The sequence below is a fragment of the Vombatus ursinus genome, unplaced genomic scaffold (genome assembly GCF_900497805.2).
Source record: "Vombatus ursinus unplaced genomic scaffold, bare-nosed wombat genome assembly UNPS02014924.1, whole genome shotgun sequence".
Classification (NCBI taxonomy): Eukaryota; Metazoa; Chordata; class Mammalia; order Diprotodontia; family Vombatidae; genus Vombatus; species Vombatus ursinus.
In genome coordinates, this window is record NW_020954702.1 from 6,281,558 (window position 1) to 6,569,915 (window position 288,358).

Here is a 288,358-nt window from a genome sequence, read left to right on the forward strand (position 1 = left end):
TTATAAGGTGGGATGTCCACTGCTCATACAAAAGCTGACTGAAATCCCCTAGATTATAGAGCAAGATGAGGTTATTCCCCAGGAGTTCAAGGATGTCTCCATTGTGCATCTCTGTAAAGGTAAAGGAAATAAATTGTCCTATGACAATCACAGGGGGTTCTCTCTCTTAGTCATTGCTGGTAAGATTCTTGCCAGAGTCCTTCTTAATAGCCTGATCCTTCGCCTGAAAGATGGTCATCTACCGGAGAACCAGTGTGGCTTTAGAAAGATATGGTGTTTGCTGCCTGACAACTTCAGGAGAAATGCCAGGAGCAGAACAGAGGTCTGTACACAACATTTATCGATCTGACCAAGGCCTTTGATACTGTCAGTTGTAAGGGCTTGTGGAAAATTAGGTCCAAATTTGATTGCCCAGAGAAGTTCATCAGTGTTGTATGTCAGTTTCATGATAGACTGCATGCCTGGGTTCCAGATGGTGAGTGATGCTCTCGCACCAGTGGAGTGAAGCAAGGCTGTGTGCTTGCTGCCATGCTTTTTAGCATGATGTTTTTAGCCATGTTGTCAGATGCCTTCATCGAGGATGAAAACGGCGGGTATCAAGGTCCGCTACCACACTGATGGTAAATTATTTAACTTGAGAAGACTATAAGCTAAAACTAAAGTGGAGGGAGAGTTGGTGCATGATTTTTTTGTTCACAGATGATTGTGCACTCAATGCACTCTGAAGCTGAAATGCAGCAAAGTATGAATTGGTTCTCTGCTGCTTGTGCTAGTTTTGGCCTAACAACACCAAGAAAACACAGGTTCTCCACCAGCCAGTACCACACCATCATATGTGAAGACATTGGTTACAGCAAATGGAAAATTTTTGAATATTGCGGATAAGTTCACTTACCTTGGCCGTATAGGTTCCACGGATGTCCACGTAGATGATGAGGTTGACACATAAATTTTTTTTTTTTTTTTGCCTCAGTGTGAAAGGGGATTGATAGCCATCCGCTTTTGAGGTTTTTTGTCCTGGCTCCAGTGTGAGGGACTTATTGGGCACTCCCTTAATAGTGTAATAAAAAGGTTTATTTCTTTCTTTTTAGTAAAGAGTATTTTATTTTTTCCAATTATATGTACAGATAGATTTCAACACTCATTTTTCATAAGATTTTGAATTTGAAATTTTTTCTCCCTCCCTTCCTCCCATCTCCCCCAGGATGGCAAGCAGTCTGATGTGCAGTCATATAAACATATTTCCACATTAGTCATGTGAAAGAAGAAACAGAACAAAAGGGAAAAACCACACCAAAAGTGAAAATAATATGCTTTGATATGCATTCAGGCTCCATAGTTCTTTCTCTGGATGTGGATAGCATTTCCACATGAGTCAAAAAAGTCAATGAGTCGACATTTCCACATGAGTCAAAAAGATCTATTTCGTGGTTAACTAGGCCATCTAATCATTCTGCAAAGCCCCTTGGATTTTGTGAATGCTGTTAAGATTCTGTAAGCTGAACCTTGAAATTAGAGCAAGATGCTGCAAAGTGGTGGTGAAGTAGTTTGGATAGAGTGCAGGATTTGGAATAAAAAAGATGATTTCACCTGCCTATGTGGGTGGTCTGGGCAAGTTGCTTAATCTCTTAGCCTCAGTTTCCTCATTAAATCAAAAATGTATAATAGCATTTGCTTCAGGGTTATTATGAGAGTCAAATGTGACAATATGTGTGAAGTGCTTCACAAACCTTAAAGTGCTGTATACATGCCAGTTATTGTTAACTACTAGTGTATTTCTTGAGAACGGGCTCTGGGGCAGCTAGGTAGCACAGTGGATAGAGCACCGGCCCTGGAGTCAGGATGACCTGAGTTCAAATCCGGCCTCAGACCAAACACTTGACACTAGCTGTGTGATCCTGGGCAAGTCACTTAACCCCAATTGCCTAAAAAAAAAAGAGAGAGAACAGGGGCTCTTAAACTTTTTTTGTGTGGTTGTAGTTCCCTTTGGCACTTTTGTGAAGCCTATGGACCCCTTGTTAGAATATTTTTAAATTTCATAAAATAAATACATAGAATCATAAAGGAAGTCAATTATTTTGAAATGAAGTTATCAAGATATTTTTTAAAACAGTTTTTGGTCCCCGTATTAAGAACTTCGGTTCTAGAGGAAACGATATTGAGCACACAATGAGCCCCTTACGTGGCCAAGACTAACACTTCTAAATGGAAGTAGTCCACCCATCTTAATACTGGGGCTGAGATTAACACTTCAAAATTAGACCTGAAAAGGGTTGAGGAAAAGATACAAACAGCATCACCAGGGAGTGTAGGGTACAATGGTCTTCTATCTATGGCAGGAAGATGGAAAAACCCACAGTGATAGGATTCCCTAGACACATACTTAAGACCATCTAAAGTAGTTTTGTTGTTAAGGCCTCAGGCCAACCTTTGCTGGGTTCATGATAATTCAAATAGCTAGTTGGCAGCTTCTTGATTGTAGCTCTAAAGGTGTTTTATAGGGAACGGAAGGGTCCTGTTATAAGTGGGTCTGAGGTCACGGAAATACATCAAGCAGCTAGAAAACTGGAAGTTTCTAGCTTGGATATTTCTAGACTTTAAAGATCCAGATATCAAGTGGGAATAAGGGGGTACCAAGCAGAAAAGGGGAACATGGCTAGACAGTCCCTCAGTAATTATCTCTGAGTTCAATCATTTCTGCACAGAAGTCTCCCAAATCTGTATAATGAATTCTGTTCTTATCCTGAAATTTGTTTTGAATAGAGAAAAAGCAGGCCAGAAAAATCAGATTTTTTTTTTTTTTTGGTGAGGCAATCGGGGTTAAGTGACTTGCCTAAGGTCACACAGCTAGTACGTGTCAAGGGTTTGGTCTGAGGCCGGATTTGAACTCAGGTCTTCCTGACTTCAGGGCCGGTGCTCTATCCACTGTGCCACCCAGCTGCCCTGAAAAATCAGATTTTTGCAGACTATAATCACACATTGTTAGATCTGTGCTTTAGGAAGACTTGGTGTCTGTGTGCTGGATAGGCTAGAAAATAGAATGGAAACAGACCAGTTACACTATTACAATAGTGCAGGCAAAGGGTCTGAATGGCTTGAACTAGGATGGTAGCTTTGGCATTAGAGAAAAGTGGAGAAATTTAAGATATTGCGGGTAGACTGTAAAAGATATGTTAGTGGGGGGCCTAACTCAAACTAGTATCCTGCAAATTCAGGTTTGATGTTGGAATGAAATGAGGCACTTGGGTTATTCAGCAATTAACAAAAGGCTTACTTAGCCATAGCATAGAAAGGATATTCAAAAAGAAGATATTAGACTTACTGTGGGTAGATGTATCTTTCCCCCTCTCCACCCTTGTCTCCATATGCAAAGGCATCTGGTCAAGAGGGCAGGATGTGGTGACTCTTGTGGTTTTGGAACATCTGACAAATCTGAAGGGCCTTAACTCCATTTGATGGCCTTTTAAGTCCTTAGGTGGACAGGAAGCTACATCAATATGGCCTTTAAGTCCCAACTAAAATTTCATCTTTTTTTTTTAACTTTTAGAGCTTTATTAAAGCACTATATAGATTTTGAAAAAAATACTAACTTTTCCCCTGATCCCCAATTATTTAAAAATCAATAAAAGTAAAGTGACATTTCCAAAATGAGTGTTTGGGAAATATCTTCTAAATATGATTACAATTCATGTGGAGAATGCAAGGGAAGGAAATGGTTTATTATTTCAGTTTTGCCTGACATTTCACAGAAAATCTTTAATTTAACAAAAATAATATTTCTCAGAAAAAAATTTACACAAATATCTACCCAACAGGGTTGGTTTGAGGAAAGTGTTTTGTAAACTTTATAGCACTATATAAATGTCAATTATTACCATAAAACATTAAACAGATCTCAAAATATATGTTTAATGAAGATATTGCTATAGTTTGTGTAAAAACCCAGAAATCACAATACATTGCCACTCCATCTTACGTAGGACTTAACAGTTCATAAAGCACTTTCACATACATTATCTCATTTGATCTTCCCAAAAGTCCTGTGTAGGGTAAAGAAGGTAGTATTTTATTAAGAAACAAAACATTATCCTAAATAGTATTTATTGAAGAAGTAAAAATGGAAATCTAACTTCCAAATAGTAAATTTCTCATAGTGGGAAGGAGAAAGTGTAAGATTTCATGCTCTCCTTTCCTCCTATTCCTTAAAAAAATTTACTATCTGATGGTTGGATTTCAATTTTTATATTCTTCATATCCCATTTAATGGAAACATCTAAGAAAAAGGTATAGTATGCTGGAAAATCTCATCTTTTACAAGAAGGCTTTCCCATCGTCTTTTTACTACGAATGCCTTCCTCTGTTAATTATTTCCTATTTATCCTTCATATAGCTTGCTTTATACATATTTGCATGTTGTCCTTCCTAATAGATTGTAAGATTTTTGAGAGCAGAAGTTGCCTTTTACCTCCTTTTGTTTCCCTAGCACTTGTGCTTGGCAACATATTAGGCGCTTAATAAATGTTGATTGGCACACCAGAACCCTGTCCTCTTGGCCAATCAAATCCCATACACAGTTTTGTCATCCTCTAGAGACCAATTAGTGTAACCTATGTTAGGGAGGTGGGGTGGGGGAGAGGAGGAGAGGGAAGGTAGGTAGTGATCCTATCACAACTGGATCCCTGATTTAATGTGGGAGCTAGAAGGTGAGGAAAGAGTTTAAGCATTATTCATGAGGCCATGAACCTGAATGACTTGAAAGATGGTAACACCCTCAACAACCAGGGAAGTTCAAAGGAGCATGCAGATGGGGAAAGGTGACCTTTGTTTTGGTCGTGGGTTTGAGATACTGATTAGAATCCTCACTGAGACTTCCAGCAGGTAATTAAGTTCATTATGGAAATTTGAAAGAGAGATGAAGTTTAAAAAAAAATAAGGACTTGTTATATAGGTTTGGGAGTTATCTATATCTAGTTGAACCCGTGGGTGCAGATGAGATTATCTAGCTTGAATGTAAAGTGGGAAGATGGCTCAGGTGACTTTGAGGGAGGTATATGCTAAAAGGACAAGAGATGGAGATTAAAAAGGAAATGTCAGATAGGTAAGAGGAGAACCAACCCTTGGTTGCAGAATCCAAAGGAAGAGAGATTGTTCCAAGTATATCTACTTGTCCCTCCATTTTCTTTTCTTTCTTTGAATCAATAAAACAGAACAAGCCATACCTAAGCTCTGAGTTTGTCTTTCTGTGACCCTTGAAGACCCCTGGTCTAAAGCAAAACTAACTTCCTGATAATGAAGGAAAAGATTAAAAGTGGGTCAGGGAAGAGAGAAGGAAGGAAAAACAAAGAACTTTAGAATTTTAGGGGTGGTACCTAAAATTTATCTTAGGCAATTGGGGAATTATTAAATATACTGTGGTGTATGAATGCAACGAAACATTCTTGCATCATAAGAAATGACAAGAGTGAGAGAATAGGTGAGTAAGCATTTATTAAGCACCTACTATGTGCCAGACATTGTTTCAAATTCTTTACAAATATCTCATTTGATCATCATAACAATCTTGTGAGGTAGGTGCTATAATTCCAGAGGCAGAGGTAAAGTGACTTGCCCAGGGTCACACAGATAAAAATGTCTGAGGCTGCCTTTGAACTCAGGTCTTCCTCACTCCAGGTCTAGAGCTCAATCTCCTGCCCAATCCCATAGTCATTTTATGCATCTCTTGAGTATTGTGTTTTTTATCTGTGATCTCTCTCTCTCTCTCTTTTTTTTTTTTGGCTAGGCAATGGGGTTAAGTGACTTGCCCAGGGTCACACAGCTAGTAAGTATCAAGTGTTTTGTCTAAGTCCAGATTTGAACTCAGGTCCTTCTGAATCCAGGGCCAGTGCTCTATCTACTCCACCACCTAGCTGCCCCTTGAGTATTGTGTTTAAATGTCAGATTTTCTATCCGGCTCATGCTTTTCATCAGGAATGCTTAAAAGTCCTTTATTTCATTAAATATCCATTTTTCCCCCTGAAGGATGATATTGTTTTTCTGGTTAGATTATTCTTGGTTGTAATCCTTGCTCCTTTGCCTTTGGGAATATCATATTCCAAGCCCTCTGCTGCTGGAGCAGAGGGAAGCTGCTAAATCTTGTGTGATCCTGACTATGGCTTCATAATATTTGAATGGTTTCTTTCTGGCTGCTTGCAACAATTTCTCCTTGACCTGGGAGCTCTGGAATTTAGCTAGAATTATTCCTAGGAGTTTTTATTTTGGGCACTCTTTCAGGAGGCAATCAGTGTATTCTTTCAGTTTCTATTTTACCCTCTTCCTAGGATTTGGGGTTGTTTTCCTTGATAATTTCTTAAAATATGATGTCTGAACTCTTTTCATCATGGCTTTTAGGTAATCCAGTAATTTTAAAATTATCTCTCCTAGATTTTTTTTATCCAGTTTATCCAGTTTTTCCAATGAGATATTTCACATTTTCTTCAATTTTTTCATTCTTTTGACTTTGTTTTATTGTTTCTTAATGTCTCATGGAATCAGTTCCTACTTGCCCAATTCTAATTTTTAAGCAATTATTTTCTTCAGTGAGCTTTTGTACTTCTTTGTTCAATTAGCCAATTCTGCTTTTTAAGGAGTTATTTTCTTTAGTGAATTTTTGTGCCTCTTTTACCGTTTGGCCAATTCTATTTTTTTAAGGTGGTATTTTCTTTAGCATTTTTTTTGTGTGTGTGTATGTACCTCTTTTACCAAGCTGTTAATTCTCTTTTCATAATTTTCTTGCATTACTCTCATTTCTTTCCCCACTTTTTCCTTTACATTCATCTCTAATTCTTTCAGGAATCCTTTTTTTTTTTCAGCCAAAGACAAGGTTTATTAGAACATCCATCATATTGGGCAGACTCTTGAGGAGTCTGAACATTAGAAAGTTATTGGCTCCATTATAAGAATCTGAGCAGTGACTAGATTTTAAGAATCTAAGCATCTTAATGGAGACAAGATGGACCTTATATACAGAAAGACTATGGGAGGGATCTATGAATGGCCAAGTAGTCTATGAGGTAATAGAACTCCAGGGACCTGGATCCAGTGGCCAAGGGAGAATGGAGGCTAGATAGGATTAAGGGTGGGAAGTGGCCTGGGGTCATAGGGAGGTAAGACAATGGAGGACTAGGCAAGGTTAATCTAATTGAGAGATTGGGTGTAGCCACAATGAAAGGCCAGTTGATGAGATTATAGCCTCAGGCGAAAGCCAGAGACTTGGCCTAGTGGGAAAGTCCAGGGTTTTTCCTTTCTGGGGTCTAGATCCCAACCTCATCATTCCCCCCCAAAACAAATGAGACCCAAATTCTTTTGGGGTAAGGGGCAAAGGTCTTGGCTTCTGAAACTGCTTCCTGCTGGCAAGGGGCATAGAGCTGTCCCTGCCTCGAGGGGGTCCTAAAGAGGAGGTTGACTGGAACCAAGCACAGGCTACATCCAGGGAATGATGGGGGGACATTGGCTGGTACTCACTGTTTGCTACCAACTGTAGGTGAATGGCCTGTAGTCTGGAAGACACAAAAGACTGCAGGGCCCAGATATAAAGCAGGGACTAGATTTAGGCCTCAGATACGAGAGGATAAAACATCCTTAGCTCTGTTTGGATTCAGATAATTCAGTTTTCCAACCATGCAGTATCAAATCCACCTCATAGCCAGTCTCAGGAATAGTCAGGTGGGTAACGTTCCCTTTCAAAGGAACGTAATCGGGAAACTGAGCCAGGAGGATTCCATCTTAGACTGAGGCTAAAACTGTCTTCTCAGCTTTTCTGATGCTGACTTTCCACCACTATCACATTCTCTCTGAGTAGCTTGTGGCATGTCTCAGATGGTGGATTATTGATTTATTGATGGGTTATTAAGATCCATTAGACAATTCAAAATAAAATCCCATGAGCTTTTACCTCACACAGCAAGTTTCACTAATCACAGCTTAGGAAAAGCTTTTCTAGGATTTACATCTCAAACTTAAATTTGTCCTGGTGTAAAAAGCCAATCATTAGAGATTATTTCTATATGATGTGGTTTAGGGGTTCAGGGTCCTGGGACCCCAAAATCACAACACATGGGTCCTGCCCAAAAGAATTTGACCCAAGCCTTCTTTCAGCCAAAGACAAGGTTTATTAGAACATCCATCATATTGGCCAGACTCTTAAAGAGTCTGTACATGGGAAAGCAGGGGCTAGATTTTAGGAATCTTAGCATCTTAATGGAGACAAGATGGACCTTATATACAGAAAGCCTATGGGAGGGATCTAGGAATGGCCAAGTAGTCTCTGAGGTAATAGAATTCCAGGGACCTGGACCACATGGCCAAGGGAGAATGGAGAAGTAGCCTGGGGCCATAGGGAGGTCCACAATGAAAGGTCAGTTGATGGGATTATAGCCTCAGGTGAATGCCAGATTTGGCCATGTGGGAAAGTCCAGGGTTTTTCCTTTCTGGGGCCCAGATCCCAACCCCATCACATATACTTGCAAATTCTCAGCAAGACAAAACCCAAACAAGCTTTTTGGCAAGTTTACACATTAAAACAATAACCAATGATAGCCAAAATATTTTAGTGGTAACCAAATTATGAAAAGTTGTGCAACATAACTGATAACAAGAAGTTCACCAATTTGAAACTTGAAACAAACCCATTACCAGTCAGGTGACTTCCATTTTGCTAAATGCATTTCCAAATTACTTTACACAAAGGATCAACATTTCATTAACAGTTAAAACTACAACTTTAAAGAGTGTGCTTACCCAAGTTCGGAGATTAGCTTCTTTACCTTGAGCAGGATGTGCTGAACTTGGGTGATACTTCTAGTAAAGGTTACCCCAGGGCCCAAGGCCATTGCCAGGGGGGCCCACACTGTAGCTTCTGCCCCTCTCCCTCCTTCCTTTCCCAGGTGGGGGAGGGTGAAATCAAAGGCCAGGGGTAAAGGGTGAAACTCTCTTCTCCTATGAGAGGGGTTAACAGATACCTCTTGACTCAAGGGAAGGAGGTGGGAGAAAGGAGTGACCAGGGTTATAAGGAGGAGTTTCAAAACTCCTTAATGATCAATCATAAAACCTCCAGAATCTGTCAAGATATTTTCAGCTATTCTAACTTTTCCCTGTAACCTCTATGAAGAAGGATTCGGAGGTGTAGAGGGAAGGGAGTAAGTAAGCCTCAGGGAACCAAAAAGCATCTGCAGTTTTTCCCAATTCCCTACTGCTGAGAGAATTGACAGAATTGGGCATACACTTCCAGATAGGGTGAACATCCTTGTCCTCTATGCTGCAGAAGGCGTACCCAGGTCCATGGCCTCAAACCGACCCAGTGGACCAAGAGCCTGAGAGTGTGAGGCTGAGTGTAAGACAGCCTAGTAACTATCTTCCCTAAAAGCACCTTCAAGCCTTGGTGCTTGGAGAACAACCCCAACGCAGAGAAAGAAAGGAGGGGTGGGGGAGGCTTACATACTTTCCAGACTTGACTGGAGAAGAACTTGGGGTTAGGCAGTTTCCCTGTACAGGCCACTAAAATGTTGAGGTTTAGGGGTGCTGGTCCCCAAAATCACAACATGCGAGTACTGCCTGAAAGAATTTGACCCAATCCTTCTTTCAACCAAAGACAAGGTTTATTAGAATATCAGTCATATTGGGCAGACTCTTAAGGAGTCTGAACATTAATAAGCTATTGGCTAGATTATAAGAATCTTCCTGAACGGTGGCTAGATTTTAAGAATCTAAGCCTCTTTCAGAAATTCTTGTTGGACATGTGTCCAATTTGCTTTTTTCTTTGAGACTTTGCCTCTTTTCATGTTGTCACTGATTTTGTGTCCTGATATTCCTTGCCACTATAATAACTTTTTATGATTAAGTACTTTTTTTGGTGGTTTGCTCATTTGTCCAGCTCATTTCTAGACTTTAAACTTTATGTTAAAGTTGGGCTCTACTCATCTGGGAGTAGGGGGGCCCTTTCCCAAGTCTGTAAATTTTCGGTGCTTCCAAGGTGGGTGCATCCAGTAAGAGGATGTAACCTCTCCTGGTCTGCACTCTGGCGTTTACCCAATAAGGCCCCCGATCCCTTGCAGCCACAAGTGTTAGCACTGCTCTAGGCCTTGAAACTGTGACCATGTTCCTTATTCCCCTGCAGCCACAAACGCTAGTGCTTCTCTCTGCACTGGAATCCAAAACTGCGTGTAAGCAATGGAATTGCCAAATAGAACCCTGTCACAGTGTCCACACAGGTCCCCAATTAGCTCAGGGTCCCCTGTAATCTCTGACTCATTGTCTGATCCCCTTATTGTCTCTGGGCTCAGAGTTCCTGAAGCTGCTGTTTCAGACCCTCCTAGGCCCACCGCTGCTGCCCCTGTGTACACTCCAGATAGCCCCCACCTCAGTGTCATAGGCCTTTCCTTCTGAAATCCTAGGTATTCTTGGGCTGGAAAAATGTTTCACTCTGAACTTCTTTTGGCTCTGCCACTCCAGAATTCTCTTTGAAGAGTTATTTTAAAGCTGTTTGGACAGGAATGTTGGGTGAGTTTGGCTGGATTATTGTCCCTGATCTGTCCTCTCGCCCCTCCTCATTCTGTTCTTTTTGCATTAAGTGAAGTTACTCCAGTTTGGTTTTATATTCAGTTTCCAATCTATTAAGGATCTCTTTTATGACCAAAATAAAAGAATTGAACTCACTGAGATTAAGATTGCTTTTAATACTATGAAGAATCAAAAGAGGCAATAGTTTCCCAGCAAGCTACTCTTTGGTGTAAAAGTACACTTGTAAATACCTAAAATTCCCTTGAGGACTGCAGATTCCTTGGAATGAATTTGTTGTAGAAAGGGTAGAATGTCATCAAGGACAAACTACATATCCATGTATTCCAAAATCTTTCCTAAGTGAACTAATGAATTTACATGAACAGCAAGGGAAGATGGAAGTAAACATGCAGTTTTAATTCTTGGTATAGAGTAATTTTTCATGCATGGATAGGCTTTGAGGTTTACAAAGTCCAGAACAATGTTTACACAGATATCTTGGATTTGAATCAAAGATTCTAAAGTTCTATAAATCATTGGTAGAATACTGTTCCTTATTTCATCTGGAAGTGTTTTAGATAGTAGCAAATTTGCCCCGCCCCTCCCCAATTTTTTTCTTTAGGAAAGTAAACAAAATCTCAATAGACTCTTCCTATTTAAAGATGGTCAACTTCAGGTAGAATTAACTTGACATACTCCTCTTTTGTACGGTCTTCAGAAATTGGTAAAACACTGGTCAGAATCAAAGCACATCATAGCACATCAGGGTTTATAAATTCTGAGGTTAAGCAAGGCAAAATTCTTTGTACTACCATACACTTGGGTGGTTTGGTCAGAACCTTTGTAAGTCCTTCAAAAAAACTGATTTCTAGAGATGATCTCTTTGTAATAAAAAAAATAAAAAAGCTACATCATCAAAGAAGGTAATCTTTGTCATTTGATCTATATCTGGTCTGACAAGTGGAGTTTTATTTAAAAGTAATTTTACATGTTCATAGTCTTACTCAGGTATATTCTATAGAGAACTGGATCCTAGATGAATTAACTGATCCAATTGCCTTCTGAAACACACACACACACACATATGTGCCTATATATGTATATCTATATATTTATATATCTTGCTTGTTGACTTCAAAGATAGATTTTTTCTTCTTTAAATATAGTATAAACAGTAGCTCCTAATGTTGTCTGACATTTCACAGAAAGTATGTATTCAGGAACCAAATATCCAGAATTTGGCAGGCATAATGATAATAAATTTGAATCCCATTCTTTACAAGGAAACAGTCTTCAGATGTATTGGTTGAAAATTATAAAAAAAAAAAATTTGAGCCCATTAGTTTCCAGCTCCAGCTTTATTCAACATATTTTTCCAGAGTAAGGTTTCCATGAACCATTTTCACACTGCTATATAAAAATGACAATTTTTCAGAAACTTGAAGTAAACTATATATTATTTCTACATCATAAAGTTTATAATCCTTAATATCAGTAGACACTGTGGAAGGCAAAGTTCCCCAGTTACCAAGAACATTGACTAAGCTTGCACATACTGGTCCTGTATAAATTACCAAGCAATTTGTGTTTGGTTGACCTTTTTTGTGCTGTTACAAATCTAAGCTAACCCATTGCCTCTTGTAGCTATATGCCAACCAATGTCAAACTCCTTGGTAAGTGAATTTTGCATTGTTGCACTGGTGACATCAGCTATTACTTTTCTCACGGTATTTTTCAACTTATTCAGCATGGACTCCATGACTGCAGTATTATACAATTTTAATTGTATAATTACAAGGGCAGTTCAAGAGCTTTCTCCCCCAGTGCTGCTACTCTGGTTACTCCATTTTTGCCACCACTGAGCTCTGGAAACCAGAAGGTGGGGAGGGGGAGGGGAAGGAAAAATGGTACAATTCTTTTTAAGGGGTCATAATAAAATCTACCTTCCCTGGTCATTGTGTGAGGTAGGGTAATTCCACCCCAGAGATGCCTGGAGATGTGCTGGAGTCAGCCTCTATGAGAGCCAATTGTTAATCAGTGTTTTTACACCTTGGAAACTGGCAAGCATTACATATCAGGGTTTGATTTAGTGTTCTGTGGATTGTTTAGACTTAAAGTGATGAAGACAATTTTAATAATGCAGATTAAACTTAAAACTGTGTTGTGCATTTTCAGAGACCTGGTTATTAAACATTCACTAGCATGCCTCTGCTAACAGCTAACTTGATCTCTACTAGCTAGCTTCTTTCCTGCCAAATGGAGGAGAAAATCTTACACAAATCTTATACAAAAGAGAGTCATGGCTAGCAGGAAAACATTTTTAACAGAACAATCACGTAAAACTTTAATTGGGGAAGCTATGCAGTTTAGTGTCAGGGGTGGAGAACCTGTGGCTTAGAGGCCACATGTGGCCCTCTAGGTCCTCAAGTGCAGCCCTTTGGTTGATTCCAAACTTCACAGAACAAATTACTTTAATAAAAGGATTTGTTCTGTAAAACTTGGACTCACCTCTAAATTTTAGGCAATAGAATACACAAGAGTAAAGCCGGCTTTATGACCCAGGAATCAGATGAAATCTCTTTTCAACCCGGGAGAGAAAGATCTCACCTGACTAGTTCATTCTTAGCATTCTCTGAGGGGTACAGGCACTGGAAATCAAGGGCTGTAATGGGATATTGGCTTTCCTCTCATGCCTGCAGCTGTCTCATATTTTGTTTCATTCCTCTTTCCTCACCTCATATTTCCCCTTTTCTGTTTCTCTCTTCCAGAAAGATCTTAGTTAATCAGGAGTCACATCTCCCTAGAGCTATGCATTGTCACAGGGCTGTCCTTCAGGGGACTTTTGAGCCTTCCCAGATGGAGGTTACACAATTAAATTCAATAGAGAGATAAGAATAACATAGTATAATTGGGTTAAAAAACCCAAAAACTTCATGAGTACAAAATAGGAGACATGGTTATGCACAATACATCTGCTGTATTGTGTTTAATTATGAGCACCACATTTTAGGAAGGATTTTGATAAGATGAACATCAGCCAGAAGACAGTAGCTAAGAAGGACAATGAAGGGTTGCTTGATTTTTGTCATATGAGAAGTACTTGAATGATGTACCTGGAGCAGAAAAGATTTTGGGTAGAAATTTTATCTGCCTTAAAGTATTTTAAAGGATTTTGTATGGAAAAGGGATTAGGCCTATCCTATTTGGCTTCATGACACAAAACTGGAAGCAGTAGGTTGCGACTTCAAAGAGGTCTGTTTGGGCTTGATGTAAGAAAAACTTCCTTTCAATTAGAGTTATCCTTACTTGAGAGATTCAATAAAGGCTGGACGATGTGTTACGATGCTGTGGCCTATTCTAGCCACCAGTAATTGCCTAATGGCCTATATCATAGATTTAAGATGCCCCAAAGTATAAAGTACTCAACAAATGACAGTGAATGAATACTTCTTTGTTCATTGAGCTTACAGCAAGTTTTAGAATCTGGAGATTAGCTCAGAAGAATTGAGTTGATAACAGAAATTCATTCTGTAAGCAAACTTATTGGAATCATTGTTGTTTGTTTTGCCATGAAGCCCTTAATGAGCTAATATGGAGGAATCTACCTCTGGGAAGGATTCTCAGAATTCAGCCAAGGCCACAGAAGTATTTCTGTATTTCTATAAGAACAATAAATCTGCAGTTAGACATAAGATAAAAAAGCAGAGGTGAGAGATAACAATTTTTGCTTCCTCACTAATCACTACTCTAGAATTCCTGGGAAGAGAAGAAAACTGATGAAATATCATGAACACATATCAGAAATGGAGCCTTTCCAGTACCAAAAGGGAAGTCTAAGGAGCCATCTTGGTTGTTTCTCCCAGTACCTATCACAAGTTGTCTGATTAGATAGACATAGCTATCTGGTGCCTTCAGACAGCTAATGGAGGCCCACCTTGACATAGGAACCCACAAATTTACAGCATCCCCCCATCTTCAGCCCTTTAGAGGCCTCTTTCAATCAATCAATCAATCAATCAATCAATATTTTTTATTAAGCACCAGTGTGCAAGTACTTTGCTAGGTGCTGGGAATACAAGTACAAAGATTGGAACAATCATTAAAAAAAGCTTACATTCTTATGGGCTGGACAAGTAGATATAAAAATAGATACAGCAGAATCACATGACCTAGACACATTCTCCAATCCTCATGCATCTCCAAAATAGGAATTATGCGCAAGAAATAAAGCTAAGAAATCAAGAACTCTAATAAGATAACCTGATTAACAGCAGAAAAGGCTGATCCCTAATTTTCTCACTCAGCACCCCTACCAAACATGTTATTCTTGTAGAACTGCACCAGATGAACAAAGGGCTTGCAATAGAACTCAACCCTACCCCCTCCCTTCCTGTACCAGCAAAAGCCAAAAGCCAGATGCTTGCTCCGTTGAGGACTGCAGCGTGGCAGCGCCTAGCGCTGCAATGAGGAATAGAGGGAAATGGTGTAGAAAACAGGTTATCAGTGTATGTGGTGGAATGGGGAAGGGTGGAGAGGAATTGCATAAATCAGAATGTTGAACCTGATAAGGAAGGAATTGGAAGCAATATTTTCTGAATTTCCCCTTACTTTGTGAAGGACCTTTTGACCTACTTGGAGAGACAATTGAGTTGCAGCAGAGGAGAGAGCAAGAGGTTGAAAAAAATATCAATAACTGCACATAAGCTTGGTTTCAGTTCCGCCATTTGTTATGGCATCAGTGGGGGAAAAGACGAACATTGAGTAGAAGAGGATTAAAGAAATAGGGAACAATTTTCCAGACCAAAAATGATGAGATGAGAAGCAGCAGCAGCATTATGGCATCCATCAAGAGTGGAAAACAGTAAACAAGAAACATGAATGTTTATCAAAGCTTGTAATAACATACATAAAAGTTAAGCTCTGTTTTCAGTGTTGAGACTGTCTGGAAGTTCCCTATGAGCCCCAGAGAAGGGGGATTAGATTTTTTTTTTTTGTCTTTTGTTGTTTTGTAGAGAGTAAAACTAAGACCAATGGATGGAAAATACAGGGAGATAGTTTTTTTCTTTTCCTTTCTTTTTTTCTGAGATAGTTTTTATAAGGAAAAAAACCCTTTCTAATTATTAGAACAATCAATGGGATAGATTTTTGTTGAACTAAATTTAAAGTGGAATGGGCTGCTACAGGAAGAATTGAGTTCTTCATCTGTGGTGGTGTCACATGCAGGAAGGGTGAGCATTTGTTGGGGAAGTTGTTCATCCTTTGTTCTCAAAGAGGACCCATGGAAAAGTTGTAGAGCAGAGTTGTGATTCATTTGGGAATTACCTTAAATGATCTCTGAACTCTCCCCAGACTACCTGCTGTGCAGTTGCATGGTTTCCTGGACTAAACCTTAAATATCACCGGGGCTTTTTGTCAGATCTGCAGCAGAATCCTCCAGTATTGTCTACCCTCACTAAAATGTGAGCTCTATGAGAGCAGGAATTGTCCCGATTTTCTATTTGTGTGCTCAGCACTTAGCACAGTACTAGGCACATAGTAAGTACCCATTCCCCTATAGATAAATGGTCAAAGACTATGAACAAAAAGAATTGCAGGCTATTAATAATCACATGAAAGAGTGCTCCAAATAACTAATAAGAGAAATGTAATTCAAAACCTCCCTAAGATTTCACCCCATACCCTGCAAGCTAGCAAAGATGACTAAATATGGGAATGGTCAATGTTGGAGGGCTTGTGGAAAGACAGGCATGCTGGTTCATTGTTGATGGAGCTGTGAATCACTATAACCATTTTGGAAAACAAATTGAAATTAAGCAAATAAAGTGACTAAAATGTCCATATCCTTTGACCCAGAGGTTCCATTGATGGGCTTACTCCCCTGAGGAAGCTATTGATAAAAAGAATGTCCAAAATATTTATAGCTTCACTTTTTGTAATAACAAAGAATTGGAAACAATACATGTCCATCATCTGGGGAATGGCTAAACAAATTGTGGTGCATGAGTGTAATGGAATATTACTGTGCTCTATGAAATGATGGATTTGGTGAATACAGAAAAACATGGAAAGATCTATATAAACTAATGGAGAATGAAGTAAGCAGACCCAAGAAAACCATATATACAGGGGCAGCTAGGTGGCACAGTGGATAGAGCACTGGCCTTGGAGTCAGGAGGACCTGAGTTCAAATCCTGCCTCAGACACATACACTCACCAGGTGTGAGACTCTGGGCAAGTCACTTAACCCCAATTGCCTCACCAAAAAAAAAAAAGAAAAAAAAAAAAGAAAACCATATATACGATGACTTCAACAGTGTGAGTGGAAAGAAACAACCATGCACACAAATCAAAAGGGCAGGTTGCAAAATTGTGAAGAACCAGCATGGCTTGAACTCCCACCCTAGTGGGAGAACTCCCACCCTTTGCAAAGATGGGAGGTTCTCAACCATTGCAGATTGCATGTATTTTCAGACTTTTTTTTTTAATGTATTGACTAGTTACACTGATTTTTCATCTTTCTTTTCTTTTTCTGTCTTTAAAAAATAGCATTTATTACATGGGATGGGGGGGAGATGAAGTGATATTGGGAGAAACTATGGTGATGTAAAAAAACCCCCAAAAGATCAATAAAATTTTATTTTAAAAAAGAAATGTTTTTCATTCACTCCAACTCATGTTTTGTATTCTTCTTGAAAGGAAAACCTCACTACACAGAGACAAATTCCACTTCACATGGAAGAAATTATTGGCTATTTTTGAAAAAAATAACGATCTAGGGTTAAAAAAAAAAGCATGCCTTGAAGTTGGAAGACATATGGCTTAGTGTATGTCTAATTCTTTTTCAGAAAGAATTAAAGCAGAAATATAAACAATTATAGGCTTTTCCCTCAACTTCTGTGGGTGTCTTGTTATATAAAATATCCCTAGAACATTTAAAGTGATAGTTTATCAGAGAGTTCTGATAAGAAGCTAGTGAAAAATCACAGCTTTGCCTTCCTAAAATTTCAACTTCATTGAAATTGTTGCCCTCCCTAATCTTTAGCGCAAACATTTAAATTATCATTTCACTGGAAATGGGTATACTTTTGTTTTCATTCACAATCATTGTACATGTTTACATGTCCTTATAGGATACTGAATCAATACACCCACAATTACACTGTGTAGGCTGACAACATTATATCCTATATGTCCACATGTTATACATATATGCACCTCAGTCTTACTCATTGCAGAAACACATTATGCAAACATATTCTATTTGCTTGTTTGTACATATATACCACTCCAAGTTTTAATATAGTAGATAGGTTTCATGTATATACCTCATTATACCAGTCAATTGTTCTAAAATACATTCTGGGTAAAAGTACAAATGCCGTTTCCCCACATGTGAACAGTAGAAATGCTTCCCGTTTTCAATTAAACATTTATCAACAAGTGTTTATTTTGGAGCAAAAGTGCCATTTTACACACAAATGTACAAAGTAAAAACAGTACCTGTTTCTGTATAAGAATATGTTATTTAAAACAGTTTAAAAAATAAAATTCTATGGACTATGATGAATTCCTTTCTCCTCTCCTCCATCACCTTCCTTCCCTCTTCCCTTAGTTTTCCATTACTGATAATTCTTAGAAAATAAGGTCCTATAAGACTTCAGGAAGGATCATCTTTGTTCTGTGCTGAAGAATCCCAAGACACTTAACAGACCAGTCCAAACCTGAGTTCAACAGTCTTCTAGTTTTCCTCATAAATGGCCTGGAAAAGGAAAAGGGAAATATTTGTGATGCTGTGGTGTGTGTGTGTGTGTGTGTGTGTGTGTGTGTGTGTGTGTGTGTGTGTGTATTTTTGTGTGGAAGAATTCAAAATTCCAAACTAACACTATAAAATCCACAGGATTACATCTATAGGATGTTAAATGGGATCTGTGACACACATGGAGAGCCTAGTAAAAGGTGCTTGAAGGATATGAGAAAGAAGAAAAACAGAATGTTCTTTCTGATTGCTTGGAAATGCTCTGTACAAATATTCTAATAGCACTATTGACACAGGTAGAGCTCATCTGACCTTCACTAATTTGGAATGTGAAAAGGATCTGGACACTTTGCTTTTACATTTCAACAAAGACAGAATGTGCCAGGCAAATTGAGTAGGAACAGCAAACCTAGAAAATTTAAGTAAGAGAGCACTTTTCTTTCTTTCTTCCTTCCTTTCTTCCTTCCTTCCTTCATTTCTTTCTTTCTTTCTTTCTTTCTTTCTTTCTTTCTTTCTTTCTTTTACATATTAGATTAATTTATTTGTTTTTAGTTTTCAACATTCACTTTCACAAAATTTTGAATTCCAAATTTTCTCCCCATCTCATCCCTCCCAAGATGGCATGCATTCTGAATACCCCTTCTCCTAAACTGCCCTCCCTTCTATCTCTACCCCCTTTAAGAGAGCACTTTTCAAGCATCCATAAATGCTTTGGGAGTGACCTTTAAAAGTACTGTGCTTTAGTCTCCACAAACAAGGATGTGGAAGGGAAAAGCATTTTTTTCTTCCCCAGGACAAGGCAGCTAGGTGGCACAGTGGATAGAGCCCTGGACCTGGAGTCAGGAAGACTTGAGTGAAAATATGGGTTCAGACACTTACTAAGCTGTGTGACCCTAGGTAAGTCATTTAATCTCTGCTTCAGTTTCCTCATCTGTAAAATGGGGATAATAATGGCACTACTTCCTAGGGTTGTTATGAGGATCAAAGGAGATATTTGCAAAGTGCTTCGCACATGAAAGGTGTTTAATAAATGCTGGTTCCTCTTTCCCCTTCTTAACCTCCACAGTCCTTACTGGTGGTGAACCAATTGAAAGACTTTTGTATGGTTTTGACTGATTAATAACTCATAAGCGGAGCAGAGATAACCATGTAACTTGGGACAATTCATAAGTATTCAAGATTCAGGTTGACTAGACAGTCTGACATTCTTAGTGAAACTTGAACTGGACTAAAGATGGGAGATGTAAGGCATGGTCTAGAAAGGGGAACTGTGCCCCCAAACTCTGAAGGTGGGGTCTAGAAGAAGAGAGTGATCAGTCTCTTTTTGCTTTTAATTTCCACTTGAACTTCTATACCTTGCCAGAAAGCACTACTTCTAGTTACAAATGAGAACAATATATCTTTCTTATATCTATCTTTACTTTCTTTTCTCCTCTTACCATATTAATTTTTTCCTTCCTGTTTCTAAGTAGAATTATCTATGTCATTATTTCATGCCTTGAAAACAGCCATGCTACATTTAAAATTTTGATATTCTTGAATTATCAGTTTCATGTTCATTTTTTTCCCCTTTACAACTTTAGTTTAAAGTTGAATTTGTTCCAACTGTGGATACTTTTGATTAAGGTTATTGGATAATGAATTTTCTTTTTGAAATTCTATTTTGCATTTGCTAGATTTTCCTTCCAAATTTGGTACGCAATTTTCTTTTGAAGTATATGTTTATTTTTCTGTTATGTGATGCCTCTAGCAGGGTTTTGGGAAAAGATAGAACCTATTAAGAAATTTCTCCTTTTGGTCAACTGAACCCTCACTTTCTTGCTATTGTCAAAGAGGAGGACCAAGGGACCATTCAGGTTTAAGCAAAAAGGTTTTTCAGTGTTGAGCCATAATATGATTGAAATACTCAGGAAGTGTGTCATCATCTCCTGAAATGAAGTACCAAGTACCTACATACTGTAGGTGGTTGGCCAGGGGTAGGTAAGGAATATGTGTACATGCTATGTATAGCTCATGTTACATAGAAAAGCAAATAGTATCAAAAATTTTTTGCATCAATATTTTTGCCTTTTCATTTCTCCCACCTCTGTGGGTCTCATTTGCTTCATCTGCAAAATGAGGATAATAATAACACTCGCCTCATAGGGTTATTGTGAGGATCAAATGAGCTAACATGTAAAATGTTTTATAAACCTTAAAGTACATATTAGTGCCAGTTATTATTATTATTATTAATAACAATTAATAATAATAATTTCTTCAATTGGGCTCACTCATGGAAGCCTGAAACATTTCCCTCTTGGGCATGGGGCAAGTTTATTTACTTTCTTTGATCTAAATATGTACTTTGTTTTTACTATAGTGTTTACCACAGGTGTTTGCTAGTCTGAGTTTATATGGTAGATATACAGTTCGGAGGAAGCAATTGAATGGGGAGCATCATTTGAGAAAGAGAGATAAATCTAACACTGAGACATCTTGCCAAAGTGCTGTCTCTGGCTAGGGACATAGAGCTAAACAACAGAGAAAATTACAGATCCTTTATACAATTTCCCAAAGTAGAGGAGCATTTATACTGAGAAACCATCTAAGCAATGAGTCAGTAGTACAGTAAGTAGGGGCAAATAGGAATGGTTGACTAATCCCACTCACCATTGCTATAAGTATAATGCTTACCATGATGCAGAACTAGTGAATACATTGAATAGCCACTGGATTTGTCATATGGCACCATTTTTCTTTTAGGAAAGAACTGTAGTATGTATATGGATTTGGAGGAGTCTCCTTCTATACTTAGAGAGTTATTTATTAACATACTGCTTTTCAGGAAAATTGAAATGTGCTTTTATTTATTCTTATGTAGAATATATTGTCATTATTTTCAGCTAATATGATCATTTTAAAGGTTTTTCAATATATGATCGAGAAAGATTATCAGGTACTTATGTGTCATCAGCAAGGCATTATTATGCTTTACCTTTTTCTCGGCATCATCTATTTTTTTTAATTCCTCATAACGATTTTTAGATTCCCAAAGAGGCTGAAGCATCAATTCTTCAACCATAGGAAAAAGCTAGAAGAAATAAATATACATGTTTAAATATTTCATTACCTCTGAAACAATAAAAAATAATCAAGAATAAATGTGCCTTACTCTTTTCACATGGGTGAGTGTTCTGTACAAATATTCCAGCTGTGCTATTGACCTAGATGGAGCTCATGTGACCGTCACTAATTTGAAACATGAATAGGACCTGTATGCTTTATTTGTGCAATTCTAGACAAGCACAGTGAAAATGATCTTGGACTTGGAGTCAGAAGATCTAAGTTGAAGTTTCCTGGAGAGAATTATACTACTTATTTCACACCTTCTCATGAAAATCATATGGTATAATAGATGCAAATTATTAATAACTACAAACAAACGTAAATTTAATGTAAATTTAGAACTCAAAACCAAATTTAAGGAATAGTAAAACATCTGATGCCTGAGGCAGCACTAATATATTTTTTTGTCTTATACCTTACAAGTTCGGAATGAAGGAGTATGAATCCCCAGCAATTTGTCTGATAAGTATTTAGATTAAAGAACAGAAGAATTAGCAGGGATATAGGAGAGCTGTCACACAGTAATAAAGTTTTGACTTATTTTGTTTGAGCCCAGAGGGTAGAAGTTGCAAAGAGGCAAATCTGGGGTTTTTAGTAAACTGCAAGTTCAATATGAATCAAGAGTGTCATTTGGCAGCAAAAAAAATTTTTTTTTAAAAACTATTTTTTCCAATTACATGTAAAAATAAGTTTTAACGTGCTTTTTAAAAAATTTTGAATTCCAAATTCTCTCTGTCTGTCCCCGAAATAACAAGCAATTTGTTATAGTTTATATAGCACCAAAAATTTCTAATGGGTTTTCAGTCTGAAAAGTGGCATAGTGTCCAGGCTAAGAGAGGTGTTAGTGAGACAGTTAGGTGGGACAGCTATTTAGTGTAGGATAGAGTGCTGGGCCTGGAGTCAGAAAGATCTGAGTTTGAATCTAGCTTCAGACACTTACTAGCTTTGTGACCCTGGGCAAGTCATTTAACTGCTGTCTGCCTCAGTTTCCTCATCTGTAAAATGGAAACAATTATAGCACTTACTGTTACAGGGTTGTTGTGAGGAACAACATACAGGCAGGCATATGTAGGAGATATTTATGAAGCACTTAGCACAATGCCTGGCACATGATAAGCACTATAATACATGCTTATTCCTGTCCCCCTCCCCAATACCCTCCACTGGTCAGACTGCATCTGGATTACATCTTAGGATAGACATTGTTAAGCTTCTGGGTGAAGATATAGATGGCCTTCAAGTTCATACTGGGAGGACTAATTGAAGGAAGATTTAGGGTAAGCATAAAGGGGTTGTCACCTGAATGATGGGTTTTTACTTTTTCTGTTTGGTCCCAGATGGCAGAATGAGTAGCAATGGACAGAAGTTATAAAGAAGCAAATTTAAGCTTGACATATACTTTTCTTTCTAATAATCAAAAATATGCAAAAGTAGATTGGGCCATTTCAGGAAGTAGTGGGTCCTCTCTGACCAGAGGCTTTAAAGCAAAGAATGGTAGACCACTTCCTAATACATCATAGGGGAATTATTTTTTAAGGTATGGGTTGTACTATATGGTCCCTGAGACCCTTAACAAACCTGAGATTTTGTGATTCTGAGTGAAAACCATTTGCCATAAGCATCACTTTTGGGAGTAATTACATGTCACTGAACAGGTTTCATCTGGGTAACACTGAGAATATGGTTGTCTTTCAGATTCTTTATATGTAATATATAGTGCAATGTCAGTTATTTACCTTGGTAACTGTTTCAAACATTGGGATTAAAACAAACTTGATGAATCCAATTTGAGCTGTAGGTTTGGTCACTTTGTCTCGGTCCATGAAAGGTGCCACTGGAAGTCCTTCAGATTTTTCTCTGTCACTCTGAGTTAAATGCAAAACACAGTGTTCTAAAGACTGAAATTTAAGAATACCTCAAAGGACCAAGGTGCATCAATTGACACAGTGCATTTGCACATACTAGAGATAATAAGATGGAAATTTTTATTTCAAAGTAAAATTATAACATTTCCTTGTAATTATTTGTATTTAAGGTGCATTTGTACATATAAGAGAAATTATAGTAAATTATATAAAATGATAAAAATTATTTAAAAATTTATTGCATCAATTGACATGCCTGGTCCTTCTAGTGTTAAGATAGATATATCATTGGAATAGCAGTTTAGCTGATGCACAAAGCAGTTATAAATATAAAACTATTAAATTCTTTGGAAATTTGAAAGGATTGAAATCACCCTATTCATGTGCTCAATATTAAATAATTATTAATATTCTGTTGTTGAAGCTGTCCTGATTCATATCAGGAGAGATTACAAATTCACATAGCCTCCTATATCTAGCCAGCCCCAGTCTGGTCCATTCGAACCATAAATCATATTCCCTCTCATCTGGGCAATTTTCTTGCTATCTATTCTGCTGCTATGTGTGTCCCACACTGTGCCACTCACCTCTCCAATTTTACTCTGAAATCCATAATCAGGTTTCCATTGCTTCTAAAACAACATGTCTATTGTCTCTTCTCATGGCTTCATTCACTATCCCTGTGAATTTCTGAGACCAACATCCTTTTCTTTGGATACCACTTCCCAATACATGTTTTCTTTCTCTGTTAGAATGTCAGCTCCTTGAAGGGAGGGACTTGAATCCCTAGTGCTTAGCATAGTGTGTGGCACTTAGTAAGTGCTTAATAAAGGCTATTCATTTTTTTTTGTTCATTCATTCATTCATTCATTCTCCATATTTAGAATGTATGAACCTTTAATTACTAAACTTAGCATTGTTCTAATTGGAATCAGAAGGCTGGCCTACATGAAAACTTGTGGTCATTTCCTACTTATTGGTGCTATATTTCCAGAATTGATTAAATCATTCATTTTAATAGTATGCTGTGAATGTATAGCTTATCCTGTTGCCATTTTTAAAATCAGATGCTTCTCTTGGTTTAATTTTACATATCACAAAAGTTTCTGATTTCCAAGATAATTATATTCTATTCCAAGGACTCGCAAAATGTTAATATTTTTAATATAAAGGGCAAATACTCCATGAAAGAAACCAGAATATATTTTCAAGCCAAATACTTTTAATTTATATCCTATTTCATAGGATCATAAATCAAGATCTGGCCATCATAGAACCAATAATCTAGTCCAAGCCCCTCAATTTATTTACTTTCATGGTCAGTTAGGATCACAGGTTGAGAGCTTCCTTATAGCTATAACTTACATTGATTTGTGGGCTTTTACCCATCTCCTGATCAAGAACTCTTGATCATAGACTCCTATCATTCCATTTCTCCCTAGGTCTTACTATATTAAACCTATTCTTTATTCTCACTGTGACCTATAATTTATTCACCCCTTATTACTTTACCAGGTCATCATTCTTTCTCTGGTTTCCTATTCCTCCCCTTCCAATTTTGACCCTTTATTTAACAACTTAAACTCTACCCTATTTTCTACTTTCAAAACCTTTGGGTTAAAATCCTATGTCACCTTGCCAATCTCCAACTCTGGACTGTCACCTCTACGCACCTTGTCTGCTGCAAATCTGCTATTGAATGGAGCCAATGTCACAGAACTGTGCTGAATGAGTCCACAACAAATTTGTGTTATTTAATCTCAACTGGGTCTTTACAAGCAAATCCTTTTATTCTACCCTAATTGATTTTTTTATTTCACTTAACTGTTTCAAACCTCTTCTCTCCTCGAGTCTCCCACAAAACTCTCCCTCACCCTCATTTCATTGCTGAGGACTTTGTATCACATTTTACTGAGAAAATCAAGGCTATTCTCTATGATCTTCTTTTCCTCTTCTTTATATCTTATTACTCCTTTACTCTCTGCTCTCTTTACTCTCTCTCCTATCTCACTCTAGTCTCTAATGAAGTGGTCTTATCCTATCCAGTCCCTCTACATGTATTCATGCTGTCATTCCCTCCCATCTTCTCTAATAGATTGTCCCTTCAATCTTCCTTTCTCTTCCTAATCATCAATCTTCTTCTATCTACTAGTTCATTCTCTGTTGCCTATAAGCACATCTCAGTCTTCTCCATTCTTTTTTTAAAATTTAGTATTTTGTTTTCCCTAATTACATGTAAAAACAATTTCTACATTCCTTTTTTAAATTGAGTTCCAAATTTTCTCCCACCCTCATTGAGAAGGCAAGCAATTTGATATAGGTTAACATGTGTAGTCATGCAAAACATATTCCCATATTAGTCATGTTGTAAAAGAAAACATAGACCAAAGTAAGAACTGAAACAAAATAAAGAAAGTAAAAAGATGCTTGGATGTATATTCAGATTCCATCAGTTTTTTCTCTGGGGATGGATAGCATTTTTCATCATAAGTCCTTTAGAGTTGTCTTGGATCATTGTATTGTTGCAAATACTAAGCCATTCACAGTTGATCATCTTATAATATTACTGTTACTCTGTACAATGTTCTCCTGGTTATACTCATTTCACTTTGCATCAGTTCATGTAAGTCTCCAGGTTTTTCTGAGAGCATCCAGCTCATCATTTCTTATGGCACAATAGTATTCTATCATAATCATATGCCACAAATTGTTCAGCCATTACCCAATTGATGGGCATCCCCTCAATTTCCAAACCTTTGCCACCAGAAAAGAGCTGCTATAAATATTTGGGCATAGTTCCGAATTACTCTACGTAAAGACTAAATTAGTTCAACTCCAGCAACAGTATATTAGTGTCTCAATTTTCCCACATCCCTTCCAGCATTTGTCATTTTCTTTTATGTCTTATTAGCCAACTAATAGGTGTGAGGCAGTATCTCAGAATTGTTTTAATTTGCATTTCTCCAATCAATAGTGACTTAGAGCATTTTTTTCATATGGCTATAGATAGCTTTGATTACTTCATCTGAAAACTGCCTGTTCATATTTTTTGATCATTTGTCAGTTGGTGAATAGCTCTTATTTTTATCAAATTGACTCATTTCTCTATATATTTGAGAAATGAGGCCTTTATCAGAGCTTGCTTCAAAAATTTTTTCAGTTATGATTGCTAACTGTATTTCCTTCCATCCTATTCCCCCCATTTATTCTATTCTCTCTCTCCTTTTACCCTGTCCCTCCACAAAAGTGTTTTGCTTCTGACTACTATCTTTCCCAATGTACCCTCCCTTCTATGAGCACCCCCCCTTCTCATCTTACTTTCCTGTAGAGTAAGATAGATTTCTATACTTAACTGAGTGTGTATGTTTTTCTCTCTTTGAGTCAATTCCAATGAGAGTAAGGTTCAAACATTCCCCACCATCTCCCTTATCTTCCCTTCAACTGTAAAAGTTCTTTTTTCCTCTTTTTTGTGAGATAATTTATCCCTTTCTCTTTCTCTCAGTGAATTCCTCTTTCTCACTCCTTAATTTTATTTTTTTAGATATCCCGTCATATTCATCTCATACCTATGCCCTCTGTCTATATAAAAACTCCTTCTAACTTTCCTAATAATAAGAAAGTTCTTAAGAGTTACAAGTATCATCTTTCTATGTAGTAATATAAACAGATTAACTTTATTAATTCCTCTGTGATTTCCCTTTCTTGTGCCCCTTTTTATGCTTTTCTTGAGTCTCCTCCATTCTTAAAAAATCCTCAACCAGATCCACCTTTGCCTCAAACTACTGTCCTTTGTTTCTTCTCCCTTTCTTAGCTAAAGTCCTAGAAAAGGCTATCTATACTTGTTACCTGTTCTCTTCTCACTTATGTCTCCATCCTTTGTAATCAGATATTTGACCTCATCATTCAACTGAAACTCCTCTATCCAGAGTTAGATCTTAGTTCCCAGATCTAGTGGATTTTCTCAATCCTCATCCTTCTTGATCTATCTGTGTATCATTTGACACTGTTGAGTATCCTCTTTTCCTGGACTCTCTTTTCCTGGTGTGTATGTGTGTGTGTGTGTGTGTGTGTGTGTGTGTGTGTGTTTGTATGTGTGTGTGACACTACTCCCTCCTGGAGAGAACATTCTACCTCTCCAACTCCTCTACTTTACTGATTCATCATCCATGTCAGTCAGTCAATAAACATTTATTAAGCATCCCCTATGTGCCAGACAGCATGCTAAGAACTAAGGGTACAATGAAAAGCAAAAGGCAGTCTCTGCTGTCACGCAGCTCACAGTCTAATCAGGGAGACAACCTGCAAATAACTATGTAAAAAAAACACTATATACAGGGTAAATTGGAGATAATTAACAGAGAGAAGGCCATAGAACTAGAATAGAATAGAAAGCCATAAAATTAGCCGCAGAATCTTGTGGAATGTAGGATTTAGCTGGGATTGAAGGAAGCCAGGGAAGCCAAGAAGTGGAGATGAGGAAGACAATTCCAGGAATGGGCCAGTGAAAATACACAGAGTCAGGTGATGGAGTGTCTTTGTTAAAGGAATGCTAAGGAAGCCATAGCCACTGGATCACAGGGTACATGGTGAGAGAGAGGTGTAAGGTGTAAAAAGATTGGAAAAGTAGTGGAGGGTCAGGTTATGAAGGGGTTTTCATACCAAACAGAGGATTTTGTTTGATATTGGAGGTGATAGGGAGCCACTGAATGAGGGGTGGGGGTGACATGGTCAGACCTGTGTGTTAGGAAGATTAATTTGACAGCTGAGTGGAGGATGAATTAGAGTGAGAAGAGACTTGATGGGGGAAACCAAAAACAGGGTATTGCAATAATCCAGGCATGAAGTCATGAGGACCTGTACCAGGATAGTGGTAGTGTCAGAGGGAGATGTTAAAAAGGTAAAATCAACAGACTTTGGCAACAGATTGGATATGAAAGTGGTGGTGAGGGAGAGGAGTTGAGGGTGACATCTAGTTTGTGAACCTGGGTGACTGCGAGGATGGTGGTACTCTCAATAAGAATAGGGCATTTAGGAAGAGGAGAGGGTTGAGGGGGAAAAGATAATGAGTTCAATTTTGGATCTGGCGAGTTAAAGATGTCTCTAGGACATCCAGTTTTAGATGTCCAATAGGCAGCTGGAGATGCAAAACTGGAAGTCAGGGAGAAGTTGGCATCATCAACATAGCGAGTTGATTAGATCACTATAAATGAAGAAGAGTAGAGGATCTAGGATAGAGCTTTGTTGGACACTCACAGTTAATGGGCATGACCTGGATGATGAACCAGCAAAGGGGACTGAGAAAGAGTGGTTATCTAACTAGGAGAAGCAAGAGAGAGTAGTTATGATGATATCACTTTTCCTAATATATCTGTTTTACATCTTTGTTTCTTCTTTCTCTACATCTCTCATTGATCTCATCAGCTCCCATGGATTCAATTATTATCTCTGTGCAGGTGGTTTTCAGATCTATGTAGCCAGTCCTGTTTTCTCTACTGAGATGAGTTCCATATCAAATGGTTCATCATAAAAACATATGATTTCATCAATGGAAATTACATTAAAATGGCGTAGCCATCTGCTTTGTTACTGCAACTTAAGGACCATTAAAGAAGGAGATGACAAACCACTCCAATATCTTTGCCAAGAAATCTCCAAATGGGGTCACAAAGAGTTGGACATGACTGAAATGACTGAACAACAAGGACCATAGGAGCTTTTCATTTCATTTTTTCAAACCTTCCACACATGTTGTCTCCTCATTAGAACATGAATTCCTTGAGAGGAGTTTTACTTTTCTAGTTGTATCTCCGGAACTTCACACAATCCTTTGCACACAGAAAGCACTTAATAAATTCTTTTTTTTTCATTCATTTCATTCATTCATTCAACAGGTCCAAAATGGAATTATCTTTGACCCAACCCATCCAACTCTCAAACTTTCATATTACCGTCAAAGGCATCCTTCTAATCATCAAGTTTGCAACCTTGGTGTCACCCTTGAATTCTCACTTTCACTCAACCCACATGTCCAATCAGTTGCCAAATCTTATTATTTCTACCTCCATGACTTCTCTGTCATTCTTCATCTTCTCTCTACTCACATAGCCACCACTGAAGTTGAGGTGTTTATCAATTTTCACCCTGACCATTATAATTGCTTCTTAATGGGTCTACCTGCCTCAAGTCTCTTTCTACTCCAATTCTTCCTCCACATAGCCAACAATGTGATTTTCCTAAGACATGGTCCTGACTATATCATTCTCTTACTCAGTTGACTCCAGTGACTTTTTGTTATATCTGAGATCAAATATAAATTCTTCCGTTTAGCATATAAAAGCTTTCAGAATGTAGACTCAACCTACCTACACTTACCAAACATTGTCAAACATTGTGCTAAGCACTGAAGATTCAAATTAAAAAAAGTAAGTCCCAATTTTCAAGGAGCTCACAGTTTAGCTATTGAAAATTCTTCCCTTTATTCACTCTACTATCCAGTCAAATTAGCCTTTTTATTTTTACTCATACATGGCACTCTATTTCCTGCTGTCATGTCTTCCCTCTGGCTGTTTCCCATCTCCAGGATGAATTTCTTTTCACCTCAGCCTTATAGAATCCCTGGTTTCCTTCAAGCGATACCTGCAGATACGAGTGAATTCCTCTACTATTATCTGTTACTTTCTTTGCACATCTATCTATCTATCTATCTAGGTATAACCTCTTCCTTAACTCCTTCAGGTCACTGACTATTTCGCTTTTGTTTTTATCTCCCCATTGCCTAGCACAGGACTTGGTACCCAGTAGGGGCTTTATGCTTTTTAAACATTTTTGACTGATTTTCTTTTAACTTCAATACAGTTTGTTTGACCAGTTAGATCAGGAGGACATTCAATGGTAGATTGTGATCTAACTATATTAGCATTTGTGGGTTGTCATTGTCTTTGATTTCAAAAATTGTAGCCAATTTCATTTCAGATATAGGCTAGTGACAATCTCCTCTAGTTTTATCAAATTTGCTTCTTTTCATCTGTGGAGGTACTGAATGTTTTATTCCATCTTGGTACACATCTTTCAATACTGACCATTGTGAAAACATTATGAAATGGTATGACATGAAGTTTAACTTTGTCGAATTCTTACCTGCATAAAGTATTCTTCTAATAAACAGTCAACCCAGGGTTCTGCTACTTCCATTGGCCGGACTTCATTGGATATATCACAGCATTTTATCAGGATCATCTTTAACTGAAAGAAGATACTTTATTACCAAAGAGTTATGATAAATGTCCATAGACATATGGATTTACAAGTCAGTTTCTGACATTTCCAGATAATTGGCATATGTTCCCATAGACTTTTCCCTCATGACCCTGAGAGAGTCACTTAATCTCTCAATGATCTAGGCAACTCATTAAAGACTCTAAATTTCATAGAAAGCACCTGCCTGATTGTTGTATAGAGTTTCTTATACCAATGAAATAAAAGGTCTATTCCCTATTACTATTTGCCTTCTTTGGATTTTTCACTGGTTGATGGGTGGATTTTGATTTTGCAAAGGCCATTTAAAAATTTTCTTTTCATGTGCTTTTTATTTGCTAGGAAGCAGATCATAGCAGATGTGTTGACTGACTAGGGGAGTTCATCTTCTTATTCGTTAGCCTCTGCTATGGTTTAGTGGAAATAACACTGGACTTGGAGTCAAGAGGCCATTGTTTTGATTCCTGACAGTTGTGTGCCCTTAGGTAAGACACAACCACTCATCCTTAGTTTCATCATTTGTAAGTCCACTAAAATACTTCAGTGAATCTGAAATCTTTTCAATGTGAGTTCTCCCTCTGTCAGTGTACATCACAACTCATCCATGGCTTCTGATCTTCTGTGGTTCTCTTTAATATTCTTCCATATAGCCTCCATAAAGAATCTACCCAACATGTTGAAGGTCATCTCTAGATATTTTTATTTCATAGGTACTAGTGGAAAAGTCTGTCCAGTTATTATTCCTTGCTAGTACTACAGGATCAGCACACCTTCTTTTCTAAATCATCATTTTCTTTTGAATATTCTTTACATTACTCCTCACACATGGGTTATTATTGAATAAATATTGCAGTCTCTAACCACCATGGATTTCTCCATGTCTTTTTATATCATCTGCAACTTATATCCCTTGAAGATTGTGATAGTCCAAGTAGCTTAGATTCCTTGGAGAACATGGAAGTCCAAGATTCGCAATCAAACAGCATCACCAAGTGAACAGTTATGTTAAAAAGAAAGCTTAGGTGTAATGAGTATCTGGTCACATTCTCAGAGCAAGCTTATTATTATATGTGCCTTTATAGGGCTACCCTGAGGGCTTTGACCCTCTTCTCCTAGCTTCATTTGATCTTCACAGTGATCCTATGAACTAGATATATTGATGTTATGATCTCCATTTTATAGATTGATAAGCTAAAGATCAGAGAAATTAATTGACTTACACAAAGTCATGCAGCTAATATTAATGGCAGAGCCAGGACATGAACTTAGTTATTTCTGATTCCTAGTCTCTTTGAACTGTAGCACACAGCCCATTTCAAACCCAAAGGGTTAGGAACATAAATTAATCTTTCTCTGATGACCTACTTGAAGTTCTTGCAGTGCTGAAGAGTGATCTTTTTCACTTTATCATGGATGTGCAAATTTGCCTGTTTTAAGTGAAGTTCAATCTAGTAAAATGCCAGATAGCAGAGTTCATTATATTCACAAGAATGCAGACCAAAATTAATTCATTTTTTTCCATTTCTCTCATACAAAGCTGATCACATAATAGAGACTGAAGGATGTATTATATTTCAAGGCTATTCAGTAATAGGAAGACTTCAATGTCCTCAAAATCAACTGGGACTTTGTAAGTCAGCATTATTTGCTAAAAGTAAAATAATCCTTCAAAAGCAAGTTTCACAATATTGTCCTCTTGGTTAGTTTTCTTGGGAGGCTGGTGTACTGTCATCCATTAAAACCAGGACATTTGAATTATTTGGGTAATTCTTCAGCTCTCAGTTTATCAGTGTACACTTGTTATGGATTCTGTCATATTTGGGCACAAATGGCCTTTTACAAAATTGCCAATGAGCAAAATTCTGATAGTTACTCAAGACTTACAAACTTACAAGGCGAACTATGACTTTGAAAGGTTATAGGCATTGCATTCTACATATAAGTATGATAATATAAACAAAAGACCTTGTTGGATTCTGGTTGCTGGAAGAATAAAGTATCAGAAGCCTACTTACATAAATCATGTGTTCTTCATTTGTGTAATCAAAATTTTCCATTTTCTCCTTAAAAGAATCCAAAATTTCTGCATGTCTTGCCATGTCAGTGGCCAGGATTAATGTAATTATCCCCTAAATAATTGAAATGACAATGCATGAATAAAATAGTCTCTCTCTATCTATCACACATATGTGCCCGTTACATTTTCTCTGGGATTATATTGTTTCCTAGATGTAAACTGGGAATGCTTTTTTGAGCTAGACAATGTGAGTTCATCAGAACGGTATACTCCCTATTTGAAAATTCCCTCCACTAATGCAGATTGGAAACTCTTATATAATTTATAGAGTTGACTGGGCACTGAACACTCAAAAGATTTATTCTTGGTCACACAGCTAGCCAGAGGATGGACTAGAACCAAGACATTATTTTTTAAAAAAATTTATTTATTTATTTTTAGTTTTCAACATTCACTTCCATAAGATTTTGAGTTCCAAATTTTCTCATTCTCCTTTCCCTTGCTACTCCCCAAGACAGCATGAAATCTCATATAGGCTTTACATATGCATTCATATTAAACATATTTTTACATTAGTCATGTTGGAAGGAAGAATTAGAACCAATGGAAGAAACCACAAGAAAGAAGAAACAAAAAGAAAGAAAGTAAGTAAATAGTGTGCTTCCATCTGCATTCAGACTCCAGAGAGCTGGATATGGATAGCATTTTCCATCATGAATCTTTTGGAGTTTTCTTAGATCCTTGTATTGCTGAGAATAGTTAAGTCTATCAAAGTTAGTCATTGCACAATGTGCTGTTACTGTGTACAATGTTCTCCTGGTTCTACTCCCTTCAGTTATTTGTGTATTGGACTATCTGAAAGCCATGATGAGAAAAAAAAAGGAGCCTAGAAATTACCTTTTAAGAAATGATCAAGGAAAACTGCCCTGATATTCTAGAACCAGAGGGTAAAATAGAAATTAAAAAAATCTACTGATCACCTCCTGAAAGAAATCCCAAAATGAAAACTCCCAGCAATAGTATAGCCAAATTCCAGAGCTCCCAGGTCAACGAGAAAATATTGGAAGTAGCTAGAAAAAAACATTTCAGATATCATGGAGCCACAGTCAGGATAATACAAGATTAAGCAGTTTCTACATTAAAGAATTGGAGGGCTTGGAATATGATATTCTGAATGCAAAGGACCCGGGGTTACAACCAAGAATCACCTACCCAGCAAAACTGACTATAATCCTTCAGGGGGGAAAAATGGATGTTCACAGAAATAGAGGACTTTCAAGCATTCTTGATGAAAAGACCAGAGCTGAATAGAAAATTTGACTTTCAAATACAAGACTCAAGAGAAACTTAAAAATGTAAACAGGAAAGAGCAATCATAAGGGATTCAATAAAGTTAAACTGTTTACATTCCTATATGGGAAAATGATATTTGTAACTCCTAAAAACTTTGTCATTATTAGGGCAGTTAGAAGGAGCATACATAGAAGGCACAGGTGTTAGTTGAATATGATGGGACTATTATCTTGAAAAAAAAAACAACAAAATTAAGGGATGAGGAAGAGGAATGCACTGGGAGAAGTGGAAAGGGAGAGGTAGAACGGGACAAGTTATCTCACATAAAAGAGGCTAGAAAGAGCTTTCACAGTGGAGAGAAATAGGAGAGAGGAGCAGAGAATACCTGAACCTTACTCTCATTGGAATTGGCTCAAAGAGGGAATAACATACATACTCAGTTGGGTATAGAAATCTATTTTACCCTATAGAAAAGTAGGAGGTGGAAGGGATAACAGAAGGGCGGGGATGGGGCTAATTGAAGGGAGAGTGGATTGGGGGAGGTAAAAGTCAGAAGGAAAATACTTTTGAGAATGGACAGGGTGAAAGAGAAGAGAGTAGGATAAATGGGGGAAAATAAGATAGAGGGAAATACATAGTAATCATAAAAAATTTTATGATTTCTCTGATAAAGACCTTATTTCTCAAATATATAGAGAACTCAGTCAAATGTATAGAAATAATAACCATTCCCCAATTCTAAATGATCAAAGGATGTGAACAGGCAGTTTTCAGACAAAGCAATCAAAGCTATCTACTGTTATATGAAAAAATGCCCTAAATCATTATTGATTAGAGAGATGCAAATTAAAACAACTCTGAGCTATACCCTACACCTATCAGCTTGGCTAATATAATAGAAAAGGAAAATGACAAATGTTGCAGGGAAATGGGAAAATGGGAAGATTCACTCTTAGTGAAATTGTATACTGACTCAACCATTCTGAGGAGCAATTTGGAACTATGCCCAAAGGACTATAAGACCATGCATATCCTTTGACCAAGCAATACTACTTGTAGGTCTATATCCCAAAGAGATAAAAAACAAAAAAGAAAATTATCTATATGTACAAAAATATTTATAGCAGCTCTTTATGTGGTGGCAAAGAATTGGAAATTGAGGGAATACCCATCAATTGGGGAATAGCTGAACAAACTGTGATATGTGATTTTGATGGAATATTATTGTGCTATAAGAAATGATGATCATGATGCCCTCAGAAAAACCTGGACAGACTTACATGAACTGATACAAAGTGAATTGAGCAGAACTAGGGGAGCATTGTATACAGTAATAGCAATATTGTATGATGATAAACTATGAATGACACTATTATCAACAATACAGTGTTCCAAGACAATTCTAATGGACTTATGACAAAAAATGCTATCCATCTTGGGACAAAGAACTGATGGCATCTGAATGTATATCAAAGCATGCTTTTTTTTTGCTTTCTTTATTTTTCTTAGTTATTTTTTGGTTGTTTTCCTTAAAACATGACTAACATGGAAATATGTTTTGCATGACTACACATGTATAACCTATATCAAATTGCTTGTCTTTTCAATGAGAATGGAAGGCAACTGGGAGTGGAGGTAGAGAATTTGAACTCAAAAATTAAAAAAAACTCTAATATTAAAAATTGGTTTTACATATAATTGGAGGAAAACAAAATATTAAATTACATTTTAAAAAGAAACAATAATAAAGTTTTGGAAATTAACCAAAAAAAATACAAGAAAATGTAATGGAAAAGTGTCCCTTGCTCCCACAGCCTAGATATTGTACCTATTGGGTCCCCATTTACAAACCTGCCTTATCTTTTTGAAATCTTCTGTTGTTACATTGGAGAAAATATTGCATTCAGGCTGGGAAATGATCTGGAAAGCCACTGCACAGTGATGGTTCTCCAGAGGTGAAATGTCATTGTAACGTATTGCAAGTTCTGTGCGTGCATTAATCTGGTAACTGGTATCAAGCAGAGAGTGAGAAATCTAAGTACCACATACAGTTTACACAAATGTGTCCTACACAGCAGTGTGTTATACATCTTGTGATAACAAAAATCTACTTATGTATATATAATCTTATGTATACATATTATTTAATCTTATTTTACCCATATAACAATACTGTTAAGTAAGTAGTTTCCCTATTTTACTATTACCATTTTAGAAATGAGGATATCAGGACTCAGATAAGGTCAAGAGTGTTGCTTGGGAGAGATATAACTCAAACCCAGGCCTTCTATTTCCTAAATCAATTGTATTTTGTACTACATTTCACATACAAGGTGAGAATTTCAACATATAAAACACTCAAACCTTGTAATTATTTTCTTTGGAGTAAAATTTTCTGCACACTCAATTAAATTTCATTTAGCAAACTTTTTTTTTTTTTAGCACCTACTACATGCAAAGCACTGTACTAAGCAATGAGAATATAAAGATGAAAACTATATAGTCTCTCTTGAAGAGCTTAAAATCTAGTAGGGGAAAAAATAAAAGAGAAATTGTATATGTCAAATATGACCAAAAAACAAAGAAGCCCATGGCTACGAGTGGTTTCTGAAACCAATTTCATTACTTTATGCCTTATTATATATTTATAAACTTGCTCTAGGTTTTAAAATATTTCTACATCTCCCATCTTCCACACATGTATAAATATATACATGAGATATATAAATTTATAGTTAAGAATTGGTCATAGATTTTTGATACTGAGTTTTGAGAAAAATATATTCCATTCCAAGGTCTTATAAAAATACTAACATTTTCAACATATTAAAAAAAGCAATTATTTAATAAATAAAACCAGAATACATTTTCAAGTCAATTTTTAATTTTTTTCCCATTTCATCAGATCATATACCTAAAAGGGACTTTAAAAGCTATTTAGCACAGTGCCCTCAATTTCTTTATTTGTATGAACAATTAAATTAAAAATAGAACTCAGAGGCATGAGAGGAAACTGAGAGAATATTAGTGATTTACTTAAATTCACACAGGTTATCAGAGGTGGAAATTTGAACCCAGGTCTTCTGAGTCTAGAATCAGTGATGTTTTCATTGTGCCATACTGCTTCATATTCATATTTGGGCTGATGTTGCTGAGTGTGAATGTGCAAAGAAAAGATAGAAATTTTGATATAAATGTTGAACAAAATGAAAAGGCTAATAGGGAGCGTCCTCATAAATGAAATCATGACATTGCCAAAATACCTTTACTTCCTCTTAAAAGAAAATAGAACTTCAATTTTTTCAAACCTCCCAAACTGGAAAATCATGGCATAAATGAGAAGATACTTTGAAAGAGATATGAACTCTCTCATTAAAAGTCTATGTTAAGTTAAAAAAAAGAGAAAGTCTTATTTTACAGCTGCAACTTTAAATTGTTATGAATATCAGATGATTGTTTGATATAATGAATCACTTCTGTTTTGCTTGCCAGTTTATCCTTTAAAATAAAGATAGCAAAAAATTGTGAACATACGTATTATTGTATCCTGGGTGATCCAGATCATGACAGATAGCTGCAGTCATTAGAACTAAGATATCCATTTGAGAAAACTTTTCCTGCAATAGAAAAAAATGCAATAATAATATATAGTGATTCAGTCTTTTACACTCACTTTGCAGAAGAAAATCATTATTGATATTTGATGGCAGTGAATGATCAGTCCTACATACCTGGAACATGTTCCTTTCTTACCTTGACTTTTTAGAATTCCTAACTTTCTTCAATGCATACATAAGAGGTACTATCTCCTGCATAAAGTCTTTTCTTGCTGCTTCCCCTACCTTCATAGTTATCAGGATTCCTTGTCTCTTGAAACTGCTTTCCTTATTCTTTGTATTTATTCATATATCACACTTGTTTCACTAAGCTCTCTCACTGAGATTATACATAGTGTTACTGAATCTTTAAGAGACAAATGGAATGCTACAGAAAAGGCAGTTTTGTGCTGGCAGTTGAGAGGAATCTTACTCTGTCTTGTTATGATGTACTTTATCCCATGGAGTCAGAGAGAGTGTGTGTTTTAACTTTGATATAGAATATATTACATCAACTGTGGAGAAAAAGGAAAGAAGGTGAGGTAAAACTTATTTCTTGTGAAAACTGTCTTAACTGATATATATGAAGAAAAGTCTATGAAGAACTGGCAGTTTACAATGTATTCTGAAAGACTGCTTCATGTATTGGCTGAAAAAAAGGACAAAGAAAAAGGACTGTCATAACTAACCTCTTTCCTTAGAGAATGAATTAAACTCTTATTGTGAGGAAAAGTATGAAGGGCAATCTTGAGAGACTTTAATCAATATGTAGAGTAAACTGAATTATGAAACTGTGTTTCTAGAAGTGAGGTACAGAGTAACTACAGTAAGGTGTTGATGTGACTCTGGCTGTGATTTTTCCCATCCACCAAATGTTGTTTTTTGTTCATGTTAATTTAATCATAGGTGATGAAGGAATTAATATATGTGTATATATGTAGATGAGTAACTACTATTAGAAAAAGAGATTTCTTTAGTTATATGATAAATAATATCTATGAACTGGAGTTGAGGTTAGAGGTAACATTAATTAATGAGAAAGAGGTTGTAATTTTATTAATTAATAAAGTTATAAACATTCCCCTAGATTACTCTAGAATTTAGGAGGATAATATTAAATATGGGAACAAGTCAAGTAGCAGGCTGAGAAGTGACCATCAAGGGTGTGTGGTGGACCCCAGACCTTCTATAATTTTGGTTATGTATGCATATTGCATGCCCCCAGTACACACCTCCTTAGTTGATTCCCTATTGTACTCACAACAACTGTTTCAACCCTTCCCATCTCTCTTCAAGCTTCCTAAGCCTCTACCTCCTACAACACTCTCTGTTGGGGACATCGCCTCATAGTTTACCAAAATAATCGAGGCCATTCACTGCGGTTGACTCTGACAAGGAGAAGAATCACCTTTTCATTTGAAACTTGAGAAAAAGAAGATACAGTAGGGGTAGGAGGAAGATATTTGAGTGATATGAAATGAGCAGTGTAAGAACAGGGGAAATTTCTAATGACATCAATGTGTGTGCGCGCGCGCACGCGCGCGTGTGTGTGTGTGTGTGTGTGAAGGTCTTCAGTTGATGTCTGTTTCATTTTTGTATTTGGGTCAATGAAGGCAGATTTGATGTAGTTGATATAGTCATGGGATACAATCACATATAATGAAGTATTGATGTAGTAACAAGACTCTGACACCTGTTAATCTATTTATGAAATATTAACACTTATTTCTGAGTCAGAAAGGGCAATATGGGGACAAAGGTCAACCTATAAGAAATCCAGCTTTGGACTCACGAGAGAAGTAGGCCTAAACAATGAGAGGTGAGCCCAAAGAAAATACGAATAGAGGGCTTTGATACCTGGAATGGAGTAACTTTGGCCATTTGAGTTTGTTCTATTTGTGCCTCACTATCATTATACAAGTTTATATACAAGAACAGATATATGTATTTTCAGGAGAATGTGCCCCAGGGGTATGGTGGGGCTACAGGAGTGGGGTCCCAGGGGAGGTGGAGTGGGGATGTTTCATAACTATTGTTTTTACTATACTATCTTAGTAAATGTTTTTCCTAACAGCTAATTTTGCCTACTAGCTGATGGTTAATGGAAAGTAATAATGATAATAATAATATTTAAATAATTTTTGCAATGGGCCAAGCACTTTACAATTATTATTTCATTTGATCCTCACAATAACCCTGAGAGGTAGGTGCTATTATTATCTCCGTTTTACAGATAAGGAAACTGAGGCAAATAGAGGTGAAGTGACTTGCCTGGGGTCACACATTTAGTAAGTGTCTGAGGACAGATTTGAGCTCAGGTCTTCCTGATTACAGGCCTGGTGCTCTATCTATACTACCTAGCTACAATACTTGGTGTACTTCCCAATTTATCTTTGTCTTGTGAACCTCACAATATGTTCAGATTCTATTTGAAATTAGTAAAGAGGGGCTGGGACAAACTTCCCTTCACTAGGTTTCCAAATAGGGACAAACCACCTCCTGCCTCTTGGCTAGGCTTATATAGATTCCAGACTGGGACAAACCACCTTTGCACTAGGCCTCTGGACAAGCCAGAGGGCACAACTTATCTAGGTCCTGCTGTCAAGGACAGGCTGGGACAAACCACCTTGCCAAAAAGGGCCACAAAATCATCAGGCTTGCCCAAATTCATAGCAACATGGCGTGTTGGACAGTTTGTGACACAAAACTTTGACCTTGAACCTTTCTAATCACCTGTCTTCATCCAGAGGATTTTATTGTTACTCAATCTCTACACTCATTCCTTAGCATACTCTCTTCTGCTCCTACTTTCCCCATCTCAGTGATGTTAAACCGCTGTCTTCTTTGTTCAGAAGGATGTGAATAGTAGAGGAAGAGGTAGATGGTGGAAATAATTCAGGGTTAGGGTTTAGCAAGGCGTTATTTGGGATAGGACAATGAAAGGATTTAAGAGTAGAGGATAGTGTAGGGTTGGGCTAATTCACTGAGGAGTTAAGATTGGGAAAATGGAAGGCATGACAAAGGAAGAATTTTAAGATGAAAAGAAGTTTGTTCATTTTGGAGCAGGTATTTCAGAGGACAAAGAGGGCAGTCAGATCAAAAGTGGAATATTAGTGAGTAGGGTTGAGGTAAATGGGAGTGAGCAAGGGGGCAGCTGGGGATGGAGAATAGTGTTTGTATATCATCAGCTGAGGGTTTTGAATTACCAGGATGGGAAGACTAGTTGGAATATGCTAACTATTGAGAAGTTTGTCTGGTCAGAGCAAAATTGCTTAGAGAGAAGTCCTGCCTTGAGGGAGGCAGGTGATGAGACTATTTGAGGTCCTTGTAGTAGGTGGTAATGCTAAATGCAGTGAGGCCCCAAGTGACCTACAATCCAGTAGGAAAGATTCAGGAGGCAGAGGTACCTTATATTGGAGAAAGCCCTGGAAGGGGGTGTGTGTGTGTGTGTGTGTGTGTGTGTGTGTGTGTGTGTGTGTGAGGGTAATGGAGGAAGGGCTCTTATTCTAGAACTAGAAGACCTCCAGGAGTCCATGGAAGCCAGCTGGCCCTGGCTTTGTGGCCCTGACTGAGCTCTGCTTTAAAGATGGCCCTGTGGCAAGTTTGAAGGAAGCAAGGAAGCCAGTGGTATGATGGAGGAGGGTAAATAGGGCGAGCTTGTCTCTAGTGCTGGCTTTGTATCAGGGCCCAGGGTCTACAGAATCTGGAAGCTGCAAGATGTGAGGTGGATATTTATGTCTTTTCTCTAGGGCCCAGGCATGGAGATAGAGCTGGGGCAGGGCTATCTGGGGCAAGGTGGGTAAATATGAATAGTAGAGAAGGGGGCGGTCTTGCCTAGTCCACTGATATTCAACTTGAACGAACATTTAGGGGGTTAAGAAAATAACAGAATATAATGTTAATGGCTTGGAAACTCTTAATTTTAGTTATTTCTTGGTATATAGGCTGGGGTAAATTTGGAGGCAGCTCTTCATGTCAGCCAGGGGCTGCTAATAGAGTGCTCTCTTTTTCTTCTGCACAAGGAAAGACACTTCCTAAAAAGTATCTGGATTTTGTTTTCATTCCTTTCTCAGCATTGAGAGGCTGTGGTGAGTGCCAAGACTGAAAGGAAGCAGGAACATATATGTTCCTAGAGGAGGCAGAACAAGGACCCACCTGGAGAAAGCAGAGAGATATCATGCAGTACATCATCTGAGTCACACAGAAGCAGTGTCGAAAGTTATGAAAGGGGTTGTTTCTGTAGTTGTCATGGATGCAGAGCTGCCAAAACAAAAAAAAATCTATATAATGTGAGCTGAATTTTTGGCACTATTAGCCACTTATGCATTTCTAAGCTGAAGAAAACTGGTTAGGATTCCATCTTCCCTCTCCATGTCTAACTCTAACCTCAGGGTTTGTTGCTCTCTTTCCTTCTTTTTCCTCCCAGTTCTTGTTCTATGATGATAATAATAATAATAATGATAATAATGCAATTTATTCATATTAGGTGCATATCTCTGAAGATACTAAAATGACCTGATAAATCTCACTTGAAGCAGGTAAGATTACCTTTGTGACATATGTGGAAATTGGGACCCATAAAGTGAAATTACTTTACATGAGACATGTATTAAGTTAGCAATAAAACAGGGAATAGAATTTGGACCTCCTAAGACAAGGCCCATTAGAACACATTGTCTCACTTTACTGATCTTACTTCATATATTTTTATTTGATTCTCATTTTCTTTAAATTCATCAAATACAGAGTTTAAGATGTAAAGAATATTGTTTATTTATAGTAGAAATAGGCTTTAGGAGTTGTCCCATCCATCTCTATCTCTTTTAGCTGGTTCAGTTGTACTTTAATTTTTTTTTTGTCTGAACCTGTGATTTCATTGAGGAAGGGAATTCCTGGTGAGGAAACTCACTCTACCAATGATGGTGAGCAATTGTTTGAAATTTGTAGTCTTAGAGGGGAACTGAGAAAGTAAGGGACTTTATTGAGGGTTTTTTTTTTGTGAGGCAATTGGGGTTAAGTGACTTGCCCAGAGTCACTCAGCTAGACATATTATGGTATTTGTGTCTGAGGTCACATTTGAACTCAGGTCCTCCTGACTCCAGGGCCAGTGCTCTTTCCACTGCGCCACCTATCTGCCTCTTTAATAAGGCTTTATAGTATGTGACAGAGGTAAGACTCAGGACTTTTTGACACCAAAGCCAACTCTCTGTTATGCCATATTGCCTCTGCTGGTCTTGAATGGAAGCTATAAATTAATTCAATTTTTAACCAACTCAGAATCAGAAGCATTGCATGTGCGCGCGTACATGCACACACACACACACACACACACACACACATATACTTCTGTTTCATTTCTATGGTCCCAAGACTTTCTTTGTGCTTCTGGATGCCAACATTTTCCTCAGATCTTGAATTTTTCGGGCTGTCACATTAGATAAATAATTCTGCAAGGTGGATTTACTAGACCAGAGGTGGAGAACTGGAGGCCTCAAGGCCACATGTGGATCCTCTAAGTCCTCAACTGCAGCCTTTGACTGAATCCAAACCAGAGAATGTTCCAGATGTCACAGAACAAACAATACATTCTGTGAAGTTTGGATTCAGTCAAAGAGCCTCACTTGAGGGCCTAGAGGGCCACATGTGGCCTTGAGGCCACCAGTTCCACACCCCTGATCTAGATGAGCTATCTTTGCCTCCACTAATTTGTAGCAGTATTATAGCAATTTTTTTTTGTTTTTTGGTGAGGCAATTGGGGTTAAGTAATTTGCCCAGGGTTACACAACTAGTAAGTGCCAAGTGTCTGAGGCTAGTTTTGAATTAAGGTCCTCCTGACTCCAAGGCTGGAGCTTTATCCATGGCAATTTCTATTTTTATTATAAATTCTATCCCAGTTTGGTAGATAGTTAAAAAAATCTTTGAACAAGAAACCTAGTTTGCAACTTAACACTTCTGAGGACACTTTTCATTTTTAGGAAGCCTAGTTTTGTCAGAGAAGTATCTGGGGAATCAAAACATTTGTAACTCTAGAGAATGGACAATTATATGCTTAATAATTACCAGCCATCTCTTCAGCGTGATAGGGTTGATATTAAAATCTTTGACTAGACCAAGATCATGGTACATGTGTTCTAAACAGCTTAGCATCTGTAAGGAAATTGAGAAAGAAATTGTTATTATAACATGCTGACTCATCATAGAATCTAAGAATGGGGAGGTGCCTCCAAAGACATCTAAGACATCTAGGAGGAGCTGATTCTTGTTCCTGACCAGTCATCTGTACTACAACATCACTGAAAGTGGTCCTCTGGCTTCTGCCTGGAGACTTCCAGTGAGGTAGAACTCATTACCTCATTCTACTTTTGGATAGTTTTGTTAGCTAGTTTTTCCTGATATCAAGTCAAAATCTGCCTCTCTGAAACTTTCACCTAGCTTAGTTCTATCTTTTGAGGCCAAATAGGACAAGCCTAAACCCTGTTTTATCTGGTGATGCTTCAAATGCTTGTGTACTACTGTCTTCTTGATTTGAAGATAGTATAAATTTTCCTTGCATTGTCTGCATATTCAAAGTGTCAAAGAGACGGGTAGTTTAAAGTCTTACTAACATAAATGTCATGCCTAAGTTTCTTTTAATGCTATAATGTGAACGAGTTATTTAAAAAGAGAATGACCATAGTTTATGGAAAATTTTTCATAGTTTATGGAAAAAATGCCAGAACTCTGGCATCCAACGAGAATTTTGTTCTCACTGACTGGAATCCCTAGATATGGCTTTGATACCAGAGAGAAGGTATGAAGATGGCACCAGATCATAGATATTCCAGAATTCACCCATATAGGAATCAGACTACTGGTATTGCTGGCTAGAGTGTGGAGGTGATCATTCACCACCAGGTATGCAAGGTGATTGGGAAAGCTAGCGCTTCATGAGATAGTTATTTCTTCCCTCCTTTCTTGGAACTGGCCAACCAATGATTTGTATAAATGTTTTGGAGTATAAATTACTCAAGGTCAGTGCTTAGGAGCTGCTTTAAAATATACAGTGGAAATAAGTAAGAGTTAGTATGTACAAATATATTACTCATTTACTTTCTTTTTGTGCCAACATAATACAAATATTCCTGTGAATGGGCATATAGACCTCTATTACTTGAAAATAGGTATGTGGGGTTTTTCTTTGGTTATTTTAATATGGTCTATTATGTTTAAAGTTTTTTTTTAATTGAAACAACCTTGAATTCCTGATATAAATTGAATCTGGTCAAAATGTGTAATCTATTAAATATGTTTTCATAGTTTCTTTGCTATTATTTTAATAGATGTTTAAAATTAATTTTAGAGATATTGGTCTATTGTTTTCTTTCTCTGGTTTGTCTCTCCCTAGTTTGGCCATCAGGACCAATGATATTTATCTCATATAATGAGTTTGGTAGGATCCCCTCTCTATATTTTTCCAGATAATTTATGTAATACTGGAATTAATTGTTTACATTTAATTTATCACCTGTGTGTTGTCATATAATTGGACAAAATAGTTTATAATAATTTTATTGAAGAGTATAAAAATTTGATTTTCATCTCTCTAAAATTAGTTAACAATTTGATGATTTTAATTGCTTTTTTTTAAAAAAGCTTCTAGTTTTACCATCAATGAGATATTTTTGCCTTTAATTCTATCTCTTCTATGATTTTTAGAATTTCTACTTCTTTTTGCTTTTCTACTTTTTTTAGTTACACATTCAATTAATTCATTAAATTCATTCTCTCTTTTGTTTATACTTGTGATTATTCTTTTCCCAACACTGCCCTCCTTCTTAAATGCCCCTTTCCTCTCCTTTTCCCTGTTGAATTTAGTACATTTCTACATCAAACTCTGTGTATGTATTCAACACTTTGTTCAGTTTAGATAAGACTTGAGTTTCATGAGATGCCTTTCCCCCTACGCCCTTCTCCATGTTTGCATATTGATATTCTGGCTTATCCCAATATAAGAAATAGTACATTTTCCTTTCCTCCTTCCTTATTTCCTCTTCCCCCAAGTATTGCTTTTCCCTTCCTTTCCTTTCTTCAAACTAAAATGGTGCAAAACCACCCCAGATCTTATGTTTGTCTTTCTTTACTCTATGACTCTTAAAGACAGGGGGAATCTGAGGGAATATTTGCCTCTTCTACTATTGTTGTACATCCCCTCCCAATTTCTCAAATGTATTTATTTTTTGCTTTCTCTTGTTTCTCCTGTTTTCATTTCAAAGATTCTACTCTTTTCATCAGGAATTTTTGAAAATTCTCTATTAAAGTCCTAGCTGTCTCTACCACCCCACCCCCATAAAAATATACTCGGATTCATAAAAAATGTTATTTTTGGTTCTTTGTTTTGCCTTTTGTAATATTACATTTCAATATTTTTTCCTTTATTGTATTTGCTGCATAGTGTTCTATGATCCTGATTCCTTGGTTTTGAACCAGAAGTGTTTTATCTTTGACCTGGAAGCTCTGACTCTTATAAATACGTAACAGTTGCCTTGTAGGAATTTGCATGGGAAGCAGTGGACCTAGCATCTCTGAGCATCAATTCTATTTCTTTACAGACACTTTTCCATCCTTCTACAACTCCTCAGCAGTTTCCTTGTCCCCATCCAGGTATCCTCAGTCTCACCTTTCTCCTCCCACTCTACTTTCCAGCTATATACCTGTCTAGGCCTGATACCCTGGGACAACTCTACCCTGAGGCCAAAACCCTATGGACAATTATAACCTATCTGATCTTATTCCTCAATGATTAACATGTACCCCATCATGCCCTCCCCATCCCAGTAATTCTGAACACCCAACTGCCAACGTTCAAACTCCTTTTTCCATTCCCCATTGACCAACTACTTCCTTATTCCCATTCCTTTTGTTCTAACCCCTCCCCAACTGAAGTCCTATTCTAAAGTTAATCCCCCTTTCCACTGTGCTCTCTGGTATGTCTGATCCATAGATAATACACTAGAATTTATCTTAAACCTTCTTACTTCTTGCTCACTCCATCTTCTAGTACTCACTGAGACATGACTTCTTTCTGAAAACACAGGTTCCTTGGCTGCCCTTTCCAGTACTGGTTGAACTTTAACTAGTACCCCATACTCATTGGTCATAGTGAGAGAGCTGAATACTCCTTTATCCCCTTTGGTACTTCGAGGATCTCCTTTTATTCCATTACTCACTTCCTTTGAGGTTCATTCAATTCATATGTATCACCCAATCAAAATTCTGATGGCTGTGTTTTCTACTGACCTCTAGGGCACCTCTCCTCCTTTCCTGAGTTCTGAGTTCATTTCCTGGATTACAGTCTTTCTTTCCTCCATAACTCCTGCCGTCATATTAGGTAATGGACTTCAACATACATATTGACACTCTTAAACACTCTTACTTCTCAGTTCCTCAGCTTGTTCATTTCCCATGACCTACTCCTCCACTCCAGCTCACACCTCAGTCACTCATGGTCAGAAAATGGCTTTTCAAGCCTCCACCTGTTAGATTGGATGCAGGCAGAGAATGTTGCATGTGATTTGCTTAACCCAATAGGAAGGACAAATCCATGCATGTTCCAAGGAGCATGACTGGCCCTCATTGACCAGTCCCCTCATTACAGTAAGAAGATATGTTAATCTGAAGAACTAGTACCATAGGATGATGAAAAGACTTTTAATGGGGTGAGGATTCAGAAGGACTTGAAACAGGGGTTCTGATGCATGTCTAGAACAACTGGGACAAGCAGAAGGTTGAGTTGGGGAGAGTTGTGATGATTTGGGATGAAAGAGCCTCGGATGGAACATGTGTACATGTGTATACATTCTTCTTCTTCTTCTTCTCCTTTTTGCGTGAGGCAGTTGGGGTTAAGTGACTTGCCCAGGGTCACACAGCTAGTAAGTGTCAAGTGGTGTCTGGTCTGAGATGGGATTTGAACTCAGATCCTCCTCACTCCAGGGCTAGTGCTCTATCCACTGTGCCACTTAGCTGCCCCCCGTGTGTATACATTCTGTGACTAGTTCTGGTCAACTAAACATGTAGTAAATGAAGCTCTTTTAACGGCTTCTGAGACATGCAAAAGGCTTTAGATGACCTCCATCATACTTCTTCATCTCATTCTTTTCATCTGTGCTTTTGGGAGATCTTATTACCTCCTTCATTTGTGGTGCCTGGTGAGAGAAAACACTGGTCTTAAGACTTTCTCTGTGACGCCTTGGCCCTTGGCATGTGCATTTGTTATTTTCTATTTTAAGTGAAAGAGATTAATCTGGAGGTCAGGAGAGCAAGCCACAGGAACCAGGCATCAGAGTTCAGATAAGGCTTTGTAGCCAGCCCAGAATCAGTTCCTTAAGGAGCAAGGAGTAATCTTCTGGACTCCAATGGAGTCTAAAATCATCTAGTAGTCATGCTGCATCTGGACATGAACTTAGTAGGATCAGTGCTATAGAGGAACTGAGCTAAGTTTTGTTTTGACCCCAGGTGACTGAGGAGGTACAGGGGGGAGTATATCCCCGAGGTGTTGGAGGAAATGTCTATATTTCATATTTGTTTTATCTTTGAAGTAAATATCACTTAGTAAAAGCTAGTTCATATCCAGCAATTAAATGAAACTAGGGTGCTAGTCACTGGCTCCTAACTGTTGAGGAAGGGGAACATAATAGAGAGGTTGAGCTGATGGCAGCAGATACCTCCCTAAACATCTCAGGGTACCCTATGACTCTGAGAGGCAGATGTAGCCTGCCTGGATTACTCCTGTAGATTGATGATTCAGTAGAGGCTGAGCTAGAGCTAAATATGGTGTGAACAGATGGTCTCTCCGCCTCTTTTCTAGAAGCTTTTGACTTGGGAGGATACTGTGAACCACAGAGTCACTGAGTAGGCAGTGATGCTATCTCCTACTGGGTTACCTGAAGGCATCAAGCCAGTTTCTTTTGTGCTTACACTTTCCTGACACTAAGAGAATAAGTATGCAGAGACAGAATGGATCAGGTTTTGGTTTTGTGAGTTCTGATGGGTCAAAAGAGCCATTAGAAGTTCACTCAGCAATAAGAAGTAAGGATCTGGGCTAGCTAGGTGTCACAGTGCATAGAGCTCCGACCTTGGAGTCAGGAGGACCTGGGTGCAAATCCAGCCTCAGACACTTGACTCTTGCTAGCTGTGTGACCCTGGGCAAGTCACTTAACCCCAATTGCTTCACACAAAAAAAAGTAAGGATCATCAGACTTTGTTGCAACATTAGCCATCCTAGTTAGAAGTCAGCCCTGAGGGCCAACCTGCTTAATCTAGTCCAGACATAGATGGATTCCAACTTAAGACTCTTGTAAGGAGCTGGTTCATATTAGCAAGGTACCAAATCATCCATTGTGAATGGTACTCCCTGAAGCAGACTTGGTGGGGACTTCTTGGACAAGAGAAAAGAACTGCCCAAGCCAGGAACTGGGAAATACTCGTAAGCCCTGTGTGTTCCCCAAGTGTGCCTTATAGTTCAATGCTTCGAGCTTGAACCTCTTCTCCCAGAGACTCTGTGTGTGTGTGTGTGTGTGTGTGTGCGTGTGTGTGTGTATGTGTGTACAAGGGGAGAGTAAGCCTCTTCCGTTTGGGGACATTGGTTGTTTTGTAACTACTGTTCTTGCTATATCTTCTCAGTAAATTACCTTTATAAAATCTAATTCATGTCAACTAGTTGATGACTTTTTGAAGAGAGCACAGAAGATGGGGTTCCAGAGTGACAGAGCTCTTAACATTATCTCTAAAATCCTGAGTGGAAAAGTAGACAGCTGCTTTCTGAGGTACTCTGCCCGCTAATGTGAATAGCAGTTTGGAGAGTTAGCCCACTACTTTAATATGCAATGTTACCATGTTCCACTTTTACTTGTTATAAATAATAAACTATGCCTTTCCTGAGCTATACTCCAGTTGTGAGTCCTAGACTGTCAAGTTTCAGTAATATAATTATATGATATATTAGATAACAAAAGTTACTAAGGCAAGTTTTAGAATCTTCTTCCTTGGCAAGCTTTCCTATGAAGCTAAATACTTCTAGAATGGTTTAGCTGAAGGTTAACTGGAAGCAGAAAGTAAATTTAGATAAAGATTTAGAATTCCCTTCTAATGCTTTGTTTTCGTGATATAAATCTATGAAACTAGTAGTTTTGTGTAAAAGGTTAGCAAAATACAGGATCATCTGGTAAGAGCATGAAAAATTCTTTGTTTCAGAAATCAAGAGGAATTCTATGAAAGAAGGAAGGGTAAACAATGGGGAAAATGTGCAGATGGAATGGCAAATGGCCATATTAAGATTATTTTTATGTGTGTGTTGAAAAACATCTCATTAACTAAAAATTTAGTTCAAATTTCTAGTATAAAAATATTGAAAACAAAATCCAAGCATTGTATCTCTTATGAAAACACTTCAAATGTATAATTCAGAAGGGATTAAAGGTACACATGTAAATATATAAAACATAAATATAAAGCAAATAAATAAAATATATTTTCTTGTTGTTCAGTTATGTTCCCTCTCTTTGTGACCCATTTAAAGTTTTCTTGGCAATGATAGTAGAGTGGTTCGCCATTTCCTTTTCTGACTCATTTTATAGATGAGGAAACTAGGCAAATAGAGTCAAATGACTTGCCCAGGGTCACACAGCTAGTTAGTATCTAAGGCCAAATTTGAACTCTGGAAAATGACTTCGGTCCCAGCACTCTATCCACTGCACCTCCTAGCTTCCCAAAATAATTAAATATAAGGTAATTTGGTAGGGAGACCAGTTGGGTGGATCAAGAAAGGGTTCATGCAGAAGTTGGTGCTTGAGATGTTTCCTAGAGGAAGAAAGGTAAAAGGTAAAGGTAAAAGGTAAAAGGCAGAGGTAAGGAGGGAGGGCATTGTAGTCACTTGGGATGGCCAGTGAAATGGCATGGAGATAGAAGATGGAATGCTGTGTGTGAGGAGCAGAGAAAAGCCGGTGTGGCAGAAGGCAAAAAGGGGAGTGTTGTCAAATGAGGCTGGAAAGAAGGTTGGGTTCAGATTGAGAAGGGCTTTAAAAAAGCTGAACAGAGGAGTTTATATTTGATGCAGATGCATCATGGATTTACTGGAATTGATTGAGTAGGAGAGTCACATGGTTAGATCTGTGTTTAAGGAAAATCACTTTGGCAGTGATCTGTAGGATGGACTGGAATGGAGAGAAACTTGAGCCAAAGGAAACCAATTAAAGAGTTCGTAGTAATAATCTAGACAAGAGGTGAGGGCAGTTTAAACTAAGGTAATAGGGGTCATACACAAGCAGTATAGGTAGTATGTATATCTGTATGTGTACGTGTTTGTATAGGTATATGTAGAAATGGTAAGATTTGTTAACTGGATATGTGGGGTAAGGGACAGAGAGAAGTCAAGGATAAAGTTGAGATTATGAACCTGGGAGACTGGAAGAATAGGGAGGCCTTTGACAAAATTAGGGAAGTAAGGAAGAAGGGAAGATTTTTTTGGGAAAGATAATAATCTGTGATAGTAACTAAGTTTAGTTTCTGACATTAAGCTTGAAATGCCTTTGGTTTGTAATGTCCAGTAGGCAATTCATGATGCAGAACTGAAGTTCATGAGAAGAACTGGTGCTGAATTTATTGAAATTGTCCTTGAAATTTTATTGGCTCAGGGACATTTAAGGGTTGGGACATTAACATAGCTTTCTGGGCTTCTAGGTACAAAACAGCCTGAACATAAGGGGCTAGACCTTTTCTGTCAGGCTTCTGACTGCCTACTTGCAGGATAACTTAAAGTTGACTCAGAAGAGCTCAACTCACCTGAATCAAAATTATATTCTTGCATGAATATCCTTTCCTTGCTCTGAATGTCCTTCCTCCTCTTATGGCTAAGTAAAACCTCTTATTAATTGTTAGATGGACTATGAGTTTCTCTCTCTTTTTTTTTTTTTAAGGCAATTGGGGTTAAGTGACTTGCCCAGGGTCACACAGCTAGTAAGTGTCAAGTGTTTAGATGGAGGCCAGATTTGAAGTCAGGTCCTCCTGACTTCAGGGCTGGTGCTCTATCCACTGTGCCACCTAGCTACCCCTGAGTTTCTCTTTTCATTCTAATTTCAGAACTAAAAATACTGGGGGACTAGTCTGAGTTAGGCCAAGTCCATGATATGTGGCAACAGTTGGCAGTTTTTGGAATGAGGTCCCCTCATTGAAAGGAGGGATAAGAAGATAAGTCCCAGGTGGCCCCTGTGCTTCTGATGGTTCTTCTGGTTGTACCAATGGCAGGGTGGCCTTTTACTGTGAGGTTTACCCCACAACCCTGAGGGACAATAAACTGTCTGCGGCTTTTCAGTAACTAGTGTTTATAAACTGCTTTTATCTTCAGTTTCATCAATGATTGTACCTGGAAGGTAACAGCAGTACCATTATTCATTGAGTTTCCATAGTTTTTTGTGTGGGTAGGTGTGATAGTAATCTTCAAGTTCATCAGCTGTGTTGGTCCTGGGCTTTCTAGTTTGGCAATTTAGATATACTCCAATTTCTATTAGTTTTTTCTCTGAACTCAATTTATGTTCAGAACAGTGGGGGAAGGACTGAATTTTTGGAAGGGGAAGTTTGTTCCCCTCCCCCCCAGAAGAAAAAAAAAAGACTAAAGAATGCTGCCTCATCCTGTCTTTGTTGGAACCAGATGGATTTATATTGCTAGTATTCATCAGTTAACAGCCTCAGGGCAGCCCAATGAATAAAGGAAACTCCTACAACCTTTAAGGGTTATATAAATATAAGTTATATTACATATAATTTGTTAAATAACTTTGATAACATTCTAACTTGCAAGTTTATGAGAATGACTTTTGTCTTTTAGAAGCCTTAATGCCTTTTGTCTATTACATTGTATCTGGATGAGTTTTTAAATTGGGAGATGGTCTTCATTTCCAAAGAGAGATTTTACTGTATTGTGACCTTTGTGTGTCAATGAGGGAAAGAACTGTTTGGTTTTCAAAAACTTAATTGAGCTAGAGTACAGTAGGAGCGAGGGAAAGTTTGTCATGTCCTTGGTATTCTGAGATGTATGAAAAATACTATATAAATTGTTGTTCCAACATAAAGTAAGATTGCTTTTGCGGTTTCCTCCTCCCTTATGTAACCATACTTCCATCCAAGTCAGGGTCTAGTGTCCTGAGGATGTCCAGAAAGTACTTTGCTGTACACATATAAGTAGACATGACTTCTGTTTGGCTGAGAAAATGTCATGGTGCTACCCAAATACAGAAGGGATTTTTTCAGTTTCTTGGACACACACTTCCAGAGATGACGTAGAAAGAGATGGGTTGAGAGAAAGAAGTGAAGCATAGACTTTTGAATGGTGGATTTGGGTTCTAAAGCTTCAAATTTGTAGGGCAAATTAGCCCTTAACTTCCAGTACCTGAAGCCCTAGAGATCACTGAGAATGGACTGCCTACCCCTTGGTGAAATTGTTCAATCCTGGTTTGAACTGAGCTTACATTTTTCACTCAGTTGAAGAGCTCATTTGCTCTCGTGTATTGTTTTATATATTCTAATTTGTATTCCTTCTCTAATTTCTGTTTGATGTCTTCTTTATTTGTGATTGAATTTTGAGTAACTAGCATTTGGAGGAAGGGGTAAGCTGCAAGAAGCTAAAATGATCAAGAAGGCAGCTTTTGCTCTAAACAGTAGAATCATATCCTTGGGCTAACGATATTTAAGATATGGTAGATAGATGCATCTAGCCCAGTATCCTTCTTAGAGATAAGAGAAATTTCTAGGCTTTGTTGCCCTGGATCCTGTCTGCTTCTCCTTTCAGCTACTCTGCTGGCAGCATTGGCCTAACCTTCCTCCTAATCTCTGCAAAGGTATCATATTTATCCATGTCCTCAGCCAGCCATTTTTACATATTAGACAGTCCCATTTACATATCTATCTCATATTAATTATTGTACCTTGTTATTGTTCAGACGTTTCAGTCTTGTCTGACTCTTTGTGACACCATTTGGCAAGGATACATTTTCTTTTCCAGCTCATTTTGCAGATGAGGAAACTGAGACAAACAGAGTTAAGTGACTTGCCCAGTGTCCCACAGATAGTAAGTGTCTGAGGCCAGATTTGAACTCAGGAACATGAGTCTTCCTGACTCCAGGCCAGGCTTTCTATCTACTGTACCACCTAGCTGCCCAATTATTATATCTTTCTCATATTAATATTAATTAATATGTTCCTAATCCCTACAGTATCATATTATCAGTGTGTATAAAACCAGTGTGACATTCCATAGTAATATAAGTTAGTCAGGCTATTTAAACAGCATACATCAGTGTAGAAAGGGTTATAGACAAAGCTCTTTTGTGTTCCTGTTGTGTCCTATTATGAATAATGCATGTAGCATAGGAATATAGCAGCCTAGGCAGAGAAAGGGTGAAGGTACTGAAGATACTGAATATATCATATGCTGACAGTCATGGACATAGTGTTGGTATGTCTTGACTGTTTTTCTTTATTACAAGCAAGAGTTCTGGTATGTGTGGAGGGGAAAAGGGGAAGAACCTGTTAGGAAATTACTGTGATATAAAAAAACCACAGCAACACCAATACATCTAAAATAAACACAATGGATATTTTGATGACCAAAACCACGAGCAAAAGCCCCTCAAATGGTTTTTTCCTATATAGGGCTTTAGTCACAATTTATCCAGCAACTGAGAGCACTGATTTCAACTATAAATATTAAAACATATTTCCAAATGTAGTGAAATAGAATAAGTTAAATAAATGTTTGATAGTTATTTCTATGGAGTTACATAGAATGTATCTGACCTAACATCCATAAATAGCCATTGTGTCCAGAAGTTCTACAACAAAAATGGAAACAGTCAATGTTGAAGGGGCTTTGGGAAGATAGATATAGCAATGCATAGTTGGAGGAGCTGTGAATTGGCTGGAAAAACAACTTCGTATTATATAAAAAAAGTTCTTTAACTGTTCACGTCCTTTAGCTTAGCAATCCTGAAATTTATATAACACTTTAAGATATGCAAAATACTTTGTACATATTATCTCATGTAAACCTCACAACAGCCCTGTGAGATAAGTGCTATTATTATCCCGTTTTACAGATTAGAAAACTGAGGTCAAGAGCGTTTGTGATTTGCCCAGGATTACATAGTTAGTGTCTGAAACAGAATTTGAACCCTGGTCTTCCTAACATCAATTCCATTCTTCTATCCACTATGCTATGCTATCTCCCAAATGAAGTATCTTGCAATTATAAGACAGAAAATGGTTTATGTAGAATTTGTCAGATACAAGCTTAGGATGCTTCATCTGCCCAGTGACTTAAGTATTTGTCTAAGGTAAATAGATCAAGTTAGTGCCATAGTCAGAGCTGGCACTCGGGTCTCCTGACTTATCCAGTGCTCTTTCTATTAGGACTCATATTGCTTCTTTAGAGCAAAATAATGTCCAAAGGCATGGACTTAACATCAAAAAGGTAAGCTTTGCAAATGATTAATTTAATATACTCTTTCCACATTATAATTATCAGATAAAGTCTTATAATTAAAATTTTATGCTTATTACCACTCAGGCTTCCTCAAATTACTAAGATCAAGATGATTTTAGCACTAGTCTTAGAGTCAGGAAAAAGAGTTCAAATAATAATGAGAAAATATGTGACTTTAAACATGTGCAACTTTTAAAACTCCATGCCGACCTATTTAAATGAGATATTGATGATGAAAAATGGAATATAGATAGAAAAAGGTAAAGACACAGACTGTAATAATTTTATGTAGAAATTTATGGGAATTGTAAATCATGAGAAGACGGAAAAACCCTGAAAAGTGCCTTAGTCAGCAAACATTTGACTTACCTGCCAAACAGAGAGATATGGCAGACAAGAACAGTATCAGTTTGGAATATGAACTCTTTTGTATAATCTTAGTCAGAAGGATAATTGAAGATTATAAACACCATTGTCTCATAAAATGTAAACAACAACAAAAAAGTGGAGAATAAAACCACCAGTATAAAGAAATCTGCCAAGAGATCCAACTAAGAAAGTCATCCCTGGGTCATTTAAAGATAAAAATTGAAGGACAACAGAATAAAAATGAAAAAGAACTGCAAACACTTTTATAGCCAATGGTAAATTGATTACAAGTACGCTGCGTGGCTTATTTAGAGCCTTTCAAACAACTTAACCACAAATCTGCTGTTACAAACTTTTTTTATTTAACTTTTAATAATGCTACAACAGTGAACAACTGGGTTATCAATCATAGAATGATAGGTTCATTGATTTAGAACTGGAAGAGATCTTAGCTACTTAGCCCCTTCATTTTACAGATGTGGAAACTGAGGTACAAAGAGGTTAAATGACTTGCCCATGGTCATGTAGTTAGTAAGTTTCTTTTTTGACTCATTGTTCTTATTCCATTTTGTAACTCCAAAATAAAATGAGCATAGGTTGTGTCTCAGTTTCCCCCAATGTGGGTAACAGGGCCCCCATCTTCCGCAAAGGCACTTAATATACACTATGGGCATCAGGTATTATTTATTTTTGCTCCCATGGAAAATGGATAAGGCACCAAGGACCCACGGGAATCAATGAACAAATACATAAAATTAAAATCCATTAAGCTCTACCTGAGAAGTTAACATATTTTGGGGGCTATTAGAGACCCTCCTTCAACTCAGATTTGTACCATCTAAGCAACTTACTAGCATTGTTCATGAAGTTGAAGTCTTCATCCTGTTGCCCACTGAGCTATGTGGACTATCTTCTCTCACCAAGCATTACAAAGCTACATAAAGGCTAGCTCTCAAGGAGGCCAGTGCCTAAACACTTGATTTCAGGAATACTTAGACTGGGTAACTCTTGATTTTGGGATTACCCATAAAGTGGTCTTGAAAGGTGGGAAAATCCAATTTCAGGATATTTCCCCTCAGGCCATGTGCAACAGAGACTTCTACAAGCAGGCCATACATAAACATGTCTACCTTTGCCATGTGTTTCTTTGGGGGTTCTTACTAAGTGGGGGTTGCTGTATGGCTGTAAAGTCTAGATTATCACAATTTCCAAATAATTCTAGTTGCACCCAAAGGATAATGGAGACATAGATACCTAGTGTGTAAAGTTCTACTACCGCCATGTCATGGACGTAGCAAGTATATATTTAGGTAAGTTCAGTCTCTGACCTACCATCAGAAAAAGAAACCAAAAGATAGAAGAAGGTGGCCAAGGACCGAAGGTCCTAGAATTTCCCTCTTAGGCTTTTGATATGCTTTTCTTATACATATTGCTATTACTACTTTTGTGGATGGCTGGAAAATTCTTTTTTACCCCTTGCTGTACTCTGATTTGGAAGTATAAAGGAGATAATATGAGTCAAAAAGAGGTCTGAGTCATTCCCAGGCTCACTTTTGTAGACCATAGGGAAGGAACAGTTCCCCTGAATGCAACCTCAATTGCTGGGAGATAATGAGAGGAGTTTCCTGTGTTTTCCCAGTAAGGTGCCAAGGAGCACATTTACTTCTATGGGAAGTGCCATTCTAATGAATATTCATTTCCTGTCATCTTATCAAATTGATTAAGGGGCTTATTAGCTTAATAAGGGACTTTTTTTTTGTGGTCAACTCCCATGGCCAAAGGATTTATCAACTACTGTCCAGTCTCTCAGTAATTAGCTTCTCTATACTTATCTAGATTGGTCTGTGGAATGAAGATACAGCCTGTCAGTGGGAACATGATATAATTTTTTTCTAGCATGGCAAAATCTGATAGAGCTTCTTCTGTTTGGTTGGCATAACCTTTGAGAACTCAAGATTATTTCTATACTACGTTGAAGCATTGGAGTAGGACCTTATTGAAAATCCAAGAGAAGTACCTATTGTCCATGATACACAGATGGATGGAAAGCTATGGAGCTGATTCAATGGCACATGTATTTTAGATAGATACTGCAGATGGACAATGAGTTCAGAATTGAATAAGAGGAAGAAACCTGCCTGGGTTGCTATTGGAAAATTTTGAAGTACTTTTAATAACTTCAGATTTCTTCTTGCAATCAGGGTCCAATTGTTAAATACTTATACTCTTCTAGTGTTGATGTATGGCTGTAAAGTCTAGATTATCACAGTTTCCAAATAATTCTAGTTGCACCCAAAGGATAATGGAGAGATAGATACCTAGTGTGTAAAGTACAGCACTTTAACAATGAAGAAATGTTCAGGAGAAGAGGTTTTTAAAGATATTATAAAATAAACATGATTGGAAAATGTGGTGAATCAGTCATGTAACAACAGTAATGAATAACTTGATAGGTAACCTATAATATAAGTCCCATTTTTATCCCTGAAATGGCAAGAGAGCTAGATGAATGCTCCTACAAACTGGGGAGCCCCTGCAGAAGATTTATGGGAGAATCAAGAATTACATAGGATGAAGTGAGGAGGGATTATGATCTGCATTGTTGCAGGGAGACCCACATAGATCACAGATCCATAAAATAAGGACAAAATAACAATGATGAATGTTTACTTGCTGATTACTTTCTCCTAGAGACCTAATAAGCATTACTATCCTTTGCAAGTCAAAACTCTCATACTGCTGAAGTTTCTTAAGTAGAACAGTCCTATCTCAAAGGACCTTTCTATGAAGATTTGACTTCTGCTCCACCCAAAGCATACTCTTTTTGCGTATTTATGATCATGGCTTTGATCTAGCCTGCAATTGCTGTGCATTTAGAATTCCTTTCTTTAAATCTGTGCTATGGTTCTTCCTCTCTGAGAGTTAGAAAAAAACTACTATGTGTTGGTTTTTATGTTTTAATAATTAATTTTCCATACTGTAGAAAAATTGGTTTTTAAAAGTACCCATATTCTCAAATATGTATTTTGGAGTAAAACTGGCTATATATGTGCTTTCTTTTGTACAAAGACTAAGGATTTTTGGAGACTTTTGTGTTGAGACGCTGGAAAAACAGTCTATTTTAGAGACTCCAAAGGACAGACCTTACCCTATGGGATGAATGAATTTGGCATTCCATTTTCTATATTTATAAAGAGAATAAATATAAATATGAATATAAATATAAATATAAAGTGTCATTGCCACCAACTTTAGAACAGCCCAGGAAGAGTTTTGATCAGGGACATATGAGTTTGTACCAATTTTGCTTTCATTTTCATGAGCCAGACATATATTACCTCATGCCTGCTGGTTCCACTCCTAATTTACAATAATTTATAATCAGAATGTTCTCTGGAATTTTATAGGTTTAGAAAAGAAGAAAAACCATGTTTAGTTTTCATTTTCAGGTGATTTTTTTTTATTTGCGGTGGGAGATCATGGTCATTAAATAACCAGGAAAAACAATAATAAAACACATGATAATCATGCTACACATGTAACACTTCAAGAGGATGGAATATATAGGGAGGTTGGTAGGGGGTGTATTTCCTTTTAAGTATTTCCCACCAGTAATCTTGATGAGAGCAGTGGCAGGCAGGAACAGGGTTCGATACTAGAGCTCGTACTCTGGGCACAAGCTCTCTTCAACCTGCAAAGCATATAAAGGATTTAAAGCAAGTTTTCCTTGTAGCAGGAAGTTTCCCATGCAGATTCCTTTTTCTCGAGCTTGGCTTATTTTTGCCTCAAAATCTAATCTCAAATTGGACCAGGAGTGATACTAAATTGCTGTGTGTATATATGTACATACTGATATATGTATACATACATACTTACATGCACACATACATACATAGCAAATTGATATCACTCCTGATGCTACCAGTATGTACATCTGTGAATACACATATACATGCACACATACATGTATTTACAATGATAGGTAGATGATAGATAGATGGATAGATAGATGGATAGATAGATAGATATCTTGTTCATGGAAATTTGCGTCTGCCAAGAGGCAAGATTTCAATGTGCCTCCACTGCATTTGAGGATTCAAAATAGACTCAGTGACAGATTTCCCCAGCCTTCCTAAAGTGGGGACATGTCTCCTGTCCTACAGAGATCCAAAACTCTCTCCAAATCTCTACAGATACTAACATTAATCACCCTAGACAAGGATTTAATGTTTACCAAATGTTCTTTTATATAAAGAGGGCAGGGAATAAAATATCGATGAAATAGCAATTAGCAAAATGGGGGAGAGCAGTGGAGAGTTTGTTTGGAAATGAAGCTGGTGATTTGTGCTGCCAGCTACTGAGACAAAATTTGTTTCCCCTTCTGAGGTTGGCTCTCTCCCAAAGGGAGAAGTCATCCATAAGCTTAATGGAAATATTAGCTTTGAACTGATTTGTTTTTTAATAGACAAGTGAGAGGAAATACAGATTTTCTTTTGGTAGATCTACAGTTTCACCATGAGTGCTTCATCAGGTCTTAGCCAGAAGATGAAAGGTCACTTCTCAGTTTCTGATTCCCATCCTTTGCAAGCAGAGCTTATGAAATCATAGAGGAAGGGGCAGGGGAGTTGGCATCTAGAGATACAGTGCCTCACTTGACCCTGGCTACCTTTTCTTCCAAATAGTAGGGAATGAGAATGGCTGCTCCTTCTGGCCTCAGGCTTCTCTCTCCTAGATGACTCCAAAATATTGTCCCAGAAATCCAAGTTCCACACACATCACCACCTGGTAAACTCTGATATCACATCTAGTTGAGTCTCTCTAGGTCTGTGAAACCAAGGCTACATCAAAAAAGGATATTTTCTTTTTTTTTTCTTTTAAAAAGAACTTTTAAATTGAAACACGAAAGAAAATAAAACAGAACCCCTGTAAAACAAACAGAAAACCTTTCAATGACCATTTTCTCCTAAAAACTGAAGTCAGTTCCCAGTCATTTGCAGTCCTGAATAAGCAAATTCATTGCTCTTGATTCCTGGCTCGTCACATCAGACGCTGTTTTCTATTCTAACACCGATCCTCCTAAAGCTCCCATAGTCCCCAGTGGCTCCAAGCCCTGCATTTTATTATAACTTCTCTAATTTGGCAGTGCCTCCAGCAAGTGTTGCCTGGCGTAACACTTTCTGTAGTTTCTTGTAGAAGGGCACTGCAGATGTCATTTGCACTCTTGTCTAGTCACTGTCTTTGGACCAGATAAAGCCTAAACCACCCCCTAAGCAAAATCTATCTCTATCATTGGACACAGTCTTCATCACTCCATAGAGGACGGTCCTCAGAATTTTCCCTGCCTGGGAATCAATCAATCAATCAAAAAAACAAAACAAAACAAAACAAAACTGTTCTCCTTGAAACAGAGGAAGGGTTTCCTCACATAAGTTTTGTTACTATTTCTTGTCAATTTTAGACTTGACAGAAGTTTGCCCACTGAGCAGATTAAAAGGGGACATTTTTTAAGTCATGTTGCAGAAAATGACTCAAATTCCATTGATCTTTCATATGTGTTATATCCCAGATTTCCACTGCTGCTTGTTAGTCTCCTCGAAGCATGTAGGGGTGATGTCATTTCTGTGCAGTATCATAGCATAACCTTTTTTTACTCTAAGGAATATGTTAAAGCAACCTAACCGTTGAGGAAAAGAATACTTATTTTGTTCAACACCAACCAATCAATCATCAATCAAGCATTTATGATGCACCTACTATTTGTCAGACACTGGGCTAGGCACTAGGGATCGAAACACGAATATGAAACAGTCTCTGCCCTCAACTAGTTTATATTCTATTGGAGAGATAATATGTACATATATAATTATACACAAATTAATTATAAGAAAAGTTAGGGGAGAAATGTATTGTGTAATGCTAGCATTGTTACTAAATTCCTCAGTTTCAAGATCCTACTTTTTGCATGTTTAAAGTAATGATGCTATGTTGTTGTTTTTGTTCAGTCGTTTTCAGTCATGTTCTACTCTTTGTGGCCCCATTTAGGGTTTTCTTGGCAAAGATCCTGGAGTGGTTTGCCATTTCCTTCTCTAGCTCATTTTACAGATGAGGAAACTGAGGCAAACAGAGTTAAGTGACTTGCCCAGGGTCACAGAGCTAGTAAGTATCCAAGGCTGGATTTGAACTCAGGAAGATGGATCTGACTTTAGGCCTGACACTATCCATTGCACCACCTAGTTGCCCAGTTATGCTATATAAATCCATTTTTTAACGATTGCACTAGATTTTATTTCCTCATCTGTGATTCTCAAACTACTGTTTGTTATGAAGTATATAACTTAAACTAGAAGGCTGGAAATTGAAAAAATAAAAGAGGTGGGGGTAGGTCAAGTTAATATTTCATAGAACTATCTTTTTTGTATTCTTCATTAGGTATCTAGGATTAGATGAGGAAATAAGCTTTGCTCAGGACTCTGTTTTGATGTGACCAACTGAGGCTGTTAAGCATAAAGCACACATCGGCAGTTCACTCACCTCATTGGGCTCCCACAGCCAGACATCAAACGTGGGCTTCCTGAGAGCGTCTATGGTCTCTTGAGAAAGCATGTACTGAAGAAGAAGATTCAGTGTTATTTGTGTCTGTACTCCCATTCAAGCTATCTAGAGTCAATTACAAAGCATTTTAAAGAAATAAAGGATCAAAAAAGAAAAAAAGAGAGAAAGGATCACTGAAGTAACTGGAGAGATAGTTAATGCTTATGGCTGGGACATGCCAATATAGTAAAAACGACAATGCTTAAATACATTTATGATTTTATTGCTATATTAATAAAAAAAGCAAAGGGATACTTATGAAAATAACCAGACAAAATAATAAAATTCATTTGGAGCAACAAAAGGTCTAGAACCTCAGGGGAAAATATGAAAAAAAAAAGGGAAGGAATAATGGGTAAATAACACTTCCAGGCTTCAAATTATATAAAGCGGTAGTCATTAAAACAATTATGTAATGATTAAGAAATAGATATTGATTAGTGGAACAGACCAGGTAAGGATGAATCAAAACCAATTTAATTCAGCAAAACAGTGTTTAATAAACACCAGAACATACATTATCTTGGAAATAATCCCTATTCTATAAGAATTATTGGGAAACCAGTTCGACAGAAACTAGGTTTCAACCAACATCTCACCACAAAATTCTCAAAAGCAATGTGCAATCAGAATATTAAAGGTCACATCATAAAAACTAAGAAGAGAACCAGAATACATATGACAATGGGAGAGTTCTTAGCCAAACAAGGCAGAGAGGTGATCACAGAAGAGAAAATAGTAAAAAGTAAAAATTAAAAATTAAAATTTGATTACATGAAATCAAAGGGCTTTTGCACCTTTAGTGACCTTGTCAGCTCTTATGGTTTTAATTATCAGATGACTCACAAATATACACACATATGTCTATGTACATATTTGTATTTATAAATTAGCTAGTCTGTGTGTGTATACACACACACACACACACACATACATAGTTTTTAGCTAAGTGGATATATCCTTAGTCTCTCCCCAAGCTTCAGCCCACCATCACTAACTTTCTATTGAACATTTCAAACTTATATCCCATAGACATCTCAAACTCAAAATGTCCCAAACAGAACTCATTACCTTCCTCCCCCCATACGCATCACTCTTCCAATCTTTTTTATTTTTGTCAAGGGTACCACATTATTTTAGTAAATCAGGTTTATTACCTTGGCATTGTCCTTGACTCCTTACTCTCCTTCACACTATATATATATCTTCAGTTAATATATCTTACTCTTTTGATCCGTACCATATCTCTTGCATCCGACCCCTTCTCTTTACTTACACAGCTACTAGCCCTTAGTTCAAGCCCTCATCACCTCCTACACAAATTGTTGCAACAGCTTACTAATTGGTCTCCTGTACCAACTCTCCCCTTACCCCAATTCATCCTCCACACAGATGCCAAAGTTATTTTTATGAAGCAGAGATCCAACCTTGAAATTCTTCTTTTATAAATGAGGACAATGAGGCACAGAAAGGAAGTGATTTGTTCTTAGTCACACAACCAGTAAATGGAAGAGCCAGGACTAGAACCCAGGTCTTCTGACTCCATGCTCTTTACTTTCTCTATGTTATACTATATACATGGTTACAGAACAGCGTAATATGAAATATGATAGACTTGGAGTCAGGAGAGACTCTATTTGATACCCAGTCCATTACTTTTGCTGCATACTGGAAAGTATATTGAATCAAAAGACCAGGGTTCAGGTCCTCATGCTGGCATTTACTATCTGTATGATTAAGAATGAGTCACTTAACTTCCCTATGGCTCAGTGTCCTCATCTGTTCAGTTCAGTTGTTTGTCAGTCATGTTTGACTCTTTGTGACCCCTTTTGGAGTTTTCTTGGCAAAGATACCGGAGTAGTTTGCCATTTCCTTTTCTATCTCATTTTAGATGAGAAAACTAAGGCAAACAGTGTTCAATGACTTGCCTAGGGTCTCATAGCTAATAAGTATCTGAGGCTAGATGAGTCTTGCTGACTCCATACCTGGCACTCTATCCATTGTACCACCTAGCTGCCTGTCCTCATCTGTAAAAAGAGGTTAATAATACTTGTAATGAAAGCATTTCTATGTGCCTGAGCATATAACTTCAGAAAATAATTTTCACATCTATAAAATGGGGATAATAAAGTGTGATTACTATTGTTTTAAATATGTACCACCTACGGGGGCAGCTAGGTGGTACAGTGTATACAGCTCTGACCTTGGAGTCAGGAGGACCTGAGTTCAAATCTGGCCTCAGACACTTGATACTTACTAGCTGTGTGACCTTGGGCAAGTCATTTGACCCCAATTACCTCACCAAAAAGCAAAAAAAAAATCTACTAGATAGACTACATAATTTAAAGAAGAACAAGACCATGAGGAATTCTGTGCCATATAAAGACTTTTTCAATACTTTAATGGTTCTGGATTCATCTGCAGTAGCTAGGGTACAATGGAGAGAGTACTAGTCCTGGAGTCATAAAGACTTGAGTTTACATACAGCCTCAGACACTTAATGGCTGTGTGACCCTGGGTAAGTCACTTGACACATTTGCCTTAGTTTTGTCATCTATTAAATGAGGATAATAATATCACCTATCTCTCAGGGTTATTTTGAAGATCAAATGAAATGATAATTGTAAAGTGCTTAGCACAGTGCCTGGCACATAGTAAACACTGCATAAATGTTAGCTATTACTATTATAAATGGATACTCCCTCCAATGGTGCAGATCATAAGCCACTAGTCTTATCATCCTGTGTAATTTTTGTATACATGTTTTTGTGCTGCCATGTACTTCTCTACGTATATATGTTTATATACTCCCAGGCATTCTTCATAGAAGGTATTTTCGATATGTTGGGGACCTTCTATCTTGCTATTTTATTGATACCAGTGGGCTACATGACCAGCCCATCTCATTTTCCAGGGCTACATTTCTGTAATATTTTACCTCCCATCTTCTGTGGAATTCTTCATTGGTAAAATACTACATTTCACTCAAGCCTACCATTTGCCTCTCCATTTCCCTTTCAGGAACCTGAAACTTTAATTCTTCAGAGACTAAGGTATTCCATGTTTTAAAGCCTCATAGTGAGACTGAATTTTTTTTGTGTGGAAACTGATTCTGTGATTTCCTAGGTATAGGGAATTCTCAATGAGGAAACTCCCTTGACCAATGCAGATTGGTGCCTGCTCTTCAACGTATCATTTTGAAGAGTTGCTTGAGGTCACTGAGAATTAAGTAGTTTGTCCAAAGTTACATAGCCAATATGTACTCCAAGGATGGCAATTGCACCTACGTCTTCACGATTGTAAGGCCGGCTCTTTTTCCATTGCAGCGTGCTACGTCTCGCTGGAGAAATATTGGTGTTAACAACTGCTGTTAAAAACTTCTATTCCTATGAGATATTTGAGGGGCTTTAAAAGCACCTTGGCATGCTCCCAAATGTAATTCAGTCTGAATTTCTCCTCTGATTCAATTTTGGACTCAGTTTATTGACTATTACATATTGTTTGACCCAAATGCACACACACATGTGTGTATGTATATATACACACACACATATACACTTATATACGTATATGTATGCAAATGTATATCTCTCCATCTTGTACCTTGCTTGAATCATAGTTAGGAATATATCTAATTAGATCAAATTAGACATTTCTTTTGTTGTATCTTTTAGTGAATCATATATTATTTTTACACATTCATGGGAGACACCTTGTTAGAAGAGAGCTGATAAGGTGGCTTTTGGTTCTGCTGAATCAAATGCTTTCTTATAGCCTACGAACAATAAGCACAGTGGAATCTTGCAATCTTTGAATTTTTTCGGTCAAATGTGTGTCTGTAAAGACAAAATCTGCTGTAGAGTTCTATGAAAGTATACCTGCTCCATTCTCATAGCTGCATCAAAGGGGATCTTGATCATAGCTAGATTACACTCATAAAGATTTATAGATGCAGCAAGGGATTGGATTAGAGCATGGAACTGGGTATGTATATTTTGGCTTTATGGAGAAGGATATACATGTTTTGGCTCCTTTGAGATGGGAATGCTTAGCCAAAAGTTCCTTTTTGGTATCTTGGGCCTGGCTATGCCAATATATGCTCTGGTTCCTTGCTAAAGGTATATACAACTAAAGACTCCAGGTTGGAATCTTGATCCCTTTGACAAAGGAAGTATGCATAAAAGGACTGGTAACTGAGCCGGGGAGAGATGCTCATGATGTTGGTATTAAAGAATGTTTATTTTTCTTCCCAAGGCAGCCTCTTTGTTGGGGCATAGCCAATGCCAGCGCTCCCTTGGGCTTTCTAATAGGCGAGGGAAGGTGAGGGGTATGCTGGAGCCAGCTCAAACCAAGAGCTGATTATTAAATTTTCACTGTGACCTGATTGGAAATCAGCAAATGCCACAAATCAGGGCTTTATTTATTGTTTTGTTGATCATCTAGACAAGAAAATGAAGGCTAAAATGTTAATAATGCAGACTAAACTTAAAAGTATATCTTGCATACAATTTTCGGAGGTTCTATTGTAAAACATTTACTATCATACTCCTGGCAGGGAGCTTCTTTCTACTCACTCTCCCCAGTAGCAGCAATGGATGCATGCACAATGTAGTGAGAATTTGTGTTGTGTAGGTGAGCCTGATACGGGAACTCAAATATCTGCTTTGTGTTTCTTTCCCTGAAGACAAGTTAGCAAACAATTTTGAGAAATGGATATTTCCAGCACACTGCTTTGTGAATTTCTTAGGTCTTTGGTTATTGAATTTACTGGTTATGAAATAGGAGGTATAACCTGAAACTACACTCTTCTTAGAAGAAGAGTGTCACAGCTAGAAGAATGAGCTGCTTACGTGGCTGATCAGAAGACATGTTCCTTGAGCTGTTGCTTGGATGGTACAAATCCAAGGTGAAATACTTATGTTTCCCAGGAGTCTTTACCTCCTTGTAGAGTGTAATAGGAATGATGTTTAAATTCGTTTTCAATGTGTGTTGAACAATTAAACCCACTGCTGGGACTACAGATCTGGGGTCCTGTGCCCCTCTACCCCTCCACTAAGGGGCCCTTTTGCTCTGGACCAGTGATGCCCATTTCAGTCATAGGGGAGCCTGAGCATCTAAAATAAAGGTTAGACTTCCTTTCTCTTTTGCTCTTTACGCTTCCATCCTGGGATCCCAGGGAAAATTTTATTAAAGCTTAGATTTGACTTATGTGTAGATTATCCCAGAAGGGAGAATAGAAAGGTACTCAATATGTGTTAAGTTCTGAGGATACAAAGAAAGGTATAAGACAGTCCTTGCCCTTGAGGAGCTCACAATCTAATAGAGAGACAACAAACAAATAAATATGTACAAACAAGCTATATACAGGATAAATAGGAAATCATTAACAGGGAAGGCACTATGATTAAGAATGACTAAGAAAGGCTTCCTGTAGAAAGTGGGATTTTAGTTGGGATATGAAGGAATCCAGGAGGCAGAGATGAGGAAGGGAGAACACTCCAGGCATGGGGATAGGCCAGAGAAAATGCTTGGAGCAGAGAGTTGGAGTGTCTTATTCATGGAACAGTCAGGAGGCCAGTGCCACTGGATTGAAGGGTATATATGGGTAGAGAGTATAAAATGTGAGAAGACTGGAAAGGTAGGGGAGAGGTAGGAATAGGTTATGAAGGGCACTGAAGGCCAAACAGAGGATTTTGAATTTTTTCCTTACAGTGACGCTGCTGCTGATAGTAACTATTATTTACATAGCAATTATTATATGTCAAATACTATACTGAGCACTTTACAAATATTGGGAGCCAATGGAGTTTATTGAGTAAGGAGGCAACATGGTTGGACTGGTACTTTAGGAGAATCACTTTAGTGGCTGAATGGGGGATGTATTAGAGTGGAGAGAAACTTGTGGCAGACAGACCAACCAGAAGGCTGTTGCAATAGGTGAGACTTATGGAGATAAGGGCCTGTTCCATGGTGGTGGCATTTTCAGAGGAGAGAAGGGGACATGTTTGAGAGATGTTGCAAAGGTAAAGTTGACAGGCCTTGGCTACAAAGAATATGTGAGGTAAGAGATAATGAGGAGCTGAGGATAACACTTAGGTTATGAACCAGAACCATAAAAACTACCAGAGGCCCCAGGCATCAGTTCATTTCTTGTCACTAAGATAGAATCTTGTGATCATTGCCCTTAGAGTTTTGAATATCCCTCTGTTTATCTGAGAGCTGTCTAGTGTTGATTGACAGAGACTTGCTAGAATGTCACCTCAGAGGGAGACATAGAGCTTCTTGCTGGGAGGCTTGTCATGAGCACCAGTATAACACATTTGACAGGACCTTTAGGAAATCAGATTGTCTCTAGAAGTGTTGATGTTTTTATTTTTGAATAGCCAATAAGGTTTGATTGCATGCATTGATGTGCTTACAGCAAATGGATTTTATGCATGCACCATGCGCTACACGCATCCCAAGGAAATGTGCTGAGCATGCCTCTGTTCTTTCAGTAGTATATCCAGTCAATAAACAAGAATTTTACATTGAGAGTACCAGTAGTTAAGTTAATGAATATAGATGGATGAAAAACTGCCTTTCAGCATGTTCTACTCCCTTTTCTGCTACTCTCTCAGCATGGCTATAGAAACCAAAGGTGCACATAATGCTGAAGGACATTTTGTATTTTTCTTCTTTTCACACATTACTGCGGACAAAGAATTCATGACCTATGTGTGATGTGCCTTTCCATATTTCCTTAGAAAGCTGACACAGTTTATTGTCTTGATAATAAAGTGTGGTAGAACCTGGCAGAACTTATGATCCACTCATATAAACTTCAAGAATACGAGATCACCTTTATATCATGACAAAGTATCAGAATGCCTAAGGACCACATGAAAATAGGCTTGCTTATTCTTTCCTTGGCTAGAGTTTTATATCTTACCTTTGGATAGGCTGGGACATCTCTCTGTGGCATCAACTTCCTGTTGTTATCCAAAAAACTATACTTACAGGGACAGGTTGTCCTAAAAATAGGAAAAGATCTATCTTATCATTGTTTCTGCAGATCTGCATTCATAAAGTTTATTGAATCCACTTGTAGAATCTTAGGGCTGAACAGGACCTTAGAGATCATTTAATCCAACACATACCTGAACAAGAATGAATGAATTTTTTTTAAAAAAAGCATTTATTAAACCATGGGCCAAGCCTTGTACTGAGCTCTGAAATACAAAAATACAATTGAAGATAGCCCCTGCCCTCAAGGAGTTTATAGGACATAACACAAATAGGGAAGTGGATCCCAGAGTGTGTTATTGCAGTTTGTAAAATTATAGGGTAAAAAGAGAAAGTTATACGGACAAAAAGAGGAGACATAAAAGAGTAGAGTGATACATTTTTTCAAGTAGCAATGGCTGCATTGATTTGATTTAGATTCTAGCAGTGGAAAGCAGAAAGGGAGGGGGAATCCACAGATCACCTCCAGAAAAATAATATGCTTCAAACATTAAGACACATAATGGATAAATTTAACAATTCTAGTGACAAACAATGAATTCTGCAAGAAAAGGAAAGGAAATTAAAATAAATCAAGACTATTCAGCACCCAACAGAAACCAGAGAAGGGGTTAGGAAGATATCCTTTTTTTTTTTTTTTTGGTGAGGCAATTGGGGTTAAGTGACTTGCCCAGGGTCACACAGTAAGGGTCATGTATCTGAGGTTGGATTTGAACTCAGGTCCTTCTGACTCCAAGGCCAGAGCCCTATCTACCGCGCCACCTAGCTACCCCTGGGAAGATAAATTCTTAAAAGCAAAGGAACTCAATATGCAACCCCAAATGGCATATCCTGCAAATCTAAGCCTAATCAACAATAAAAAAGATGGATATTCAACAAAAGTATTTGAAGCATTCCTGAAAAAAAAAAAGCCAAATGGGAGCAAATTATTTGACTTGCAAACAACAGAAACACAAGAAAGTTAAATAAATACAACTATCAAGGAGAGCACATTACAAAACAAATTTCTCCGTCTCTAGAGACTATTTAAAGAAAAGAACTAAAAAAAAGAAAACATCTATTTAAAAAAATAAGAAATTTTAACATAGGGACCATCAAGAGATTGCTTTCTTAAAATACAAGGGGATAAAGATGAAGGCAGAATTTTAAGAAACAGGAAAAATAACAAGAGGATGAGTAGGCCTGAAAAACCATGGACTAAAACCTCAAATAACCTCTACAAGTGAATCAAAAGTATTTTGTGGGACTAAGTTACAGAACGAGAGGGTTCATTACCCCAGGGCTGGACTTCAAAGCTGTTTTGGCCTCTCCTACATTGGGAAACATTTCACGGGCCTCAGTCCCTCTTAAAAGACACTTCTAGGGGGACAGGACAAGTACCAGCTGGATGGCAGTTGCAGTGCTTTCAAACTGGGGATAGCCCTGTATACTGGTCCTTCCCCAAGTCTTCCTCTGTTTCGCAGGTCTCTGATTGGGCTATGTCACTATCTGTCCTTTTTTGCGGGTCTGGGGCAAGGTGTTCTGGGAACAGTTTCTGCTATTTTGGGGTTCCCTAACCAAGGGCCACACCAAGTAAAGCATGGTTGCTTCCCACCTGTATCTCTCTTCCTACACAGGTGGATGGACAGAGGTTAAAGTTCTCTATTTGTTGTAACAAAATGCTAAGGGAAAGGCAGGGGCTGGGAGTACTGTCAGACACCCAAAGCACAAGGCTGTAGATGGGTTTTTGTGCTTTGATGGAGCATGGAGAATGGTTTTGGTGAGATATGCTGAGTACATATGTTAGGGAGTGGACTTCTCTTGAGCATCTCGTTTTATAGTTCTACAGGAAAGACTGTAATTGCTCTACCTTTGAAGTATAATTAATAATTTAGAGGGTTTCTTTTTTTTTTGACAGTTAGTGGGGACTAGCCTCCATCTTTTTGGTTACATGACCCAGAAGTTTTTTTTTTTAAAAGGAAACTTTAAGGGATGTTAAAATTTCTATGTTGTATTCAAATATTACTAAAAAACCTAGTATTTCACTGCACAGGTTATATTAAATATTATATATGCATATATATAGAGAGAATGATATATTAGATACTGTAAAATGATAACCCTGCAACAATCTTTTTTATAAAATGCATACTAGTTTTTTTAAACATGGAAAATCACCTAATTTATCTTCTGTAAGTCTAGATTTTTGTATATGGGATTCTACTTAAAGTAGGAGTACATCCCTAGTAGATTATGCAGTCAAGGGTTAGCTTATAATATTCCTAAAGATTTTAAATATGGAAATTTCATTACCTTAGGTTTCTTATTATGATGTTACTTTATTTTTGCCCTGTGCTTCAGATAAGTGAAGTAAATTTTAGTTACAATGATAAATCTTTTTTTTTTTTTTTTTGGTAAGCAATTGGGATTAAGTGACCTTCCCAGGGTCACACAGCTAGTAAGTGTCAAGTGTCTGAGGTCGGATTTGAATTCAGGTCCCCCTGACTCCAAGATCAGAGCTCTATGCACTGTGCCACCTAGCTGCCCCACTGTGCCACCTAGTTGCCCCCACTACAATGATAAATCTTACTAAAATTCAAATGTGTATACCCATAACTTTTTTCCTCTGTCTAAAGTTATTGTGAAGAAAAGTCATTTTTAAAGCTTAAAATGCTATACAAATGTCAATCATTACTACTAATATTATCACATAGGGTAACAGGTATTATTTTCCCACAGGTCTAAAAAGAATTTTTAATCTGAGAAAAAATGTTAGAATCAGCAACATTCAAAAGAAGGATTTTGATTTTCCCTAGTGAGCAGCACTGTGTAACCATGTAAACTCTGATGAACTACCAAAGACTCCTTTATATAGTGGCTTAAGTTATTGGTTAATCTTTTTTGGGCAAAACTAAATGATCAAATGAAGATTAGCATTTTGAAAAAAAATACAACTTTCCCCAAGTCACATCCATTATATTTAAGAAAAGTGAGAACTCACTAGGTCCAGGTGAACTAATTTCCAGGATTCTGAAAGAACTAGAAGATTGGTAGACATTGGCACTGTCATAGATATTTGAAAGATCATAAGAGATGTAAGACTAGATAAAAGTAAATTTTGCATTGTTACTCAAAAAAAGGAAGAGAATGAAACTTTCAAATTATGGGCCAATGAACTTGACTTCAATTCTAGGCAAAATTCTACATCAAATTATATAAAGGATAGTTAGTAAACATATTGAAAAGATAATGGTAACCACAAAGAACCAACATAACTTCATCAACAACTAAGGACTGAGATTTATATAATTTATCTAGATTTCAACAAAGCATTTGTCATAGTCTCTCATGCTGTTCTTGATTAAAAGACAGAAATATATAGTCTACATTTAGATAGATTCAGAAATAGTTGAATGGCTAGGTTCAAAGAATAGTTATCAATGGTTTGAAGTCAACTTGTAAGAAAGTCTGTGGTGGTATGTCTCAGGGATTTGTATTTAGCTTTACTATGGGGAAAATTACGTGTTTATCAAATTTGCAAGTGACAGAAAACTGAGAGGGACATTTAATATTGTGAATATATGAGTTATGAGTTGTTTATAAATCAATTCATCAAATTTTGGGAATAATATTCTTAACAAGGCAATTCAGTCAGTATCCAAAACTATCTAAACAGGCAAAATAATAATAATAGCTAACATTAAATAGCACTTATGTGCAAGGCACTGTGCTAAGCACTTTACAAAACCCTGAGGGAGGGTAGGTGCCATTATTATCCTTGTTTTATAAATGAAGAAACAGAGGTTAAATGACTTGCTCAGGATCACACAACTTGCAAGTGTCTAAGGCTGGATCTGAACTCAAATCTTCCAGACTCCAGGCCCAGTGATTTAGCCACTATACCACTGATGGTGGTATTAAAAAAAAAAAAAGAATAAAAAGAGATGGAAAATGAGATGGAATCTGGTGAGTATTAGGATGGAAGAGGAAAAGAAGCCTGGAATTGAGACATATGTGACCTGAAGCTAAGTCCAGAAAGAGCTGGCGGTGGTTGTACTTAGCTCCATGAAAGACTCCCTAAGCCTGTCACCTGGGGGACCTACCTACAATGCCTTGCTTGCATGAAGAAGAGGACTAAACTTTTTGTCCCCAGCCTTGGCCACCTTCTGTTTGCACTCTGTTCTGATATGCCTCCTAGAGAGTGTATCCAATCCTCCTGCCAAGACACTGAGATGGAGCACCTGGGACTGTAAACTTTTAATCTTCTAATGATTGGCTATCTTTAGCAGAGCTTTCCCCACTCCCTGCTACCCACCTCACTATGGCCAGCAAGCTCCCATCCCGTTACTTTCCTAGCTTCGTGACACTTAATTCGCTTCTCTCTCTAACCCACACCTCCTATTCTCTCATCACCCTGCTCTTCATGCCCCTCCCACCCTGATCTTACCCTTCCCTTTTCATGTACTATTCTAGCTCTGCTCCCTACTCTCCTCTATTGTGAACTCTGGAATTCCGTATTGCATAATGAACCAACCTCTCTTAATCATAAACATCTTCCTCTCATTCTCCCTTTAGCACCTCGTACTCTCAGAGACCTGGCCTTGCTAAGATGATCCTGCATCCCTCGCCATCCTCTTTTCATTGGTTGTACTTCTCTCACACCACTCTCCTCCCGACTGTGACTTTCAGACTCTTCTTTCGCTGTCAACTCTCAGAAACCCTCCCTTTCTGGGTCAGAATCCCCACAGGACTGAGTACAGAGATTTCTCTCTCTCTCTCTCTCTCTCTCTCTCTCTCTCTCTCTCTCTCTCTTTCTCTCTCTCTCTCCCCTCCCCCACATTTATATGTGCCGGTCATTTTATATTTAAATTACTCATCTTTTTCGTATATTACTTTCCCTCCTCCATTCTGGGATCCACCTGCCCTGGCTTTCCCTTTGCTCGTCCCCCACAGCATTCTATCTCCTCGCTCCGCGCTTTTGCATCTGGTTGCCTTCTGTGCTTACAATGCGCTTGCTCCTCACCTCTCCTACGAACCACGCCTTCTTTCAAGACTCACCATAAACACCAACTTCTCTATGAAGCCTTCAGTGATCTTCTCAGCTTCTGGGGACCCCTCTCTTTCTTCTCCACTGCAGCTCAGCCCTCCTCTCACTCTTTCCTTTCAGTCTCATTTTTCAGTTTTTCCTTCCTCCTGTTGCCTTCATGCTTCCAGTTCTTTCTGACTCAGCTCATTAAATCATGAACATGCTGCTCACCTCGGGAAGTCCTCACTACTTCCTTTCAGTCTTTTTCTTACGGCCTGTGTGTGCTCCTTTGTTTACAAATTATTGTAATTCAAGTCTGTCCTCTGTTTAAAAGACTGCAGTAGTCCCAAATCATTCTCAGGGCTGAGAGGGAATGGTTATCCCTTTGAACTACAAGTCCCAGATGCCACTTCATTTTCCAAACCTTATTACCTTTATGAATATATTGTCTCCACTAAGAGAATACAATGAGAGCAAGGAGAGTTTCATTTCTGCCTTTGCATCTGCACTCACCTCTGATGCATACTTCGTGTAACACCTGGGCAAGTCACTTGACTTCCCAGAATTATAGGCAACTCTCAGAGCACTCTTAAGGTGACTTGCACTGGTAAAAGAGGGATTTTTCTCTATACCAGTGAAACCACAGGTCCTGTCCCTTGTCACATAGGTGGCACTTAAGAAGTGGCACTTTATTTATTGATTGAGTAAGCATGAATGGGTTGGATCTAAGAAGATGAAATTTAACACTGATAAAAGCAAAAATCTTACACATGTTAAAAAATCAGCCATACAGATATAGAACGGGGAAACTGTTAGTCATCAGTCGACAGCCATTTGTTAAACAGCTAATATGTGCCAGGCATTGTGCTAAGGGGCAGGGGTGTAAAGAAAGGCAAAAGAGTTCCTGCCTCCAAGGAGCTCACAATCTAACGGGGCAAACAACACGCAAACAACTATGTACAGACATTACAGGATAAATAGGAAGTAATCAAGAGAGGGAAGGCACTAGAATTAAGCAGAAGGGGGGATTTTAGCTGAAACTTGAAGGAAGCCAGGGGAACCAAGAAAGAGATGAGGAGGGGGAGCATTCTAGTCATGGAGAACAACCAGTGAAATTCCCTGGAGCCAAAACATGGAATGTCTTGTTGGTGAAATATCAAGGAAGCCGGTGTCACTGGATTGAAGGTTCCATGGTGGAGAGGGAAGTGTGAGAAGACTGGAAAGGTGGGGAGAGGTAGGTTATGAAGGAATTCAAAGAGGATTTAAAATTTGTTCCTGGTGACAATAGGGAGCCCCAGCAGTTTATTGAGTAAGGGGGTCAGACTTGTGCTTTAGGAAAATCTTTTGGGCAACTAAATGGAAAATAGGCTGGAGTGAGATGAGAATTGTAGCAGGCCGACCCACAAGCAGGCGATTGTAATAGTCCAGCATGAGGGGATGAGATCCTGTATCAGAATGGTGGCGGTATCAGAGGAGAGGGGATTTTTGAAGGATGTTACAAAGGTAAAGTTAACAAGCCTTGGCAACAGGTTCAACATGCGGGGTGAGATGTAGTGAGGATGACATCTCAGTTGTGAGCCTAGGAGACTGGGAGCATGGTAGTGCCCTCAACATTAATAGAATAATTTGGAAGGGGCAGAATTTAGGGAAAAAGACGAGTTCAGTTTTGGACACACTGAGTTTGAGATATCTTCAGGACATCCAGTTCAAGATGTCTAATAGGCAGTTGCAAATGTGAGACTGGAGGTTAAGTAGGGAAGTTAGGCCTGGGTTAATATATTTGAGAATCATCAGCATAAAAATGGTGATTGAATTCATGGGAGCTGCTGAGATCATCAAGAAAAATTAGCATGGAAAGAGAAGAGAAGAGGGACTGGGACAGAACCTCAAGGGACACCTAAGGTTGAGGTCCTAGCAAAGGATGCTGAGAAGGAATAGTCAGAAAGCTAGGAGGGGAACCAGGAGGGTGTGGTTAGGAAATTGTTTTTTCTGAAAAAGTTATAGGAATTTTAGAGGACTGAAAGCACACTATGAGGCAACAATGTGATGCAGCAGCCAAGGAAAAATTTAAATTTAGGCAGCATTCAACGAGGCATAGTGTCTAGGATTAGGGACCACACTCTGACCCAGTTAGATTAAATCTGGAACACTGTGTTCCATCCATTCAATTCTGTATGCTACATTTTAAGGGCTTTGATAATCTGGAAAGTATCCAGAAGTGAGCAAGCAGGAAAGGGAGGTACCTTGATATCTTGCTACAGGAGGATCATTTGAAGGAACAGAGATTGTTTACTTCAGAAAAATAAATTTAAGGGAGACTTGAAAACTGCTTTAAAATATTTGAAAGTCTGTTATGTGGAAGAGTAAGTAGAACTGTTCTGCTCAGCCCCGTACTGAAGAATTTTGGGCAATGGTTAGAAGCTTCAATGAGGTAGTTTTAGGTTTGATGCAGGCTGCAACTTTCTAACAATTAGAGTTATCCCAAAACACGAGAAAGTGGGTTCTTTTAACTGGACATCTTCATGTAAATTCTGGATAACCACTGTTCAGTTCAGTTGTAAAGGGAATTCCTGTTTGGTTTCGGCCTGGACAGGATGGCATCAGAGGCCCCTTATAACTCTTAGACTGTGATTCAGGGCAGTCTTTTTTTTTCTTGCTAGTAATACTCTACATTTTCTAATAGATACAGTTAACTCAAAAGAGTGAATAATACAAATTTTTTTTTAAGTTTTGGAAAACACACATATACACACACATATATGACATGAGCATATTTATGAATTATACCTAACACCAATATATGCATGTATATATGCAGAAGATGTACTTATATACATATGGATATTTGTCTGCAGATTTATCTTCCTAATTTTATTTTGCCTAGGTGGATACAGTTAAAATCAATGTGCATCATCTAAGTACATATCACATAATGATAAGTGAAAAGTAGCCTGGGTAGTAGCATAGATAATACAGAAACAAATCATTAAGGATTAACAGTTATTCTCTATTATTTATGTGTTCAAAGAACCATAAATTTGAGGGAATTGTTAGGATTTCTTAGGATATTAGGATAATTCTAAGGAATTGTTAGGATAATCTTAGTAAGAAATGATTGAAAACTAAGATATCCGTTCTATTACTTTTCTAGTATACAAATTTATGTATTTTAATTTCCAATTGCTTCCATTACATAAAATAGAAAGGACTGTTGAGAAAAAATATAATCAGTTTAGGTAGGAATTTTGCACAAAAACAAAGTACAGAAAGGTCATGTGACATGCAGATGATCAGTTCTCTGGGAAATGCAGAAGAATTAATTCTTTAGTTAGGGTTTTGATGAGATGACTTCTAACATACGTTTTAGCTCTGAGATCCTATGATTTTATAAGATTATGGTATAAAGAACACATTGTAACCACAAAGTGTTGTATGTATTTGAAGAATCATCATTATCATCACCATCATCATCATCATCATCACCATCATCATCATCATCATCATCGTGAGTCTTCCTGACTCCAGGCCTGGCACTCTATATACTGCGCCACCTATCTACCTCTGCTTAATCTCAGAAAAAGGCAACATACAAACTTCTTCATTCTTAACATAGAAGCCTCCTCTCAGCAGACATTTTTTGCCTGAATATTAAGCTAATGTCAGTTACCTGTTGTTTCTTGAAGTCATCTCCTCCCTCATCTTTTTGATGTCACTCTTGCATTTTTCAATCTCCACTGCTTTCAGTCCTTCCACTGGCAACAAAGAGAAAAAAAAACCAATGGTGTTACCATCTAGAAACTTGAAGCATCTCATTTTAGTCATGGCAATAACTCTCAAAGGGTTTCTAAAGGATTTCCAGAAGCTAAACAGGTTCTTACAAAGGTATATTGGCATTTGACTTCTACTCCCATATATGCTTGTGATGCTAAGACTTCAGAATCAACCACTACCATCCAGTTTATGTACAACACTCAGTCCAACAACCCTAAGTATTGTTCCATTGCCAATTTTGAATCATTACCTAAAACACTCATTCATGTAAACTCTATAAGACTGATGATCTGAATAATAATAATAGTAATAATACTAATGATAATTATTATTATAGCTAACATTTATATAGAATTTACTATGTGCCATGCACTGTGCTAAGCACTTTACAATTATTATCTCATTTGATCCTCATAGCAATCTTGGGAGACAGGTGCTATTATCACCCCCATTTTACAGATGAAGAAACTGAGGAAAATGGAGGTGAAGTGACTTGCTTACAACTAGTATGTGTATGAGATGAATTTGAACTCAGGTCCTCCTGATTCTAGGTCCAGTGCCATATCTACTGTGCCATAAAGCTGCATTGCCCAAATTCCTTTTCTCTCATATTCTTCATTCTATTCCCAATTAGATTAACATCTCTCTCCCTATTTCTTGCCTTCTTTAAACCTGAAAGCCTTTTGATATCTGATGAACGTGTCCTTTGCGAGGAGGATCATGGTCCCGAAGAATATTACAATGAAATGAGATGTTTGGATAGCATGACGCAAGCTTTTTCTGAAAGTAATGACATCATATTAAGAGAAAAGCTTCTCATTTAATGGGTTCTTCTGCAGTTAACCAGGAGATGTTGCTGTTTTAAAATATATGAGAGACTAATAGGCAAAGTTAAGGATTTGAAGGTTAGACTTAATTTTGCCTATACTAAGTTATTCTATAGAAACATGACTGTAAGTGGGGTTTTAAAAATAATTGCACCATAACTTATATGTCCAAATGAATATTATTCTCAAAATAGTAGTGTTAGGAATATAATGTGTGTCATGCTTGACATACCATTACGCAAAGCCTTTCTTTTGAATGCTTTTGTAAACAGCTTACAGCAAATAGTATTAGTTTAATTATTAAAAACACACCTCATTATTTATAGTGCAATCCAGATTGGTAATTCATTTTATACACCACATGTGGCTTGCAATAACTTTTTCTAGTTTTTAAAAACACAATCAACAATCAAAAGATAAAGATTGGCTGTAACTAATGATCTACTACAGATTATGAAAGCAAGTTCAGAGAAGGAGCTCTAAAAAGGCTTTTGAGCAATCATAGCATCATTAGAATAAGTGTATTGCCTACCAGAGACTATTTTAAAGGGATAATATTAATTTCATTCATATAACTTTAATACCACTTTTCATAGAGATATCTAATGCAAATGTTTTCCGCACTTTATAGATTCTCTTTTCTTTCATGTGTCATTAATTTTGTTTGTGTAAAAACTATTTAATTTTATGCAGATTGTCTAGTTTATCTATATTCAAATGATTTTATTATAAAAAAAGACACCAATGAAATTTTAAAGTTTCATTAGTTTATAGTTATACTGCATATTTCTTCCTTTAAATTTTTGAGAGTTTTTGGAATCAGAAGCTGGGGCAACTTACAGTGTTTGGAAAATTCTTCATTCTGCTAAAATGGAACAATGAAATCTGTGAAGAAATTTGATATTCTGGTCCCACATTCAGTTGTCATGATATTTAATTCTGTGAAGAATGGAGAGCTTTTGTGTAGTTCAGGGATCACTGATCCCCTTTCTGCCCTTTCTTCTGTCAATGCATTCAAGAGTATGCATGCTTAAAACAGAGCTTTAAAATCTATATTATTGAAGTTGGAATGATTTTAAAGTTGCTTGTTTATTGAACTAAATACTAGTAGGCATATTGATATTTAGGAAACTAAAGGGAATTTATTATTGTATAATTCATTAACTTGTTAAATAACATTCAGCAATCTCTCCCTAATTCATAGTATAATTCGTAATGAGAATAAAACAATTTGGAAACTACAGAGAAGAAATTTTTTGTGTTATAGCCCTTTTTGGAAGTGAGAAGAAACCTTGGAATCATTCTCAGAAGGATGTTTTTAAATGCATAAAAGAAAATACATAGGAAAACAAAGGAAATTAATATTGAAATGTAGTTATCAATACTAAAATACAAGAGGCAATAACAGAAAGGGGAATTCTATTCTAAATAACTATAAAAGGTATAAAATATTTGAGGATCAATCTACCGAAGCATAGAAAATACTTTCATAGATTCAATATGAAGTACTCTGTTAATAAATAAAGAACAACTCAAATAGCTGAAGTAATATTCAGTGCATATGTCTGTGATGTGTCAATATAATAAAAATGACAACACTGTCATATTTAATACTGTATCAATCAAACTATCAACCTTACAGAACTTAAAAAATAATGACAAAATTCATTTGGAGGTAAAATATCTAGAATATAAAGGGGAAATACTAAAAAGTGGTAGAGTTAAAGGGGAATAGGACATTCAGACCTCAAAACCTCAAACTGTTATAAAGTAACAGTTACCAAAACCATTTGGCACTGGTTAAAAAATAGATAATTCTATCTGGACAAGGGATAATAACAAACAAGGGAACTCAATAACCCAACATTTGATAAACTGGAAAAAATAAATTTTTTAGGGAAAAGCTCTGTATTTGTTGAAAATTTCAGGGAACATGGAAAACAGTCTGGCAGACATTAGACTTAGACTAATACCTTACACCATATTCCACAGTGCATTCTAAATAGACACATGACTTTAATATTAAAGATGGTAACATTAAAAAAGTTAGAAGAGATGCAGATAATATACCTTTTGCAACTATGGGTAGATGTATTCTTAACCAAACAAATGATAGAGGCAATTACAAAAGATGCCCCCACTTCCATTCCTTTTACTCTCTTCTTAATTCTCTGTAGTCTGGTTCCCGAACTTATCATTCTGATGAAACTGCCCATTTCAAACTTACCGATGATCTCTTAGTTGTCAGATCTAATGAAGTTTTTCTTAGTTCTCATCCCCCTTGACCTCACTGAAGCCTTTGACCCTGTTGATAGCCTCTTCTCCCTTCTCTTTTCTCTATAATGACAGTAGTCTCTCCTGGTTCTCTTCCGACCTGTCAGCTCCTTCTCAGACTCTTTTGCTGGATCTTTATTCCAATGTGGCTGCTAAATGTGGGTATCTCCCAAGGCTCTGTCCAGGGCCCTCTTCTCTTTTGCCTGTATATACTATTTAATCTCTTGATGATCATATCAGTTTCCATGGATCAACTATCAGTTCTATGCAGATGATTCTCAGGTTTCTTTGTTCAACCCTAATGTCTCTCCTGGCCTCTAGTCTCACTTCTCCAACTGCCTACTGGAAATGAATGTCCTGCAGACATTTTACATGTAACATGTCTAAAATCAAACTCATTACCTTTGCCCCCAAACACCCTAATTTCCTTATTATTGTCAAGGAGATCACCACCCTCCCAGTCATAAGGGTTTGCAACCTAGGTGTCATCCTTGACTCCTCATTCTCTCACCTCCCCTCCCCTCCAAATAGTGGTCAAATCCTGTCATTTCTCCCTTTGTAGAATCTCTAGTATATGCCTCCCACCTCTCCTCTGTCAGTGCTCTCCCCCTCTACCCCTGCCTCCCTGCAGGACTTTTTCACCTCATGCCTTGTCAATTGGAATAGACTTCTGGTTGATCTGCCTCAAGTCTTTCCCCAGTCCAGTCCATCCTCTGCTCAACTGTCAAATTGATCTTAAAGCACAGGGCTGATCATGTCACTCCACTATTCAATCAACTCCAATGGTCCATTGTTAATTTCAGGACTAAGACCTTTGCTTGGCTTTTAAAGCTCTCCATAACCATGCCCTTTCTACCTTTCCAATCTTCTTACATCTTACTTCTTCCCTACCTATTCTGTGATCCAGTGACAATGGCCTTCTTGCTATTCCTTGCATGCAACACTCTGTCTTATGACTTCATGCATTTTCACTCTCTGTGCCCTGTGCCTGGAACTCTCTCCATCATTCTCTCAACTTCCTGGCTTCCCCAGCTTCTGTAGTGTCTCTGCTAAAGTTCCCTCCACAAGAAGCCTTACCCAGTCCTTGATCTTAGTGCCCTCTCTCTCTGAGATTATTTCCATTTTATTCTTTATATTATTTTGTTTGTACACAGTTGTTTGTATGTGCATAATTGTCTCTCCCATTAGAATAGTTTAGATAGTATTGTTATTTTTATTGTTTGACAATACTACCTAAATTAATTTATTTTTCAGTGCCATGAATTTCAACTAAAAAGACTCGAAATTCAACTAAAAAGCAATGAGGGGAACTTGTGAAGTGATAAACAAGATGGAGGACTAGACATTTCCTCTGATTATCTCAACCTTTTAAACCTCTCCAAAACAGACATTATGTACCAAAGACAAAGAAATTTCAGCCGTCTCCAAGATTTAAGATCCCTGGAATCCAAAATAAGGTAAACAAACAAACAAACCCGTGAACTGACTTCTACATTGACCTCACTTAGCACTCACCACACTCTATTCTACAGCCATGAGGTGGCACTAGCTGATTCACATCAGGTTCACAACAAAACCCCAAACCACAGCCAGGCCTTTTCTCCCTCTTTTTAGTGTTGTGATGATCCTGCCTCTAGGCTGAGGAAGTCTGCTCAGACCAACACAGATAGCCAGCATGAGTCTGCAGCACTCCAGACCATGGAAACTTAATGTAGCTATGCAGGGCAGCTAGGTGGCACAGTGGATAAAACATGGGCCTGGAGTCGGGGAGACCTGAGTTCAAATCCAGCCCCAGATCACACTATCTGTGTGACTCTGTCCAAGTCACTTAACCCTATTTGCCTGAGTTTCCTCATCTGTAAAATGAGCTGGAGAAGGAAATGGCAAAACACTTTAGTATCTTTACCAAGAAAGCCTCAAATGGGGTCACAAAGAATCAGACACTATTGAAATGACTGAACAACAGCCAGAGCTTAAGTAGTCAGCAGCATCTTTCTGTGCTGCAAAATATCACTGCAGGAGGATCAGGAAAAGAAGGAAAGATGAAGGACAGGTGCCTGGATTCAAATAGAGCTCAACATCACATTCCTTCTCTCTCCCTGTCTCATTATATGTTTCCAGAGCCTCAGAAACTCAAACTATGTAAATCAATCCCATAGTACCAACTGGCACTGATAGTTCAGAGAACTGAGGAACAGAGGTAGTGGGACAGGACATGATATGTGTGGGAGCTGTGCAGCATTCCATTTAGCCTGAGGGAAAGTACTAAGCATTCAGCTGGGGCCAGTTTGGTGCACCCCCAAAAATCACTTGGGGTAGAGACCTAGGTTGGTATACCATGAATTGTCCAGCATGGGAGGAAGCTGAAATGCTTTAGGATTTAGCCCACCCCAAGGAAATGAGCAATAGGGCAAATTAAGAAAAAAAAGACTAAAATTACCAAAGATCTCAAGAAGAAGACTTTGAAAATAAGCAATAAATCAACAAGAACATCATTAACAGCAGAAAGAAATATGGCCTTCAGATCTAGTAGAGAAGTTCAGGCATCTATGAATAAACACTGAAAAACAAGGAAAATGATTCAACATTTGATGAGACAGAGGACCCTGTGGAATTTGAGAACCTGGAACCACAACATGCTGTTTCTGAGTTTCATAAGAGAAATGAGAATAATGAGAGCAGAATTAATGGCCTGCACAGTAAAAAATAATGGGCAATATACAAAAACTGGGATCTGTAATGGCAAATCAAACAAAAAAAATCAAAAGAGAGAACAATAAATTGGGAATGAAAATACACAGAAATGAAGGACAATCTAGAAGAAGAGAAACAAACCCCCCCCCCACACCCAATAACACTAAAAGAAAATATATTCACTATGCAAGCAAAATATATTAATCTCAAAGACAAGATGTCTAGAGACAACTTAAGGATCATAGGTCACCCAGAAGAATACAACAGGACAAAGAACCTTTACATCAGAAATGCAAGAAGAGTGAATAAATGTAATAGCCAAGGACAACAACAGAAATAACAAGAGAATGACAGCAGAGAGACCAGTAAGAAATTTCTTTGAGATGTACCCAAAAATATAGGAGTGAAGGTGGAAGTCAGGTACAGGTAACAGTAAAGAGGTAGATCTGGGCCATTATGGACAGAACCTGATTATACCCTGTATACAAGTGAATCAATGTTTGTTTGTTTTTTTTGGGGGGGGAAGTACATTACAAAAAGAGAAGATGAAAGAAAGAGGTAAGATGGAGGAGGGAATGGAGGGAAGTCTGTGATGTGCATAAGTCAAATCAAGGGCTAGCAATGAGGGGAAGCTGATCCTTCTGGTCTTAGTAAGAGAAAAGCATATAGGTAAGTGGGTGAGGAGCAGGGGAGGAGATCTGAAAAGAGAGGGAAAAGAAGAAGGTCTTTCTTTTTTGGTGGAACAGGGTTCTACTGATGAATGTTTCTATGGGTGAAGAGAGATCTGTGAAGGGATATGGAGACCTTGCACTGGGTGTGGTTTGGGGAATTTGGTGCCTGAAAAGGCCACTTGTTCCATCTTGGGAGAGGGAAGTTAGAAATTCTGGGGGTATTTGCCATCTGTGCAAGAGAGAAAGCATGGACCTGTGGGGAGATTTTGAGGCAAAAGGGAAAAATAACTAGAGGAAGGTATAGAACTATAGATTAATGGAGGGCTGCGTAATCAGAGACATAGTGGGAGAGGGACCAGTATCTTCTCTGACACTTGAAATAATCAGTACTGTTTTCAGAGTGAGACACAAGGGAAAAGAGGAATCCATGTGGTAAATTCTACAAGGCAGTGGCAGAAACTGCTTAGAATGGATACCTTGGAAATTTTGATTGAATAAAATATAGAGAATAGAGAGAAACTAGATAATTATAGCAGTCATGAGACCCCTAAATGAGGGTCTATGGGAGAAAGAAAGAGAGAATGGATAATAAAGAGAGTAAAAATCCCTTTTGAAAAGGGGAACAAAATGAAATTTAAAAATTAATGAACAGGACTCATTGAAGGGGAGGAGGAGGAAGAGGAATTTACTTGATGAACTGAGAGGGAAAAAAAGAAGGGGAAGAATTATATGATCAGATAAAAGCAGGAGAGAATAAAGAACTAATAACAAAACTCTAAAAGAAAAGGGGTAACAAAAAAGAGGAGAGGATTAGGGGTGAGGGGAAGAGAACTGGTGGGATTAAGACCACTTAAAAAAAAGATTAAGGTAAAGAAACTGAAGGAACATAGTACTATTTTTATAGCACAAGAAGGAGAAAAATCACAACTTAAAAACCCCTAACATTAGAAACAGATGGAGGAAAATATAAATCTGAATCTCATAACTTTAAATGTAAATGGATTAAACAATCCAATAAAATGAAAAAAAAGTGACAGATTGGATAAGAAAATAAAACCCTACAATCTCTTGCTTACAAGAAAAACATTTAAAAACAAAAAACTACACAAAATAAAACTGAGAGTTTGGAAAAAAATTATTATACATGAAGCAAATCCACAAAAGCAGAAAGTAAAATCATGCTATCTGACAAAGCAAAACTAAATATTCAAAAAAGAAATAGGGAAGAACAAGGAAACTACATTCTTCTGAAAGGAACCATAGACATTATAAATTTGTATTCTCTAAATCCTTTAGCATACACATTCATAAAGGAAACATTATTTGAGATTCAAGAAGACATAAGCAGTAACACAATAATGATAAGAGACTTCAATATCCCTCTCTCAGTTTTTAATAAGTGTAACAGAAAGATATACAAAACAGAAAACATGGAAATGAACAAATTGCTGGAGAAACTAGAGTTGAAAGACCTATAGTGTCTTCTAAATGAGATTGCAAGAGGATATACATATTTCTCAGCAATAAAAATTCACAATAGGGCACAAAGATATTGCAAACAAATCTAAAAAGGCAGAAATAGTCAACAAGTCCTTTATAGACCTTTACGCAATAAAAATAATCATTGGTTCAGGAACTACAAATGAAAGAAACAGACCCAAATGTATATTTAATGATGAAATCCTAAATAATGAGTGAGTCAAGGAACAAACCACAGACACAATAAATGACTATATGAAAGATAATTTTAATGAGGAAACAACATACCAAAATTTTTGGGATGCAGCTAAAGCAGTCCTCAGAGGAAAAATCATATCCCTACAAATATACATTAACAAAATAGAAAAAGAGAGGATTAATGAAGAGGATATACCTTTAAAAAATTAGAAAAACAAAAAATAAACAAACCTAAAAGTTATAGGGGAAAAGGATAAGTCAAAAGAAAAAAATAATATAGAGATAAATAAAACTAAAAGCTACTTCTTTGAAATGATTAATAAAATTGAAAACCCTTATCTAATTGGATTAAAAAGAAGAAAGCAGAAAGTCGAATCAATAAAATAACAAATGAGCAAGGTGAAATCCCAACAAAGACAGAAGAAATAAATAAGAATAATTAAAACATATTATACAGTTATACATTAAGAAAACCAAGAATACAAAAGAAATACAAGAATATCTTTAAAAATAGCATAACCATATCAATAACAAAAGCAACAAAAATCATATGATTATATCTGTAGATGCAGAAAAAGTACTTGACAAAATACAACACCCATTTCTATTAAAAATGCTAGAAAGCATAGGAATTAATGGAGCTTTTCTTGAAATGATTGAATATATCTATCTAAATCCAAGAGCAAGTATTATCGACAATGAGGATAAGAGCTTTCCCAATAAGATCAAAGGTTAAGTAAGGATGTCCATATCACCACTACTATTCAATATTGTGCTAGAAATGCTAGCTATAGCAATAAGACAGAAAAAGAAATCGAAGGAATAAGAATAGGCAATGAGGACACAAAACTATTACTCTGCAGATGTTATGATGGCATACTTAGAGAACTCTAGAAAATCAAGTAAAAACTAATTGAAATGATCAGCAACTTTAGCAAAATTGTAGGATATAAAATAAACCCACAAAAATATTCAGTATTTCTATATATTAAAAAAAACAAAACAAAAACCCTAGCAGGAAGAGATAGAAAGAAGAATCCCATTTAAAATAACTGCAGACAATGCAAAATACTTGGGAGTCTCCTTGACAAGACAAACCCTGGGACTATACGAAAACAATTATAAAACACTTTTCGCACAAATAAAGATAGAGCTAAACAATTTGAAAAATAGTCATTGCTCATGGGTAGGTGAGCCATTATAATAAAAATGACTATTCTACCTAGACTAATTTACTTCTCAGTGCCATACCCGTCAAACAACCAAAGAATTATTTTATAAAGCTAGAAAAAATAATCATAAAATTCACCTGGAAGTACAAAAGGTTAAGAATATAAAAAGAATCAATGAAAAAGGTGTGAAGGAAGGCAGCCTAGAGATAACAGATTTCAAACTATATTACAAAACAATAATTATGAAAAAATTGGTACTGGATAAGAAATGGAGTGATGAATCAGTGGAGTAGATTAGATACATAATACAGGATAGTAAATGACCATAGTAATTTAGTGTTTGGTCAACCCAGAGATCCAAGCTTTGGGGGCAAGAATTCACCATTTGACAAAAATTGATGAGAAAAGTGGAGAACAGTTTGGCGTAGATTAGCATCTTACACTATATGAGGTCAAAATAGGTGAATGATTTAGATATAAAGATAAGGTCAAAATGAGTAAATAATTTAGACATAAAAGGTGATATGATAACCAAACTAGGGGAAAAGGGACAATTTCACCTGTCAGATAAAATAAAAGTTTATGACCAAACAAGAGATATAGAGGATCACAGGAAATAAAATGAATGTTTTTGATTACATGAAAATAAAAAAAGGTTTTGCGCAAGCAAAACTGATGCAGCCAAAATTAGAAGGAAATCAGAAAACTGGGGAAAATTTTTTACAGCAAGTTTCTCTGATAAAGGCCTTATTCCTCAAATATGTAGGGAGCTGAGCCAAATTTATAAAAAGAGGAGTCATATCCCAATTGATAAATGGTCAATGGATATCAATGGACAGAAGAAAAAAAATCAAAGTCATAAATAGACACATGGAAAAAATGCTCCAAATCACTATTGATTAGAGAAATGCAAATTAAAACAACTCTGATGGACCACTTCACACCTATCAGATTGACTAACATGATAGAAAAGGAAAATGAGAAATTCTGCAGAGTATGTGGAAAAATAGGTCCACTAATATACTGTTGGGGGAGTTGTAAGCTGGTCTATCCATCCTGGAGAACACTTTGGAATTAAGCCCAAAGGGCTATGAAACTGTGCATACCTTTTGATGGAACAATACCACTACTAGCTCTATATACCAAAGAGATCAAAGAAACGGGAAAACAACCTATATGTACAAAAATATTTAGAGCAGTTCTTTTTGTGGCGGCAAAGTTGTAGTATACAGTTTTGATGGAATACTCTTGTGCTATAAGAAATGATGAGCAGGGTGGTCTCAGAAAAACCTGGGAAGATTTATAGAAACTTATGCAAAGTGAAGTGAGCAGAACCAGGAGGACATTGTACACAGTAACAGTAATACTGTATGATGATCAACTGTGAAAGACTTAGCTGCTCTGATCCAAGACAATTCTAAAAAAAACCCACGATGAAAAATGCTATCCACCTTCAGGGAGATATCTGATGAACTCTGAGTGCATATTGAAGCACACTCCTTTAATTTTCTTTATGTTTCTTCCTTTTAAAAAATATGGCTATTATGGAATTATGTTTTGCATGACTTTATGTGTATAATTGATATCACATTGCTTACTTTTTCAGTGGGTAGAGGAAGGACATGAAGGAAAGAGAGAATTTGAAACTCAAAATTTTAAAAAACAAATGTTAAGAATAAAGTAAAATAAAACAAAAATATGCATACATAAACTACTAGAAGACCAGTTAGAGATCTTAAATAACCCAATCTCAGACAAGAAAAATGATCTAGTTGTAAAGGAACTACCAAAGAGAAAAGCACCTAGTCCTGATGGATTAATAGGAGAATTCCATCAAGCTTTTAAGCAACAATTAGTACCATACTTAACAAATCATTCTCAAAAATTGAAAAAGAAGGCTCTCTACCAGAATCCTTTTATGAGACAAATGTAGTCCTAGTATGTAAATCAGGGAAAGATATGACATGGAAAGAAAAGTATAAGCCAATATCAATAATGAATATTGACTTTTAAAAATGTAAACAAAATCCTATTAAAGAGGCTATAGTATTTTATCCAAGAAACTATTCCTTTTGACCAAGTAGGATTTATACCAGATATTCAATATTAAAAAAATAATCAGCATAATTAATGGCATTATAAGCCAAAACATTACAAACCACATGATTTTCTCAATAGCTGCAGAAAAGGCTTTTGCAAAGTGTAACACTCTCTTCTGATAAAAATCCTACAAAATATAGGCACATGGGGACCTTTTTAAAAAAAAATCATTAGGGGCAGCTAGGTGTCTCAGTGGATAGAGCACTGGCCCTTAAGTCAGGAGGACCTGAGTTCAAATCCGGCCTCAGACCAAACATTTGACACTTACTAGCTGTGTGACCTTGGGCAAGTCACTTAACCCCAATTGCCTAAAAAAAAAAATCATTAAAAACTTCTCTCTAAAACAAAAAGCAAGCATTATATGCAATGGGGATACCCTAGAACATTTCCTAATAGATATGAGAGTGAAACAAGGATGCCCACTCCCTCCACTATAATCTGATATAGTTCTGGAAATGCTAGCAATAGCAATAAAAAGAAAAGAAGATGTTAAAGGTGTAAAAATAGATAAAGAGGAGATAAAACTAATCCTGTTTGCTGAAGACTTGATGGTATACTTGGAAAATCCTAGGGAATCAGCAAAGATTTGAGACAAAATCTTTAGCAAAGTTGCAGGCTATGAAATAAATCCTCAAAAATCAACAGTATGTCTATAAAATAATATCAAAACACAAAAGGCAATAATAAATAGGCAATTCCCGTTCCAAATAGTTACAAACTGTACAAAATATCTGAGGATCTTTCTATCCAAGAATACAAATGACTTATGCACATTCTATTACAAAGTGCTTCTTAAAGAAATAAAGACAACTTAAATAGCTGGAGGAATATTCAGTGTTCATGTCTAGGCTGTGTGAATATAATAAAAAATGAAAAAGCTCTCCTCTCTCCTGAGGTTGCCACCTCCATCCTGCCCCTCACACAGGTGCAGGACATTAATCTCCACTAATGAGGAGAGATTCCCATACCAATAGGTTTTGGGTGTCAGGTTACATAACCATGAGAACTGCAGGGGAGAACCTGGATAATGATGTAATTCATATTGACTCTTGGTCAGTAAAACTAACGAATTAGTCATACGATCACCTAACTAGAAGAATGGCAATTGGAAAGTAAATAACAATGAGGTATGGGGAAATGAGTTATTGGAGGACCTAAGGTCAATGTGAAGATTTTAGGTTGGGCATGTTATTTTTTGTTGTTGAGTCATTTTTCAGTCATGTCCAACTCTTTGTGACCCTATTTGAGGTTTTCTTGGCAAAGATACTGGAGTGGTTTGCCATTTCCTTCTCCAGCTCATTTTACAAATGAGGAAACTGAGGCAAACAGCGTTAAGCGACTTTCCCAGAGTCACACAGCTAGTAAGGGACTGAAGCCAGATATGAACTCAGGAAAAGGAGTATTTCAGATTCCAGGCCTGACACTTTATCTACTGCATCACCTAGCTGCCCCTGGGCATGTTATAGCTCATATGACAGAAAAATCAGATGAAATAAAGTGGAAGAGGGTGGGTCACATTGGTAAATTAAGGAAGATAGAGGTATAGGAGGACAGTGAAAGGTATAGAGTCATAGGGAAATGGGTACAGGAGAAAATAGGCCATGGGTATTTGGCCTACAACATCTTGGATAGAAGATAAGATGGGACTAAGGACAGCAATACCAAAAAAAAAACAAAAAACAAAACAAAACCAACAACTCCTATACTATTTTTGTCCCATTGCCAACAAGCTAGGTTATTAATGTTTAGGTTCTGGGAGCAGTCTAACAGGTGAACTACATTGGCTCAATAGATGATAAACCTAATACGAACTATTGCCTAACAGTAATCTGTACATGCATAGATTTAGGCTTTGTGCATCCCTGTACAAGTTGATGCCAACTCTACTATAAAAAGGACTAAATGTATTAAAAGTTTGTATTGATTAATAGAGATCAAGAATCACACTTCATAGCTCACAAGGTTAAGAATTAGGCTGAAACCCAGGGAATAATGTGGAACTTACATTTAGCATATAATCCCTAAGTGGCTTATGGAAAAATTTAATGGAACTTAACTCAAGTTAATAATAGATCCAAATGGAGACTTAGTAATGAAATCATAAATGAAAGTCAAAGAACAAACCAAGAGAACAATGAATAATTATATGAAAGAAAACAACAATGATGAAACAATATGCCAAAATTTCTAGGATAGAGCTAACAAAATATAAAAAATGAGGATTGATTAAATTAAATTTTTAATTTTTAAATTAATTTTAAAAATTTAAATAAATTAAAATTAATTAAAAAGTGAGCTGAGTATACATAAAAAAACAACTAGAAAGCCAACAAGTAAATAACCTTAAAACAAGCTTAGAAAGGGAGACATTAAAAATTAAGGGAGAAATACACAAACTGGAAACAAAAAAAAAAACCCATAGAAATGATAAATAAAACTAGAAGGTGGTTCTTTGCAAAGACTAATATAATTCATAAAACTTTAGCCAATATAATTAAAAAGAAGAGGGTGGAAAATCAAATCAATAAAATAGCAAATGAAGAAAGTGAAATTACAGCATAACCAGGATAAATAAAAAAAAATTCAGAACCTATTAGGAACAGTTAAATGCTAACAAAACTAAGAACACAAAAGAAATAGAGAAATTGCTTAAAAAAATCTAAAATACCCAAATTGATGGAAGACCAAATAGAGATCTCAAATAACCCAATCTAAGAAAAGGAAATGGGACTAGCTTTAAAGAGACTACTGAAGGGGGGGAAAAACCCTCCCATTTCTGATTGATTCACAGAAGAATTCTATCAAATTTTTAAAGAACAATTAGTATGCACATTATGTAAATTATTCTCAAAAATTGAGAAAGGAAGTACTCTACAAGAATCCTGTTATGATATAACCATAGTCCTAATACCTAAACCAAAGGATAGGGGGCCACTAGGTGACACAGTGGATAGAGCTCTGACCTTGGAGTCAGAAGAACCTGAGGTCAAATCTGACCTCAGACACTTGATACTTACTAGCTGTGTGGTCCTGGGCAAGTCACTTAACCCCGATTGCCTCACACACACACAAAAACCCTCCAAAAAACTATAGGTCAATATAACGAATGAATATTTATTCAGATATTATAAGCAAAATAAATAATTCATTATGCCAATTGGATTTATAACAGGGATACAAGTATGGTTCAACATTAATCAACATTATTTATCACATTAAAAGCTAAAATATCCTAAACCACATAATTATCTCAATAGATTTAGAAAAAGCCTTGGACAAAGTGTAACATTCATTCTAAAAACTCTACAAAGTATAGATATAGAGGGATCTTTTTTTTAAGATAAAAAGCATTTTATCTAAAATGAAAAACAAGCTTTATAGGTGTAATGCACTAGACCCCCTTCTAATAAATATGGGAGTAAAGAAAGGATGTTTACAATCCTCATTCATTTTTTTTATGTTTACATTTATTTTTAAGCATTATTTTCTTCTTAAATTTTGAGTTCTAAATTCTCTTCCTCCGTCCCACCCCTTCTCCCACCTACTGAGAAGGCAAGCAATGTGATATCAATTATACATGTGAAATTATGCAAATCATGTTTACATATTACAATTTTTTTTAAAAAAGCAAGAAAAATAAAGAGAGAATATTATACTTTAGTTCTCACTCAGAGTTCATTAGTTCTCTCACTGGAGGTGGATAGCATTTTTTCCTCACAAGTCTTTTGAAATTGTCTTGGATCATTGTATTAATCAGAGCAAAGTCTTTCACAGTTGATCATTATTACACCATTGTTATTATTGTGCACAATGATCTCCTGGCTCTTCTCTCTTCACTTTGCATCAGTTCATAAAGATCTTACCATGTGCTTTTTTTTTTTGAAACCACTCCCCTCATCATTTCCCGCAGCACAATAGTACTCCATCACAATCATATGCCACAATTTGTTCAGTCATTCCCTGACTGATGAGCATAAACTTGATTTATAATCTTTTACCACCTCAAAAAGATCTACTATAAATATTTTGTGTGTATAGGTAATTTTCATTTTTCTTTGATTTATTCAGAATATAGACCTGGTAGGGGTATTGTTGGATCAAAGGGTATGCCAATTCTTTAGCCCTTTGGTATAGTTCAAAATTATTCTCCAGGATGGTTTAATCTGTTCAGTACTCTGCCAATAGTTTACCTATTTTTAACCTATTTTTCTGTCATTCTCACTAGCATTTATCATTTCTGACAGGTATGAGGTGATACTTCAGAACTGTTTTAATTTGCATTTCTCTAATTAATATGAGTTAGAGCATTTTTTCATGTGGCTATAGATACTTTTGATTTCTTTTTCAGAAAACTGCCTGGTTTAATTCCTTTGACCATTTTGCTTTTGTTTTGTCTGAGATCATGATTGTTACCCCTGCCTTTTCTACTTCAGCTGAAGCATATTGAGATTCTGCTCCAGCCCTTTATTTATTTATCTAGCCTATTTATTTATTATATCTGTGTATGCCTTTCTGTTTCCAGTGTGTCTCTTGTAAACAACATATTGTTGTATTCTGGTTTGTAACCCATTTTGCTATCCATTTTATGGGTGAGCACATCTCATTCATATTTACAGTTATGATTACTGTGCATTTCCCTCTATCCTATTTTCTTTTGTTCTTCTCTCTCTCTCTCTCTCTCTCTCTCTCTCTCTCTCTGTCCCTCTCGCTGTCTCTCTGTCTCTGTCTCTGTCTCTCCCTCCTCAAAAACCTATTTTGCCTCTAACCATTGTCTTCCTCATTCTGCTCTCCTTTTTATCATTCCCCACCCCTTCTCTTATCCCTTTCCTCTCTTATTTCCCCACTGGGTAAGTTACATTTCTGTACACAACTGAGTGTGTGTGTGTGTGTGTGTGTGTGTATTCTTCACTCTTTGAACCAATTCTGATGAGAGTGAGGTTCAAATATTGCTCACCCTACCCCACCCCCATTTTTCTCCATTGTAAAAGTTCTTCCTTGTGTGTCTCTTTCATGTGAGAAAATTTTCCCCCTTCTATCTTTTCCTTCGCTCTTCTCCCAGGGCATTTCTCTTTTTTATCTCTTCATCTTATTTTCTGAAATCATTCCAACGTAACTGAGTTACATTCATGCCTTCTGTCCATGTAAACTACTTTTAACTGCCCTAATAATTATAAAGTTCTTAGAAGTTACATGTACCATCTTCCAATATAGGAATATAAATAGTTTATCCTTATTGAGTCCCTTATAGTTACTCTTTCATTTCTCTGATCACATTGGGAAATAGACCTAAAAGTAGTACTGCAGGGTCAAAGGTTATACATTTTTATAATTCTCTGAGCATAACTTCAGAATGGTTGAATCAGTTCACAGTTCCACCAACAGTGTATTTGTGTCCCAATTTTTCCATGTCCCCTCCAACATTTGTCATTTACCCCTTGTATCATTTTAGTCAGACTGATAGGTACTAGATGATATCCCAAAGTTGTTTTAATTTGTATTTCTCTAGTCAATAAAAATTTAGAACAGTTTTTCATGTGACAATATATAGCTTTGATTTCTTCATCCAATAACTGCCACTATTAGGTCTGTTACGTCTTCTTTAAAAGTAAATTTAATTTATGAAATAAACATTTTCATAACATGGTAGAATAAAAAAGATGATTGCACATGAAACTGCAAATCTATTATGTGCAACTTGCTATTCCTTTTAAACATATAACAAAGTCATTATGTAACTTTATTTTTCCCCCTTTTTTTCTTTCCCACCCCCCACTCCAGAGATAGCTACTGTTAGACACAAATATGTATATATGTAAAATCATTCTACACATACTTCTATTTATTAGTTCTTTCTCTGGATGCAGATAGCATCTTCCTTCATGGTCTTTGTAGTTAATTTGGGTATTCATAGTAGTCAAAATTACTTAGTTGCTCAAAGTTGTTTTTAAAACAATATTGCTGTTACTATATACAATGTTCATTTGGTTCTGCTCATTTTAGTCTTCATTATTTCATGCAAGTATATCCATATTTTTTCTAAAATCACTGAGCTCATCATTTCTTACAGTACAGCAGTATTCCATCACAATCATATATCACAACTTTTTTAGCCATTCTCCAATTGACGGAGATCCCCTTAATTTCCAGTTCTTTGCCACCACAAAGAGAGCTGCTATAAATATTTTATAACATATAGGTTCTTTTCTTTTTCCCTTAATCATTTTTGGAAATAGACCTGAACTTATATATTCTAAAATATTTGTAGTAGTTCTTTTTGTGGTGACAAACAATGGGAAATTAAGGTGATGCCCATAAATTGGGGAATGGCTAAACAAGTTGTGCTATATGATTGTGATGGAATACTACTATGCTGTAAGAAACAATGAGCAGGTTGATTTTAGAAAGACACAGATAGACTTGCATAATAATGAAATATTATTATGAAATAATGAAAAGTGAAATGAGCAGAATCAAGAGAACATTATATACAGTAACAGCATTATTGTTTGAAAAATAATTGTGAACAACCAAGCTATTCTAAGTATTACAAATAATCAAATCAACTATAAAGGACCAGTGCAGGAAGATACTAACGACCTCCAGAGAAAGAACTGATAAATAGAACTATGCATGGTATGGTTTTACATATAAGTGTGCATACACACATACACACATATCTATGTCAAATGGTAACCTTTTCTACTTTGTAGTGTGGAGGGAGGGAGGAAGACAGTTTGGAACTTTAAATGTTACAAAGAATAAATTGAACTAGATTTTTAAGAAAGATTGTTGTTTTGTGTTTACCTTTTTATGCTTTACTTGAGTCCTGTGTTTGAATGTCAAATTTTCTGATCAGCTCTGGCCTCCATTTCCCCTGAAGGATTACACTCAGTTTTGCTGGATAGGTTATTCTTGGCTGTAATCTAGTTCCTTTGCCTTTTAGAATATCTTATTCCAAGGCCTCTGCTCCTTCAATGGGGAAGCTGCTAAATCTTTTGTGATCTTGACTGTGGCTCCATGATATTTGAATTGTTTCTTTCTGGCTGCTTGTGATATTTCCTCTTTGACCTAGAAACTCTGGAATCTGAGTATAATATTTCTGGGAGTTTTCATTTTGGAATCTCTTTCAGGAGGTGATTGATAGATTCTTTTAATTTCTATTTTATCATCTAGATCTAAGACATCAAAGCACTTTTCCTTGATAATTTCTTGAAATTATCATGTCTAGGCTCTTTCTTTGATCAGGACTTTCAAGTAGTTTCATAATTCTTAAATTAGGTCTCCTCAATCTATATTCCAAATTAGTTGTTTTTCCTAATGATAAGTTTCACATTTTCTTCAATTTTTTTTCATTCTTTTGACTTTGTTTTATTGTTTCTTGATGTCTCATGGAGCCATTAGCTTCCACTTGCCCAATTCTAATTTTTAAGGAATTATTTTCTTCAGTGAGATTTCATACTGCTTTTTCCACTTGACCAATTTTGCTTTTTAAGGAGTTCTTCTCTTCAGTGTATTTTTGTGCCTCTTTACCATTTGGCCAATTCTATTTTTAATGTCTTTTCTTCAGTATTTTTTTTTGTGTGTCTGTGTCTCTTTTATCAAACTGCTAATTCTCTTTCCGTAATTTTCTTGCATAATTCTCATTTATTCTCCCAATTTTGTCTCTAAAACTCTTCTCTCACTTTCTCTCTCTCAAACTCTTCCAGGAATTCTAGTTTGGTTTGGGTCCAATTATTATTATTCTTTAAGACTTTTTCATAGCTGTTTTCACATTATTGTCTTCTTCTGTGTATAAGTCTTGGTCTGCCCTACCACCATAGAAGCTTTTTATGATCAAATTATTTTTTTGTTTGTTTTCTCATTTTTCCAGACTATTTTTTTATTTTACTCTGAACTTTATGTTAAAGTTGGGCTCTGTTCACGTTGGGGTAGGGATGCACTGTCCCAAGTTTCTGGTTTTTTTCTGCTGCTGTTTTCAGAGCCAGTTCTGGGGGTCTACATGTTTTTGGTGATTCTGAGGTGGTGTGATGTGGGGAGAGATTTTGTCACTGCTCTTCTGGTCTATGTGGTCTCTATCCAGGAAGGGCTTGTAGACTCCTGTGGCTGCAAGTTCTAGTGTTCCTTTTTGCTTTGGTACTGTGACCTGGGTACCAGCTCCCTTGTGACTGATCACCAGCACTCTCTCCTCCCTGGAATTGTGACCCTGAACTGGAGATAGGCAATCGAATTGCCAATTAATGCCAGCTGTATCCAGTGCCAGCAAAGGGTCCCTGTTATCTCTTTCTTACCAGTTTTACAACCCCCTTGCCAGATCTGGGCTGGGAGCTACTGAAACTGTTGTTGTGGCTGCCACTGTTGCACATGTGGTCTATACTCTGGTGCTACAGACTTCTCCTGCTGACCTCTTACGTTTTTGTAGACTGGAAAAACATCTCACCTCAACCTATTGGTGGCCCTGCTGCCCTAAAATTTTATTTGAGGCATTATTTTTAATAGTGTTTTACTTTTCCCAAATTATAATGTAAAGACAATTTTTTTGCATTCATTTTTACAAAATTTTGAGTCCCCAATTTTTCTCCCTCCATCTCTCCCTTTCCCTCTTCTTAAATGGTAAGCAATTTGATATAGGTTATATATATATATATATATATATATATAAATCATGTTAAACATATTTCTATATTAGTCATAGTTGTGAAAGAAGAAATAGACCAAAAGGAAAAAAACCCACAAAAAATAAAGTGAAAATAGTAGGTTTTGATCTGTATTCAGAGTCCATCAGATCTTTCTCTGGATATAGATAGCATTTTCCCTTATGAGTCCTTTGTAGTTGTCTTGGATCATTGTTTTGCTGAGATGAGCTAAGTCATTAATAGTTGACCATCACCTAATGTTTCTGTTACTGTGTACAACGTTCTCCCAGTTCTGCTTATTTCACTTTGTATCAGTTCATACAAGTCTCTCCAGGTTTTTCTGAAATCTGTCTGCTCATCATATTGTGCAATAGTATTCTATTACATTCATACACCACAACTTGTTCAGCCATTCCACAATTGATAGGCATCCCCTTAATTTCCATTTTTTTTTTTGCCATCACAGAAAGAGCTGCTATAAATATTTTTGTACATATAGGTCCTTTTTCCTTTTTTATGATCTCTTTGAATACAGAACTAGTAGTGGTATTGTTAGATCAAAGGGTATGCAGTTTGCTTGCCCTTTGGGCATGGCTCTAGAGTACTCTCCAGAATGGTTCAATCAATTCACAACTCTGCCAACAGTGCATTAGTGCTTGAATTTTCCCACATCCTCTCCAACATTTATCATTTTCCTTTTCTGTCATATAAGTCAATCTGACTGAGGCATTATTTTAAAGTTGTTTGGAAAGAAATATTGGAAAGGTTTGGCTGGATGGCTGTCCCTAAGCCTTCATCTTAGCTCCTTCTCCCTTATTATTTGATATAGTTGCAATATGACAAAAGAAAGAAATTAAAGGCATGAATATAGGTAAAGAGGACATGCAACTATTCCCAATTGCAGAAGATATAATGGTATACATAGAAAATATTGGGAATCAACAAAAATACTAATTAAGACAATAGCTTTATTAAAGTTTCAGGGTATAAAATAAACACTCAAAAATCAACAGATTTTATAGCAAACAACAATAGACCTTTCAAATAACCAGAAAATGCCTAGAGTATCTGGAGATCAAAAGTACACAAAAAGTACCAAAAGTACACAAAAGACTTGTAGAGATTCACTTATAAAATGCTTCTTAAAAAATAAAGAACAGCTTAAATAGCCGCAGGCATCTTCAAGGCTAGGTTATGTGAATATAATAAAAATGACAGGATGACCAAAATTAATTTATACTTTTAATACTTCACCAATCAAATTATCAAGGAGATATTTTATAAAACCTGATAAAATAATTTAAAAATAAATTAGAAAAATAAAAGATCTATAATATCAAGGTACACTAATACATTTTAAGTGGGGATGCGAAATGATACAACCATTTTGGAAAGCAATTTGGAAGCAATTATGCAAATAAAGTGACTAAAAAGACCATATTTTTTGAACCAGAGACTGTGAACCAGAGACTGTGCTTATATTCCAAAGAAGCCATCAATAAGAAAAAAGTCCCAATATGCACCAAAATATTTATAGAGGTACTTTTTGTGAGAGCAAAGAATTAGAAACAAAGAAGATGACCATTGGGGAATGGTAAACAGATTGTGGTAAATGAATGTAATGAAATACTACTTAGCTGTAAGAAATGATGTTTGTGATGAATACAGAAAAGCATAGAAAGACCTACTAAAGCTGATGCAGAGTAATGTAAAAAGATCCTTACTTATGGAAATGGAAAGAACACACACACACACACCCACACACACACACCAAAAGTGAATGTAACAGAATTATAAAGCATGACACAAGTGAAGAAATATGAGAATACATCCCCAAGCCACCCCTTCCTGGAGGTGGGAGGTCCTCAGGTGTTTTACATTATATGTTTTCATAATTTTTCGATGTATTGCTCAGTTGCACTGATTTTTTTCCTCTTCTTTTTCTTTAAAAAATACAATATGCTATAGGGGATAGTTCTCTGGGAGAGAGAGGGATACTGTAGAAAATTATGATGATAAAAAATAAAAGATATGAGTAAAACTTTTTTTAAAAAAGACAAGAAACTTTTAAGGGAAACAAAAGCTACTCTGGTAAACCAATTAAATAACAGACCTAGGAGAAGGCATGTCTTGTGTCTATAGATGAATTTAAAATTGCTGCATAACCTTTGATTTATTCAGATAATAAAGGACAAAAAATTACTAAAGGCCCCAAAATTTGGTGCAGCATATCTCTACTCCCCTTTCAGATTTTACAAATTCTGGACAGGTATTAATATTCATGATCTGGGAATAAAGAACTTGAAATAATTCCAAAATGACATTATTCTATTTTTTGCAACATTTTATTTGTGTGATTTTAAATAGTAATGAGTGACCATAGAAAAAATGATTTCCCCCCCATCGTGATATTGTAATATTACAAATTTCAAAGGTTTTCTGACATGTATGTCCCCCAAATTTGGCAAACAGACTCTAAACACATATGTTCCCCAGGTTTTATAAACATCTAATAATAATGTGTGTTTGTGTCCCAATCCAGTAAACAGCTGATAAACACTTGCAAATGATTAGTTTTGATTGATAGTTTCCTTTAATCATAAGCTTAGGTTATCAATCACCAATCAGAATATAGATGTAATTTGTAAATACTCCTAGCCCAAATCATAAAAATCCACCAGAAGCCCCAGCCATCAGTTTGCTCCTGGGTTGTGACTAGGGTAGACTCTTATCTTTTCCAAACGTGGAAATCTGCATACTTCATTTTTGCTCAAGAGCAGTGCCTATTGACAGACACTGCCACCTTGAAAGGAGATGTACAGCCTCTGGCTAGGCAAAAAGGGAACCTTGTCATGATCAATAAAGTACTGGTGAGTGCACTAAGTGTGTCTTATTAGGGTGCCATCACCTCTAATAAGCTTCAGTAATGGTTAGTCTGTTTTAAGTGTGCACTGTAATAGCCCGCTCTTCTCATTGATGCTTTGTGTACATCTGGGAATGTACGCTCCAGACTTGTGAGGGAAATGTTTTGTTACTACTGTTTTGCTATGCCATTCAATAAATTCTTTTCTTTGAGATACTTGTATCAATTGCTTGAATATTAAAAGTGAATGTACTGGTTCATGCTCATGCAGATTCATAAAGTACATTCAACCAGGAATATTTCCCCAGGGGATCCAACCCACCAGTGTGAGTTGAGGGAAGAAGGTACCTTGGGTGATCCCACATTAATAACGTAAGAACAACAAGAAATAAGATGATAAGAGCTTAAATTTCCCTGATTCCCAATATGGACTGCTAGTCACTACCCGGTAAAAATAGTAATAATCTAAGCAGGTCTGACAAGAAGGTGACCAAAATTTAAAATGATCAAGATTATTTAAAATACAGATTTATATCCATTATGATTAATAAACAACCTATATGTATACAACCACAATGTGTATTATGCCTTGAGACGTTTATTGAAATGAAAAGGTATATTTTTATAAAACATTTCAGCAGGAAAGGTATGTTTAACTCTTACCACTTACTCAAACTCACAGAATATTAACTTCTTCATTATAGTATACTGTTCGTTTTAATAGCATGGGTGTGAGGGAAACACTTACATTCAAATCGTTTCTCCAGCATTGCCAAGTGATTAGTAACTTCAGTTTTTAGTTCATTGATTTTGAAAGCCCTAAGAATGAAAAAAAGAAAAATCCATAAAAAACCATTAAGGTATAGATCTGCTATATTTCATATTTCTATTTGTCTTGATGTCTTCTGAGGATCAAAGGCAAATGCTTTTTGAAGAACACGGAGTTGGTGGAAAAAGACATAACTTTACAGAAATAGAAACCATTATGTATGGTAGACAAAACATGGACAATCTAAATCATTCTGGATACACAAACAGAACACTTTTTCATGGACTTAAAGAACTACTAGAGACAACTAGCCCAATCAGATAAGAATTTCTTAATTGATAAAAAATATAACTTATGTGTTTATATTATTTTCTCAGTGAAATAAACAGAACCAGGAGAACATGGTACACAGTAACAGCAATATTGTATGATGATATACCATGAATAACTTAGCTATTCTCAGCGATACAATGGTCCAAGACAATTCTGGAGGACTTATGATGAAAGGTGCTATCCATCTCCATAGAAAGAACTGGTGGAGCCTAAATGCAGATCGAAGATACTTTTTCTTTACTGCCTTTATTTTTTTGTTCTTTTCTTTCTTTCTTTCTTTCTTTCTTTCTTTCTTTCTTTCTTTCTTTCTTTCTTTCTTTCTTTCTTTCTTTCTTTCTTTCTTTCTTTCTTTCTTTCTTTCTTTCTTTCTTTCTTTCTTTCTTTCTTTCTTTCAACAGCATGACTTACATGGAAACATATTTTCATGACTACACGTCTATAACCTATGTAAAATTGCTTGCCTTCTCCATTGAAGGAAGGGGAGGGAGGAAGAGAATTTGTAACTCAAAATTAAAAAAAAACAGTGTTAAAATTGTTTTTACATGTAATTAGAGAAAAAGAAAGTATTAAATATATATTACTTTTTTTGAATCACAATGGTATGCTGTGCTTTGTTGGAACTAGGCTATTTAATCACCTCTATTGTTACTCCCCATTTGGGTGGTGAAAGTGCTAAATCCAGTATCAGTGTCAGACCCCTCAGATTGAACAAAAAATTCCAGATTCTCTTTGGGAACTTAATAATGTGACATTTTTTAAAAACAAATACAAGCAAATCATTTTTAAAACCTTCATATACACTTTCTTTCATAGTCATTCCAAAGTTGTGGAAGAAAATTTGCAAGAAACATGAACAGTATACTGTAAACATTATATCACTGTTCTAAATAAAGTAAAATTTGGGTTAAGAGGAGTCTATCTTCAATACAGTCATGGAAGACTAGTTGTTAGAATACAGGAGGGATGCTGTTATAAGGTATTTCATATAACAATAGGGGCCGCAATGATGACATAAAGGCAAAACTTTAGGTTTTGCCTTTTTTTTTTTTAAAGAACCATCTCTCTTAATCTTCTCTTTTTCTTCTCCTTCCCTATCCCCACCACTTTTTGGCATCTTAATCCAAATTATTTTTTTAAGAACATATCATACCACATATACGTATGTGATTCTGATCTTTCATTTTGTTATTGCAGACATTCTTATCATTGACACACATTGCAACTTATGTATGTCATAGAAGATGGTCTTTGAGAGTTGCTGTAAGTTTCATTACCCAAGGGTCTCTCAAATGTAGCTAGGCTGGTCCATGGATGACAGACATAAAATTTGTCACTTATATATGTGTATAAATATACATTTAAAGCATTTTACCTTGAAAACTGCTCAGCAACCTGTGTCAACACACTCTGGAATAATTCCTCTTTTTCTAAAAAACATAAAAGTCAATGGAAAAGAATCAGCAGACATTTTTCTATCCCAAGTTCAACATATTGTGGGTACACAGATATCTGTAAACCAACTTAATACATTGAAGACTTCAAGTTATGCTTTGCATTTAGTTTCAACACAGAGAAATTTTCCTGGAACTTCAAAGTCATTCTACCTTCTTTGAAAGACAGAGTAACTCAAGAAGGAAACTGCTAATCTGAATTTGATTTTCACTCAGGAGGAACTGTTTGTTGAAGTTGAAGTAATAGGAAATTTAAGTGCGAACTTTTCCTCATCTCCTGCCTCCATGCCTTGAAATGGCTAAACAAGGATACAAGCTTAGCTCTGGAAGTGACTCTTTTATTTTCTTTTATTCACCATGCCTGGAAAACAGTTCTTCCTCATCTCTATCTCTTAGAAACCTTAGTTTTCTTCAAAGGTCAGCTCAGGTGCTACCTCTTACATATCCTTAGTTATTAGTACTCTCCTTCTTCAAGTTATCATATATTTACTTAGCTGTTTAAATATTATACCTTCCTAGTAGAACGTAAACTCTTTGAAGGCTGGAAATATTTTTAGTTCTGTCTTTGCATTCCACAGTGCCTAGTACATCATGCACATAATAAATTCTTGTTAAATTGTTTTGGATGGAATAAAAATAACTGAAAAAAGAGAGAAGGTTGAGCTGAACAATTTTAGTTCATCATGGCCCTGGCTTATAAGACTGGGCTTAGGCAGCAACAGATCTACAGTCAAATTGAATTTATGAGGTTCAGGTCTATGACAGAATATAGCCAAGGTTTGGCTTTTCTTGTTTGATGTTTGTTAGTTAGATTTAATATGATATAACCCAGATAAAGATATAAAAATACTCTAGGCAAGTCTACATCATGAAAAAGATGTGCCCTGTGTGGTGATCAGTTCATTTAGCTCTGTTTAATGAAAATTTATTGAGCAAGTACTACACTCTGAAGCACGTACTATGCTGGTCACTAAATATACATAGGCAAAACAAAAGCAAGTCTCAACTTTCATGGATCTTATATTCAGGTGCCAAGGTGTGGGGAATGAAGATACACATGTACACATGAATGCAAAATATATACAAAGTAATATGAAGAAGAGAGAATGCTGTAATTGGAGTAATCAGAAATGGCCTTGTAAAGGAATTGGCCCTTGATCTGTATTCTGAAGGATCTAGGGATTCTTTGTAAGGTGGGAGAAGATAATGAGGAGAGAATGTATCCTAGGGTTGAGGGATTACTTACGCAAATACATGGAGGCAGAGGATGAAATATATTGTATATAAGGTAACTCTATTGGGTCATTTTGACTGGAGAGGAAAATGTGGGAAAGGAACTAATATGAGATAAAACTGAAAAGGTAGATGGGAGCCAGACTGTGAAAGACTTTAAATGCCAGATTAAGGATTTCTAGTTTATCTTAGAGGCAATAGGGAGAAATTGGAGGTTATTTTTGTAAGGAAATGATATGGTGTTCATGGGCTAGGTCTGACTCAGACTGTTCACCTGGAATGAAATGAAACCCTTGTAATAATTAACAAAAGGGGAAATACTGAGATATGACATAAGGATACTCAACAAGGATATAGGCTTAGCTCTGGTAGAGGCTCCCTTCATCTTCATATGGAAATGTGTCACATAAACAGGGCAAGATGTAATGAATAGCTAACAGTCTTGTTATCTTAAATCTGAAGGGCCCAACTTTGCTAGGGAAGGCTTTTTTTTTTCCCCATTAGGTGACTAGGAAGTCATTACAACATGATCTGAGACCATAAGGAAGTTATGTCAACAGCTCGGCAGCTAGAGACTTAGCTTCCCAGGCCAGGCACATTTTGGCAATAGCTTCCTTGACTTTTAGGGAAAGAATTAGCCTAGCCTACATTGGAGGGAGAGTTTGGGAAACCTGGGTAGATATTGATCCTATAACACAAAGTCATAGCTTTGTTGTTTTAGGAATATCAATCTGGCTTCTGTGTAAATGATATTGGAGACGGAAAAGATTGGAGGCAATTGTAGACCAATTTGGAAACTACTGCAAGTGGAGATGGGAGTAGAGGTTGGGATTAATGGGAAAGATATTGTGAAGGTAGATTCGACAAGATCTGATCATTTATTCAATATGAGTGTTGAGAGAGGAGAACTAAGAATTAAGCTCAAAATCTCTCATAAGTTTTGGTCTAAATGGCATTACTTTGAGTTTATGTAAATGTTTGGCTCTTCTTTGGATTTAGGATATTTATTTAAAAATTAAATATAAAGAAACATAGAAAAGAAATTCCAACTAAGTGTATATTTAAAATTATGGCACTAAGAAGTACATGTTAAAAAACAAAGGAAGCAGGGCTTGGGGATGTCAACCAATTTTCCTGGACTCTGTGGAGTGTTGAATTTTGAGGATCTGAGTTTAGATCTTGATATTTACTAATTTTGTAGCCTCACTCCATTCTCTTAACTCCTCTGGACTTTAGTTTTCTTACCTGTAAAAATGAAGGGTTTGGATTAAATGACCTTTTAAGTTCTTTCTATCTGTAAATCTATTATTCTATGATCATAAGTGGAAATACACTCAGGAAAGACATGAGAATTGATCCAACTTTAAAAGATCACCCAGAGGTGGCTGCAACAGTGGCAGCAGCAACAGCTTCAGGAGCTCTCAGTCCAGGGATGGTAAGAGGATTGGACACCTTATCAGAAAGAGATTACAGGGGACCCTTTGCTGGCAGAAGGTGCAGCTGACTCTGATTGGCAACATACTCAGTACTGGGTCATAGTTCCAGGACGGACAGGAGCACTTTTGGTCTGCCACAAGGGAATAGGGGCCCTAATCACAGTTCCAAGGAGAGGAAGAGCACTAGCATTTGCAGCTACAGGGGAATGGGGGACCTGGTCTCAGTTCCAAGACTGAGAGTAGTGTTAGCTGTTGTGGCTGCAGAACGCAGACCAGAAGAGCAGTGGCCACACCTCTCCTCATATCACACCATCTTGGAAGCACTGAAAACTCATAGATCCCTCAGAACTAGCTCTGGCAACAGCAGCAAGAAAAAGCCTGAAACTTGGGAAAGAGCTTCACCACCCCCAGGTGAGCAGAGTTCAACTTTAATAAAAAGTTCAAAGTCAAAAAACAAGCCAGAAAAATGAGTGAACAATAAAAAAAAAGAATGACCATAAAAAGCTACTATAGCAGTAAGGAAGACCAAGACATAAACTCAATAGAAGACAACATTGAAAAAATAGCTACAAACAAGGCCTCAAAGAAAAATACTAATTGGACACAAGCCCAACAAGAATTCCTAGAAAAGTTAAAGAATGAGATTAGATTGGTAGAGGAAAAATTGGGAAAATAAATGAGAGTGATGCAAGAGAATTAGGAAAAGAAAATTAACAGCTTTGCAAAAAAGGCAAAAAAAAAATTACTGAAGAAAAGGACACTTTAAAAAACCAGAATTGGCCAAATGGTAAAAGATGCACAAAAATGCACTGAAGAAAATAACTCCTTAAAAAGTAGAATTGGCCAAATGAACAAAAGAGGTACAAAATCTCACTGTAGTAAATAATTCCCTAAAAATTAGAATTGGACAAATGGAAACTATGACTCCATAAGACATCAAGAAGCAATAAAACTAAGTCAAAAGAATGAAAAAAATAGAATAAAATGTGAAATATTTCAACAGAAAAATAACTGACCTGGAAAATAGATCAAAAAGAGATAATTTAAAGAGCTATTGGACTAAAATAGAATAAAATGTGAAATATTTCAACAGAAAAATAACTGACCTGGAAAATAGATCAAAAAGAGATAATTTAAAGAGCTATTGGACTATCTGAAAGCCATGATTAAAGAAAGAGCTTAGGCATCATAATTCAAGAAATTATCAAGGGAAACTGCCCTGATATCTTAGATCCAGAGGATCTAAATAGAAATAGAAAGAATCCACTGATGACCTCCTGAAAGAGATCACAAAACGAAAACTTCCAGGAATATTATAGTCAAATTCTAGCTCTGTTGGTCAAAGAAAAAATATTGTAAGCAGACAGAAAAAAATGTCCTGGAATCACAGTCAGGATCACACACAATTTAGTGGCTTCCACATTAAAGAAGTGGAGGGCTTGGAGTATGATATCCTGGAAGGCAAAGGAAGCAGATTCACAACTAAGAATAACTTCTCCAGCAAAATTAAGTATAATCCTTTGCTGGGGGTGGGGAGGAAATGGACATTTAATGAACTAGGGGACTTTCAAGCATTCCTGATGAAAAGGCCAGAGTGGGATAGAAAATTTGACATTCAAACACAAGACTCAAGAGAAGTGTAAAAAGTAAACTTGGAAGAGTAATCATAAAGCATTCAATCAAGTCAATCTGCTTACATTCCTATTTGGAAGGATGATACATGTAACTCCTAAGAGCTTTATCATTTTTGTGGCAATTAGAAGGAGTCTACATAGAGGATACAAGTATGAGTCAATTATATTGGATTACCTAAAAAAAATGAAGGGATGAGAAAGAGGGATGCAGTGGGAGAAGGGGGAAGGGAGAGGTAGAATGGGGAAAATTTTCTCACATAAAAGAGATGTGCAAGGAAGAGTTTTACAGTGGAAGGGAAAATAGGGGGAGGAGGTGGGCAATACTGGAACCTCACTGTCATTGGAATTAGTTCAAAGAGGAAAGAATATATGTACACAGTCAATTATATATAAATATCTATTTTACCCTATAGGGAAAGCAAAACAGAATTTAGAGGAAGAACAGGGTAAAAAGAGAAAGAGAAGAATAAATAGAAGAAAATAGTATGGAGGGAAATACACAGTTAGTAATCATAACTCTGAATGTGAATGCGATGAGACAACCAATAAAATGGAAGTGGATAGCAGAATGGATTGAAATCAAAATCCAACAATATGTTGTTTACAAGAGACAAACTTTAAATATAGAGATACACAGAGTTAAAATAAAGGGTGGGAGCAGAATCTAATATGCTTTAGCTGAAGTAAAAAAAGGCAGGGGTTGCAATCATGATCTCAGATGAAGTAAAAGCAAAAATAGATCTAATTAGAAGAGATAATTGGGGAAACTACATTATGCTGAAAGATAGCATAGCCAATGAAGTAGTATTAAGTTTCTCTAATAAGGGTCTCATTTCTCAGATATGTAGGAAACTGAGTGAAATTTATAAAAATAAGTGCCATTCTCCAATTGATAAATGGTTAAAAATATGAACAAATGGTTTTCAGAAGAAGTAATCTAACCTACCTCTAGTCATATGAAAAAATGCTCTGTCACTATTGATTAGAGAAAAGCAAATTAAAACAATTCTGAGCTACCATCTCACACCTATCATAAGTGATAAATGCTGACATGATTGGGCTTGGGGGGGGAGTACACTATTGCACTGTTGCTAAGTTGTGAACTGGTGCAACAATTCTGTAGAACAATTTGGAACTATTCCCAAAGGGCTATAAAGCTATCCATATCCTTTGATCTAGCAATACCACCGTGAGGCTTCCACACCAAGGATCTCAAGGAAAAAGGAAAATACCTATATGTACAAAATATTTGTAGATCTTTTTGAGGTGGCAAAGGATTAGAAATTGAGTTGAGGCTCATCAGTCAGGGAATGACTGAACAAGTTGTGGCATACTATTGTACTATGGGAAATGATGAGGGGGTGGTTTCAGAAAGAGACACATGGCAAGACCTTTATGAACTGATGCAAAGTGAAGTGAGAAGAACCAGGATATCATTGTGTATAATAATAACAATGTAATGATGATCAACTGTGAAAGACTTGGCTACTCTGATCAATACAATGATCCAAGACAATTCCAAAAGACTGATGAGGAAAAAATGCTATCTGCCTCCAGAGAGAGAACTAATGAACTCTGAGTGCAAACTAAAATATAGTTTTCTCACTTCATTTTTTATTGCTTTTTTTTTTGCAATATGGCTAATATATAAATACATTTTGCATGATTTTGCACAAAATTGATATATTGCTTACCTTCTTAGTGGGTAGAGTAGGTTTTGGGATGGAGGGAGAGAATTTGGAACTCAAAATTTAAAAAGAAAAGAATGTTTAAAATAAATAAATAAAAATTTAAAAAATAACCAAATTAAAACTGAGTGGATTAAAAAAAAGAACCCCAGTGAAAAGTACTTATAATCTTCCTTTGTAAGTCAGTTTAAAGTTTTTAAAAGAATACTTCAAAGAAATGAATAAGGTCCATTAATTTTGAAGTTAGCAGAGAAAATGATCAAATAACATCAAGTGTAGCACCCCCTTTGAAAGTGACTAAGGTGTTGGAGTGGGCATTGGAGATGGATGATTATAGTTCAGTATGGAAATCACTAGTGTATCCTGACTCAAAGACTAAGGGGATCGTGACTGCATCTGAAACAGTAGTATGCCTGAAGCTTCAATGCCATCACAAGGAGAGTGCAGCCATAATGGTGGATGGAAGTCTTCAACTATAATCCTATAGGAAATGAAGATCATAGATTTTGAACTAGAAATTCCTTATAGATGAGGAAACTGGGGCCAGAGAGATTAAGTAACTTTACTGACATTACACAGCTGGCAGAGCCAGGTTTTGAATACAGGTGCTCTGAGTCCAAATCTAGCACACTTTCTACTCTGCAATACTCCAGATAGTGGAGGATGTTGTGACTTTACTGTTGATGCTACATGATCAGAGATGAAGGGAAATCAGGCAGAGCAATGTGGGGGCTGTGCCTAAGCTGTGGAGAGTTCTGCTGAAGTCTACATTTCCATTCTCTGCCTCTTCCCCTCCCCTTTTTTTTAAGGAGAGGTGAATCTATTTTTACCAATCCCTGCTCATTAAGAGTCTATTTGCTTTCCATTTTGCCTCTTGATTGAAAGAAACTGGCTTTCTCTAAGACCATGTGGTCTTACTTGGTTCCTCTTCTCAAATTCAAGTGTGAAGATTTAAGCATATTATCTAATGGATATTGATTGCTTTGATAAAGGCAAAGTACCTTATCATACAAAGGATCAGTGAGAACAAGAGAACAACTATTTCATAATTGGTTAATTGCTAATTGTTCTTCATGCTGAGGACATTATTTAGGTAGCATGTGGGTCCAAAAACTGAATTTTATCATTAAATTTGTTGAATATAACAAAAAAGACAGAAATAAAGGTGGTTAATATTGTAGATAGGGCAGGTAGGGGGTGAAATGGATAGAGCAACAGGCCTGGAGTCAGGAAGACCTGAGTTCAAATCCAGTCTTAGTCTCAAGCATTTACTGTGTGACCCTGGGCAAGTCACTTAACCCTGTTTCCTTCAGTTTCCTTACCTGTAAAACGATCTGGAGAAGAAAATGGCAAACCACTCTAGTATCTTTGCAAAGAAAACTCCAAATGGGGACAAGACTGAAATGACTGAACAACAACAACGTTATGGGAGTATTACTATCTGGCAAACCTGACTAAGTGAATATTAGGATTACCAATGCCCCTAATACTTCTTGCTTGGCAGAAGGCAGTTCACTTTTGGGGAAATTCCAGAGAGGTCGGGAAGAGTTTAGTCCAGTGTCAGTTCTATTTCAGAGGACCTTTGGGATATCAGACCAGCTCCATGCTATCTTGGAGATTTCTTTCACTGTAGGGTAGAATAATATCTGGTCTCTTTATCTCTAAGTTTGTTCCCAGAAAACAAACTGGAATGGATATGAAATCAAGTTACCATCTAAACTGAGAATAACCTAAGACTTGTTTGGATTGGATCAGAATTCCTGGATCCATGCTGAAGTACTTCAAATCTGACCTGGCCCCTGGGGTGAAGGAAGCAGATGGACACTGTTTCTCTCGCTGTTTTGTTAGCTTGCTTTTACTAGTAAATTAGGTCATTACAAAATTGTTCTCTTACCACCATACCATTTGCACATAGTTAAATTTGTTTGTTTTTTGTTAATATCTGATTACCTAGTCTGCAAAAAAATGTAAAATGATTTAAAATAACATATCATAAAACCATGGAACTAAATATTTGAACCCTTATCTTCTAATACCATATTCAGTTTACCACAGATTTCCTCTTCACAGAATTGAAGGAATAAATACTTCCAGGAAATTTTTAAACCCACTCAAATCCAGATAACTGGCTAAGTCTGTATAACATAAATTAAATAGCTGTCTTTGGTTTATCTGATTACACTAGGCAGTTGAATTGTGTTGTTCTGACCCTTGAAGTCTGGTTTGATCATGTACATTGATTAAGTTTATCAACTCATTTCTAAATAATTTTATTTTGTACTTTGCAAAAAAAAAATGTCTCAGATATGAAAAATTTAAGTAGTATGATGCTATGCAGTGGAAAGAGTACAAGATTTGAAGTCAGAGGGTCTGGGTACAAATTGTGAATCTATCACTTACTGTCTGTGTGACCTTGGGCAAATCACTTGCGCTCTAGGGCAGTAGTTTCCTCATCTATAAAACGAGGTGGTTGCGCTCAACAATCTCTAAATTCCCTCCCAGCTCTGCAAAGCAACATATACCCTGAGTTCAATATATATAAATCTAGGTGAGTAATTAAAGGCAAAATTTTAAAATCTAACTTTTATACACTGAATATTATTGTTTAAATCTGAGTTGTGTATCTATTTGCATGCTATTACAAGATGTTTCACTTTGTCAATCAAAATAAACTACAATATTGTAAACATTTCAGAATGACTTAAGGCTACTACACTTCAAAAAATTCGATTGGATAATCTCCCTGGTCATAAGGCTGTACTAGAGAAAATGAGCCATGTCGGGCTGCATTTCCTCAACATCTGATTTATCTAACTGGAAGATCTCAATGTCACCTCTCCTGTCAAACCGAAGATAAACAAACAAATAAAAAAATATGCTTTTTTTAAAGCCCTAAAAGTGTAAGAGCTAATTTGTTCTCTTTGTCATTTTCTGATCTCAGGTTTCCCAAACATAAGTAAATAGAAGTTCTGCAAGAGGGAACAGGAAGAGTTTTCATTTGTACAATAGGAAAGAGTCAACACAAAGACAATTTAGACAAGAGCTGTTATTCTAGGCTATTAGAAGAACTCTGGTTCCACTTACCATTCCCAGCACATTGGATCTCATGGAATCTGATGCTAAGCACAAGCACAGAGCTTTTTCTGTTTCTGTTTATTTTGTTGTTCCTCCATCACGATGAGGGTGGTTACAGGAAGAGGAGTAGGTCTCATTGTTCATTTGTGCTGCTGAAACTCTGTCCTGCTTTCACTCTGTCCCTATCCTACAACCAATCAAAGCACTCTAAAAGTACCAGTACATTTTAATCCAAGGAATGATCACTGGTAGTTTCCTCTTTATAGATGTAATAAAATAGACTTAAAAATGAAGATATGTATCTTTACAACTGTAGAATGTTATAAAATTATATGGTTAGAAATGACCATGCCTTTTCTCTTAAAGAGACAAAGGCCCATTTTAAAAATAGTCTGTTTAAAGGGGAAAGTGCACAGTCATTATAAATGAAAAGGAAGAAAACTAAAGAAAGAATGTATTTGAATTCTGGTGTTCTTATTAATTGCCTAAATTTGTTTATGTTTTTAACTTAACCTATTTTATGTTTAACTTGTTTATGTTTTCAGTTTAACCTATTCAGTGCAACCTATTATTTCTGATTTCAGGAGCAAAATGTGAGGAAGAATACTAATGGACAATACTATCTATGGGGTCATTTCACAATTCACAGAATCTTGAATTATATTGGATTAGGACTTCTCTGTTTTTGAGAAATTGCTTTTTTCCCCCTCTACATATTCTTAATTCGGCTTGAGTTATTTGTGTATGATTTTCCCCCTCTACCTGGATCCTTTACTCTGGTAGACTCTTAGATTCTGTCTTTGTGCATGATTTGACAAAAGAATCATAATTTTGAAGCTGTTAGTCTCTATGACCACTTGATCTGTGTTTTCTCCATTGATCTTGAAGTGGGAAACAGGAAATTGTTGTAGAGTAGGAGGAAGAAAAGAGAGACACTCGGGAGTGGTTGTAAGGAATTGAGGGAATTGTTATTCCTGGGTACTTTCCCCTCTGCCTTGGCTAACTCCCTTTCTCCTCCCTCCTGGTTCTGCACTGTGTGCCTTGTTTTACATTTGAGACATTACCATTGAGTGGTACTACACCTAGCCACAGCAGGGTAAGTTATTCTTTCCTATAGAAAAGTAACAGCAACACACCTTAAAAGTTACCCCTTTTAGATCACTGACAATCTTTTTTGTCTCTATAATGGCAATTGGGTTTGATGGAGGTTGGGGAAAGAATTAGGCACAAAGTTTCATTGCGGTTGTTTTCATATAATTTAAATAATAGTGAAACAGAGGCTAGAGTAGAAAATAAAGACGGTCTGGATACCTGTCTGTATTCTATCAACTTAGCATACTTGTGGTGAAGAATAAGGAAACCAATTCTTATTTAGACTTAGGAGAAGAATTTTCATTTTTTTTGTTTCTGTTTGATTCTTGCTGTCTCATAGAATCATTAGCTTCCACTTGCCCTATTCTAATTTTTAACAAGTTGTTTTCTTCTATTAGATTTTGTACCTCCTTTTCCATTTGGCCCATTTTACTTTTTAAAGAGTTCTTCTCTTCAGTGAGTTTTTGTGCCTCCTTCTCCATTTGGCCAGTTCTACTTTTTAAGGACTTATTTTCCATAGTTAATTTTTTTCCTTCCTTTTCCAACTTATTGACTCTCTCTTGCATACCTCTCATTTCTTTTCCCAATTTTTCTTCTACCTCTCTTATTTGACTTTTAAAATCCTTGTTGAGCTCTTCCAAGAACGCATTTTGGACTTGAGACCAGTTCATATTCCGCTTTGAGGTTTCAGATGTGGGTATATTGACAATGTTGTCCTCTTCTGAATTTGTGCCTTGATTTTCCCTTTCCCCAAAATAAGAATCTGTGGTCATTTTCTGATGTTTGCCTATTTCCTGACTTTAAAAAAAATTTTGAATTCTTCTGCTGGAGCAAAGGGGGCACTTACCCAAGTTTCTTTTCCTGCTCACCTGGGCCTTGCACTTGAATATTTGGCTCCTGCTGGCCCGGGCCTTATACAGGGATGTTTTGCTACTGGTGGATGCCTGTCAGCCTGAAGATTTGCCTTCTGGAGTTGTGCTTCCCAGAGTTGTGTTGAGGCACCAGGTGATTTCACTGCTGGAGAATGCCGTTGCCCGTGTGGTTTTTCGAAATGGTGTCTACCAGTTTCCCTACCCGTATTGAGGCTCTGGGGGAGAGGGGAAGAGGAAATCTTTGTGTTGGGGCTTGCCTGCTCCACCAACCTGGGTCTCAGGATCTCCTCCTGCTATGTTGAGGTGGGGCTTGCTGCTGGCTTGCTGGGACACCCCTAGTCCTGTACTGCTCTCCTTCTCCCGGAGAAAGAGGGGCCTTTCCTGTTAATCCCCCAAGCTTCCTGGGGTACAAGACTGCTTGCTGTGCCCTGTCTTTCTGCTGGCTCGAGGTTTTTCCTGGGTCAATATTTTCTGGGCTTTCAGAGGTCAATGAGGGAGGGTGAGAATGATTTACTTTTTACTCTGTCATCTTGGCTCCTGGAACTTAGGAGAAGAATTTTGCTGTTTTAAAGTCTTTTGCATCACACAGCAGAATTATAACACTAAAAAACAAAATGATATCACATTTCTGGAACTGTTGTGAGGACTGTATGTGTACTTGGTGAGCATTCCAGGTTGCACTTGAGGTGTTAAAATAGTGATAGGAGCTCATGGCAGTGTGTGACTTAACCATGTACCAGCAAAGGAGTGTAGTTTATGGTTTCACTCACCAGTTGGCATGTCACAAAATTATCGTTTAGGGTTTTAAAAATAAGACAACGTGTAACTCCAAAATCCCTATCCCTGTTAGTTTGAGAATTTCTAGCTCTCTTTCAACATTTGATGTTGATGATTCACAGGCAATGAACTCTTTTGTAGCCACATGGTTTTATTTAACAGTAAAATGAAATTGCAAACAAACTATCAAACTTTCTATTCCAGAGCATTTTGCCCAGTTGTCTCAAAACCACTTCCCAATGACTATTCCACTTTTTTGAAGTACCTGAGGGACATTCCTGTATCACTTGCTCCTATACCTCACCAAAGGGAGTAAAAAAGGAGTTGTGAGACTGGTAATTCTCTTGGGTCTAGCAACTGTAAGTGTTGGTATGCAAAAGTGCAGAAAGTAGCACTAGGAATTTGGAATTATCTCTGACCTTCTTATTAACCACTGAGATTTTTGAAAACTATTCTGACTCTGTCTTATCTATACTCTCCACATGCTTGGTCCTGATGAGCTGCTCTGGCTCTTAGTCTGATCCAACTCTTCTGTGTTTCCATATCCTCTTTGTCTCTTCAGATCAAAGTGCAGATCCCACTCAGTGTGCTGTCGGCTTCCTGCCTGAAAATGACTCATAGGAAGTTTCCTTTGGGCTAAGGACATGCCTCCCACTTGTTCTAAGAGCCCTGATTCTCCAAAGTTAGTTGCTGTTAAACTACTGAGTCTGACTTGGCAGTAACCAAATGCCTCTAATCCTATAATATAGTGAAAAAGGAAGTGCCCTGAAGTTTCAAGGGAAAATGAAAGGAGGAAATGAGTAACTAATCCAGTGTGCAAATGTACAAGTTCCCCAGCTTGTCACTGCTCTGTTCTTTTCAGCAGCTTCCTGCCCACCAGGACCCTCGACCCACCCACTTCCTATGGAGGAAAAGATGACCTATTCCCAGGTCAAGTCCAATCTTCCTTATATGAATACTTGTTTGTGACACAAATATTCTCAAAGAGCAGAAACTTTAAGAAAGGAATCAAAGTTCCAAAAAACTTCAATCCTTTAACTAAGACTAATTGATGAAATTTCCCTGGTAATTAGTCCCATAGACTTAAATTTTATTCTTATTTTCAAAATAGAATCACATATGATATTAAGTGACAGAAACTATAAAATATGAATAAATATGAAACATTTTATGTAAAATGCATACTTAGCTTGAATGTTAATCCATGTGATAATTTACACTTCTATGTGATGAGATGCCATGTTGCTTTTTGTAATAGGTAAAAATTAGAAATTCAAAGAGATAAAATGTGATATTTTAGCATTAATATTAATTGATAATTAATATTAAGAAATTATTAATAATGCAGGCCTATGATTTTTATTAATGTAGGGAACTTCTGGTGTGATAACTCCCTCAATCAATTTAGATTATTATTGCTGTAACTGGCAGTCTAATTCTCTGATTTTCAGTGGTTTTTCCAATGTAGAAGAGCTATAGACAGGACTTGAACTCAAGTCTTTTAAAAAAACATTTTATTGATATATTTTGTTTCTACGTTGCCTACATTTCCTTTTAAATAGTTTGTCATTTCTATTTTTCAATAAATAAGTACTTTAAATTAATCTGTCCCTTTCGTCTTCCCCTTCTCCGCACTGAGCAAATTAAGAACAAAACAAAATAAAAGTCACAAATACACAGCTAGAGTAGCATGGCAAAACAAATCCCCCATTAGCCATGTCCAGAAATGTTTGTCTCTGCATTTTAAGCTCATCCTCTCTCTGTCAGAAGGTGAGTGGCATATTTCATTTTGATTCCTTTGGACTTATGTTCCATTATTATGTTCAGAGTTTTAAAATCTTTTAAAGTTGTTTTTCCCTGTAATATTCTATTTCTGCTCACAGTACTCTCCATCTGTTTATGAAGATCTCATTTTATTCTGAAATTGCCTGGTTAGTAATTTTTATGGCACAGGAAGGAATATTCCATCTCATTCATATATTGTACTAAAGTTTGTTTAGCCATTTCCCAACAGGACGCCTGATCTCAGGTCTTTCTGACTAAGGTCTGCACTCCACTATACCTTGCTACCTTTCAATTAATTACATTAAAACGTAACGATAATAACTTTCTCAAAGTCTAACCGCCTTAAAGTTCAACACGTAATGAATATGGTGGTGGTGGGAAAGAATGTCAAAATAGGGTAATGACAGTGACAGTGGTGCACAATGAGGACTTTGTGTGCCCTAAAACCATTAGAGTAGCTGTGAAGACCTGGCAAGAACTCTGAAACACTGGAAAAAGGACTCTGTTATTCCACTAACTAGGATAGCACCCAAGTTGATGTGACACAATTACTTCTAAAAATCAAAACATTTAAGGAGTATAGGTTAACCCTACTAGAAACCATTGCAATGATTAACTTGACATGGAAGATAACAAAGTGAGTTGTGCTCTTCCACATTCTGGTACCACCAGACAGAAATACATACTGGAATAAATCAGAAATACCAGTACCCATCTGGTGGAAATGCTTCAGTGCAGATGACACTGAGCACTAAATGAATGCACATGAAATGGATGAAGACATGAATATTTTCATTATGCAAAGTAGTCTATCATAACAAAATTGGAAATATATTGCCAGTTATAGGTAAGGATTGTGTACTGTTCTTTTTCCAAGGGTACTTTCAGTTCCAAGGCGCACAATAATGTATTGCTGACCAGTACAGGGCAATGGTAAAAAACAACTTCATCCCTAGGCCTAGATTAGGTAAGAGATGAAATTGAGAAGCTAAGAAAATCTGAAGAGAGAAAAGATGAAGAGCCCGAATCCAGGAAACAAAAAAGATGTCAGAAATTCTAGATTTCTTTAATTAGCAATTGAAAGCAAAAGTCAAGAGATCAAGAAAATACAAAGAGACAAAGCAGTATGAAGAACAAAATGTATGATTCAATAACAAGTAAAAACTTTGCTACAAAAGATTGAAAGGCAACGAAATAAGAGTAGAGAGAGAAACTATGAAGGAGGATATAGAAAGTTTCTGGTCACCTGTATAGTCACAAGAAATCCAACACAATTAAAATGCAAATTGGATTTAACATTAGACAGAAAGCTTGTATACCATTAATATGATCAAGTATAGGGCAGTTATGTCATGTTTAACCCTCAAGTTTCTTTGCAAAACTGGAAAACAACAGGACTGAATAAGTTCCATAATTGTTGGCTCAAAGGTTTCACAGTGGCACGTGAATTACTAATAAATCACTTTACTATCTTCTTCCTCAGATGCATGTGATCTTCCTGTCATTTTACCTTTCTAGCTTTGTACATAGTAAGCATTTAATAATCCTTTTCATTCATGAATTCTTAACCAAAGGAATCACACATATATGATCAAAGGAGAACACCAGTGATCACTTTAAATATAGACCAATTACATGTTTATATATTTTATATAAATAATGAATAAATTTTATTATTAAAAATTCTACAAACACTTAAATAAAACAATATAACGGCTGACAAGCAAAAAAGATGTGCCCCAAAGTTCCAGGAGGATAAACATTATCAATTCACTAATTATGGAATGAATCAACTGAAAGTGCCATAACATTTCTTTATTGGTTATTGGAAAGACTTTGACTAAATTCTACATTGACAGTGTATTAAAACTACAAGTATAGAAGCTATCTATAAACATATTATTGTATTTGCATATAATTTCAATAAAAATTAATACGGCATATACAATATTTGTATGTAGTTCTTATTATACACAAATATAGTATATACTATGTACAAATATATAGTGAAAATGCTAGAACACTTGATGTCTACATGAAGAATTCATCTCCATTAAACATGCTGCCAACAAAATGTTAAGAATATTTCATATAAAATATGGCATTCTTCAAGAAAAACTCACCATGCTTCTTCCTAGCCTTGAATCTCTTTTCATTACTCCTGAATAGAAATATGTATAAAGGCACTGAGTGGGTTCAATTGAGCACAGCATCCCTGTTGGTTATGCTGCTGGGTTTGTCATCCAAGGCCTTAGGGCCCAATTGGAGTTTTTGGTGGCCAATAAAGGCTAAAAGACAGTTTAAAAATATTTGAAGGGAAAGGACTAGTCAAGTTCATATGGTAGGGGATGGTATCTCCTACCGCCCACTATCCCTTGGTCTTCTAGACAGATTTCTACAAATTATTTGGCTTTAGGACTATAACTGGACAACTCTGATTTCAGGAATGCAAGAAACATGGCATAAGCAGTACTGGAGAAGGGGGAAAAAAAAGACTAAAACTTAAAGAGAGCAAAAATAAAACAGAGCTAGGAATATAGCAGCCACTTGAAGGAGTGACTCAATAGGGGAGAAAAAATATTAGAAACTCTAGTCTCAACTTCAGAAAGATTGAGTCCTGTGTCTAAACAATCTGGTTCATGTGGTGGATGAAGCCAGATATCTATAGTACATAGTGGTACAAAAAGGGTATCATGAGCAGGAACAGGACCAGGACCAAGAATATCAGGGCCATAGCAAAGTAGATGACATATATAGTTATTTATCTTCATTATAGGTCAGAGTCATTTGTAGTTAGGCAGATAGGAAGTCATTACTTTCTTGCATGCATCCTGTCTCAGTGACAGGGTCAATACCAAGAATTACCCTGTACCACTACTCACTTTATCTTCTCTGATCCACACAGCCAAGATCTTCCTGTGTCTGAAGTCTCAGTGGGGGAGAGGGAAATAAAATTTAGATGATCAGTTAGAGGCCTCTTCTGACGGACTACTCACCCTCCACCTGCCCCTTTCCACCATGGATGGGTAAACAGTTTCGCCTCCTGTAAGCAAAAAGCAAGCCACATTCCAACAATGCCATCCCTTGGCTCACTGCTTCCTCCCTGTAAAGGAGTTGACCAATGCCCTCTGGATGATTTACCTTCAGCAATGTGGAATGCCTAATCAATAAGCAAAGATCTACACTGAGCCTTGAATGATATGGGTATGGACACAAGCAGAGTGACAGTTGATATTCTGGGGCTGGACATCCCGTATTACCTTCTGCACAAGCCTATTTCTTTTTCATTTCCCTGTTTCTTTTGAAGATACCTCAGAATTCATAATCTCAAATTATCTTTTTCACTCTCCTTTACCCCTCATATTTAATCAGTTGACCAAGACTAACTTTACAAAATTTCTTGCCTTCATTGTCATCTTTCCATTCTTTAGGGGCCCTATTCAGGACCTAATTACCTCTTTTTTTGGACTACTGTAATAGTCTCCTCTTGCTTAAAGTCTATCTTTTAATTCTCCTTCATGTAGCTGCCAAAATTACCTTCCTGCTAATGATCTGATGATCTCTTTTTCCTGCTTAAAATTTTTCGGCAGGTCATTATCTGTATGATAAAGTACAAACTCTTCAGGATGACAGTCAAGGCTCTCTATAATCTTGTTTGCACATAACTTTCCAAACTTATTTCATATTACTCCTCTTACGCCTCAATGACTCTTAGTGATGATAAAGTTCTACAGGACTACATGTAATTATTATATCTCATAAAGAATGTAAACAGTTTAACCTAGTTTAGTACCTTATGATTTCTTACTCATCTTTACTTCTTTTTTGCTTCTCTTTGCTCTTATGTTTGTAGGTGATTTTTTTTTTAAACTCAGTTCTGGCCTTTTTATCAGGAATGCTCAGAAGCCCTTTATTTGAATCTAGGTCCATTTCCCTCCTCTCCTCCTCCCCATAGGATTATATGCGGTTTTTATGCATAGTTTACTCTTGGTTGTAAGCCTATATCCTTTGCCTTCTGGGATACCATGTTACAAGCTTTCCACTTCTTTAAAGTGGTAATTGCTAAATCTTGTGTTATCCTGTTTATGGCTCCTTGGTATTTGAATTTTTTCTAACTTTTTGCAGTATTTTTTCTTTGACCTAGGAGCTCTGGATTTTGGCTCTTTTAGGAGGTGGTCAGCTTACTTTTGCAATTTCTACTTTGCCCTTTTGTTTAAGATATCAGGGAAGTGTTATATTATGATTTTTTTGAATATGATGTTTAGGCTCTTTTTATTTTGTTGATGGCTTTCAGGTAGTTCTGAAATTCTGAAATTCTTAAGTTATCTGTCCTTAATCTGTTTTCTAGGCCATTTGTTTTTCCTTCTGGGATAGTTCATATTTTTTCTTCCTATTTTTTCAGTCTTTTGACTTTGTTTTATTATTTTTTGATTGTACTTGTAGTCATTAGTTTTCATTTGACCAATTCTAATTTTCAAGGAGTTATTTTCTTTAATAAGGTTTTGTACTTCTTTTTCCAATCTATTGATTCTCTTTTCATATCTTGCTTCCCTAACTCTTGCCTTTTCTCCAGTTCTTTCTTCTCCTTTTCTCATATAATCCTTAACATCACTTTTAGCACCTACTTTAACTCTCCTAGGAATTCTTGTTGGTCATGTGTCCAAGCTGTATTTTTCTTTGAGGCTTTGCTTGAAGATGTTTTTGAGTAATTATCTTTTTCTGTTTTTGTGTCTTGAACTTTTCTGTCACCACAATGGCTCTTTATGGTCAGATTCTTTTTTGTTTGATCATTTTTCCAATGTAATTCTTGACTTTGGACTTAATATTAGTGCTGGGCTCTGCATACTTCTGGGAGAAGGGGTGTTTTGCTTCTGACACTACCTCCCTCAATCTGCCCCTTTCTTCTATGAACGTCCCCTTCTCTTTTCTTTTCTCTTTCTTCTTCTACTTTCCTATTGGACAAGATAAATTTCTATACCCAACTAAGTGTGTATATTATTCCCTCTTTGAGCTAAATCTGATAAGAATAAGGTTCAAACAATGCTCATCCCCTCCTTTCTTTCCCTCTAATATAATAGGTCTTTTGTACCTCTTCATATGATATAATTTATGCCATTCTATTTCCCCCTTTCCTTTTATCCCAGTACAATTCTTTTTTTAACCCTTTAATATTTTTTAATATCATCATATCAAAGTCACACACACCTTCTGTCTATGTATACCCCTTCAAACTGCCCTAATAGAGATACAGTTTTTAATAGTTACAAGTATCATCTTCCCATGTAGGGATGTAAATAGTTTGACCTTATTGAATAACATGTTTTTTCCTTTTCTGTTTACCTTTTTATACTTCTCTTGAGTCTTATATTTATTTGTTTGTTTTGATGAGGTAATTGGGGTTAAGTGACTTGCCCAGAGTCACACAGCTAGTGAGTATTATGTGTCTAAAGTCAGATTTGAACTCAGGTCTTCCTGACTCCAGGGCCAGTGCTCTATCCACTGTGCCACCTGCCTGCCCCTTTATTTAAAGATCAGATTTTCTGTTCAGTTCTGGTCTTTTTCATCAGGAAAGTTTGAAAGTCTCCTGTTTCATTGAATGTTCATTTTTCCACCTGAAAGATTATGTTCAATTTTTTGGGTAGTTGAATTTTGGTTATGATTCAAGCTCCTTTGCCTTCCAGAATATCATATTACAAGCCCTCTGATCCTTTAATGTAGAAGCTGCTAAGTCCTGTGTAATCCTGACTGTGGCTCCTTGATATGTGAATTGTTTCTTTCTGGCTGTTTGCAGTATTTTCTCCTTTATCTGGGAGCTCTAGAATTTGGCTGCAATATTCCTTGGAGTTTTCATTTGGGGATCTCTTTCAGGAGGAGATTGGTGTATTCTTTCAATTACTGCTTTACCCTCTGGTTCTAGGATATCAGGGCAGTTTTCCTTGATAATTTCTTGAAAGATGCTGTCCAAGCTCTCTTTTTGTTCATGGCAGTCCAATAATTCTTAAATTATCTCTCATATCTATTTTACAGGTCAGTTGTTTTTCCAGTGACATATTTTACATTTTCTTCTATTTTTTCATTCTTTTGATTTTGTTGGACTGATTCTTAATGACTCATAGAGTCATTAGCTTCCACTTGCCCAATTCTAATTTTTAAGGAATTATTTATTTATTTTTGCTTTTTGGCTAGGCAATGGGGTTAAGTGACTTGCCCAGGGTCACACAGCTAATAAGTGTCAAGTATCTGAGGCTGGATTTGAACTCAAGTCCTTCTGGCTCCAGGGCCGGTGCTCTATCCACCATGCCACCTAGCTGCCCCAAGGAATTATTTTCTTTAGTTAGCTTTTGTATTTCTCTTTCCATGTGGCCATTTCTACTTTTTAAGGAGCTGTTTTATTCAGTCAATTTTTATATTTCCTTTTCCAACCTGTTGACTCTTTTTTCATGATTCTCTTTCATAACTCTCATTTCTTTCCCCAATTTTTCTTCTGCCTCTCTTGAAAGTGGACTTTTTGGGCTTGAGACCAATTCATATTCCTTTTTGAGGCTTTGCATGTAGGCATTTTGACATTGTTATCTTCTTCTGAGTTTGTATTTTGATCCTCCCTGTCACCATAGTAGTTTGGGGCTTTTTTTTTCTTTTCCTCATTTTTTGGCCTATTTCATGACTTTTTTTTTTTTTTTTTTTTGGTGAGGGAATTGGGGTTAAGTGACTTGCCCAGATTCACACAGCTAGTAAGTGTTATGTGTCTGAGGCCAGATTTGAACTCAGGTCCTCCTGACTCCAGGGCTGGTGCTCTATCCACTGTGCCACCTAGCTGCCCCTATTTCGTGACTTTTAAAGTTGATCTCTGCTCCTGGGGTATAGGGGGCCTGTCCCAAGCTTCTTGCACTGGGGGCCATGGGTCTGGAGACTGGCTTTCTGTGCCAGGGTCTCCAGAGCTGGCAGCTTGCCCACTGCCCTGGGGTGGCCCAATCTAGTTGCATTTACTGTGCCCAGAGTTCCAGGGCTGGCAGTTTGCCTGCTGCAAACAGGCTGGAGTCCTCACAGCTAGCCTTCTGTGCCACCAGCCTGCTGAGTCAGGATTGAATTGTTGATCTGTGTTGATGCTAAGAGCTTCCTACTAGCTTGCCCAGACACCACTTTTACTGGGCTGTGCTCCTCTTTTACCCAAATGAGGCAGAACCTTTTCCGCTGTCTTAACTCTGCCTCTTTATATTATTATGAAAATAGTTTTGAGCTTGTGTACCTCCTGAGAGGATTTTAGTAACTGCCATAAGTCTTTGGGCCATACTTTCAGAACTACTGGTTTCTAACATATTTGCTAGTTCAGGCATTACATAGTGAACCTGTTTCCAAAACTTGAGAAGGATTTTGGGTCTAGTAAAACACTAAAGCAAGCATATTCCACATTCTTGGAATCTACATTTCAGTGCATGGAGGCCAAGTATCTTTGTGATTTGTGTGAACTATAGCTTACAAAAGATAGCAGAGGGAAGAACAGTAAGATACGGAGAATAGAATACAGTATTATTGAAAGGAGTGTGCAAGGACACCTTATGTAGAATCGATCAGGTTTTGAGAAATTGTTAGCATGCAAAATGGAAAGAAATATCATAGAATGCAAGAAGGATTCCCATTGGGAGGTCCAATTTGCAAATATCTCAAAAACTTAATAAATGGGCTAATGAAACAAGACAATGTTGCTGTTGTTCAGTTGTTTCAGTCATGTCTAACTCTTTGTTACCGTATTTGGAGTTTTCTTGGCAAAGATATTGGAGTGGTGTGCCATCTCCTTCTCTAGCTCATGAGGAAACTGAGGCCAATATGATTAAGTGACTTGCCCAGTGTCACATAGCTAGTAAGAGTCTGAGGTCGGATTTGAACCTCAGGAGATGAGTCTTACTGACTCCAGGGCTGGTGCTCTATTTATTGTGCCACCTATTTGCAAAAAAACCTCTTGTAACTCCATTTGGGGTATTATTGGCAAAGATATTGGGGTGGTTTGCCATTTTCTTCTCTAGCTCATTTTACAGATGAGGAAACTGAGACAAAAGGGTCAAATGACTTGCCTAGGGCCATACAGCTAGTGTCTGAAGCTGGATTTGAACTCAGGTCTTCTTGACTCCGGGCCAGGACCTCTATCTACTGCACCACCTAATGTAAGGCAAAATCTGCAAGAAAATTTTTTAAGGAGAATACCCTGGACAATATCAAACCCCATTGGAAATGTAGCGGGAAAAAAAAAGAATCAAGACCATTATAAACTGACACAGTAACACTGTCAGAGAGAGAGAGAGAGAGAGAGAGAGAAAGAAAGAGAGAGAAGGAATAAACTTCTGTGGCAAGTCTGGTAAAGGTGGCCCCTCTCAAACTATATGCATGTCAGAGGTAAACTCTAAGTGGAACCTATTCCAGTCTATTCATCATATTAGAATATTCCTGAAAACAACAAGCTGCAATTTAATGTTTGCACACTTTGATCATCCACGTGGCTTGCATAGAGGCATACAAGAGGACAGAGTTAAGTGGTGATGATGAGGATGGGATCTAGACACCAAAAAAGAAAAACCCTAGACTTTCCCACATGGCTAAATCTCTAGTGTTCGCCTGAGACTATAATCCCATCAACTGGCCTTTCATTGTGGCTCTGCCCAATCTCTGTTACCCTTAACCTAGCCTGGCCCTCCATTGTTTTACCTCCCTATGGCCCCCAGTCACTTCCCACCTTTAATCATAGCTAGGCTCCATTCTCCCTTGGCCTGGTGGTCCAGGTCCCTGGCATTCTATTACCTCACATCCCCCCCCCCCCCCCCACTTGGCCACTCCTAGATTTCTCCCATAGTCTTTCTCTATATAAGGTCCATCTTGTCTCCATTAAGGTGCTCAGATTCTTAAAATCTAGCCACTGCTCAGATTTTTACAATCTAGCCAATAGCTCATAGATGCTCAGATTCCTTAAGAGTCTGGTTAATAAGGCGGATCTTTAATAAACCTTGTCTTTGGCTGAAAGAAGGCTTCAGTTGAATTCTTTCAGGTAAGACCTGTATATGGTGATTTTGGGGTCCCAGAACCCCTAGATCTCTAGACCTCATCAGTGACAGTGAATATTAAAAAAATTATAAGCTTTTCATACTGTAAAGTGGATTCAGGGAAACTTGACTTTGAGGTTTTTCCAATGTCAGAGGAATGGAAGGAATGGTTAAAGCAGAAGCTTAGCAGTTCTCATTTCATGAGAACCCCTCTGCCCAGTGGGAGAGGTAGGTGTCACTGGACCTGGCCTATTACTTCCAAATCCCTACAGTGGAAAGGAAAGCCCTTATTACAGTCAGACCTTGATTTACAGTGACACCTGATGGTAACACCTAGAATGCACTCCTTCAATTCTATCTCACAGAATTCCTCTCTTCCTTCAATCACTACTTTCCTAAATGAAGTTTTTCCTGATTTCTCCAATTGCTAGTGCCCTCCATACCTAACTAACTTGTATTTAACTACCTGGTACTTAAATTTGTATTTGCATTTATTGTTTTCATACTTATGTATGTTTGATATGTCCTCCATTAAAGCATATGTTGTTTTTAATCCTGTGTTCTTAAAGAGGACCAATGCTAAGTTCCCCAAAGGAAGATATAGTTTCTTTCTTTATAGTTGTATCCCCTACACAGTGCCTAGCATATTGTTGGTGCTTAACAAATTTTTGTTGTTGTTGATTGACTGCATCCTCCCATAGAATAGAAGCTTCTTTGGGGAAGGACTATTTTCTCTTTGACTTCATGTCCTGAGGACATGACACAGTACTTTGAGCATAGTAGGTGCTTGATAAATGTTTTGTGAATTGAACTGAATTGTATTTTTTGATGCAAAAATATAGACTCTTAAACAAAATAAGATTTTACAAATAGCAACTGTGTAGTTACTCCCATAGAAGAAAATGGCAAGTAGACTCAATGTAAAATGGACTTTTTGACACATATTGGGATTTTGACTCATAGTATGTATATAAATTATATATGTACATATATGTATGTCTATATTTATATAGACATACATATCTATAAATAGATCTATATATTTTAAGCCATTACCTTTACAAATATTAACTCATTTGATCTACACTACAATCCTAGGAGGTAGGTGACATTATTATACCAATTTTACAAATGAGGGAACTAAAAGCAGACAGAGGTGAAGTAACTTGCCCAATGTCACAGAGATAGTAGCATGCCTGAGGCTCAATTTGAGCTCCCTGACTCCAGATCTAGATACTCTCTCCTCTCTAGTTTTTCATGACATGAGGCTCATTCTTCATTCTCTTATCAGTCTGACTGCTCCTTTTCTGTTTCCTCATTCATGTTATGCTCACCAGTCATAGATTTCTCTCAAGGGATAACAAGCAGGAAGTAGAGGAAGTTATGGAAAGAATTATTAATGGACTAACCTAGTTTCCAAGTCTTGTTTTTTCCTATCTTCATGACATTTCTTTAAAAATATTCCCATATCTCCACTCATACAATTATACCCCCAGTTTGTGCCCTAATCACTTCTCTCAGACTATTATAATAACCTACTAACAAGTCTCCCTGTATCCCTTCACTATTCACTGAAAGTTTTGGAAACATACATCACCCATTCCCTTCTGTTGCCCACCTGTAGAGGGGCTGTGGAATTTAGTTCATAGTAGTTCAGTTCTCCTCCGTGACCTTTTCTTCTCTTATTTCTTTATATTCTGCTTACATTTTCATCCCCTTATATCTTTTGATGTAATCTCTCTCTCTCTTTCTCTCTCTCTCCTTTCCTTTCTTTTCTCTCCTGTCTTCTCCTCACCCAATTCCTTCCTTGAATCTCTTTTCCTTCTTCTGGCTGGGCTGAATCAGAATCTTCCTCTTTTTGCAAGGGGGAGAAAAGGCAGGAAAGGTATTTGAGGCAGGGTTTCTGCAGGGTCCTAATTTAGGTCTGGGTCATGGAAAGAAGGCAGTGTCCTTTCAGCACCTCTCTTCTTCCTCAGATTCATGTGACTGGGCATGGGGGGGGGTAGTGCTCTGTCAGAATCTCCACAGTAAGGATATGTATGTGTGTGTGTGTGTGTGTGTGTGTTTGTGTGTGTGTGAATCCCAGAATAAGCCTCAGTTATAAGCATGTAAATTAGCATGTGTGTTTGCTACTAACCACAGAAGTTGGCAGTAGGGGAGAGTTGTTCAGTGAGTGATTTAAAATGTACAGATTTGTTTTTTGGTGTGTTAATTCAAAATGGTTTTATTCTTTGTCCCGGAAATTTAGTTTCTAATTGATACATAATTTCATTTTTTTTGGAGTGGTTAAAGTGGTCCAGAGAAAATGAATAATTTGCTATCTTGATTATAGTTATGTCAACTGGAAGTCAAGGCAACATAATTTTAAGGGTATTGAGGGATTGATTATCAAGGAATACAAAGAAGACACCAATGTCATGAAAGAAATCTTGGACCTTATTAGTGACATAAAAACTCATATACATCCTTAGCCAGAGCCATGAAAAGCCCGGAGGTCCCAGACATTAACTTGCTTTTGGGTGGTCACCAGAACTGACTTCTTTCTTCTATGTTCCCCTCACTCAGAGATTTGAGCATCTTATATTCACTGGAGAATGGAGATAGTTGAAGGAGATTTGCCAGAATGCTACTTCCACAGAAACACATGGCCTCTGACTAGGCAGAGAGGGAATTTTGTCAGGAGTACTCATATGAGACACCCTTATTGGGACAAACTATTTTTCATCTTTAACCCTTTCCTTTCTCATTCCATCATGTTCTTTTACTCATAGAGCTCTAGCTTTCTCATGATGATACCAGTTTCCTGGCTACCCTTTCCACTGTTAGTTGCAGTTCCACTGATATCTCAAAACTCACTGATCATGAAGATGGAATTGGATTACTCATTGCTCCCCGTCATTGCCACTTCCAGGCTGTCCTTCTACTGCTATTACTCAGTAGGCTTTCATTCTTTGAGGTTCTTTTAATATAAACTTATCACCCAATCAAGTTTCTAGTAGCTCTTGTCTACAGACCTCCAGGACACTCTCCTTCTTTATTCAATGAGTTCAGTGTCTGGAAGAGAGGTTTTCTCTCTTCCCTAATTCTGGCTCTCATCTTAGGGGATTTCAATATACATTTTGATGAGAAATACTTGTAGGAGAGGCATAGTTAAGATGGCAGATCACCAGGAAGAAATATAGCCTACTTCTTTCACTATACCTCATCCATGAAGATTTATAAAGCACACTAAACTGAAGGTGACAGAATATCAGGAAGAAGTATAGCAAGCCACTCCCCTAATTCTCCCCCCACAAATTTTCTAAATAGATTTATAAAAGGTACCAGACTGAATCCTGATGGGGAAATCTAAGAAAAAGTCACAATGAGACTTTTTTTTTAAAGTCCAGGTCAACATAGGGAAACAGAGGTATAGACACTGGGAAAGCAGGTTTGTCCATGAGCACATCTACATGTAAATGTAGAGGACCTGTGCACCAGGGCAAGAGGAACCATGTGGGCTTTCAATTTACATACAACAGAGTGTGAGAAAAGATGCCAACTGGCAACTGTATTGCTTACTACCTAGTTCTGGCTCATAGATACAGGGTAGACTGAAGAGGGGATTTATGTAGTAGAAGGGTGGTAGTGGTGGTAGTGATAGCCTTTTGGGGCAGGCAGTGGTTTTAGGCCGTATCCTGTCTACCAAGATAGGAGCAAGTTCGAAGCAAGCTGCAGCAGTGTAACTCTATTACCAAGAACAGAAGCGTCTCAGTTCTTGTTTCTAGTCTGGTCAGAAACCTGCATAAGAATAACAAGGGCAGGAAACCAGGACTAAAGGAGTATGTGTAGCTCTGTCACTCTGAAACAGCAGTTTCACAAATGGCTAACAGTGGCTGAGTCCAGCACTAGTCATATGTTTCTCAGTGGCAAATCCAGGTCAGGAATTTGCAGAGCTCAGAGCAGGGAGGGCAGCAAACACTCAATACCCCCAAGAAAGCAGCAGCAGGGCAAGTCCCAAACTTATCTACAGAACTGACCAGAGTCCAGCCCTAAAATCAAGGATAGAAGTCAAGAGATGGACGTACTAGAAAAATAAGCAAACAAAAACAGAATTTCATCATAGAAAGCTATTATGGTGACAGGGAAGTTGAAGACACAAATGCAGAAGAGAATGACTCTCAAAACATCTACAAGCAAGAACTCAGAGAAAAACACAGATTGGGTACAAATTAAACTAGAATTCCTGGAAGAGATGGAGCCAGAATTTTAAAATTATTTTATAAATAAAATAAGAAAGATAGAAGAAAAAAGGGAAAAGAAATGGGAGCTATGAAAGAATTGTATAAGAGCTTATCACAAGATGTACAAAGCTATGCTAAATCAACAAACTCTTTGAAAATTAAAGCACACCAGATAGAAGCCAATGACTCCATGAGACAACAAAAAATATTAAAACAAAGTCAAAAGACTGAAAAAAATAGAAGAAACTGTAAGATTTCTTATAGGAAAAACAACTGACCTAGAAAACAGATCAAGAAAAAAAATCAAAGAATCTTTGGACTACTTGAATACTATGACCAAAAAAAAATAGTCATGATACCACATTTCAAGAAATCTTAAAAGAGAAAATGCCCAGGTATCTTCAAACTAGAGCATAAAGCAGAAATAGAAAGAATCTATCAGTCATGTATATTGAAAAAAACCCAACCTGAGAACTTCCAGGAACATGATGGTCCAAATTTGAAACTTCCAGGTCAAAGAAAAATTACTGCAAGAAGCAAGCAAGCAAGAATTCAAGTCCCAAGGGGCTATAGCCAGCACCACACACAATTTGGCATCCAAAACTGCAAAGAAATGGAGAACTTGGAACACAATATTCCAGAAAAGAAAGTATATAGGCTTACAGCCAAGAATAACTTGCCCAGCAAAAGTAAGTATAATCCAAAGGAGGAAAATGGCTTTTACTGAAATAGAGGGCCACAAAACATTCTTAATGGAAAAATCAAAATGTATAGAAATTCTCAAATTCAAATACAGTAGTGAAAGGAAACACAAATAAATAATGATAAAGGACTAAACAAGTGTAAACTGCTTACATTCTACTGTGGGTATATATATATATATATGTCCCTTCTGAAGACTATCATTGTTAGACCTCTTAGAGGGAGTCTAATTAGACTAGATCTGGTAGTGGTTCTGTGATCTTGATTTTAAAAGAAGAATGGAAAGAAAAGATAAGAGGAATACATTAGAGGGGAAGGAGAAAGAAAGTTAGAAAAAATTATCACATATAATTAGAGCATAAAAGTAGGCATCTACACAAAAAAGGAGGAGAGAGTGGGACATAGCAGTTGACATTTGTATCTCACTCTCCTCCAAACTGGTCAAAGAAAGATGAATGCAGACACACACGTACAAATGTGCATGCAAACACATGCACATACAGACTTGGATACAGAAATACATATCACTCAACAGCAAAATAGGAAGGAAAGGGGAAAAGGGAGAATTAAAGGGATGGCAGATTAAGGGAGGGATTAATCAAAAGCAAAAAAAAAAAAACCTGTTAAGGTGGGATAGCAAACAAAGAAAAGTAAAAGTGTAAGAGAATAGGTTGGAAGGAAATGCACAATTAACACTTATAACTGTGAATATGAATGGGATGAACTAACCCATAAAATATAAGAAAATAGGGTTATAGATTAGAAACCACAATACAACAACATGCTATTTAAGAGAAAAATACTTGGAAGAGCAGGATACACAGAGTTAAAATAAAAAGCTGGAACAGAATCTATTATGCTCCAATTGAAGTAGAAAAGGCAAGGGTATCAATTATGATTTCAGACAAAGCAACAGCAAAAATAGTCCTAAATAAAAGACACAACACATTTCTTGGAAAAAAAGAACTATAGACAATTAATTGATATTAATACTGAACATATATACATCAAATAGCATAGCAACTAAATTTTAAAGGAAAAGTGAAATGAGTTACATGGAGAAATACAATAAAACTTTAATAGTGAAAGACCTGAATTTGCTTCTTGCAGACCCAAAAAATACATAAAAAAGAAATAAAAGAAATAAATAGACCTTTGGAGAATACTAAATAAGAATGGAAAAGATTATACTTATTTATCAGCTGTGCATAGCACCTTCACAAAAATTAAATATATATTAGGGCATAAAAACTTCACAAACAAATACAAAAAGCAGAAATATTAAGCTCATCTTCTGTTAACCATAATTCAATAAAATTATACTCAATAAAGGATTTTTGAAGCAAAGATTAAAAATTAATTGGAAACTATAAAACTTAATCCTAAGAATGAGTGAGTCAAAGAACAAATCATGAAACAAATCAAACATTTCATTAAAGATATTGATAACAGTGAGACGACATACCAAAATTTAAAGGATGCAGCCAAAGCAGTACTTGGGAGGAAATTTGTACCTCTATGAGCTTTTGTTAACAAAACAGACAAAGAGTAGGTCAATGAATTGTGTATACAACTAAAAGAAAAAACTTGAAAACTAATAAATTAACCCCACCCCACCCTATTAAACACCAAAATAGAAGTCCCAAAAATTAAAGGAGAGATTTTAAAATTTGAAAGGAAAAACAAACATGTGGAATTAATAAATAAAACTAGGAGCTGATTTTTTTTAAAAGAGAGATTAGACAAGATTTTCAATTCTCCCTCTTGGAGAAGAGGGGCCAAGAGTTGCTCTGACTGTGTTCAGGGCAGTGTGTCTCCTGTGGGAAGACAGCAAGGGGCCAGGCCGGGTGTCTTCCATTTGCCCCAGTGACTTCCCTTGTGCAGGGAATTTACCACTTCTTTCTACCTCAGACTCGCTAGCATCCTCAGATGAGAAGAAGGGCCAAGAGTTCCTCTGACCTTGTGCCTTCCATGTCCTGCTCAGTGAAGTAAATCCCCTGAGGGAAGGCAGAAGGAGGCCAGACCAGGCATCTTCCATCTGCTTAAAGGATTTCCTCCTGTCCCAAAGAAATTACTTCCATCTGTGGACAAGGCAACTTCCACATCCTTCAGCTAGCCAGACCTCCCAACTGGGATGCTGGGGGCCTCTGGTGCAAAGAGGAGAAACCCACTCTTTGACTCTGGGCCTTCTATCTCTTGCTGCACCTATTCTTTGAGGGAAGAGGAAGAAAGAAGTTGGTGAAGAATAGGACTTCTTTCTCCTGCTTTGCAGGTTCAACCTCAATCTCCTGCTTCACCCTTTTTTTCCAGACTGATTTCCACCCTTTGGGGGAAATAGGAATAGTGAAGGAGAGCTTCCTATTTCATGCTGCCTTTGCCTCCAGCCTCACTGCAAACCTAAACTGAGAAGAATGACATTGTCCATTTAATGATGGACATTCTCATATTTTGTCGTATCTTTCACATCCCAGTGCTTCTGAACCCTTGGAGATAAATTTCCAAACCCCATTCCCCACCTCCCCCATCACTTAATTCCTCATTCTCTTCCCCTTCAACTCTCCTACCCAAAGTTTCAATCAAACACCACCCAGTTTTCTTGGAATGACTGTTCCACAGGCAACAAACTTTCCTTTATTCTAATTTTTTTCCTCTCCCATTCCTTCCATTTACTAGGTATTACTAAAACCTATATCTCCTCAGATGACACAGTCTCCCTGTCACTCTTTCTAGTACTGGCTGCATCTTCACTTATTCTCCTCAGCTCATTGGTCAAGGCAAGGGAGTTGGATTACTCCTTGTTCCCATTGCCACTTCCAGGTTCTTTCTCTGCCTCCAACACTCAGTGACCTTTCTTCCTTTGAAGTTCATGCTATTCATATCTACCACCCAAAAAAATCCTGGTAGTTGTTATCTACAGAGACTCCCCTCCCCCCCAAGATCACTCCCCTTCTTCCTTAATAAGTTCAGTGTATGGTTCACAATTTTTCTCTCCTTCCCAACTCCCTCCCTAGGAAACCAGGAGATTTTTTTCATTTGTACTAAAACCTACAACTCCTCAACCCTCTAGTTGGCCATCTCCTCAGCACTAGCCACTCTCTCCTCTTTTCCCCATTTTGACTCCTTGTTGAACCATCCAACTCTACATTGTCTTCCTCTCTTGAATCCCTAACCCTCTTATCATATTGCTGATTATACCCTGCCAAACCTCAGCTTTTGATCACTCCCATCATCCTCTACCTTTGCTTCTCCCCACATGCTGCTGAATGAAGATGGAGAAAATTATGGATCCATTCTGACTGGGTCCACTACAAATTTATATTATACAATGCCAACTGGGCCCTCACTGATGCTAGGTAATTCTATTATACTTCGCTTATCAACTCATTATTAAACTCTCCACAGTAACTCTTGTAAACTTTTCATCCCTCCTCCAACTTCCCATGTCTTCCCTTCCCCTCTTTTTTTTTTTATTTTTAAGTGAGGCAATTGGGGTTAAATGACTTGCCCAGAGTCACATAGCTAGGAAGTATTATGTGTCTGAGGCCAGATTTGAACTCATGTCCTCCTGATTCCAGGGCTGGTGCTCTACCCATTGTGCCACCTAGCTGCCCCTTTCCCTCCCCTCTTAATTGAGGTCATTGCCTCATACTTTACAGGAAAAAAAATAGAGGCCATTCACCAAGAGTTCTCTCTTCTTCCAAGTTCCTCATCTCACATCACTTAGATACCTATTGCCACTATTCTTCCTTCATGCTTTTTCACATGAAGAGGTAGCCTTTTTCCTTATCAAGGCAAACGTCTACGTGCATAAATGATCCCATTCCAACCTGTCCTCTCCAGCAAATTTCCCCCTCTATTATTCCTACTTTTTCACTTATGTTCAATTTTTCCCTGCCTATTTTGGTTGCTTCCATGCTGCCTACAAACATACCCATCTCACCCACATCCTCAAAAAACACACACTCACCAATTCATGCTTACTATATCTTTCCTCCCTTTAGTGGTTAAATTCCTTCAGAGGGTCACTTACGTTTGGTGTCTGCACTTTCCTTCTTTTAATGCTACTTTTATTTGTTTGCAATCTGGCTTGCAACCTTATCATTCAACTGAAACTACTCTCTTCAAAGTTGCTGATGATCCAAATTACCAAATCCAATTGCTTTTTCTTCATCATCATTATTTTTGACCTGTCAGAAGCCTTTGCCACTGTCAAAGGCTTTTCTCCTTGGTACTTTCTTCTCTCCAGGTTTTCATGACCCTTCTTTCTCTTTGTTCTCTTCTTACTTATCAGATTACACCTTCTCTATCTCCTTTTATGGAACTTCATCCACATTACGAATGCTAACAGTAGGGGTCCCCCAAAGCCATTCCTATTTCCTCTTTTATTTTCCCTCTATAGTATTTTGCCTGATGATGTCATCAGCTTTCATTGTTTCTCATTTCTATAAAGATGACCCTCAGATCTACTTATCCAACCCTAACCTCTCTCTAGACCTATACTCTCACATCTCCAATTACCGTTTAGATATCTTGAAGTGGATGTCCCCTGGACATCTTACACTCAATATGTCCAAAACTGAACTCATTATCTTCCCCAGATCAAATGCTTCCTTCTTCCCAAGTTCCATATTATTGGTGAGAGTTCTCCTCCCAGTCACCCAAGCTTACAAACCTAGGTGTCATACTTGACTCTTCCCTATCTTTTACCTTTCACATTCAATTAGTGATCAGCTACTGATGATTTGACTTTCATAACATTTCTTATATGCCCTCTACACTTTTTTCCTATGATATCACCACCATTTTGGTGCCATCCTTCATCAAATCACTCCTGAACTATTGTGGTAACCTGCTGATTGTTCTCCCTGGCTTTCTCCCCACTCCAACCCATTTTCCAACCAGCTGTCAATTTGATCTCCTTAAATGCATTTGATGTCATCCCCTCTACCTCAACAAACACCAATGGCTCCCTGTTACTTATAAAATCAAATGTAACGTACTATTTGCTTTCAAAGCCTTTCATAACCTGGCCCTTTCCTACCTTTTCAATCTTCTTACACATCTTATTTCCCTCCACATACTCTTTGATCCAGTGAAATTAGCCTCCTTTATCTTTTTCAAACACAATACTCCATCTCCCAACTCTGAGCATTTTTATTGACTGTCCCTCATACCTAGAATGCTCTTCCTCCTCATGCTCCTATGTTTTCTGGCTTCCTTTGAGTCTCAGCAAAATTTCCACCTCAGCTCAAGTGCAAAGCCTCTTTAATCTTACTCATTTCCCTCTTAGACAGCTCCCAGTTTAATCTGTCTGCATCTTGTTTGTACATAGAGGTTGCATGTTGTATCTCCTATTAGACTGTGAATTTCTTGAGAGCAGGAACTATTTTTCTTTCATCTTTCTTTGAATTTCCAGACCTTGGCACAGTACCTGGCAAATAATAGTTGTTTAATACTAGTTTGATTGATTGACCCTTAGGAATCAAGTTGGTGTTTTGTTTCTAGGGGGATTGATGTTTATATTATTTTGTATGTATTGATTAATGAAGTTTGATTGCATGGATTGAGAGGTGAAAGTCTAACTGGTGTTAGCATATGTAACAGGAAGTCAGTTTGAAACATGCACCATGTTACATCCCTGATTAATAATATCAAATGAGCCATAAGGAGATCCACTGTAAAATAAAAATTGAAAATATTCTTTATATGTCGTGCTCCTGTTTGTGGATGACATTGAATGGGTTCAGTTAAACCCTGGAACATTTCAGAGTCTCTTGGATGAGATTCATAACCACTCAAAAGAGTTTGTTCTGACAATACATTAAGGAAAAAAAAACATTAAAATACAGCTGTATGGACAACCTAGAGAAAGTATCCGTGAGTATCTCTGTCTCTGTCTCTCTCATCTATCCATCCACTTATGATTTATTTCTATCAATCTATTTATTTATCTTAAACATTGTAAATGGAGAATAAGTTGGGCTCTGAATTGAACAGGTTAGTATGTTGGATTGAAAAGCTTTAATGATTTGCAAAGGAATTTTATTGGCTCTAAACTCCTCTTTTAAACAAAGAATTTTCATTTTAATACCACTATCGTTCCAGTGATGTTATATGACTGCAAGACATGGAAAACTATAGTCTCTGAGAAATCACAGTGAGGACGACTTCGGAGAGAACATGAATGGAGTGGGCAGAGTCACATGGGTAGTATGTATTAGAGGTAGGACTTGAACCCAAGTCTTTATGACTCTAAAGTTAATCTTCTAGTTATTACAATATGCTCCCTCAGCATATGGACTACACAAATTAAAGTATGATTTTTCCACTCAGTTTTGCTTTCTTTGTAAAAATTGCTTTCTTCAAAAACACTTTCCTTCCCATGTCATGATTATTTTAGGAGCATGACTACAAAGTGCCATAATAATTTATACTCATTATTTTATACTAAGACATTCTTATTATTTAAGATGTTTTGAGCTATAACAGTGAGATGGACAGCACAATCCCTTATGGTTGCATTTGAGTCAGTTGTACAAATTTCTTCTTTCTCCTGGCATGGTGGGAGCAATATTCTAAGCTCCCCTGACCCAATGCAAGTTGTTTCTTAAAACGTATTGAAAGTATCTTTGAAATTCATTTTGATTAGGGGACTGACATTTGGACTACTACTGGAGCTTTCTGGTCCACTGAGTACAAAACATCTAGGCCCACAAGGGGTTGCTATTCCTTCCTCAGGTTTGTGACCATAGCTCAATAACATGAATAATCGTGGAAATTATACTCAGCTGAATCAGTACTTTAGCCTGGAGGACATGGAGGAATAAAAGATGCCATTTTGTGTGACAAAAATGACGACTTTATTCTTTTCTCTGGGAAAGGATTCTCAGCCACATTAACTGTTTGATCACAAGTAGGTTGTATAATAAACTATTGAGCTTCCCATTCCTGCAAGTACATTAATCAGCTTTCCTTGTGTAGGAGAATAACTGATCCAGTTTAATATAGCAGAATGCTGGTCATTGTCTGTATACTCTAGAACAGCCATATAAAGCAAATATGTACATTGGGGGTGGGGTGGGAGGGAGGGTTGTTGTTACCAGTAGGAAGTCTCCCTTAGTACACTAATAAATTTCTTTTCCTTTCAATTTATTTGACCTCTAGTCAAGTACATCTTCTGGTGAGTGAGGTTTTCTCTGGGCTCTTTGGGAACCTTAGTTGAGAAGTTTCCCAACAATGAACAACCCTTACCTGTTCTGAATGTCCTTCCCCTGTAATAGCTAAGTAAACCTCTATTTGTGAATTGTTAAGTGGATTCTGAGTGTTTTGCTTCATTCTAATTTCAGACCTGAACTACTAAAGGGCTAGCCTGAATCAGGTCAAGCTCAAGCTCATGACATTTGTCAACAGTTGTGCAAGATTGGAACCAGGGATGAGCTCCTTGAATGGGGATTGGGCAATGCAGAAGAAGGTGAATCTTAGGCACCCCCCTTGATTCTGGTACAGCATCTTGAAATGGTAGCTTTTCCCGTTGTCCCTGGGAAATTCCTGAGTAAAATATCTTTGACTTTTTAGCAAGATAAGACCAATGTGAACATGCTCTGTGTCATTAAGCACTATACCCCAAAGAGAACTGCAGTAAACTGTTGGTGGGTGAAATTGAATTCTCTTTTTTTTTGTAGAATAGTAATCTTCAGGTTTGCTAGTTGGGTTGGCCCTGGGCCTTCCAGTCTGGTCACTTAAGCTTCCTCTAAGTTGTACTAGAGGATTTCCTCAGATCTCAGTTTGCCTTTGTGATAAGAAAAACTCTGGCTTAGGCTTCATCTTGAACTTCCTGATGCCACTGGCTTGAAGTGAGCACATCATGTACCCTGCTGGTTTGCTAAATCAAAGTTCCAGTTTTCTAACCCACTAGTTTCCTGTTTTTCCTCATGGATAAAGTTTATCTTTTCCTCCAGTTATCTCTAAAAGTCTACTGAACACTCCCCTTCAAATTGCTTGTGCAACTGAATACTATAAAAGATGCTATGACATTTATGTGGGGTGCACATTGTTATAAGAGATGATCATCCAGTGCCTCCTTCACTCTCAGATCCTCATCCCCTCATGCTTAAATTGTTGTAATAGCTTGCTGGTTGGTCTGCTTGACTCAAGTCTTTCCCTACTCCAATCCATCTTCATTTAGTCACCAAATGATTTTCCTAAAATACGTGTCTGACTATATCAAAACCCCCACCCCTCTTAATAAACTCCAGTGGTTGCCTATTACTTCCAAAATCAAATAAAAAAATCCTCTATTTGGTATTCAAAGCCTTTCATAACCTAGCCTCCTCCTCCCTTTCCAGTCTTCTTATACCCAACTCTCTACCACATACTCTTTGATCCAGTGACGCTGGTTTTCTGGCTGTTCCCCAAATAAAACTCTATATCTTGTCTCTGGACATTTTCTCTGGCTGTCCCTCAACCCGTGAATGCTCTTCCTCCTTCCAGCCTACTAACTTCCTTTAGTTCCAACTAAAATCCTACCTTCTACAGGGAGTCTTTCCTGGTCAGTCTCAATTCTAGTGCCTTTTCACTGTTAATTATTTCCTATTTATCCTAAATATAGCTTGTTTATGCATATTTGTTTGCTTGTTGTCACCCCCTGTTAGATTGTGAGCTCCTTGAGGGCAGGGATTGCCTTTTGCCCCCTCCCCTTTTCTTTTGGCTAGGCAGTGGGGTTAAGCGACTCACCCAGGGTTACACAGTTAGTAAGTGTTATGTGTCTGAGGTCACATTTGAACTCAGGTCCTCCTGAATCCAGGGCCAGTGCTCTATCCATAGCACCACCTAGATGTCCCTTTTTGCCCCTTTTTGAATCCCCAGTGCCTGACATATAGTAGGTATTTAGTAAATGTTTATTGACCATGTGACTAGAAATGAAGAGGTTTAAGATGAAAGCAAATTTCTTAACTATGGAATAGACATTCTAGGGAGCATAGTAGAAGGGACTAACAGATCTGAAATTAGATATTTTAGGTTTCTGGTTGAGGGGGAATGGAAGTAAGGGTTGGGCAGTGGAGGATATGGAATGAGGTTTATACAGTAATAGTTGAAGTTTCAGGGTCATTGGGATGGGGAAAGTATGAGGTGGGAGTATGCTATTCATTGAGGAATAAGTTCTGGTAGATGATCAAAACTTTCTGGGAAAATGCCTCACTCAGGAAAGATGCTACATAAGGTGAATCTAAGAAGACCTGATTTTTAACAGATTTAAAGGCTATTAAAACAGAAAGGGTAGAGAAATAAAAATTGGCATGTGAATAAAAATTGGTTGGGATATTGTGAAATTTGGATTGTTTATTTCTCCCTATGACAGTGGTTCCTGGTGTGTTCCTAGTCTTGACTGCTTACCAGGCCATGTATCTATTCATATAGTCTCTTAAGCTTAGTATCAAGCTTTGGATCTGATTATCCACATACATCCCCATCCCCAAATCTTTTCATTGTTGACAACAAGGGGCTCAAAAAGTACTGAATGAGATACATAGAATGAGGAAGTTGGTCTTTTCACAGATCTAATCACAGAAAAGGATCATAATAACAAAGTGGTAAACTAACAATAAAAATGTGGGACTGCCAGGTATTCCTTTATGAGATCCTAGTTAGTCCCTTGAGTGAATCAGAAAGGAAACAACTGATAGGATAAAGGCTCTGGGTGACCTTTAAAAGTCAGTTCACTGTATCCAAGAGACAGACTCAAAGAGAAATTGAAAAAGGAGCCATAATGGATCCACAGGGAGCTGGTAAAAGTAAAATATAAAGCACCGGAAGCACAGATTGAGTAAATAACACAAAGTAGCCAGGACTCTGGGAGTGCAGCTGCTTTGGCAGAAGAGGTATGAAGCATCTAAGGATAGAAGCTGTGCTGTCGAAATTCCCTCAGACCATAGACTATGAGGTAGTAATCCTGTATCTCATTTCTTCCTCCATGCTCCTTTATGGAAGTTTGAAGCCTTCCTTTTTCGTCACAGGAAAATGTTTACCTTTTATTGTTTGTATTGTCTTTATATACACAATGCTAACCACAAGCCTATTTGGATGTACTTTAGGGGAATAAGATAGAAATTGTGGAGAAGCATAAACAGATTTTTTTTTTAAAATTTTTTCCAGGACTCTGTCTCTGATTAGGAGCTTAGGGCTACAAAAGATAGAATTAAAGATCATTTGATACAATTTCCTTTGGCAAAGAAGTGTTTGTATAAGGAAGTCCATCTGGATAATGAGTTAGCGTTAGGGTAAAGGGAGGAAAATAGGAACACCCCTGCTTATCACATCATCCTACTAACGTTGCTACAATGGTATAACGCCAAATTTGACTAGTGGACATTTGTTATTACTTCCCAATGGCAAATGATGTATGAGAGGGTACTTGACTCCATCAATGATTCTGGCTATGCTAACATAGCCTTTGAAGACTCAAGCTCCCTGCCCTATGGTCTTCCAAACCTATGAAGACTACAGTATCTCTTCTTTGTCACAAATATGCCCAAGGGGCCAGCTTTTGCTGCCAAAGCTAAATAACACAAAAGATACATTTTTATATAAGACAGTTAAAGATTGTGGACCACTGAAGGGATACTGAATATTCTCAATGTTCTGTCTTCCTCAGGATTCTCTGCCTCAACAGAAAAAGAAAACATATTTGACTAGTAAAAGAGTGAAGGGGAGTCATTTCCCGCCAGCTGTCTATAGTCCATATATCTATCTGGCCATGGTTGCCTTGCTTCCTCATCTGAACTAGTATATTCCACTCGACCTTCAGAATCTATACCTTCGTCCCTAGGAAAGTTAATCCACTTTACTTTGAAACTCTTGTTCTGGAGCCGAACCATCATGATTGATGATCTAATTAGTGCAAACTTAGCAAGTTTATTATAGCTAGCTGGATTAGACCATGCTTCACAACCAAATGAGCTACCCAGCTAGGCCATTTTGTCATCTATCCTATTTTGATGCATATTCTCCTTTCTCACTTTGACCTTCTCTGGGCATGGTAATTGAATAATTACTGTCATTGCTTCGGATATGTTCTACCATTTTTCCTCCCTTAACTCCCCCTGGTGTGTAATTTTTTCTCTTCCTTCCATTTCTTCTTTTAAGATTATCAAAACACAATAAAACTACTCTTAGAACCTTTTTTTTGTTTGATGCTTTCTATGACATCTCTTAAGATTAGGATTCTGAAGAGACACATAATTAAAATATAAATAGTTTATCCTTATAAAGTAGTTTCTGATGGCTCATGTGTATTTTATTATTTTATGTTTTTCTTGATTCCTATATTTGTATTCAGTTTCTACTCAGCTCAAGTCTTTTCATCAGGAATGCTGCTAAATCCTACGTGATCCTGACTGGTTCCTCAGTCCTTGAACTCTTTTTTTCTGTCTGCCTACTTTATTTTTCTTTTGACCTGGAAGACCTTTATTTTGGCTATTATATTCCTGGGGGTTTTTATTTTGGGGCTTCAGGAGATAATTTTCTATGTTCACTTTGCCTGTTTGTTTTAATGTGTCAGGACAGTTTTTTCTCCTATGACTTTTTAAAATATGCTATCCAGACTCATATTTGATCATAGCTTTCAGGTAAACAAATGATTCTCAAGTTCTTTCCTTGATCTGTTTTCCAATTTAGTTTTTTCGCTCCAGGTTGGTTGTTTACGACAAGAAATACCTTGCACTTTTATTTTTTCATTTTTTCATTTTGTTTTAATATTTCTTATTGTCTCAAGGAGTCATAAACTTCTGTTTGGTCCATTCAAATCTTCAAGGAATCTATTAACTTGGTATGATAGGACCAGGGTTCCTTTCCCTCACCTTCCCCTAAAACTGGGATCAGTTTTCTCTAAAAGCCAACCAAACTTTTCTTGGGGCCTGAATGGACCCTGCCTCCTTTGATAAAGCTTCCTGATCATGTGAGGGCATAACAAGTTCTGCCCATGTGGTCAGGGCTCCTTTAACTTGGCAAATCTCTGGAAATCAGGTGAGTCAGTCACTAGACTTTGTTCTGCTGACCAGATGGGTTTCCATGGAGACAAGGTAGGGGGAGGGGGAAACTGTATCCAGAGAAACTAAGTGCCACTGTATCTTTTTTCATATCCTTGCTATGTCAGAGCAAAATAAGTTTTATGCTTTTGTTACGTTCAATGACTGTCCAGTGGCTTATTTCAACCCAGAATTGAACTTGAGTTAATAGGACGCTAGCATTAGATTCACCACCAACATTTGCCGTAGATAGCAATTGGGATGAGATGAGACAGCTTCATGGCTCATATAGTAGTTAAGTTGGGGCAAGAGAATAGCAAATATAGAGGGCTGAGTGATTAGATGTCAGAATGCTACGTGGCACCCTGTTGCAAGAGTTTCTCTGATTATACGTGTTCTATCCTCTCTCTGGGACAGGGAGCAGGCTCCTATTCACACAGAGCAATTAGATCAGCGTGTGCTGGAGGAGGTTGTCTGGGAGGATAAAGAAATGTGACGTCCAACATTTCCTCATTGTTACTGACCATCCTGCAGAAGTTAGACTGCAAATATGTTAAGACTGAAAATTGAACTGGCCCAGCTCATGTGGCAAATAGAAATAGAGATCTCAGCTTTAAGGAATTCAAGGAAAGGTGAGGGGTAAATAATGTAGCTGGTGACAGGCCACAGCTAGGAATCCACCACATGGTTTCTGCTCCAGATGTTCCAGTTCCACTGCATTCCATAGAGATTAGAGCCATGAGTCAAGAGATTGAGAGTGGAAGTGAGGAAAAGATTTGGAAACTCCCACCGGTGGTGAAAAAGAATCATTTTATTGATGCTCACTAGGAGGTTGATGCCCAACATTGAAGGAGCAAAAAGTGTATGGGCTTTTGTAGTGAAGGAACTTGGAAATTTCATGAAAAAAAATTTCATTAACTTCATAGAAACCTGATGAAATGGCGAAGCCTATGAAGAACAGTTTGAGTCTGATAAATTTATTGAAGCCTCATGATAGGTACTACCCTTAGTGCCTTTTTAGGTCCCTAAGATAAGAGTTACTCACATCTGGCCCCATAAAGATGAATTTTCATTATAGGTGGTTCCCAGTAGGCAATCTTCAGAGAAGGGGGTATAGTTCCTAAAGGAAATGGATTTGATAATTTGAGTTTATGTGGGTTCCCCTACAGCCTGCCGTACCCTGCCATATTTGACCTCTCCTTCATCTAGCTGGCCTCAGGGACAATTAGATGCCACCTTCTAGGTTGAGTCCCATCAGAATGACTTCAGACTTTAGCCTTGGGCATCCTTCACCATGTAGCTATACAGGTGTGGGCTGATCAATTAGTGAAATTTAAGCCAGATGTTGAGACAGCTGTGGCATTGGAAAATGCTGCTGTCAATGTGAATAGGTGCTTTGATAATGAGGGAAGAGTCATAGAGCCCACCACCCTGCCAGGTGAGCAGAAGACAATGATTGTTGTTATTAAGTCGTTTCGGTGGTAGTTGGCTCTCAGTGACCTCACTTGGAATTTTCTTGGCAAACTTACTGGAGTGGTTTGCTATTTCCTTCTTCAGCTCACATTACCTAATAACTGAGGCAAACAGGGTTAAGTGAGTTGCCTAGAGCCATACAGCTAGTGAGTGTCTGAAGCCAGATTTGAACTCAGGAATAGGAGTCCATTGCACCACCTAGAGTGATACCCTCTCCCAGAGGTGTGACTCCTGAAACATGGGGTTGATAAGAAAGTAATTGATTGCTAGTCTATGTGGATGCTAGCAAAACTGTATAGGGAAATTCTGCACCATGGCACTGGGGCCCTTGGGTCCCACACAAGTCAGAGACAACCCCCAAAACCCCTGGCTCATTTGGATCACACCAGGGAGATTAAAGAGGACAGACTATAGGGGGAAGGTATATCATATATTAGGAGGAGTCAGAATATATGTGAGCTCTTTCAGCAGCCTCTATGCAAGTTACTGTGGTAGGGTCAAATGGAAATCCTTAGAGTCACTTTAACTGTAGTTAACACCAAAGAATATCAAGGGTGAAAGAAATTTCTTCTCTAATAGCGGAGATGAAGAAAGATGGAATACTTTGTCATACCAGCTTCCCTTACAACAACCCTATGTAGCCCCTGAGGGAAGTTAAATAGTGCCTGAAAGCTTACAGTGGACTACAGACAGCTGAACAAAATCATCACACCCATCCCTAAAGCAGATCTGACCTCACCTCTATTGTAGAACAGTTAGTTCAGGCTGGGGGTGAGGGTTGGGTGGGTAGAGAGTGTGAGGGTCATTGACCTCTCTATTGCTTGCTTCTCTATTCCTATGGCTGAGAGTAGTCCAGAGTAGTTTGCTTTTACCTGAGAAGGAGTATGGTATACCTGCCATCCCTCCTCATTATTATTTGACCTCTCCTTTATACTGCTATATTATAGTAGGCAGAGACTTGAAACAAGCTTTTCTTTCTGAAGGCATTGATGCACACCATTACATTGATGACATAATATTGGCTGAAACAGACGAGGCTATGAGGCCAGAAGCCCTATATCAGGTAGCTGCCCATATAAGGGATGGGGGATAGAAAATCAACCCTAAGAAAATCTGGGGTCCATACTACTCATTCAAATTTTGGAGATAACAATGAATTGGGAAACCTTCAGATATTTCCAGCCATAGTCCAGAATTGACACTTTCTTTCACACAATTTAACAAGGAAGCCCAGAGACTTGTTGGGCTCTTCAGATTTTGGAGTACCCACAGTTCCCATTCTGGGTATCCTGATGGTACTCATTTACCCACAAGCCCGCCTTTTTTATTTTATTTATTTATTTAATTAATTAATTTAAGGCAATTGGGGTTAAGTAACTTGCCCAGGGTCACACAGCTAGTAAGTGTCAAGTGTTTGGTCTGAGGCCAGATTTGAACTCAGGTCCTCCTGACTTCAGGGCTGGTGTTCTATCCACTGTGCTACCTAGCTGCCCCATGCCCACTGTTTTTTAAAGTGGAGCCCAGAGTAGGCTACAGCCCCAGAAGATACAGCTGGCTATCCAGCAGTCTCTTTTCTTAGGCCTTTATGACCCTGCAAGGTCAATGTTTCCAGGGATTTCTGACTATAAAGACCAGGCTAAGTAGAGCCTTTGGCAGTGACCAAAGGGTGCTATTATTAGGCATATGGACTTCCAAGTTTCCCAAGGCAGCCAGCCATTCATTACAACACTTTTGAAAAACAGTTGCTTGCTGGGAAAAGTTGATATTGAATAGAAGATGCAGGGTTGAACCATCACCTTTTTTTTTTATATAGTTGATAGTTATGCCTATTATCATTGGATTTCAATAAATCAAGTCCTAATTTGTAGTATTTGCCAGTTTCAAACATATAAATACTCAGACTAAAAATCTAGCAATTGTCTTTTGCAAGCCGGCATGAACTGGCTCCAGTACACCCCTGAATATAAGCTTTCTGAGGGCAAGCACTGACCTTTTGAATTTATGTTCCCAGGGTTTAGCAAAGTACCTGGTACATTGTAAGCTCATGCAAAGTCCTCTATCATTTAAATCTTTTTAAGCCTGTCCCTTTCTACCTCTTCAGTCTGTTTACACATCTCCTCCAAAACAGACTAGCTTACTAGTTATTCCTTCCAATCTGACCTCCATTTTCTATTTCTGTGCCTTGGCATTGAATATCCCTCAGGCTTATAATGTTTTCCTGACATGCATACCCCTTGCTGCTTAGATGTCCTGGCTTTCTTCAAGACTCAGCTTAAGAACCACTATCTGCATGAGTCCTTTCATCATCCCCTTACCTACTATTGTCTTTCCCTCCAAGGTTACTTAGTATATGATTTGTATATCTTGTACATATCTATGCATGTACATGTCTCCCCAATTAGAACGCAAGCTCCTTTAGGGAAGGGACTGTTTCACTTTTGTCTTTGAATCTCCAGATATTAGCACAGTAATAAGTGCTTTATTAAGTGCTTAATACTCACTCTTTTGTTGATTGATTTCATTCATGCTGAGAGAATGAGAAACAAAAAATGGCCAACCAAAGTGCTGTATTTGTATCTCTGAGATACTAAAAGAACAGGAGGAAAGCTTTAATGGTACTGGATATAAACTTCATATAGGATTTATGTGAGAACATGTACAAGGGTCACACAAAATGAGAGACTTAGAGAGACTTCCATTGCTTTTAGAAGAAGAATTATCATCACCAATGGAATCATGGATGCAAACAAACTAATAAGTACATAAAATAATAGCTAATCTAAGATCTTCATTTACAAATTCATCATCAACATACCTAAATGCTCACTGGTTAAATCATCTTTTGACCAAATCCTGTTATATGGCAGTGTTAGTTGTTGATTTGTCTATGGAATATTTTTATTTACATATTTTACATATCAAAAGCTTCCATGGGTATATGTCTATATTTAAATGTTCATCTGAAAGAATATATCCAATAGCGGGAGATTATTCAAGCCCTTTTGAAAAATTAAAATAAGATCTTACCAGAGAATTGTTTGATGGCCACTGGTCTCACTTTGTAAGGAGTGCTGTAAAAGAGAACATAGTTCTTTTTTTACTGACTCATAAATTCTTATCTTATGTTGAGTATAAGAGATATGAACTTAGAGCCAGTTAAAATTCAACAGATTGAGAAATAAGTTTCTTTGGAAATTCTGAATCTCTTCTGTGGCTGAATTCTAAGTGCTTTTAAAACAATAAATATGATGATATTCATGAAACTCATAATTCAGCAGTAAAACAAGTGTTGTAGCAATTCTAGAACTAACCATGCTCAAATGCATTAAATGAGGTAATTACCACAGGACTTTTACCTGACTTGTTATCATCCCAAGTTCTAAGGTAATCCAGGGGTATGTTTGAATATTTCTTAATTAATCAATAAAAGTACAAACTGTTTCTCATTAATTAATCAGCTCTGAGTCCCCATTTCAGTTAATTGAATACTGCTAATTTAGTAAACTAGAGAAATTTCTTTTCATATAAGCAGATGCTCAGTTTTCTGCATTTATCAAAACCTCTCAACCTTTGTTCATTCATTTCAGTCATATTAGACTCTTTGTGACTACACTTGGGGTTTTCTTTGCGAAGATATTGGAATGGTTTGCCATTTCCTTCTCCAGCTTATTTTATAGATGATGAACTGAGGCAAACAGGGTCCTGCAACTAGTAAGTGTTTGAGGCCAGATTTGAACTCAGGAAGATTGTTCTTCCTGACTCCAGGCCTGGCACTCTATCCGCTGTTCCATCAACCTGACCCTAATCTCTTAGTTCTAAATAAAATTCAAAGTCAATAGTTAGGCAATTTATTAATAGAACATCCAATATTACAAAGATATGAATAGTTATTTATAATATTTAGCTGTGAGTTAGATCACATCTCAAGTCACCACTAACAATCACTATTACTCTTGACTTCACTTCTGAAATACAGTCTCACCATTCAGACTTTCCAGAGAGCAGCCAAAGCCTTTCATAAATAAAGAGAAAAAATACTCTCTCTATTTATTGATAACATACAGGTAAATTCAATTACCTTATGGAATAAATTGTTTCTATTTCCAGCCCTAGTCCGGAACAAGCTATTGACACTTTCTTTCATACAATTTAACAAGGAAGCCCAGAGACTTTGGGCTCTTCAGGTTCTGGAGTACCCACAGTTCCCATTCTGGGTATCCTGATGGTACTCATTTACCCACAAGCCCACATCTTTTTTAAAGTGGAGCCCAGAGTAGGCTACAGCCCCAGAAGACATAGCTGGCTATTCAGCAGTCTCTCTTCTTAGGCCTTTACGACCCTGCAAGGCCAATGTTTCCAGGGATTTCTGACCATAAAGACCAGGCTCATAGTTAATCTCTAGAAATGAGAAGAAAACAGTCTACTCACAGATGACAGCTAAATCTCTTTAGAGGTCACAGTAAAAACTTAAAACTTTTTTTTTTTTACAGAAGAGAGTTAAAACCCAATTTCTTTAAAATAATTGAAGTTCAATTTCTTTTCAGATAGCAGTTAAAACTCTTTGTCTGCATAGACTTCTCATAGAAAAATTAAACTCAAACTCTCCCCACTAACTCATTAGAAAATAGCAGTTAGATTGCCAACCCCCCCCCAACCTTTTCAGAGAATGACCACCAAACTATAATTATTCAAGATTACAAAGCCATCTAAGATGGAGGAGAAAAGGGAAGCCGTACATCCCAACTTCCCCCACATTGACTCTGTCAAAGATTAAGGATACCGGACTGAGTTCATTCTTAGTCCTTCATTTTCGAAGAGTACCAATGACATCACAGGGTGATGTCTTGATTTGTGCATGAATTGGATTTAATGGTGCAGAATTGTACAAAGTCATTAGCTTCTCTGTTCCAGAGTCACTGAAGTCCAGTGGCAAGACAAAAGTCAGGACAACATAATGTCTGCTTCAGCTGCCTTCATGGCCTTTAGAACAAATTGTTTTCATCTGCTAATTCCACCAGGGAAGGCTTCACACACTTGGGGAAGATATTCCCCTAACATACCAAGTTTGAGGCCTGTCAATTACCCTCAACTTGGTTTAGCCTGTCTGGGAAATTTAAGGAGTCATTTTTTTGATCCCAGAATAGTGAATTCAGACCCGAGGCAAGTAACCAGAGCCAAAACTGTGGAACAGGGATGAGCCTGAAGCTCTATCACATTGGCCTAGAAAAGGATAAGGAATTTAGATGCTGTAATTCCAGCTCAGGCTCTTAGCCTAGAAGTCCCTTATGCAGGCCAGCATGTCTGTCCCTCTGAACCTATAGAGAGTGTTCCAGCTAGCTGATGGGCTGTTTTGAGCAATTGTCTGCTGGAGGGGCAGCTGTGCTGTCTAGCCTCACACTTGGTTCTGGAACCTAGAAAGTCCATGAGGGCACTGATTAGGCAGTTCTCTTGATCAGTCTCCATGAGTTTGCTGCTCTGGCTGGAGCTGTCCCTGTGATCGCTGAAGACCACAATACTCAATACACAGAGAAAGCAGTAATAAGAACCCAGAGAATACAAAGCAGGACTAAACAAGGCCCCAGTTTTCTCTCTACAAATGCTCAGAGCCTGACTCAAACACAAGGTCCCAATTCAGGATCTAAGGCTGGAAGAAGGAGTAAATAAAAAAAAAAGATTCCTATGATAATGGGTCACCAGGAATGCCCAAAACAGAAATCCAGAAGTGGTGAATAACATAAGAAGTGTGAACTCCCCCTTCCATGCCCTTATACATAGTACTTTAAAAAATGCCCCTCTTTCCTTTTCCTAAGCCCCCACATCAAATACCTCCATCCCTTTCCTCCTAATGCTAGCTAAGCTGTTAACTACTAAGTGAGGTATTATCTGATCATGGCTTAAGTTATAATACTTTCTAGATGTATATGTTGTTGTTATAGGGGGCTCAAAGACCAATGAGCTTTCATGTCTAAAAGAAATGGAACCATAGTGGCAAAATGACATCTATCCCTCAAACAAGAGTACTGGAAGAGACCTTGAAGAATGCTTGGTTAATTTCCCTCACTGGGGGTGTGGAAAGTAAGAACGCTTGAGAGGCAGTGTGGAGTATTGGAGAGGGAGCTTGCTTTGAAAAGCAGAAGACCTGGATTCAAGTCCTGCTTCTAAAACACACTGGCTATGTGACCCAGGATAAAATCACTTGTCACTTACATCTCAATACTGTTAAGCATCTCTAAGACTGTGAGTAGAGAGAATTTCATTACTGGGAGTTATCAGTAGCCATGAAATAGTATCTAGGGTGGCAGGGAGACAGGAGGACCCCTCTTCCTTTCAACTTCTCTTTGGCCAAGCCACCCTATTCCTTAATCCATTTGACTGCTTGACTTGTATGAGATGGAATTAATCAGCTCTATTCCTTCCAGTGAGATGGAGGGTCACCGGGCATCCCAAGGTTGTTTAGACTTTACCATCTACCCTCCCTCTAATATTGTTATCTGAACTATAGATTGAACTTAAAGGCCACTGGGCATTACCACCCACCCTGCCCCTGTGCCCTAGGAATTTCCTAGCCCTTCCATCTCTTACGGATTTTATGTGTTGTCTCTTCCTAAGAGTATAAGCCCCTTGAGAGTAGTAACTACCTCTCTTTAACTGTTCTTATCCCCAATTAATTTGAAAAGCACTTATTCATGTCTACTATGAGAAACAAATTTGGCAAAATGGTTGATTAACATATGAACACACCTAGGATAAGTTCCTGAGAAAAGGTTTCTGCTTTTTCCCCTTCATTAGGCAAACTGTTTACTTTGAGGATATTTTTGTTGTTTTTAGTTTTTTTCTTGCTGATTTTTTTTTAGCATTCCAGTTTATTTTCCATTTAGCTATGCAGTACTTTTGTATTGTATCCATATATTTAAATTGAAATAATTGATGTCTTTTGCTTTGATATCACCTTCATTTCCCAGTAAAGCCCTCTCTGTACCTCACCCAGAGAAGCTAAACATATGAGGGGTACACTACCTGCATCCAGAGATTGGAAGAGGGAAAAGGAATTCATTTACCATGAGTCAGCTAAGAGTAAAGGCTGGTTATCTTTAAGAGGGGACAAGAAATAAAACTTACAGCAGCCTACTGACCCTTTTATTGACCTGCTAGATGGAACCACTGGGTAGAGAAAAAACAACTGAAAATTAATAATTGACTAGGCCTAAAGCATGTGGCCTTGGACATCTTATGGTAGGAGAATGGTAGCTTCCCCAAAGCAGTAAAAACAGTGGCAAGAAGCATCAGCAGGAGAGAGTCTGGAAACTTCAGCACATAGCACCATAGAAACAACAGACAAACAGTGTATAGAAACTTCAGAGGGAGAAAGCAGAAGCTGAGGTTAGCGCTTTAGAACATTACATTGTGGAAGTGGAATCATCCAGAAGTAGCACGAGAACTCTAGGATCATGACAAGGAGACACGGAACTGCACAGTTAGTAACCACAGCAAGGAGCAGGGAGAAAGAATTGTGGAAAGTCGGGTGGGAGATTTTCCAGCTGCAGGGCTGGAAATGCAACAAAGATGGTACAAAACCTTTCCTCTCCTCATGCATGAGTTTTCTTGTTCCCTTTTCCAGGAAAACAGATAATAATGCTTCTTTTTTAGTGTCATTTCCATGGTTTAAACTACCTCTGCCAAAACATTTGACAATGCCAAGGACTTGGGTAGTGAGCAATTTCTGTTCTAGTTCTTCAGTAGCTGGGGCTGCTGAGGAGGTGGAGTGTATGACATCTGTAGAGGCAATTGCCATGTCATGTCTTTACAAGGTTGTTCCCATGACCAATGGCTGTAGAGAGTGGTCTAGATGCAGTGCGTAGTCAGGGGAGTGTGGCTAGTTCCATCCTCTTGGATTTAGCTGCCTGGAAGTGGCAGGTTTGGTGGAATGAGAGACATCTTTTTCCACAGAGTTGCTCCCATAGATGAATAGGGGACAGAAATGGAAGCAAGACTGGTGGTCTGGGGGCTTTGCTGTTCCCATTACTCTTTTTTTGTTGGCTACAAAAGTTTACATTTTTGTTGTCTGTAAAAGTAACCACATATGCAAGGGGAAAAATACAGATTAAAAAAAAAGATTAGTCTAAATTTTTGAGGATGCTGAAAGACATGAACAATGCCTATTTTCAGAATTATGACATGCAGTTAGTTGAACAATCTATGGAGGAAACTCATCAGTAAATATGTCTGGGACAGATACTGCATATGGACAACTTGGACTCAAAATTAAACCAGAGGAAGAGAACAAGCTGGATTGACTTTGGGAAATTGTGAAGCTCCTTTAGAAATACCAAACGTCTTCCAGAAAAAACACTCATTTTTAATATCAGTATTCTGGTGGTAGTGTCATAAGACTGTGAGTCATAGAATTCTATAGTTTCTGAAGAATTGAAAATGGATATCACCCAGAAGGCAAATGTAGAGGCCCAGAGTGGGTGGGAGTAGGCTGCAACGTAGAATAAACAAGGAACTATGAAGAACTAGAGTAAAGTATATCAATCAGATAAACATGTAGGCAAAAAAGGGGAAGGGTGAGTTCTGTGGTAAGAGTGAGGAATAGCCACTGAACAGCTCATGTTCTCCACTGGTATCCATGGGATATCAAAAGAAGGCAATGGAGGCCATCATCCCATGGATGCTCAGGAGAGAACTTAAGACAAAAATTGTATAGGTTAGGCAGGAGAGGATGGGTTGTGATTTGCAATATTGTAAAGAATAGCCATGTCAATGAAGTCACAGGTCTATTTGAGTATATATAGTTTACTATTCTATCTCAATTATATATTGTATTAATTTATGAATTCTGATAGAACTGTGATTAGGTACTGGATGAGACCTCAAAATGTATTTTTCTTTCACATTGATTCTAGAGTTTAGTAATATACCTTTTACTTGTGATAGCTCAACTGGGAAATTTAAAGCTATGCACAGAATCACAGAAGTTCAGAGTAAGAAGAGACCACAATGACCATTCCATTCTCTCTGAGAAGTCTTTCCATCCTTTCTATCCTTTTCTTGATCCCTGATTGGTCCTCAGACAGGTACCATTGGGATAAAAATCAACTAATCAATCAACAAATATTTGTACTGACTATATTCCAGGTATTATGTTAGGCAATGGAAATAAGAAGTACAAAGAATGAAGCAATTCTTATTCACAATGAGCATACATTTCCATGCAAGAAATACTTTAATGAGAGTACATATGAAATATATGCTACATAAATAACTAACAAATAAGTTAATTTTATAAATAATTAATAAGTTAATAAATTAATAAAATATGTAAAAACATTTTACAATGATTTAAATCCAGGAGGCAATATAATGGCTCCTAATGTCCGTATATTTCCTCCTTCAGTTTTAAGGAGTGTGTTTTAGGCAAAATACCATGTGTTAAATCGCTATTTCTCTGAGCCCCAAGTTCAGAAAATTCCTTAATACTTAGGCAAAGGTTGGACTTTCTAATTAACTTTATATTTATATCTATCTCTATAACTAACATATGGAATATGTGCATGTATTATATGTAAATATAAATGTATATGTAATAGAAATATATGTGTATGTGTATAATGTCTGTGGATTGACAGGCATCAGGAGACTGAAGTAAAAAGCTGACCTTTTCTCATGACTTCCCTCATCATGGAGAAGTACTCTGAGCAGCCTGTAAAACTGATGAACTTCCTTAAGTTCGTCCCATTCTCTGATACCTTTGCTCTTTGGAGATGTGCTGGAAAGCAAAACGCTACATTTCCCATTTCTGGAATTTCTCCCTCTATTGAACTTGTTTGTTTACTTATAGATAATTCCTGGAGTTGTAACCAATTTTCCCAGCCAATTGGAACAATTTCCTTTCCAGTGTTAGTTTACTTCATCCAAAAGCTTTCAGAGACTGCTTCTTAGTCTAAGGCATTTTGAGCAATTGATTGATTGAAATATGTTCTCAATTAATTAAGGTATCAGAGCTAATATGGTTCTGCCTTATCTGATTTGAATATATTCTCTAGCGCCTTCTACCAAGGAATCTCCAAAAAAGGCTGTATCAGATAGTTAGTAATCAAATGCAGTAATTAACATTCTTTTTTCCTCCAGAAGATTTAAATTCCCACTTAAGCAGAAAAAAAAAACCCTCCACCCTCAGCCCCAAGATATCTTCTTCTCTTCCTGAGCTGAGAAGAAATACAATTCTCAGGATTTTTAGCAATATAGACCACCTTGTCAAGATAGCCAGTCCAAGCTTTGCTAGAATAACTGCTAAAATGCTAGAATAATATTCACATGGGAATAACATTGGTAGATTTTGCAAACTCTAGGTCAAAAGTGATAAAGGTCTGAACATAGGTGGTAGCTGTGTGAGTGGAGAAAAGAGGTGGAATTCAAGACATGTCATGAAAGTAGAAATAGCAAGTTTTGGTAGCTGATGGATATGGGGTGGGTAAAGAAGAGTGAGAAATCAAGGATAATGTTGAGGTTACAAAATTGAGAGGCTGGAAGAATAGTGATGCCTTTGGCAGAAAAAGAGGGGAGAATGTAAGGAGAAAGATAATTAGTTCAGTTTTAAATATGTTGCATTTAAGATATCTCTTGGACATTCAATTTGAAGATGTGAATTGGCAATTTGTGATACAGGACTGAACCTTGGGGAAGAGATTGAGGCTGGATTTGTAAATCTGGGAGTTATCTGCATACAGATGATAGGCATAGGAACTAATGAGGTTACCAAGAGAAGGGGTATACAGGGAGAAAAGCAGAGGGCCCAGGACGGAACCTTGGGGACCATCCACAGATGGGGGTGTGATGTAGATGATGAGCCAGCAAAAGAGTTTAGTCAGACCCTTCCCATATGGTCTAGCAGTTAGGATAATTGGTTTTCACCCAGATGGCCCGGGTTCAACTCCTGGTATGGGAAAGCTTGAGGTTTTGGGGGCAGCTAGGTGGTGCAGTGGATAGAGCACCAGCCCTGAAGTCAGGAGGACCTGAGTTCAAATCCAGCCTCAGAACAAACACTTGACACTTACTAGCTGTGTGACCCTGGGCAAGTCACTTAATCCCAGTTGCCTTTAAAAAAAAAAAGACACTAGTCAGAAGGTGGTGAACTAGGAGAGAGTAGTGCCACAAACATGCAGAGAAAAGAGTATCCTGGAGAAAATAGTGAACAGAATCAAATGCAGCAAATAGGTTGAGAAGAATTAGGAGAAAAGATGATTAAATATAGCAATTAATAGAAAAATGGTAACTTTGGAGAGAATAGCTTCAGTTGACTAATGAAGTCAAAGCAAGCTTGTAAAAAGATGGGAAGTGAGTGAGAAGAAGGAGTAAGAGATTGTAGAAAACTTTTTCAAGGAGTTGGGCTGAGAAAGAGAGGAGAGGTATGATAATAGCATAAGGAGATGGTAGGATATAGTGTTGCTTGGGGCCTTATTTTCTTGCAGGGTATGATGGAGGAATATTGACACCTTTAATGTTATCTGAGAATCAGAGTAAAACTCCATGGAGGTGTGTATGTAGGAAAGATCTAACAGGCAGCAGAGTTACTTGATCTTTATCTTGAACTGGAAGGAATCTCAGAGACCAACTCCCTCATTTTACAGATGAGGGCAGATGAGGGCAGATGAGGGCAGCTAGGTAGCACAGTGAAGAGGGCACCAGGCCTGAAGTCAGGAAGACATCTTCCTGAGTTCTAACCTAGCCTCAGATACTTCCTAGCTGTGTGACCCTAGGCAAGTCACTTAACACTGTTTGCCTCAGTTTCCTCATCTGTAAAATGGGCTGGAGAAGGAAATGGTAAACCATTCTAGTATCTTTGTTAAGAAAACTCTAAATGGGGTCACAAAAAGTCAGGCAAGACTGAAATGACTGTGACAACAGGTGAAGAAATTGAGGCCTATGGAAAGTAGGTGACACCCAGGTAGCAAGCATCAGAGGTAGGATTTAATCACAGAGACAGTATCCTTTGCACTGAATCATGCAGCCTCCCCTCTTTCTACAGAAAGAAGCATCCAGGGAACAAGTCCAGGGATGGGATTAGGGAACACTTTGTGTACTCCTTCTCTTGGTAACCTCATAGTTCCCATGTAGGTTATGGTCACTCAGTTTAACTCTAATCCATATTATCAACCATTGTTTATTGAGAATATAATGTAATGTAGGTTCTAAAGGGATATACAAAAAGTGCTAGGGATTGTCCTTTCTTTTGTTATTTGTATTCTCAATATTTAATGTAGTGCTTGACACATAAGTGCTTATTAAATGCTTCATTCATTAATTCATTCATTCATGCATTCAGTACAATAATATTATAGTCTTAGGCCCTCACAGAAGCTACTATTTTGTTGAGAGACAAGACCAAATTGAACACTGAAAACAAATATTTATTTATCAACTACTATTAGTTAACTACAATGCTAGGTGTCATAGGAGTATAGGCAAATATATAAAAATACAATCCCTACCTTTGGGGAAGCTATAGTTTATTTAGGGAGATAATATACACAAAACAGTTAAATAACACTAAAAGACAAAAATAACAGTTCAAGACAACAGGAGAGATATCACAGAGTGTTATAAAGATGGTAGATTAATTGCTAAAACAATAATTCCAAAAGAGTTCACAGGAAAAGGAACTCATGTAGGATGACAAAAAAGTGAATTTTTGTTGGTCTTGAAGAATGAGGGAGTAAGCTTTTTATAGGTCAGTGTATGTATGTAGGCAAGGGTTGAAGAATAAGATGAGAAGAAAGTCTAGACCACATTAGGAGCAAGGTTTTTTTTTTAGTTCTGGACACTACACCTTAAGAGGTACATTGACAAACTATACCATATCCAGAGCAGAATAAGCAGGATGATGAGAGGATTAAAAACCATGTCACATAACGGAAAGTTAGAGGAATTAGTTAAATTTTAAAAAAAATTAAATGAATTTGTGGAATTTACTACTTAAAGGAAGTCTATTAAGAATTATTTTCTATACTGCTAGAAAGTAAATAACATAATATGTTTGAAAATATAGTTTCTGATCTGGGTTTGCTTCAAGCAAATTATGCCTGTCAGTGTAAAAACTACTAGATATTAAATATTTGGGAAGACCAAATTTGTCTGTTAAGAAAAAAAACGTATCTCTGTTCTCTGCAAAATTCGGTATTTAGAAGTATGGAACATTGCATGTGCTGACAGACTCAATCAATACGTTGGTAAGTTTGTTGAATTGCTTTCATCCCTCTTTCTTTTTACTTTTTGTTTTAAGAAAAACCTTGCCGGGTAGTGGGCAAGGAATGTATTTGGAAATGAAGGTGATGTGAAGACCCAAAAAACTCAACAAAACATTTTAAAAAGAGTGGGGTGACTGTTCTTTATTACAGAAAACTGTGTCAGGTCACATAGTATGATAAAAAAAAAAAAAGAAAATACTATTACCTTTCTGAATTTGTTGGCATTGTTGGATCAATAGAGACCATAGCATCATCTATGGTCAAAAGTGAGATTGTTGTATTCCTGAAAGATATATTCAAGACATTTTTTCAAACTTCAGTTTTTGTAGATCTGTGAAACATAATGCATAGTGTAAAAGACTTTCATAACTTAGAGGAGAAATGGACTCATTAAGCTCAAGATATGGTTATCCATTCAATTAAACATTTATTAAGCAGATACTGTTGTAGAACAACCCTAGGTGCTGAGGGAGATTGATAGAGAAACATGACATGGTCTCTATTCTCAGAATTTATAAATTCTAGAGTACTGAAATAAGGATAATGACTGAACAATGGAGGATATGAAAAGATATCATTTAACAAAAAAGAACTATTAAAGATTATAATTGCATCCATGGAAAAATAACTTTACTACATCATTACATAGGTAAGTGAATACTATAAAATTTCAAATAATTGAATATTAAATATGTTTTGTTAACTTCATAAATAAATGTCCCAATTATGACAAGTAAATTAAAATGATAATTGGATGGGGGAATACGAGAGAGAGAGAGAGAGAGAGAGAGAGAGAGAGGAGGTTGAGCCCTTTTTATTAAAAAAAAAACAAAAAATCAGCAGGTCTGGTTAACTCCTGACCCCAAAAGTACTGTTGTTATAATTTAATCAGTGCAAGAAACCTCATGAATTATATGTACTGGGATGTTTCCCCCCGCCCCAGGAAGAAGTAATCTATCCCTGATCTGATCATGTTCTTTATAGTGGTTTTATTTGCATTTGTATTACATTTATTTGTGTACATATATCATATTAGATTGTAGGCTCCAGGCTGACAGGAACTCCATGTTTTAGCTTTGTATTGGTTTCAGTACCTTACACATAACAAGTGCTTTATAGTTACTGAAATAATGTATTTAAACTATGAATGAAATTGTGGGAAAAAATCACACAAATAATCAGATAATGCCTCTTTTTCGAGTATAGGATCTGAAATATTGAGTGGAGAGACAAAAACTAATAGGAAAATTAAAATCAACATTTATCTTGAGAGCCAATAAAACCATGTTTGCCCTTCTTTTTATTCACATTTCTCCCAGGATTCAGTATCTGAATTAGTATATACGTATAATAAGAAATGCAGTTTTAAATTATTAAAACAAGCCTCTTCCCAAGATCCTCTTTAAAAATAAAGTGCATTGCTTTCTGATTTAGTTGCTAACTTGGGACCTTATAGGTTTTTATTTCTGAGTGAAGCCTGAATTGCAAGAGAGAAGCCTAAACTAATTTAACTTTCTTTTTTAATAAAACGTGCCCATACTGATTTGAAAATAAAAGCTCTTTCTTGCACTATACATATGATGGTTGCATAAGAAGCATTGCTAAGAGGTAAAAATGTTTTCAAACATGGGTACTTCCATCAGTATAATTTTGCATGGAAAATTGTCTTGTTAATGTATCAGCTTCCAGATATATTCATTCACTTCATTCATTCATTCATTCATTCATTCATTCATGAGTCCAACATTCATTTCAACAAGTGTATACACACATATTCTTGCATATATTTCTAGCAGTAGTCATGCAAGTCTTGATATCAGGAAAATCTTAAAATATGAAGTAGAAAATATGAGTAACCTCCATCTGTGGAATATTGTTCAAATTATTAGCCATTTTAATTGCAGTCAGCTTTTATACCTTGGTCAATCAGTTTCTCCTCTGTCAGGGATGGAATAGATGATTTCCAAGGATATTCACAACTCTAACATTGTATGATTTTACAATTCTTCCCTAACTGATTGTTCCTTACTTATAAACAGAATGAAACAAATTTAGTGTGATAGAAAGTGTCTGAGACTGAGAGTGAGGAGATCTGGATTTCAGTGCTGGCAATGTACCATTGGGAAGTTTCTTTACTAAAAATAGACAACTTGTCCAGAAAGTGCCAATAGGAGCTACCAGAGAATATCTGCCAATCCAGTGGACTTCTCTCTTTCCTCATTCTCCTCAACCTTTCTTCATCTTTGAAAATGTTGATCATCCTTACTTCCTTCTAGTTTTCTTCTCTCTAGGTTTTCAGGACACCACTCTCTCCTGGTTCTCCCCCTACTTGACCACTTCTTCTCAGTCTCCTTTGCTGGCTGTTCATCTAGATCATGCCCTCTAGCCATAGGTATCCCTCAAAGGATTCTGTCCTGGGCTCTTTTCTCCATCTATATTACTTCACTTAGTGAGCTTATCCCCTCCCCTGGATTTAAATAATGTCTCTATGCTAATGATCCTCAAATCTACCTTTCTTTTCATAACCTCTCTGCTGACCTCTAATCTCACATAGCCTTTCAGACATCTCAAACTGTATGTCTGTCTAATAAACATCTTGAACTCAACATGTCCAAAACTGATTTTGTTATCTTTCTTTCTAAACACTTCACCTTCCACTAACTTCCCTATTACTGTAAAAGTAACAACATCCTCCCACTCCCTCAGGCTCACAACCTAAGTGTTGTCCTCAATACCTTTCCAACATCTGCTGAATGCTCTCTTCTTTCCTTTGACACTGACATCATTTGGATACAAACCCTCATCACCTAATGCCCAGACTTTTGCAATAATGTGTTGGTAGGTCTACTTGCCTCAGATCTCTCTCATCCTCCATTCAGCCACCTAAATGATTTTCTTAAAGTGCACACCTAACCATGTCACTTCTGTTCTCAATAAACTTCAGTGGCTTTCTATTGCCTCCAAGATCAAATACAAAATCCTCTGTTTGGCATTCAAAGCCCTTTATAACCAAGATCCTTTCTACTATTTGAGTATTCTTACACTACTTCTTCCCACATGTTCTTTGATCTAGTGACATTGGCCTCTTTACTGTTTCATGAGTAAGACACTTTATCTCTTGGCTCTAGGCATTTAATTTGGCTACCTCCTATGCCTGGAATGCTCTCTCTCCTCATCTTTGCCTACTGGGTTTCCTGGCTTTCTTTAAGTCCCGACTAAAATCCTGTCTTCTGCAGGAAGCCTTTTCCAACCTCTCTTAATTCTAATGCCTTCTCTCTGTTAATTTTTTTTTCTTATTTATCCTGTATATAGCTTGTTTATGCATATTTGTTTATTTGTCTCCCCCATTAGATTGCAGGCTCCTTGAGGGTAGGCAGTGTCTAGCACAGTGCTTGGCACATAGTAGGTGTTGTGCTTATTGATCAACTCATACAGCAACAAATGGTTATTCTATGAGGCTATATCTTTGGCCCTTAGTCTCATTTTTGAAGTCATGCTTTTGCCTAAAGTCATGTTCATGCAGGCAGAAGGCTAAAACCATTCAAAAAAGAAGATTCAGTCAATCTAGTTATCTGGTATCATATTGACCAAATCAAATCAAAATGACTATTTTGTCAACCAAATAGATTTGTCAACCAAATAAAACCTATATCCCATTTTGTCCTTCAGCATTTCTTATTGTGAATATCAAGTAATTAACTGGGGAAAGCTAATTTTCTAAAAGACCATCTGTAAGCCAGAGGGCAGAGTTGGAATTTTAAGTCACATCCTGAGTCCCTTGTCATCACTCAATCCTTCTTTGCCATACCATGTCTAGATGACAATGCTTTACTTTTGCTGACTTCAAAGAACTCTTAGGGTAGAAGAGGTGATCCATGTTGGGCATTTCTTTAGTACTTCCTTGTTCTCAGCAGTACTTCTTTTGTTCCTCATATGTGATGATTTTATCTGTCTTAATATCTTTTCCATGAATTTGAACACAGGAAAGTAATAAGACAAAATGTTTGGTCCAAAAAAAGGACAATTCTGGAGAACTTACCGTGGTAAGCCAGTTGCAATGCAGACTAGATCCATAATATCGCTGGAACTGCAGTATTTGCTAAAGACCACCTTTGAAACAGAACAGCAATAGAACAGTAAAAAACAGGGCAGGAAAATCTCCAATTAGTTTCCATGGTGATATCAAATTCCATGTGCTTTTAATGTAGTTAAAATTTAATGGTCCATTTTTCAAGCAGGTAAAATCTCTGTTGGCACTGGAATATTATTACTAGGTACATCTTTAATTATACCTTTTTATAAGTAAGATGTAGGAAAATACTTACATGCAGTATAAATACAGTTTTGAAAACAAAGGTGAACTGATCTTAAAGTAGCTGCTTATAATAAAATAGAAATTTAATCATCATTACTATTAGTTGGGACATCTTACTTAGGATTCTAGGCCAGGAAATACCAAACTAGTATAGTGGTGGTGGTGGAGGTAGTAGTAGAGAAGAGTTGATTGGGATATGCCTCATCAATTGATTTTTCTCACAGACTAATTAATGAACTCCCAGAAGCTAAGGAAATAGTTATCAAAGACAACAGGATGTTAAGGTCTTAAAGAAAATATATAAAAAAAAAGTTACACATTGATAGCATTTTAAAAGGCTTGAAGTTCTCCCATCAAATCTGATGGAGTTAGTGGGTAGCTACTCATTGACTGACCATGGAGTATCCATGATACAATAGCTCTTTAAAAAGTGTGACACTCTCTTTAAGTCATTAGTTGAGGCAGGAGCCAGTTCTGAGGAATGTGGCACCTGGTAGCATGGAAGAGAGTATGCTATGGAAAAATAACCTTGCCTCTTGGGAAGAGGGTGGAAAGGAATTTCTTCCCCCTTTCCCCATTGGTCATGGTGTCTTATGCCTGCAGGAGACACAATGAGGTGGGAAAAACTTCTTGGAGTTGAGAAGAGAGTCATCCCTGGCCATTAGACATTGAGCCATGGAGAAGAAGAGGCTCAAGGGACCCAGCTGAATGACCTACCCAGGAGAGATGATGAACCTGGAGGAAGAAGAGTGAAGACACTCAAAGAAGGCAAATGACATGGGCTTTGAAGTGCAAAAGGCATGAGCTGCTTTGGTCACATGTTCTTCATAAATATGTACATCCTTACTGGTATATTTTATATGTGTGTTCAATCTTCCCACTGAAGCACTATAGAACTGTGGGATAGTGTGCCCTAGATTTATGGTGGTGGTACAGGGAATATACTAAATACTTTTATTGTTTCACTCTCTATGGTGCTTTCAAACATCAAATAATTTTCCTGCTTGTTCTTTTAACCATGTCTATTTTTTTAAACTGGTCCAATACTTTCATTTCATAGATTAGAAAACTGGGATCTAGGGAGATTAAGAGGCTTGCCCATGGTCATGTAGTATGCATCAGAAGCAGTATTTAAATCCTGGATTTTCTTGACTAGTCCTTTATAACCTATTTTGATTATCGCATCCATCTAGATAAGTGTAAAATTGGGGGCAACATTCTTTTCAAGAATATTTCTGGCTTTGCCTTTGATGGCTTTGGGGTTAAGAAAGATAATTGCTTCCCTTACATTACCTCCCAAACCCTTTATGAATTTTTATGTTTCAAATACATTTCTTGTAGACAAAATATTGTTGGATTCCTCTTTTAGTCCATTCTGCATTCCTCTTCCATTTTATGGTTAAGTTCATCCCATTTACATTCATAGCTATGACCATTAATTGTGTCTTTAGCTCCACCATATTCTTTTCTTTTTCCTTTCTTTGCCTTCCCACCCTTTACAAAGAAGACAGAGAAATAGGACTGTGAGCAATATTGATATATCTATAAATAAATGGCTGATGTCATTGCATTATCTCTCTTCTCTTCATGATAGCCTGATGCCTATCACTGGTTCTTATATGTTCTTTAGTTTTAAAAATCTCTCCATTAAAACTCACCCATTGAAACTGAAGTTTGTTTGCTTCTGTTTATTCTCTGACCTACTTTAGTCTCTCTCTTAAATCTCTCTCTTCCTGTCTCTTTTTCTGTTGAATTTAATTTATTACTCCACTAAATTCTGTGTATGAGTTTTTGTTTTTTTACTTTCTCTTGCCTGGTTCAGATAAGAGTGAGGTTCATGAGATGCCCATTCTTCTCATCCCTTCCTGAATATTTTCATAGTTCTCTTATACTCCTTAATTATGAGAAATTGTAAGTTTCTCATCCTATTTCTTTATTTCTTCCCCAGTGTATTATTTTTCCATTCCTTTTCTTAAGATTATCAAAACAGAACAAAATCATCCAAAAAGAAAGTGTTTTTCTTGTCTCTTGTTGTTTAGTCATTTCAGTGATGTCCAATTCTTTGTGACCCTATTTGGGGTTTTCTTGGCAAAGATACTGGAGTGATTTGCCATTTCCTTCTCCAACAGAGACAAACAAGGTTAATGACTTGCCCAGGATCACAAAGCTAGTAAGTGTCTGAGGCTAGATTTGAACTTAGGCCCTCCTGACTCCAGGCTCAGCACTCTATCCAATGTGCCATCTAGCTGCCTGTATCATCATTTAGACCCTTGTAATTGCCTAAATTTGTATGCCTAAGTTTCTCTTAACTCATGTTTATATTTCAGAGTTTCTACTCAGCTTTGGTCCTTTCATCAAAAATGCTTGAATAGCTTCTAATCTATTAAATCTTTTTTTCCATCATAGAAATATACCCTCTATGACCCTTGTCATTTTGATGTATGAGGAGTAGTCTGGGCTTTGCTCAGGTTAATCTATACCAGTCCCTCTTTCTTTACACAGAAAGTGTATTTAAAATTATTTGTAACTAGAAGCTGTTTGTAGCAGTTGAATGAGTATGTAGTTAACTCTTCTCTTTGGGTAGGTATAAGGAGTTTCTTTTAATTAGCTAAATATAAATAGAAAGTGACTGGGAAAATTTTTTATATTAAAAAGTTAAATCTGTGATAAAGACAAAAAAGTTTAATTTGGAGCAAATAATTCTGAGAGTCTGTTAAAGCTAAAATTGGAATGGATTCCAGAAAAAGCTGCCAATTTATAAAATGCTGACAGGTTTTTTTCCCCCCTCTTTGTAACCATTATAATTTGTATGATCTCTTCATGTCCCCTGACTGACCAGAGCAACAGAAAAGAAGATCTCTGTTCAAATTAGGAAAATTTCCAGTTCTCTTAAATGAAGTCAGTTTAAAAGAAAATGGAAAATTTCCCAATTTTAATAGAGCTTTCCCCCACCTCTAGGAAATTAGGTGACAAGAAGGAATTGCACTAATTATAGGGGAAGATATTAAGAGTATGCATGAGCAAAGTGCCTCCAGAAAGAATAAATATTTTTTTGAAAATCAGTACTTCAAATTTTCTGTGGCTCTACATCCATAGCTCTACAGAGTTCCACCAAGCCCAAATGAGTCACTGTATCCAAGAGCTGACTGGAAGTCTATTCTGAAATTGCATTCAAAGCTTTCTCTTTGCAAGTATTCCCATTCCAAGTGTAAAATGATGCATTATTGTTATGGAGGGTGGGGTGGAGTAGGAGTTCTCAAAGTTAGTTAGTTCTAAGGCTCAGTACAAGGGCATCAAGGACTATTCTCTTAATCCTTTGTGATCAGGAATCATGAGGCTGAGTTGCACCTTAAAAGAATTTTGGGGTGTATTTTGAAGATATATATATTTGAGGGAATCATTCTTTTGGGAAGTTTTCTCTAATTTTTTTTATGGTACAGAAAGTGCCAAAGCTAGGAACATAGCAAAAAGATGTAAAAGGACCAAAGTTTAGTCCAGATATTCCCTCACCCCCTACCCTACCCTTTGCATCGGGCAAGTTAGAGCCTAGCCCTAACATAAGGACCAAAATAATGAGTAGACTGGAAGAATGAACAAAATAAAAAAAGAATTTCACCATAAAGAGCCATTATGGTGAAAGGGAAGTTCAACATACAAGAAGAAGAAGAAAAAGAGAATGATTTGAAAAGATCTGTAAGCAAAGTCTCAAAAAAAAATGCAACTTAAACACAAGTCCAACCAGAATTTTTGAAAGAGATAAAGCAAGAGTCAAATAATTTTATAAACCAAGTGGGAGTTTAAAAAATGGGAAAAATGAAGATACTGAAGAAAGATATGAAAAGAAAATTGACAGGTTGAAATAAGAGGTACAAAAAATAAGAAAATAACTATCTGACAATTATAATTGGCAAGTGAAAGCAAATGACTACGTGAAACATCAAGAAATATTAAAACAAAACTTAAAGATTGAAAAAGTAGAAAAAAAGTGAGGCATCTCATAGAAAAAACAATTAACCTGGAAAACAGACTGAAGAGAGAGAATTTAATCTATTTGAAAGCTATGAGCAAAAAACCCCATGCAAACACTAGATCAAAAAATAATAAACAATTTCATAAATCATAAACGAACACTCCCCAGATGCCTTAGAACCAGAGGGCAAAGTAGAATTTGAAAGACTCCACTAGTCACCTCCTGAAAGGAATGTCAAAATAAAAATTTCCAGGAACATTATAGTCCAAATTCAGAGCTTCTAGGTCAAAGGAACAATAATACAAGTCACCAGAAAGAATGAGTTGGAAGGACATAAGATTTAGCTGCCAACATGATAAAGGAGTGGAGAACTTGAAATGTGATATTCCAGAAAGTAAAAGATCCAAGGGGCTTACAACCAGAAAACTCCCAACTAAACTGAGTATAATCCTAGAGCAAAAAAATAGACCTTGAAATAGAGGACTTTTAAGAATTCCTAGTGAATCCAATGAAGGGAAATACACAATTAACAATCATAATTATGAATGTAACTGGGATGAACTCATCCATAAAACATAAGAGGACCATTTATAAGAAACCATAGAAACAGAAATACAAAACCATACAAAACAGAAGAGGACTTATCTATTGATAAGAAATCATAATCCAACAACATTAAAAAAAAGAAATTAACTTAAAATAAAAATATAGACACAATGTTAAAATGATGGGTTGAAGCTATTATGCTTCAGCAGAAATAAAAAAAAAGCAGGTTAGCAATATCATAAGAAAAAGCAATAGCAAAAAGATATCAACAGGAAAATTATATTTTGCTAAAAGGTACCATAGACAAAGAATTAATAGAAATACTAGATATGTAGCCATCAAATGATATAACATCTAAATTCTTAAAAGATGTGTTAAATTAGTTACAGGGTTGAAGAGATAGCAAAACTATAATAGTGGAGGACCTCAATTCATCCCTTTCAGATCTAGATAAATCTTACCAAAAAAAAAAAAGAATTAAAGAACCTGACGAGAATTTTAGAAAAATACGCATATGATCAAGTTCTGAAGAATACTGAATGAGAATAGAAAGGAGAATACTTATTTCTCATTTGTGCATGGCATCTTCATAAAAATTGATCATGTAATAGGGCAAAAAGTGCTGTCAAACAAATCCAGAAAAGCAGAAATATTAAATGCATCTTTTCATGACCATAATGCAATGAAAACTACATTCAGTAAATGGCCTTTGAAGCAAAAATTAAAAATTAATTGGAAAAATAACTTAATGCCAAAGAATAAGTGGGTCAAAAAACAAATCGTAGAAAAAAATCAATACTTTCATTAAAAATAATGACAACAATACATTCTAAATTTTAAGATCCAGCCAAAGCAGTACTTTGGGGAAAATGTATATTTCTAAACACTTTCATAAATAAAAAGGAGAAAGAGCAGATTAATGAATTAGATATGCAACTAAAAAAAAACCCTAGAAAGCCAACAAATTAATAACCCCAATTAAGTGTCAAAATGGAAATTCTGAAAACCAAAGGAGAAATGAATAAAATTGAAAGCATAAAACCCACTGAATTAATAAATAAAACTAGGAACTGTCTTAAAAAAACCAATGAAATAGATAAAGCTTTAGCTAACTTATTTAAGAAAAAAGAAATAAATTACCATTATTAAAAATGAAAAATATGAATCATAACCAATGAAAAAGAAATAAAAGGTATTATTTGGAGTTATTTTGTCCAATGTTTTATGCCTGAAATGGCCAGTTGTATTATACTAATAAAACTGTTACTCTAAATGAAAAATAAAGATATTTACAAAAATAAATGTTGCTCAGATTAATAAAATAGGAAATCGAATACTTTAAAAAAGAAATTGAACTCTCTGAAATTGAAAACATAAATGTACTCTTAAAGAAAAACATCCAAGACTACATGAATTTACAAGAAAATTCTGTCAAAAGGAACAATTCTACTACTATATAAACTGTTTGAAAAAATAGGAAAGGAAATGGAACTACCAGTTTCTTCTATGACACAAATATGTTCTTGATAAGCTCAACCAGGGACAGTCAAAACAGAGAAAAAAAACTATGGACCAATATCCTTACTGAATATTGATGCAAAAATTTGTAATAAAATATTAGCCAGGAGACTACAACAGCATATTACAAAGACTATACACATGAATGTACTGGCTTTATACCATTAATGCAAGGCTAGCTCAATATTAAGAAAATTATAAATTGGTCATATTAAAAAACACAACAAAAAACATATGATTATATCAAAAGATGCAGAAAAAAGCTTTTGATAAAATATTGTTTCTATTAAAAACATTATAAAGCACAGGAACAAATGGAGCTTTCCTTAAAATGATAAGTGGCATGTGTCTAAAACCTTGACATTTTTATCTGCAATAGGGATAAGCCATATAGGCCTTTCCACTAAGATCTGGGGTAAGGCAAGGATATTAATTATCTCTGTTACTATTAAATATAGTGCTAGTAATGTTTACTATAACAATAAGAAAAGAGAAAAAATTGAGGCAAGTAAGTATAGGCAGAGAGAGAAATAAAATCACTTTTGCAGATGGTATGGCTTATTTAGAAAATCTTATAGAATCAACTAAAAATTAATGAAACAATTAACTTTAACGAAGTTGTAGGATATATGACAAACCTACATAAATCACTATCATTTCTACATCTACCAACAAAATCCAACAGGAAGTGATAGAAAGAGATACTCCATTTAAAATAACTATGTTCAGTCATTTTAGTCATATCCAACTCTTTGTGACCCCATTTGCTTTTCTTGGTAAAGATACTGGAGTGGTTTGCCATTTCCTTCTCCAGCTCATTTTACAGATGAGGAAACTGAGGCAAATAGGGTTAAGTGACTTGTTCAGGCCACACAGCTAGTAAGTTTCTGAAGCCAGATTTGAACTTATGAAGATGAGCCTTCCTGACTCCAGACCTGGCACTTTATTCACTGTGCCATCTAGCTGCTCAAAATATCTATAGACAGTATAAAATACTTGGAACTCTGCTTGCACAGATACACATAAATTATATGAACAAAATCACAAAATAAAATGCTCTTTATACAGAGATGAATCTAAATAATTGGAGATATATGAATTGCTCATTGCTAGCATGAGCCAATATAATAAAAATGACAATACTACCTAAATTAATTTACTTGTCCAGCATAATACCAATCAAATTACCAAAGAATTGCTATAGAGTAATATAAAGTAATAATATAAAGCTAGGAAAATTAAAATTTGTTTCGTGGAACAAAATATCAGGACTGTCAAGAGAATTAATTTTAAAAAGTAGGAAGTAAGGGAGCCTGGCAGTAACCAGATCTCAAATTATACTTCAAAGCTGTATTATCAAAACAATTTGTTCTGGATAAGAAATAAAGAGGTTGATCAGTGGAACAAATTGGACACACAATATAGAGAAGGAAATGATAATGGTAGTTTAGTGTTTGCTAAATCCAAAGATGCCAGCTCTTAGGACAAGAATTTACTTTTCAACAAAAACTGATGGGATTTACAAGTCTGACAGAAATTAGGTGTAGAACAACTTTTCATACCACATATCAAGACATGCACCAAATTGGTACCTGATTAAGACACATAAAGGGTGACATCATAAACAAATTAGCAGAGCATGAAAGAAAGTGCTTGTTAGATCTATGAATAGGGGGAAAGGTTATGGCCAAATTAGAGATAGAGAAGTTCACAGTTGGCAGAATGGACAATTTTGATTGCGCAAAGCTCCTAGGTTATCTTGTCCTATCAGGAATTTCTGACATCAGGGTGAAGCTAGTACATCATAGATAAGGATGAGGGGGATTCAGGTTGTTATCATCAGACCTAATATCTCTCTGTTCTTGAGGGCAACACTTTTCTGCTGAAGTTGCATCTCTCTCCTCACTTCCTGTAGCCTTCCTCAAGTCAAATCCCTACTACACCATTTAATAAGATGAGAGAGGAGCAGATAGTGGAAGACACCCCCCCAACCCAGGTGCCCATATAGCTATGCCTTTCTCCATGCCCATAAGGATTATTTGAGGTATTTGATACCTCAACTGATAAGTTAGTTCTAACCAAAGGCAAAAAGCTGCACCCAGTCTTACATCCACTTCCAATAGCCAGGATCCTTCTGCTAAACCCCAGTTAAACACTACCCTCGTATGTTGGAAAAGTGGTGATTTATTTAGTAGTGACACATCTATTATGGCATCTCTTAATTACAATATTAACAGGCTCAATAACTCAACAATAGTTTAAATAAATTACTGGATGGTGGATCAATAATGAATTAGTTGAAAGATAGCAATGCCTAGAATATACCCATGTTGTTTAGAATTGTTAGGAAAGACAACACATGTTCCTTGACACCACTGTCTGAGAACAGATCACATAGACTTAGAATCTGACTTATAATCAGTTGAAACAGTTTCAGGAATCTGTGAGCAATTTATTTTATAGCTTTAGATTTTAAACTGCTTTCATCCAGACTATTATCTGCTAATGTTAGGAATTCTTGCTTCTCTTTTCTGGACTGGTGATTTTCAGGGATATATTAAAGTATAATTGGTGCTCTGAGGTGGATCTCTTGTACACTGTAATTCAAAATCTGTTTAATTATCCTTGATCTAGTCATCAGTTTTGTCATTTTTTCTTGGATATTTTCTTCTTTATTGTGTCTAAAGGTGAACTGCAAAATTATATGTAGCAACAGACATGCCGCACCCAGGGGAAATAGAATGTTCACTCTCTCCCACTAAGGGACTTCTAATTCAAGGTGCATATTGACCATGTTCAGTTATGGGGGATGAGTGAGTCTGGCATCTAAAGAAAGGGGCCAGGTTTTTTTCTTTGTGACCTGGTCTTATTCAGATTGCCCAACGTGGGGGAGCTTTTCGAGTATGTCCACATTGCCTAATAAGGAAGCCTCTGCACCCACTACTGCATGGGTGTTGTAGCCTATTTTGACAGGCTCCTTTATTGGAGAAGACTGTCTTTAAAACTGGCAATACTGAGATGGTTGTTTTCTTTTTGCTAATCTTTCTGTTGCTCTTTCTGTCTCACACTCCTTTCTCCTTTCATTCCTTTCCTGCTGTATCCATAGGGTAAAGATCACAGTTCATCCACAGTACAGGTAGTGCCATGGACTAAATTAGCGAGAGGAAAAGGATTTTCTTCCCCTACTCTTAGGTGATCTGGGCAAGAACCAAGAAGCCCAAATTATATCTCTTTATGCACCCACCCTAGAGACCTGAGGAAGATCACTTAAGGTTAAGTTTGGCTCATGTCTAGGGTTCTCCCCAAAAGGGAATATTAAAGTATTCATTGTACAGTGTAGATCAGGTATAGCATAGTTATTTCCTTCACACAAAGGAAGTGTATAAAACATAAAATGCCCATATGTACACATTGACAAAGACTTAAATGTTATACAGTAACCAATAAAGGAGAAGAAACAAATATGTTCCATGCACTGTGCCAAAGTGCTTTACTTGATCCTCATAACAACCTTTGGGGATAGGTGCTGCTATTATCTATATTTTACAGATAAGAAAACTGAGATTGACAGAGGTGAAATGACTTGCCTGAAATGATTTAACAGAGTTTAAGTGATTTACCCAGGGTTACACACCTAGTAAGTGTCTGAGGCCAGATTTGAACTTAGGTCTCCCTGATTCCACACATAGTGCTCCATATACTGCAGCACTTATAACTTTAACTCCTATTCTACTTTCACTTGAGATTGATATTTAAAATATTAAAACATGACATACTTAGTGGGACTGTTAAATGGGCATTTGACTTTCACTTGGTCTGAACATCCTCAAGGTCCATATCTTGTGGCCAGGCTAGGAACTGGGCTTATTCTTCTGTTGTGGTCTTCTTTTGGGAAGTGTTTTAGTATCTGCAGGGTCCACATGGTACAATAGGCACTGACTGAGGAACCCAGAAACTCATGAACTTGCAAGGTAGCCATGGATGTTCAGCCATTTATGTTCAAAGAAAGAAACAGAACAGAAAAGATAGCAGGTGGTCTGAAGTGCAGGCTCAGGCTTATCTAGGCAACATATGTTGCAGCTGCTATTTGGAAGCCACCACTATAAATGCTGCTAGGCTGGAGGAGAAGTAATCTTTCTCAGGAAATCCCAGAGAGAGAGTTCCATTCCACATGTTCTTTGAGGATATCAGATCAGGTTGGGATTTCCAAAACATCTCACATCGTATGACCTGGTACATAATTTACTTGTTGACCTCTTTAATAGCATCTTGTGTAACTCTTGTTCATATATTTTCATAGGTTAGCCCAATTCTCCTTTATTTTGATAACACAAGGCTCTCCTCACATGATTAGCCCAATATGTTCTATCACATATTTCTTTGATGATAAGGTTCAGAGCTCTGATCTGCTTTTTACTAGTTTGATAGATAAATTAAGCAAAATGATCCATTCATCTATCCATCCATCCATCCTTTGTCTTTCCTTCCTTCCCTTTCTCTTCCTTCCTCTTTCCACCTTGAATTTTTCTTTTGGATACTGAAAACTGATTTCCCTGTCAGAAAAATGTAACTCTTTCCCTGAGTATTTGTCAAAAAGAATTGGAGTTTCTCCCAGATCTACTTCACATCTGCTACTTATAGAACTGGTTTCACATCTGACTTAGTTATTATTTATGCAAAAGGTTGGCTACCACAGGCAAGACTGAAAACTACTATCTATGGCTTTTATTTCCTAAGATTTAGGATGTTTGCTTGCTTTTTTCCATATCCAGTGACAAACTCTTTAAACAATTCTGCTTTCTTCTCATGGTTGATCTTTCTGGCTTTTTCATAGAGTCATATGATGCATGGGTGTATGGAATGTCTCCAAGACTTTTTCAGGTTTTCATTGGCCATATCACCACGTGAAAAAGTCAGGGAAAAAATTAGGCTGGCAGAAGAGGCAGTGATCTTACCCCTAAGGCTTAGCTTGTCTCAATAATTGACCCCCTCCACCAGCATACACTTACATATAACAACAGAAGATACTTTGGGTTTGAATATGGGGACACTGCAAACCCAATGTGATTGGTAGATATGGGATAAATCACCTTTACTTACAGCATAGTCTAGTGTTCAGGGTTTGAAAATTGGAAAGTATATAGAATGTCTGCCTTAAACTAGAGTGAAGTTTCTGACAGAGGCACATAAGTTAATGGACCAGAAAGAGGAGTACAAAGACACACTAAGCCTTAGGGCATTAGCTAGTTGGGAGAACCCCTTTCTTTGATCATAAGTTTTACATTTGGGTTGAGGAGGCTTTTGCTGAGAGGTTAAGAGGTTTTAGAACCAAGGACCTAAGGCTACAAAAGAAGAGGACCAGAAAGGCAGGTTTTTGACTATTGCTTGGCAGGCATTTCTGCCTTTTATTAAAAAAAAAAGCATGAAAAAAGATGAAATTTGTGGGCTTGATTTAAGCTGAAAGAGCCCTGCAGCACCCACTCTTTCCTTGAAGAAATAGCTAAGGGTTTCAGCTGAGTGAGAAGATGAAGTCAATAGAGTGCCCAAAAGAAGAGCTTCTGGCAGAAGCTACATGTTCAGTGGAGTGGCATCAAATCAAGATGATGAGTCTAGCAAAGCTTCATCTAAAAAAGCACAGGGCATTTAAACAATCTCAAGCTCAAATGGTTTTGAGCAACATCCTTAAAAAACTATGAGAGCATCAGGAAGCAGGCCATGTGTGAACACTGAGATGACATCACTGCGGACAGAACAGCAACCTTATAGCAGGGTCAGAGGTAGGAGTTCCCCTTCTATGAATGTGTTGCCATTCCTTGTTTGTGCTTTGGCCATTTATTCCCTATATATGTGCCCTCCTCTGCATTCACCCTGAAGACTGTGTTCTCTACATGTGTGCCTCTTATGCACCCTGGCCACATATGTCTCTGCTATATGCCAACTGTTAATATAGATGCTATGTGCATCTAAAGGTAGAGACCATTTTACAGGTAGGAATTGCTTAAAAGTAGGGACTATCTTACTCGTGTGCATTTGTACTTTCAGAACTTGGCATGGTGCCTGGTATAGTAAGTACTTGATAAATACTTTTTTATTTGTTTAAAAAAAGGGACTTGGGTAGTATTTTAAGGTACTGGTTACCTTACTGGCTAAAGCGAAGGGAATTTTACTCGTGGGCTTTTTCTTCCAACTTCATATTATTTAGTGGTAGTGTTTGGTGTTTCTTAGACTCATCCCTGGGGATTCCTCCAAAAACAAACTTTTCATTATGTTAGGAGGAATTTTGGACTTGCTATAGAGTGGTGAGTGAAGGAAGCTGTGAGAGATGTATCAACAAGGGTTACAGGGTTGACTGAAGCTGTAATAGGAAAAAAAAGCCAAGCATAATCAGCTTCTTTAGCAATTTCTTATAAGTGTATGTCTACTCTTCTCCCCAGATACTGAGTGCATTGGTGGAAAAATGTGACAGAAGTTTATGTGGGAATTTTATCAATTATGTACTTGCTTTAATATGAGTGTTAGTGATTTTATTGCTTTTGCCTTATAGCTAAGTAAATAGCTGTTTTTAAGATCTAAAAGTGTCATTATTGCAAGTAGCTAGTTGTATAAATATCACTGACCATGTGGGTGTATGATATTGTGAAGTTGGTTGAATAAATAGAAATGCATTGGAGGAGGACAAGAGCTAGAGTGAGGGGTGGAGGTGGTGGTAGTGGTGAATTATCCCTTAATGGAGGGAAGGACTCTAAGGTAATTTGAGTATAATGGGGAGTAGGTTCTAAATCTGCTATTATGAGAAAAGGTTGGGATGATTGAGCCAAACCAGAAGCTAAATAAGTATCTAATTTTGAATACATGTACACATATATACAAACACACACATATGTATATAATTAAATTGCAATGTGGAAAAGGAAAAAATATTTATTATTAATGCTTCATTGGTCATGGTTCATCCTCAAGCCAACGCCTCTGCTTTAGCTATTATTTGTATGTACTTTGTAATGGTAATTTGGATAGAACTTTATTTCTCTCTGTAATATTTATCTCTAACAATCAGAAGAGAAAGCCAACAGTTAGTCAATAAAAATTTATTAAGAACTTACTATGTGCCAGGCATGTTGCTAAGTGTTGTGGATAGATAGAAAGGAAAAAAAAAAAGTTCCTGTCCTCAAAGAGCTTATATTATAATGGGGGAGACATGCAAGCTAGAGTAGATAGAAGGAAATCTGAAAAGGGAAAACATTAGCATTACCTGTCATATCTATGCATGGAGAGATCAGGAAAGGTTTCCTATAGAAGATAGATATAACCCAGGCTTATCTGGGCATGCCTAGTTTGCCTAACATGGAGGAGCTCTCAGGGGGCCTTTGGAGTACATCCAGAGTGCCTAACATGAAGGAATTCTGTGTTCTTACCATGGGTGTGTGGGTAGTCTCCTTTAATTGGCTCCCTGCATTTTAAAAACTGGCCAGACCAAGCCGATAATTTTCTTCTCAGACACTCTTTCCTGTGTTCTCCTTCCCGCTGTTCATACACCTACATCATGAATCCCATGAACTGAACTGATAAAGAGGGGAAGGATTTTATTTCTCTGCTCTTGTTCTTTTACCTTGATCAGAGAATTGAGCCTGGGAATGTTTGTTTCTATTCTGTGTCGTTTATCCTCAGTTTCAGGTGACAGAGGTGATCCCTACAGGACCTGGATGTTCAAGACTTTTTGGAGTCAGGATTGAAAGTAGGAAGTTGCAGCAAGCCAGCCAACATGGAAGTCCAAAGAATTCAGGGTGCCTGGGACTCAAGTCTGGGGATTTTTTTTTGTTTTGTTTTTTTAATTTTTTAATTTTTAGGCAGTTGGGGTTAAGTGACTTGCCCAGGGTCACACAGCTAGTAAGTGTCAAGTGTTTGGTCTGAGGCAGGATTTGAACTCAGGTCCTCCTGACTTCAGGGTCAGTGCTCTATCCACTGTGCCACCTAGTTGCCCCCTAAGGATGTTTTTGGACTTGGGATTGGGACTGTACTATATAGGAACCAAACGAAACTGTGAAGCTTGTCCTTTTTCTCTCCCTAGAGCCTGAGGTGGTGCAAAGTGGGGGGTAGAGTAGATTATGCCTCCCATGGTTTGAGGGAATGTCTATATAGTTGTGATGATACTTTTGGAAATAAATATTGCCATATAAAAGCCAAACTGACTACCACGTATTACAGTGTAATAGTGTAAGACCATCCTGGTTGTCACCACCTGAAGGCCAGGTAGGAGGTATGTTACATTTCACTCTTCTCCCAGGGTTCTCTAGTACCTTTAAGGGGATTGTGGCGGGGTTAGGTTCTCTGTAAATGGTTCTAGCTTCCACTGATGGTATTTCCTAAGTGAAGGGAGTGGTCCTTTGCACCCTAGTTCTATTAGTCACTGATAGATTAACACAATATACAGAAACAAATGAGCACAGTAGCCTAGTGTTTGATAAATAAAAAGATCCAAGCTATTTAGGCAAGAATTTACTATTCAATAAAAACTGTTAGGGAAACAGTAAAGCAATCTGGCAGAAACTAATTATAGACCAACATCCCACACCATATGAGAAGACAAGCTCCAAATGGATACATATACAAAGGGCAACACTATAAACAAATTAGGAAACATGGAAGAAAATACCAGTCAGATCTATGTATAGAGGAAGAGTTCATGACCAAGCAAAAGATATAGAGGTTTGCAGGAGGTAAAATGGATAATTTTGATTAAACAAAATTAAAAAGGTTTTAAACTAACCAAATCAATGCAGTTATTAGAAGTAGGAAACTGAGGGAAAAAAATTGCAAAAGGTTCTTTGCATAAAGGTCTCTCCTAAGTATATGGGGAACTGATTCAAATTTATAAGAATAAGATCCCTTACTCAATTGATAAATGATCAAAAGATATGAATAGGCAATTTGAAGAGGAAGGCTTGACAAGCTTCCTGCTTTCTTATACTATAGATTCAACTATAATTGCCCTACTTCAGTAATTCCTATTTTGGGGAAATTTGAGACTTAGTGGGTATTTAAAAATGTCTCACCTGCCATCTTGTTGCTCACATAACCCAGAAAGTCCCAACTGAATTTATTAAAAGAAACTATAGATGCTGAAAAATAGGAAATGGATAAAGAAACCAACACCAGTTGAGACTCTTACTATTTTCTACTGAACTCTAAATGATATAAATCAATAGTGAGAATGAGTAGGCTAAAGAACCTAAAAACTACCTCAAAAAATAAATACTTGTTTTTCTTGCCACATGGCAGCCAAAGACAGCTAGAATATAAAAACATTTATAAAGCACAGAAGAGGGCAATGGAGGACTTAAAGGATTGTTACAAGAATAGAGATAGGCTTTATTCTATTTACCATAATGCAGTAATCATCACAATTTATAGTCATATAAAAACATTCTCTTCATAAACAAGTATGGATTTTTTAAAAAGAGAAAATCTGGTATCCTACCATGTAAGTCCACCTCTGGCAGTGTGAAGGAATCTGTAGACCTCTAGGTCTAAGGCACTTATTTTTTTTTTTGTGAGGCAATTAGGGTTAAGTGACTTGCCCAGGGTCACACGGCTATTAAGTGTCAAGTGTCTGAGGCCAGATTTGAACTCAGGTACTCCTGACTCCAAGACCAGAGCTCTATCCGCTGAGCCACTTACTTGCCCCCCCAAGGCACTTCTTGACCTTGGAGCTGGCACAAGTGGTGCCAGATAGAAAAATAGTTGCTTTCTTCATCTTTCAATCAAAAAAAATGAGATGGGTAGGGTTCATGCAGGCATTTAACAAGTGGAAATCTCTTTTTCTTTGTTTTGTCTCATGAGCAGACAGAAAAAAAAACTTCAGATAGGAATGGAAATGGCAACAGAAAAAGAGGTAGTTATTTGTGTAGGCAGAAGAAAATATCAATCTGAAAAGTGTCTTGCATTTCATTTCATGTGTTTATTAATGTGTGTAGTAATTACTGCATGTTTGTGCACTATAGATATATTTGTCCATCAGCTATGCATCATTTTGATTTTTATTTGCATATACTACTCATATGCATAAAGTATATATTCTGTTACTATGTAGCTCTGCTTATGTTACAATTGCATTTATTTTGGGCATATTTATTGGTATCTATAGGCATGTACTGCCATTATATGTGCACATAATATGCATGTAATTTAGACCTGTGGACACTAGAGAGCTATCTAACATTTGGAACTATAGTATAGACAAAAATCAATTGATTTGCCGAGGACAGTATATGTTTAACAAGAGTGAGATTATAAAGTAGTTGCTCTTTTATAAATCTAATCATCGTAAAGAAGGAAGATAAGGTCAGTTGTAAAACTGGCCAAGTCAGGTCCCTTTATGGGGTATGAATGAATCCCTTAAGAGCAACATCACAAGATGAAGAATGATAGGCCATGTCTCAGTGTGAACTTTAGGTGCGTCCAGCAGAGAGAGTTGAAGAGGAACCCAACTCATGATGAGATATACAGAAGATGTGTGGAGCAGAAGAAAGAGTTGCCTGGAACTGGAAGATTGAAAGAGAAGATTAATTGTCCCAAAGAAAGATGCTAAGACTGAGAAAAGCAAGTTACTTGAAATCTCCTTAAAAAAATACAGACTCCCCAGTTTGGGCTTACTCATGGAATGCTGAAGCCTTTCATTCTACGTTTGGGGTAAGTCTGCTTATCTTTATTTGTTTAAAATATTTAATTGTTTTTTTTTTAATAGACTGAGTTAACCACAGGCCTTTGCTAGTATGGGTGTACTTATTAATAATAAGAAGGCAACTGATGGCAGAACATCCCTAGGGCAGAAGGGTAGATCTAACATCAAAGTGTTTTGCTGGGTGCTTTCCCTGGCTGGGGCTTGAGAGCTAAAATCACATAGATTACTATGACTATTTATCACTTGATACAGCATCCTAGAGCAGAGAAGGAGTATTTATATTGGACAGTGAATCTTGCTTAGCTTACTGAACTATTCTCCCCTCCCAGTTTTTATGCACTTATTTATTGCATTTGTTGACAGTTTTGTAATTGTTTCTCAGGAAAAACTATTTTTGTAAGATTGTGTATAACTACAAACACATTTATGTATATGACACAAAGTGTAGCATAGAATCTATTTCTATATCTCTTTATACATACTATATGCATATATAAATGTAATAATATGTAAGACATACACATATATATGTATATATATATATATATATGTATACCATAGTCTTGCAGATAGTTTTGTGAATAAACCATAAAAGAAGCTATCATCTCCTTTCTTTTCTATTCTACACCTCAAAATTTTCTTTTTGGGCCATGCTTCATAGACTTTTTAGCAAAAATGAATGTTGTACTTTGTCAAAGGTTTTTTCTGTTATCTCTTAATATAATTATAACGCAGAATTTCAGTAGTTTAGTTGCTGAGCTTTACATTTACACTCTCGTAATTGTCAATATTGTTTTCTAGTATCTGTTTATTTTGCTTTGTATCAACTTAGATAAGGTTTACCCGTATGTTGCTGTTTTCATTAGATTCATGGTTTCTGATAGCATAGTACATTAATGTACACATTTTATTTATTCATTCACCAATTGATGAGATTCTACTTTGTTTCTAGTTCTTTGCTACCACAAAAAGTACTACTATAAATATTTTGGTTCATATTGGACTTTTCTTTTTGTTATTGATTTCTTTGGGAATATGGGATATCCAGTGAGATATCTGGGTCAAAAAGTTTGGACACTTAAAATAATTTTCTTAGCATAATTCCAAATTGCTTTCCAGAATGGTTGGACCAATTTACAACCTCATCAAGAGTGTATTAGTATACTTGCCTTTCCACAACCCTTCTATTTCCATCTTTGGTCATCTTTGCCAGTTTTCTGAGTGTAAGATGAAACTTTAGAATTGCATTGATTTGTATCTTGCTTTTCTTAATGAATTAGTCATCTCTTTATGGTTGTTAATAGTTTGAATTTTTTTTTTGAGTTTGTTCATATCCTTTTGTCCAGTTATCCTTTGAAGAATAATAAGCAACATTTATATAGTGATTTAACATTTGCAAAGAATTTCAAAAATCTTATCTCATTTTATCCTAACAACACCCCTAGGATGTAGGTGCTATTATTGTTCCCATTTTACAGATGAGGAAACTAAAGCAGACAGAAGTGAAATAACTTTTCTAGGTTTTTTTGTTGTTCAGTCATTTTCAGTCATGTACCACTCTTTGTGACTCCATTTGGAATTTTCTTGGCAAAGATACTGAGGTTTGCCATTTCCTTCTCCAGCTCATTTTTCAGATGAAGAAACTGAGGTAAACAGAGTTGAGTGGTTTACCCAAGGTCACACAACTGATAAGTGTCTTAGGCCAGATTTGAACTCAGGAAGATGATTTTTCCTGACTTCACTGAACCACTTAGCTGCCCCCTTTCCAGGGTTACACAGCTAGTAAATGCTTAAGCCCAAATTTGAACTGAAGTCTTCTTGACTCAAAAGCTAGCTTTCTATCTGAGCTGCCAAAAAATGATTTTTGATCTTACACATTTGTGCTGGTTCTCCATATATCCTGGATATCAGATCCTTATTACATATATTTAATGAAACCATTTTTTCCCCAGCCACTTCTTTTCTTATCCTGGTTACAGTAATTTTGTTCACATAATTGAGTATTATCCTTTTTATGGTTAAGAAGTTTCCCTTTAGCCATAACTGTTGTTAAAAGTTTGTGGCCAAATCATCTTCTAAAATGCTTTTTAATGTATGACTTTTTAATGGTCAGGTCATATATCCATTTTTTAGCTTGTTGTGGAATATGGTATAAATTATTGGCCAAATTCTTATTTTTGCCACATTCCTTTTGAGTTTTCTTAGCAATTATTGTCAAAAAGGGAGTTCTTCCCAAAATAATTTATTTCTTGGGTTTATTGAACTTGATGTTATTGAGTTTAATTGTCTGCCTTGTAAATAAATTTTTTTCCTTTTTATTTTTTTTATCAGTAATAAGCATCAAAGAGATTTGAGAATGTTATCTTCCTCTTTTCTCCATTCTCTGTGAGGGATATACTGGGAAACATAGGTGATGTAAAAGCAAAAGATGACAATATAAAATTTAAAAAAAATTAAAATAGTTATAAAGCTATCTATTATTATTTTTATGATCCTCAGAACACCAATCTATCCATCAACAAACAAGTATTTAAAAAATGCCTACTATGTACCATGCACTATGCAAGGAACTGGGTATACAAGTTAAAAATGAAATTTTCTTTCCTCTCAAGGAGCTTATATTTTATCAGAGGAAATAATATATAGATACCAATATATATTTATGCATATACAGAATAAATAAAAAATAAATTCAAACTAGTTTATGGGCGAGGGCGCTAGTGATTGGTGGGGCAGAAAGGGTACCATGTAGGAAGTACTGACTGAGATGAATCTTGAAGGAAACAAAGGACCCTATAAAGTAGAGATTAAGCAGGAGATCACAGAGAATGGTTAGTACAAGAGTGTAGACAGGAGAGGGAACAGCATGTGGCAAGAATAGCCAGAAGGCCATTTTGGCTAGATAGTGGGGTGTGGGAAGAAAAATGATGAATAGTGAGGCTAGAAAAGGAGGTCGTTTATGAAGGGCTTTAAAAGGAATTTGTATTTTGTCCTAGAGGCAGTAGTGAGTCACTGGAGTTTATTGAATATGGGAGTGACATTGTCAGAACTGTGTTTAAGAAAACCATTCTCATTTTAAAAGGGAGATAACTGAGTTTTGAAAAGAATGTGATGCTCTTATGGTCAGAGCTATATAGCTAAGAAGAGAAGCAAATCAAATGTACCGGAACAATTGTATCTATCAGAAGAAAATGTCTTTTTTTGGGGGGTGGGTTAGGCAATGGAGTTAAGTGACTTGCCCAGGGTCACACAGCTAGTAAGTATTATGTGTCTGAGGTCGGATGTGAACTCAGGTCCTCCTGAATCCAAGGCCAGCGCTCTATACATTGTGCCACCTAGCTGCCCCTAGAAGAAAATTTCTTAAAGAAAACTTTCATATTAATGGGTCTCCAACAATTTGATTCTAAACTGGTCATTTGTGGACCCAACTAATCTCAGGGCCAACAATTTTAGCCATGCTGGGAATTGAGGGCACTTGAAATCTAGGGTTGTTATGTCCTTGGGCCACAAGATATGGGGGCTAAAACCTTCAAATCTCCATAGGTTAGAAGGAGGAGTTATGATTAGAAATTGCTGACATGGCCATTTTATTCTTTAGGACCAGCAAATATTGCTAAAAGGAAGGGTATATTTGGTTGATTGGGCATGACATAGTGAATTGAACACTATACGGGAATGATCGTTTAATTCTATCCTTTCTACTGACTTTGAGCATGTCCCTTTTCTTCTACTCCTCATTTGTAAAATGGGAGAGTAGAACTCCATCTTTAAGATTCCTTTCAATTCAGACCTCCAACAGCCAGATTTTTTGGTAACCATCCCCTGCCCCTACCCCAATACAGAGTTTATCTGCAGAATTATTTCTTATCATGTTCTGAACTTCAGGAGTTCCTTCTGGATCTTCTCAATAAAGGGTCAAGGACTTTAGTAGGTCCTTACTATGAAAGGTTGAGGAGCCCTGTAATAGAGGGTGAGAACTTGGACAATTGTTGAATAACAGAATTTCAAATCTGGAAAGGACCTCAGAGATGATCTAATCCAATCTAAGTAAGGATGTCTCCTTATAGAACCTAATGTAAGTATGAAGTGGAATCAGGAGCTTGTAATATTTTTTAACATAATGAAGAAAAATGAAAATATGAGATTATCTTATTAATTTTCATAGCCTCTGTCTGCTCTCAACTGTCCCTCTATGTAATATGTGGTAAAATATGCAAAGTGAATCTCCACCACAACATACCTGATGAGTGATGACCTAGTCTCTATTTGAAGATCAGCGATGAGGAGGGAGATTTTTGTAGGGAGCTCTCATGATTAGCAAAGTGTTCCTCATAGCAAGTCTTAATCTGCTTCTTAACCATGCTCACTTCTTTGATCAAGAGGACAGCTCTGCTTCTTCTGTGTGACAAATACCTGATGGAAGCTATTATATGCCCCAGCCATTCTCCTTTCCAAGGCTAAACACTCCTACTTCTTTCATCTGATCTTCATACAACATGATCTTGAGACCCTTTTTCCATCCTGGTTGCCCATCTCTGACTTATTAATATTAATATGGTATATCACTTGCAGTCTAATGGAACTGGCTAGTCCAGGAAACATTTACCTGGATCCAGCCCTTGTTTCCATTTTTATAATGAGAAGCAGAGCAAAATATAAGGGAATAACCCCTTTTCCCTCGGTGGAAATTAATAATGTCCTTTTCAATGTGCCACATATATAATATATGTATATATGTATATGTATATATATGTGTGTATATATATATACATGTATATACATATATACATATACATATATATCTATATATATAGATATATATGAAAGAGTTTGGGAGCCCTAGGTAATGCCACAGTTCTTCCAGTTAGTATGGGACCTTAGGCAAATCACTTTTTCTCTCTGACTCACAATTTATACCTCTGAAAAAGGGGGATAGTAACACTAGAATTGTATACCTTACATAATTTTTATGAAGATAAAAAATATAACAGAAATGAAAGTATTTTGTAAACTTTAAAGTTCTATATGAGTGTAAGTTATTATAATAATAATGAACTACCATGGGGCAGTAAATGGCAGCGTGTTATACTGAGTTTGTCTTGGGAGTCAGAACACTGGGTTCAAGTCCTGGCTCGTCACTGACTACTGATAGAGTTTTGAGATTTTTTGTCCATAGAATTTAAAGATTAAACACCCTTATTTTTCAGATGAGGAAAGAAGTCAAGTGTGGATAACGAGACTGATTCGAAGTAAAACAAAACAAAACAAAACAAAACAAAACAAAACAAAACACCTAGTAAATAGCAGAGCCAGGATCTGAACCCATGTTTTTTAATGACAGATCCAATATTTCTACTATACCTCATCTCTTTCCACCGTGTGAATTTAGGCAAGTCATTTAATCTCTTGAAGGCCCCACTTTGCTGATTTGTAAAATGGTAGGATGGGAATAGATGATCTCTGAAACCAAGATTTTAAATGGTTGACTAGCTCAAAAAGTAAGGCTTTACTTCCTCTTTCTCTAATCACCCTGATAAAACAACACCTACCTCATCTTAGTTTGGCTAATTCCTGGCAGCCAGGTCTGTATTATTTTTTTCTCTCTATCTTATTCATTTGTAGAAAAGGACACCTGGAGGATTAGTCTTCGGAAATGCTTATTGTCTAGCTTAATATAGTAACAATTCCTTTAGTCATTTATTTAAAAATTAGAAAGGCAGACCCATTCTGATCAGATGAGATTAAATCAGACATTTGTGGAGCTCAGCAGGATATTAATTTCATTCATTTGTCAGAGAAGGGAGGCTGGCAAATGCAGCTTCAAATGAGAAGGGTAGAGGTATGTGTGTGTATGTGTTGGGGGTGACGGGAGGAGAGGGACACATCAATACTTTTCATTTTATTCTAGGCTGTGATTTTAGCTCTATCTCAACAGAGAACAAGACATACATATTTTCAGGAGTGATTCAAACCATGCAGTTTTGGTAGAGCATCACATTCCCCCTCCCTCCATCCCCATGATTGACTTTCAATGCTGTTCCTTTTGTATCAGTGAAAACCTGGAGCGATTCATTGCAAAATCCAACTGAAAATTTGCCATGGGTATAATTTTGTCTCACATTTTTCTCCTCAAAAAAAATTAAAAGTATTTCTAATCTGCTCAACCTGAAACACAATTTGGGGGTGGGAGGAGGGCATTCCCTGCCAATCAGAATGAAACAAAGGAATTAATAAATGCTTGTTCAGGCTAGAGTTCATTTTCAGATAGGGAGAAGTCAATTCTTGATCCCCTTTATAGGTGAATATGAAGGGCACATGCTCAAGAACAGGGGGAGGGGAATGAAATAAAAAAACTAGAAAAATATATTAGCACGGATGCTTGAAATTTGGCAAAGCAGAAATGGCACAATATCAACACTAGTTTATGATGATAAATTTTCTCAGAGATTGCCTACCCTACAGGCAAGGATGGAACAGTCCTTTCCATTTCCAGCAGTCCGGGTCTGTATTCCCCCAAGCTACCTCCTGTTAACTGTATTTGAAATAATACTTGCTTCTTGACTGACTAAGGATATAGCATAGCTCAGATATTGAAACACATGAATATACTAAATCCTATGTATGTAACACGTGCATGTTTCTGTGCTACTGCTTGTTTTATCCGAATGTTAATTTAAAATTAATTTCATGAATAGCAACAACCTACTAGTTTATAAAAGGGGAGTGTACTTAGGAAACAGAAAAAAAAAAGCCTTGTCCCCATGATCTTTGTTCTCAAGGAATGCATCATATTTTCATCACCACTTAACAGTCTCCTTTGCGAAGCATGAAAACTGGAAAAAGACCTCTCTCTCCACGTACTAAAGTTGGGACAGGAGTGAAAATACTGGCACTGTACAGAAGCCTGGGGAAGAGTCCAAGAAAACAATTTTCATAGGCATTTGCACGCTGACCCAGGAGTTCATGCAGCACGAAGACCTTGTTATTCTTTTCCAAGAAGAATTACTTCCCTCTTGGAAACCCAGGGGAGGCACAGAGTGGCAGGTCCCTTTCAACCCAATGTACTGGGCCATCTGCCATCGGGGCCATTCAAACCCTGAGAGGCACCCCTAATCGGTAAGCAGCAGATGCAATATACAGCACTCAGAAAGCTAAGACACAGAAAATACGGAAGGGGGAACGAACATTCTCGAGGAGCTTTCTGCCAAAAAGACAAGGACAGAGAAGTAAGGGTACCTTTTGAATTCTTCCATCAATATCCAAATAAATTGCCTTGGGCCGGTAAGTTGAAAAGCCAGATCCCATCTTCTACTGAGCAGCTACTTTTTACTGTACTTTCCAAATGCCCCAGCAGTCTAAAAGGGAGGGAGAGAGTGGGAGGGAGAAACGAAAGGGGGGTTGGGGAAGATTAACCAACCAGAGCTGAGCCACCACAGCCGGATTTCTTAGTATTTCTGCTCTATATAATAGAGGGTTCAGTGCTTATGGCCCCTACTCAATCAAGCCTTTATTTTGACTGCTCCTCTCCTTTTTCCTTCCCTCTCTTCCTTTTTCTTCTCTTCTCCCCTCGTTTCTCTTCCCCTTTCCATCCATTCTACTGGGGACTGTGACAGTGGGAACTTTGGGCACTGGGAGAGGGTAGCCAAGACTACAAGGTTTTCTGGGGAGATCCGTGTTTCTTCTAGTCCAAGAATGTGGAAAGATTTAGAAGTGATGAATTTCAAGGTCATGGGCTATTTGTTGTCAACAAGATGAGGATTCCAGAGGGCCCAAAGGAATAAGAAGGTTGAGGAGAATATGGGCTATGGAGGGGATAAGGATGAGATAGAGAAGTAGAAGGTATATAAAAGTTGCCTCTGATAAGGAGAGCAGTAACTGGGAATTTGACCCCCATAGCATCAATTAATAAGGGCTGCCCATCTTCTAGGGTCCTCTGATAGCTAGCCTGGAGTCAATGCCCCTTTCAGTGGCCCAGGATCTCCAAGACTCAGAAGTCTTGATGCTAATGGAAGAACAAGGTGGCCATTAAATCTCTTAGGATTAGGTTGAACTCATGTTCTGTAGTCGTGCTGGGTTTCCCTGCAGCCTTCCTTCTCCAGAGCATACTCTTGACTCTTCAGATTTTCTCTGTCGTGCCCTTGAGCAGTATGCCTTCATTGACATTATTACCCAATTAGAACATAAGGTCCTTGAAGACAAGGCTTTTTTTTTTTTCTGCTTGTATTTTTATTCTTAGCTCAGTGCCTGGCACATAATAAGCACTAAATCTTTCTTGACTGTCTGATACCCTAGACTGAAGTAATCTCTCTCCTCTGAACTCCTCTATTACCTTGTTTGCATGTCTCTTGCTGTGTATTTTACCTTTTATGATAGTTATTGTGTATAAATATCTTAACTTCCCAGCTAGGCTGAAAGCTCATTGCCTTATTCTAAATGCAATAATTAATAGGTCAGGAGTGACCTTGGTTTAGCTCCTGCCTCTTATACTTATTATCTGTGTTGTGTGACCATGGGTAAGTCCCTTAACCTATCGGAACCTCAATTTCATCATCTAGGAAGTGGAGTACAGAGTTGTTGGAATAGTAACTCCCTTTCCAAGGTCGTTAGCATGTAATTCTCTTTCCATTAGTGCAGATGCTGTCCTGATTAAAGGGATGGCTGGAGTTGGTGAGAGGCAGAGCTTCAGTTTTAAGCACCCTTTGAGGACAAATCATTAGGGTAATTCTGGTTTTCACCTTTGAGTGAGGGGATCTGAGATGCCAACAACACTTCAGGTTGCTGAAGGAAAAAACTAGGAAAACATGAAAGGAGCCAGTATTCTCCTTCATGTCCCTATTCCCCTGCTTTCTACTTTAAGAGACTTCAAGGAATTTCCCCTTAGGTGAGATCAAGGACATTTTTTTATCTTGGTTGAGCTGAATTATTCCAATGGGAAAGTTCATTCACTCTCTATTCTTCTGTATATATTCTATGCACGCTTTCTCTGATTTCTGTTTTGCTACAATTTGGATAATAATAATAATTATTATTTGCTATTTATGTTTCTTATGGAACTGGTATTAGGTGGGATAGGGGTCAAGCCTTGGATATGGAGCTTGGGTTTCTCCTTTCCCCAAATGACAAGGCAATCAAAAGTTAGATGGAAACTGACCATTATCACCTAGATTAACAATATTTAAGGGAGTGATAGATATACTTCTGGTACCTCCTCTCTTCGAGAAGACCAGAGTGGCATCCAACCCCAACCTGCTGCTTCACCCTCCAGCAGAACTGAAAGTTTCCCTGGGAGAAGGGTGTGTGGGGGGCTGGGGGGGGGGGGGGGGAGAGAGATGAGGCTAGAGATGTCTCTTCTGCCTCCCTGTAAGCCACTCCACCCCACGCCACTCATCCTGCTCCATGAAGGGGCTCTCTCCATAGGAGTATAATTTTTGGTTGCTTGTTTTTGCAAGATATTGTTGGGTTTGGTGGTTAGATTTTTTTTTTCTAAAAGCTGGAACAATTTACTTTCTGTCCTGTGCTATTTCAGTTATTTATTTATTTATTTTTTACTTCAGACCAGCCCTTTTGTGTTTCAAATGATGCTAATTGCCTAGGCTTGTAACCCCAAATCATTTCAGGTTTTTATTGAATGGACAATAAAAGCCCTTAGGCTAGCCCAAGCCTTTTGAGAATAATAGTTCAGATTTTGAAGACTTTAAATGAATTAAAATCTGCAATTGTTTTATACTGCCTTTCTTATCAGAAAGTTGGAGGATCTTCCCCTTGCATACCAATATTTTTGTGATGGTGAATTAAAAGACCATCTTGTTTTGTCTCAATTCTTACTTAACCTTTAGTGATTGGATGAGCACTGCCCCAGATGAGCAAACTGAGGGCTGGGAAATATCCTTGAAAGAAAGTTTTCAGCATTTTTTTTTCTTCCTATGGCCAGGTTTATTCCAGAAGTGAGATTTTGTCTTCCCATTTTGGAAAACACTTATTTACATTTTTTCTTTTATTTTTCTCCTTATAGGAAATATAATTTTTTAGAGCCACAATTTTGTTTCTTCTTCATTATATCCCTGGGTATTTTTTCAGTGTAATTTTTATTTCTTTATATCAATTTTTTTTTCTGGAGGTGTAACAAGTTTGGCTTCAATCTAATGTTACGTTGATACATAAAAACTCATTAGTGCTGTTTTTGTGATTTGAATTCATGTCTTTTGCTGTGCTATTGTATTGTTTAAGCACAGTATATTAATACAATAGGCCATCATTACTGCAACACTGTACATTTGTTAATTGTATGAATATTTGTGTATTAATGTGGGCATATGTGGATCAATCTCTAGGAAAGATGAGAGCTAAGATATTTCAGGGGTATTGTTTTTCTTTTGCGGTTGAAAAACATAGAAGTCTCCTAATAACAGCAATAGATCTAGATTTTAAGAATGAGGACAGGGGCAGCTAGGTGGTGCAGTGGATAGAGCACTGACCCTGAAGTCAGGAGGACCTGAGTTCAAATTCGGCCTCAGACCAAACCCTTGACATTTACTAGCTGTGTGACCCTGGGCAAGTCACTTAACCCCAATTGCCTTAAAAAAGAATGAGGACACTTTAAGGATGTTAGACAGAAAAGTGAAAAGGACTGGAAGATTATACAATTAAGGCCACTGATGTGAAGGCAGGTGAGATAACTCAGGAAGTTTTTATAATTCTGCCTGAGAATTTTGACCATGGAGATATTGCTGAGGAATTAGCAATAGGAAGTTAGTTTTTCCTGGGAATTTCAGACTCGTCCAACCTTTGCGGTTGAGGAGTTGCTTAAAGAAATAGGAGTCTTTCTAACCCAAGGAGGTATTCCTACCGAGAGACTGAACATCACAATTATACCAAAGAACTCTACTTCATCTGTGAGTAAGGCAGAAGCTGTACTCCGTGTGTTACACAAATACCATAGGCCCCGAATTGGCTTTTTCTCTGGACATGAACTATGTCCCCAAAGAGAATAATCCTGGGACACTTGGGCTGGACCCACAAGACTGAGCCTGTGACTCTGGAAGATCCTTGAGGCTAACCAAGTGCTGAACGTGTCAGAGAGCCTAAGAGGGATAGATGCAAAGGCAGTGAATAACCTTTTAGAGGCAAGGCCAGTCGTCATTGGGCAAGAAGAAATACAAACTTTAGCTCAGAAGTTTGAGGGGAGGGGCATCTCTATAGACTCATAATGTTAATTTTGTCCCTAATGCTGTGCACCACCTGTTGAGTTCCTTCTCAGGGTGGAGCAACCTGTGCAGGGACAGGTACAGATGGGCTCCTTGCATCCTGAGAATGCTGGAAACATTGCACTACAGAGATGGTTTCAGGGCTTAGTAGTTGACCCTCATGCAGCTGATTTAGGAAAGAGGTTATATAAGATGGGATAATGTCAAGCACATATAAATGAATGTCAGTTGTTATTTTTTATATTCCCCTCCCCCCCCACAGCAAGAGATACAATAATTTTATATTATAATTAAGTACTCTATGCTTTTTTGGGAAGACATTATTGCATGTTACTTTTGTAGGGAAAAACAAGTTCTTTTTCTTTTTCAGACAAGAATGTTGCATGATTCTGTTTGACCAACTTAAGGTCAGTTGCATAACCAAATGTGCAGAGGAACAGGTAGATAATTAAAACAGTGACTCTACTAAGTTGAATATTAAGATTCATGGAGGGCAAGATTTGAATGTCTTTTACAGTGTCTGGTTCAGTAACATGCATGCAAGGTTGGTAATAAATTATTGGGTGCAGAGAATAGTGAAATTGATCATCAGAAGAGGTTTGGGGGCTGCTAGGTGGCACAATGGATATAGCACCGGCCCTAATGTCAGGAGGACCTGAGTTTAAATGTGAACTCAGACCAAACACTTGACACTTACTAGCTGTGTGACCCTGGGCAAGTCACCTAACTCCAATTGCCATAAAATAAATAAAAAGAAGAGGTTCAAAATTTTGCTAGTGATATAGTAGAATCATATGTCTTTGGTATGCTAGTATGGATTTGGAATCAGAAGACCTAGCTTTGAATATTGGTTCCGTTAACTTACTACCTGTAAGACCTTGGACAAATCACTTGTACTTTCTTGGGCTTCAGTTTCCTCATTTGTAAAATGAGAGGCGGATTAGGTAGTCTGTAAGGGGTTCTTCCAACTTTATATTGTATAATTACAAAATTTTTCTTTTTTCTATTGACTAATTCAGAAAAAAAGTAAGTAATTCTTATTCTTTGGGCACTACAGCTAGCTGAATGATTTAGATGTCTGTTTAAGCTTTCCTTTTTTGCTAATATTTTTCTTCCTAAACTGCTTGAGAAGTACCACATCATTTGTCTTTGTTATCTTTCCCTGCATGAAATACAGTGCCTTTCTCACAGGGGCAATACGTTGATAAATGCTTATTGAATCTTGGTTAATTGGTAAGTCTATGACCCCTTTTAAATTCTATAATGGAGTAGAAAAATTTATTGTGAGATAATTGATCAATATCGCTTAAAGCTGATATGTAAATATGCTTTTTCATTTTTTCTTGTGAATTTTATGTATGATGAGTAATTGATATATACTAATAATGGTTGATCTATACTAATTCTTTTGATTCTATATTCTTGGCATTTTAATTCAAATGGGTATATCATTGAACTGCTTTGAAATTTCTCCAGCTATAAAATAAGAGGATAGGACAAAGAATCACTAAACTTCCTTTTAGGCTGTTGATTGTTGAGTGAGTACCTTGACCATGCCTAACCCATATATGACTAGCCAGGGCACAGGGCTTGACTGAACTCTGTTTTTGCTGTCAGGTAGGACCAGAGATCTTTTCTGCTTCTCCTTACCCTTCACATCGGTGACCAGGTCAAGATAAGCGACCCTTCAGAAATCCACTTAGGAGAAGATGATATGCTCAACATTGGGTTGAAACTTGGGTCAAAGCTGACTTGGTTGATGATTAGAGGGTGAGTATTTCAGCCTAGGACTTCACCAGTCCCTACCTTTGACCATCAGGAAAGACCAGGGATTGGGACACTAATCCATTGTCAGTGAAATTGTGAATGGATTCAACTATTTTGGAGAATCATCTGAAATTCTGCCCAAAGAATTATTAAACGACTTATACCCTTTGACCTACCAATACCACTACTTTGTCTATTTCCAAAGACAATTAGGGAAAAAGAAAAAGAACCTATATGTCTTAAAATGTTTATAGCAACTCCCTTTGTGATGGCAAAGAACTGGAAATTGCAGAGATGTCCATCAATTGGGAAATGGCTGAACAAGTTGTGGTATATGATTGTGATGGAATGTTACTGTGCTATAAGAAATGATGCGCTTAATGGTTTTTAAAAAAGCACGGAGGGGGCAGCTAGGTGGTGCAGTGGATAGAGCACTGGCCCTGAAGTCAGGAGGACCTGAGTTCAAATCTGGCCTCAGCCCAAACACTTGACACTTACTAGCTGTGTGACCCTGGGCAAGTCACTTAACCCCAATTGCCTAAAAATTAAAAAAAAAAAAAACCCATGGAAAGACTTAAATGAAGTAATGAAGATTAAACGGAGCAGGACCAAGAGAACATTTTGTATAGTAACAACAATATTGTTTTAAGAACAACTTTGAGCAAATAAGTTATTTTGATTATTATAAACAGCAAATTAACTATAAAGGACATATGAAGAAAGACACTATATGCATCTAGAGAAAAACCTGATAAGTAGGAGTACGTATAGAATAATTTTATATATATGCCTATTTGTGTCTAATGGTAGCCATCTCTAGGGTAAGGGATAGAAAGGAAGGAAGGAAAAAAAGAAATTTACATGATAATTTTGTTGTATATTTGAAGGGAATAACAAGGTGTGCATAGTAGATTTACACTTTCATATGCAATCATCTTTTTTTGTTGTACTATGTTATGGAAATGCTTGTTTTATTCCATAAATTAAAAATAAAATTTAAAAAAAGGAAGAGGATGAAGAAAATTCTTATAAGGAGACTTTTTTTATCCTAATGAACTAAATTGCATGGAGACTATATTCTTATAAGTGAAGTTGTATGCAGTTTTAGTTTGGATTTGAGGTAATTCTGGTTGTGATTATACTCACAGCTAAGTATTGTAAATAATTATCTATGTCTTTGTTTTATTATTTATTTGATATTTAATACATTGTACCTATAGTAACCTTAATATTTAATGCCATGATATTAAAAGGATTTTATATAAAAAGAGATATGAATTACTATTATTTAGAAAAGGAGGTTTCTCCAGTTTTTAAAATATATTAAGTAATGTTTGATAAACTTGTGGTGACTCTGGCCTTAGTTGGTTGATTAAGAGACTTGTTGAAATTTTATTAATTGATGGGGCAATATATGAACATATACTCTGAATTACCCTAGAGATCAGGATAATAAGATTAAATATAGAAGGTAGTCAAGTAGCAGGCTGAAAGGTGACCCACAAGTGAATATATTGACCTAAACCCATTAAACCTGGCTTTCCTTAGAAGAACCTGAATCCCTGGCCACCTGCTCCAGTACTGGATTTATTTCCATTTACACTTCCACTGGGACAGGAGGAGAAGGAATATACTTTTTTCTCTTCACTAGTTGTATATGTACATACAGATATATACTGAATTCAGTACTTGGCACACAGAATTACCTCTCTAATCTTTGCACTTATATTTGGGGGAACTTAATTTTACCTACTGATGTACCCTCAATCATCTGTACATTCTTTTTACCACAGACACACAGAGGGATGATTATAGCCTTTATTTCATCATCATCTACAAGGGTTCCACCTCCATAATCTATAGTGCTGAAATTTCTATATCTGACCATAATCCCCCCCCCAATAACGACTTGTGCCTCACCTCAAATTCCTTCCTTTTCTCCATCCTCACCAAAACTTCCAGTCACCCCAATCTTTCCTGCTCTCTTAGACCACTTACCCCTGCTCTGGCCTGACTTTCCTCTCTTGAAAATCTTAACCTTATAAATAACTAGTTAACTTTACACTGTCCTCTATTTGTATGTTCCTTTTCTCTTTGTCCTATTGAGTCACATCCCATTTCAAACCCCAATCCTGGATTAGTTCCACCATCGACCTTCTCTGTTCCTGTTCATATGCTGTTAAACACTAATGGAGAAGTCACACAGCTATGATGACTGAATCAATCTGCTACAAATTTATGTAATTTAGTCTCAACTGAATCCATACTGTTGCATGACAATTCTTTTACCCTCTTGCAAATTGGCATGCAGCCATAGTTCCAAACCTCTTCTCAAACCATTTACATCACCTTCTCCTATCCTCTTAGCAAAGGACCTCACCTTTACTTCACTAAAAAAAAATGAGGCCATCTATTTTAAGCTATCCCTCCTGCCTAGTTCCACATTTTGAATCACCTTAGCATAATCTCTCATCCTTCCTTTGCTCCAGTCTTAGAGGATAAGATAACCTTTCTTTTTTTCAACAACCCTTTTATTTGTGTCCTTGATTCCATTCCCCTATTGTCTCCTCTGGCAGTTTGCTACTTAGATGATATTCTTATTTTTCCTCATTCTCTCTCTGTCTCTGTCTTTGTCTTTCTCTCTCTCTCTTCTTTCTTCTACCCTTGCTCATTTTTAAATATCTTTTTATCCACTTAGTACATACAATTAAATAGTCTGAATCTATATTTTTTATAAAAAACTTCACTACACTCTCGACACACTTTCTCAGTGTGTTAAGCTTCCATGGTTTCAACTATCTTACTTATTACAGAAGACTCATAAACATATATATATGTATATATTACATGTGTGTAAATTTGAATATATGTATATATCCGTATGTGCATGTATAGATGTATTTACATACAAATATACATAAATACACTTTCAACTGAACTCCAATTCTGCTTTCTCAACTTCTTATAATAGATCTCTAATTGGATGTTGTTTAAGCATCTCAAATTTATCACGTCTAAAAAGGAACTAATAATCCCTCCCACTCCCCAAAACCTTTGCTTTTCCTAACTTTCCTACTTTTTATTCCTACAACACCATTCCTCTAGTTGCCCAGGTTCTGAAATTTGTAGTTATCCTATACTCTTCTTTCTTAGACTCAATCTAATCAATTGCCACAATTGATTCAATCTTGATTCAATCTACCAATTATCAAATCTGTCCTTTTTCTGCACTTACATAAGCACCACTTTAGTTCAGGTTCTCATAGCCTCTCAACTGGACTATTACAATAAACTCTTCATTGGTCTTCCAGCTTCCAGTCTCTACTTTTTTCAATTCACAACCCACATAGGTGTCTGATCATTATTCTTTTTTTAATCATTCTTTTTTTAAAAAATTAATTTATTTTGAATTATCAACAATCACTTCCATAAGCTTTTGAGTTTTAAATTTTTCTTTCCCTCCCTCCCCACCTCTCTCCCCAAGATGGTGCACAATCTGATATAGGCTATACATATACATTCCTATTAAACATATTTTCACATTAGTGATGTCATAAGTAAGAATTAGAACCAATAGGAGGAACCACCAGAAAGAGGAAACAAAACACAACAGAAGAAAAAAAATAGCAAATAGTATGCTTTAATCTGCATTCAAACTCCACAGTTCTTTCTTTGGATGTGGATAGCACTTTCCATCATAAGGCCTTTGGAGATATCTTAGATCCTTGCATTGCTGAGAAGGGTTAAGTCTATCAATATTAGTCATAGCACAGCATGGCTGTTACTGTGTACAACGTTCTCCTGGTTCTGCTCATTTCACTCAGCATCAGTCCATACTAGTCTTTCCAGATTTTTCTGAAGTCAGCCTGTTCATCATTTCTTATAGCACAATACTATTCCATTACTTTCATATACCATAACTTGTTCAGCCATTTCCCAACTGATGGGCATCCTCTCAATTTCCAATTCTTTGCTACCACAAAAAGAGCTGCTATAAATATTTTTGTACATGTGGATCCTTTTCCCATTTGTATGATCTCTTTGGGAGCCCTAGAAGTACTATTGCTGTGTCAAAGGATATGTACATTTTTATAGCTCTTTGGGCATAGTTCCAAATTGCTCTCCAAAATGGTTGGATCACATCACAACTCCACCAACAATGCATTAGTGTTCCAATTTTACTACATCTTCTCCAACATTTATCATTTTCTTGTTTTGTCATGTTGGCCAATCTGATAGGTGTGATATGGTACCTCAGAATTGTTTTAATTTGCATTATCATTCTTATAATACAGGTCTGACTACATTGCTTCTCTGCTAAAAATGCTCTAATTGTTCCCTTGTGACTTTAGAATAAAACAAAAACTTCTCAGTTGGACTCTTTTAAATTGTTTTTTGTTTTTATATCACATTCAATTCCTTTCTCAATTTTTGAGAGTAATTTGTGTGGTATTTGTGCTAATTGTTCTTTGAAACTTTGACAGAATTCCCCTAGAAATTCATCAGGATCAGAAGTCCCTCATCCTCTCCTCTTTGGTAGTTCTATAGTTAATTCTATTTTTTTTCTTCTTAGAACAGATTATTTGAAATTTCTTTCTGTTTTTTTTATTAGTTTGAGTATTTAATATTTTTGAAGATATTTCTCTATTTCTTTTGTGTTCTCAGCTTTGTTAGCATGTATTATTTTTCTTTTTTCTGTTTTTTCTGATTTTGATTCTATAATTGTCTCCAGCCTCCACAGATATTCCCTCAATTATAAGGCCCTGTACCTCAGTTCTGTTTAATCACTTAACAGATTAGTTTTTATAAAGAAATGTTTGCTCTAAAGTTATAGCAAGAATAAACACACAAATATCACCCTAACACCTAGACTCATAATCACCCCTCCCCCACCTCCTAATCTGGAGAGGAGTAGGGGATTAGGTTCAGAGATTAACTTGGTTCCTATGTAGCACAGTCCCAAATTCTAAGTCCAAAGCCCCACTTGGGTTTGAATCCTGGGCACTCTGGATTCCTAGGGCTTTCCTGCTGGGTCATCTGGCTACACATCTGACCTAGAGTCCTCCCATGGGTTGAATTCTTGGATTCCATGGGGATTCCACCACCTGTATCTACAACCAAAGGAACAAACAAACACATAACCCTCAGCATGATTTTGGGGACCATAGAGGAGAGAAGAAAGTTCCTCACCCCCACCAGTCAGTTCATGACACCAGATCTGTGAGTAAACATGACTTTTCCTCTCTCTTGACGCCACAGAAAAGAGATAGAGTGCCCCACTCTGGAAGTTTTTAAAGATACAGCCTGTTCTGCTTACATAGTCAATCAAAAGAGGCTACTCCCATCTATAAGGTAGTTAAATGCAGGATGTCTTCTAGAAGCTGGATCATCCATGTTGGGTGATCTGGATGTAGCCAAAAACAAGCCAATGTCCAATTACATTGATTTGCTAATACATACATACATACATGTATGTACACACACACCCACACACACGCACACATACATATTTTCCCCCTCTAAGGACTACTTTAGCTGCATCTGAGAAATTTTGGCATACTGTTTCATCATTTTTCTTACATAGTTATTAATTGCTCCTATGATTTGTTCTTTGACCTACTAATTATTTTAAGATTTCTTTGGTAAGTCTTCATTTGAGTCTGTTATTGATTTGTGTTTCCTGGATTGATTATGATTTTTATTATATTTGTGTCTATAAAAATATTACTCTTTTTTTTCTTTTTACATTGATTTGCATTATCTCTGTGCTTTAACACATGGTCAGTTTTTATAAAAAGTTCCATGTGGTGCTAAGTAATATGAATATTCTTTAGCAATTCTGTTTAGAAAGACACCATAAGCCTTTTGACTCTAGTTTCTCCATCAATTTATTCAATTCTGTATTTTCTCTTTTGTTTATCTTTTTGTTAGATTTGTTGAAGACTAAGAGAGGGATATGTCTCCTGCCAGCAACGTACTGTTTCATTGCCATTGCCTCAAGCCCTGATGAATTGTGTTTTCCCAATTTTCAGGGGACCCCAGTGACTAGTATCCAAGTTCCATTTACCTACTTAACATCAGATTATCTTTTTCAAAGGGATTTTTACTTTAACAATATAGCAAGAACAAGCACAAACATTTTCTCCCAGCATCTTGATCTCTTGGGAAGGGAGGGAGACTAAGCTTAAAGTTTAACTCAGTTCCTACATAGCATAAATCCCACCAACTTCAAGACCAAAACCACACTGGGCTATCATCCTGGACCCTTGCTCCTCAGGGCTTCATCCCGGATCCTGGTGCTCCTATATCCCCATGGCTCTGTCTCTTAGGTCAGAGACTCTACTTCATATAGCTCAAAGAATGGATAAAAAAAGCCAAAACCCCAGGCTCATTTCTTGGGGTCAAGGTACCATAGGATGGTAGAGGTGATGGTGGTGCGGAGGAGGAGAGGTGACCATCACATTCAGACAAGAATGCAGAAAAAGTGCAGACTGTACTCATTTTAAAAGGTGCAGACAATTCTGGCTACATAGCCCATGAAAAAAGTCTGCTACTAACCATGTGGTAAGCCAAAGCAGAATGTCTAAATAAATGCCAATTCTTTTGTCTCCCAGAAGCAAACCCCTATGTATCTTCCACATGGGTGACACCATTTTAGGTGGTACTTAGAACCAGTTTCCTGTTTTAAACATTGGTACTTTAAGGAAGGAATTTGCTGCTTTAGATAAAGTTAGGGCAAACTGGAAACAGCATGGACTTAGGGGGAAAATTATGGACATGTTGAGTTTAAAAGGTCCCCAGGGACATCCAATTAAATATCCAGTGGACAAGTGGTGTCATAAGACTGAAGTTCAAGGGAGAGATTGGGTATGGATATATAAATCTTGGAGTCATTTGCATATAGATGATAGCTAACTCTGTGGGAACATGTGTGTTATGTTCTTTCATTTTTGTATCTTGTGTGCCTAATTTGTTCCACTGAACAACTTTTCCTTGTTTTGACTAGTACTATGGTTTTGGTGATTGTAGTATAGTTTAATATCTAATACTGTTAAGCTTCATTCTTTCCATTTTTTTGGTGATTTCTCTTGTGTTCTTCCTGGTGAATTTTGTTAAGCATCCTTTTGTAAGCCTGCTTGGTATAGCATTAAATTTGAAAAACAAATAAGTTGTGTTGTGATTTTTATTATAGTGATATCTTCCAACCATAAGCAATCAGTCAGTCTAACTATTGAACTCTTTATTTCTATAAAAAGTATTTTATGGCCATGTTCATATAATATCTCTGTGCATCTTGATAGTTGAACTCCCAAATATTTGAACATTTTTATAGTTATTTTTATTTTAATTCTTTCTCCTCTTGTTGAATTTTATTGATAACATATGAAAGCATCATGATGTTTGTGGATTTGTTTTGTAGCCTGCTACATCAATGGAATTATTAATTACTTCAATTACTTTTTGCTTATTCTTTAATGTTCTTTAAGCCATTAAGTAGACCAATAAAAATCAATAATTTTGTTTCTTTTTTGCCTAAGTGCGTTCCTTCAGTTTGTTTTTCTTGTTGTACCTCAGATTTCTAGCATTATATTCTGTTAGTGGTGAGAATAGAAATCTTTGCTTTAACCCTTTTGTTATTAGAAAGGACTCTTGTATATCCCCATGGCATATAATGCTAGCTCTTGGGTTTAGATAGATAGGTCCATTTATATCTTTATTTTCTAGTGATTTTAACAGAAATGGATGTTTATGCTTTTTTATATAATCATGTGATTTTTGTTGTTCATGTTATTAATTTGGTCAGTTATAGTTACAGTTTTCCTAATATTTAACCAACTCTGCATTCCTGGCATACATTCAGCTTGGTCATCGTGTATTATCTTTTTGAATTATTGCTGTAGGGTCTTTACCAACATTTTACTTAAAATTTTGGGGTCAATATGCATCATTGGGCTATATTTCTCTCTGTTTTGATTCTCCTTTCTTAGGTATCAAGACCATATTTATATCATAGAACGAATTTGGCAGGATACCATCTTCTTTAATTTTTGTAGTTTATAGCATGTAAGAGTTAATTGTTCTTTGAATGTTTGATAGAACAGGCTTGTAAAACCATCTGGTCCTAATGTTTGCTTTTTTCCCTTTGGATGTTCATTTATAATTTGTTCAATTTATTTTTTTAGAATTGGGTTGTTTAAATTCTCTATTTCTTGTTTTGTTATTTTGTTATTTATACATATTCATCCATTTTATTTAAGTTGTCAGTTTTATTGGCACATAGCTGGGCAAAATAATTTCCAGTGATTTCTTTTATTTCTTCTTTATTTTTGCAGATTCTCCTTCATTACAGTGTCTGCCATTGTGTGTATGTGTGTGTGTGTGTGTGTGTGAGGGAAGGATGTCCTTATTGGAAAGGCACACAGGGATCAACACAAAAGCCAATGAGTTTCCTTGGGGTTGCTGACAGGCATCTCTAATAATTAATGTTCTCTGGTGTTATTCATGATTTTTAAAACCTGTGAGGCATTATCATATTTTTATCTTGGGGAAATCAGACTCAGTTACTCTGAAGTTTACATTACACACAATTCCTTTTCAAAAAAATTTTTGGTGTTGCTGCAAGTCAGAGAAAACAATTACTCTGTCATCTTGTTTTTTGACCAATCCACCAATGATTTCTTTGGCTATGTAGTCCCTGTGAAATTTTAGCTCTAGGTTTCCTTTCCAGGTATGTTGTACTTACCTCTTCTTTATGCACTCTATGTTCGAACCAAACCCTCCTGCTTGTTCTTCTTAATTTGTGACATTCCTTCTCAATTCTCCATGCCCTTATTCTTGGAATACACTTCTTCCTAACTCTACCTTTTAGAGTCTCTACATTTTAATTCAATCCTACAACATACCTGTAGTTGTTCATGCTCTCCCTTCACGTATCACATATTATGTTTTTATTATGTTTTTGTTTTCTATATACATACATATTTAACCTTCTACATGCCTATTTCATTTTTATGTTGTTCTCTAATAAAGTATAAGCGTATTGAGGACAGGAACTGTTTTGCTTTTGTCCTTTTACCTTCAGTGCCTAGAATAGTGCCTGGCTAATAGTAGACACGCATTCTCACAGATTATGCCAATAGAGCACAAAGGTCAGTGGATCATACCATGTTGGCAAATCTTCTAGTTTCGAATGTTGGGGCCATTGATTAAGATCAGAGAGTCTTATAAGAAGATTGTTTATAATACATTGTTATTATTAACCACATCATCTCAAAAAGATTGTTGTTTACTTAAGTATAAAGTAATTGTGATATGCATTACTGGAGGGGATGCCCATGTTGATAAAATCACAGATCTTTTGATGTATCACTGATAGAACCACAGTGAAATACATTTCCTATCCTATTACATTCCTCTTGATGCTTGATTATAATTTCCAGAACTGAAATCTCCTAAGACATCTGCTCGGACACAGGAGATTTTTCCATAGAGCTAGGAGGGAAAGAGAGAGAGGGAAAACTGAATGAATGAGCTTAAAGGTGTTCTTTAGGACCTTGGCAGTCTTAACATATCTCAGAGACCCATGAAGGAGAGAAGTCAACCATTGGGTATGCATGTGTGAGTGAGCCAGACAGAGGTCTCCTGCTGAGGAGTACTCTGTGCTTTTTCATGGTTTAGCTTTCATTATGGTTACTAAGATGAACCTCAGAGTATTTGTGAAAAAATTTAGAAATCTAAAGTCAAAATGAGTACACAATTTAGATATACAATAAGCAAACTTGGAGAGCAAGGAATAGTTTACCTGTCAGATTTATGGATAACAAAAGAATTTATGACCAAACAAGAAATTGAAAACATTATGAAATGCAAAATAGATAATTTTAATAACATTAAATTGAAAAGTTTTTTGCACAAATAAAGTCAATGCAACCAAGATTAAGAGGGAAGCAGAAAACTGGGAAAGAATTTTTATAACCAGTGTCTCTGATAAGGGCCTCATTCTAAAATATATGGAGAACTAAGTCGAATTTATAAGAGTACAAGTCATTCCCTAGTTGATAAATGGTCAAAGGAATGAACAGGCAGTTTTCAGAGGAAAAAACTAAAGCTATCTATAGTCATATGAAAAAATGCTCTAAATCATTATTGATTAGAGAAATGCAAATCAAAATAACTCTGAGGTACCACATCACACCTATCAGATTGGTTAACATGACAAAACAGGAAAATGATAAATGTTGGAGAATATGTGGAAAATTGGAACATTAATGCATTGTTGGTGGAGTTGTGAACTGAACCAACCATTTTGGAGAGCAATTTGGAACTATATACAAAGGGCTATAAAAATGTACATATCCTTTGACCCAGCAATAACACCCACATTTACAAAAATAGTTATTGTAGCTCTTTCTGTGGTGGCAAAGAATTGGAAATTGAGGGGGTGCCCATTAATTGGGGAATGACTGAACAAGTTGTATATGAATGTAATGGAATACTATTGTGCTATAAGAAATGATGAACACGCTGACTTCAGAAAGATCTGGAAAGACTAGTATGGACTGATGCTGAGTGAAGTGAGCAGAACCAGGAGAATATTGTACACAGTAACAGCCGCGTTGCATGATGACTATGATAGACTTAGCTCTACTCAGCAATGCAAAGATCTAAGATATCTCCAAAAGTCTCCTGATGGTAAATGCTATCGACATCCAGAAAAAGAATTATAGAGTTTGAATGCAGATAGAAGCATACTATTTGCTCTTTTTTTCCCTTTCTCTTTTGTTTTGTTTCTTCTTTCTTGTGGTGCCCAGTATTGGTTTTAATTCTTCTTTACAACATGACTAATATGAAAATATGTTTAATAGGAATGTATATGTAGAGTCTATATCAGATTGCACACTGCCTTGGGGTGGGGAGAGAGGAGTGGGAGTGGGAGAAAATTTAAAACTCAAAACTTATGGAAGTAATTGTTGAAAACTAAAAATAAATTAATTAATTAAAAAAAAACTTTAGAAATCTGATTGACTATTGCAATGATAAATCAAGAATCCAGAGGATTGAAAATGAAATTGCTGAGGTAGTAGAAAGGAAAAATAATAAATGTGCATAGTGTTTGGTTAAAATGCAGTGCTAAATTATTGAAAAGATATTAATTGCTCTTTGTATTAAAACATTTGATAATAAAATAAAAAGATGAAAATATTTCCTAACTACATGCTTTACTTATTTAACACCAAGCCAATCAAACTACCCAAGAAGTTTAATTTAAAAAGAAATAGAATACTTGCTCAGTGGAACAGATTCCTAGGCACACAAGACCCAGAAGCGTCAACAGACTCAAAGATCTATAACTACTGGGGTAAGAGCTCAAAAAAACTTCTGGAAAAATCGGAAATCAGATTAGAAAAAGTTAAATTTAGATCAACTTCTCATATCACATACCACACAAATGGTTGTTGTTGTGTTGTCTTTTGTCATATCCAACTCTTTGTGATCTCTTTTGGGGTTTTCTTGGCAAAGATACTGGAGTGGTTTGCAATTTCCTTCTCCAGCTCATTTACAGGGCCAACAGGGTTAAGTGACTTGTCTAGGGTCAGACAGTTAGTAAGTATCTGAGGCCAGATTTGATCTCATGAAGATGAGTCTTCCTGATTCTAAGCCCAGTGCTCTATCCACTGTACCACCTAGCTGCACATCACACATATTAGAGGATCAGAAAAAGAAATAAACTTTCACAGTTAAGGATTAAGAAAGAATTCTTAACCAAACAAGCTACAGAGAATAGTATAGAACATAACATAATGTAAGCCCCATTGCATGTGGGTTTGGGCAATTCCTAGAAAATCAGCCCAGATTTATAATGCTGTGTACATATGGAGACAGAAGTAGGAAGTAAGAAGGAGAAGGTGAGAGTCAAGGCACATACTTTGAATGTCACATAAGAAACTTCCCAGAGACACTGTCATTTGGGAAAAGCAGACCCACCAACAGATTTTTGATTTTTAGTACCTGAGGTACTACAATCAATAAAACTTATTAGTACTTTTAAAAAGATCCAGGGAGGGGGCCAAGATGGCAGAATGAAATAATGTTTTTGCTGAGCTCTCCCAACACACTGCTCTAAATAACTTTTAAAAAAATTTGTCAAAGTGGGATGACCAACAAAAAAATCACAGTGCAGGGCAGCTTAGGAGTATAGAAAGAGAGGTCCATACACCTGTTTTATTGAGCACTAGGTTAAATGCTCCATCATTTCTGATTCTCCCTTTTCCAGTTTGTTCTATTGGTCTACTCTTTTTTTTTTTTATGGAGAAGGTAATATCAAATGGCTTTTATGACTGTTGCTTTATAATATAATTTGATGTCCAGAAGTATCATTCCCCATTAATTCCTATCATTTTTTATTATTTCCCTTGATAGTTTGGATCTTTTGTTTCTCCAAATGAATTTTATTATTTTTATTAGTTTTACATCATAGCTATTGGCAATAATTACTTTTTTCCACCCCATAGATCATATGTCTTCCTGATGGTAATAAAAGTTTTGATCCAAAATCAGTCTTTCAGGCATTACCAAGTTCTTGATCTATTGCTGACCTTGAACTGGAAGGAGGAGGAGAAAGTTGTCAGAGCTGTTGAAAGTTTGGGGCAGCACCAATGAAACAGTGGTCCAGAACAAATAATGATGGAGACATTCTGAGCATGATTTCACTGATTCTGCATTGCTGACCAAAGCCAATCTAAGAGGAAGTGAGAGTGGTTTTCTCCTCCCTTTCTCTTTCTCCCACAATAAGCCAGATGTTCGTATGTGCTATTCACTCATTTTGTACTTCCATTTTATTTTGCTAGGTTGTTTGAAAGGCAACTAAAGTTTGGAAGCTTTGCTCTTTTCCCAAATGCATACATCTTGTTTTAAATCATTAACCTGTGATAAAGTTGTTGGCCAAAAAAAGCCCCAGGCTGTTTGATGTATTACTTACTGTGTAGATAGCAGTAAGGAGAAGAGGATGAATTCTTCTTTACAGAAGAAAGATATATATTTGCTCAGGAAGGCTGAATTGGGGGCCAGAGCCACAGAGAGACAAAGGCAGGAGCCAGTGTTACTTTGCACAGGTCTTACAAAAATACTTAAGGGCAAATATAGCAGATATATTAAGTCATGAGCCCCAACTGGAATGTGTGGGTAATTGGATGGGGGCATGGAAAACTGTTACTGGTTTAGTTTGAGAGGCTTGGAGCATCCAGCGTTTCAAAAACATAACCTCTAGGGTAGGAGGGGGAAAGCTAGATCATTGAACCAAGCAGTAGCTTAGCTGGAGGGCATCAACAGTAAATGCAGGATTACTGTGGTAGCACAATCTAAGCCAATGTACAGTTTTAAGAGTCTGAACTCACTTATGAATACCCTCTGGTGGTTTGAATATTTTATGACATTTATTCTTACACAAATAATAGAAGAATTTGTTAATTTCTTTGGCGTGGGGAAATCCCAGTATGGGAATTCTCTACATTAGATGATACTGGTCTATGACTTAGTAGATAGATCCTAGCAGTTGCCTGAGGCACATAGAAAATAAGTGATTTGCTCAGGTTAACACAAATAGTGTCAAGGTAGGATTTCAGCACAAGTTTTCTTGACTTGACGCTCATGAGCAACTTTAACTCTTTACAGATACCATATAAATATTCACAACCATATGGGATAATTGAAGAATGTTGTTCTTAAAAGAAGTTTGGGGCGTTAAAAGTAATGCACAGTTTCTCAAATGCATTGCTCTTATTCAATTACAGACCTAGTTTATTATTTATCAGTAATCTCTGTTTAATAGAAATGTTCTAATCTTTTGGCCACAGCTCCAGAGCCAGGGCTTCTTGGTCAAATATAATTTACTACAAACAGCCTGGAAGAAAGAACAAGTAACAAGGAAGCACAGTCAGGATCATCACAAGATTGTGCAGCAAAAACAAATAAAAGGAAATCTTGAAATACGATATATCAAACGGAAAGGTAAGGAATAGGGCCACATTTTTGTGAGACAGGGATGAAGGAGGAGACAATAGCAGAAGGCACATGAGTAATATGAGATGAGGAATAGCAGAGAAGAGGGAGCACATGGAGAAAGGCCTCATTTTTTTTTTCCTGTAAAATATAAGGTAAGGTTCTCCACTGAGACAGTGGGGGAAGAGGGAGCTAAGGGAGGTCTGAGGAAGGATGAAAATGTTTGGAAGAGCCAATGTAGAGAGAGAAAGTGAGTTGATAAGGGAGGTATAGAAGGATTGCCTAGCAACAATGAGGACCCAGTTGAGGTTGTATAACATAAACTGGTAGTGGACTATCAGAAGAGTTATGTGATTTTTCTCCACCTTCATTCAATAGCACATGAGTAAGACCAAAGGTAGTGGATGATGGGAGTCGTCAAAGGCTGACATTTAGCAGGACTTAATCATCAGTATGATAAGGAAGTCATGGAATCAAGTGAATAAGACAGTGTAGAGATAAACTGGTTCACCAAGGGAAGAAGATAAGGAAAAGAGGAGAGAGAAGGTGGTGTGGATTGATGTCCTATGAGATAACTGAGGATTCAAGGGATTGAAGGTCACAGTGTGGATGAAGAATGGGGTTCAATGAGGAAAGGCAGAGGAAGAGACAGAAAGTCAATAGATTATGGTCTGATAACAGGGTTTTGGAATTCTTGAACATGGAGGTGGTACCTTTGTGAGTGAAGGCAAGATCAAAAGTATGTCCATATTTGTATATGCTGGAAATAGAGTAGAAGAGTAGGTCATAAGAAGTAAATAGGTTGAGGAACTGAGTGGTTTGTATGTTTGAAGGAGAGTCAATAAGTATGTTGAAGCCTGTAGTATGAGAGCAGATGTTGCGGGGGGAGAGAAAAATTGTGAGCTAGGTACTGAATTCATTGAGGAAGGAAGAGGAGTAACCTAGAGTTCCAGACAATAACTACCAGGATTTTAATTGGGTGGAAGATGTGGAATGTATGGACTGCAAAAGGGAAGTTACCGAGTGATGGAAGTAGGGAGAGAAGCTGGAAGTGGCAATGGGGAGCAAGGAATATTCCAACTCATGCCTTGACTGGTGAGCTGAGGGCAATGAGTAGTAGAAAGTCAGTACTGGAAAGGGTGGTCAGGAAGCTAGTGTCATCAACACGGAATCACATTTCAGTAGTAGCTAGAAGATGGAAGGAGCTGGAGAGGAAAAGATTTAAAATGAAGGTAGGTGTGTTGTCTATGGAATAAGTATTCCATAAGGCACAGTGGAAAGTGGAAGGCTCAGTGTTTGGTTGGGACTGTGGGGTTGGAGATTCGAGAGGGAAGGAAATAAGAAATCAGGTGGTGGAGGATGGTGAATGGAGTTTGGATGATGACTTACAGGAATTCAGAATCATTGGGATGTGTAGGGTATGACCATGTAGGAATATGTTCATCACTGAGAGGAAAGTGCCACTCTTCTTCCCAGAGAAGGCTGGAGATCAGGCAGGAGACACCTGTAGCATGAGATAGAAGGTGCATGGTCAAATGGGAGGTCCTGGTCACCTCCTCCCTTCTTCTTGGAAGTCTGGAGATTAGTCAAGAGACTGCACAGCAGAAGATGGAAATGGAACCTGCACAGGAGATGGAAATCCTGTTCTCTACTGCTTCTTCCCTCAGGGGACATGCAAACAGGAGATGGAAGGTGCAAAGTCATATGGAAAGTTGCTCCTCTTCTCACTAGAGGCTAGGGATTAGATGGGTGCAGTGCAGCAGGAGGTTGAAGTCTTGCCCACAGAGGGGATGGAAGTATTGAAATTCTCAGTCTCACTCAAACCCCCCACCCACTCACTCCCTACAAGCAATTGTCGAGTTCTATCATTCTATCTTTATAAACATCTCTTACATATTGTCCCCACTCTCTTTGGACACTGACGCCACCTTGCTGCAGTCCATCATCACCTCACACCTGGACTATTGCAATAGCCTACCCACTGGTCTCCTTGCCTCAAAGACTCTCTGAAATCCAGTCCATCTTCCACTCAGCTGTCAAACTGATCTTCCTAAAGTGAAAGTCTGACCATATCACCTCCCTATTCAATATACTCCTGGGCTCCTTTTACCTATCAGGATCAAATATAAAATACTCTGCTCAGCTTTTAAAGTCCTTCATAGCCTTCCCCTTTCCTACATTTACAGTTTTCTTACATCCTTTGCCCTTGTACATACTATGCTATCTGGTTACATGGCCTCCATGTACTCTTTGAGCCAGTGACACTGGCCTCCTTGCTGCTTTTCGTATATAATACTCAGTCTTCTGACTCCCAATGTTTTCCCTGGCTATCCCCCATGCCTAGAATACTGTCCCTTATCTCCATCTCCTAGGTTCCTTTTCCTGCTTTAAATCTCAAACAAAGTTCCACCCTCTGCAAGAAGCCTTTTCCAGTCCTCTTTAATCTTAGTGCCTTCCCTCTGAAAATATCTCTAATTTATCCCATATACATTTTTCCTATGTGTGTGTGTGTGTGTCTTATTTATAGTGTTAATTGCTTGTTTTCTCCCCATTAAACTGTAAGTTCCTTAAGAGTAGGGACTGTTCTTCTTTACTTTTTTACTTTGGCCTTTCTTTGAATCTTCAGGGCTTTGCACAGTACCTTGCACATAAAAAGTGCTTAATAAATGATTGTGATAACTGGTCATATCATTCTCCTACTCAAAATGTTTCAGTGGCTCATTACTACCTCTAGGATAAAATTTAAAGCCCCTCGCAATCTGACTTCAGCTTTCCTTTCCAGGCTTATTACATATTATTTACACCTTTTTACTTTCCCTAGAGAAATAAATTTTCCCCCAAGTACTACTTTGGCTGTGTCCCATAAATTTTGGGATGTTGTCTCACTGTTGGCATTCTCTTTAATGAAATTATTGATTGTTTCTATGATTTGTTCTTTAGGATTAGATTATTTATTATTCCACTTATTCTTTAAGATTAGATTATTTAGTTTCCAATTAATTTTTATTCTATCTTTCCACTGCTCTTCATTGAATGTAACTTTATTGCATTATGATCAGAAAAGAATATATTTACTATTTCTGCCTTTCTCCATTTGATTTTGAGGTTTTTATGCAATGGTCAATTTTTGTACAGGTGCTGCTGAGAAAAAGATATTCCTTTCTGTTCCCATTCAGATTTCTCTAAAGGTCGTCATATTTAACTTTTCTAATATTCTACTCACCTTTTTAGTTTCTTGTTTAATTTTTGGTTGGATTTATCATGCTCTGGGAAGGGACAGTTGAAGAAGTCCCCACTAATATACTTTTACTGTCTATTTCTTCCTGTAATTTACTTCACTTCTCCTTTAACAATTTGGTTGTTATACTACTTGTTGCATGTATGTTTAGTAATTATATTACTACATTGTCTATGGTACCTTTTCGCAAGATGTAGTTTCCTTCCTCATCTCTTTGAGTTAGGTCTATTTTTTGCTTTTGCTTTGTCTAAGGTCAGAATTGCCACCCCTGCTTTTTTTACTTCAGCTGAAGCACAATAGATTCTTCTTCAACCCCTTACCTTTACTCTGCATGTGTCTCTCCGATTCAAGTGTGTTTCTTGTAAGCAACATATTGTAGGATTCTGGTTTTTCATACACTCTCCTATACGCTTCTGTTTTATAGGATAATTCATCCCATTCACATTCATGGTTACGATTATTAAGTGTGTATTTCCCTCCATTTCATTTTTTCTTCCTGTTTGTCCTCTCTTTCCTTTCACCCTTTCTCTCTTTACCAGTGTTTTGCTTCTGTCTACCACCTCCCCCAATCTTCCCTCCCTTCTGTCAGTGCCCCCTGCCTTTACTTAACCTCTTCCCCTCCTACTTCCCTGTTGGATAAGATAGATTCCTATATTCAACTGATTGTGTATATTATTCTCTCTTTGAGATAATTCTGATGAGAGTAAGGTTCAAGTGATGCCCATTTCCCACCCTCCCATTTTCCTCTCCACTGTAATAGGTCTTTTATGCCTCTTCATGTGAAATAATTTACACTGTTCTACCTCTCCCTTCCTTCTACACCCAGTATACTCCTTTTTCTTAACCCCTAATTAATTTTTGCATGTCATTCCCTCAAATTCATTATATACTCATACCCTCTGTCTGTGTATATTCCTTTTAGCTGTACTACTGGTGGTACAATTTTTAAGAATTACAAGTATCATTCTCCCATGTAGGGATGCAAGCAGTTTAACTCTATTGAATTCCTTATGTTTTCTTTTTCCTTTTTCCCTTTTTAGTCTTCTCTTTAGTCTTGACATTGGAGATCAAGTTTTTTTATTCAATTCTGTTCTTCTCATGAAAGCTTAAAATCCTTCTATTTCATTGAATGGACCATTTTTCCCCCTTGAAGTCTTATGCTTAATTTTGCCAAGGTAGGTGGTTCTTGGTTGTAGTCCTATCTCCTTTACTTTCTGGAATACCATGTTCCATGACCTTCGGTCCTTTAGTGTTGCAGCTGCTAAATTCTGTGTAATCCTGATTTTGGCCCCCTGATAATTGAATTGTTTCTTTCTGGTCACTTGCAGTATTTCTTTCCTTGATCTGATAGTTCTGAAATTTAACTATAATGTTTCTTGGAGTTTTTATTTTGAGATCTCTTTCTTGAGGTGATCAGTGGATTCTTTCAATGCCCGTTTTGTCTTCTGGTTCCAGGATATCAGGGCAGTTTTCCTTGATAATTTCTTGAAAGGTGTTATCCAGTTTCTCCTTTTGATTATGGCTTTCAAGTAGTTCAATGATTCTGAGATTATCTCTCCTGGATATATTTCCCAGGTCAGTTGTTTTTTTCCCATGAGGTATTTTACATTTTCTTCTATTTTTTCGTTCTTTTGATTTTGTTTGATTGATTCTTGATGTTTCATAGAATCATTAGGTTCCACTTGCTCAATTCTAACTTTTAAGGTCTTGTTTTCCTCAGTTAGCTTTTGCACCAAATTTTCCATTTGGCTAATTGTACTTTTTAATGAGTTTTCTTTTTCTAAGTTGTTGACTCTTTTTTCATAATCTCTTGCATCACTTTCATTTCTTTTTCCAATTTTCCTTCTACCTCTCTTATTTGATTTTTAAGCTCCTTTTTGAGCTCTTTCATGAGTTCTTTCTGGTCTTGAGACCATGTCCTGTTTTTCTTTGGGGTTTTGCCCGTAGGTGTTTTGACATTGTTATCCTCTTCTGCGTTTGTGTCTTGGTCTTCCCTGTCACTATAATAACTTTCTATGGTCAGATTTTTTTTTTTATTTTTGCTATCTTTTTTGGCCTTCCTTTTAAATTTGAGCTCTGTTCCTGGGGTACAAGGGGCACTGTCTCAGGCTTCCTGTTCTAGGGCCTGCAGGCCCTGGCAGTTTACCTGGTGCTGCTTTCATGTTGTCCTGAGGCTCACTGGGGATCCTTGTGTCTGGTGCTGTGCTGAAGGAAGTGGTGGGGGGTGGTGGCTGGAGCTGCTGGAGGCCATAGGGGTCTGGAAGCTTACCTGGTGCTGAACTGAGTCCCAGTGCTGGTGTCTGGTGTGTGCTGAGGGCAGTGGGGTGTTCTTGCATTGGTGTCTGCCTGTTTGCCTGGACCTACACTGACCTTACTTGGCAGTCCTGGTGCTGGTGGCTGACTCTTGACCTGGCTACGCTGGGTTATGTGTGGGGTCCCAGAACTAGTATCTGCCTGTTTGCTTACACATCTGTAGGGTCCCTTTCTTTGCAGCTGCCTATTTGCTGGGGGCTATGCTGAAGGATGTAGAGATTCTCACAGCTGGCATCCACCTGTTCCCCTGGTCGTGCTGAGGCATGTGGTAGGTCCTGGTGTTGGCATTTGCCTGTTCTACTGCACTGGCTTAGGATCTCCCACTGGTTTGCTGAGGTGAGCCTTGCTGCTAGCTTGCTGGGCTGCTTCCTGCCTTGGACTTTGTCCCCTTTTACCTGAGTAAGATAGACCTTTCCTACTGACCTTCCAAGTTTCTTGGGCTAAAAGATTGCTTCACCCCATCTTTTTGTTGGTTCCGCTGTTCTAGGATTTGTTTTGGGGTGCTATTTTATGGTTGTTTGAAGGTGAGTATGGGAAAGTTATGGTGTTTTCCTGCTTACTCTGACATCTTGGCTCCTGGAAGTTTTTACTTACTCTATATCAAAAGCTCTATGCACTGTTCCTTCTGTAGAACATTGTGTCTTTCATATTTGTGCCTTTGCATAGGCTGCTGCCCAAGTTTGGAATAACCTTGTAACCTCCAACACACAGAATTCCTAGTTTTCATCTAAGTTCAGCTCATATGCCACCTCCTGCACAAAACCCTTCCTGATCCTCCCGTTTATTAGTGACTTTCCTGAAATTACTTTGTACAGCATTTACTTTGTATATTTTATATATCTACATATTGTTTCCACCAATAGGATGTGAGTTCTCTGAAAGCTAGGAGTGGGTTTGGTTTTTTTTTTTTTGGCTTTAAATTTCCTAGCATCTAGTACAGTCCTTGGCACATAGTAGGAAATTAATAAATGAACGTTGACAACTCTTTCTCTCTCTTCCCTTCTCATCCAACAAGTACTTCTTAAGGACAGCCTATGTGGAGGGCACTTTGCTGGATGCTGGAATTCAAAGAAGCTTATATTGTCCTTAAGGAGCTTATATTCCCCTGGGGAGTGGAGAGAATAGCACATGTGAACAGATAAGTACAATGACACACACAACACCCTTGTAGTGTTCCCATTTGTCACCTTCCTAGCTCAGGACCCCATTACTTCTTTCTTGGGCTCCTGTCTTAAATGGTTTTCCTAACTCCAATTACTGTCAACTGTGTCCTTCTAAGACTATAAGAATGTAGCACAAAGGCAAAAGAGAAGCTGGACATACCTCCTAGGCACAGAAATACACTGGAGGGCAGGATACCAGTACGAAGGCAACAGTACCTGGTCAATCAATCAAGCATTTGTTATGACTATTTTGTGACTGCCACTATACTAGGTTCTGGGGAGACAAAGACAAAATACAAAAAAAAATCCCAAACCTTCAAAAAGCTTACATTCTAAAAGGGGAGACACACACACATACACACAGATACACACACACACATATGCGTGTGTATGTATATACATATATACACACACATATAAATACACATACATATATACATATAAATACACATATCCATAAAAGTTTGTTGAAGTAGAGGTTAATGTGCTGGTGAGCAGATGACTGAACAGATGACCTCTTGCTGGGCCCCACCCTGAAGTGGGCAGAGACACTCTTCTCAGGTCCTCTTCATCTCCTCTTGGGAGTTAATTTTTCTCTAATTGTGCCTTTGGCCCTGCTAATCAGAAGAAAAGTTTTCCATTTAAATCTAGGAAACAATGGAAAAGGCAAAGTACATGAGGCAATCACCTCAGAAAGTCAAATTTTCAGCTCTTCAAATCTTTCCTCACTGATACAGTTCAACTTGTTTTGTTTAGGATTGGTCTTTCCAGGTTTTCTTTCCCTGCCTTTGGGAGACTTGAAAAACATAAATCATTAATAATTCTTTTTTGTATAGCCCTAAGACATGATATTTCCAAGGAAAGGTCCCGTGAGTTAAATATTAAAAAAACAAACAAAACCCTCTTTCTTGGATACTTTATACTTGTCCTCGGTTTCTATTGCACAAGCACAAGCACACACACATACACACACACACACACACACACACACACACACACACCCCAACATTATAATGATTAACCATTTCTTTTTTCATTTCAGAGAAGCCATAAAACAGAAAGCAAAACAAACTGGGATCAAAAAAGAAGCTTATTTCTCTTTTAAGAAAGAATCAAAGTAGGAGTGAAACAAACAGCTGGAAAGTGCATATTTACTAATATTTTTCTCAGCAGCACAAATTAATCCAACGACTTTGTTTCTGTTCCCTGTGGTTTTCACATTGATTGGTTTCAGGTCTCAGCTTTGCTCTTTCCCTCCAGTTCTTTTAATGGTAGCTACAGCACAGTGATAATCCCATGTTTGGGACCCCAGACTGCTCACATCGGATTTCTCTGGCCCTTGCTTCATCTCTACTCTCTTATTCCTCTTGTGAGACTTCTCCCCACTCACTCTGTAATAGAGGCTGAACTTTTAGTCAGTCTCATGGGTCTTCAGGGGATTAAAGCAGATATACATTGAAGAGTTCTTTTCTACCATCAAAGACACCTCCAATGTCTTGCTTTATAATTGAGTGTTGCTAGCAGCTAGGAGGAATAGGAAAAGCCTCGTATAGGAGTTGATATTTGAGCTCAGTCTTAAAAGAAATGAGGAGTTCTACCTGACAAAGGTGAAGTGGGAAGAGGATTCCAGACACAGAGGACAGACAATTAAAAACATGGGTGTGGGGGATGCCTTGTTATATGTAAGATCAAATAGTCTAGTATAATTGGGCCATAGAGAAGAGGAGCACTGCGTAAGACTAGAATGGTAGGATAGGCCCAGGTTGTAAAGAACATTAAATATCAAACAGCAGTTTTTATTTGATCATAGAGATAATAGTGAGTAGGGGAATAACAAGGTCAAACCTATTTAGGAAAATTATGCTGGCAACAGTGTGGTGGATTGGAGTGTGAAGAGGTTCGAGGCAGGCAGAACAATTACCAGACTATGCCCATGTGAGTGGATTGTAGAAAACCCATATGAGAGATGTGCAGGTAGAAACAAGACTGGGGGTTACAGTGAAGTCCATTAAAGAAATAAAAGTAAAATGAAAGGAAGCTTAAGTATGAAATGGTGATCCTAGGGGTGACAATGGCAGGGATAGATAAACCTGGGTTGGGACATTGAAAGGTTATATTGAAGTGTTTGGGGTTGAGAGATCAGATAGCTGGGGTTGGGGAGAGTTATTTGTTCTTAGTTGGTTGAGGATTTAGTATCAATGGAATTAGAAGAGTAAGAGGGATGGGAGTTTGTAACCATTGGAAAATGAGCCAGCCCCTGACACAGCTGTCAATTATTTTGTTTCACCTGCATAAAAGCAGCCACACTGAAATGACTATTAGTATTATTTTTATGAATAATATTTCTTTATCTACACGTCCTGACTTTCACACAAGAAATTCTACTCGACAAATGTCCTTTAAAAAACCTGTTATATTAATTCCTTTTGTTTTCACACAACATTTATTTCTGAATATGCTTCTCTCTGCCCCTTTCCACACTTAATCTTTGCTTATAAGTTTTAAAAAATAGTTCTCTTGCTAATTATTTTATAGCATTATTCATTAGGAGTCAAGCTAAACTTAATTATTTTCAGAGTCAAGTGTGATGCTAGTGCTCATTATAATTGCGTAATGGAATGACATGCATAAAGCATTTTGAACCTAAAACTCTATATCAATGTCAATTACTGTTAAAATTTCTCCATTTGGTTCTGGGGTACCGAACTATGAAAATCTGCTATGCTTACTATACTAGGGAAACATCACTTTAAGGTTGGCTTAAGTAGATTAGCCATATACTGTTCTGTTTTTTCAAATTGGTAATGCCTTTGGACATAAAGACTGCATATCTGGAGCCAACTTGTTAAGATTAGCTTCGAGGGAAAAGCAAAATGATGTCTAACACCCACTCCAGTGCTCAGTCTTGAGCCCGGAATCTTCTACTGCTTGACTGTTTTGCCACTGGACTCAATAACTGATCAAATTCCTCCATGTTTAAAGTTCTTCAAATTATGGTGATCTTGTTTAACTGGCCAGTCAGAAGAGTCCTGGATTCTTAACATTTTGTGTCATGGACCCCTTTGACAATCTGTTAACATCAATGAACCATTTTTAGAATATTTTTAAATATATAAAATAAAATACATAAAGTTACAAAGGAAACTGATTACACTGATACATAGTTATTAAAATATTTTTTAAAAGTCCTCATAGTTATTAAAATATTTTTTGAAAAAGTCCACAGACTCTAGAACTCCGTGGTAAGAAACTATTCTGGTTAGTTCCCTCTTGACTTAATCAAAGAGATTCCCATCTCATAAAAGGATACCAAGGAGGGATACCAGTCCCTTGGTAGTTTAGGTGAAAAAATAATCAACCTAACATTTAACATAAGGTTTACTTTGCCAGAGAAAGAGTATTCTGAGGTGCAAAATAGTTTTCATTCATGATAAAGCACTGATTCAGTTGAGCATAACTTACCAGTGGAATTCATGACTATGGTCACAAGTCTGAGCAAAGAGCTCCAGCCCTTTTCTTAATTTATAAACTGAGGGTTTTTTTTTTTGGTTGCTGTTGTTTTGCATAATATTTTAAGTGATTGACATTGTTTTTTTAAAATTATTGATGTAGCCCTGGTTTACCAGCCTGAGAGAGTTACCAAGGAGAATCTGGACACTAGAAGCAACTTTTATCCAGAGTACACAGGATTTGGAGTTCGGGAAGAATGGCATGGAGAATCCTTCTTGGCCAAGTCATATGGAATCACAATGTTTGGCCTGGCTCCCTACATGCTTTGTCATTCCTCTTCCACAAGCTGTGTAGGTTGCTGTTGGGGATAATTTCAGTTGGAAGCTGTAAGCAGCAACAGTGGAAACGGCTAATGGTGGAGTGGGCTGGTGAATCACACACATAAAAAATCTCTGACATTTTTCTTTCTCCTTCCCCCATTCTTGTCAGTGAAGTAGCCTTCTGTTAAATGTTCTAATGTCTATTTTCTGGTGCCCTTCCCTTCCAGGTAGGAGCTGAGTTAATAGGGAGGGAGGAATGGGGAGGGAGGAATGGAACAACTCATCCTGTTCCCCACCAGCTACAGCCCCAGATATTCCAAACAGTTTTCCAATTGCTTATCCTAATTACATAAAAGAAAACCAAAACTGGTGGCCACCAAATTATGATTAGCTGGTGTGTTTTATTTGGGAGGGGGTAACAAATGTGGGAAAGGGTTTTGCCTTTTAAAAGATATGAGACAGTCTGATCTACCTTTAAGTAGGACCTGAAGTGAGAATGCGGAAAGGAAATCCTGAGAGAAAAGTTATGTGTCATCAACATCAACTCTTGCGAAAAACCACATTAAAGGAAAATGAGCCCTAGAGATAAAAGCCCAAGATTGAGGATCGGAGAATTTGTCATTGAAGTTACTGAGGCCTTTTGCCCTCTTAGACTAAGACCCTGCTGCTGCTGCTGCTTTCTACTTTGCCCCGGGTGCTGGAAGGATTTCTAGCAGCAAAGCTAGGTCCTCATCATACCTGGCAAATGAGGCTATATATGTATGTATGTATGTATGTATATATTATTATTATACTTGGGACTTTTTGGTAATGTATTTGGGCACATTATAGGTGGGACCCAGTCCAAGATTCTTTTATAGTTGAGATCCTTTTATCTATATTCAAGAACATTGGGAGCTCATTGTTATTGCTACACATACTCCATGTCTGACATTCTTTGTTACAAGTCTGCTACATGCTGATGCGTTACTTAAATTTAAACTGCCTAGCTTTCTGAAATCCAAACAGTTTAGGCAGCTGTTTGTTATAGCCTACACTGCCTCTTTTTAGTTAAAAAAAAATTAGGATCCTATCCATGCAGAAGAATATACGCTCTTTTAATTGGAAACCATCTGTGATTTCAATTTGAACATTATCAGAGATGTACTTTATCTGGACAAAATTAAGAACATGCAACTTTATTTTGAAGATTATCCCTCCCTCCCCACAAAATTGTGAGAAAGAAAATTGTAAGACACAATGATCATAATTTCCCAATATATTGGTTTGATTTTTAAAAACATTTTATTTAAAAGGGATCAGATGGATATTTTGCAAAACCAACCAAGCATTAATAAAAACTCAGAAAACACATTTCTGTTTGCTTTAATAAATAACAAAATGTCATTTAATTTTCTTTAACCTGAATATAACACAATGCACGTTTTAAAAAATCTATTGTGTTGCTATACATCTAAAAACGATCTCTACTATTTTATTAGAATGAAAAGGAAAAATGGTCGATGCAATTGCAAAGAAATTGTATCGATTACTATGCATGTGAACAAACTAACCTTCCTAAATAACAAACCTATGAATTTTCCTTTTTCATTTTGCTCATCCTCCTGTATAATTTGGCTCTAAGTACCAAGTAGCAGCTTTAACTGATGTGTAGACATTTTATGGGGCCTTCAACAGCATTCCAGAGTACTTCTAACAAATGTAAACCTTTCAGAAACAACAGTGTTGTTTGACTGGTATTCTCTGGTATGATTCAGTTAGCCATTTTCATTTTATTCCAGCTAACTGGTTTAGGCTGCTTTGTTGTTCTATACTAATTTATCACATCAACTGGATGTGGGACAGTATATAGAGAAAAATTGGGAAAATACTTTATTGGGATTGACATGCTCAAAGTTCAGTTTTGATTGAAGCTTGAGGGAACCAATTTTCTTTTCAAGGTTAAGTTAAACTACTGTTTTATATCAATGACCTCTTTACCAGTTTGTGGCTATTACATTTAATATAACATACTAGTATTTTTGAAAATGACATTGTTTATTGTTAAAGAATAAACAGATGTTTATTGTTGAAGTTCTTCCTGGCATAGTTTTCAAATTACTGTAATATTCCATCACTAAGAAACCTGAGAATGGCTCACGCTTCATTTCAGTGCCAGATCAATTCTATACTCGTCTCAAGTTATGTTCAAATAATTAGATAAAAATGAATCAGCCAGGCACTTGGTATCTTTTCCTTATGACCTTAACTAAAGTAACTAGTCTGAAGATTTCAGCAGCTCTTACCTCTCTGAGAACTAACTCTCTGAGAACTATAATCCTGAGGTTCTGTATGTGCTTAATAAAATATAAAAGGATGTAACATTTGCTTTTGTATCTCTTTCAGGTATGTGTGCAAAATGCATGTAGAGAAAGCAAGTTCTTCAAAGTGGAGTTGTTTACATTGTACTGTGCCTTGAATGATTATTTTTGGATGATGAGTATAGATTCTTCCCCAAATGTGTCTGAAATGATTAATGTTCTTTAAACCTGCAAGAAAGCGATAATATGAGAAAGGATTAAACAGTAAGCAGCTGAATAATAAGTATATTAGTGGACTACTCAATAGAACACCGAACATCTTTGTGACTTTCTAGACCATAATTCCTTTTCTGGGCTACTATTGGCCTATCTGTGATGTCTCCCCCAGTTGAATTTAAGCTCCATATGGGTACTGTCTCATTTTTGCATTTGTATCTCCAATGCTTAGGATAATATCTGGCCCATGGTAATTACTTGATCAAAGATTTGTATGTACTTATTCATTTGAAGTCATAAATATTTTTACAACAAGCACATTTTCAACATATAACAGCAGAGAGCATCTCTTTCTTTCTCAAGAATCCTTTCCAAAATATGTGCTTATTGAATAGCACTTTCCCCAAATTCCAAAGCATTATAGTGGTCAGTGAGGAAAGAGGTAGAAAATGGGGAAGTTAGGCTTTAAGAGGTGCCATTTTTATCAAACTATTTTAAAGAGAATGACAAAAGCAAGCAATTTTCATCTAGCATACTTGGGTCATATTTTAAAGAGAAATTGACAGGTTCATGTTTGTGTGGGTATTTTATTAAAAAAGTAGGAGTAATAACTGATAAAGGAGCTAATGAGGAGAACTTTTTTTCCCTCAGGATAAAAAAAGGAAAGGTGAATTATATAAGAAAGATAAGCTAGAAAATTATTTTGAATGATCTACTCGACTATATTAATGAAAAAGATCATGGTTTTGGACTTACTGAAGCTGTTCTCCGGGCATGGATCTTGTGCAGCAGAGCTCCTTCTGGATGAGGCGCAATAAGAACTATGCCCAAATAATAAGAATATTAATCCAGGGAAAAAATACCATCACAAAAGACATTCCGAACCTATATGAGTGAGGAAATGTCTGGTTCCAAGATCTTAATTATTTATACAGATATACTACTTAGATTTAATGATTTTGATCATCAGTTAGAAACTTGTTTTCTCAGATACATTTTTTATCTTTAAGATTTTGGTAACTGGTATTTCCAAAGTATAAGATTATCCTCAGTATGTCTTATAAATAACTGATGAAATGCCCCTGAAAATATTTTTAGTTTGGATACAACACCTACTGTGATACTATTTTCATACAGCTAATATTTTAAGATACAATCAGTCCAATAATAGAAAAGTTAGCCCAAGGTAGAAAAATAAATGAAATCAAAGACATTTAAATAGACTGGAATCAAGATTTGTCAAGTGGAGGAAAGGCTAGAACTATAAAGATTTACTGCTAAGATAAATGTGGTAAATTCAAGCATTTTATTTAGAAACAGTCATGAGAGCATCTCTAAAGATATTCTCTCTGTTTAATACATTCATCTTGTATTCTTTGGTCCTACTGTGAACACCATGCAGTTCAGCCTGCTATACATGGCATGATTAAACTAAATATTCAATTGAAAGAATGAAAAAAACTCCCCTATTTACCTTATCTCACATTTGGACATTAGCAACTCTCTTTTGATTTTAAAGAAAGTTGCTTCAGAAATCCAGATGTAGTTGGTAATCAGATATTACACAAAAATAAAATGTTTCCTTTTGCTGGATTGTAATTGAGATACTCCCTCTGCCTCCCCGCCTCTGCTCTCCTTCTCCACCTCAAATATTTGATTACCACTACACAATTATTACCCAGCATTTATGGAGTGACACAAGCCCCAAAATGAGTGCTGACAGTGCTAGTTTCTAAGGATGCAGGACTCCCAATCCTTCGCCCTTTGGGACCTTGTGGTGGTTATCATGACTAGTTGGAAAAAAAGGTGGAAAAGGTAATGGCGGCAAAAGGATGATCTACTAAGCAATAGGATGCTGAAATGGGTGTTTTCCCAAAGGCTGATTTTTGCCATCCCAAGCATTCGGTCTATCAACATCTGGGTTTTCTAGACAGCTTAGGATCAGTGCCCTCAGGAACAAGAGTTGACCTCTGGGAGTGACTTTCACAACCCAGCCTACAGGATTCATCTGGTAGCATTTCCTCATTTAAAGCTGGAAGGAACTTGGTGGGACTGGCATTATAAAGTAACCTAGCTAAGTTTGAGGCTTATTCTACTTAGAGCAGAAGGTAGGATAGGGGAGAGTGTGCCTCAGAGGTGTGGTGGGGAAAACGTTTGTCCTTTTGTTCTTGTTATATCTTCAAAGTAAATATCCCTTTGTAAAAGCTAGGGGAAACAGCCTGGAGGCTCATACAATGGCATAAAAAAGGAGGCATGTCAGAACCATTCAGCATTACATTAGAACTCTGAGAGGAAGAAGCAGTCAGCCTCCCTTGGGACGGATGAGGTCAGAGTATTCTTGTCTCAGAAAAATGAAACAATCCTAGTTAGTCAAACAAGCAACTATTAAACATTTGTTATCTATGTTAATTGCTACTGTTGTGTGGGCATAGGGGTGAGAGTGCCAAGAGAAACGAACAGAATTTAGGGAGAATAAAAATGCTTCCTTGAACTGAGTCCCTCCTATTAGCAGGTAACTGAAACCTAAGACAGGATTTTAGGGGAAGGACCTTCACACCATAGGAGCATTCATTTTCAGCTCTAACAGTCACACTAAAGACTTGCTGGCATATTTGTAACTAGTTTCTCATTCAAAAGTGTTTTGTTTACCTCCTTAAAAACAAAGCAAAATAAATCTTTCTTCTCCATATGTGATTATATTTTCAAGCATGAAGCCAGTCTATGTTGTGAATTACATTTAGAGAGGTTCTTTGAGTTAACACAATATTCAAATTTCCCAACATGTATCTGAACCCTTTATGTAACTAGAGTATCCAACATGTGTGGGATGCCCCTATGAAGACTTCTCGGTGTAATTAAGGTTTGGGATAAGACTATCTTGAATTTGGAAATAAGTTTAGAAGACAGATAAGGATAAGTATAGATTTCTATAGTTCCCCCTTCTCCCAGGGTTGTCAGTAGTTAAAGATTGCCAAGTCTGAAACCCCCCTTGTACCCCCGCATTTGGTCATGGTGACCTTCCCACAGCAGCGTTTAGCTTGATCTCACATACTAAATTGTTCATTTTTGTAGCAAGCTAAGGTGATGGATATGTGTATTGTTTCTTTGTTCTCTGTCTCTGGGAATAGATTTTCGTGCATAGATTGTAAGCCAAATATTGGTTAGTTGGTGGGAGGGGGAATTTCCCCCGTTTCTGTTATTTAAACTGGCTTTCTGCTTTTGTAATTTGTCTTCCTCCATCAGAAATCATGCTGGTGAGAGAAACACCCAATTCTCGAGAATTGAAGTAAACTTTCTGTACCTCTGAGTTTTTTTAAGGTCACTATCCCACACAGTTTGGTGCATTGGCCGGGAAAGAAGCCCCCCGGGAGTCGACCCTCTCCAAGGGCTGAGAGCAGGGCGCCCACCAACAATTTTTTTTGGTGGCTCTCAGACTTGGGGGATCGGTCTCCCTCCTGGGGGGCAGACATCCCGAAGAGAGGAACTCGGAGGAACAGAAAGAAAAAAAAGGTGGGGGGGAGAAAAAAAAAAGCTCCGATGGTGGTGCAAGTGAAGTGTAAAACTCTGGCTGGTGGAGAAAGAGCAGTCATGTTAAGTTATACGCGTATAACCTGAGGCCATGCCAGAACTTGGGGGTCTTTGGGTAGATGGAATATCCCTGGAGAGACATCGACGAGTGAGTGAGAGCTCAGGTGACCCCTCCGGCAGGGCCTAAGGTAGGGCCTGAAATTAAATGGGGAGGGTCCTGAAATTCGTAGGTCACTGACCTGGGAGGGTCCGGCGATGGCCTCCAAGTAAATTTTTGAAAATATAGGGAAATTTTTGAGATGGGTAAGGCCTAAGGTGAGGTCCTGAAATTTTGGGTCCTGAATAAATTTTTGAAATGAGTAAAATGGGTAAGGAGCAGTCTAAACCTGGCACCACAGAGCAGAAAGAAGGTATACCAGAAGATAGCCCTTTAAGGGCTAGGTTTAGCGATTGGGATGAACTACCAAAAATGTAGGGAACAGATTGAGTAATTGAGTGCACTATCAAACATGTGAGGTCGTGACTTTGTTTCTGTCTGTGTTTGTGTCTCTGTGTGGTATGAGTGAGTGTCCGTGTGTAATCTGATACCCTTTGTAGCCAGATAGCTTCTAAGAGCTGCAGCTGGATTTATTGCTTGGAAAAAATGTTTTCTTTTTTTCTCTCCCCCTCTCCCTTCCTAATTCCTCAGAGGAGCGGGTGGATGGAAGGGAAAAAGAGAGAAAATTCTCTCTCTCTTTACATTCTAACTCTGGCCAAGTTTTGAGTGTGAAGGGAAAGACAAGAAAGAAAAGGGAAGAGTATTTTGAGGTAAGCCACCCTTGGATATTGGTTCTGGGTGACTTCAAGGGGTTTTAAAGATGTGAGGAAGCTTGACTCTGTTTTGAGTAGAAGAATTGAAATTGAAAATTTTGCAGCTCATTGTGATTGGATATTGTTACATAAACTGGGCTGTTCAATTACTTATTGGAACTCTAGAGGCCTTCTGCCTAAGGGGAGAAAATTGATTATTCAAATTGCTGAATCCTGAAAGTGCCAAGAGTATTGGATTTAAAACAAAAATGTTTTTAAATGTTTATCATTAGTGATTGTAAATTCAGATCTGATTGTATTTAAGTTTACAATTCTATAAAAAAAATAATAATGGATGTTATGAAATGTGTTAATGTTAAAAGTTAAAAGTGTAACAAGAGTAATGAGAGTGATCATTTCTGTATGTGATAATATGGAAATGCAATTGATGTTATCTGAAGTTTATGGTTTAAGTTATTACTGTATTTCTAAATTGTATTGTATTTCTAAAACTCTTAGATTGTAAAATTTGAGGGACCATTATGAGGAAGAAATGGTGTTAAGGTAACTCTTGACCAGCAAAGGGTCTTTTTAGAGATAAAGATGAGATGATTTGAAAACTGTTAAATACCTAGTGAGGTATATTTGGTTATAAGATTATGATAACAGATTTTTATTTAAAATCTTGATTATTATAAAAAATATTGTGGTTTATAGTTATAGTCTCAAAATATTAATGATGAGATGAATTATTTTTTCCATACAAAGTGACTTGGAAGTACATCCAGCTAAGTTGATAATGGGTTGCTTCAAGGTTTATTACAATTTGTGGAAAAGGAAGTTAAGTATTTGGGACATTTAATTAGTGAAGGAAGTAAGAAATTAGGTCTGGCTAGGGTAGAAGGGATTATTCATATACCCAGACCTAGGACTAAGAGGGAAGTCTGTAAATTTCTTGGATAGGTAGGATATTGTAGAAACTGGATTGATTCCTATGCAACTCTCAATATATATAAACATTTATTGAGTGAGGGACCAGATCCTATAGATTGGGATGAGGAAAGTAATCAAAGTTTTGAGCAATTGAAAAGAGTTCTAATCTCTCCCCCTGTGTTAGCTTTACCATGCTTGGAGAAATCATTTCATTTGTTTGTATAAGGAAAGGGAGTAGCCCTTGGAGTTTAGGCACAAAAAAGAGGAGGGCAGAGGTGTCCGGCAGTTTTTTTATCTAAGCTTCTGGATTCAGTAGCCAGAGGCAAGAATATTGAAATATGAAGCAATTTTATTGGAAAAGGACGATTTGGTTTTGGCACAGGATCGTAATGTTAACCCTGCCTCCTTTTTGAGTGCCAGCCCAGGGCAATCCAGTAATATTGAACATTGTTGTCTGGACCTAATAAACTGTAAAACTAAAGTAAGGGAAGATCTTCAGGAGTCTCCGATTCCTGAAGGAGTAAATTTGTTTATAGATGGGATCCTCTGGGTGGTGGAAGGAAAAAGGACAAAACGAATTTGCTATTGTAGATGGGGATAAAAATTCTTTAGCTGAAGCAGGAAGCTTGCCTAAGACTTGGTCAGCTCAAACCTGAGAACGTTATGCTTTAAATCAAGCTCTAAAATTGTTGAAAGGTCAGGAAGGGGATATATATACAGACTCTAAATATGCCTGGGGAGTAGTACATGTGTTTGGTTATTATGGAAAAAAAAAGGAAGAATGATGACTGCAGAATGCTTATGGCATATGTTAGAAGTGGCACTATTTCAGTTTATCTTACATGATTGGAAGGTATCTAACACAATGCCTGGCAGAGGGCAGATACAAAAAATGTTAACAACTATTATTATTAGTTCCTTAATTAGATCTGCCCAGTATACAATGCCAATGGTGAAGAGATGTCCGATTTTCTATGTAAGGAAATTTGGAAATGCATTCAACAGAATTGGAGTCACCTGATTGGTAATGCATTTGTTTCAAGTTTTAAACACCTAGTATTATTGCAATTTGGTAAACTTTTGTATCAGTAATGTCAAGTAGCTTTTCATAATTTGGATGTTATTAAAGTGTGAATTTAAAGTTACTAAAGGATGGTGGGAAAATTGTGTAAAACCAGTTAACTGCCATTTAGAAAATCAGGTATTTTCACCTTTACCTGTAATTAAAGAAGAGCTTATAGCTAAAACAATTTGTCTTATCACTTATGAAAGCTATAAGATTGTTAACTGAGTTATTTGAAGTTACTGTTTTAATGTTAAAACCTAGAATTCTTAATTGATTACTGTGTGAAAAGGAGGGGATTGGGTAAAAGTCTTAACCAGCTTGGTTCTGCCCATTCAAAACAGTCCTCCTTGGGATATGGGCGTCAGCAAGCAGGGGCACCAAGATTAACCCCCCTCTGGGGTACAGAGCAATTCCCCTTATTTTGTCAACTTGCCAAGGTCCCTGGAAACCATCTGTGTGGGCAAGGTCATCTGCCCTGAGAAAGGAACTTGTTTGGGTTCTGGAGCTCCTGAACAATGAATTTAGCCTGCTGAGATTTTGCAAGTGTATAGAAATGATTTCTAATGATTGGCTTTTACACCAGGACAAGTTTAAATTTGAGAAGGAAAAATGTTAAGTGAAATCTCTTATGTATGTGAGTCCTGCTTATTGCAACTCTATGGGAGTAAAAATTAATTGTATCTGGCTTTAAGCTGTGATTAGTGAAACTTGCTGTTTGAGGTAAAAAGGCTCTTGGGACTATAACTAATTTTGAGTTTGAATTTGGGTATAGTTGTCTCCAATAAATCAGTATCTGAAAGAAATGCCACAAGTTACTCAGAGGGAATGTGATGCTGTACTGTTAACAGGTGGAGGTCTGCGTTTGGGAAAAAGCTGCGAGGACAATCTTAGTCTCAATCTAGGATGGGATCCTCCTGGCTCAGTTTCCCCATTATGTTTCTTTGAGAAGGAATGTTTCCCACCTGACAATTGCTGAGTCTGGTTATGATGTGGAATTGATACTACATGATTGGAGAACTATGACTCTTATCTGAATTCAAACAGAGCTAAGGATGTTTTATCTTGTCATATTTGTCATGTCACATGTCCCTGCCTTTTCCTTTTATAGTAGATTTCTCTGATCAGAGCAAGCGGTCAGTAAAAGACATGAGCACAATGTAAGTATGTGAGATCTTGCTGTTTTGATCTGAATTTGTAGTCATTCCATGGCCTAAGTAAGAGTAAAATTAGTGTTTGAATTTATCATATGTAAAAGATTCAGTTTCTAAAGTAAAATTAGAAAAGGATGAACAAGTTTGTGGAACAAAATTGTGTATCTATTTAGTTGTGAGGTTAAAGTTAGGAACCTCTTTTGTTTAAGGCAATTTTTGCAAGAAATCCCCTACCTAATGTAACCAACTCAGAGGTCTTTGCCACGCCTTTTGTACCGGCCACTCCTTTATGGGCAATGGGGAATTATTCCCTTGCTTGGGAGACAAGCTCTATGGCCACTGTACAGGTAAAGACCCCTGTCAGGGGAGGGGTCTCTTGACTTGTACCACCTGTAAGGGTGATGAGTGTCACATCTTTTTGGCCCCTTGTCTGCTCCAGATTTGTCTCCTCTAGGCTTAGTGCCCTCCATTTCCAGATGACAGCTCAGGCTGCGTGCCAACCTCTGTCTGAGACCACAACACATCACCCCTTGGACCTGGAATTGGCCAAGTTCCAGACACTGGCTAAAGCACCAACCCCTTGAATGGAAGGACCCCACAAAACTGGGACACCTCTACACCCGTTTACCCACGGATTGGACAGGGAATTGTTCCATTGGGCTTGTCCGACCAAGGCTTTTCTTTTTGTCAGGGTAGATGGGAGGTTTCTTAGGAGTGAAGTTTTGGACAGAAGTAGGAGTATTGATACGTCCCTGACCAGTGCAGGTGATGCTAATGAATGGGGAGACACTTGGCCCCCTGAAAGAATAATTAAGACATCTGGTCCAGCTACTTGGGCCCAGGATGGTAGTTGGGGGTATAGGACCCCCATATATATGTATCCTCAACAGATTAATTAGATTATTTACTGGCTGAAGAAGGTGGGGTTTGTGGGAAATTGAATCTCTCCACCTGTTGTATGAAGATTGACAATAATGGACTAGGTTAAATTTGGTGTGTGCTCCAGCAGGGTATATATTTGTGTGTGGCAGGTCTACAGACTCTTCAATTGCATATGAGGCTTGGCTTAAGCATACACTGTGGGATATGGTTACTGTTCTCAATGCCTTCCAATGTCTGAGTCCCTACAACAATGAAATTTTATTCTTTTTGTTATTATGATTATTGTAATATGTCTTTTATTTGAGCCTTGTATACTGAATTGTTTAGTATCTCTTGTTTCTTCCAGACTACAATCAGTTACTGAATCAGTCAAGTTGCAAATTTTGAAGGAACAGGGGGAAACTGTAATAAACCAAGAAGAAGGAGTTGAGAATGGGGAAGGAAATGGGTAAATACATAATAAGGCAAATACAAAAGGCAATACAAGAGGGAGTAGATAGATTGATTGAGGAAATGTATCAGCAATGGTGTGAGAAGTCTTCAGGTAATATAATAAGAGGAGGGATTGTGTGGGATGCCCCTATGAAGACTTCTCAACAGCAGCTGTCTAGCTCCTTCTCACAACAGCGTCTTGCTTGATCGCACAGTCTAAATTGTTCATTTTTGCAGCAAACTAAGGTGATGGATATGTATATTGTTTCTTTGCTCTCTGTCTCTGGGAATAGATTTTCGTGCATAGACTGTAAGCCAAATATTGGTTAGTTGGTGGGAGGGGGAATTTCCCCCGTTTCTGTTATTTAAACTGGCTTTCTGCTTTTGTAATTTGTCTTCCTCCATCAGAAATCATGCTGGTGAGAGGAACACCCAATTCTCAAGAATTGAAATAAACTTTCTGTTCCCACTTTGAGATACCTCTGAGTTTTTTTTCAGGTCACTATCCCACACAAACATAAGGAATATATGCATACTTCCATCCTTAGGAGGGCTTTCACTGCAGTTGATTGTAAGCCTTCAATTTCTTAGCTGAGAATTGCTGAGTTTCTTTGGCCAAAACAATTCATTACTTACTGGCCTATTGTTTGGCAGATGAGACTATTAGCTAGGTTGGTCCTTTGTTGATAAGATAGAGATTCCATCCCTAGGGTCACACTTAAAACCTTTCCATTAGAAAAAGGTTTCTAGAGCCAGGACAGCTCTAGAAAACACAGACCATCCCCACAACACCATAGCTGATACTCATATCATCTTTTATAGTTTGAAAAACATACCACTACAACTCCAAGAAATCATAAAAAGTAGAGTGTAAGTGAGAGGTGAGTAAAGTATTATAAACACTCATTGGAAGAGAGAGCTCAGGAAGTGATCTTTGAAGAACTTCAACAGCAGAGAAACAGCTGGGCCTGGGCATGGTATCCCAAATACAGAGAATAAAACGTCCAAAGGGATGAAAGTGAGAAAGTGAGGTAAATGTACTGTGGACTGAGAATAATACAGTATAGAGAATATAGAGAAGGTAATCACCTGCTCTAAACACCTCTATGTGTTAAGTACAGCTGTGGCTTGGAAAACAAGCCAATGCCAGATCATGGAAAGTTTTAAATGCCAAGTTAAGGATTATAGGATTTAAAGCTGGAAGGGATCTTAAAGCTCATCTAATGAGCAAATGATAAGAGTGACAAAATCCTCTTCTCTTCTCTTCTCTTTGCCTGCATTAGAATAGTGTGTGACAGCTTGGGGTAATAAACTCCTCTCTTCCCTGCCTGGAAAACTATTCTGAAGACACATTTTCACATCCTTATGAGTGCCTAAACAATAACTGGGAGAGGTTGGGACACAAACATGGCTGTTCCTGGAGAGCAGTCACTAATCATCTTCAAGTATAATGTATTCAAAATTTGGGAAAAGCTTCAAGTTTTAGGATGTTCTTCACCAAGTGAATCCTATCTAACGCCAGGATGATGTGTACTGACCATGCCATACCACCTCTCTGCTCAAAATACTTCCATAACTCCTTACTGAGTAAAATTCAAACACTTTTGTTTCATCTTCCATCACCCGGCAATACTCTGTGTTTCAAGCCTTCTTTCTTGTTATACCCCTCAATGTACTCAAACTAAACTACTCTGTGCTGTGCTACTATTCCCTAAAATACTCTCCTGTCTTTTGCTTCTATCTTTTTTTTTCTTTTGCTTCTATCACACTATTCCCTAAGCCTGATATATCCTCCCCACTCTCTCTTCACCTGCTACATTTTTATCTACCCTTTACAACCCAACTTAAATGCTTGCCCCTTCACAAAACTCTCCCTGATTCCCCAGCCCTAATCCCTGTCATGACTGACCTTTTCACCTTGGATTTTACGCAGGAGTTTGTCTTGAAACTATAATGCTTGCCTCACGTTCCCGAGTGCTGTCATAGCCTATGAGTTTTTAAGTTCCATGAAATCAAGAACTGTCTTATGGAGGCTGGACCTCTATTCCAGCCACTTGCACAGTACCTTCCATACTTCCTTCACTCAAAGATGTTCCCTAGAGTCTTAGCACAAGTTTAAGCTATTGGGGCTCAAAACTGCACTAAGACATTTGGGACAACTTAAATAATGTTGTTGATGAGAAGACACACTCTGTTGATTCAGATTGCAGTGCTGTTATAATTTGGAAGCTTGTTAGATCATATATTATAGGATTAGTGATGTAGAGCTAGAATAGAAGATACCTTAAAAGTGATCTAGTCCAATCCCCTTGTTCTACAAATAAGGAAACTGGGATGGAGAGAATGACTTGCCCAAGATGATACAAGTAATAAATGATAGGTGGGGGTTAAACCCAGGTTCTCTGACTCGAAGGCTTTCCAATCAGTGCCCCATGCTGTTTCCCATGCTAATGTAGCTTTCAGAATTTGCTCCAGCCAAATAAATGAATCACCCTAGCAGGGGTGGGGAACCTGCAGCCTCAAGGCCACATGTGGCTCTCTACGTCCTCAAGTGTGGCCTTTCCATCTTGGTTAGTAACCCCTGGGTCCTGGCCTTTGATGGCACAGTTTTTAAGAATTACTGAAACATAATGAAGCTTTAGAATGGGGGCATCAAGGTAGTAGAGTGGATAGAGCACCTGTCCCAGAGTCAGGAGGACCTGAGTTCAAATTCACCCTCAGATACTTGACACTTACTGTGTGATCCTGGGCAAGTCTCTTAACCCTGATTGCCTTGCAAACAAATTAAAAAAAGCTTTAGAATATAAGACTTCAGTGAAGCTCTGTACATAGCAGGCACTTAATAAATATTTGCTGAATTGAATTATATTTTACTGTGAATTAAATGGGTGAATAACCTTACCTTTTCATGCTAATTTGTAGTCTGCTCAAAACTACTCAACTGAATTTTCAGAAGCTTGGTTTAGAGAAGATTAGACTTCAAAAGTTTATTTTTCATATTAAGAGGTCACCTCTATCAGTGTGCCTTGAATCATTATGAGCAATATAAAAACTATACATTTTATCTGTACAGAGGAGGAAATTGCAAGTCTGCTTGTGGCTTGAACTACAGTATTCAGCCATATAGGGGCTAATAAAGTTCTTAGCATCTTTAAAATCACAGGTAGGACTTACCAGTAAAGCAGTGGCATCTGCTACCATCAACATGTAAAACACATTGTTCCAGCCAGAGGGGGAGATAAGCCCAGCTAAGAGAGGACCTAAGGCAGCACCTAAAATTCATGAACATGGAAAAAAAATGAGTTTTTAAAGATAGTTACTTTTAAAGTCTAATATAAATACTTTTACTCACTATTCACACTATAGAAATTACAAATTCTGTAATAGCAGGAAGCAGAAATAGTACTTAAAACTGCAGTAGACTGATATTTCCCAGTATCAGGAAACCATATGTCACTTTTATGATTCACTGAGAAGACGTTAAGTTCTAATTTGTGATTAGAGAAAAACTTGGCCTCAATCTAAACAAAACATGATTAATGTACTTTGTAACACATAATAAACAATGAATTATTGTGAATCAACTTGTTGCTACTATAGTACATTTCAATTTTAATTTTTACTTCTTTTTTAGCCGATTGGTTGCCATTTATAGATACAAATGACCTCTCATGACTAAAGAATAATTATTTAAGACACTGGGGTAAAGAGGCCAATGTGGTTTTCTTATGAAATTATTTTTCATACTTCTAACTGTAGGATTGTTACATAACTTTAAAGAGAATATAAAGAGATCAACAGTTTCTTGTTGTGGAAAGAATCCTGAATCTGCAGATAGAGGACCTCAGTTTCAATTCCATTTCTGATTCTGGGCAAGTCACTTAATCTCTCTGGGCTCCAGTTTCCTCAACTGTAAAATGAAGGGGTTGGATCTATGGTAATGAAAATTGGCTATACTCAGTTATCAATGCTGATACATGGCCCCTTACTTTTACGTACTACTTTAACTCAACATGAGATACTCTAAAGATTCCTGCTGTAAGTGGGCTTCGTGACCCATGTTTTGAATAGAACACTCTTGACATTGAATTTTGTGTTCTATCTACTGGGTTAAGAATTGTGGTTTTATGCAGCAGCTAGGTTGTGCAGTGGATAGAACACCAGCCCTGAAGTCAGGAGGATCTGAGTTCAAATCTGGCCTCAGACCAAACACTTGACACTTACTAGCTGTGTGACCCTGGGCAAGTCACTTAATCCTAACTGCCTAAGCAAAAAAAAAAAAAAAAAAAAAGATTGTGTTTTTTGTATACTGTGTATGACAGCTGGCCTTCATAAGATGAATGTGAATTTAGGAAGCTAGGAGGATACTAACAAATTAAGCCAAGAATATTCTAAGCTAACTAAATTCTTATTCATACAGACATCATCAAAATAAGCTACAAAGTCACTTGTGCAGGCAGATATGTTAAATATCACTAAGACTTAGTGATTTACTTGTCCTAAGGACTTCTCCCCAAAGACTCCAAGAAAGTACCCTTTGGGAATTTTAGGAATAGTATCTTCTTTTTTAAACAGAGGAGGAAAATCACCAAAATCTCTCTATAAATTCAAAGGCACTTTCTATCACTATTGAAATTTAAGAATCATTTTTTTATATCAATAATCAGATCATTACTTCTTTGTCGACAGCATCCAAATAAATTGTTTCATGATCTTTGAACAGCTGTTATATTGTGTTATCTATGTTAAAAGCTGCTATCACCTTCTGAAAATGGAAAGTAAAAATTTTGCCTGGTCCCAATCAGGATAAAAATCATTTGTAAAATCAAAAAAAAATAAATAATTCACATTTATTTCCTATGTAGATTGCTCTTGTGCCTACTTAGGATGGTGACTGGTGCCAGAGGAATGAATGTGAATAATGTGCTCTATCCATAAAATGAGCAAATTGCAGAGAAAAGCAATATAATGAGAAAATAATAAATAACCTATAATGAGAAAATAATAAGTACCACAATATAACCACAGATTGTATTTTTTCAAGAATTTTTCTACCAACAGAAATTCCATAGTATTATTTTGTATTTGTAAGATTTTTACCTTTTTAATATTACTATTTCTGTTGCTCTCACATGCAATGCTACTGTTTTCATAAAATCAAAACAATTTAGCTTTTGCATTATCATTCTTATTTTACAATGGGGGAAAATGAGGCTCATGTATTCTGACCAACTCATTGGCTTATAACTTTTGTTTCTAATACTTGAAACTCAGTCTCCTGACTCTAACATTGATACTCTTTCTATTATGCCCAGAATGTGAAGCTATCATCAATTTCCTCTAGTTTTTTTTTATATAATTCATAATGCTTTAGCTAGATATCTACATTATACTTTCTCTACCAGAGTACAGAGATGGTAATTATATTAAGGTCTTTACCTATTGTCAAGCATTCTAATTTACCCATTTCATTTAGAAGCATTTATATATTCTGATTTGATACACTATCATTTAGCATCAGCAAATAGGTACCATTTTAATTTAGGCGAGTTTCCAGCAGGAAATGTCCCTTTTCTCCAAAGATCTCCATAAGTTTTAAACCTAAAACACTTAGAAGAACATTTATAAACAAAAAATAATACCCTAACACTAATTCTTTGAAATAGAGATATTTTCTTTAGCAGTATACAAAAAGGGTCAAACATTTCTTGGGCTTGATAGTCTTTTCCAGAAGAAAAAGACTTAATGTCTTTTCTGTATCTGCAACTGGTCACAAGTGGAATTGAGTTGAGAGAATATGTCTGATTCAATGACAATCCATTATTACTGGAAAAATCACATGTTGTATTGCTGGTTGTTCAATTACAAAGACTTGTACCAAACACAACTAGACTGTTAAGTACATTTGCTTAACTTACTTTTAAAAACATTGAATTTCAAATGGAACAAAAGAACTTCCCTTTTTCTTCCTTCCCTTCCCTTCTCCTCTTCCTCTCCTATCCTGCAAAAAAAAATCCTACAAACTCCAAACAAACAAAAAGGACCTCAACTAGAAACACCAAACAAAAAATGATAAAATGTAGTTCAGAAATCCATATTTATAAATGAAAGTACAGCATATTATTTTTCAATAATGTCCAATGGGCCCTCCTTTCTCAAATTTTACTTAGTTCTCATTATCTGTGAATTATCATATAAAACAGGTATCCCACAGAGCCACTATTGGTTACTTAAGTTTGCATCTCTAAAAAGACATCTTACCTATAGAACCAGTTCCATCAATGATAGCTGTCACAGTGGAGAGGGCTTTGGAATTTCCCTTCAAACTTTTATGGGTACCCTAGAGTAGAGGGTGGAAATAATCTGTCATAACAGGTCATCACAAAGTGTGGAGTGAGAATAAACCAATACTCTCAAAACTTGCTCCTGCCTAAAATTCTCAAGGCACTTTGCCTAGACTTCTACTCAGAAGTTATCATACTCCCCCTTGTATCAGAGTTATTTACATTTATGTTCTATCTTCCCTATTAAATGGCAAACTCTTTTAGATCAAGGCCAGTGTCATCTCTATTTTTGTATCCCTAGCACAATACTTCAGATACAGTAGAAGCTTAATAAATGTTCATTGCATTGAACTGTATGTGAATATGACTTTATGAAGGATAACACTGCACATAGATATTTTCCATAATTTTTGTATTCATTTGACAGCAAAGGAAAAGTTCAAGCTTTTAGTCTATCTAAAGTTATCAAAAATAGCAGTTTGTTCTTCTAAATGGAGATCTTAAAATTCTTCCATTTTGAGGAGGAAACAAATTGAGTTTTGAGAAAAAAATATAGTGTTCCAAATATAGGACAACTATGGAACTTTTGATAACTGGGTTTAAATATGCTGAAAGCACCACATTTCATTGAGATTTCCATATCTGTTAAGTGAAATGAAATTAGCTTTTATTAGTGATATATGTAATATGTCTGCAGACTGTAAAAAAAATACTGGTTGCCAATTGCTAAGAAAGGTGTTGTCTTCTCATTCAGCAATGACTAAAGTACTTTGCTATGAAACCCAGACTTGGTTCAGTTTCCAAAATCAGGAAGAATTAAATGATAACCAGTGGAAAAAGATAACTACCTGAGAAATACAAAATTCCAGTTTATAGAAGAAGATAAAGAAATAAAAAAGAGTAAAGAAGAGTAAAGTGAAATGAATCATTAAGTCTCCTAACTTCTACTCTGTAGTGGAGAATTATCTTTTTTCAGGGTTAAAAAATGCCACAATTTTAAACTAACTGATCAAAAGAGATTGGCCCCTTTTTCTAGAAGCTGTTCTTTTTAGACAATTTCCCTCTGATACTCAAATGAATTCCCAAAACCCAGTAAAATTCTATCCTTTTTCTAATTTAGATTGTGAATTGTTTTAGATTTATTAGAGCCTTTTACTAGAGTTCTACTCCTTGCAAATGGATCCTTTTATTCTTATTTTTCTATTTTGTTTTCTAGTTCATTCCTTCCCATGGTTCTCTCTCTTAGCATTCCTTTTACATTTATTTTTTACTCCTCTCTCTCCCCAACTTTAGCCATACCCATAGCCTTTTTTTCTTATGATTTTCTGCCAATATTCCTTTTCCCTACCTCTCATCTTTCCTTTCTCCTTTCTTATTTCCTTGAATTTGTCTTCTTTTCCTCTATCTTCTCCTTTTCTTTCCTTCCTCTTCTACTGTCTTTAGAGTCAATTAGACAAATTAGAAATGAAGAGGGAACTGGGATAGCTAGTTGTTGGGTGGCAGAGTGGATTATGCCAATGCTAGAGGACAAAGTTATCACTGACTGAAGAAACGGTGAGGTCATTTGTAATGGATTGAGGGACGGGTAAAGGTGGCAATTTCAGGACCTTAGGCAGGAACCAAAAATGTACAAGCCAAAAGAAAATGAAAGCAAGTGATTATTATAGAAGTTCTAGTAATGAAACAGAGACTGGGACAAATGAACTTTCATGATAAAATCTCCCAACAGACCTGTAGTCCATCACCTTCAAAAAGAGATATTCAAATAGAATACAGAATTTGAGTAATATGGGACACTTAAATATTAAAACAAATAAAAGTAAATGCGCTATTAAAAAAAAACCTACTTATTGCCCTGGCATCCTGCCTTTCAAATACCTCTATGAGTATCTTGTTAGGACTGAGATGGTGAAGGCGGATAGTGATGTGAAGAAGAAAATAGCATTTGTACAAATGTTTGCAATTGTTAATTAAAAGAGTAGGAAGACACTTTTTGGATATTGGTGGTGGTTGTTTGGTGTGGCAGTGTGAGATCTGGTCCCTGAGTGGGTTTATGACTAAGCATGGAGAAATTATTGAGTGAATAAAGAATAGAAAGAGAGGGGAGAAGGAGGGAAAATGGGATGTAGAGACTGAGCATAGGATATGAATCACTTATTAAGTCTGTACAGAACAAGTGTTGACTATAAATGAGGATGAGAAAGAAAGGATGCCCAAGTGAAGGCTTTTACAGCCAATTCTATGTTCAGAGTGACTGAATGGATCTTAAGATATATGGGCATGGAGACACGGTTCTAGGATAAAGTAGAAGCAATCATTCCTTGTCTATCCAGCAGCGTAGTGACAATGACTAGATCCATATCAGCATTCCAGAACTTCAGGCATGGAACATATAGATACCTAACTGGCAGAGTTGTAGACCACAAGTAGTCTCTGCATGGGAAAAGTAAATATCCAGGGAGAAATCAACATGCCCAGAATCTAGGTGTGATCATAATTATATATAAATTGCTTATGAAGATGAAGTCAAAATAATCAGAAATATTACAAAAGAAGTTTTTGACCAGGGTTGTGAGAAGCCTGGAGGAAACGATTTAAGGAAGTCCAGACATTGATGGATAAAATCTCTACATGAGTCATGTTGCCTAATTTCCCCAGATCAGGCTCATTATCTATCCGTTTTGAGAGAGCAAGATGGAGAATCTGGTTCTTTTAAGGCAGTGCTAGCTGGTGTTCAGAATGAACTCGAACATGTCTGCATCAAATCACCTCTAGTTGCTTATAGCAGAGTTGAATTAGATTGAGCAGCGCCTACAATGGAGAAGGACATTACAATGGTAAGAAATCACTAGGCTCTTTAAAGGGAATTAAAGGAAATATTCAGGTATTTGGATAGGATTCGAGGCAGATGGCAATGTTAAGTATCAAGCAGAGGTGAAATTAGGATATTTGAATGAGATCAGACATTTGCAAGCTATTTTAGTCTGGAAGGGACAGATTCTGATTAAAATATTTAAATGAGGGTTGGGCAATAAATGTCCTGTGACTGCCTCACAAGACATCCTCCCCTGACAATCAAAGAAGTCTGATAGATATACTCATCCAGTTGGACAACAGATTGCAATTTTATAGGGGCAAAGCATGTGACTTGAAGAACTTGGGGGGAGGGGAATCAGGTCCCTGGACAGGCAGCCTAATCTAGAGCCAATACAACTAAGGACCCCCTGGCATAAGCATGCTACAAGACACAGATACTGGTCATGACTGATGTGGAGCCCATGTCCCATTATTTCATTTGTGCTTTGAAGCTGGGCTCTGGATAGGAAAAAGCAGTAGTGGCAATGGCTAAGATAAGGGCCTGTGTCTCCATCAGTTAGTCAAAATAGTAAGTTTTAAGAAAAGTGGAAAGGTAGTGGGGGGCAGGTTAGTAAAGGCTTTGAATATCATACTGGATTTTATACTTGATCCTGGAAATGATAAGGAGCCGTTTCAGCTACTTAGGTTTGGTCAAGTCCATTTCTGCTCTGGTGGGCCATGACAGTACCAAGGTCACAAATTCAGAGTTATCAGAGGAAAGACACTGTCAGTACTTATGATCAACTCCTATTGGTTGGGGTGAGGTGTGGGAAGTATTTCAGCAACTTAACTGCCTTTTGTGGATATACGTGGGTTGAGATAGGACAACAAGAAACCTTTGGAACTGTGATGACCATGCCCTGACAGATGTGGATTGACAGTTTTTTACTGACATGGTTTTGATTCTCCCGTGGTTTCCACAAGGGAAATGAGGGCTCTTGAGAGAAGCCAAAGAACACAGAGTCTAGATGTGAATATAATCAGTGATAAGTAGAGAAATTCTTGAGAGCCTGTATGAATAGATCTTTGTCGTAGACAATCTTATTACCTTTTAGGGACCCCTTCCCAAGAAGATACCTCTCTATAATAAGACATCATGAAGGGGAGTCTAGCCTTTGTTTGTGGAGTACCTGTTCTATGGATGGTGAACATCAGTCTCAAGTGGTTGGCCATTCTGTCCGTATAACATAAGACAGACAATCAGGTTTATTTTGTACAAATCTGTACTCAGAAATGGGCTGTTTGACTTTGAACACTCACTTCATCTAGCCTAATCTTCTTGTTTTGGAAGATGAAAAAATCATAAGTTCTTTCCTCTTTCTGCATTACAAAGTTCTTATAAGGACAACTGAAAAGACATTTATAAGTTCAAGGTCAAAAAAAAAGAAATAAAAGGTAATTATATTTGTTACTTAATATCCTCTTAACTATATTTTGGAGAAGAAATACAAAATAGTATATTTTTCAAATGCTAGAAACAATTGAGATTCAGCAATTGTCTGAGATGCACAGAAAAACTTACCAAGTCAGCTGAGACTGCAGTTGTGATCAGTGCATAAGGACCATTGACAAGAGCTCCACTGATAAGAAGCATAACTGGTAAAGATCAGTAAGAACAAATTAGAAAATAGGGGGTGGGGAGTCTTTTCCCAATCAGAACCTATGTACTTGTAATAATTCCTTAAGTTTTCTGTTTTGCCCTCTAAGCTGCCATATCTAGCATCCAGTGTTCATTCTCTTCAGTGTGTAGTTGCATACAGCTACCTGGATGTATACAATCCAAGTAAGAGAAGGATTATCTTTTATCTTTGAAGGAATTACAAGGATTTACATTTGGAAGGACCAAATATATTATCTTCCAAACACATTTCATAAAATCATAAATTTAGAGTTGAAAGAATCTTAGAAGTCATTCAGTTCAATTTCTTTTTAGAAATGGAAGAATAGCCTGAGTGAAGTTGCATGATTTGACCAAGATCACCAATCTAGTGTGTTTCAGAGGCAGTCCTAGAACACAGCTCTTCCTGGCCTTAAGGCTACCTTTCTTAGCCACTATATTTTTTCAGTTATTTAACCTGTCTTTTCAAAATATTTTTAATTGTCATCCCTCCTCATCCTGATTCTCAAATGATAGTATCTCTGAATAGTCTAGTAATGTGAATATTTACTTAACCCTTTACCCCCTTGCCATGCCCCAATATATTTGTTTGGCATCTGAAGGTTCTCATAAGTTTGAGATTTTATTAAAATAAGGCAATCTGTAGCAGCAACAGAAAAGATAATGTAAATTGTATGTATTATTTCATTATTGCATATTATTCTAACCACTAACTGCTATGACAACCTAGGTAGAAAAATCTAAGGAATACTATGTGAAAGGGACCAAAAAATCTTTTAATTATAAATCAACACTTACCACAGGCAAGATTGCAATAATTATTTTGAGCATCTTGACTTTTCTCAACTTCATTCTTGCCAGAAATTAGGCTGAGTTAATAGGACACTATGTGGCCTTTTGGAAGTTTGAACATTGGTCAAGGAGGGTTACTCAGGGATATAACGTCATATCATTTGTTTTTCAGAAGACTTTAATGACTGTTCTTTAATAACAAATTATAAACATCCATTAAATTTCCCCTTTAGGAATAGAGGAATATTTAAGAGGTGACAGAAGCATAATTTGATATTGTTGCTTGCAGAAAGTTAAAAATAGCTTTCTTTTTACATAACTGGCCCAAAATGTTGAGTATGAACAGCGTACAGTGGGTTGGAAACTGATGACAGCAATAGAAAGAACAAGGCTTTGATTGTAGGAGGCCTGTTTCTTGATGAAGTCACACCCTGAGGCTCTTGATAAGGCTGGCCATACTCCAGGAGCCAAATGATGCACTAATTACACTAACTGCTATAGTTCTGAACTCCCAAAACATGCCTTCATATACAGTACTGAACCACAGGCGAGGAAGAAGCCAAAGTAGTGTTCATATTTCTAAGTTTACCTTTTTGACTTTGAAAAAAGTCAGTTTCCTCTTTAAATAAAAAAGTATCTCTATCCACACTTTCCCTTGACCACTTGACACTAAGGATTTGTAACTGTTCTAAACAATGTTCTATGCACTCTACTTTCATAATCTGTTCTAATACTATAGATGTACAACTCTCACAATATGACTGAATTTGGGACATGAATTTGTGTTGTTTCCCTCAACCTAAAGAGAAACAAATAAGTTTTTTTTTTTTAAGACCATCCTCTACCTGCATTGTTTCCTTGTTTATAATCACTGGATTTTGTATTTTGAAAGTCTTACCCTCCCATGTGAACAACACACCAAACTTAAGAATAATGCTTAGGAAAAAAATACACAATGTTCTCACCTATTGTGGCTTCTAGGCCCATTTTACTGACCATGGAGAACATATAGAGCTGCCAAAGTTAAAAAAAAAAAGTCAAAGTTATTTTTATGGCAAAAGAATGGAATTCATAATTAGAACTATGAGAGAAGAGATAGTATTTAATCAGATTACCATTTTTTAAAATGTATACAGTGGAACCCTGTCATAGTAGTAAATCAGTATATAGATTTAGATATATTAGTTTTCCATTCAAGAGATTTAAGTTCAATAGTGGCTCTCCCAGTTGTTATCCGTGTGACCTTGACAAAATATCTTCAAATGAGATAATGATGTTCATATCCCCGACTGTACTGGATTTTGGCTTAAAATATAGAAATGATAGGCTCTTGGCAAAGAAGGGAATATACCTAATAAGGACCAATAAAAATCTATTTGCCTGGAGACTTGAGTATATAGAACCTAAGAAGAAAATCAGCAATAAAATCCATCGCTTTGGATATCTACATACAACTAGAAGACTGGACAAAGTCTTTAAAGAAATAACTTTTAAGAAATAGACCTATCCAAAAATCAAATGGGCTGCCTTGGAAAATAGTATGTCTCCTTGCTCATTGGACACCTTCATGAAAATGCCACATGATGCAGAAGACATTTTCGTTCAGGTTCAGGTTGGACTGAGATTCTGTGATTCTGAAATGAACAAAGTATAAGAATTCCCAAAAAATAGAGATTACAATGTGAGGATACAAATTTGATCTCACTGATTTCACTTAGAATTGGTGGGATGTGACTCTGGGTTATAATATGATTCTGGGAGTACATACATTATTTAAAAAAAACCCACAATAAATAAAGGGGACAATGGAATAGCATTGTATTTTAAGAAGATATTCTCATGTAAGGAAATCCAGGAACCTGAGGCAACAATTATGATGGAGAACACTTGTGTAAGAATCAAAGGAGACAGAAACAGAAATCATATTGTTGGAATATACTATAGACTACCTAGACAGGAGGAATTAGATAAAGAAGCTAAGAAAGAGATTCCAATTCTGTCACAGAAACATTATTTGTAGTGAAGGGGACCAACTATCTGGATATTTGCTAGGGCTCTCTTTTTCTCTGAAAAAAAGGAAAGCAGTTGTTTTGCTTTAATGATATTTTTATTTATCAATGTATATAAAACTTCATGGTTTGCAAAACTCTTTACATATTATCAAAGTTGATCCTCCCAATAACCTTGTAAAGTAGGTGTTATTATTATCACCACTTTTCAGTTGAAAAAACTGAGGGCTGAAAGTTATCAAGTGACTTTCCTAGCTAGTAAGAGTCTGAAGTAGGATGCAGTCTTCCTTCAGTCTTCTAGCCACTGTACCACCTAGTTACAAAAACAGAGGGGGGAACAGCTATTTCAGTAGAAGCCCCTGCTTTAGAACTGAAACTTTGCTTTTTAAGTAAAAATATTCTAAACTGCAACTGCATCTGACAAGGTACATAACATTCTGCCCTAGAGCTGGACCTTGTTGTAAACAGCTAGGAGGAATTGGATCTTAAAGAATAAATAATAAGGAACTCGGAATGAAGCAAGCACTCCTTTGATTTGGTGATAAAAGAGGTGAAAGGTAGACACTATTTGAGGTAAACCCTACATTTTGGGAGAACAGATTTAAAAGGGTTCAGAGAAAGGATAGGTAGAATCTAGTGGCACACAATTTACTATAGAGTTTAGCAAGAGGAATGAAGAGATGTTAAGAATGAAATTCTGGAGACATAAACAGAAATCATTCCAATGATGAGGAAAAAGGAAAGACATCTTGAAGACATCAGTGTGCCTCCACAGGGAACACTGAAAAACTTTCAACTGAAGATCTTTAAAACATGTATAAAAAATATGAAAAAAACAGGTAGCAGAAAACAAATACAAAATGACATAGTCCTTTAAGAGCAGTATTGGAATGATTCATGTAGCCATGGATTCATTCTGCCCTAGAGTTAGACCTTATTATAACCTTATCGTATATTATATGAATCCATGTATTCATTCTGCCCTAGAGTTGGACCTTATTGTAACTTTATTATGTATTATATGAATCCATGGATTCAGTCAGAGGGCCACACATGAGGACCTAGAGAGCCACACGTGTCCTCGAGGTCGAAGGTTCCCCACCCCTGACTTAAGTTATGTTGAGGAAAACAAATGAATTGAAGAAAGAATAAGGAGGATGAGATGATCATAATGGGTGACCATAAAAAGTCAGAGAACTTCTTAACCTTTGTTTTCCTTCCATTATTTTTTCTTTCTGAAGAGAAAGATTGTTGAATTGGGAAAGATACATGAAAAATAACTGACAAAGTGAAACCAAAGATACACAAAGAGAAAGTAATAACTAATTATCCTCAATAAGTTCAAGCACCAGCCCAGATATGCCACTTACTAAAATAAGTGGTAAATATGGTTGCTAAGCTACTGATACAATCTCTATAAAATCATGGAGAATGCAAGAGGCACTACAGATTAGAGCAGGGCAAAGGCTGGCTTTTAATAAAAGGGAAAACTGTGAAATATATTTATTTAAAGGATTCTCTGTTAAAGTCCCATTCTGATTATTTATTGTTGTATTGAGGGTGTCTCTGGGTTCTTGAAGGCTATACTATCACAACACAAGTTCTGGGGGCTATCATGAAGCCAGAAAGGCTTTAAAAATGGCACCAGTGATATGCTTTGTGTATCTTGTCTGTCTAGCGAAGTTTCAAGGGCTCATCATCAGTTTTGCTCCGGGATGTTGAATCTTTCAGCCACACCAGCTGTCAAAAATCAAGTACTACATGATTTCCATCTATATGTAGGAGCTGTGGTATGTAGTGGTGGAAGGAATCTCTCCATCATAGAATCCTGAAGTATTAAAGAATTATTTTAAAGACTGAATATTTACAAATGGAGTAGTGATCACTCATTTCCAGCACAGTTTCAAAAAACAGGTCATGCATGCCACACAATGAATTTCTTCCTTTAAAAAAATAAAACATATCTAGCCTTGTATTTTCTGTACCTTTCAGTCAATTTAGGTGACTATAAAAATGTTGTTTCCTTTCAAATATATTATATGAACCACGCCTGGTGGCTTGCTTTCAATACATGTATCCATTATTGTCATTAAGGTTTTCTAGGGATAGGAAAGTATTTGATGAATAGGAAATATAAGAATGGAATGGGTAATCCTAATTAGAATACTTTGGTATATGAAATCTCTCTTCCTAGTTGCTTAAAGCATTTTTTATTTAACCTGAGATCTCAGGAGCTTTCTCAGGAAACACATTTTTGAGTATGTTACCCTTGGACATTTTCTCTGGTGGTTATCCAAGAAATACGTCCATTAAATATGGATTGTGTTGGTTAAATATGGATATTTATACACACACACACACACACACACACGTTTGATTTATAAATATATCCATTGAATATGGATGGTGATTAAATATATCCATTTGCACATTCTCACTATGGTTCCAGTACTTTGGGTCAATTAAAAAAAATGGTTTCCTGAAATGGGGTATTCAAGTTTTTTGTTTTCTTACTTTCTTTGAAGAGTCCAGTTTTGGTGGGGGGACTATCAATCCATCCTCTATTTTCCAGATCAGCTTTTAAAAAAAATAGTATGTAGCTAATGTGTTCTGAATTTGTTTTTTTTTTGACCTTTTAAGATTTTTTTTGTTATATTATTGAATGTTTAGTTCATTTCTTTCTTTTCTTCATGATGTTCATTGCTTTGTTAAGAATTTTCAGTTACTGTTTTAAGCTAGTTATTTTATTCTTTATTATTCCCTTCAGTTTTATATTGGGTTTTCTAATTGACGTCAGAATTCTTATGGCCATTCTATTCTCTTTTCTGGCATTTTGGTTGTAATTATTATTGATTTGTTGTCTACTTCACAGTTTTATCCTAGTTTTTTTTTACCTTGCAGTTTGTCTTCATTGTACTAGAGTCTTTCTTTGCTTGCTCATTTCTTTAATCTTTGTGCTATCTGCATACCTCCATTCTGAGGCTTGGCTCCTGAACTTTCGAGAGGTGGATTCTGGGTGAGTCACTTCCTAGAGGACATCCTGCCAGATTACAATAGACACTGAGGTGACTGGTAAAGGTCCTTGGTGAATATATACCCCGAGCTTCACCTCTCTTTGGATTTACCATTACATGGAGCCTATGGTGAGGGTGGTAAGGGTGAGGATTAGCCTATGGTGAGGTGAGGTAAGGGACCAGAGCTCAGAGTGGAAAGGTAATCAGGAGCCAATAGCAGTGATTTATGTTGGGATGAGTAGTGAAAGCCCTTGGTGGATGATCACCCAGCTTGCTGTTCATTTTAACCTTCATCTGTCTTTGGAACCATTAGAGATACCAATGGAGTCTATTACACAGGACCTAAAGTCATGTGTGAAGGGAGGGACACAAGAAGGAATAGTAAGACCAGAATGTAGAGATCACATCACATAAAGAATGGAGAGCTGGTAACAGTTAGAAACAGGATCATTGGTGAAAGCTTCTGGTGGAGGATAACACCGCAGGAAGCTGTTCCTGCTTTTCATCTGTCTCTGGAGCCACTAGGGCCACCTCCACTTCCTGACAATTGTTGGGGGGAGGGCAGCTAGGTGATGAAGTGGATAGAGCACTGGCCCTGAAGTCAGGAAGACCTGAGTTCAAATCTGGCCTCAGCCCAAACATTTGACACTTACTAGCTGTGTGACCCTGGGCAAGTCACTTAACCCCAATTGTCTAAAAAAAACAAACAAACAACAACAAAAAAACCCAAATGATGTAAGTTTGGGGGCAGCTAGGTGGCACAGTGGATAGAGCACTGGCCCTGGAGTCAGGAGGGCCTGAGTTCAAATCTGGTCTCAGACACGTTAACGCTCACTAGCTGTGTGACCTTGGGCAAGTCACTTAACTTCGATTGCCAAAAAAACAAAACAATTGTTGGAGTGGGGTAGGGTGGGTGGGCACAAAAAACTCATAGTGAGCAGCCAATAATATGTCATTTCTTCTCTCCTGTTTTGGAGCTCTTTTCCTTTCTCCTTTTTTTGATTGTTCCTTTATTATATTTGAAACATGTCTTACTGTTTTGAGGGGATGCTTGAGTAAGACACAACATTTTACTCTGCTATCTTGCTGAAATGCCTATATTTCAGCAAAGTATTTGATAATATTTACTACGTTATAGTTGTGGAAAATATGGAGACATATCAGATAGATGATAGAATAATTAGGTAGGTTTATAACTCTTTAGATGACCATATCCAAAGAGGAGTGATTAGTGAGCTTATGTTAACTTGAAGAAAGGTTTTTAGAAGAGTAGCCAAGAAATCTGTCTTTAGCATTTAGATATTCTATTAATTTCTATTTCTATCAATGAAATTGGATGGAGACAAAGTAGGTATACTTATCAAATTTTCAGATGATAACAAAGCTGATAAAGATGACTAAACATGTTGGATAATAGATTCAGGATTCAAAATAATAGAGTTAGGATTCATAAGATCACATATTTAGAGCTAGAAGGCACATTATAGATGATTTAGTCTTAACACCCTCATTTTATAGATGAAGAAATTAACATTTAGAAGGGTTAAGTAGTCAGATAGGTAGTAGTGGCAGATTTGGTATTTGAACCCAGGCTCTCAGATCACAAATCCTGTGCTTTCCCCATCATACTACAATTTCAAGAGACATACACTTTGTAACCCTTAAATTTATATATAAGTATCAGTTATAGTTGTTGTTATTACTGGTAATGATAGGCTGAATCTAATAAGATTAAATTGAAGGGGAAGAAATGTAAAGTTTTTAATTTTATTTTAAAAATTCAAGTTCACACATGTAAAATAGGAGAGGTATAACATTTAGAAAGCAGTTAATCTGAAAATGACCATGGGGATTTAAAAAAGTACAGAACTAGAAAAAATGGTTAGAAATGGCAGAGTGTTAGATTTAAATTTAATGTAAGAAGAAATTTCCTTAAAAAATTAAGAATTTTCCAAAAGATAACCTCTTCAGAAGACAGTGGATGGCCCCTCACTGTAATTTTTCTTTCAAAAGACAGATGGCAATTTGTTGGTGATGTTGAAGGGATTCTTAGTCAGTTACAGATTAGACTAAATGGCCAATGAAGTTCATTTCAACTCTGAAATTTTTTATCTGTGGTTGTTGTAAGGAGTGATTTTGCAAATCTTAAAAGCAATATTATTATGAAACGTCCAATTTTGTCTTCCCCCCCGTACTCTTATTATTAAAACTATCCCTAAACCAAAGACTGTTTTTGTTTAATAAGAATAAATGTGTCCCTATCAGATTGGCCAACATGACAAAACAGGAAAATGATAAACGTTGGAGAAGATGTGGGAAAATTGGAACACTAATGTATTGTTGGTGGAGTTGTGAAAGGATCTAACCATTGTGGAGAGCAATTTGGAACTATGCCCAAAGAGCTATAAAGATGTGTATACCCTTTGACCTAGCAATAGCACTTCTAGGGCTATATCCCAAAGAGATAATACAAATGGGAAAAGGACCCACATGTACAAAAATATTCATAGCAGTTCTTTTTGTGGTGACAAAGAATTGGAAATTGAGAGGATGCCCATCAATTGGGGAATGACTGAGCAAGTTGTGGTATATGAATATAATGGAATACTATTGTGCTATAAGTAATGATGAACAGGCTGACTTCAGAAAAACCTGGAAAGACTTGTATGGTCTGATGCTGAGTGAAGTGAGCAGAACCAAGAGAACGTTGTACACAATAACAGCCACGTTGTGTGATGACTGATATTGATAAACTTAACACTTCCTGGCAATACAAGGATCTAAGATATCTCCAAAGGCCTCATGATGGAAAATATTATCCATATCAAAAGAAAGAATTATGGAAATTGATTGCTATATTTTTCCCTCTTCTGTTGAGTTTTGTTTCCTCTTTTTGGTGGTTCCTCCTATAGGTTCTAATTTTTACTTACAACATCACTAATGTGAAAATATGTTTAATAGGAATGTATATGTATAGCCTATATCAGATTGTGTGCCAACTTGGGGAGGGTGGTGGGGAGGAAGGGGGAGAAAAATTTTAAACTCAAAAGCATATGGAAGCGATTGTTGATAAATCAAAATAAATTAATAAAAAATTTTTAAAAAAGAATAAATGTGTCAACACATGTTTACCTTCACATTCCTTATTTCATCTCACAGAAATAGCTAACACTTATTAATGTGTTGTGTCTAGTTCTAGGTTCAATAATTTGAGAGTAATATGAAGAAGCTGAAGGAAACAGAATAGAACAATAAACATGAACTGAAGGAGAGACAGACCTGAAGAAGGATGTAAAAATAGCAATTACTAGGCTTGTGGAAAGGATGGATAATAAGTGGCCTTAATAAAAATGTTTATGTAAATAAAGACTCATCACATGAAATATTTTGCATGGCTATTTTCCATCTATATTAAGGAGAGAAAAAAGACATCAATTTCAGGCACAGCAGAAAGGAAACAGGAAGAAAAGAGAAGATTTAGTGGGAGAAAGAGTAACAGAAACTGGGTTGGTAGTGGAGGTTCAGGAATTGTTTTTCCCTACGCAGTTTTAAAAGTGGAGTACATCTATTTGGATCGATTTTTAGGTAGAATCTAATTTGAGAGAGGAAATGAGCTAGATAACCTGTCCAAATGTTCCAACAGGATTACTATATAGATTTAGATAGCTTTTCTTTATCATTATGTTATAGCTATTTTATTCCTTTTTTAAATTCTTCCTTCTAGAACCGTCACATCTACTGAAATTGCACTTTTTCTGCTGCAACTTAAGGTGGGAGTTAGTTAGCAGTAGGTTTAATAGTTTGAGTCTGTCCTCTTATGCCTTATAGATATTCAGTTAACCTCATCAAGTTTTATATTGCAGCAGCATTGAAAATAGAGGGGAAACAAACCCGGTGTTGTACAGTGCAGTGTCAAGTTTTAGGGTTCTTGAATGCTTTGTCAGCAAAATGGAAATTCTGGCAAGCTGAAAATGTTCTCAGTACCACTCTAACTTCAGGTCATAACTGTGTTTGACAAAATTTCTCATGCTATCAGTCAAGACAGAGATGTAGGCTACAACAGGGCAGTCAAACTCCCCTTGCCAAGAGCCGGTGTGGCCTGAACCAAATTAAAATGTAATTGGGAGATGTTTAACAAAATAAATAAAAATACAATACAACATAGATAATATTGATTTGTGGTTTTTTAAAGTCAATATACAGTCCACATACATCTCTTTCTACTTCAATTTGACACCACTGGGCTAGAGGATAAAATAGGTAGTTTTTGAACTAGTTGAAGGATTGAACACAAAGATTGGTCATTAATGTTAACTTGGATAGTATGTCTAGTGGAATGGCCTAGGAATCTAAGGCCTTGTATTCTTAATTTTTACCAATGACTTGCAAAATGGCATGTTTGTTAACTCTGTAGATGATACCAAGTTTTGAGGGCTATTTAATACATGACTTACAGAGCCCAATTCCCATAAGATCTCAATAGGCCAGAAGGATACTCTTTGTCCAACGAGACAGCATTGAATAAGGATAAATGTAAAATTTTACATTAGGGGGTCAAAAAATCAATTCCACAAGTATAGAGGGTAGAACTTGTTACCAGACAACAGTTCCTATGAAAAAGATCTGGGGACCAAAAACTGGAAATTAAGAAGGTGACCATCAGTTGGAAGAATGAACGAATACATTAAGGTATATGAATGGAATGGAATTATGGTACCATAAAAAATGACAAAAGGAATGGCTTCAGAGAAACCTGAGAGCACTTGAGTGAACTGATGCAGAGTCAAAGAATCAGAATGGGGAAACAGTCCACATAATGATTTCAACAATACAAAAGAAAACAACTGTGAAAGACTGATGAGAAATAATATATCTTGGTAGACAGATGAATGTTGAGATGAATTTTCAGATACTTTCAGTACATGCAGGGATTTGTTTCAATTGCCAATACTTATTAAAAGGGAAGGATTTTCTTTTCTTTGAAAGGCAGAGAATTGTGGGAAAATGGAGGGAATAATGATAATGATAAAAAAGAAGAAAAGAGCATTAATTAAAATTAAATATTAAAAACATATGTAGAAGAAAAGAGAAGGAATTTCAGAAGAGGACTTTGATAAGCAGACAACCATTGGATTTCTAGTGCCAAATTTAAATAATACATACATGTGTGTATTTTAAAAACCAAACTACAGGGGCAGCTAGGTGGTACAGTGGATAGAGTACTGGCCTTGGAGTTGGACCTGAGTTCAAATCTGGCCTTAGACACTTGACACTAGCTGTGTGACCTTGGGCAAGTCACTTAACCCCAAATGCCTCACCAAAAAACAACAAAACAAACAAAAACAACAAAAACCAAACTACATAATAGAAATTCATAGTGCCATATATAATCTTTTTTTGTTCTTCTTTTTCTAAGAAATTTTATTTTAGTGATGCTTGTAAAATTCACCATAATAAAATGTTTTAAAAATTAAAAATAAATCAAGAGAATAAGACAAAAAAGAAAAAAGATGGCTGTAGTGGATAATAATAGGCAGGATAGGACAGCTGAAAAAGTTAATGCTATCCAAAGTTGTATTAAGAGAGACATAATTTCCAGAGGTAATAATTCTATGATCTACTCTGCTCAGGCCACATCTTGAATATTATGTTCAATTCTGGACAACATGTTTTAGGAAAAACACAGACAAGTTGGAATATGTGCAGAAATGTGTGATCAAGATAGTGATAGGACTGGAGAACATGCCATGGGAGGAGTGATTAATGAACTGGGAATGCTTAGCATGGCAAAGAGAATTGGAATGGACATGACAGATGTATTCAAGTATTTGAAGAGTTATCATATGAAGAGACTATGCATTTTTTGCTTGGCCTCAGAAGATAGAAATAGAAGCAATGGATGACAGTTTCTGAGCAGACTTAGATGATGTGGAGAAAAAACAACTTCCTAATAATCAGAACTATCTAAAAACATAATGGGCTGCTCTCTTCAATGGATGTTTAAGGCAGAAAGTAGATGACCATGTCTTAAGAATGTTCTGGATGAGATTTTTAGTGAAATCCAAGCTCTCTTTTGATTCTTTGATTCTATGATTTTTTTTTTAATATAAGACAGACCATGTGTCTGTAGTTTATGGACCAGCCCTACCTAAGTCTGGAAAGACTCAGCTCACCACCAAAAGGTTAGCCACCAAGTGATGGCTGCTCTTAGGCCTCACTCAATTGTGAAATTACTAAGGCGAGGAGGGGTTTTGATTTGCATTAGTGGAGGGAATGTTTACTTGAATGAACTCATGGGTATTTCAAAATACTGAAGTAGATCCATAAGCTTAAGGTAACTGCCAGTTAGTGAGGGTATGTCACATTGAATTGTTGGAATGTGTCTTCCCCTGTCCACAACCCCAGTTCATCCATGGGTTCTACCTGAGATTGCATTCAATAGCTAGGGGAAGAGTACTGAGGCAGAGACTAGTTAAACTCATATTCTTCCTAACATCCTTTCTACATTGTTACATATCCTGAACACTTAAAATAGGTTAACTATGCAAAATGAAGGAGAAACCTTGACTGCTTATGAAGAGCACTTATTTATAATTACCGTAAAAGGAAATAAATGAGAAAGCGTCCCAAATTTTATTCTCATTTTTTTGGGCGGAGGTGCTTTAAGATGGGCTTCTTAGTTTTGTGTTTAGTAGCTGAACCTGGAAACATGACCTAATTGCTTTATTATGTAAATCTCTGTTCACTGCAATATAAGAAAGTAATAGTTTCATAATACAAGAATCACTGAATTTCAGAGTTGAAAGTTCTATTAAATGTCCTCTAGACCAAGCCACTGTCTTCTTGACACAAGTATCTTCTTCATCATCCCTGACAAATGGTTCTCTAGTGTACACATGGAAAACTTTCAGTGATGTGTAACTCACTACCTAGACAGGCAACTTATTGCATTTTTGGGCAGCTCTTTAAATTCATCTTTATGTTGTATCTTAAATTTTCGGAAGCCAAGCAAAATAACACACACCTGATCTATGTAAGGCCCTATATTCTAGTTATGGGGATTCAAAGTCTTTACTTTCTTTCACATGAAAGACTTCCAACTACAGACAGTTTCTGCTTTATGTAAGTTACCATTACTCATACCCCTATGCAAAACAATTTTTATGTAATGTGAATATGCCCAGGATGTGGGAAGGGAGGAAGGCAGAAAGAGGGAGGAAAGGGGCTGGCTCCAGTGGAGGGATGGGGCTGGCACATGGGTCAAGGACAAGTAGGGGCTGGGGACAGAGAAACAAGAGCAGGAGGAGGAAGACAAAGGGGGCTGGGGCCAGTCATGTGGGGGCCTGATTGGAACCAAGAGTAAGAAAGGGGTGGGGTGGGGAGATATGGGGAGGTCAGACACGGATATAGACAAGAGAGGACAGACAACATGGGGGGTCTGGGGACAGATATGTGGTACCTAAATGTGGACTGATGGAAGACAGACATATGAGGGCTGGGCTCACGAGCAGGTGTGTGGAGCAGGGGAAAGGTATCCTCTGTGTGTTGCCCTGGTGGCAGTCTTTTCATGTGTCTTTTTTTCTTTCACTTGGAGGCTTTTTTTTAGTTTTTTTTAAAGATTTTTTTTTGTGGGTACATGGGAGGCTGCTGAGCTGAGGGGAAAAAGAGAGAGAGAGAGAGAGAGAGCAAGAGAGTGCACAGTATTATACATTAAAGTTAACAGGTTTTTTTGGGGGGAGAGGAATGTGGATTTCTTTCAGAATTCTTTATGTAAATATGATTATATATGATTATGTAAATTATGTTGAATATGCGTAATGCAAATGTATGTAAAGTGAGAACTGTCTGTATTTGGAAATAACCTGTGAGTCTTTTTTTTTTTTTGTTTTCTCTATGCTAGACAGTAACAGTTTCCACTCTCATTCTGAATAGATGCTTTTAAGTGAAAGCCAAAGAAACAACTGAAAAGAAACTTCAGAGGCCTTAGGACCTCTATCTTATTGTAATACCACACATGACACCCTACATAAGTGGCAGCTAATATTCTTTTATAAGCCATCTGAGGAGTTCCAACTTTTAGACCCTGTGAGTCTATGAGATTCTACCGCTTTGATTGGCAACCCATTCTAATGTGATCTGTCCCTTTCCTTAATTTATGTCTGTATGTTAATTTCTGTTTGTAATAGGAATGAATTTTAGAAAAAAAAATCCTAGTTGGTAACTTAGCAAACTATTCAAGCATCATCTTGCCCTCTTTGCCTTTTGAAGTCCCCAGCCAATTATGCTGAAATACTGAAACTATAAGGAAAAAATGATGGTGCCTCAACTACCAATGTACCACTAGAGCAGAAGCAGAGTAAGACCTCAAATTCTTACCGCTGGAGCTGCTAGCAGTAGCATTAATCCACAGGTACAAGCCCGCTTTCCCAGCCTATCAGAAACCACACCTGCCAAGATTCCACCTGAAAAAAAGAGAAAAAGATAAGTGTGGCACATTGGTAGGACTGTGTGTTGTGCAACCCCCTTACATAGAGCAGCTAGGTGGCACAGTGGATAGGGCACAGGGCTTTGACTCAGGGAGACTTGAGTTCAAATTTGGCTTTAGACACATTAGCTGTGTGTTCCTAGGCAAGTCACTTAACTCCTATTTACCTCAGTTTCCTTATCTTTAAAATGGGGGTTATAATAATGCATACCTCTCAGGATTGTTGTGAGGATCAAGTGATGCCATAATTGTAGAGCGCTTAATGCGGTGCCTGACATACATTAAGTGCTATATAAATGTTAGCTATTATTATTAGCTATCATTGCAAGATTCAACAGGATCTGAGGTCTGACCATACTTATGTTTAGGTCACCCAATCACAACCTGCCACTTAAATCATTCTCTTGCTTGCTTTTAACCTTCTGAGATTTTTAATGATTGTTTCTTATTAATATATTTTCAATCTTGTTCTCATTGATTACATAATTAGCTCATGTCTCCCCATTCCAGTTCATTAAATAATCATATTTAGTTAAGCCAAAAAAAAATCCCATTAGTAATGCTTATATTTCTCCATAGCTAAATACGACACTTGTGGAATTTCTAAAATTTATTAATAAATAGCATCAATAAGAAAGCAAAGACATATATAATCATTCACATTATTTTGGCTTTGACCAGTGTCACAGATTGTATCACTTCAAACCCTCAACATAGCAGTATATACTCCTCTTCACTTGTCTGGAAACACAATCTCAAGTTCATTCATGATACCAAAGTACAAGTCTTACAAATCTTGAAAAAATATTTGTCCTGAAGATAAGGATTAAATTCAGTCTCTTAGAAAGTATGCCACAGGGGCAGCTAGGTGGCGCAGTGGATAGAGCACCGGCCCTGGGTTTAGGAGGACCTGAGTTCAAATCTGGCCTCAGACACATAACACTTACTAGCTGTGTGACCCTGGGAAAGTCACTTAACCCCATTGCCTAGCCAAAAAAAAAAAAGAAAGAAAGAAAGAAAAGAAAGTATGCCAGATTAGTCTTTGTGTAACCTAGGTTTGAAGCCATTTGCATAACACTCCTCATTGATAAAGAGAATGATGAATCAATGCTGTGTACCTACATGAGAGGCAGAGTTGGCACCAGAGCTTTAGAGAGGGAGACACATTCTTCTTGATTCCTGCTTCAAGAGAGGACACACATGGTTCCAGACCCTCTTCAGGGAGAAGACCCATGGAGACAAAGAACCTATAGGGGAAAACAGCTTCTCAACATTTCCCTAATTTCTAGCTTTCTCCCTAGAGACTTTTGGAGAATTTGCCCTTGGATAAAATAGGGTCCTCTCTCTATTGGTTAAGCTATGATATCTTCCTCCCAGAGGGGGAGCTCATTCACTCTGTATTGTCTGGTACATTCTAATCTGTATAATTTTTAGATTTTCTATTTTTATCTGCTTGGATAAATGAGTATAGTAATCCACTATTTGTGATGGTCTTTTGTGTAACTAGCATATGGTGGGAAGGAATCAAGCCTGCAGATATAAGGTTTGGGGTTCCCCTTCCCCTATAAGAAACATCAACCAGCAAAATAGCTTGGACCTAAACAAAAATTCCCCTTGACTAGCAATATTTAGGTGAAGTTCTGAAGATAAATGAAATTTTAGCTTAATTGGTGGTGCAGCAGATAGATTACTGCTCTCGGAGCCAGGAAGCCTTAAGTTCAAACCTGGTCTCACATACTTACATGCTATAAAACACTGGGCAAGTCATTTAACCTCTATCTCAACTATAAAATGGGGATAATAGCACCTATGTTTCATGGTTGTTTGTAAGGATAAAATGAGACAGTATGTGTAAAAGCACTTAACAGCACAATGCCTGGCACATAGTGGGTACCATATAAAAGGTTATTTCCTTCTTACCTTCTCTCTAGTACCCTTCCCTCTTAGGGAAGAACAGAGCAGGCAGACTTATAGCCCTTTCTTCTGATCCTTGTAGGCAGGAATCAAAGTCTTTCCAGAGCTATCTCTCTATGTCTCCTCATTAGCTGCATTTAGAAAACTCTTGTACCTAGTTTATTTGGGCAATACACACGGCCCCTATACTTGCCCTCTCTTCAGGCATCACAGGACGTAATCTCGCCAAAATACATTATACTTGCCAGCCTCTCAAAACTCTTCGTATAATTCTTATTAGTTTATAAGGTTTCTTGATAACATAGCTCTTGTGAAGTTTCCCATTAGCTCCTTCCAATCTGAGTTCTCCACAGACTCCTCATAGATCTTCATGGATTTCTCCCTCCCCTCACAATATTAATTCTCTCCCTGTCTAATGGTTTCTAAAATAGATTTTTTTTGCCTATAAACATGATCAAGCTTTCTCCTCCTTTAAAAGACTGTCATTTGTTCCTATCATCTATGCTAGTTATTGTTTTATCTCTCTCTTTTTTCTCAGTTAAACTTGAAAAAGCTGTCTACCTTTGCTGTCTCCACTTTCTCCTCTCACTCTTTGGCTTCATCATTCAATTGAAACTTCTCTCTACAAAGTTACCAGTGATGTTTTTAATTGTCAAATCCAATGGCCTTTTCTCAATCCTTATCTTTCTTAACCTTTCTATAGCATTTGACACTACTTACCATTTTTTCCTCACGGATATTTTATCCTCCCTGGCTTTTTGTGATGTCACTCTTTCTCTGTTCTCCTTCTACCAATCTCACTTGTCTTCTCAGCCTTTGCTGGATTTTCATTTATATTATTCCTACCAACAGTGAAAGACTTTGCCCTGGGTCCTCTCTATAATGTCTCACTTGGTGATCTCATCAGTTTCCATGGTTCACCTCTCATCTCAACTCAGATCTGATCCATATGTTCATATTTCCATCTTAGTCTTTCTCTTAAGCTATAATCCCAAAACACTAACTGCTTTTTGGACATTTTGAATTGGACATCCCATTGCTAATGCATACTTAACATGTTTAAAATGGCACTCATCTTTTCTTTATAACCCAACCCCTTCCAAACTTCCCACTCATTGTCATGATTACAACCATATTTCTATTCACCCATATTCACAACCTGAGTGTCATCCTTAACTCTTTATTCTTATTAACACCCCATATGTAATGAGTTGATGAAATTTGTTATTTCTTTCTCAACAACAAGCCTCCTATACATCCTCTTCTCTCTATTCAAAGATCCTTCACCATAGTTTAGACCCTCATAATTTCTCACCTGACTGATTACAAGAGTGCCCTAATGTAAATCTCTAACTCAAACCGTTCCCCACTCCAATCTTTTCTCCACATGGCTTCTAAAATGCTTTTTTTGTAAAGCATGAATCCAACCATGTTACTGTCCCATTCAATAACTCCACTGACTCCTTATTACCTCTAGAATGAAACATAAATTTCTATTTAGCATTTAAAATTCTTTGCAACCTAGAAGTCCTTTAAGACATTACTCCTCTACATACACTCTATACTCCAGCAATATAGTTATGGCCTACTTGTTCCTCAAACACAATACTCTATGCCCCATTCAAATGCCTTTGCACAAGGTGTCCTCCATGCCCCTCCTCCTCTTAGAATCCTTACATTCCTTTAAAAATCAGTGCTACATTCTGTAGGTGGCCTTAGTTCTCATAGCTGCTAGTACCTTACCCTCTAGGTTTACCTGGTACCTACTTTGTATGTGTTTTGCAAATACATATATCCATATCCATATATTTATACCTAATGGGAATTGGGACTGGACTTGTGATTTCATTGATATAGGAAACTCCCAGATGAGGGAACTCTTTTAACCATTGCAGGCTACTATCATCTCTGGAATTTATAATCTTAGTAAGTTATATAGAGCCCTGAGACATTAAATGACTTACCTAGGGTCATAGCCAGTATGTGTCAGTTCACAAAAATGGTTGTAGAACACTTGTGTCTGATAGCAAAAATCATACCCTTGTGACCCTTGCCTGTAGTTGAGGTAGAGGAATAAATCATGGGAGTTGAGTAAATTGGAGAACAAGAAGATTAGGGTACTTGAGGAAACATCAATGTATATGTCAAAGTCCCCTTGTATTAGGGCAGGAGTTGGTGGAGTGGTCATGGAGACAGACTGTCAATCATGCACCAAACTCATTGAGAAAAGAAGGCAAATGTCCTGGCCATTGGTAATGAAAGTCCATCAGGATTTGTAATGGTTGATCAATTTGGATAGAATGAAACTCAAAGGAGAAGTTGCTGAGTGATGATGGTAGAGAAAATCTGAAAGGGGCAAAGAGCAAAGATTATTCCAACTACCCCCACCATGACCAATGAGTTAGGTGCAACCAATACTGGAAAGGATGACCAGGGTTGCAGGTTTATTAATCCTGGAAGATTTGAATTCAAGTTCACTTATACTGGCTGTGACTCCTGTGCTAGTCATTTACCTTCCCAGTACTCCAGGCAACTCTAAGACAACAAGCTACAGAATAGCTATAGATCTGCCTTGGTAGCAGACATTCTCACTTGGAGTTCCCATATAAATGAAATCACCAATCATTCACTCACAAAAAATGGATTATGATGAAGAGCTTAATAACAATTCTACTGTCCAAGGAGGAGAGGTGAGTAAATGATCAGAGGAACGAAACCAAAAGAGCTTATATTTTCTTGCACATGTTAAGGAAGCTAGATGCCCAAAGCCTAGAAGACCCAAGTTCAAATCCAGCCTCTGACACTTACTAGCTATGTGATCCTGGGCAAGTCACTTAACCTCTGTTTGCACTGGTTTCCTTAGTTGTAAAATAGGGATAATAACAGTATTTCCCACAGTTATTGTCAGTATAAAATGAGATAATCATAAAGTACTTTGCAAACCTTAAAACACTTAACAAATGCTAGCTATTATTATATAGTAGGTGCTTAATCTTTGTTGAGTGAATTAATGAATGATTTAATGTAGAATACATGTAGAGGTGATATGAGAAGTGTGTAGATTAAGGAAAAAAAGAGGTGCTAAGAAGTCCATCACATTAAAATACGATTTTTCTTCATTACTACATGGATATTTTCCATTATATAGTTACAGTTGTATTCCGAAGATACTCAAGTATCTTCAAAGTATCAAACCTATAGGATGGCAGAAATTCAGGTGTTCTAAAGGGGGAAAGTCAAAGTGCAGGGAAGGAATTCTTCTGGGGAAATGATTATCACTGAACTGTTAAATGACATAAAGGGAATCAACTTTTTTTTTCTTTTTAAATAAGACAGTATGATAGTAATACCCGTTATCCACAGGTTAGGATACCCAAATCCAGAATGAAGTAGAAGAAAAAGTCCCTGAAATTATTTTCAAAAATCTTCCAGATTTTACTCCTTAAACCCTTACTTAGGACTTAATTAACTTTTATGAAGCATATACTTCTTTTTAACTGATGAGTTTTGTTTTGACAGTGCAGATATATAAAAAAAAAATACCTCATTACCCACTCCTCTTCTAAGTATATTCACGGAAAAAAATTATATAAAACCACTCGGTAATCTAAAAGCATGCAATTCTTACCAAAGACAGATTCTCAGTACATTTCCAGCCAATGACAACTTACAGTCATAAAGAACAGGCCTAGAGAACTGAGAGGTTAAATGAATTGCCCAGCCATATAGCCACTATGTATTAGAGATAGGGCTTAAATCCAAGTATTCCTGGCTCCTAAACCAACTCTCTCCACAACATTATATTGCCTCTGTAACATGAGATAATGCAGAGTTGTGCCGGTGATGGAGGGCCCTTAATATCATGCAAAGAAGTGTTAATTTTACTTGGTAGGCAATTGGAGACCACTAAATAGTTTGAACAGAAGTAGCATGACCATATCTAAGGAATTAGAAAAATTAATCTGGTAGCAACTTGAAAATTGGATTGTTGATACTGGATAAATCAAGTCATATGCAGTTTCTAAGAAGTGGAAGAAAAACTACAACCCAAAATAAAACAATTGCACTGGAGCAGTGATATCAAACTCAAATGGAATTGGGTTCACTGAACTATACATAAGGATGCCCGAGGGCCACAAGTTGACTTAGCTTTAAAATGTAATATTATCTGTGTTTTATTGTATTTTTATTTATTTTGTTAAATATTTCCTGATTACATTTTGATCTGGTTCAGGCCGTACTCAGGAGTGTTGTAGGTCTTCAAGTGTTTGACATCTCTGTTTAGGGGTACTAATAGTATAATATTTTTATTTTTACCTAGAATGTCATTAAAAAAAAAGTGGATTTGTGATCCCTCTACACAAGGGAAAAAAACAACAACCCATCTCCCTCCATCTATTCCCAACTGCCTTCTGTTATTCTTTCCTTTTTTACTTCCATTTTTATTTTTTCTACTAAACTTACTGGCTAGATACTCAACCACAGTTGATGTTTATGTCAAGATACAATAAAAATATGGCTTCTGAGAACTGGAAAGGGTTTTTTAGATCATTTAATCCAATCTCCTCATTTGGTAGATGAGGAAAATGAGGTGATGAATTGCCTATGTTCACGCTACTAGTTAGTGGCAAAGAGGAGTAAGAACCTATCTCTCAACTCCCAGTTGAGTGTTATGTTATACCTAGCCACTTTCTTCTGAAGACATATGAGGATAAAGTAGATTAGGTCTTATATTCTGAGGTGGTAGGACACTCAGAGTTGGTTTAGATGTATGTTGAATGGAAACTGCTCTTAACTTTGGAAAAACATTTATTCTCATGTATATAAATCCTCAGAACAGACTAGGCATGAGTATTAAAATATTTGTCCTAGTGGAACTTGGAATGAAACATTTTTAAAGCACAGGAAATCTTATGCCCACCTTCATTTCTCAGTTCCAAGAAACCCTATAGAAAAATCAACCCCAAGACTATCTGAGTACTTTCTGATACAACCAGATTAAGATACTGGTTCAACAGTACAGGATCTTAAGAAAAATATTCACCCCTTTATATTAAAACCAACACAAAAAGAGAGACCATAAAATGTCTGCTAGCCATCTGTCCAAATAGGGGGAAAAAACTAACAAACTTACCAATGATTCCTCCAACATCAAACAAAGTGGAGAGATCCCCAGCTTTTTTGGCATCAAAATGATCTAGTTAAGTGATAAATAGAACATATGATTAATGTCATGACTTTCTTCCAAAAATCAAGAGGTAAAGTCATAAGAAGGGAGTCTTTAAAAACACACACACAGTAGTTAGAGCTATGTGTATTTTCTTGCTTTACAAGCATAATGTTGAAAATAAGACTATATTTTTTATCTTGATATCTTGACTTAATCAAGATTGCATCTTTACTAAAACTACCAGTCTAAATCACAACAATTTTTAAAAATGTATATTGTTCTTGGAGGTGTGGAATCAAAGTCAATTACTACAAACAACACTAACCAAGGGAATAGCTCAATTATTACCCTGTTCTCAAGGGCTAGTCTCATGGTGCCTGAATTATTAAATATTTAGTATAACAGATTCACACTGAGAGGTTCTAGCAATGCCCTTTATGCTGAGACCAGGAATCAGACGCATCCTAATTCCAAATTGATGTTGTATCTGAATGACAAATGTCTTAAGAAAGAAAAACATTTCAACTTCTAGCAAAATAGATACTTACCTACATTTGTGATATAGAGTGGCAGCCAAAACAGAAAAGTGTAGCTGACCAGCTTGGCAAACAATAAACAAAGAGAAAACTCTATGACTCCCTGAAAAACAGAGAAAACTAATGGTATTTTTTTTATCTTGCATTTTCAGCAGCTTTATGTAAATGTACCAAGTAACATTTTATTTTCCTCCTTTAATAATTTCTTCCGGGGTTTGGTTTTGAAAGCACTTGATCTATAAATCAAAATATAATACATCCAAAATATAGCATAATCTATCCCAAGAACTGGGCCAATCAAAGGATAATATATACTTGGCACAGAGCTAGTTGCTATTTTTAAGGGCCCAATCCCAATATTATTATAGAAGAGTATAAGCCTGATTTTCATTTCAACTAACTAACTCTATGAAAACTTGGCTATCATTAAAATTTCTATAATCTTTATTTATTGAGAATCAAGTCTATTTATTATGTGTTCAATGGACATTCTATTTTAGTCTTGAATTATTTGAGCAGTTAATTGAATTATTTGAACAATTAATCCCTGACCCTTCTATTATCTTGCTAACAGCTTATCACTATCCCCCTTCACTGCCAAACTTGCTAAATTTTTTTTTCTATACCTGATAGCTCCATGTCTTCCACCCCCTGAAATCTGGCTTTTGCTGTGACTACTAACTGAAAATGCTCCCTCAGATGTCATCACAGGTCATATTCTGATTTAAGGCTTATTTCTAATACATAGTGGCTTCATGACAGGGCAATTCATTTAACCTCTCAGTGCTCCAGGCAGCTCTCTATAGCTATAAGTTACAGAGGAGGTACTGACTTGCACTGGTTGAGGGGATTTCCTCGTCTAGATTTCCATATTCCAATGAAATCAGAGGTCTGATCCTATCTCATATTACTTCCCTTCATACTCGCAATATTCCAGTAAATCATAAAATTCTCTTTCCTAAGAATATGTTTTTGCTAAGGCTATTCCTTTATGTCTGTAATATCCTATCTCTCCTTTGCTTATTGAACTCCTACTCATGCTTTAAGGCCTAGCCTAAATGCTACCTTCTCTATAAATCCACTACTGGTTGCCTCCTACCTTCTCCTTCAAACATTATATAAAACTTCACTTTTTACATTTAAAGTACATTTATCTTATAATACTGTATGTTACAGTTTTACTATTTGTGTCTTATTCTCTTGCTAAACTATAAGCTTCATGAAGGCAGTGAGTATGGCTTCTCTAGAGTTTGTATCTCCCCGATGCCTAACAGTGCTTTGTGTATAATATAGTCCTAATAAAAATTCTCTGAATGAATTATGACTAAAAAAAATCACACATATAAACAATCTTCTCCTCTCCCTGATAAGACCTAAATTCTTACCCCTGTATAGCTTTATACAGGGTAACTGGGGCTATTCGCCAGATAGCCTAGATATGGGGTAAATAAAAGACCTATAGATAGTTGTCTAGGTATTGAAAGATAAATGCTGATATACAGAATATATATATGCATATATGTATATGTTTAAAAGCCATCTATAAGTGCTTTGTTATTTAATTTACTTATTTCACATCATTCCCCTTCACACAGTCTAGGTTTTAGTCTAACTGAACCACTAGCTATTCCTCAAACTTGACTGCAATCTCCTGCTTCTATACCCGTGTACAGACTCAGCTCTCATATTTGTAATGCTTGTCTTCCTCATTCCCACCTTTAAAAGCCTTATTTTCCTTTAAGGGTCAGCTCAAATGTGGTCTTCTACATATCTTTTTCTGGTCCCAATAGCTGAAGGTGTTTTCTATCTTCAACTATTCTTTGAGCACTTTGCTTATATTTTCTTTGTCTCATTTGCTATCTCGTATTCATCTGTACATGTCATAATATGCCCAGTCAACTATAAGCTCTTCAAACAGAATCTCTGCCCTCTCCCTAAACCTAGCACCTTCCTGCTAGGCTTAGTGCTTAGGCACCTAGTGCCTAGCATAAAGGAAGTACTCAATAAATATTTATAAGGAAAATAGTCAAGAGATCTCTAGTTTCAAGTTGTCATGAACAGAATTTTCTGCTCTCAAACAGAATCTTGCATATGTTTTCCCAATCTGTGTTCATGCTTCCCCACATTTTGAATGTGTTAAGTTCCCACGGGGAAGGTTAGAACTTTTCTAAATATTATATAACATCTGTAGCACAAAACAAAGTCCTTTACCATCTAGTTGCTATTTTTGAAAAAGCATGTTAGCCCTCCATGTTTCATCTTTGTCTTTGCCCTGTTCCCCATCCTATAGTTTATAGTATTTGAATAGTATTTAAATTTCTTTTTATTGATCCCTGAAGTTTCTGTTGATCCAGTCAAATAACTTTAACAAATAAAAATCTAAGCCACCAGAAAGTCATTCTCTGGTATCTGAGTAACTCCCTTCCTCCCTATTCCCTTCCTTCCCATTCCTGGAGCTCCTCAATATGCACAAGGCAAAAAGTTACTAAGATTTAAAAAAGAATCCTGCTTTGCCTCATCATTCCACTCCATTCCTCACATGTTTCTACTGGAATTTTCTGTACTTTGCTGATAGCTGGAACCCTGGACAAAGAATGCATGGCACATGATCAAGTGTACTGAGGGAATCTGAGAGTATTTATTAGTCTTCTATGCTTCCTAAAACATATCTATTATGGTTTCTTGCTTTATAACTTTTTTCTCTTTAAATTTATCCAGAACTTCACAGCTTCACACTCTTTTCATTAGTACACTAAGATGGCAAGGAAAAATAAGCTTGACAAATATAAAAACTGTTGAGAACTTAACAATTTAGGAATTTCTTCTAGTTGTTATTTAAACTAACACTTTCATGTTCTTTTTTAAACATTAATAAAATTAAATGCTTATCTATATATATTTGCACACATGTGGGTGTGTCTATATCTACCATGCCATGATATTCTAAATTGATGTTTCTTTGCTCTATGTAATTCATAAAATAAAATTTTTTTAAGTAGGACAATCAAACAAAACTGTTCGTCAATGTGCATTATAAAATGATATCATATAGGAGACACAAAGAATAGATTTTGACCCCTTTTAGAAAAATACTCACAGGTATTCTCAAGGCGCCTAAGAAACTGATTGCTGCCATCCCATTTCTTCCATCACCACGTAGCACTGTGACAAACTTTGGCGGAATTGTACCATTTTCACCGTCTGATAACAAACTCTGAATCTCTGGATCCTGTTTAGAAATCTAATTTAAAGAAGAAAGATTTTCTACTTAGTGGTTATCAAACACTGGTTCTATCATTAAAGTTCCCCCCAAATATTTCATTATGGTGTAGAGGTGACCCCTCCTTCTTAGAGACTTTTTGTGTGGAATTTAAAGGTTAGATTAGAAGGTTTTAATAGGTGGGAAGTTGAATATAAGTCTGGCAATAAATTGCATGTCCTGCAGCCTGCCTGAGTAGTGGGAATGCTCAGATTGGATTTAGTATAAACTGTTTTAGAAAATGTAAAAACACCAATGAATGGATCTTCTGAATACTAAAGCAAACACTGGCTAAGGAAGTAGCCCTTTCTGTATTAGAATACTTCTACAATGCTATGGATCTGTGATTTCATTGGTGTAGATACTCTCTCCAATCATGAAGATCACGACCCACACAAACACTTATCTTTTGAGTCCCTTGTCCATATCTTCCAGTAACTCCTCCATTAGGGTTCTACCCAATATGTTGGCAGTCTTCCTCTACTTGGCTTTGTGTGGGTACAAGCAGGATATATACTAGATACTTCTCCCTTTCACTGTGACTAACCCACTTCCTTTTCAGTCACACATTTATTAGGTAATATCTTTTACACTTCTTATTGAAATGATGCATCCAATTCTTTTCTATCAGGAATCTTTCTATTGCCCTTTGGTGACTTAACACTTCAGTTTTTTACAAACTGGTAGTCTATGCTTTGCAGCAATATAACATTACTGGGAAAACATGAACCTTTGTTTTAAAGAGAATCTTGACATCATTAGCTGATTTTCCAAATGCAATCTATTAATTTTTAAAAATTACAGTCTCAATTAATTTTCTGCCTACAGTATTATCCAAGATTTATGTACTCATAGAACATATCTGTGAGCTGTCCATTCCCTTGCACATCAAAGTTTAGAAAATGCACTTTCTTCACTCTTGGTTTTTGCCATCTGGGTAGTCAGGCAGAATTCTTTCGCACGACTATGGATTTGCCTTTGCAGTACTATGGGACTCGATGCAAGGTTTATCTGTTACTTCAAAGTCCGTTTGTAGGCTTTTCACTAATTATCTGGGAATACCTCCAAAACCATACCTCTTCCAAGCTTCCCTGTTTCAGTCAATGACATCATTATTCTTTCAGTTTCTCAAGTTTATAACCCAGGAATCATCCTCAACTCGTCACTTTCAGTCTGGCCTTCAGATGATTTCAGCACTTACCTAATTGGTCTCCATGCCTCAGGTCTTTTCCCACTCTAGTCTATCTTCCACACAGATGCCACAATGAGGATCCACAAGCACAGATTTGATCATTATCATTCCTCTTCTAAATAAAGTCCAGGGGCTTTCTATTGTCTCTCTAATTAAACACTAACTTCTTTGGTTAGCTCAATCAACTCTAGCTGCTTCCTATTTCCTCCAGTATCAAATATAAACTCCTCTGCTTAACTTTTAAAGCCCTTCCTAATCTGACTTCAGTCTATCTCAAGAGGCTCATTGTTTATTGTTCCCCAACTTATATTCATGATCCGGCCAATAGGACCTCTCTGTTTCTCAGATATGGCATTCCATCTACCGTCTCTGGGACTTTGCACTGTCTCCTATGATAGGAATACACTTTCCCCTCAAGGGATGCTCTCTACTGTCACGGAGCAAGTAAAACCTTCTATAGGAAAGTTTTCCTGATTCCTCCAACTGATGGGATCATACCTCCTTAGCTACTTTGTGTTGAACTACCTTGTACTTACTCTTTTTATATTCCTGACTTATGCATGTAGTTGTTCTTTCTTTGTTTGGAATGTAAGTTCCTTGGAGTAGGAATTGTTTCATTCTTGGTATTTGTATCCCCATGCCTAGCATGTAGTGAATGCTTAATAAATGCAGTGGTTGATTGAACTCCTTAGACAGTAGTCTCAAAATAGGACTCCAATTTTGCTCAATAGCTTTCTTTTCTTTTCTTTCTTTTTTTGTTGGACCTGTGATTTCATCATTCGAGAACTCCTAGAAAGCTGTAGAGAACTCCTGCTACTAGTGTATAATGTTAGTTATTACGTAAGTTATTGTTTTAGAGAGTTTTCTAGAATGAGAGGTTGTGGTTGGTATAGTGTCATAGCCCATGAATCAGACTCTCTGAGGGAGCGGCTAGGTGGTGCAGTGAATAGAGCACTGGTGTTGGACTCAGGAGGACCTGAGTTCAAATCTGACCTCAGACAACTGACACTAGCTCTATAAGTTACTTAACCCCATTGCTCAGCAAAAAAATAAAAATAAAAAAAGACTATCCACGTAGTGCTACGCTGCCTCTGATAATCTTATGTAATTATCTTTATGAAATATTTATTACAAATAACCAGTCCTTTAAACCATAAGTTATGTATATTTAGTTGAATATACATTTATTAAGACCCTACCATGTGCAAATCACTATGTTAGGATACAAGGATAAATAAGATATGGCCTCTAACCTTAAGGATAGAAGCATAAATATAAAATATGAGTGCCTAAGAGATATAAAATATTATGAAATATTTGAGCATGCTAAAGATGACTCCTAGCTATAGGGGGTCAGACAGTTGTTTTTTTTTAAGAGAGATTATGCAGCTGAACTGAATCTTCATCAGACTTTGGGCTAAATACAGGGGTGGGGAACCTGAGGCCTTGAAGCCGTATATGGTCTTCTAGGTCCTTGGGTGTGGCCTTTTGACTGAGTCCAAGTTTTACAGAACAAATCCTTTTATTTAGGGGATTTGTTCTGTGAAGTTTGGATTCAGTCAAAGGGCTGCACTTGAGGACCTGAAAGGCCACATGTCGCCTCGAGGTCACAGGTTCCCTACCCCTGCTAGAACAACTTACCTTTTAAGTGTTCATCCAAATATACAGGTAATATTAGCACTAGTCTATTAGTTAAATAAAGCAGAAATCTTAAGCAAGAATTCAAAAATTAACTGTCAATATCTTGACTATTAGATTTTTACTACTAATAATTATCTAAATCCTTAATTTATACTTGCTGTCTCCCAGACTTATAATCATGTGGCATTTGTATGCTTTAGGAATTCTGTCACTTGATCACTTTAACTCATGATTATTAGAATTTATATTGGTTTTTTTATAGGTACAATTCATAAAGCAGGCATTCAATAAATATTTGTTGGTTGAATAGCTCCATATATAGGGAACCTTTGCAAGGCAACCAGCATAAAAAACAATGAAAGATCATTACAAGTAAAGCGAATCTTCCTGGTCTACAAGGGAAGAGCAACATATGTATGGCAGGCAAGAAAAGCCAAGAATAAGGTTAGGAAGCTGAGAGACAAAAGGAAAAGGTGAAAGATGGAAAAGTGGCACTTTCTGACTAGGGGGTGGGAAAGAGGTGAGGCCTAAGACAAGACCAGTAACACTGAACAGACACAAAACTTTGTTTGTATTTCAAAAGGTGTGATTTTGCCAACCCCCTTGCTGACTCACCATCCTTGGTGACCACATGGACCAAAGATGAACCTATGTCAAACTCAGCAGTAAATCATGGAAACTTCACTCATCTCCTACTGTAAGTCCCTAAGTAGAAAGGGTCTCAAGGTACATGTCTTTGTGATTTGCTATGGTCAAAGAAATCAATCATTACCTGGTGACCAATTTTGTGGTAATTAACCTCTCTGAATTTAGTAATGGTGTCAATCTATTGCTGAGCCTACACTCAAAGTTCTTCTAGCACCTGCCAGAGTTTGAAATTAAAAATCCAAGGTCTCTCTCTCTCTCTCTTTCACACACACACACACATACACACGTGTATATATACATATATGTGTATATGTGTGTGTGCCTATGCTGCATTAAAGCATTGTAGCAGAATGTGGAAATAATACATAATGGAGACAGCAGAAAAATGATGATTCAGTAAAACACAGAGAATCTAGATAATATGGACATCACTAGGGTACCCAGCATTCACTTTTGTCCTAAAATTCCCAAGGACAGAGCAACATTAGTAGTCCTTACTTACAAACTAGAAGTCAGAATAGGATTTCAAAACAGTACATGAAGGTCATCATTTGTAATTTAAGTAGTGGCTAAATGAGTATAAACTAAAGTTAATATTCATTTCAAATTTTTAAAAAAAATCTTTATTTTTGCATTTCAGTATTTTTTACTAATTTAGAATGAAAAAAAACAAACAAACCCCAAACATATTAAGAGTCACATAAAGCAGTGCAAACAGAGGTCCAAAATATAGCACTATTTAGGAGATTTAACAGGTCTACCTATTTCTTCTTTAAAGAAGACAGAAAACTGTGTTCCAGTTTTTCCAGTTCCAGGTAAATTAGTTATATTCTTACAGTTCCTAAAAATCATAATAATCTATCAGGTGTTATTTTAAATAGCTTTATAATAGATATTATGGTAATATTTAAGTGTATTATAAAGAAACATCTATCCTTAGTATTAAATAAAGCAGTAACAGCCAAAGTTCCAACTCTCATCTTTAGTATTAGGTTTTTTCCCCTTGAAATCTAACCAACTGATTAAAATGTTGAAATATTTGGTAATCAGGATCACTTTCAGATACAAATCACCACCAACACTCTCTTCAGATCCCAGTTTCAGAATGTGCAGTAGCCATTACACTTAAATTTCCTTTACAGATGGAATATTTGCATGTATAAATACAGGCTTGTTAAGTTTATAAATCCTTTTCAAGCTTCCCACTTAAATGAAAACACAGGATGAAAACAGACTAGAGTAAGCAGAATTAAAAGCTACTAGCAAAACCAGATGAAAACATTTTAGAACTGCAAATATACTTTGGGCCAGAGTTGTCAAACAATGCAGCCCAAACTAATTTAAAGTGTAACTGGAACATATTAAACTCAATAAAAACACAATAATCAGTGATAATACTATATTTTAAAATGAAGTCACTATGCAGCCAGCAGGGTTCCTTATATATGGTTTCTAATTTAGTTTGACACCACTATTTAAAATACTTGGTTTTTAACCCAGCATTTAAAGAAATCTTATAGCCTTATCTGGTTCCCCGACCACAGATAAACTCTGTTCTTTCTACTGTATATAGTACTTTTGTATATTGTGAGAAAATGATTTGTGATATTGTTTGGGAAAAATTATTATACTTTTTAAATAAAATTCTATGTGATTAAGGATTGTCCATACCCAGAATATTACCTGACCCCAGTAACTCTCTAGGAATGCTGGAGATGGCTACGAGGTATTTTGGGTTCTCCCAGGTCCTACATCTACCCAAAATATTTTTGTTTTCGATCTCTACACATAGGTCTTGTTAGGGATCCACCCAAGCTTGTGTTTTGGATTGCTTTGTGCTTTGATTTTGCCCAAATTTTATTAATGTTTTCAGTCACTCATATCTATCTCAATCTACCTAGCTTTCAAGTTGCCCTCTCAACAAAATTGTTTGTGTTCTTGTGGTTTTATGGTTGATATACAGATACCTTTGTCTAAATCCTTTGTAATGTAAACCTTCTAAAACCTAGACAAGAGGGAGTCACACTTCTTTTCTGAGTAGCTCTCCTCTACCAAACAACCTAATAAATTTCTTCCTAAAACTATTAGAGATTTTGGGGTTTGTTCTTGCAAACAACAATTTCTATTAGGGAACTTACCATATTCTGTCCTGTGTTTCTTGATATGATACTTGTCTTATCCCCCTTACAATATCTTGTAAACTTTTTGAGGACAAGAATATTCTTTCCTCAACTTGGATCTTTTTCCTAGAACCTGAACTGAGTGCGTAGTGACAGGAGCATGGTAGGCACTAAATAGATATCTGTTGAATTAAAAACTTCATTCTGCCAAATAAATATGGTGTGTCTCACTTAGAAATTGATTTATCAGTTATGGATTTGGTACAGACTAGCTGTAGGGCAGTGAGAAAATAAGTGATTCTATGAAAATGCCCTTACTTTATGACTTACCAAATTTTTACTACTTTCCTTGGTGTACAGAATTTGTTTTTGCACTCTGAATCTGTTAGTACCATTCTCATAGCCTTTTGAGCTCTGAAAAACAAAACAAAACAAAACATTGCATTCTACATGTTAAAAAAACAATTCTTGAACCAACAAACAAAATTCAAGCCAAACTCACTCTTTTTACAAAGGGATACAATGGAGAATAATTTCAGAACATTCTAAAAGACCTGTAATATAAATATATGGCCATGAACAGAAAAGAGAATTTAAAATTTGTCTGGGTGTATTGGAGAGGATGGGGAGAGTAGTAAGAGTCAGTTAACATTATTTTATTTCAATAGATGAGTCATCAAATTGATATAGGTGCTCCTGACATTGCTGTAGATTACCATTCTTCCACACACCCTCTTAAGCTTCATGTCTCTTGTTCATGTTGTCCCATATATACTTCACAGTAGATCTGTCCAATATGCCAAGACTTCCTCTAGATCTATTTCTATTTGTACATAGTAGTGCAATGCTTGGTCTGTTCATCTGTAATCCTTCACTCTTGCAATATGGATTGCCTCTTTTCCCAGTCATATATTTTCTTTAAAAATTTTTTTATTATAAACTTACTGCCTACCAACCATAAAACAACCAAATGAACATATATTACTTGGGTCAAAATCTTACTGAAAACTCTTAACTTTTAACAAGGCAAAATCAAATGGGTTAACAAATTCTCCACAAATTCATTTAGTTTCCAAGGACCACTTGCTATATTCCATCTTTGATGTCCTAGTTTGGATTAGTACCCACAGTCACATCTCTAACCATCTCCTCCCACTCCCATCCCATGATACTTTGCCAGACCAAGACAAATGACATATAAAACTAGAACAAAAAGCATTTAATAAAAAGAAAGTGCAAAGTAAATAAAAGTGTATTGAATCAAATTGTAAATATTTTCCAATTTATCCCTTGATCTGACACATATAACTGAGCTATGTTACTCTAAACTCATGGCACCAGTGTTAGACATTGGAGTTTAAAAGTTTCTTTTCATAGTCACTTCCCTTTCTCCCTTGGTACAGTAATAACAAAGTGTTAAAAACCCTGGGAACCAAAACTTATGTCTTTCTCCTCCATTTCAGTCCATGTCAGCTTGGCTTTTCCAGACTATGTTTTTGTCCTTAGCACCCACCAATCATACACTTTCTAAGTAATACCTTTTATGTCACTTTCCTGTAGGTTATTATTAAAAATATGTTACCTTCTATTTACAAGGTAAGTACCTTGTGTCTCACCATTTGTCTTTTGGGCCAAACACTATTTTTATATTTTGAAGAGTGTCATGTCCCAAGATTCACAACCAACCATGTAGCATAACTGTGAGAATAGTTATGTTAAAGCCATGAAACTATGAAACTCCCTGTTTTTAGTCTCTCCACTCTCTAATCTGTCTTTCAAAAGTTTCAAAAATAATCTTCCAAAGGCAGTGTTCTGATCACATCACTTTCCTGCCTGAAAGTCTCCAGTGACTTTCTATTGCTTTCAGTAGTTTCCTGCCTGGCATTTAAGGCACCCTATAAACTGGTTGTACCTTATTTCATACTACCGCCCTTCATACAATCTATATTCTTGCCAAATTGGACTACTTGAAATTGTTCATACTCAATACTTCATATTCTATCTCTCTCTGTACATTTGGATAAGCCATTCCTTATCTTGGGATGGACCCCTTCTTCATCCCCACCTCTTACAATCCTTATCTTCCTTCAGGGTTCAACTCAGGTAACCTATTCAATCAAGCATTCTTCAGTCCCCTAGTTCTTAGTTCTTTCTCTCCTCATTTTACCTTGTATTATACTTATTTGTGTACATGTCTCCCTCTAGTAGAATGTAAGCTCCATGAGGGTATGGGTTTTTCTTTTTTTTTGTCTTCATCTCTAGAGTGTCTCACATAGTGCTTTGCACATAGGAGAAACTTAATAAAGGTTGATTTAATGGAGTTGAAAGATACTTTTTATGTTCTTGGAAATAACTTATAACTGTGGAAAGCTTTATAAAATTTCTTTTCTTTTCTTTTTTTTTTCTGGACTGGGTCTCCCTATCTCACCCAGGTTGTAAGTGCAACAGTCCACTTATGGACCTGACTTTACTATTAATTGACATGAAAGTTTTGATCTGCTCTGTTTCTGACCTGTATCAGTTTGCTCTTCCTTAGGTAGCATGATCCCTCTGATCCATAGGGGTCAACATATTTGAAGCTGGACTTAGTGTAAACATCTGTCAGCTAATGTAGCTCAAAACTTCTGAAAGCAAGTAATCTACTAATCTTAGCCTCCCCTAGTAGCAGGGATTTCAAGCAATGCAATCTAGCCTACTCTCTTCTTCTCTCTCAATTATGAGTTTTGTGGTCTGTCTTTAGTGCTTGTCTCATATATATTTGCTGAGGTATTCAACTCAAAGGACAATCTATCAACTGCATCATAAGGTCTAAAAAATTGAGAATCTTTAACTATTTATTTCCTTGTAGTGTTTGAATCATTGATTTTTGTTGTTCAGTTTTTTCAGTTGAGTCCAACTCTTTGTGACTGACTACTCTTCCTTTTTTATTTTTTCAAATGTATATTGTTGTGTACCGAATTCTCAAAAAATTCAATGAGATGAGAAATTTGGTCTGTTTTAATTGTTCATAGCTTTTAGGTAGTTGCTGAAGACCTTTTGATTGCATTTCTTGAGTAATAATATTATTTTTGATTCCTTTCCCCATCTATCTTTACTTTCTTTTATTATTTGACATAAAAGTGTTTGTCTTGGAAGAGCAAAATGTGTCCTTAAAATGTTCTTCCAACAAGGAGTCTCTCAGGCATTTATTAAGATCATACAAGAACGCTTGATAAATACAATCAGAGGTTAACTATTTAGTAATTCCTTGATTAAAATCAAGGAAGGTTTGAGGCAGTCCCCAAACCCAGGTCTTCCTGGGGTGGAGGCCAGATGGCTAACCATCATGTAACAATACCTATTACTGTATATACTGTTTAAAGAGAGGCACCATGTTATAGTGGAAAGAGTGTAGAACTTCAGATCAGGAGAGTCCTGGTGTCCCTAAAAGCAGTGTGGCTATTCCTTTTCACCTGGCAAATAATTCAAGTAGTTGCTGCTTAAGATGTTGCCTCAGATGTTTTAAAACTAATATTACAGATGTGGCATGGGAAATTTTCCCTGAACCATTACCTCTTGTCAGAAAGCAATTCCTCCTGTAATTTCAGAGAAAAGTAAAATATCAGACATGAAAGAGAGCCTCTTCTAATGCCCTATTACAATAATCAAATCATTTAAGGCCTACAAACAATATAATGGCCCCTAACCTCCATATGCTTTGCTCCATTTTAGATGGAAAATTAGGCATATAGTCAGATTTGCTCTGAATCCCCAGTTAGGAAAGTTCCTAACATTCATATACAAGTTTTGCTTTCTGCTTTCATTTTCATTTATCTCTCCCTCTAGTTAATACCTGCTCTCTTTATGGCTGAAGCAAAATTCAGGTTACTAGAAACATTTGGGCAACAAAGCAGCAGATTATATTATAGTTTCTATTGATAGACATGTGTCATGGGGAGAGTTAGGGGTAGAGCAATCCTTTTCTAGGAACTTCCCTCAATCCTTTGGTAGAATCATTCCAAGTCTTCTGCTCTGAGATGCTTATAGGACCTATGACCTTCCTTGATATCTCTCTTTTTTGACACAGTTCGCTCTTACCTTCCCTTTCTTCTTCCACTAGTTGTCTCTGGGTTCTTTCTGCTGAGTCCAGATTTCCTCCATTACGTCCTTTCCATTTCTAGACCTTCAGAATCTCCCTAGTTCTGAAATAGCTCCCCTTTTTATATAAATCCATCAGGGCATGACCAAGTCCCTAGATTCAAGATGGGGGTACTGGCCCTATTTGCATTCAGTTCTGACTGAATCAATCAAAGAATGTTCTTACCTAACAAAGACAAGTACTTTTAACTTGAGTAAAGTATTTGATGGTGTCCTGCTCTTGTGATCTCATTTTCTAGATGAAGAAACTGAAGACTAAAGATCTACCTCCACATCTCTCACATATTTATCCTCCTCTCCACTCACCCAGACACTATTCTCATTAAAGCCTTCATCACTTCTCATTTGAACTATTGAACTAGCTTCTAATTCAGCATCCTTGCTTCAAGCCTCTCCCCACTCTACATAAGTGTCAGGTAGAGTGGTTTTTCCTAAAGTGCAGATCTGTTTATAGCATACTTTGTTCAATAAGTTTCAGGCTTTAAGGATTATGTCATAAAATAATTACAAGACAAGTAGATGTTATACTTTTCATAGCCTTGGGTAGGAGAAAGGTAGAAAAAAACAACAACAAGCATTTGTTAAACACCTATAGTGTTTAACACTAGGAACCTAGGAACTGTGCTAAGTGCTTTACAAATATTATCTTATTTAATTCTTACAATAACCCTAGAAGAGTATTATAATTATAATATAATTATATATATATATATATATTACATATATATAATTATAATTATTATCTTTATTTTACAGGGGTTGAATCTGAACTCATCTCCTCAGTTCCAGGGTCAGCATTCTTAGCCAAACAAGGGATAAAGGCAAGCACAAAAAATAGCGTAAATCATTTTGATAACATGAACTTGAAAACAAAATTTATGCAACTAAGAAAAAAAGGCAAGTGAAAGGGAAGAGAAGGGAAAGAATCTTTATATCAAATATCTCTGATAAGGGTTTGGTATGCAAGATATATAGAAATTCAGAAATATGTAATTAGGCCAAAGGTTATTCCCTAATAGATTAGTGGTCAAAGGATATGAGAAAATAGCTCTAAAAAAGAATTTTACACTATTACCAATTATATAAATGATTGCTCCAGATGACTAATAATAAGGGAAATGCAAATCAATATAACCTTGAGGTTGTGCCAGTAAATTGGTTAAGATGACAAAAACGGGAAAGCTGCATGTGTTGAAAGACTAATGAATTGTTGCATTGTAAGCTGATACAAACATTCCAGAAAGCAATTTATAATTATGCAAATAAAGGCTGAAGTGTTTATATTCATTGACCCTGACCTCTGCTAGCATCTACCCCAAGGAGGTCACTGGCAAAATACTTTTTGCTGTACTTTTTGTCATAACAATACACTGAAAACAAAATAGATGTCCATCAATTGGAGAATAACTAGACAAATTTTGGCACATGATTATAATGGAATATTACTGTGCTATAAGAACTAACAAATATGATGAACATAGAGAAGCATGGAAAGATTCACCTGAACTCGCGCAAAATGAAGTAAGCAGATCCAGGAAAATAAATTTACACAAGGACTACAACAATGTAAATGGAAAAACAACCACCAGAAAAAAATGAATGATGAAAAATTATAAAGAACAAACTAGGCCCCAAAGAAGAGAGATATGAGAAAGCACTTCTCCCCAATCATTTATACAGGTATCCATAATATTTGTATAATATTCATATCTATAGATACTAAAAGGATATAATGTCAGATTTGTTCTATAGTAGTGAACACTTTTTCAAATTTTTTTCTCTTCCTCTTTTTCTCTTAAAAAATTCTTTGATATAGGAGATAACTCTCTGTGAGAGATGAGGATACAGAGGGAAATATATAAAAATAAAAGACAGCAATAAAATCAATTAAATCAAATAAAAAAAATAAATGCCAGTGGCTCCTAATTGCCTCTAGAATAAAATATAAGTACTTCTGTTTGGCATGTCTTTTCTGCACATCCTTTCCTCCCTTTGACCTTCTTGTATATTAATTACCTTCTTACAGTATGTGATTCATCCTTTCTGGCCTTCTAATTGCTCTGGCATACCCCACACACAGCACTCTATGTACTTTTCCCCATTCTTTTGTACCAAGTGTCCCTCATGATTGCAATGAATTTCCTTTTTACCTCTGCCTCTTGGAGTCTCTTTCTGGTTACTTTCAAGACTAAGCCCAAGTGTCATCTTCTAAATGAAGCCTATTCTCATCATTCCACTAACTGGCACATTCTCTTGCCAAACTACTTTGTATTCATTTTCTAAATATTTATGTATAAACATACTGTCTCCTCATCGGAATGTAAATACCTTAAGTACTAGAGATTGTCTTACTTTTGTCCTTATATTCCCAGTGCCGCGTCTGACACACAGTAAATGTTTGACAAATTGTTATGGCTTGCTTGCTTGAAGTGGCTTGGTCCAGAAGGTAGTGGCTTGGCTGGGAGTAGAACATAATTCTACTAATACAGTCGAGTGCTCTTTTCACTATACTAAGTTCTCTTCTGGAAGTTTGGCTTTCCCTGTGGTGTTAGCTATAAGGTACTATCTAATCAATAGAGTAGACATTTAGTGTAGTTTAGATTAATATTGTCTTTTTAGAATATGAGAAGACATTTTTATACCAAATGCTCGGAAATACATAAAATAACAAACAAATTACAAAATTCCCCTTCCAAAAGGGTCTGAATATAAGCCATTCTCCCAAGGGATATATTCTCAATATGTCATCTGTACTTTCTTTTTATTGTTTTCTGATGACTTTTCAAATTTCTTATTGGATAGGATAGAAAATGAGTGGGAGAGACTGGCCTTGAGGCACTGAGAATTGGCCTCCGTGTAAAAATAGTACAAGTTCACTCACACACGGTTCTATCAGATATACCAATGAGACACAGAAGTGAAGATTTGAAGTTGGAAGAGAGATTAGAGTTTAGCAAATCTAGCCCCTTTATTTTACATATGAAAAAACAGACCCACAGAGATAACAAAGCTACATAACAAATTAGGTGTAGTGTAGATGAAATAGGCAGATGACCATCTAAACAGTGACCAAAAAAAAAAAGGGAAAACATGGATTGAGACACCTACAATACTATATTGCCACGATAGAAGATAAAAAAGGGCAATGACGTGATCTTTTTAAAGCACACCATACTTTCCTGTAAGCCTGTATTAAGCATCTACCATGTATGAGACACTATGCTGAGTTATAGAGAAAGTCAAAAACCTGGTCTTTTGCTTTTGAGGAGCCCATACTCTAATGGGGGAGACAACATGCAAACAGCTATGCACATACAAGATAGATATAATGTAAATGGGAGGTAATCTCAGAGGGAAGGCAAAGGCCTCCTCCCAAAGGTGGGATTTGAACTGAGTTTTGAAGTCAGAGAATCTGGGGGGGTAAGATGAGAAGGTTGCAGTACATTGCAGGCACAGTCAGTAAAAAGACAGAATTAGGAGATGGAAGGTCATTATCAAGGAACAGCAAGAAGGCTTTTGTTGCTGGATTTTAGAGTACATTGAGGGGAAGCAAAATGTAAGACTGGGAAGGTAGCAAGTGAGCAGATTATAAAAGGCTTTTAAGGCCAAAAAAGATTTTATATTTGATTCTGGAGGTAATGGGGAGCCACTGTTGTGTAGTAGGGTGAGATGGAGAGATATGTGCAGAAATGAGAGATCTTAAAAGATGATCACTTTGGGGGGTAGCTAGGTGGTACAGTGGATACAGCAATGACCCTGAAGTCAGGAGGACCTGAGTTCAAATCTGGCCTCAGACCAAACACTTGACAGTTACTAGCTGTGTGAGCCTGGGCCAGTCACTTAACCCCAATTGCCTAAAAATTTAAAAAAAAAAAAAAGATGATCACTTTGGCAGCTGAGTGCAGTATAGAATAGAGTGGGGAAAGATGAGGTAGAGAGATGAACTAGAAGGCTATTGCAATAGTCCAAGTATAAAGTGAAGAAGGCCTGAACCAGAATAGAGAGATAAGTGAGTGGAGAGATGGGAACATACATGACAGATGTTGCAAAAGAAGAAAGGATGGGACTTGATGGCAGGTTGAATTTTGTGGGGTAAGAAGGAGTGATGAGTCAAATGTGACACCTAGGTTGTAAGCCAAGGTGACTGGGAGGATAGTGATACCCTCAATAATAATAGGGAAGTTAGAGGGGAGGATTTGGGAAAAGATACCGAGTTCAGTTTTGGATATTAATTTGTTATCTATGGGATATCCAATTCAAGATGTCCAAAAGGCAGTTATTAATGTAGGACTGAAAGTGTGAAGAGAGCATAAGATTGGATAAATATATCTCAGAATCATCTGTGTAGAGAAGATAGTTGAATTTGGAATGAATCTGATGAGATCACCAAGATCGACAATATAGGAGGAGAAATGAAAAAGGCTTAGGATTGAGCCCTGGTGCAACAACCAGTTAGCGGCCATGATTGGATGAAGATTCAGCAAAAGAGACTGAGGAGATAAGAAGGTTGGAGAAGTAGGAGAGAGAGCAGTATCTATACGTTTGTCTTTCTCTCTCTCTCTCTCTCACAGACACAGACACAGACACAGACGCACAGACACACACACACACACACACACACAGACCAAATTAAGAGAACAGAGTATCCAAGAGGAGAGGGTGGTCAAATAGTAGCAAAGGTGGCAAAGGTCAGTCAAGAAGGATGAGGATTGAGAATAAACCATTAGATGTGCCTGTTAAGAGATCATTGGTAAATTTGGAGAGAGCAATTTCAGCTGAGTAGTAATAAGGGAAATGTAAAAGAATTGCATTGCAGCAATGAGGGCCCAGTTGAAGTTATGTAACATAAATTTGTAGCAGATCCAGGCAGCAGAGTTTTGTTATTTTCTCCATGTTCATTCAGCAACATATCAGTAGGAGTAAAGGCAGAAGAAGAAGTAAAGGCAAACCTCAACGCTGAGGCATGGCAGACCAAAGGACTCAAGAGGACAGTGTAGAGATGGACTGGTTAATTACGGGGTCAATAAGGGGAAGGGAAAAGGGAGTAGCCAGTTTTGGAGTGATGGAAAGAACTGGGGAGGTGTCTATTTCTCCATTTAACTCATGGACTTTTGCTCCGAATGTTTGGATGCCATGACATTTGGTGCTGATTCATTTAGTATTTAATTTAACAATTAAATGAGGCAGTGTTCTCTGCTGAGAAGGTGGAGGAGGGGTGCTAAAGGAGACTTGCTGAGGGATGAAAATGTTAGAATGGTTGCTGTGGTGAATGGGATAGTGAATAGAGAGCTGCAAAAAGATTGCCCTATGATAGTGAAGGCCCAACTTAAGTGATACCAGAATAAGACTATATTTTCTAACAATCTCTTGACTATGGTACCTATTTCCCAAAATCTCAAAGATGGAAAGGACCTTAGAGTCCATCTAGGCTAACCAGTACCAGACTAAGAATCAACTCTACAAATCCATCCCCTTTCATTACTAAAATAGATTCTCCCAAAGTGGTCATCCAAAACATTTCACTTTTGTATAGTTAAATTGTTGCTATTTCTTTCAGCAAACCTCTCTGCAATTTTTTCTTATGGCTTCTAGATCTGTCCTCTAGAGCCAAGTGGAATAAGTCTAAACCTCGTTCAAATAACAGCTCTTCATATATTTGAAGACAGGTATCAAATCACTTTTAAGCCTTCTCTTTCCTAGGGTAAACATATTCAGTCATTTCCACTGACGTTTTTATGACATGATCTTGAGGTCATACATCATCCTGGCTGTCCTCTCTTCTGTACACTCCAAAATGTGGCATCCACAACTGAACCCAATAGCACATTATATTCTGTCAAAGGCAAGAGTACAGTGGGGATACCACTTCCTTCATAGTCGACACTGTACCTCTCAAAGCATAATAAATGTACATTAGCCCTTTTGGTTGCCATGTTGTACTTTTAACATTTTGAGTTTTTAGTTTACTAAAACAGTCATATCTTTTTCAGATTTGGCTACACCATTTTTTTATATGTCCCATAGAAGACTTTCTCTATACTAGATATATTATTTGTCCATGTTAGATTTCATGATTATGATTATTAGATTCATCTCAAAAATGGCTTTCACAAAGTGTCATAAAAGATTGAAGAAATAAGTGACTGATAAAGGTTGTAAGGTTATCATGTGTCAATACAAATGGTTGTCCAAGTACTGCAATCCTACTGAGAGAATGTTTAAAGAGGAAGGCATCAACATTTTGAATTGATCCTCTTGGAAGGAATTGGATGAGAACCTGGTTAAGAATTGTGCAGGTCACATGATCATCTCAATAGATGCAGAAAAAGCTTTTGACAAAATACAACACCCATTCCTATTAAAAATACTAGAAAGCATAGGGATAAATGGAATCTTTCTTATAATAATAACTAGCATCTACCTAAAACCTTCAGCAAGCATCATATGTAATGGGGATAAGCTAGAAACATTTCCAATAAGATTGGGAGTGAAACAAGGATGTTCGTTATCACCATTGTTGTTCAATATCGTACTGGAAACGTTAGCTTTAGCAATAAGACAAGAAAAAGAAATTGAAGGTATTATAATAAGCAAAGAAAAAACAAAGCTATCACTCTTTGCAGATGACATGATGATATATTGAGAGAATCCTAGAGAACCAAGTAAAAAACTACTTGAAATAATAAACAACTTTAGCAAATTTGCAGGCTATAAAATAAACCCATCAGTATTTCTCTATATTACCAACAAAGCCCAACAGCAAGAGATAGAAAGAAAAATTCCATTTAAAGTTACTCTAGACATTATAAAATATTTAGGAGTCTACCTACCAAAACAAACCCAGGAACTATATGAACACGATTACAAAACTGGCCAAGAAAGTGTGAAGAGAGCACTCAAAATAATGAGATTATAGATTTCTTTAAGGACTGAAGTATTTTAAACTAGACTAAAAATACCTTTAGGGTAAGGGCCATACCTTATAATTCTTTAAATATACATAATAGTTCTCTGAATATGGGAATAGATTTTTTGATTACTTGAAGTTACTAGAAACCAGATACTCTAATTCAAGGAAAGAAAGAAAGAAGTGAAACAATTGTACTCACAATTAGTGGTGTGGAAGAACACTTTATGTCTTTAGGATCTGAAATATGAAAACACATGAAATGAATTTTTCAAAGTCTGCAATGTGAAACCATTTTGTAAAACCATTGTTTTCAAAGTAAGGAGCAAAATAATGTAAAAAACAAAGTTTCCATTAAACCAGATGAAACAAGTACACTCTGGGTTCACTATTTCAGAATCAGATATTGGGGTACCTCAGGTGTTGGGGTTTCTTTTCTCTACTGCTATTAACCCAAACTCCTACCAGTTGTATACACTTAACTTATATACATCAGTTACATTTCAACACCTAACATCAATTAACTATTACAAAGTAATATTTACATTGAAGATGTAGCAATAACAGAAGTATAAACATTTTTCCCCAACATCTCTGCAGCACACTGTTCCTTATATCACCTCTGTCTCTGGGAAAAGTGGGCTAAGACTTAGCAGTTTTCCTATAGCATTGTCCCATCAAATTCAGTTCCAAATGTGAACTGACGACTCCTGGTGAATCTTTGTCTCAGCTGCCACTTTGCTTGGTCGTTAAGGTAGCTTCTTAGGTAAGTCATGGTGGGCTTACTGCAAAACTAGAAGGCTCATTCTCCTGACTTTTTGAAACTCACATCATATTCTTCACACTCTCCAATCCCTTCACCTAAAGTGAAAGAACAAATGTGGAGGCAGGCAAAACACTGAGGCCCAATTTTTTTAAGGGTCAAAAATTAGCATTTATTATTTCAGTTCAAAAACAGGTTATGAAGTGGGTGGGGCCACATTCAGAATAAAGAGTCTAAGATGGACCCCTAGGGGAAAGAGAGGATGGAGGAGACCGGAATACCAGAGCCTCTCCTCTGTATCTGCTCTAGGTGGGGTTGATCTGATTTCTGAGTCTTGGTCCAGGGCACACAATTAAAGTACGTGATAAAATGATGTTTCAGGGGGTACAAATTTACGAAAACATCAAGGAGTGGCCAAAGTTACACATCCAACTGAAGGTGGGGGCTGGGATTCTCCTTGGATCAGCAGCACCACTTCCTTTTATGGAATTGAAGCACAGAAGTTTGATAAATTCCATCCTATGCTTTTCAACTCTTATGAAACATTCTTGTAGTTAAAGTCTTTGTGCTAATGAATTCTTTCATCACCTTTCTAACTTCATGTACTTTGCTTCTAGTTTCTTTGAATATGCATCCAACTTGTAAGCTGCCTGCTCAAGGGCTGCTACTTGCACCTCAGTTAAAATGATCTGATCCAGATGAGGCTGAAGTGCTGCATATTTGTAGTTTAAGTCCTTTAGGTTTCTACTTAAGTTTACTGCAATATCTTTCATTTCTAGATACTTCAGGTTAGTTAGTTTGTTCATATTTTCCCGAAGTTTATAGTCCCCACTGGTGGCTGTCAGCTTGCCTGTTAGATACGTGGCCATTTTGGAGAACGTGTCCTGTCACAGTCCTTTGATGTCTGCCTCGGTGGGCTCTGTGGCCTCCTCGGCCATTTCCACCATAGCATTGTCTAGGCTGGAGAAGGGTGGAAGGAGAAAGGATGAAGGGAAGGATGGGGATAGGAGTGGAGAGGGAGAGGGGAGGGAATGAAAGGGAGGAAAGGGGAGAGAGGAAAGGAGAGGAGAGAGAAAGGAGAGGGGAGAAAAAGGGTAAAGAATCTAAATCTGAGGCCCATTTTAATGGGGCTATCTGGCAGCTTTGTAGGTAGAGGGCAAAAGACCTTCCATCATTGTCTCTCCCTCTCTCTCTCGATGGTATCAGCTGAAGAGTCAAACCAAGCAGAAATCTTTTAAGACAGAGAAGCTGAGAAAAATTGCTGAGATTGCAGTCCACTAGTATCTTTTGAAGACCCCCTCAGTTCTGATTATATAGGGAGTCAAGTGGTTATCAGACTAGAATTCTTTGCAGAATGTCAAACATGTTCTAAAGTCTCTCCAAAGGTACTTCCATTATACATCATTATTGCTCTTTTGGAATTAGCTCCCCAGCCTCCTTATGTGGGAGGTAACATCACAGGTACTCTGCACGTGTCAGTCAGTCTGTCATAAACATTTATTAAATCCCTACTAAGTGCCAGGCACTATGCTAAGCACTGGGGATGCAAAGAAAGGCAGAAGACAGTTTTTGCTCTCAAGAAGCTCAAAATAGGAGTTGAAAGCTTTTGATTTTGCTTTCCTCCCAACACCATTTTTTTGATCTTTTTCCTCCCCTATATGGTTAAAAAGGGGAGGATTGCACTTTCCCCTCCTGCTCTCCCCAGTCTCAGCTAATTTTGAGCTTTATCACTTCTGACACTGTTCTTATAGGATCAAGGCATGTTTGTTTATTTATTTATTTATTTATTTATTTATTTATTACCAGGCAGTGGGGTTAAGTGACTTGCCCAGGGTCACACAGATAATAAGTGTCAAGTGTCTGAGGCTGGATTTGAACTCAGGTCCTTCTTACCCCAAGGCTGGAGCTCTATCCACTGCACCACCTAGCTGTCCCTGCATATTTATTTATTCATACTATGATCTGTCCTTATATATGTGGCTTTAAAAATTGAAATTTGCTATGGAATTCCATATGGCTCTTTTCAGACTTTTGAGGCTCTTAGTGGAATAAGACTTCAGGTATATTAAACAATTAAGAATCAACAGTATAAGGGCAGCTAGGTGGTGGAATGAATAGAGCACCGGCCCTGAAGTCAGGAAGACCTGAGTTCAAATCCAGCCTCAGACCAAAACACTTGACATTAACTAGCTGTGTGACCCCGGACAAGTCACTTAATCCTAATTGCCTAACCAAAAAAAAAAAAAGAATCAACAGTATACCCAGTCTGCCTACTTGAATTAAAAACCCACCCAGTCTCCCCTGAGTAGAAGTCTTAATTTCAGAGGAGGGAACGCACTGAGAAAACAGAAAAGAAAAGTCAACCAATAGATAAAGTTTATTATACCAACAGAGGGAATGTCTTACTTATTGTAGACCAAAGTAAAAGTGAAAATGTCTTATTAACCAAATTGAGAGAGGATGTGTCCTTTAGTTTATTAAGGACCTAACAAAATGAGAATTATTGTCATTCAGTGAATAAATATTTATCAATGTGCCAGGCACTGTGCTAAGTCTTAAGTATACAAAAAGAGGCAATAGACAGTCCCTGCTCTCAAGGAGTTTACCATCTAATGGATGAAACAACAACAGAAATTGGGAAGCTTGTTCAAGAAGTTGTCATTGTTCATTGGTTCAGTTGTGTCCTATTCTTTGTGATCCCATTTGGGGTTTTCTTGGCAAAGATACTAAAGTGATTTGCCATTTCCTTTTACAGCTCATTTTATAGATGAGGAAATGGAGGCAAACAGGTTTAAGCGATTTGCCCAGAGTCAGACAGCTAGCAAGTATCTGAGGCTGGATTTGAACATGAGTCCTCCTGACTCCAGGCACTGTGCCACTTAGCCTTAATTCTCTAGCAACACAGATCCTTCTCCAAGGGTGTGTTGGAATTAGCACTACAATTGTTTCTGGCACATCAGAAACCATAAACTTAAAACTGTATTTATGTTTTGCTTAATTCTCCTTTTTTTGGTGGAATATTGACTTTTGCTTTATAATTGCTATAAAGAGTAAGCCAAAAATTCCATGGGTAGGAAGTTTTTCTAATTCAGAAGGAGAAACTCTGCCAACTAAGAAGCTCTCTTTGAGCAGAACACTTGTGCATAAATTTTTAAAAAATGCATCTCTTGTAGATTTGCCTAAAATGTAAGAGGAGATTTTTCTCCCACACTTCCCACCCCACCCTCCCAATTGGAGTTGAGTCTCTAGAATTTCATTCTTGAGTTATTCATCCTTTGGCAGTTGACTTTCCCTGTAGAATTTTAATCATATATAACTGGGGACTGTTACATGTGCAGTCCCCATGAGCTTGCTTAGCTGATACAACCTTTCCACATGCAGAAGCTAAGGACTTTGTTTCTGGGAGAATAGTGAAGATATGGAATGGAAGAGCTTTGGAGAGACTGTATCATATGTAAATATTCTTTAACTAGCTCCAGTTGGTTGGCCACCTGTTAAAGAAGAGGCTCTTTGATTGACCATAGTTATTTAAAACAAAAAAAACCTGTCATTTTCAGTACCTTCCTCTTTTGCTTCATTTGGTCTTGTGAACTTTGCTGATTCTTTTGCTCATTGTGATCCATGGGGGACTACCCTGTAAGAGGAGAGAGTCCATGGGGTCTTCTCCCTACTGAAGTTATATGGCCCTAAGAAATACGCCTCAGTCCTTGGACTCTGTTCTTTTCCTTTTCAGATGAGACTGGAGTCTCCAACCTTGAGGTTTTGAAAGCTTGGGAAAGCCATGGGAACTTGGGATTCAGAGCCTAATCCAGGTTTCATAGTCAGCCTAGCATCAGAGCCCAGAAAAGGACTCTTCTGGCAGAGACGATACCTTTGAACACGAACTTTATGGGACCAATGCTGTGTAGGAACTGAGCCAAACTGTGAACCAACTCCACCAGAGGCTGAGGTGGTATTGAAAATTTAAATATGTGGGACATTATGTTCTCTTGGCTCATTTGCATATGGCTGTTTTAAGACCAAAGAGGGTAAAATTTTTTAAAATGAAAAATTATTACAACTATTAAGAGACCTGGGCATGATTTTAATAATACTGCCAATTTTAGAAGGGAAATTTGGTGAACTGTACCTTGTAAGGAAGAAGTGAATCATTGAGTTCCAGGAGACTCTGAATTAAGTCACTGAAAGGTATATGAGAGACAGGAGATGGGATTTTTTCTATCCCTTTAATAATTACCATATGGATCCAAATACTATACTTTCCCTCTTGAATATGGCTTATAGAAAAACTAAGTGTGGTTTGTAATTTTGCTTTTAGTCAGAAAAGGACAAAGGAAGCTATTATGAAAAAATACTTATAAAATGAATAAGACATTAGTGTTTGTTGAAAGAAATATTTTTAAAACCCTCTTAAAGTGTACTGATGCACACATATATGTATTATAAGGTAGGTTTGTATAATTATTTTTTGGTGTTTATATAAATTGCCCCTCCTGGATGACTGCCTTGTTGTGGCTCAGATCATGAGCTTCTGATTGCAACCATTCAGTCTTACATTCAAGAAAGCAGAGAAAACCATCAGACCATATAGGTATGACCTAAATAATGTCCCTTATGAATATGAAGTGGAAGTGAAAAATATGTTTAAGGGAGATCAAGTAGATAAGAGTGCTGGAAGAACTATGGACAGAGGAGTTTGCAATATTGTGAAGGAGGCAGCAATAAAAAACATCCCAAAGAAAAAGAAGAGGAAGAAATCAAAATGGTTGTCTGATGAGGCTTTACAAATAGCTGAGGAAAGAAGGAAAGCAAAAGGGAAAGGAGAAAGGGAAAAATATACCAAACTGAATGCAGAATTCCAGAGACTAGCAAGGAGAGAAATGAAGGTTTTCTTCAATGAAATAGAAGAAAATAATAGAATGGGAAAGACAAGAAATCTGTTCAGGAAAATTAGAGATATCAAGAGAACATTTCATGCAAAAATAGGCATGATCAAAGACAAAAATGTAGGGACCTAACCGAAACAGAAGAGTTGGCAAGAATACACAAAAGAACTATAAAAGAAAGATCTTAACATCACAGATAGCCATGATTGTGTGGTTACTGATCTAGAGCCAGACATCCTGGAGAATGAAGGCAAGTGGGCCTTTGGAAGCATTGCTAACAATTAGGCTAGTGGAGGTGATAGAAGTAGCTGAGCTACTTAAAATCCTAAAAAAAAAATGATGATGTTAAAGTGCTATACTCAAGAGGCCAGCAAATTTGGAAAACTCAACAGTGGCCACCGGATTGGAAAAAATCAGTTTATATCCCAATCCTAAAGAAGGACAAAGCTAAGGGATATTCAAATTACTGAAAAACTGAGCTTACCCCAGTAAGGTTATGCTTATGATTCTGCAAGTTAGACTTCAGCAATATGTAAACTGAGAGTTACCAGAAAAGCAGACAGGTTTTTGAAGGAGAAGAGCTAAAGACCAAATTACCAACATTCACTGGGTTATAGAGAGAAAAAAAAAAGTGTAATTCCGCTTCATATACCAAAGCCTTTGACTGTGTGAATTACAATGAACTGTGGCAGGTCCTCAAAGAGATGGGAGTACCAGATCATCTTACTTGTCTCCTGAGGAGCCAGTAAGTTGGTCAAAAAGCCACTGAACATGGAACAACTGATTGGTTTAAGATTGGAAAAGGAGTATGACAAGGTTGTAGATTGTTACCTTATTTATTTAATTATATGCAGAGTATTTCATGCAAAATGCTAGACTGAACAAATCAAAAGCTGGAATTAAGGCTGCCAGGAGAAATATCAGTAATCTCAGATATACGAATGATGCCACTCTGATGGCAGAAAGTAAAGAAGAATTAAGAAGCCTCTTGATGAGGGAAAAAAAGGAGAGTGTAAAAGCTTGCTTGAAGCTTAACATCAGAAAAACTAAGATCTTGGCAACTGGTCCCATCACTTCCTGGAAAACAGGGGGAGAAGAAATGGAAGTAGTATCTGATTTTATATTCTTGGGCTCAAAGATTACTGCAGATGGTAACTGTAGTCATAAAATTAAAAAATGCTTCCTCCTTGGAAGGAAAGCTATGGAAAATCTGGATAGTATACTAAAAAGCAGAGACATCACCATGCCAACAAAGTTCCATATAGTCAAAGTTATGTTTTTTCCAGTAACAACAGCTGTGAGAGTCGGACTATAAGGAAAGCTGAGAGCTGCAGAATCTATGCTTTCAAACTGTGGTGCTGGAGAAGACTTTTGAGAGTCCCTTGGACAACAAGGAGATCAAATCAGTCAATACTTAAAAGAAATTAATTCAGATTATTTGCTGGAAGATCAAATATTGAAGCTGAAGATTAAATACTTTGGCCACAAAATGAGAAGACAGGATTCATTGGAAAAGACTCTGATGTTGGGAAAGATTGAAAGCAAAAGGAAAAGGGGATGGCAGGGGATGAGATATCATAGAAACTATGAGTGTCATAAAAACAATGAACATGAACTTGGACAGACTTTGGGAGATGCTAGATGACGGAACAGCTCAGTGTGCTGTGGTCCATCGGTTACAAAGTCAGATGTGACTCAAAGACTGAACAACAAAAACAACATAGAAATTGTATTTTTTTTTCCCTTTTGGAAAGACCTTATTTTAGGAGTGCAGCCTTTATTTGGAAGCAGCACATAACTTAATCGCTAAAGTACATAATCAATTTCTAATGTAGATACATTCCTCCATAAAATATCAGTTATTTTACGCTTTGTGGTCTGTTTCCTTAGTCGTATGGTAAACTTCTTAAGACTAGGCAGGAACCAGGAACTATTTTCTTTTCTTTTGTAAGAGGTAGAGAATCTTTTTACAACACCTAGTTGGTGCAGTAACAATTGACTTAAGTGAGATGATAATACTAAGAAATCTCAAACTTAAGCACAATCACAAAAATAATTCATTACTTCTGTTCTTTCCAGAATCAAGCTTTATTTTGTAATGAAAAAAAATGCAATATTCAATTATGCATGCTATAGATTAGAGTATGAGATATAAGTGCAGAACTTGTACAGTGGACACATTTCATCTGTCAGTTTAATGAGAAATATGTTTCAGTCCTTCCAGAATACTGTAGAAAGTCAATGACCAAAGGAGTAAATAAAGGGAGTAATTTTTCTTTGGTGACTATGAAGGTACAATTTGACCTTCAAAGGGCAACTCATTACCACACTCCTGTTCTTAGTTTATGCTTAGTTAATGCTCTCAGAGTAGAGGTGGTAACAGTATCAAGATATTGCACAGAGACCCAACTTTATTCTGCTTTTAGAGAATCTTTTATAAAGCCTATTTGATGTCATGATGAAAGATTTAAGGGCTTTAATGTAAGAAAAGAAGTGTAGATACTAGAAATAAGTCTTTTTCCCTCAAAGGATAGTTTGTCTATAATCTCTAAACCTGAACTTTGACTCCATGTCTTAGATATGGAAAAGGTTGGAGTGATAGCATGAAGAAAACATCATTTTTGTGAATGTTCTAAAGTAATGAAAATGAGACAATGCGGGCAGCTAGGCGGCACAGTGGAAAGAGCTCTGGCCTTGGAATCAGAAGGACCTGAGTTCAAATCTGGGCTCAGACATTTGATACTTACTAGCTGTGTGACCTTGGGCAAGTCACTTAAGCCCGTTGCCTAGCCAAAAAAAAAAAAAAAAAGATTTGTTTGATTTTACAGGAAAGAAAGTATGGGAATCAAAAGGATATGTGAAAGACATGTTGTAATTTATGAGACATGAGAAACTGATAGACCTGTGACCAAAGTTCCCACT

At 37.0% G+C, this 288,358-nt stretch overlaps 2 protein-coding genes, 1 long non-coding RNA gene and 1 pseudogene across 7 annotated transcripts in view; 1 reads left to right on the top strand and 3 right to left on the bottom strand.

The window, feature by feature from the left end:
• Window positions 1-10,501: 10,501 nt before the first annotated feature.
• On the bottom strand, window positions 10,502-14,598 carry LOC114029278 (annotated as a pseudogene).
• Window positions 14,599-16,818: 2,220 nt separating this feature from the next.
• On the bottom strand, window positions 16,819-185,791 carry PDE9A (phosphodiesterase 9A). 3 transcript variants are annotated; one of them, XM_027843673.1, is made up of 18 exons: window positions 185,692-185,791; window positions 161,465-161,535; window positions 157,631-157,708; window positions 147,206-147,249; window positions 103,058-103,112; window positions 101,332-101,402; window positions 77,569-77,653; window positions 68,823-68,904; window positions 61,832-61,906; window positions 43,483-43,569; window positions 41,578-41,682; window positions 37,361-37,443; window positions 35,678-35,834; window positions 32,532-32,645; window positions 30,400-30,504; window positions 23,134-23,262; window positions 21,267-21,362; window positions 16,819-18,292 (listed from the first exon to the last, which is right to left on the bottom strand). In XM_027843673.1, exons 1-18 carry the CDS (start codon window positions 185,758-185,760, stop codon window positions 18,272-18,274), a joined length of 1,527 nt encoding a protein of 508 aa, XP_027699474.1. In that variant the 5' UTR covers window positions 185,761-185,791; the 3' UTR covers window positions 16,819-18,271. The 3 variants fall into 3 exon arrangements, with proteins under 3 accessions (XP_027699474.1, XP_027699475.1, XP_027699472.1); XM_027843671.1 differs by lacking the exon at window positions 16,819-18,292 and having other exon boundaries at window positions 21,110-21,362; XM_027843674.1 differs by lacking the exons at window positions 147,206-147,249; window positions 157,631-157,708; window positions 161,465-161,535; window positions 185,692-185,791 and adding an exon at window positions 112,212-112,298.
• LOC114029306 lies at window positions 185,252-198,566 on the top strand. 2 transcript variants are annotated; one of them, XR_003567464.1, is made up of 4 exons: window positions 190,067-190,099; window positions 190,837-190,892; window positions 191,277-191,429; window positions 197,358-198,566. It is a non-coding gene; the product is annotated as an uncharacterized LOC114029306 (long non-coding RNA). The 2 variants fall into 2 exon arrangements; XR_003567463.1 differs by lacking the exons at window positions 190,067-190,099; window positions 190,837-190,892 and adding an exon at window positions 185,252-185,736.
• Window positions 198,567-217,211: 18,645 nt separating this feature from the next.
• The window catches only part of SLC37A1 (solute carrier family 37 member 1), a 162,656-nt gene continuing 91,509 nt past the window's right edge, over window positions 217,212-288,358 (bottom strand). For both annotated transcript variants that reach the window (XM_027843624.1, XM_027843623.1), the window contains exons 9-20: window positions 279,990-280,027; window positions 269,074-269,157; window positions 262,981-263,124; window positions 259,896-259,986; window positions 259,312-259,374; window positions 252,155-252,240; window positions 239,721-239,769; window positions 237,868-237,941; window positions 233,467-233,545; window positions 230,380-230,477; window positions 219,181-219,245; window positions 217,212-218,436 (exon numbers count right to left, since the gene is read on the bottom strand). In XM_027843624.1, the coding sequence (XP_027699425.1) occupies window positions 218,421-218,436; window positions 219,181-219,245; window positions 230,380-230,477; window positions 233,467-233,545; window positions 237,868-237,941; window positions 239,721-239,769; window positions 252,155-252,240; window positions 259,312-259,374; window positions 259,896-259,986; window positions 262,981-263,124; window positions 269,074-269,157; window positions 279,990-280,027 (887 nt within the window). In that variant the 3' untranslated portion in view covers window positions 217,212-218,420. The remainder of the gene's footprint in view (window positions 218,437-219,180; window positions 219,246-230,379; window positions 230,478-233,466; window positions 233,546-237,867; window positions 237,942-239,720; window positions 239,770-252,154; window positions 252,241-259,311; window positions 259,375-259,895; window positions 259,987-262,980; window positions 263,125-269,073; window positions 269,158-279,989; window positions 280,028-288,358) is intronic.

What these genes read in the sequence shown, in the direction of transcription:
- PDE9A (XM_027843671.1), bottom strand. Translation starts at nt 185,760, where the DNA reads ATGGGATCTGGCTTTTCAACTTACCGGCCCAAGGCAATTTATTTGGAT. An exon ending in ATGCCAACAAATTCAGAAAG is followed by an intron (nt 147,250 to 157,630) that starts GTAATAGTATTT and finishes TCTCTTTTACAG; the next exon opens with CACTCCTTACAAAGTGAGAC. An exon ending in ATGTCCCAGCCTATCCAAAG is followed by an intron (nt 61,907 to 68,822) that starts GTAAGATATAAA and finishes CTTCTTCTTCAG; the next exon opens with TACATGCTTTCTCAAGAGAC.